The sequence below is a fragment of the Manis pentadactyla genome, chromosome 5 (genome assembly GCF_030020395.1).
Source record: "Manis pentadactyla isolate mManPen7 chromosome 5, mManPen7.hap1, whole genome shotgun sequence".
NCBI lineage: Eukaryota > Metazoa > Chordata > Mammalia > Pholidota > Manidae > Manis > Manis pentadactyla.
This window is the reverse complement of record NC_080023.1, coordinates 82713235-83001592: the sequence shown is the minus strand read 5'-3', so window position 1 is coordinate 83001592 and position 288358 is coordinate 82713235. Positions and strand designations below refer to the sequence as shown.

At 38.4% G+C, this 288358-nt stretch overlaps 2 protein-coding genes and 1 long non-coding RNA gene across 9 annotated transcripts in view; 2 read left to right on the top strand and 1 right to left on the bottom strand.

Annotated features, from left to right (window-relative positions):
• TSPAN5 (tetraspanin 5) overlaps positions 1-109085 on the top strand; it is a 160198-nt gene extending 51113 nt beyond the window's left edge. Inside the window, exons 2-8 of one of the 2 annotated variants that reach the window (XM_036914064.2) lie at positions 80499-80549; positions 95895-96041; positions 100081-100251; positions 102481-102606; positions 104487-104534; positions 104631-104747; positions 106900-109085. In XM_036914064.2, the coding sequence (XP_036769959.1) occupies positions 80499-80549; positions 95895-96041; positions 100081-100251; positions 102481-102606; positions 104487-104534; positions 104631-104747; positions 106900-106965 (726 nt within the window). In that variant the 3' untranslated portion in view covers positions 106966-109085. Of the gene's footprint in view, positions 1-80498; positions 80551-95894; positions 96042-100080; positions 100252-102480; positions 102607-104486; positions 104535-104630; positions 104748-106899 lie in introns of those variants that run through there. The other variant, XR_008997806.1, reaches the window with a different exon arrangement.
• A 13128-nt stretch (positions 109086-122213) lies between these two features.
• Positions 122214-126714, top strand: LOC130683813 (uncharacterized). Its single transcript, XR_008997805.1, has 3 exons — positions 122214-122321; positions 122769-122861; positions 125031-126714. It is a non-coding gene; the product is annotated as an uncharacterized LOC130683813 (long non-coding RNA).
• On the bottom strand, positions 126685-288148 carry RAP1GDS1 (Rap1 GTPase-GDP dissociation stimulator 1). 6 transcript variants are annotated; one of them, XM_036914067.2, is made up of 15 exons: positions 287000-288148; positions 264947-265054; positions 219364-219486; positions 213399-213524; positions 180995-181141; positions 168341-168469; positions 161625-161750; positions 154152-154295; positions 153557-153688; positions 152279-152413; positions 148057-148182; positions 147140-147276; positions 145583-145709; positions 141975-142103; positions 126685-128473 (listed from the first exon to the last, which is right to left on the bottom strand). In XM_036914067.2, exons 1-15 carry the CDS (start codon positions 287001-287003, stop codon positions 128346-128348), a joined length of 1821 nt encoding a protein of 606 aa, XP_036769962.2. In that variant the 5' UTR covers positions 287004-288148; the 3' UTR covers positions 126685-128345. The 6 variants fall into 6 exon arrangements, with proteins under 6 accessions (XP_036769962.2, XP_036769961.2, XP_036769965.2 ...); XM_036914066.2 differs by having other exon boundaries at positions 147140-147279; positions 287000-288146; XM_036914070.2 differs by lacking the exon at positions 180995-181141.
• Between the last annotated feature and the right edge of the window lie 210 nt (positions 288149-288358).

The window sequence follows — 288358 nt, the reverse complement described above, 5'->3', positions numbered from 1 at the left end:
GTGCTGTACTGTTCATCCCTGTGATTTATTTTTATAATTGGAAGTTTGTTGGATGTTCCATGGCTTTTAAAAACCAAAATCCTAAAGAGATTCAACCAACTGTAAAAGAAAATGAAGGATTTCTATCATAGGTGTGTTTGTGACGCGGGAAGGGGCTGTTTAGGAGAGAATCCTGTGAATTCAAATGGGTTTTTTATTGTTGCTGTTCATTCACACTCTGGCAACTCTTGTCTAGCACTTTATGCTATAATGGATATGGTTCCAAAGTAAACTTCTTCTGAAGATTTCTAAAACAAATTAAATGGTAGGTGTAGTATATATACATTTTGAGAAACATGTCTTCTTTTTTAAAATGTGTACTCTAAGGCAAAAAGTATTTAATGAAGATTGTAATAAAATGTATATGTAAATAATAGGATGGATATCATACAGATAAATGATGAAAACCACATAAAGGAGGGGAGAAATAATTATACCCAATAACTTAGGCTATTGAAGTTTTTACAAATGAGCATTACATTTAAATCTGAGCTTCCTGGAAACCAAGGTGAAAAGAGAAAAATGGTGGGTATTAGAATTCTTTCTTAATTAATGAAAGCAAATTATTTCAGTATTTTTCTGGAGTTAATGTCTGATATCCTATAGCTCATCTCCATGTATATGCCATACTGTGCACTTTTACCAAATGTATGGAGGTACTTTTCTTGTGATTGCTTTTCACTTTAAGTGATTATATTTTAGGGAAAGTCTTTCTGTGGGATCCCTAACTTAATGGGATTCCAGCATGTGGTTCTTTGAATTTTCTCCCCATCATTCTGAGAACTCAGTTGTCTTAGCTGCCAGGAATTATAATAGCCCACAAGGCAAGACATGCTCTTTGGAACTGCCCAGCCCATGGATAATGAGGACAGTGACAGTGTGATTTCCTCAGGAGCTACCAGCTTCAGTGATGGTTTTCTGCTGTAGAAATTCAGGCTCCTGACCAGAAATACCTGCTGGGAGGGAGAGAGGGAGAGAGGGCCCTCTCCCCTTGGGGAGCAGAGTGCAGGAGAGCCTTTTACTATGGCTAGTCTGCACCCAGCCACTTTATGAACTGTTTCCCTTCCTGACTGTTCATAAATGCCCCATAGAAATAAAATGTATTTTTTAATTTGAAATGAGGATCATAGTATAGCCTCTTTAGAATCAAATTACAGTTCTTTACCAAACTGCAAGGACTTCTTTTGCTGCCCTTTTTCTCCTTAAAAAATAGTCACAGATATTCAGGAATAAAAAGGACCTTTTATTATTCACTTCCTTATTTCCTTCATATGTGTTCAAGAGTTGCATAAACTTTCTCTCTTGAGCCATTGCTAATAATATGCTATTATGTTGCTTTGGGAAACTAAAAACAAATGTCCTGATGCATAAATACTTCAAAATATATTTCCTTGATAATAGTGTTTGATCTGGAGTGAGAGGTGGAGAATGAAGTGGGCAGTGGAGAATATTTAAACACCTAGTTTTTAAGACTTTATCTTCATCACAGTTTTATCCAGCAGTGTGCAGTGTGGACAGATGTTTACTTATCTTCCTTGGGTAGCTTGTGAGGAGAATCTAATATTGCTTTGGAAGACTGTGGTCTGAGTGTTTTGTGTTTGTCCTGGTTTCTTTTGAAAAGTGCAAATCAGGCATGAATCTTTCAGAATGGGGCAGAGTTGGAATTGGATGTGATGAGTTGCTGTGGTAGCAAAGACTGTTTCCAGGGTACAGGTAATCTGCAGAAAGAAAATAAAGCATTTTTGGTCTGTTTGTTACTGCATCACATGAAAGTGGTTTGGTGAATTTTCTCTCATGGTTTGGAGAGTGTGGCTAGGGTGTTCTGCTGTAAAATGGAGGCTATTGTGACGTGAGTCATTTTAGAAGGCCCTGATTGCCCATCAGCTGAGACTGCTACAAAGAGGCCCATGTGCAGCTGCCCTCTGGGAGAAATGTGCTGTACACATAAAAATGCCACAGAAAGAACAAATGGTGCTGCTTTCAGGGTGAGCCCCACATCAGGTAACCAAGGTACACTCTACATTCCAGGGAGAGCTGCTGTTGGGCTGCTGCTCATGAGGGCAGCTCTATGACGTCCGTGCAACAGAGAGGAGCTGCCGCGAGGCACGCATGTCACAGTGGTCCCTGCGTATGCTGAGCAGTCCTGGACAGGCAGCTAAGATGTATTACAAAAAACACACATTAACTCTAAATTGATTAATTTTAAATAGCCACATGAACATCTCCATTTTCCAATACTTAGAAATTGTTAAAAATTGGCCCCTCTTATGTTTTTTCACATGGATGAAGTATTCAGAGGGACTGACAGTTTGGGGTTGAGCTATTTGAAGGCTGTGTGTAAACACAAGGAATTTTGAATTAGCCTTGTAAACAAACTGCAATATCCTGCAGAATATGTTTGTTGTCTCCTGGGCATTCTTTGGGTCAAAGGGTCAAGAGATTCCAGCAGGTGACCCAGATGAAGAGCAGGTGACCCAGATGAAGAGCAGCTGCCATGGGAGGAGGGCAGAGGTATTTCCGCTCTTCTCACCTGCTCCCATTGGATTCGATGGCATTATCCACAGATCCATCCTGGCACCAACTTTGGAGGGGTGATACAACGTTCTTTTTAGTGAATTAATTACACCCCCACAGTTGAACTGTAATTAAGTTATTGCTTGATAATTGGCACAGTTTTTCCCTGACATGCTGATAATTCAGTTATTACTTCAAAGTTACAGTGTTTGATTCTTTTAAACTTCACTGTTTATGATGATGTCAGTAGATCCCCGGACTTTCTGAAATAGTTCTTTGTTTTAACAACAAAAACCTAGAGAGAGGGAGAGAAGAGAAGCATGAGTGGTAACATACTATTACTGATTGTTAGACCATCATGAGCTGTCTTTCGTGGAAAAGTTTATTTAAAAAAATTTATCTTGTATTTTATACATATGTAGAATATTTAAAATGTGGAGCAAACAGGAAGTGATTTCAATTTTGGGTCTTCTGAATCGGAAGTGTGTAGTAGCAGCTGGCTATTATAAGAGTGAAGTCTGAGGAATTGAGGGTCGAGGAGCCCTCCGTGGGTGTCCCTGGGCAAGCTGTTTCATATTTTTGAGCCTTAAGTTTCCACATCTGTGCAAAAGGCATGAAACCTACCTTTTTTGGGGTTGGTTAGAGATTAAATGAAGAATCATATAAAAAGTACTAGAAACAGAGTGTGCACTCAATGAATGTTCTCTTTTCCACTTCCTTTCTTTGGGTTTTGAGTATGGTTGTAAAACATTTTTGCACATTTGGGGACACATCATTTCTCTAAATGTAAGTCTCCTGGGCTTGTTCCAGTTTGTTCACATATCTTGAAAACTAGAACCTCAGATGGCATTTGGCATTCGAGTACGAATCCCAGTACTGCCTAGATTATGGTAGAATGATTACTCCATAGTTCTTCCGTGCATTATTCCTGTTAATTCATCTCGTATCATGTTAGCTGTTGTATAAGACAATTCACTGCTGATTCACCTGACCTCTTCGGTTCCAGAACGCATGGTGTCAAAGATGCAGTGACTCTCATTTTGATGAGGAGATGTTTCCAGTGTAAGAATCTGCTCAGCATTACAAAGCATTCATTTTTATGGAAAGAAATCTTCGTGAAGCCCAGGAATTGACTAAAATAGCCTTTTTTTGTTTGTTTGCTATCAAGAATGGAACACAGTGGAAGCTCGGTGACTCGTGTTGGAGAAAATGATCATATGAACTGAGTTTTGGCTTCATTTCCTGGAGCGATGTTGCGTTAACCTGGTGCTGCCTCGTGCACCAAGACCTCGCTGCAGTGCTGACTCCTGGTTATAACGCTGTTACATATGTTATCAGGGAAGTACTAATAGGCTCCGTCTCTTTTCATTCTGGCTTGCCTCGTATTCATGTAGCCCCCAAAGCTACCACCTTTTTCCACCTGAGAGGAAAAAGGAAATGGTAGGTACACAGGGTGGTAGTTGGAAATGACCAAGTAATTTCAGGAATTCAAGAAAGTAATTGTTTCTCAAGTGCCTATTAGGACTGGGCTGCCTGAGCATCTGCATGACTCAGAAGTGATTAGAGGGGTTTTGTGGCCTTCTAATCTCCGATGGCTGCAGCTGGTTTCCAGCTCCAAAGTAGCAGGGATGTAAGACAAGAAATCCTGAGGAGCCAGCGTGGGCCCGTTTGCTTGTCCCTTGTGGAGGGAGGAGAGCTGTGTCTGTGACCTACCACAGGATCGACCCACCAAACTTCATCGGACTCTTGTGGTACATTAACTTTATATTGTTAATTGAAACAGTTCTGATCCACTTGAAAGTGTTTGTTCCACTAGAACTCTAGGGCAGTGGCCTAAGCCAGAAATGTTTTGTCCATTTCTTGGCTGAAATCTAAGCTCTCTGAATAACTTAATTCATGAGGGTTGAGGTAATAGAAGAGCAAAACCGTGGTGGTGCTGGTGTATCAAAGGCACTGAGTCTGTTATCCTTCCATGCCCTAGTGTGAGCTGGCTGACTAACAATGCTTTTAGGCTCAAAATCTATTGACAACGGACTTACTTTGGTAGAAAAAAATTGCTTTTATGCTTGAGTTTCTGAAAGCTGATTTTTTACAATAGGCCCATGGCAAGTGTCCTTTACCACCATCATGAAAACATGTGATGTTAATAATATGGCCGAGAGATTCTTCAACAAAGGATGTGCATATTTGTTCCTACGGTTGGGAATTCTGTATAGCAAAGTGCCTGGTAGGGTGAAGTCTAAAGGAACTAGTATGCAAAAGATCATCAAAGATCTTACTTTAGTATAGACAGCAACATCTAGCTTACAAATGACATCCCCCTTGCTGCTGTGACTGTGGGTTCTAATGTAAAAAGAACCCGAAACTTTCTGAGAGTTTGTGTGTTGAGAGGAATAAAAGAAGGAAAGAAACTGAAAAGAAGAAATGACTTTAGGGGACAGAGACTGCGGCTTAGCAGGTGCAGTCTGTAATCACAGTGAACTTCCTATCTTAAAATGCAAAATACATCGTCCTCTGCCTTACCTGGTACACTCACCTCTCATTATTTCACTTTATTGCCTTGCTGTGTGTCATGCATATTAGGGACTCATTTGGAATAAGAGCAGTATTATAGAATTATAGAGACAGACATCTCTTTAACCTCTGTCTGAACATCTTCATTTAAAGGGTTTAGCAGCCCTTCATGTGGAGGTCCACTTAATCGGATTGCCTTCCTAATTCCTAAATGTGAGCAACTAAACGGGAGGACAGAAGTTTTAATTTGGATTGGGGGAGGAAGGAAGGGAGAAGAGTGTACCTTTGGGAAGAGGTGGGCCGGTTCTATGGCTTTGCCCGGGATTTAGAGCAGGGTCAGTAAGAGGGCTGTGAGCACCCAGGCAACTCTGTAGGTCGGGGATGGAGAGAGAGGTACATAAATAAGGCTTTGTCAAAGAAAAATTCTGAAACAAGCAAATTGTTTCGAGTTTTGCCAGTGGAAAAATGGGGAGGAAATTCTTCCCAACAATCCTGCTCTAACACAGGCCTCCCTCATACCAGCCCAGTGGTGAGAAGATCAGGCACACAGCAGACTGAAGAGACATTTGTGGGTCCACTTGTAAACTTTACCATTAATTGCAGTATAAAATGGTACAATCATGTTGAAAAACCTTTATCAGTTACCCAAGATAATTAGAACATGTGTCCACACAAAGAGGTGTGTGTGAATGCTCATAGCAGCGTTATTCATACTAAGCCCAGACTGAAACACCTCAAGTATCTGTCACCTGTAAATGGTTAAAGCACTTGGGGGGCATCTGCCTAGTGGAAGACTGCCTGGCAACACAGAGGACCCAGCTACAGACACACACAGCGACGATAAGGACGAGGTGCAGAACCATGGTGCTGAGTCAAAGCAGGGAGATTAAAAAAAAGAATACGTACCATGTGAGTCCACTTCTACAAAATTGTGGAATAGGCAAAATTAGCCTGTATTTACAGATCAGGGCTTCTCTGGGGCTTGGCATGGGGGCTTCAGCAAGGAATTGTTGGGAGTGATGAGAAGGTTCTGTATCTCATTGTGGGGTGACCACATAGCATATACACTTGTCAAAACAGCTGTACAGGGTGAGCATATCTGAAGTAACTGACATTTCAGAGGTGATTTTTAAAAAATTTGTTAAAATGTAAAGATCCTTGTGATGTTACTTGCAAATATTACTACTAATTATGACTTAATTGCTGAAATATACTACTTTTCCAAGCTTAAAAAAATAAAAAAATAACTTTTTAGATTATAATCTATACAGAATTGGGGCTTATCTGCACTTTTATATTGTTCCATTTTGATTCTTCCTGAACAGCTTCTGGATTATGTGCTATTTTCAGAGAGCTTTTGGAGACTTTTTTTAAAGTGTATGTTTTCACAGGATTTTCCTGCAGATCTTTGGCAAACTTTGCACTTTTATTGTTTAAAGAGTATAAATAAGGACAACAGAATTATTTGCTGGCACATTTTTCCTCTTGTCCTGCTTTGTTTGTATTAAATAATTCTTCAGTTCCTGTTGCTCCTGCCTTTGAACTTAGAGAAACAAACTCTCATATACCTGAAGTTAAGAGAAAATACATAAATTACAGGAGAAGCCTAGCAGGGCAAAGTTGCTGGTTTCTAGTGGGTCATCACTAAAGCAGAAAACGAGGGAAGTTGATTCCCTACTCGATGCACACACCCCGATATTTGAGGCTTACTGGGTTCCCCCAAATGTGTGTCCTTCCTTTGCCTTGTCAGGTTCCTGTACCAACAGGTGGTTATCAGGAGAGTCAGCTGTTTGAAGCACTTATTGTTTAAGATCTCAAAATTTCATAGGTTTACCTTGACAAGATAATAGCTAGATTTTGATGAAACCCAAATTAAAGGGAATTAAGTATCTGAAGAAATCAGTATCTTACACATTTGGCACATAAACCGTGAAGTGTTTTAGGATGGGTGGTTGAAATTTTAAGGCGGGTTTGGAGGTCTGTTCATCTAGAAAGTCTGCTGAAATCCAGACCAAGTCCAACTGTGTTGCCAGACTATCTGATAGAAGCAGATTAGCTCACAGACAGTTCTGTCTAAGCTTTCTTCAAGGTCATCTCCAGGCTTTCTTAATCCTGGTAATTAGGTGAAAAGAACCACTTCAGCCCCGAGGGGTGTGGTTTAGGAAATGAGGAGAAATGGCAGTAGACTTGGAGTGTGACCCATGTTCAGAGTATGACACTGGCCAGCACCGTAACCTTGGGAAAGTTAATTCATATCTCGAGCCTCAGTTTCCTCATCTGTAAAATGGGGATATCCACTTCATAGAGATTTCTGGAAATTTAGTTGAGATAAAAGAAGTGACAGTGCTTGGCATTGTGCCTGGCACATAATGGTCACTTGGTAAACCTGAGTTCATCCCCGTCCTTTGTCGGGCAGCTTCCTGGCCTTGGTCCGTGCTACATATGTCCAGTGGCACCATGCTCATTTTACAGGATGTTTGAGCTATGTGAGTGAGGTGAGAAGAGTTAGAGATCAGGTGCATGAACCTTTTGAAATGGAGCTGGTGCACTTTCATTTTCTGGCCTGTGTCCTGTTCCTTCCTTCCCAATATGCAGCCATGTGACTGGAGTTACATACAGCAGGCTGGGCTGCTGAGGATCAGTCTGATTGCTGGAGGCTCATTACCTGTGATTGCAGCACAGGAGAGAGGAGGTGTGGCTGTATAAATGAAGCTTGATGTGCTATTGAAATAACTTAGCATATTCTTAAAGGAAGAAGAAGAAAAGGGAAAAAACATCAACCACCTTCTGTGGCAGTATTTCCTTGATATGCTTCTATTGACACTGTAAGACCAGATAGAAGATTCAGACTATTTGGTGCCAACATTTTACACACTGATGAGAGAACACACACTTAACACAAAGTAATGAAAATGTGTGTGCCATGGTAAGGTATTTGTGAAAAACTTAGCTACATTATTGATGTTTCTGTTCTGAGCCTCATTCTGATAGTCTAAATGTGGATGGCAAGCCAGTCCCCAGTTGTGGATCCAGGCAGTTAGAGAATGGAAGCAATTATCTAGCGAATGTCAAGAAATCCTGCTAAGGAGGGAAGGAAGGGGCCCCTCACCCTCCTGTCAATTACTCCAAATTGGTGTTTATGGGGAATTAAATTCCCTGGTAATTGCCCACTCCTTCTCTCTCCTTTGTGTGTTAGAGCCATCATCAGAGGCCTGAAGTGAAAACCCTGGGAGTATTTCTGGCCTCTTCTCTAAGTCTGGCCAGTGATTCGGCTGTTAACAACTCACACTGCAAGGGTTTCAGTGGTGCTTCCAGGCCAGGATTGGTTTTAGTTCTAGGGGATTAGTTGATCCATGAGAAATATTATGCAGGAATTCACACAGTGGTGACCTGCGGTTACATGGTATTGAAGATGAGGGATGTCTTGTTTGCAGTGTGGACTAGTCCAGGGTGAGCCTTCTTCCCACCGGGAGAGCACTGAGGGGCCGGTGTGTGGAATGAGTACAGGATTCGGGCTCAGGGTATGGCGTCTAGTCACAGAGCCTCACTGTATATCATTTTCCAGGCCTTTTTTCTGGGTCTTAACTTTTCTCATCTGTAGAATGTGATAGTTAGCTTATTTTCCAGTCAACCTCCTAGGGTTTTTATAAAAAAAAAAAGTGACATTTACAATGACAGATTATAAATGAAGACACCTGTAAAAACAAAGCCCTCTACAAATGTAAGATATTGTTAAATGTAAACTCAATGACATTATTTCAAGCTCATGTTAGACGAACAACATTCCAAGTCTTCTGGAAGTGCACAAGTATTTGTGACGCTTAAATCTCCCTTTGGTGGGGCTCTTTTAGGACAGTTCAGTATGTTGCAGGGCAAACCACCTCTGTGGAGATTGTAACTGGGCTTTCTTTGGCTTCCCTTTTCCGTTGTTTAATTTCATTATCTTTGGCTGTTATTTTAAAAGCATTGAGAATATTGGGAACAGTGGAAGATTTTTACCAAAAGTGCATGAAAGTAAGTCTAGAGACCTATGGGAAGAGAGCAGAGATTCTTTAGAAAAATAGGCAATGGTAATTTTAAGATTCCTTTTTTAGAAGTGACAGACTCAGAAACAGAAAAGGGTTGTTAACTTCAAAAAAAAAAAACACTTGAAGTTAACACCCAGAAATGCCCTTTCTTTACTTAGCGAAACATATGGTAGAAACAGATTCCTGCGGTCCTCTGCCGTGTCCGTGACTGGTCACCCCCTGCATGTGACATTGGCACAATTGGCTCATGTAAAAGATGCAGTGATGTCTTGGAAGCCTAATGCCTCTTTATTTTTTCATCCTTCAGGCCATGGTGAAGTTAATTCCTTTTTAACTTTCTGAGACATAACCACTTTTATAGAACGGGGAAATGAAAGGACTCTCGAAAGTAGGACACAGAATATCCAGTTTGCAGAATAGATGGTGCGGGCCTGTGCTCTGTGGGAGGACGACGGGCCATGGGTTTCATGTAAGAGCTCAAAGGAAAAGGGCAGGGTGGGCTGTGCAGGGAATGCCAAAGGGGCCCATTGCTATTAGAAAACTTGGGAAGGGCTCGCCTCAGGAGCCTGGGCCCGAGCACCCTTGTCTTTGTGGAGCCCGGGTGTGTGTCTTGCTTCTCTGAGGCATGGAGGGAAGGAGTATCTGTTCTTGACTTGCCTGTGTACCCCCCACCCCCGCCCTGCCCACCTCCTTTGAGTGCTGCAGTATCTGTTCATTCTTCACAGAGCTGAGGAAAAGCAGACAGCCGAGGAAGAGACTAATAATTAGGCTTCTTTGGAAGGTGTGAGACAAATTGGCAGCGTGGCTGCCTGGGAAAACACAATGGGTCCTTGTTGCAACAGAGCCTAGGAATCCGTGTCCTGGTGCTCCGGGGTTTTGTAGCTGTGCGGAGCCTGGCTGTGCCTGTGCCAGGCAGGCTCCCTAATAGGATGGCTGGTGTGTGTGAATGTTTCTTCATCATCTCTGCTCTGATTGCCTCCAGAGCATGTTGTTTTTGTCCTGTGTTACTCAGAACTGACCCATCCCTCCAGCCCCCTGCCCTGTGGTTTCCTTCACTTTTCCTAAAGGAAGGCTGGGAAGCACCCTTGGCGTGTGTGATGGCAGAGCTGCAGGCTGCTATTGGGGGAGGCCGTCAAAGAAAAAGCTGCCCTCCCTAGCCCTTAACGCCTAGTTTTTGGCCCCACTGCCTCCCGATTGCCAGTGCATTTGATTCTCCCCTGCCTTTGTGCAGGGGCAGGCGGAGCACCACCTCCTTGGCTCCCTTTTCCCCTTTGGAAGCCAAAGTCGCCCTTCCCCCGGGGAACTAAGAGTTTCCTGTGCATGCCACCGGCTCAGTGGGATGATCAGAATGGGAACTCAAACTGCTTGTTGTGTGAAGAGTTGGCAATGGAGCCTGTGCTGTGCCATTGTTTGTTCTAAGGGAGCTGCAGAAACAAGTGTCCAGAATTAGATTCAGTGCTCCAGAAGTCCCTTTCCATTTTCCAGTTAGACTTTCTCAGCAGAAGCTACTTTTTGCCTGATTAACAGTAACAGACTCTCTTAGGAGTTCTGAATTTTGGAAACCGCATTGCCAAAGATGGTCACTATGTCTGTTGTAAAAGCCCCAAATAAATTCCTCCTAGTAAAAATGGAGAAGAATAGAGGGCTTTAATCTATCTTCTTGCCTATTAGTGAAATACTGCTGAGTGACCCAGTTCATCTACATATTAAATGTGCTAGACCTATCTGTGCTTTTTGCCTTGTTACCTTGGTAACAGTGCCCTGGCTCAGGAATCGCGTGGGTCCTGCTGCAAACCTTCAGGATGGTTTCTTCACACTGAGCAAGCAGTTAATGGGGAAAGGTTGAGTTTTTCCAAAGTGTCTTCAATGGTTACAGTAAAGAGGAAGGAGAAAATGTGAGATAGGTTTACTCTTCTGGTAATGGTTCCAGAATGCTACTTTTGCTTAGATTTAAAAAAGAATAATAGTTCGGCCTCCTGTAACTTGAGACTGCTTTTAAGGAAGAACTTCCCTGATGGCGCTCGGCAGCACTGGTACAGGAAGCACCCACCCGCAGCTGGCACTGGAGGCCAGGTCTCCCGTTGGGGAGTCTCAGCTCTCACTGCACTATTTAACAACACTGCTGCTCCCAGATCGTTTTGTGGTGTCTTATTTTCTCAGGCCAACTTTTTCAGGAGACTGAAAAACAAGATTTAAAAATAGGATTTAGTCAGTAGCCAGAGAGCAGAACTGGCCCATCTTCCAAACTGAATATAGCCTCCATGTCGATGTACAGCGGGGAAGCTTTGTGATCTTCCCCAGCATCTCACCTCTCATCTCACCTCGCTGCCGAGGAGACTGGCACCCGGAGGGGTGAAATGGATCACCCAAGGCCCACATCGGTTTGGTACAGAGTCTGGACCCAAAATCACATCTCTTGACTCCAAGCCTACTTCCCCTTCAATATCCATCCTGACCTGAATAAGTCAAGGCTCCGAGTTCTGTCAGAGGTAAAGCTGGGTGAAGGAGCATGAGAAGCATGCTGTGGTCTTGAAGCCAGCCTCCAGGCTATTTGCTTGGGAAATTGTGGAAGGGGGAGGCATTGTGTTTCCAAACTTTAAATCTCTTCTTATTGGTTTTTGTTGCTAAAAGAAGAAATTAAATCGAGTCTGGGACCTTGGGTGCTATGAGGATAAATTGTCAGAAATGTGCCTTGCCATGCAACGCACGTTCAATTCTCTTAGTAAGTCCATCTTTTCTGAAGTCCCGTTTACTGTGCTTTGCAGTGGCGATAGTCTGATAGCATGAGACAAAATGTCCTTTAGGCTTTTCCTCTTAAAAACTTGGGATAGGGACAAGTTAGCCTGAGGCAATCACAGGATCTTTGAAAGGAGACTTTTAGCTAGGAGTGAGTTTATTTCGATAGGGCCTGCGAATCTGGTCATGACTTTGAATTAGAAAGTCTGCAGGTAAAAGTAAGGAAGTGTGTGTAATATCTTTGCAAGTACTTCTGTGTATTTGTTCCTCATTTGTAAATATGTTTTCTTACCTGCTGGTTTTCGCGTGTTCATTCATTCAACAGTTCCTGGGCTTGTGTTAAGTGCTGTGTGCTGTGTGGTGCTTGGGAAGCAGAGCTGAGTACTGTACACAATCTCTGGCCTCAGTAGTACTTAGGCACATGTGCTTGTTCATAACTGGAAAATTATAAAGAAAAGGAGATGAACATTTTGACTGCTTACTTTTAATTGTGAAGGTTTGAATGACTTTTTTGTAATACGGCAGCAGTTCAAGCATCTATTATAGTAAGGCTAAATCAGAAGGTCACTGTAAGGTCTCACTTCTCATTTTCCTCAAGATGAGCTCTGGTGCCAAAGAGTAGGGCGTGTCCCAGGACCTTTGTCTCAAGGGGTTATTTGATAAATTGAAGGGTGGGAGTGGGGAGGGAGTCAGCGGCAAGAATGGCAGAGTTCCAGAAGCTGTAAATACCACACAGACATACTGACTGTGCAGTACACGTTGGTTGGGAGAGGCAGTGGTGAAACAGTGACTCGTAGCAATAGCAGACGCAGTTTACTGCCACACCTGCCATGATCTGGGCCCCCTACTAAGTGCTTCACATGTGTTCTCTCACTCCTCTTCACAGCCCCCAAAAGGTGGCCTGACTGTGAATTCCCATGTCACTGCTGTGGGCATCAGCAACACAGACGAGGTCATATGGACACGATGGAGCAGGTGTTGAACATGGGCTCTCTGCTCTCCGAGCCCTCAGGCACTTGACTTCACTCAATGTTCCCTCCTCTTGTAACAAGTTGAAAATTTGTTAGGGCCATGGGGCTAATTTTCTTTTGCCTTTTAGTCATTAAGATGGGATCTCCTTGGGCCCTGAAGGGAAGACAAAATGAAGAAAATTACAGTTGACGCTTGAACAATGCAGGGATTAGGGATGCTGCCTACCCCCTGCTGCCTAATGCAGTCAGAAATCAATGTATAACTTTTAACTCCCCAAAACTTAACTACAATAACCTGCTGTTGACTGGAAGCCTTACCAAAAATATAAACAGTCAACCAGCATGTAATTTGTATGTTATATGCATTATATACTGTATTCTTATGGTAAAGTAAGGTTGAGAAAAGAAAGTGTTTTTTCATTTTGTCACAAATTTCCAAAAACGTTCTAATATATTTATTTAAGAAAATCCATGTGTGAATGAACTTTGCATTCAAACCTGTGTTTTCTAACTGTATGCTGGAGCGTAAAGAATAAAAGTGAGTATCTAGGACCAAGTAGAGATGGGAGGAACCTATACATAGCTTCGGCTTCCAACTCACTTTGCATACATGAAATTATTTCAGTTGACAAGTTGAATTTGGGTTGGGTGGGGGCTGGTGACAGTAGGAGGTGAGTGACTTCTGGATAAACACAATACTTCATGTTCTGGGTGTGAGTAGATCTGTTCTCTCTGTGTACCGTATCAAGTAGTGTATTTTGCTTTTTCCTTATGTAAGGAATTCACAACTAATGGTAGTTATTTTACATTGTTTGTGGGTACTAGACTACCATGCACACTTTTCTTCATTTCAGTTACTAGTGCTTTGATACACGAGAGTCAGCATAATTCCTGCCTTCAGGGAGCTTGCAGTTTAAGGAAGGGGACATGTGATCACAACATAGTGGAATTAGTGCTGGGGAGGCCTCGGTAAAGAATGTGGTGTGAATTCGTCTTTGAACTTCAGCGATGTGGAAAATATACCAATGGAAAGATACTTTGGACTGCATTTCACATGGAGCCAAAGGAACTTCTCAAAAAATTGTTCTACAGAATTGTTTGCCACAAGACTTGGGATTTAAAACTCTGGGAGGTTCTTGACAATGAGGCTTCTGTTCCTACCTGCGTGGGGCAAGTCCACGTGTGGTGGGTGCCTTCCTGCACTTACTATCAAAACTGAAAACAAATCTCTCCTGCATGCTTTTCCATCTCATTTCCTTTATTAGTGCATGTGTGGTGGGCACTTACTTTCCTTGCAGGTTTGTGTGAATTTGTTCCTAGACTGCATCATATTTTGAACCAGATTACCGTGGTTATCACTCGGGGCTAGACACCCTTGTGAGCAGTTGAGTTTCTCCTACTGAGCCCCTGTGTGACCTCAACTTCTAGTCCGAAAAATAGTATAATTTGGTTTCATGCAGTGGGTCTCTTCGATAAAAATCACTTTTATAAGCAAATTACTGACTGCACATGTCACTTTGAAATATTTCCAGTGTTTTTAAAAAAAAATCAGTGGAGCTGAAGACAAAGAGAAAGAATTACCTTTTTCTTTTTAATGCGCAGCAAAATATGGGCTAATGATGTGATTACATTATATTAAGTTGTTAATACAGTAAATACAAAGTTAATCCATTTTGGATTTTATTGTGTTGTCCTTGTTTGTGGAGTAATGTAATCGTGACAGTAATTAATACCCTTCAGAGGGATTAGCAGGAAAGATTGAGATAAAAAAATAAGGAGAAAGGGACTGAGTTGCCTAGAAGGGGCGGGGGGCTTAGGAAGTGCTGAGGTATTGAACTTCAAGAGGGCAATTTTTAGCTTTCCTGATGCTAATTGTACATTTTCACATCCACTAGTGGCCGTCAACTGGGTTATACAGGTAAAACAATCAGGAGCGATGGACTTCTGAGATGGACCCTCCTCTCCTCGGACAGTTTGGGAGTAGGAGTGATGTTCCCACCAAGCCACCAGCGCCCCACCTAGGGCTTTGCCTTGTTCTCAGAAAGCCTTCCTCATCTCTGTAGTTTACATGTTTTTGTTATTAAAATAACTCTTTGGTCATTGTTTATCCTGTACCAATCTTCAAAAAATAAAAGCCACATCAGGCAGAGTGCCGGCCTGAGTCCTTGTTTTTCTCTGAGAACAGGGTGGACCTGTCAGGGCCAACAAATCGTTCCAGTTCATTTTTCATGCCCGTCTGTTGGCTCTGGGGAACCTCATGGTCAGCCTGCGCTTCCAGACTGAAGTCATTGACTTTGACCCAAATATGAGAAGACAGTTTGAAAAGAAGAGGATTAAGTGGAGATCTAGCTGGAATCTCTTGTTTTTCCGCAGAAATCAGTTTGGAAATAACTCCAGGAACAAGATGAGGTCAGCCTTGCCCTTCCCGTGCCTGCCCAGGCACAGGCTGGAAGCTCCTCCTCAGGTTTCCATCTGGCTGACGTCGTAAATATTCTTAAGTGACAGGTTTCTCATTTTTGAATTGAAAAATGGGCTTTCTTTTCATATTAAATCATTAAAAATTCTGTGTTTTGGCTTTAAAACCACATACCTCAATTTGTTCACAAGTGAATTAGACATTACTTCTCACTTTCTTTTAATGTGTGATCTCCCTTGCAGTTACTCGTGTCAGCTTCCAGGGCTATCAGCTTGGGGTTCCCGTGTCTCCTCTCCTCTCCTGGTCGCCTTCTCCAGGTGGGGTTCTTGCGCTGTGCACCATGCTGGGTGCTAGAAGGTTGAAGCCAGTGGAGATGGGGCTGCAGCCTGCCCTGGACGTATGAGCCCAAGGGAATTTTACCCTCACAATCTTTCCACAGTTTGCATCAGAGTAAGAGGTCAGCTGGACAGTTTGGCCTCACTGGAATCAAGCAGTGTGATCAGGTGATGTCTCCATGGACTGTTTCATTGGGGCAGGTGGGCTGGTTTGTGCAGCCAGCATCATCAGCCCTCTCTGCACCAGCCTGATCATGGTGGGTGGTCACCACCCACAACAGTTTCTCAGAGACTTCTGCATGTAAAACCTACATCTTAACATGTATGTTTGCAGTTGTCATACTCGACAGCTTATTTTTCTTAAATGCGGTAATGGAAATTTTTGTTTCGACTAATGTTCTATATTCTCTAGGCCAAGAGGTAGGAAAGCATTTTTCTAGACAAAAACCTGGAGAGAATGACTAATGGAAAAAAATGCTGTTGTGCACTGTGAAATGTCACCAAGCAGATGACATTTAAAGTGATGGTTTAAATATTCTTTTGGATCTATAGTTTTTTTTTCAAATCTTTATAATCTTTGTCTGTCATCTGAATATAATTGTGTGAAAATTTTCACATAAATTGTCCCATAAAATTTCACTCAATAATTGCAACCAAATTATTTCTGGTTTTTTTCATGTATGCCCTTCACGTTGTTTATGACTTGAATACACATAACTTGCGAGCTTTTGCTTCCCACAGATAAGCCCAAATACTGTCCTGATGCCACATAAGAGCTAGGATTAGAGAAACTCTTGGATAGCAAGATTGGTAATGGGGAATGTGATAGCTGTGTGTGAAGCCTTTATGTTGAAGTACATTCTTGTAATACAATTTTCTTGTCTTCCTTGTTATCTTACAGTTTTAGTGGGAAAACTAATAATGTTATTTCAAAGAATTGGTTAAAAAATCAAATTAGCAGAAAATGGAGCTCTGGCCTTTAGTTAAACATGCATTTAGTCAGCATGGGCTCTTGCTTTTACAGCAGAACTGTGAATCCTTTCTGCACAGTTGCTTAGCTTGGTATAAACCCTTTCTCAGATTATTCATTGGCTCAGGGCTGCAGACATTTAACTTGCTCATGGTTCAGGAGTGAGAGGTTGCCCTCGGGTGTGGATTTGGGGAGGTTGAGAATTTCCCTTCTTGTGATGGAGGTTTTGGTGGTTCTGTGACGTCAGAGGAGCTGAGGGAGGGTGTGGAGAGCACCAGGCAGGAATGGGGAAGCAGGGCCAGCCTCTTGGGAAGGGAGCACTGCAGAGGGTCTGTGGCAGATGACAGAAAACTGCTGGGGACCTGGGAGCGGCAGCTGCTATGCCTCAGCGGCTTTGTGTGGAGGAAAATGCCCACTCACCACCTTCCCCACTCCTTCCCCAGCACGTGTCTCCTTATTTCCTTGACACTTCACATCAGGGATATTTAGCTATGTATTCAAGACCGCAGGCCAGTGTGGTCAATGTGCGGCCTCTGTGGGTGACAGTAGACCATCCTGACCCAGGAGAAGCTTCCAGCGGGTGTGTGTGTGGAGGGTGCCTTAGGAAGTGTGCCTCAGTCAGGCTGGAGAAAGGGGTTCCTGAGATGGTCAGAGGAGGACTGGGGGAGCAGCTTGGGGCCTGGGCGGGACCTAGAAGGAAAGAGGGAGGTGGCACTACCCCCTAAGAAAGGTACCACTGTTTCGTCCTAGCCAAGTGGGTACATTACAAAGGGAACATTCCCTTACTTATGGGGAGAGTTGGGAAGAAGTTCAGGTCTGGGTGGGTGGAGGTTTCGTTTATCCAGAGGGATGCGGTGTGCCCCGAGGACCCGTCGGGAAATGCTCGTTTCACCCTATAGCTCTGCAGTTCTGTGTAGTCCACTTAACTTCACGTTACTCTGCATTGAATTTGAAAGATCCCAAATAACAGTGGGTGTGGATTTTCTAAAAGAAGGGGAAATTATTCTCAGCTTTCAAAAAGGGAAGGGGCCTTGACTGTTTTGTTTGTATCCTATCCCCGAAGCCTAGCACAGGGTTTGGCTTATAGTAAGTGCTAATAAATATTGGTGGAAAGAAGGGAAAAAAGTCCAGGGGTTATTGTTTGGGAGAGGGCTAAGAGGGGAATTCATCTTTGAGGAGATAAACAGAGTATAATTCTGGGATCATTTTCTCTGTAATCATAAGCATTTGGGGGGATTGTGAATGAACAGCCTTTACAGGTGGCTTGGCTCTGCCGGATAAAGGCAACGGGATTTCCAGCTCAGGTTTCAAGTTCATGCCTCAGGGGGAGGTTCCCTGTGACTTGGGACTGTCTCCTGACCACATAGCTCTGCATAATTGATTAACTCTGCATAGCTGTTTGCATTTCTTTCCTAAAATAGATTTCATTTTTTAATTAACTCTCCAGAATTAGTAAGTGCTAAAGAACAGGATGTGTGGTGAATCCTGTGATCTGATGTGATTGCGACCAGCTCCTAAAGAAGGTATAATTAATGATCTTGAATCTCTCAGGGCATTCTTAGTTCCTGAGTTGGTAAACAGGTCTTTGAAAATAGCTAATATTCATTGTTTACCATGTGCCAGGCATTGTACCAAGGACTTCACTTAGTTCACTTAGTTACCTCCTTTGATTATCTTTTTTTTTTGGTATCACAAACACCTTAACTATTAGCGCTGTGAATATCTCTGTTTCTTGCTGTAGGAACTGATTCTGGAAGTGAAGTCACCCAAGCTGACACAGCCAGTAAACAGTAGGGCGGGAGCTGAGCTGCAGCAGGCTGGGGAGCCAGTGCTCCCTGGAGGCCGGGTGACCTATGTTCTTCTCTTCCTCCTGGGCATTGCTGTTTTCCTCAGCACTTCTGCATTTCCGCTGTTTGTCATCCTACTGTTCTTGTCGTATGTGATAGACAGTGAGTGAAATGAATGGCTCTTGATGCTGTAACATGGGATAAGACAGATTTTGACAAATCCACATCACATATGTAATGGTAGGTTGTTATCATGTAATGCATGTGGAATTTTGCATCAATTTTGGAGCAATACTATGAGGGAAAGGTGTGTATTTTGCACCAGCAAAAAACCGTGGGGCTGGGAGAAGCCACATGATAAAGGGACTGGCAGTTTCAGGTGGAAGAAATTAAGGATTCTGGTCGGCAAGTCGCTTGGAAAATTTTAAGGGCAGTAAACATTTTACATCAGCAACTTCTGGATCAGAAAGTGCCAGATCCTTCACAATACTTAAATAATAAATACAATTGTGTGTTGTGGTTGATAAGTAGGTATGACTCCAGTTCTTTTTTCTGTGTTAAAAGAAGTATGAAAAAGATGGAAAATGAATTTTTAAAAAATTGAGTTTCAGATTTTGGCTTTATGTTAAAGTGAAATGTAAATTGCTTTCTATTTCCATGAATACCAGGATAGAAGCAATAAAAAGCAATAGCTGAGTTTATACTAGAAAATCATTATTAGTCATGACATTTATTGAATCAGTGTCCAGGTAATCAAAGATAACATTCAGATAATCTAGTTTGGTTGTGCAACTGTTATTTTTAGTTTCCTTTTTGAAAAAAATAACTTGTAGACATTATAGATTTGGCAATACAACTTTGTTTTATAGCATTACAGGTTTATTTTGAATTAATTGAATAATTTAAAATTTGAGTAACATTGGAAAAGTGGATGTGTGCACATAAATTGGGGGAGAAAGAAAAATAAGTATTGTTGATTTTTCAAAAGAAACTCTCTTATACATAATGTGACTATCCAGAAGGTGGGAGAATATTCTAGTACATCAAGACAGAGAAAGGAAATAAATAACCCTTTTTTTCTTTCAAGGCAGGTGGGGATGGCACTGGATACAATATTCAGGATATGGTAGTTCCTAATGACAGAGAAGAAGTTTCTAGAATATTGTGTGAGGTGCTGATTATTTAAAAAATTTTTTTATAAACCATAGGGAGATTTTTTCCCCTTAATTGAGATATATAGAAGAGCTTGGATATTATTTCTGACTCTCCTTTTCAATCTGAAGAAGACAAGCTCATGAATAAAGCCCAATGGCTCCGGCTGGTAAAACCACCCACTGAGTCATCACAGACACCTGGTATGCAGACTGAGAAGAAAATAAGTGGAAGTTGCTGAGGAAGGACGTTCACTGGTGACTTACAAAGGGCCCAGGAAATGTGTATATTGAAGAGCTTAGATCTGGAAGATTAGCATCCCTCCTGTCTCGTTGGGAAGGGACTGACACTTTGGGCTTGCTCTTCTTTAAAAACAGCTCACCTGCACCCCCCCATTGTAGATGTACTGTGTGTTCTAATCATTCTCTCAAATTTAGAAAACATTTGAATGAATATGAGCGAGTGTGTAGTGGTTGTCTGCTGATTTATATATTTAAAAGTAATTTTCCATATATTTTGTTTTCCAAAGATCTGTATATATGTATCCATATCTTTTCATATTTAGTTAGTGCTTTTTTTTTCTCAATTTACTACTACATAGTGAGTTTTTCCCTTATAGTGAGTGAGTGTCACCAGATTTTGTTTGAAAAGCGGATTTGTAATTTCTACAACCCTTGGCTCAGAAGCCCTGATCTGTCTACTTCCTCCTGGCACTTCATGCTCCAGCTCCTGCACCACTCCTGTGTGTTCCCTGTGGCCTGGAATATTCCAGCTCCTACCTGCTTTACCTGGCTCGCTCTTAATCTTAATGGTACTCTTTCATTTATATGGTCTTTGCCCACTTTCCACTTTATTTAAATCCATCTTAACTGGATGACAAAAAATAGGCTTTGTTGAGTAGAACAATGTCTAATCTCATCAGAAATATTATCATTTACTATGTGTTTGGTAAAAGGCTCCTGCTGAGCACTGTCATGTATTCATATAATGTTCATGGTTACCCTGGCTGGAAGGTGGCATTCTCATTTTAGAAAAGATGAAACCAGGGCTGAAATCAAGGTATACAGCAAATAACAAGCAACAGGCCCCAGCTTACTACGGTTCAATTTAGGATTTTTTGACTTCGCCATGGTAAGAAAGTGATATGCATTCAGCAGAACCCATACTTCAAATCATTTTTCTTGTAACTGCTTAGAATGGACTTCTTTATGAAGCCTTCCTGTCCTCTAAAAACATAATGTTGGGAACATAAGTAAACTATTGAGGTGAACCCGCCAGGCAGGCTTCCACCCTGGACCCCGGAGCTTTTGAGCACTTGCTTTGCAGTCTACCTGGAGCACTTGTCCTGAGAGTCCAGGGTTCAGTCCTGCCTGGCCCAGCTCCATAAGATCATAGCCACTTCTTGGCATTCCCTCTCCCTGGCTTTGGTTTCCTTCACCATACTTCTCAATCTGATTGAGATTGGATCATCAAATTCAAAATGAATTTGGATCTCTTCGCCCATCAGCCATGTGATTAGGAGGGTGAACAACCAATACACTTAAAACCATTCTGTACCATACAACCATTCTGTTTTTAACTTTCATTACAGTATTCAATAATTTACATGAGCTATTAAGCACTGTCAAAATAGACCTGTGTTAGATGATATTGCCCAACTGTTAGATGATACTGCTAATGTAAGTGTTCTGAGTTTAAGGTAGGCTGGGCTAATAAGCCTACATTAGGTGTATTAGGTGTATTCAATGCATTTTTGACTTAATATGTTAATTTTTGATGCATTTATTGGGACATAACCCCATCATAAGTTGAGGGAGCTCTGTATTCATTATAAGATCTAGTCCTGAAATACCTTGAGGTGGTCTCTGGGAGGATGTTCAAGATCTCTGAGGGATAACTTAAAAGTCCCATAAGAATTAGTCTTACAGTTACATGCATATGAGTAAAGTAAGTGATTTTGGTGCAAAACAGAAAATAACCTTTAACAAAACTCTTTGATCTGTGAGGATGAAACCTGCTTATCATTAACAGTTGCTAAGTTTAGAAAAAATAGATGCAATCAGGGTCAATAAGTAGGTGAAATATGGTGTGTCGAAACTTTAAAGATTTGAGAGGTTGATTATTTCAGTGACAAGGGTTAACTTAAGGATTAATGAGTTCAAGAGATGTAGAATATTAAAATTTCTTTGCACCATTTAACTCAGTTCAACAAATACTTTCCCAGGCCAAATAGAACCATTAGGTTCATAGGAAACTCTTGGCCCTTTCTAAATGATGAAACTGTGGCCAGTTTTGTAAATATAATTTATGTTTGACTGTATACACCATGGGTCAGATTAACTTTGTAATGCCCTAGAGAAAGTTGTTGATGGAGAACTTGTTTTCTCTGCATTTTAAAAGCAGTGTTGATGACCTGCTTCTACCATGAGGCTCTAATATTCTTGAGTTATCTAAATGCTTTAGGGTTCTCTGTCAAATAATTTTAAACTACAAGCACTATTTTTAGATCATTTTTGTTCATATTTTGCTTAAAAAATAAACTACATTGAACTAAAATCCATAACATTTTGTATTGCTGCTTTGTATTACGATTAAGTCATTGATGGGTGATATGAGAACAGAACTCAGCAGTCTGAGAATTCTTGCTCTCATAAATGAATATTTGATGACCACTTTTGTACTGTTTCAAATTATTTAAATTCATTTTTATCTACTTTAGAGCAGAGTTTCTCTGAAAAGTTGATACTTGATGACTTGGAGTTATAAAATGTGGTAGACAGTAGATAGATAGGAAGAATCGTTTGTAAGATATATTTGCCTGTGTGTGTTTCTCTTCATATCACCAGGTCAAATCACAGAAGAACTAAAGTTCTAGGGCTCTAAACCTGTTCGTTCAATGTCTCCTGGAAGAGGCCCTTTAGAAATTTCTAGAAATAGGGCCGCTTGGGTTGGTAGCCATAGGCAAAGCACAGAGAGAACAAAATAAAAATAATTTTTTTTTAAGTGGCAGTAATGGAGCAGTAAGTAAACTGTCCCCCATCATGGGCCCTCCACCATAGGAGAAATGGCTTTGTAGCATTCTTCTTGAAGAGGAGGATATGTTACTCTGGATCAGCCATTGATGAAAACATCATATGGTTAGTTTTATGAGGACTTAGAGACAGATGGTGACTTTAGGCTCATTATGCAGTGGCCAAGATTCTTTAAACAAATCACTGTGATTGTGACATGGCCCTTTCTCAGGAGTTAGGCAGTCTGGACTGTTTATTGTCACACTAGGTAAACATGTTCCAGGTGAATGGGGAAAAGGTGCTACGTGAGGGAAGTACACTTACAACTTCCTTTCATCACTATATTCATTTTAGTGGCCAAAGGAAAAAAAGAAGTCAATAGATTGAAAGAGGCAGTAGAGTGAAACCTTGCTTGTGCTAGGATGGCATTATTTTGGACAGCCTACTTTCTGGAGAGCTGAGGGTTTTCCCTGTTAAATATCAACATTTTTTAAAAAATTGCTTTGAAGGGACTTCTTCCTGTAGTCTTCTTTTCCTCTGAACACACAATGTTGAGAGCATAAGCAAGCTATTGAGGTGAACCTGCCAGGCAGGCTTCCACCCCGAGCTTTTGCGCTTGCTTTATAGTTTACCTGGAGCACTTGTCCTGGGTGTCCAGGGTTCAGTCCTGCCTGGCCCAGCTCTGTGAGATCGTAGCTGCTTCCTGGCATTCCCTCTCCCTGGCTTTACTTTCCTTCACCACATGTCTCAATTAGCTGATGTATTTTTTACCTAGATAATTGTTTATTATTTATATCTCCTTCCCCAAGTATAAACTTCATGAAGGTAGGAGCTTTAAGCTGTCGTCTGCTGTGAACTCAGTCCCTGAAATGGTCAGCAGCAGTAATATTTGCTGAAGTAATGATCAGATTAATTAGAACTCCTGTAATCTTCACAATGATTTGCAACATAGGCTTTGTTCTCTCCGGTTGCACACGGGTCAGATGGCCTCCTGTGCACTGCTCCCCTGCTTATGGCTCTGGTGCTCAGCTCGCCATGTTGGTAATGCCTGTTCTTGTCTGTCTCCCCGGTGAACTATCTCATCCTTGACTGTGGGAAATTGGGAGGTTCACTATTGTGTCCTCAATGTCTGGTGGTGCTTACTGGTATTTGTTTATTGAATGTATGAAAAACTAATTCATCAAGAGGAACAGTTACTACCCTGGGCTTTTTCCTTCACAAAACCCTTTGAGGTAGCTGGATTCATGCCCATTTTACAGATGCTTAACTGAGAGGAGCAGCCATGGTGTGGATCCAGGTTTGTCTTACTTCCAGGCCTGTCTTCAGATACATTGGTAGCTCCCAGCCTTTTTTTTAGCACAAGGACCCTCTTTTCAGTATCAGATTTCCCAAACCTCGCATAGCAGATAGATGTATATATTTTTATTTTTTATTTTTTTTTGTTATCATTAATCTACAATTACATGCAGAACATTATGTTTACTAGGCTCCCCCCTTCACCAAGTCCCCCCTACAATCCCCATTACAGTCATTGTCCATCAGATGTATTTTGCTTTAATTTTTATTTATTATTTTTAAAGCTTTTATAAAAGCAGTTTTATTTTCAATAATACTGATGGGATGGTACAGAGGTTCCCCGTATATCCCTGCCCCACCATGTGTCACCTCCTCCCTAACCACCACCACTCCCCAGAGTCTCACCTTTCTTACCAATTTCTTACATAATTGACACATCATGATCACCCAAAGTCCATAGTCTATTTTGGGTTTCACTCCTGGTGGTGTACATTCTATGGGTTTGGACAAATGTTTAATGACATTTATCCATCATTATAGTAGATGTATTTTTTACTTCTCTGATAGAAAAGCTGTGTAATAAAATTCTATTTTAAGTTTGGTAGTGCTTTTATTAATGCTTTTATTAATTGACATTATAAATTTGAAAATAACTGGCATACTATGTGGGGACCTTCTTGTCTGTGACAATTCTCGGTGCTCCCCAGAGTTTGCCAGCCCCTCACAGTGACTCTGTTCACTTCTCAGTCCTGGGTGGCCTGGCACCACCTCTGTCCCCCACCCACCCTTCTGGGGAAGTTTCATTTTTCATGCTGTCCTTCAGCATGTGATGTTTCCTTGATTGTCAGTTTCCACTTTCGTCAGTATAGCTCATGGCCAGCCCCTTCCCTCACTTCCAATTTGCTGCTTTGTAATAATCCTCTGGTTTGAAAGCTGGGTAATCAAGCCTGCTAGAACTTGTTAGGAGGAGGAAAATGAACAGGCAGGCTCTGAGCAAGCTGCAGGAACTCACACTACACAGGACTGTGACGTCGTGGCTGACTGCAGGCCCTGCGAGGCCTGGTTCCTGGGCACCTGCTGTCAGGTGTCACCCGGACAATCCTTGCACACTAACCTGTTCTGCTGGATTCCATGGGAGGTGGATTGTGGACTTAAGGAGGGTGGGGTAGGGTAGAAAGAGTAGAGAGGGAGAAATGAGTGGTGAGATGAAAAGGTCAAGGGTGAGTAGTCAAGGGCAAGGTCTGCTTCACATCCTTGCACCCTCCAGCACTCTCCTTCTGTCTGTGTGCCTCCCTCTGCCTAAGCTGCCCTGGCTTGGACACTGCAATGCATCTTTTCATATACATGTTTTTTCCTCTGATGCTGTAAAGGGCTGAAGTTTGCAGCCAGAATTTATATATACCTTATAAACAAGGCAAATGAGTATGAATAAGATGCTACAGTGAGTTGTAGACTTTCTACAAAAGGACAGTGGTAGTTTTTTTGTTCTTTTATTACAGAGCATAGCTGAAGCTGCTGTTAGCATGGGAGCCTCTAGACGGCAGTCCCGGATGTGCTAAGTCCCACCTAGTGTGTCTCTAACCATGTACCATCATTTGTGCTTTTTCTTCATGTTTTGGTTGAAAAGCCATCACAGAAATGTTAGTTACTGATCTATGTCTCCACCCATCTAACAGTTCACTTATTTAGTTGCCCATCTCTTCATATCCTAACTTTTCCAAAACCAAAATTTAACATATTAAAATATACAAAATTTAAATGTGGTATTTTATTATATACATATTAAAAACTTACATGGTTTAAGGAGTCATAAAATGAGGCAGGGGATATTTAGGTAGGCTGTGACATTAGAATGTCTAATAACTACTCAATAAATATTTCCTATTATTAACTATTACAGTTGTTGGTTTTACTATTTAAGTAAGAAGAACTGTGAGGGGAAAATGAGAGATAAAAATGCTTTTACACTGATGGCTGTTGAGCTTGTTTAAAGTGAGCTGCAGATGTTTTCTGAGCTCCCTATTAGCCACTGCAAAAAGGGAAAAATGGCCAACCTTATGTTACAGAATACATGTTACTTTAGAGAAGTCATGGCCTGGTAAAATGGATACTATGTGGGAAACAGCATTATCAAAGTCCCTCTGGTAAATGTAAATAAGGAATTTTTAGGGTAGCTTCCTGTAATGTTCCTCAGTGTTGGCCAAAAAACGCTTCTCAATAAGAGCAGTCTATCAAGAACTATTCTGTAGAATGTGTAGTGGAAATTTTCCCAAATCTTCCAGTTTTTTCTGTAAACACAGCTAGGACATATGCTGAGGCTAGGGTGGAGGATGGGGATTGAGGAGAAAAAAATGTAAGCAGGAGGTATGATCTCTAACCTACTGTCTTTATTTCTGCTTTTTGATATCTGTCTGCCTCTTCTGTGTCTATCATTCAATGCTCTTGGCTCTGTATTTTCCTATGCATCTCTGTCGACCCTATCATGGTGATTGAAGAAGATCTGGTCTTTTCAAAATTTCCAATTTTTGGTGGCCCTAGAGTATGTTTTTTTAAATTATGCACTTGAAATTATTACTCTTTTAGAAAAGTTCACTGGGTTCCAAGATAGTAATATTCCAGAATTGTCTTGGTTTATAATTTTGCCTTTCTTATCAATCCTGAGATTTTGTGATCTCTTAAATTTTCAGTTAATGGAAAATTGTTAATATGAGTTGCAGTTTGGGAATTTGTACTGGATGATGAAACCAGGTGAGTATGTGGTCCTTACATGGGCAATACCTGAGGGGTTTGGGTTCTGGCCTGAATACCAGATGTTTGCCTTTTCATGGAATGGCATAGATCTGGCATCTACCTTTATTTTATTATTGGGAGTTTTCTGCACATGTTCCTGTAGTATGTCAGCTAAGATCATATTTTCCAATGCTCTTGCTATTTCTTTTTGACCACTTACAGTATAAAAGGAGGTAAAATTAGATATGATTTGATATCTGATTTAAAAATGAACATTTCCATGCATTCAGGCATTCAAGAGGTTGAAAAAAATAATATTGATTCTTCTCTTTAAAAATAATTTATCTCTTTGGCTGAAAAGTTTGGCTCTTTCTCCCATGGTGTTTGTTATTTTAGAAGTTCCCATTGTTCTCTCTGCATACCCCTATCATAGCACCTGCATTTACTAAAATAGGAAATTTTCCCATCTGCCAGTACCACTAGATTGTAAGCTCTTTAAGGCAGGGATCCTCAGTGACTAGTAGAGTAATGTCTAGCATACTGTAGACATCTACTTTTGTGGAATGAAGAGAGTCATCAGCAACATAACAAATACCTTTCTGGTCCCAACCAGTCACTGGGTTGCACATAGTTACTATAGTGTCATCTCAAATGAACATCTCAAGCCAAATCCAGGTTCAACAAAACTTCCTGTGTTTCAGCAGTGGAGGCCATTCTGATTTCCTGATATTGAAAATCGTAATCATTTTTGTATCTCTTTTGCCTCCTTAAGTATCTCTTGTATTTTCCCATCCATTCTTATTGCCTTTGCTTTAGCTTTTACACTTTTGGTGGCCTAACATCTGTGGCTTGCAAGCTAGCCTTGCTGACATGTGTCCCCCTTGCGTTCTCAGCTGCCCTGCTGCAGCCAGAGTGGATGCCTCCCACAACCCTCCATTAGGCTGCCCTTGTAGATGGCCAAAGTGGAGTTTCCTAGGGAGTTTTGCAGAGCAGCATATTCCAGGGACATCCTTGGTTCCTGATGATCACCCTTAGCGCTGTAGGCTCAGGAACAGATTGATGACCTATAACAAGAGTTCATGTCTCCATTGTGTTAACCTGGTTCAGGAAGTGGATATATAAAACCAGATAGCCAGTTCACAGGCTTAAAATGAGAATAGATCTGTTTCTATTTGCATTTCATTGCCTGGGATTCTAGTGTGGGAACAACTGGTACACATTCTCTTCCTGTAGCCAGACCTGCGTGGGAAACCAAATCATAATCAGATGCTTAGTTGGGCAGTATGGAGTAAAAACAAGGAGAAGTTCAGTGTCAAATGGCATCAGGCATCCAGTTCACGGTCTGGAGGCTTGCCAGTAGGACTACCCAAGGAGAGCAGGCTTCAGCTGCCTACACTCTGCCCTGCAGCAGGCTGACTTTGCTAGTAGGTCCCAAACCCTCTAAGGGCTAAGGATGCTGCCTGCAGCTCTCTTTCTGTCTGTTGCTCAGAGTGGCAAGACCATTGTGGCTCTGTTTAAAATCTCTGTTTTTCTCCACATTCATGTCTGACCAGGCCCAATCTGATTGACCTTCTTGCCCATAGATTTAATATTTTCTATTTTAATACTACAGTTTTGGACCTGGCAGCTGTTTCTCTAGGATGCCTTTGCATAGCTTGACTTTTAAAGTTTAGCTTTGAGAGTAGTATTATTTTCCTAATTTCAGAGCCTTCCTATTACCTAACACCCCTCCCTTCACTCCACAGCTCTTTTCTTCAAAAACCTTTTAAGCTCCCTGACTCTTGTTGGCAGAAGTCTAAATTTCTCTACCTGACCTTCAAGGTCCTCTGAGAGCTATCTAACCTTATTTTCTGCTCTCCTCCCTGTTGAATAAGTGGCCCAGAGCAGAAGCCCCAGCACAGGTCATTCTGTGTCTCTGCTAGGGTTTCCTGAGCTCTAAAACTTTGTCTTGTCTATCTCAGGATTTTTGTCAGAGCCAAATAAAGTGATGTGTTCATTTTTTTTTTTTTTTTATCAGTGCAGGATTCTGCACGAGGGAGTGAGTTCTTTTTTTAAAGCTTTTGTATGTTGAGTACAGGACTTTACATACACTATTTCTCTTAGTTTTCTTCAAAGTAGGCATTGTTATTATCATGCCCATTTCCACAGATGAGGAAAGTAAAGCTCAGAGAAGTTAGTTTTTGTGCCCAAAGTCTCAAGACTGATAGGGGCTGCCTGGATGGTCCAGCTCCTTAAATCTGCTCTGAACTTCCAGTGCCCTTTGCTTCCTCAGGCTCTCTCTTGACTCACTCCAAACTAGCCCCACTCATCCTGCCTCTCTCTCTGCCTCTCCATCCCAGCCAAGACCTGCCCACCTTCCCAAGCCCCTCTCAGACTGCTCCCTCTCCTTCCTGTTCCTCTGCAGCCCTCGTCACTCACCTTCAGTCCTGAGCTGCTGGTATTTGAGGACGTACACCAGTCAGACCAATCTGGGATCACATCTGGGCTCTGCTGTGCTACTTTGTACAAGTCAGTTAATCTCTCTGGGATGCTTGAAAAATGGGCATAATAATGACAGTTGCCTCATGGGGTTTTTGGATGATTCTATAAAACAGTGTGTGTGAAAGTTCTTTACAAATGACTAGATGTTCCTGTCTTCCTTGGGAGATCAGTGATTTTCAAACTTATTTTTATTTGATCCACAGTAAGGAAATTATTTTAACATAACTTAGTGCTGGTGAATACACACATTTGAGTAAAAAGTTCCAGAAGAACTTTCAATTTTGGTGCGCGCGTGTGTGTTAAAAACAATGCCGATTTTGACCCATTTAATTGATTTTGATTATCCACTGTGGAAGGCTACTCAGTTTGTAAAAAACCACCCAGCCTACAGGACAGGAATCCCTTTGAGAGCAGAGAGTTCATCCTTCTGCACCCGCACAGGCTTAAGGGTTAGAAGAAGCTTGGTCCATTCTGGGTGATGGATTTTTGTCTGGGGGAGGGGGGCGGGCAGGTGGAGGAGACTTAAGCCAATTACACAATCATTTACTGAGTGTCCCTTTGCAAGAACGGGCCTGCAAGACCCTGGGGACAGCTTTGTTTCTGCTCCGCTCAGGAGCCTGCACGCTCTTGAAGACATCACGCTGGCATCCTGCACTTGGCCGCGCAGGCTGGAGCACAGCTGTTCCTGTGACAATTGACTTCAGTGTTTGGTTCCTCCTCTCTAGGCCAAGGCACGTTTGTGGGCCTGTGGGGATGTGCTGTGTTGGATTTTGAATCTCCTGCCCTGCATGCTCTGCCTCTACTCGGGGCCATGCACCCACCTGTCCCACAGGCTGGTGTCTCTGTTTGTGTCATGTTTTTCCTGCTGGGCTGGTGGTGACAGCTTCCTGCTGCTGTTGGGTAGAGCTCAGCTGTGTCTCCGGAGCCGGCATGCCTCCCCAGCATCCAGGCTCCCAGCGGAAAAGCCTCTTACAGCTGACATCCCCGGGTGGGAGAAAACAAGCCTGCTGCTTGTGGCGCCTTAGCACCAACTTGTCACCCACTTCACTCGGCTCTGGCCCTCGGCTTCTCTGTATGGCAGCTTGCTTTCCCATGGCTGCTCCAGCTGGGCTCTGGCCTGACGTTGGACTCACTTGTTCTGGCTCTAGCCTTTAGCATTATTCTCCAGGTTGTAGGCACACACCCCTACTACCATTTTTTCTGATGGAAAGGTCTTCTCATTAATAGATGGTTTTTTTTCCCCTAGGAGACTTGTTTAGGCTGATGCTTGTCCTCACAAGGTTTTTCACATGCCAAGTTGAAGACTGATTTCCAGCCACTTTCAGAAAAGTGCTGGGGCATTAGTTTGTTTTTAGCATAATCAGCATGTATAACTCTTGTTCTGCTTCAGTTATAGTAAATGTCAGTTGCTTCTTCTGACCCCAGAAATAGCTTGAAATTATCAGCACAGATGATCAGCACTCATAATCTCAGGAGCCAGAGAACAGGACACTGTTTTTCACCATTTCCCTAAAACAGACTGAGCAGACAGCTGTTGCCCCACCTCTCATTTCCCATCCAGATGTATCCAAGATGAGCTCTGCCTATTTCCTTCTCTTCTCACTCAAGCCAAAGGACTTTCCCTTGTGTTTCCTTTGGGCTTCTAACTTGCTCCTTGGCTTTTTACCCAAGCTCGTATTAAATTGCTTCATGATTTCATGCCTGGACAGACTTTGGCAGAACCCAGCTTACAGAAGAGTGTTGTTTTTTTTGTGGCAGGACCTCCTCATTGCCGCAGCATCTGGTCGTGCCTTCGGGCACGCAGGTGAGGCGCGCGCCTTGGGCCAGGGGGAGAGGAGGGGACACCCGGCGCCCAGGCCGACTGTCAGCGGCTGCTCTGTCCTCAGTGGAGATTTTGGTGGGTGTCTTTCCAACACCCTTGGGGCTGTCAGCAGCTTGGGGGAGCGCTACAGCAAAGCAGGCGACTCCAGTCCCTGCAGGAAGTGTGTGACTTCTCTCCTTGAAAACAGACTGAATTTAATAGAGAGCAGTGGAATGAGGCATATGAATGATGTCATGCCAACAGTATCTTTAATCATTGTTCTTTTTAGTCATTCTGTTTCAAGGGGATTAAGTGAATTTAGGAAATCCATATATGGGGGAAAATTTCTCAACCAGTAAAGGTGGGACCCATTGCATGTATCCTCCTCAATCCTTTAAGACCCCCAAAATGCGATGAAAAGTTGCTCAAAAGTTCTCATGCAAAATCTTAAGAGCAGAACCCTAATCTACATGGAGATTATATTAGCAAATGATCAGGTAAATATGTTTCTAAAATCCTGTTGAAATGCTCAATTGTTATATGAAACATGTAAGTGTATAAGTATTTTAAAATTTAATTGGCACGTGACAACTGGATGTTCCTGTGATTTTAATGAAAAAAAATTTCCCCGCCCAAAGGTGGAAAAAATCCTGTGTGTCAAAAGGAACAATGCCCTTTATCTACTCGTGCAACAGTCCGCTTGTTCCTAGCTGTCACAAAGGACGTGATGAGCCATATTGTGCAGGGTCCAAGGTTCATGAGAAGCAGGTTTGTAAAAGTGGCAGGTAGTGAAAGTGATTTATGTTCCATGAAAATCCATTCAGCAGTCTTAGTGCTCTCAGGGCATCTGACGCTTAAGGGAGCCGTTGTCTTAACACTGGGGGACAAAAGCCTTCAGTTACCGAAGGGTGCTGATTTGGGATAGTGATATCCTGTCTTCCTTTCCAGTAAGGGCAGGCACAGGATTGTCTAAGGTTTTTGAAAGAAAAAGCTTTGTTCTTTCTCATTTAGTTACAGTGGAAATTAAAGTAGAACCTTGGAAATTAGGAACACAGTCAATTTTAGTGTCAGGACCCAAATGAACAGCAGGAGTTAAATCAGATGCTTCATTACAAAATGTGTGAATTTTGTTTACTTATTTATATTTTGAAAAAAGAAATGAATGGCTATTGAGGTTAGGTGTGTGAAGGCATAATTCGTAATGGGATAAAAGGGCTGAGATTAACTTAGATCACCCATATTTTGGTTCTGCTTATATTTCACTCTGTTTGCTTTTTTCATTAATCTAAATTACTGGCCAGAATTGCATTTCTCAATATGTAGAATGGTGATCAAGAAGCATTTTTGTTTGTATTTCATAGTAGACCATTATCATTTTTATTTGTGATTCTTGGAAAATAATAATGGAATTTTACATAGGAAGAGACACTCATTTTTCAGAGATTTTGTTTTGGGCAGAAGTTTAATATATTCTACAAGAACTTGATAGAAATTAAAGAATTCATTTTATCCAGAAGCACATAAACTGTATATATCATATAAGTGTCTAATGCTTCATATTGGCTTTTTTGGAACTTGAATTGGGAGTCTGGTAGGAAGGCAGTGATAGCAGAAGGAGAAAAAGGTAGGGGAAAGTGTTGCCCATTTCTTCAATATAGTATGATACACAGTATCAGTATATAAATAGTATGATACAGCAGTATGCTGATAGCATACAGTGTCAATATAGTACAAAAACTGTCTTCCATGTAATTTTGTCTTGAACAATTTTGAATAGTAAGAAGTGCTAATGGGTCCTAGGCCTCGAGAAGCTTGTAATCTAACAGGTTTTCTCAACCTTGATACCACTGTGATCCGGGTCCAGCTCATTTGTTGTGGGGTGGGGAGTCTGTCTTGCACATTGTAACAGGTTTATCAGCAGCATCCCTGGCCTCTACTCATTAGGTCCCAGTAGGACTCCCCCTCCGCACCCCATCCCCCTGTGTAACAACCAGAAATGTCTCTGGATTATTGTCAAGTGTCCCTTGGGGGAGAAGCAGACTCACCCCACATGTCAGGAGCACACTTTTGATTGTGCGTTGTGCTGTGTGAGCTCAGTGGTATTCTGTGCCATTACAGGTGTTCAGTTTGTTTATGTTTATTCTAGTTTTGGAAAAGCCATTTGGAAATGCCCTGGAGTGATTTGGATTCTAGTCTCATAATTCTTGAAGATCAGAGGAGAATAGTTAGCAGTGAAGAGGCAAGTGTGTATGTGTAGAGGTGTTTTCACCATCATCATCACAACTACAGTTTTACAAAGAAAGTGGAGCTCTGGAACCTGTGAGCTGGGGGAGTCTGGAGGAAGCCACAGAGATCTCCGTGGCAGAGCAGGGGGAGGGTGGTTTTCCATGAGCTCCTGATACACCATAGAGGAACAGAATCTGTTGAGATAGTGAAAGGTTTAGGGGTTAATAAAATTATTGCCATCTTCAACATAGAGGCTGTAGAAGATTTTTGTAGATCAGTTGAAATGATGCCTGAACCAAATTGGATTTGCTTTGCCCTTTTCCTCCCCAACCTGCCTTCTCCATTTTTCTTCTCTTTCCTTACTCTTAGCTCTGCTTGTTCTGGAGCAGCAGTTTTGGCAACCCAGTTGCGCATTTATACAGTGACTTTGAGGAATTAGAGAAAAAGATGCTCTTGCCTTCAGATACATTGCAGTTATCTACCAAAAAACTGCTGTGATATCCTTACAATTTCCGCAGTGACCCAGGGCAGCTGGCACCCCAGGAGTTGTGCAGTGCACAGCCTGTACAACAGCTCCATTCATTCCCATGACATCATCTGTCACCAGAATGCTGCTGGTTTGTGTTTTTGACCCTAGACCAGACCTTTCCTTGGAGCATCACACTTATGTGTCCAATTGCCTTTTGGACATTTCCTCTTGGGAAACCTTCAAGCACCCCCAGGGTAACATATGTAAAACTGATTGCTGTTGTTTTCTCCAGAGCTGCTTTTCCTTAACATTAGGGATAACATCTTCTTAGATGCTGCTTCTTTCTCACTATAAAATATCATAAGCCTTTTGAGTCCTCCCCACTCTCCTTTTTTTATGCCCTCTTTTCATTCTGTACTTTGAGATGCCTCTTGAGCAGGGCCCAGCCTTACCAGGCTTTGTGCCCCTGGCAGTCTCAATAGTGCCTGGCACATAGTAGCTGCTTAATATTTATTGAATGAAAGGTACACAAGTGTGGACACTTTTTTGGATCATGTTCTTGAAGCGTATTTTCTTATGCATTTTAAAATTTTGTCATGTATTTTCTTCCTCTCTTTGCTCATGCTCTTTCCACTGCCAAGAATATCTACCCCTACACTCAGCTCATCCTTTATAAGCCACTCACTCTATTCTTAAAAATTGTCCTTATTGTGAACCCTTGGTAATTCCTTTCCTCAACTGCCTTTTAATAGAAGGAATTGCTTTTTTCATTATTTAGTAACATTTATTCAATTAATATTGAGTATCTGAGTTTGCCAGGAGTTGTGCCAGGTTCTAGAGATATGAAGATGAAAAAGGCCAAATCCTTGCTCTCGTGGGACTCACGGTCTGTAGGGAGAGCATTTTGTCTGTGCCTTGCTTCGTGCTGGACCACTAGCTGGCTGTCTTCCATGCAGGGGTCAGGGACCCAAGCCCCTTCCATGTGGTGCTCCATGTTATGTGGAAGGGAGAAGGCATGCTTACTTCGGAAAGCCTTGCCTCAGAGTGACACCTGATGCTTCTTTTTCTGTTGGCAGAGACATGTTACAAGGCCATCCAGATGCAAGGGCAGCTGGGAAGTGGTCTCACCCGGGTGCCCAGGAAGAAGAAGCAGAGTGTGGTAGACCACTAGCCAGTCTGGCCACATACCTCACGATACTGGCTGCAGTTTGTGTTTTCATTAGCTGCCTACACACTTGTTAGTTCTTTCACTCTATTTAGAACACTTTCACACAAAATATTTGTGAAACTTGTTCCCTCACTTGATTTGAATCTTGATCTCATCTGAAAGTCTTCCAAGTGTAAAGCCACTCAGTCTGGAAGAGACCCCATCCCCCTTATTACACAGCTTGTTTTTTTCCTGTTAGAGCCCGTCACTTACATTATATTGAATATATAGTTTTAGTTTATTGTCTCCCCTATCTCACCTTCCCACCCCACCCCCCACTAAAATATAAGTGCTCTGAGGTTACAAGGTCTGCAGATCCTAGAATAGTGCCCAGCACTTCAAGGATTATGAATTCCTTAAAGGCGAGGATTTGTCATTCATGTTTCAGCAAATATTTGGTGAACAGTGTCTTGTGCTAGGCAGGCCTCGGGGACACGTGCTGAAGAAGGTATTTAGGCCCTGCCCTCCTGGAGCATACAAGCAATCTATTCAATATCTTTTTCAACTTTATTTCTCTCGTGCTAAGAATTTAGAAGCATTTAAATGTATGTTTGTGCAGTGAAAATTCATTAACAGCATACTCAGGAAATCTCCCCGTAGTAAATATGTTATTCAGTTTTAGGAAACCATGATAATTTAAGTGAAATACTTTGCAGATCATGAGGAAAACTTGGATGGAAATCTACCCTGCATTGCGTTAAGCTTTGAAAAAGTCTGCCTCTAAGTCATTCTCTTCATTGCTAATAATACCACCAGTGGTGGTGGGGACACTTGAATAAAGAGGCATTTGTCACCAAATGGTAAGTTAGCAGCATGTCATGTTATCTGGGTTGGAACACAGTCATTAAGTGGCATTTGGACTAAATCTGATTAGAATTTAGAATCTACTTGGGGACAAATGGAAATATGTTTCTGTTTAGAAAAGTTGCTTTTTCCACCTTAAGATGTTTTGGATTAGAACAAGATTAAAATTATTTTTAAAGGAATGCTTGTCTTTGAAAGGATTGGTTGTGTGTTGGTGGAAATTCTTCAGGGTAGTTTCAAACACAGCTCGTTCTACATTGAGGAGAAAATAACTAGGCTGCTTGCTGATTTTTTGGTAGGCCGTAACGGTTGACTCAAATTTCTACATCCTACCAATTGTGAAAATTTAGCCTTAATTTGAAGAGCACCTGAATGTTCAGGTTCTGTCTGAAGATACAGAGGCTCAAGAATGTAGCTATGGCTTGTCTGTAGTTACAGTTTTTACAAATGCAAAAATTTTTGGAGCCTACTTACCATGTTTTGAAGTATTTCCAATTTGTGGTTTTTAGAATAATTCAAGCAGTATTAGTATCTAATGATAATAAAAAACATTAAAACAGTACTCAAGAAAATAGTGTATATATAATTAAATTAATAATAATTTAGCCTATATAAATGCCTGTCTTGTGAACTCATTTATTTATTATCCTATTTTTACTCATATTTATAAATTCACCTGACTTTCTAGATAAGGGCAGGGATAAATGGAGGATAGATGAAAACTTTTCTCCCTTATTATAATATCACCCTGTTAGACTGTTAATCCCAGCAACATTCATTATGAATATCTGGTTGAGTTTTGCCATTTGTATTATATTTAAAGTTATTGTTTATAGTTTCCAAATTTGAGAGATATGTAAGGGATATCCTGGCCTGTTAGAAATTTTACCAGAATGGGAATGCCTTTTTGCTGTGGAGAACACAGGAGGGACATTGTCTTACTGTCTTTCCTGATGCTGCTGGAATTCCTGAAAGGCTTGTTTCCAGCTGTGTGCTGCTGTATTCTATTCAGGGAAGGAAGCGTGAGCCAGAAGAGTGTGAGTTTGGGGAGAAGAGGCATGTGTTAGAATTCTGCTCTGTGACTTCTAGAGGGCGTCACTTCTCATTGCTGATTCTGTGTCATCCTTATTAAAGTGGGGACATTTACAGGACCTGCTCCATAGGGTGCTGCGAGATTAAACAGGAGCACATAGTGAGGCCCAGCCCAGGTTGGCAGGGAGTCTTGTCCCAGCTTATGCCCTGCCACTCAGGAAAAGGAATGTACGTTTTCAGTGTGTTGTCTAATGACAGTCTGAAAAACCGAGCTGTCTCTAAGTTAGACTCTGGCCTGTTGGCAGTCAGATCAGCTTGTCCGCACAGGTTTCCAGTGACTCCACTCTGCTCCGAGGCTGGTGAGGGTGCACAGGGGATCATAAACACAGAAGCCTAAAGTAGAAGCTGGATAAAGCCGAAACTAAATTTCAGAATTCAGAAACTGCATTCTGAAGTGCTCAGATGATAGAAAAGAAAAGCAAAAAACCGAAAACCCTTAAAGGCACTTTGGTATATTCTGTATATGCTGATTGAGAGCCTCTCAAGGTGATCTGCTGGAGGAAATCTCCAAGTTGCATCACATTAAATCCCTGTGGGGCCTGTGGGTGTTAGCTAGTAGTGCACAGTGTTTACCCTCACTTCTGTGCAACTTCTAAACCTTCTAATTTAATAATCTCAGCTCCACATGTAGTCGGGTCTGACTTTGCCAGGCAGGAGATTGAGATCCAGGAGCAATGTAAAACATGGGTTTTAATTGCTAGTTTCATTAAAAATTAGTTTTTTGAACTTTTTAGTTTTCTGGTTTTCCAGTAAAATTTGAAATGCATTTTATTTTTCTATAGCTTTTTTAAGATTATTCTTAAAGCATGAAAATTTAGAGAAAATTATTTTTTCATTTAGATTTATAGTGCTCTGTTCTGAGACAAACATATCTTTTATTTTTGTTAGCCTTCTTTCAAACTGCTCCATTTTAAAGCTGGTATTTGAATGATCAGTAAAATAACCCCAACACCCAAAAGGATTAATTCTAAGGAGGTTCCCATATCCTATTCAGGGATGTAACCAGCTGAAAAGGTTTCAAAAATAAAACCCTTATTTCTTCAGCCATTTCCAATGATTGATATATTGTATTGATATATAACTGCGATTAGGACTGCTGGGAAGGGAGATGGTTCCTTTCAACATTTAGTCAATTAAATCTGTTATTTTGAAGTGCCATGCAAACTTCACATCTGTATACTTACTTGATTTTTTACAAATAAAATCATTCTGTTTAATGAAGGATAAATACATTTAAATAGAAAAATTTTAGTTTTTGCCATGTATCACTGTTCACACTTCTTCAGCTGTTCTTATTAAGTCATCAGAGGATCAGCCTAGAAGGGAAGTGTAGGTCCTGACTGCCTGCTCAGGAAGATTCTGTCCTTATCTGCAGTGATCCACAATCTCTGAAGAAATATCCTCAAAGAAGTATGGCTCTTCCTTCCAAATTAGTTAGTTATCATATACTCAGAGGCTGCATAGCAATGAGAAAATATACTTTGCAGGCTTCTCTTCCTCCCAGATGAAAGCACATGTTCTAACTCCTCCAGGCTCTCCCCACCTCTCCCCCAACCTTTTAATTGTAAGCTTAGATGGAAAAGTGAAACAGTAAGATAAAAATCCATCTGCTTCAATAACTAAAAATAATACACAGTGGTGAATGCTGTGGGACTGATAGATTCACAGTGTCAGGGAAGCTGAGTCCTGGTGCCATGGGCAAGGGGGGCCTTACCGGAGAAGGCATTTCTAGGAGCTGGCACGTCCCCTGCCTCTGGATGCTGACCACTGTGTTAGGAGCTAGGCTTCCCAAACTTGTACCATGAAGTCCAGGCCCTGGAAATATACCACTGGTTCCCTCCACACCCCTGCCCCCGAAGTTTTCTGGTCAAAAAGTTTAGGAAATGATGTAAAATATCTTCTTCACTGTTTATATTTCAATTAAAGACACTAAGAAGTTCACCCAGAAAGGAAGCTATGTTATCTTGACATTACTAAGCTTGTTGAGAGATTGTGGCACAAACCTTGCCCAGCACACATGTGCGCTCTCGACTCTCCCCTGCAACGGTGCCGGGGGGACTGGCGGGTGGTCCGCGGGTATGCTGAGAGGCTCTGGATTTAAATTGTACAGGAAGTAAGGAGATGCTGGTCAAATTTAATAGTATGAGGGGTACCACTACTCTGTAAGAGGGAAGTAGATAACAGTGTGTTCATCTTAGACTTCCTTTTTTGAATGGTTTTGTTAGAATCTCTTTTGTTTTAATTTGAACTAGAACAACAACCGTCTGAACAATAAGGAAAACAGATTTTAAAGGTGGACAGAATTTTCATCAACGCATTTCTGCCTTGTCCGTGGGTGTATGGAAACTGAAACCTCAAACTCAACCATAGTTTTAAAAATAAACTTTATTTTTTAGAAGAGTTTTACATTTACAAAAATATTGTAAAAATAGCATAGAGTTCCTTTTTACCCCTCACCAAGTTTCCCATTATTAACACCTTATGTGCTAATATTGTATAATTGTTGCAATTAATGAGTTGACATTGATACATTATTATTAACTGAAGTCCATTCTTTATTCAGATTTCCCTCGATTTTTGCCTCATGTCCTTTTCTAGTCCAGGGTCTCCGCCAGGATACCACATCCTATTTAGTCATGATTTCCTAGGCTCGTCTTGTCTGTCACAGTTTCTCAGACTTTGTTTTTGATGACCTTGACAGCTTTAAGGAGAACGTTCAAATTTATTATGGAATGCTTGTCAGTTCGACTTTGTCTGATGTTCTCCTCATGATTAGACTGGGGTTACCAGTTTGGGGGGTAAGATGATACAGGTGAAGTGCCATTTCATCATATCAAGGGTACCTACTATTATCAAGTGACTTACCACTGTTGATGTTGGGCTTGATCATGGGCGGATAGAGGGTTGGCTGGGTTTCTCCACTGTGAAGTTAACCCCTAGCTCTTTGCACACTCTTTAGTCTTTGGAGGGAAGTCAGTATACACAGCCCATACTTATGGAATGTGGAATCATGCCCCTCCTCCCATTGAGGGCAGGGTATGTCTGCATTATTTGGAATTTTCAAACATATTTCTAAGTGTGCAACTTTAAAAATGACCTGGATGGTTAAACCATTACTGTTGTATTCAACAATGGTTACCTACAAACTTGTTTTATGAACATTTTATTCTAAGAGAGAAAGATTAGTTTCCCAAATTGAAGCCACTAGCCTTGATCAGAAACTAGGATTTGTATCACTGCTAGTGTTTGTTCTTAGCATGCCAGAAGTTCCAGATGCTGCCCTCTTTGTTCTGTGATAAAATTTAATCCTGTGTGTGCATTTTCTTCTGCTTCAGATCTATTAGTGTCATTTTTGAAGACCACAGACCTGTTTGTGTTGTATATGTTACTGTCAAGTGTTTATTTACCCTGTTTAGAGTGCTATGATAATAAAACTAGTATATTTATGTATTTTGAAGGGCATTACATCAAAGACATCCTTTCATGTCTATTTATTGGCTTTGACTTTAAGTCACTCCCCAGTGAGAGTATATGATTAGAGATTTTCTATATGTCAACTTTCAGATTAAATACAATTACTTTATATTTAACATTTTTGTACATTATAATACAATGTGGTTGAAGGGACTGTTTTACATCTTGGTTCTTTCAAAATATTGATAAGCTTTAACAAACTTACTGTTTAAAAATAGCCATTTCACTTTTTGTTAAGTATGAACTTGGTGAGAATTAGATATTTCTTCCCAATATAGAAGTATGTGTGTGTATATGTGCATGTATTTCCTTATCTTTATATAGATTTTAAAAGGTTAAAAGATCTTAAAAGATTATATGTTAAGATGAGTTATGTATATATTTGTTCTTTCAGCAAAGAATAATAACAATTGGACTTTAGGAGATATCCCGTACAGAAGTGATTCACAGACGCTCCTCTAAGTCAGCAGTTTTATTGCTAAAAATGAATAATGGCCTATTCCTATCCACAGGAAAGAAAAATGGGTTAATAGAAATAATTTTTCAGCTTCAGGTTTTTCTCCTGTCTACTTTTCCTAAAGCTTTGGCACATGCCTGTTGGTGAGTATTAATAGACATGATAGGTGAATAAGTAGTAAATGACTATTAGCAGAAAAACTCACACAGCCAGTTAGTTCAGTAATGGTTGCTATGTTATTTTGTTGAGAACACATGAGTTTAGGCTGTGGCTTACATGGCATTCATATAGGGACTTTATGGCCATAAAAATTGTTCCTGGTTCATATTTTAGCATCTTATGTTTTTACTCAGGGTACAGTGTGGCTTCCAGGGGCTCTGTCATCTTAGCAAGTCTGAAACCCACTGCACTGAGGGGTAAGAGGCAGTTCAGTGCCTCTGGATGCTTCCTGAAACAGGAAGGCATGGGCCATCCTTAAGTCGTGTAATAATTGCCTGTATATCCTTTGGCAGGAAGGAGAGAATTGGCTTTCCCGCCCACGAATTTGGCATAAAATTTCTCTGCATCTCAGGCCAAGTCTGTGTATAAGGATTATGAAGTCCCCAGTGGGTTGGTTTGTAGTTGGAGATACCAGCCCAGTGCTGAAGAGCCATTCCTGCCAAAGAGCAGGGTGAGTGCTGATGCCTGGAGCGATTTTCTAGTCTTTTTACAGGAAGAAAAATAATGAATTATGAAGACTGCTTTTTCCCCTAATATCCTAACTGTATGGTGGATCTTTTTTACATAAAAAGGAAGATTAGATTCCTGAGAAGCTGTGACTTCATTGTCTTGTCATTGGCATTTTGATGCTGCTGATGGTGGTGGTAAGGCAGGGTATGTGAAAGCAGTCTGAAAATATAGTTTTTTATTCTATCTCAATTCAAGCCATTTTTCCCATTTTATTACTGAAGTATAGCTGATACCCAATATTAGTTTCAAGTATACAACACAGTGGTTTACTATTTACCCACATTATTAAATCCTCACCCCTACAGTGCAGTTACTATCTGTCAGCATAGAAACAGGTTGCAGAACCATTGGCTTTGTTCTCCATGCTGCACTTCCATTCCCATGACCAACTTATACTATGCTTGAGATCAATCCAATTAACTACTTTTTTTTTTTACACCTACACCTTTTAGCATAATACTGGGAAAAACTTTTTGATGTGAGGTGTCATTTATTCATGCAGCCAGTTTGTTTATGAACACTTAGTATGTGTAAGGGGCTGTGCTGGAGAAATAGAAGTAGATACGATGTGCAGCTGACCCTTGAACAGCATGGGGGTTGGGGTGTCCATCCTTGTGCTGTCAAAAATCTGCGTATAACTTTGGTTCCTCAAGAACTTAATTACTAGTAGCCTTCCATGACCAGAAGCCTTATAGATCATATAAACATGCAGTCAACATATTTTGTGATATATCCTCACCCCCAGTAGTACAGTTACTATCTGTCAACATAGAAAGATGTTACAGAATCACTGTTACAGAATATTCTCCATGCTCTGCTACCATCCCTGTGACCAACTTATATTATGATGGAGAATTTTACTACAAATAAATTTAAAGAAATAACTTGAGGATGTGGTGAGGCAAAAGAGGAAATAATCAGGAGATATAGAAAATACTAGCAAGGGTAGGCAGAAAAGACTTCTCTGAGGAGGAGTCGCCTGAAGTGAGTCCCTGAGTGGTGACAATAAGCCATCCTCACATGCAGGAGAAGAAAGAGTTTCAATTAGCATGATGGCTAGGTGGGAAATTGCTGGCATAGTCAAGGAGTAGAATGACCCATAAGACTAGAAAGAATGGTGTGGGTGCTGTTGGAGAGGTGTTAAGAAGGAGAATGTGGAAACCCTCATGGTCATGGAGTATGATGTGCCTACAGAAAAGTGCCCACATGGATGAATTTTCACAAATTGAACATACCTGTGTAACCAGCATCCAGGAAAAACAATCTCCAGTACCATTGGGAAGCATTGTTTTTAGCTCTTGGAAGCTATTCACTCATCAGCATTGTTAATCCTTTGTGTGTATGGTGCAGTCAGATTTCAGGAGAAACTTCTGGTTTTCTCAGGCTGCTTCCTTTAGCATCATCCAGCGCCTAATGCTTCTCGCAGCACATTGTATTTTTCTGTAGGATTTCACAACAATGCCACATCTTTCCCCCAAACCCTCACCATGAACACAGACATGGAATTATTTGGTAAATAGGACACATTTGTTTTCTGAAAGTGTTTTTCTTTAGAAAGCAAGAATTATCCTTTCAGATGATTCTTTCTCATAATATTTGTGGATCTATTAGATCCAAGCTGAAACTTTTGTTTTTATCCAGAAATTATGAATGTTAACAGAGTTTAACTGTGGTAATGGAATATTTTAGTGTTTGTTACCTCATTATATTTAGATTCTTACATAAAATGCCTGCAGGGGCATTTAACCAAATTTAAGCTAGAAATAAAGATCATATTGATATTTAAAATTGCTTTGTGTTCAAGATGAGATTTTAAAATTATTATTCTACAGTGCATTTTAATGATTATTGTGTACAATGGCATTTATGGATGTACAGGAACTGAATGCCTGTAATTAGTATATTAGATTATGGATTTGTAATGTGAAATGAGAACTTTTTAATGAGCTCTCTCCATAATATTTCATGCTGTGAACATACAAAATATGAGAGACTGAACTTCACTAAATCATAGGGCTTTTCAAATCAGTAGGCTCATGTTTCAAATCAAGATGTGGTTCAAATTTTTAAAAACACAGCTAAAAAGTGAAAAGGCAATTATGTAACCAGGTATTTTATATCCTTTTGGGGAGTTGGGACAAGATATTTCTTTTTATAATGCAAGGAAAATTTTACTTTTGAGGGGATCAAGTATAAAATGGAACTGAAGTTACACTTTGAGAAAAACTTAATTTCAAGACCTTGTTAGCATTTAACACATTACCAAAAATACTTTTGACATTTTCTTTGGGAGATTTTTAGAGAACAACTAGCTGAAATCTAATTGGTTTGCTGTGGTCTTGCCAAACTGGTACTTAGTCATTTTGATCCTCTGATCTGGTGATCCCAAGAAACTTTCTGGAAATATACCTGAAAATACATAAATGCCTATTTCACCAGTTCAAGGTTCTTTCAGTAAAAGCATATAAATAATTTTTTTTTTATGAAGTGATTGCATTCTTAGTGACATTTTGGAGAAGCATATTATTTTCAACCCGTATCATTATCTTTTATCTTTAAAAGCTCAACTTTTTCCTTTATCAACAATACATGACCTGAATGGACAGTTTGGGAAAGATGCATGACTCTTTTTGTCCTAATTTTCTGTAACATTGCCACCTAGGGATAATTTTTGAACTGTCACTTCTTTTAAGATGCATTTTAGGCTTGGACTTTAACTTTTTTCCTTTTTTCGTTTTGGAGATTTAGGTTGGTCCTAAAATGCTATCATATTGTTTCAGCTTTTACTTAATTTACTCTAATACTTTTAGACAACAAGTCAAGTTATTTTAAATTAGTGGTGTTCTCTAGCCATGTTTTGCTTACTGTTCCTTTTTAAGATGTTAGCTCACAAAAAAAGTTTTTAATATAAATGCATATTGTTGAAAATATATGCCTTTAATTAAAGACCATCTACTGGGACTACTACTTCAGCAAATGAGTTTCTCTTTCCAAATACTTAAGTAGAAGTCCTACTATTGGGTCTCATTGGTTTGACTTTGAGCATTTGCTATTCCTTGTCATAATGCCAAGGCCAGTGGAGTGCTTAAGACTACCAGGGTTGGGCCACAACCCTCCCATTCACCTAGAACACTAGCATGTTGGCCCAGCAAAGATCAAACTGATGGAACCAATGAAGGAGAACAGGCTCTAAGCAGGCAGAAAAGCCCCTGGAAGACCACTATGAAGATAGTGAAGAATAAAGCTTCATTCCCATTAAACCTTTAGCTGGTGCATGTGACTTTGCATATTACTGTGTATGGACTTCCTTTTTCCACCTTTGCTTTAACATATTAGTTTTATTAAGATAAGGGACTGAGCCTTCCACTTTTTTATATCCACTGCGTAAGTGTGGTTTGAAATTACTGACCCTAAATACTTGGCCGATGGGCCTTTTCTGTAGCACAATGGACTTAAGCAGGAAATGTTGGCATTATGCTTTTGTTTTTGGTATGTGTTTAAGAGAAAACCCTACATAAGTGGGCAGATTTTTTTTCCTGCAAGTATGTGGAAAGATTTTCTTTTTTTTTGCTACAAATATGTTTCATACTATAAAAGGTGATATATATTAGGACTGAGAATATTAACCTGGGGTTCATATGCTTTCTAAGAGACCTAGAGGGCTTTCTACATGTTTGTAAACCTCTTTAAATCCTAGCAAAATTGTCTGTGCATATGTGCACACACATCGGTACATCTGTGTGCATTTTCTTGCGAGGGTCCACAGCTTTCATTAGATGGTCAAAGGGGGATCCTTAGCACACACAAGGTTTAGAACCACTGATGAAAAATATTTTATACTGACTTTCTGAGATTAAACAGCTTCTCCTCCACACATCAAGTTCAGAGTGATACACTTTTGGAGAGAGAAATACAAAGGAATTTAAGTGTTATCCTGAGTTGTGAACTTATGTTAACAAACTCAGTGTGTACAAGGTTCAAACAGAGCATGTTGTGGATGAGCTTATAATAAAGTGGGCTTCCTCAGCACTGCCAGGGAGTTGGTTAGTGGCGGAAATGTGTGGCCAGCTGTTTTTGGCTCAGCGCTTCAGAGCGGGCACAGGCCCACCGCCTGCCATTTGGAAGTAAAGGGAAAGTGATAAAATGTTACTTTGCCCTTGAGCAATTTATGACAACAGTTTAAATGAAAGTTTAAGAAGTATCCTTTCCCCTGGGTGAGGGATGGGGGCCCAGGAAGCCTCAGAGGTGAGAGTTCAGTTTGGTGTCAGGCATAAAGTCCTGTGGCATCTCTGTGCCACTTTACACTGGGACCTAAAGAGAGGGAGGCTGAGCTGATGTTTCTTCTAGTCCCATCTGGACTGCTGTTCTGCTTGTCTGTTTTGATTTTTTCTGCCAAGTGCAGGTTGTCCCTGTGAGTTTAACCTTCAGCCCAGTGCCGGGGTGCCTGCCACCCACAGCTTTGCCTCTCGTCTCTCTGCCCTGTGAACCTCCAGGTCTACGCACAGCACAGCCTGTTTTAGTATCACTGGTACCACTATCCAGTTTGAATTACTATGTAAACATCAGCTATTGCAGTTTTGTGGCAGGATTCATAGTCTCTGATATTTGGTTAAGGAAGAGGCGTTCTCCTCGGGAGTCAAATGGATTAGCTTGAAGCCTCTCCTCGTGAGAATGTGGCAGTGTGGCCCAGCTGTAATTTCCCTCAGCTCTTCAGGCCATTTGGTTTAAACATCCCCCTCTCTCCCCGCCACTGACCTGTCAGTCCTGGGCTGAGTCTTTTACATGAATGGTCTTAAAACTTTTTTGACAATGATATACATACAGTAAGATACATTTTACATTATGACCCAGTATGTACACATGTAAGTGTGTGTTTAGATATAACTAAGGTTTCATAAAGCAGTATTTACCCATATAACTTACGCTGTATTCTGTACTGTGTTTTCTGTTCCATGGAGGGAAATACTGCTGGTCTGCACTCCTTACATCACTTTCATGACCCATTAATGGTTTGCAGCCTGCAGTTAGAAGATCACCTCTCTAAGGGATACTCTGTGGTATATTATCTTCTGTATCGCTGTGGGGAGTGGTGCTCAGGACCCCACACAGCTGAGAGCCTCTTTGTGTGGCACGGCACAACTGAATCGTGTGTGTCTGTAGCTGTGTGTTGGGATCTTCTGGAGGCAGCAGAGTATGGAAGTTAAGAGTAAATTGTCTCGTTTGAGTGTTCCATTCATTCTTGCTTCTGTGACACCACCATTTGTCTCTGGTGCTGGGCAAGGTTCTTAACGTCTCTGAGTTAGTTTCTCCATATTTAAGATAGAGATAATAAGATACTTACCTTAAAACATTGTGATGGTTTATTTGTGTAAAGCATTTAGTTACCAGCACATAGTCACATTTAACAAATGTTTGCTATTAATGTTGTTTATATTGTATCTTAATATTTTCCTGTATCCCCAGTTGGATTGCATTTTCCTCCTACCCTTTGGAATAACTTACATTGAGCCCATTAACAATATGTGGTTTATGTGTAGGAATAAACTCTATGTCCCAAAGCATGGGTTATAAGCAGTGTGGTTAAATGGAAACAATATATTGCAGCCCATTATACCTTAAATTAGTTAGGAGTAATTTTCAATTGTAAGTGACAGGAACCCCAATAAAACTGGCTTAAGCAAGTCAGGAAATTATTGATTCACATAACAAAAAAGTCTAGGGATACTGCTTTAGGTGTTGGCCATGTTCAGCTGCTCTGATGATGTCAGGAATGTCTTTCTCTTCATTTCTTGCTCTGCCTTTCCCTGTTGGCTTCCTTTTCAGGCAAGCTTGCCCCAAGAAGTAGCAGAAACAGCCACCAGCTGCTCCAGTTTTAAATTCTACTAGCAGGAAGAGAAAGCCTCTTCATTGGTGGTTTGAACTTAGCCCTGTCTCTGAGGGTCATTGACTCTGATGGACCTCCCTCCTGACCCTCTGCCACCTCAGTCACTGAGCCAAGGGAGGCAGTAGTGCCTGCCCACCCTGAGTCTGTGCCTGCCCTGGGTCTGTGCCTGTCCTGGGGTCTGTGTCTACCGTGGTCTGTGCCTACCCTGGGTCTGTTCCTACCCTGGTCTGTACCTGCCCTGGGTCTGTACCTCCCTCGGGTCTGTGCCTACCCTGGTCTGTACCTGTCCTGGGTCTGTACCTCCCTTGGGTCTGTACCTTCCCTGGGTCTGTACTTGCCCTGGGTTTGTGCCTACCCTGGTCTGTACCTGCCCTGGGTCTGTACCTGCCCTGGGTCTGTGCCTACCCTGGTCTGTACCTGCCCTGGGTTTGTACCTGCCCTGGGTTTGTGCCTCCCTCGGGTCTGTGCCTACCCTGAGTCTGTGCCTACCTGGGGTCTGTACCTGACCTGAGTCTGTGCCTACCCTGGGTCTTTGCCTGCCCTGGGTCTGTGCCTACCCTGGTCTGTACCCGCCCTGGGTCTGTACCTCCCTCAGGTCTGTGCCTACCCTGAGTCTGTGCCTACCTGGGGTCTGTACCTGCCCTGAGTCTGTGCCTACCCTGGGTCTTTGCCTGCCCTGGGTCTGTGCCTACCCTGAATCTGTGCCTGCCCTGGGTCTGTGCCTGCCCTGGTCTGTGCCTACCATGGCCGCTCAGCCCCACTCAAACCACATGGGAAGAATGGGTGGTGGGGGAGGGGCATGCTGCTGCATGGGGGAATCAGTAGACCTCCACTACACACCTCCCCATTCCCTTCTGGGAACACGGGCCTTGCTACCTAAGACACTGTTTGAATAATCCAACTGAGAGCAGTATTAAAACTTAGGTACTTTATTTTTTATTTTTTATTTTGGTATCATTAATCTACAATTACATTAAGAACATTATGTTTACTAGGCTCCCCCCTTCACCAAGTCCCCCCCACATACCCTTTCACAGTCACTGTCCATCAGTGTAGTAAGATGCTGTGAAATCACTACTTGTCTTCTCTCTGTTGCAAAGCCCTCCCCGTGCCCCCCCCATACTATATATGCTAATCGTAATGCCCTCTTTCTTTTTCCCTGCCCTTATCCCTCCCTTCCCACCCATTCTCCCCAGTCCCTTTCCCTTTGGTAACTATTAGTCCATTCTTGGGTTCTGTGATTATGCTACTGTTTGGTTCCTTCAGTTTTCCTTTGTTCTTATACTCCACATATGAGTGTAGTCATTTGGTACTTGTCTTTCTCCGCCTGGCTTATTTCACTGAGCATAATACCCTCTAGCTCCATCCATGTTGTTGCAAATGGTAGGATTTGTTTTCTTATGGCTGAATAATATTCCATTGTGTATATGTACCACATCTTCTTTATCCATTCATGTACTGATGGACACTTAGGTTGCTTCCATATCTTGGCTATTGTAAATAGTGCAGCAATAAACATAGGGGTACATCTGTCTTTTTCAAACTGGAGTGCTGCATCCTCAGGGAAAATTCCTAGAAGTGGAATTTCTGGGTCAAATGGTATTTCTATTTTGAGCATTTTGAGGAACCTCCATACTGCTTTCCACAATGGTTGAACTAATTTACATTCCCACCAGCAGTATAGGAGGGTTCCCCTTTCTCCACAACCTCACCAACATTTGTTGTTGTTTGTCTTTTCGATGATGGTGATCCTTACTGGTGTGAGGTGATATCTCATTGTGGTTTTAACTTGCATTTCTCTGATGACAAGTGATGTGGAGCATCTTTTCATGTGTCTGTTGGCCATCTGAATTTCTTCTTAGAGAACTGTCTTTTCAGTTCCTCTGCCCATTTTTTAATTGTATTATTTGCTTTTTGTTTGTTGAGGTGTGTGAGTTCTTTATATATTTTGGACGTCAACCCTTTATCAAATCTGTCATTTATGAATATATTCTCCCATACTGTAGGCTACCTTTTTGTTCTATTGATGGTGTTTTTTGCTGTACAGAAGCTTTTTAGCTTGATATAGTCCCACTTGTTCATTTATGCTTTTGTTTCCCTTGCCCGGGGAGATATGTTCAAGAAGAGGTCACTCATGTTTATGTCTAAGAGATTTTTGCATATGTTTTTTTGTAAGAGTTTTATGGTTTCATGACTTACATTCAAGTCTTTGATCCATTTTGAATTTACTTTTGTGTATGCGGTTAGACAGTGATCCAGTTTCATTCTCTTACATGTAGCTGTCCAGTTTTGCCAGCACCATCTGTTGAAGAGACTGTCATTTCCCCATTGTATGTCCATGGCTCCTTTATTGTATGTTAATTGGCCATATATGTTTGGGTTAATGTTTGGAGTCTCTATTCTGTTCCACTGGTCTGTGGCTCTGTTCTTGTGCCAGTATGAAATTGTCTTGATTATTGTGGCTTTGTAGTAGAGCTTGAAGTTGGGGAGAGAGATCCCCCCCCTACTTTATTCTTCCTTCTCAGGTTTGCTTTGGCTATTCGGGGTCTTTGGTGGTTCCATATGAATTTTTGCACTATTTGTTCCAGTTCATTGAAAAATGCTGTTGGTAATTTGATATGGATTGCATCGAATCTGTATATTGCTTTGGGCAGGATGGCCATTTTGACGATATTAATTCTTCCTGGCCAGGAGCATGGGATGCATTTCCATCTGTTAGTGTCCCCTTTAATTTCTCTTAAGAGTGTCTTGTAGTTTTCAGGGTATAGGTCTTTTACTTCCTTGGTTAGGTTTATTCCTAGGTATTTTATTCTTTTTGATGCTATTGTGAATGGAATTGTTGTCCTGATTTCTCTTTCTATTAATTTATTGCTAGTGTATAGGAAAGCCACAGATTTCTGTGTGTTAATTTTGTATCCTGCAACTTTACTGAATTCCGATATTAGTTCTAGTAGTTTTGGAGTGGACTCTTGACGGTTTTTTATGTACAATATCATGTCATCTGCAAATAGTGACAGTTTAACTTCTTTACCAATTTGGATTCCTTGTATTTCTTTGTTTTGTCTAATTGCCATGGCTAGGACTTCCAGTAGTACGTTGAATAACAGTGGGGATAGTGGGCATCCCTGTCTTGTTCCCAATCGCAGAGGAAAAGCTTTCAGCTTCTCACTGTTCAGTATGATGTTAGCTGTGGGTTTATCATATCTGGCCTTTATTATGTTGAGGTACCTGCCCTCTGTACCCATTTTGTTGAGAGTTTTTATCATGAATGGATGTTGTATTTTGTCAAATGCTTTTTCAGCATCTATGGAGATGATCATGTGGTTTTTGTCCTTCTTTTTGTTGATGTGGTGGATGATGTTAATGGACTTTCGACTGTTGTGCAATGCTTGCATCTCTGGGTTGAATCCCACTTGGTCGTGGTGTATGATCCTTTTGATGTATTTTTGAATTTGGTTTGTGAGTATTTTATTGAGTATTTTTGCATCTACGTTCATCAGGGATATTGGTCTGTAGCTTTCTTTCTTGGTGGGGTCCTTGCCTGGTTTTGGTATTAGGGTGATGTTGGCTTCATAGAATGAGTTTGGGAGTATTCCCTCCTCTTCTGTTTTTTGGAAAACTTTAAGGAGAATGGGTATTATGTCTTCTCTGTATGTCTGATAAAATTCTGAGGTAAATCCATCTGGCCTGGGGGTTTTGTTCTTGGGTAGTTTTTTGATTACTGATTCAATTTCATTGCTGGTAATTGGTCTGTTTAGATTTTCTGTTTCTCTCTGGGTCAGTCTTCGTAGGTTGTATTTTTCTAGGAAGTTGTCCATTTCTCCTAGGTTTCCCAGCTTGTTAGCATATAGGTTTTCATAGTAGTCTCTAATAATTCTTTGTATTTCTGCGGGGTCTGTCGTGATTTTTCCTTTCTCGTTTCTGATTCTGTTGATGTGTGTTGACTCTCTTTTTCTCTTAATAAGTCTGGCTAGAGGCTTATCTATTTTGTTTATTTTCTTGAAGAATCAGCTCTTGGTTTCATTGATTTTTTTTTCTATTGTTTTATTCTTCTCAATTTTATTTGTTTCTTCTCTGATCTTTATTATGTCCCTCCGTCTGCTGACCTTAGGCCTCATTTGTTCTTCTTTTTCCAATTTTGATAATTGTGGCATTAGACTTTTCTTTTGGGATTGTTCTTCCTGCTTTAAATATGCTTGGATTGGTATATACTTTCCTCTTAAGACTGCTTTTGCTGCGTCCCACAGAAGTTGGGGCTTAGTGTTGTTGTTGTCATTTATTTCCATATATTGCTGGATCTCCATTTTAATTTGTTGATCCATTGATTATTTAGGAGCATGTTGTTAAGCCTCCATGTGTTTGTGAGCCTTTTTGCTTTCTTTGTACAATTTATTTCTAGTTTTATACCTTTGTGGTCCGAAAAGTTGTTTTGTAGGATTTCAATGTTTTAGAATTTACTGAGGCTCTTTTTGTGGCCTAGTATGTGGTCTATTCTGTAGAATGTTCCATGTGCACTTGAGAAGAATGTGTACACTGTTGCTTTGGATGTAGAGTTCTATAGATACCTATTAGGTCCATCTGTTCTAGTGTGTTGTTCAGTGCCTCTGTGTCCTTACTTATTTTCTGTCTGGCGGATCTGTCCTTTGGAGTGAGTGGTGTGTTAAAGTCTCCCATAATGAATGCATTGCATTCTATTTTCTCCTTTAATTCTGTTAGTATTTGTTTCACATAAGTTGGTGCTCCTGTATTGGGTGCATATATGTTTATAATGGTTATATCCTCTTGTTGGACTGAGCCCTTTATCATTATGTAGTGTCCTTCTTTATCTCTTGTTACATTCTTTGTTTTGGTGTCTATTTTGTCTGATACTAGTATTACAACACCTGCTTTTTTCTCTCTGTTGTTTGCATGAAATATCTTTTTCCATCCCTTGACTTTTAATCTATGCATGTCTTTGGGTTTGAGGTGAGTCTCTTGTAAGCAGCATATAGATGTGTCTTGCTTTTTATCCATTCTATTACTCTGTGTCTTTTGATTGGTGCATTCAGTCCATTTACATTTAGGGTGATTATCGATAGGTATGTACTTATTGCCATTTCAGGCTTTAGATTCATGGTTACCAAAGGTTCAAGGTTAGCTTCTTTACTACCTTACTGTCTAACTTAACTCGCTTATTGAGCTATTATAAACACAGTCTGATGATTATTTCTCTCCCTTCTTATTCCTCCTCCTCCATTCTTCATATGTTGGGTGTTTTATTCTGTGCTCTTTTCAGGAGTGCTCCCATCTAGAGCAGTCCCTCTAAAATACCCTGTAGAGGTGGTTTGTGGGAGGCAAATTCTCTCAACTTTTGCTTGTCTGGGAATTGTTTAATCCCTCCTTCATATTTAAATGATAATCATGCTGGATACAGTATCCTTGGTTCAAGGCACTTCTGTTTCATTGCATTGAATATATCATGCCATTCTCTTCTGGCCTGTAGGGTTTCTGTTGAGACGTCTGAGGATAGCCTGATGGGATTTCCTTTGTAGGTGACCTTTTTTCTCCCTCTGGCTGCCTTTAATACTCTGTCCTTGTCCTTGATCTTTGCCATTTTAATTATTATGTGCCTTGGTGTTGTCCTCTTTGGGTTCCTTCTGTTGGGAGTTCTTTGTGCCTCCGTAGTCCGAGCAACTGTTTCCTCCCCCAGTTTGGGGAATTTCTCAGCAATTATTTCTTCAAAGACACTTTCTATCCCTTTTCCTCTCTCTTCTTCTTTTGGTATCCCTATAATGCAGATATTGTTCCTTTTGGATTGGTCACACAGTTCTCTTAATATTGTTTCTTTCCTGGAGATCCTTTCATCTCTCTCTGTGTCAGCTTCTATGTATTCCTGTTCTCTGGTTTCAATTCCATCAATGGCCTCTTGTATCTTATCCATTCTGCTTATAAATCCTTCCAGAGATTGTTTCTCTTCTGTAATCTCCCTCCGGATGTCTGTAATCTCCCTTCGGACGTCTTCCCTTAGCTCTTGTGTATTTCTCTCGAGCTCCATCAGCATGTCTACGATTTTTATTTTGAATTATTTTTCAGGAAGACTGGTTAGGTCTATCTCCTTCTCAGGGGTTGTTATTTTGGTCTGTATCAAAATTTTCTGCCTTTTCATGGTGATAGAGATAGTTTGCGGAGCTGGCGCGTGTGTCGGCTGGGTGAACGTCCCTTCTTACTGGTTTGTGGCCTTCCTCTCCTAGGAGAACAGCGACCTCTAGCAGCTTGTGCTGGGCAGCTGTGTGCAGACCAGGCCTCTGATTTCTGCCCGGCTGCTATGGAGTTTAGCTACGCATTTGCTATGGGTGTGGCCTGCCTCGGGCTTCTCCTCTGATATGGCGGAGCCACATCAGAGGGGAAATGGCCGGGAGGCTGTTTATCTCCGTGAGGGGCCTCCGAGCTGCCCTGCTGCCCAGGGGGTTAGCGTGCCCAGAGTTCCCTGGGATTCCCAGCTGCTGGGCTAAGTGTCCTGGGACGCTTCCGTCCAGCAGTGGGGTCCCTGTCCCTTTAAGACTTTCAAAAAGCACTCGCTTTTCTTTGTCCCAGGGACGCCGGCTGCGGGGACCCACTCACAGGTCTTACTGTCCTGTTTCCCTAGTTTCCAGCACCCCACACACGCACTGTGTCTGTGCTCTGGTGCGGATGGCTAGGGCTGGGTGTTTAGCAGTCCTGGGCTCCCTCTCCCTCCCCGCTCCGACTCCTCTCCTCTCACTGTGAGCTGGGGTGAGGGGTGCTTAGGTCCCGCTGGGCTGCGGCTTGTATCTTACCCCCTTCGCGAGGTGCTGGGTTCTCGCAGGTGTGGATGTAGTCTGGCTGTTGTCCTGTGTCTTCTGGTCTCTCTTTTAGGAAGAGTTGTATTTTCAAAACTATATGTGGTTTTGGGAGGAGATTTCCACTGCTCTACTCACGCATCTTGGCTCCCCCAATACTTAGGTACTTTTTATTGCAAACTACATTTCATTTCCACTCTTATAGCATTTCTACCCTTATAGTTCTAAGATGTGCCATCCCTTCTTTTCTGATCACTGTTTTTTTCTTTTGAAGTTCTTTTCAGCCACTCCATCTTATTGTTGCCATGTAAAAGTCGTGATTTCCTTTCCTTTTATTTTACGCTTCCCTCTTTGATTTGCTCTCCTAACTTTCAGCACCTGCTGCCCTTATTAGGAACAACACAATATGGAGATGTGGCACCCCCCTCCTCAGTGGGCCGGGCTGGGCATCAGACTGCACTGCACTGTGCCCTTGCACCCTTCGGCCAGAAATGACGGCCACTGATTTACCAGATTCTGTGAGGTTCCGCCACGGAGTTGTTGGGCATCCCATCATTTCCTCTGTCCTTGTGCTTGCCCGTGAATGAACACCCTCAGGCACCCACAGATGGGGTGCGAGGTAATGGAGCTTTGGTTTCAGTAGGGGCTCCAGATCATGAGTTGTGTCTGCTAGGTTGTTAAGGAGAATTGTGGATCTGGACAAGAGCTTTTCACCTGCCATGTGAAGGTATGTCCAGCCCACTAATTTAATTAGAAAGAAGTGAAGTACTCCTTTATTTTTTGTTGTGTTATGATACACATAAAATTTACCATCTTAACCATTTTTAAGTGTACAGTTCAGTGGAATTAGGTATATTTACATTGTTTTGCAGCCATCATTTCCACCCTTTCCCAAAGATTTTTTTCATCTGTGAGATTGTAATGCCATATCTATAAAACAATCACTCTGTATTCTCCCCTCCAGTCCCTGGCAATTATCATTATACTTTTCTGTCTTTATGGTTTTGACTGTTTTAACTACCTCATACAGTATTTGCCTTTTTGTGACTGAGTTACTTCACTTAGCATAATGCCTTCAAGGTTCATTCATGTTGTAGCATATTGCAGAATTTCCCTTCTTTATAAGGCTGCATAATATTCCACTCTGTATATATATTGTGCTTATCCATTTCATCCACTGATGTGCACTTCCACTGCTTCAATGTTTTAGCTATTGTGCTAATGCTGCAGTAAATATGAGTGTATAGATATCTCTTTGAGATCCTGTTTTCAATTATTTTGTGTACATACCCAGCAGTAGAATTGCTGGGTCATCTGGTAGTTTCATTTTTTATTTTTTGAGGAACCTCCAAACTGTTTTCTGCAGTCCCTGTACTGTTTTACATTCCCACCAACAGTGCACAAGGATTCCAATTTCTCTACCTCCTGGCCAACACTTGTTTTCTGTTTTGTTTTCCTTTGATAATAGTCATCTTAATGGGTGTGATGTGGTACCTCATTGTGGTTTTGATTTGCATTTCTCTAATGATTAGTGATGTGGAGCATCTTTTCATGTGCTTATTGGCCATTGTATGTCTTCTTTGGAGAACTATGTATTCAACTCCTTTGTCCATTTTTTGCACTTCTATATTTTTAAGCCCAATATTGTGCTCTAATATTTATAACCGTATAGAATGGATAACCCAAATGTTGTAAAGCCCATGTATAGACAAAGGTATGGATTCAGTTATTCTAAAGTATGTATTATTTGGGGGGCAAAATTGGGGATTCCCTAATGACATTTAAAAACTCTTCTTAAAGTTTCAAAATGTTTTTATGTAAATGTATATATATGCATGTTATATATGTATATTAAATACCAGGCAAGGAGCAGATGTGATTTACATATATTATCTAACGGGTGGCCACCCCATCAAGTACATCTTGAGTGAAGCACATGCATGCATAGAGTTGATGCCCTGCTGTCAAACTAAATGGGGACTCGTAACTGGTTAACCTGAAGAGTCAGTTAAAATGATGAGGATACATAAGAGATGACATATACTTTAAGCACTTTATTTTAAATGGAACAAAGTTTTTATGTAACATGGTGATTGGCATTTTGTCTTTCCCCAGCTAGTACTGTGCACATGGAGACTCTTGATACCTTTCTCCAGTGGTCTGTTGCTCTAAAGTTTTAGCTACCAAAAATGTTTTGATGTCAGCCCAGTGCTTTTTCCTTGAGCAAGGATCCTCTGACTAAAATATCTTTCCTATCTAAACTTAAGCCATAATTAATCGGCTGCAGCATCCATGTACATTTCTTTAAGGTGGACCTAGAATTTAGCAGTACTTCCACAGTAATCTACACTCAGGATCCTTCCAGAATGTTTTCAGTCTTTTACAGTAGTCTCTCCCACACTAATTCAACAGCAGCCGTTTTTTGTGGTTTGCCTTTACTGGGCTTTTACAAGGCATTTGACTTAGTTTTTACAGAAACAACTCTTTGACATTCATATTTAATTGCTTTTACATGGTGCTTAGATATTATAAATGCAGAGGAAATGCACTTGGCACAAAGGGTTTGAGAAGAAACATGGCTTACCCACTGTAAGCACACAGCTCTGTTGTTGGGGACAAATGGGAGCAGGTGTGTTGCACTATGACCACTAGTAGCTGACATTTATGTGGGACTTGCTGTGTGTTCCAAGCTCTTAACATAAATTGACTCATTTAATCATCACAGCACCCCACCATGTAAGGTACTATTAGTTCTTTTTCACAGAAACTGATGCACAGAGAGGTTAGGAGATTTGCCTAAGATTAGCTTCTTAGCTGCCAGCATTCAACCTCCCTTGGCTAAAGTCAGTGTTTTAAAGCAAAGGGAATGAGAACATTTTATCTGAAGATAAATTAAGAGCCGGGGACATAAGAGAGAGCAAACAAGAGTGAAACTGGAGGTATCTACCCCTTAAACAAAACCCCACCATGACACATAAAGACTTCTGAAACATTTTTCACAGTGCCCTATAATTAGAATCTAGGCTTTTAGAAGTAGAAGTGACCTCCATAACCACTTATCCCATCCCCCAATATCCTGACAGGATAACCAAGGCCCTAGGGGTGAGACGATTTGCTTTACAAGCACCCAACTAGTTATAGTGGCATGTTCTTCATGAGATACAGTTTCCTGGTTTATCCCATCTTTTCGTCCAGAAAAAAAGTGATGCATACAGTACATAATCTTCCTGAGAGAAGAAAGGAGAGTCTCAGAGTTTGACAAGAGAGAAGGAAGGTTGGTAGACTTGAACACCTTAGTGTTATTGGTTCATATACATCTATCTCAAGTGTAAAGCTTGTATCAGAGAATCTTAGGGCTAGAAAGGGTATAATGATGTAGTTTTTATCCATCCTGTCTAGAGATAGAAGGAATGAGGTCAGATGAGAACCTACATGGTTGATGGTGATATCACTGTTTTATAGGTAAGGAAGTTGAGCTTCAGAGAGGTAAAGGGATTTATGCAAAGTCACACAGCCAGGAAGAAGTGGAACCTGGATGTGAACTTAGTCTTGCTGGAGCCATTAGCTTTGTGCCACCTCATGATGCCATCCACGAGGCAGGATAATTCATCCTGTACGGTTGTTTAACAACAGGTTTTTGTTGGCAAGAATTTCTAAAGCTAATCCTAAATATTTCTTTAAATCTATGTCCTTCTGTGTTAACAACAGAAGCAACTGATCATAGTATTTTGGGTAATAATCCTTATACTTTGTGAGGGAAAGTGCATCTTCAGTGGATATTTTTGAGCCTCCTTGAAGCAATGCGGGAAGGCAGTTTGGGAGTGTGTGGGTGTCAGTAGAATCTTCGGATGGAAGGAATCTACTTGGACTCCCGTTACACATGCTCACACCTTCTGTGTAGCATCTCCATCAGGCCTCTGCTGGGTGGTTTCCAGCCAAGAAATGAAGAGACATAAGACAAAGGGAACAGCCCATTCCATCTTCAGCCAGGAAGTCACACTCAGTCTTTTACAGGATGAAACTTTTTAAAACCTTGCTTTAGATTTTTCTTCTGTTGAGAGCAATTCATGTTTATAATAGAAACCTTGCTACTGGAAGAAAGCTCTGGGAAGAATATGAAAACCTATGTGAATTAGTTATCTATTTATTAGATATCTAGTTATCTAGTTATTAGTTGCTGTGTAACAAATTACCCTCAAATTCAGCACTTTAAAGCGAACAAACTGGCCATCTCCTATGACTTGAGAGCTGGGTCGGCAGTAGCTCAGCTGGGTGGTCCTCATGAAGTTGCAGTGAGCCGTGAACTGAGGCAGAGGCGGTCTGCAGGTTGGGCTGGAGCTGGTTGGCCTGCTTTTAGACTCAACGTGGGTGTGGGCAGGAGGCTGCAGTTCTTACCATGTGCACCGCTCCAGGGGCTGCTCACAGCCTGGCTTGCTTGGGGCCATGTCGTCCTGAGAGAACTTGCACTAGAGAGCCACCAAGATAGGAGCTGGGACCTTTTATCAGCTAATCTTAGGCAGGACATTCTGTCACTTCTGTTGAATTCTGGTAGTCATGCAGCCAATCCAGCAGACGGTGCAAGACTGTGAATTCCATGAGGGTGGGGATCACTGGAGGCCAGCCTGAAGGCTGCCTACCACCACAGTTTGTAAATTAAAATTATGTTAGAATAAATTACCTAAGCTTTTAGCTATAGTACCCCCCTCTTGTCCCAACCGCTTGACAAGAGAGTTACAAAATGTGAAAGGAAAAAAAAAAATCTAAAAGGAACACAGTGCTGAGGGATGAGTGCGTGATGAACTGTTCATTGCTCTGCCGTCTCAGAGGAGCCCCCAGTGTAGCCACATCTGCCATGTTGAGATGCATGTGGTTTGGGGAAGAGCAGAGCAAGGGCAATGAAGTGGTTTGGTCTGGAGGCTGTTTGTGTTTTGGAGAGCCTGAGGTCTCTGCCTCTGAGATGGGGTGAGGAGTTCAGGATTCAGTTCAGGCTGCAGTGTGGGAGGGGCTCCTGGCTCTTGAATGCAGTATAAGAAGCCGAGATTTGAAGGGAGATTCCCATAGCTACAAATAATTATTTAACAACAAAACTGTACTTCAGTCATACATGTATTATAAGTGACTTTAAAGTGTTTTACTGGGGGGGAAAGAATCTTGTTTATGCTGCTGGGATCCAGTAGGAAATTATAACATCTGGATAAGCAGTCATACTCTATAGCCCAACTATAAAGTCATATAAATAATATAAGAAATTTATGGGTACAGAGTAGGTAATACAACATGTTTATAGACAGTGATGTTTGTATATCACACATGCAGAGCTTAAAAAGAAAAACCTCCATGTACCTGTATAGTATTTAGGTGAATAATGGTAATGCAAAAGCACACTGTAATACCAAATTTGAATGAATTCATTTATAGTGCCCACAAAGGAAATTCATCAGTAAAAATTGCCACAAAACAAACAGCAAAATGGAATAAATTTGAATAAATTCCTGCACAGGCAGTCACAGGACATGTTGATAAATATCTCAGCATAAACTTGATATAAAGTGTAATATAAAATATTAATTTTGAAGGAATTCCTATGCCATGCATTCAATAAAAAATAGTATTTCACTGAATGGTAGTATGTGCGTATCAAGCAACAGGGAAAAACTGAATCAGTTTCCCAAAGGGCCTTGAACTTGATGTTTATGACCGTGAGTCTGCTGGCTTGAGCAGCAGGTTGCAGTAGTCATACAGATACGAATCTTAGATGCTGAGGAATAGCCCAGCCCCGGCCTCTGGGCAGCTGAGTGGTCCCAGCCCCTTTCTCACCATACTGGGGACCCTCTGGCAGACTAAGGAGCTGATGCAGGCAATGGGTATGCCCCCCCTGCCCGGCCTCCCTCTGCCAGGGGAGACCACGGATTTCTCCATGTCAGGCCAGGCCTGGCGGTGGCCAACAGTAGATGGCAGGCAGGGCGGCCCGAAGTACCCATGCCTGCTCCTTGGCTGGACTGTGAGAAGTGAATTGTCCAGTCATGAAAACGGAGCATTGTCAGAACCCACAATTGACTCTGGAGCCCTTTCCGTGTGCTCCCTTCCAGGTCTTGAGGAGGAGGTAGGCGGAAGGGACATTGCCAGCCAGCTTCTCTCAGCTTTGATGCAGAGGGGGTTGAGACTGGAGTCGGATGCTCCAGGCCAGGCCACTGATGTCTGTTAAGCTCACTTTCTACGCTTGCAAAGTGCAGGTGGTATAGTGTTTTCCTCAGAGGGTTGCTGGGAGGCTTCATGAGATAAGGCCTAACTGTATTGGTCCTTTTTAAGGACTCCAATAAATGTTAGCTCTTGTCTTTGTTTGTGATGGGTGTATTATTTCTAAACTCACTGCCTGCATCTATCAGTTTTTTACTCTTTAGAAGTAGTTGTAGTCATTTTTGAATCCTAAATTAGACCCCATCAGTTTGAAGGAAAAGTCTCTGATGTCTTTGGTCTTTGAAGATTCCTGTCTTATTTGAATGTACAATGACCAAATAGAGCTGTCTAGTAAGTAGGCAGTTAAAAGTATTAGCATCTCCCAGATCATGTGCTGAGCCACATAGTGAGTGAAGGCCTGGATCCACGCACAGTGCGTGTGTGGTGTATGTGCTCTGGGCATGGGCGTGAGCTGTGTGGCAGTTACAGTGGTCAAGAGGCATCTGTAGTTTAGAGCTTGGCATCTGGACTAAGGCTTCCTAGTTTTGGGTCCTGGCTCTACCACTCTCAATCCGTGTGACCTTGTGTGAGTCCCTTAACTATCTCTTCATCTCTAGATGTGCATAAAGCCCATTTCTTCCCTGGTAATTGTGAAGACTGAATGAGATCCATGAGAAGCGATTTTCAGTGTGGCCATAGTGCTCTGGGAACAGTCCCATACTCCCATTCCCAGCTGGATGGTGGGAGTGGGCGGGTCCAGCCCTCATACGTGCATCTTGCAATATAGTTCCTTGGTAGGTAGCATAGCTGGTAAAAACACCATGAAGAAAATATCTGTTTTTCACTTTAGCAGTGATCAGATTAGATACCCATTTCATGCATGATCTCACTTACATGTGGAATGTAAAAAAGTCATATTCATAAAACCAGAGAGTAGAATGGTGATTGCCAGGGACTAAGAAGGTGGGGGAAATGGGAGGTGTTGGTCAAAGGGTACAAAGTTTCAGTTACGCAGGAAGAACAAGGAGTTGTAATGTACAGCATGGAAACTTAGAGTTAGTAATACTCTTTAGTGTTCTTGAAATTTGCTAAGAGAAAGTCTTCAGGATTCTTAACACCCAAAAAATGGCAACCCCATGAGTGATGGATGTGTTAACTGGCTTGATTGTGGTAATCATTTTACAATGTATAGTATATCAAAACATCACATTGTACACTTTAAATATACACAATTTTTGTGTGTCAGTTACACCTTGGTAAATCTGGGGAAAACATGCAGATTTCAGTAATGTGGTGTTATCTCTGAAGTAAGAGAGCTTTGTAGAGTTGCTATGTGACACCTCATTATACTTGGCTGACTTTGGGTTAAGTACGAGGCCTGATCATCCCAATCTGACCTCTGGGTTTTGTGCTGTGCTGATCAACATATTTACATAAACAGCTGTTCACTGTGTAAATATTTATGGAAATCAAAATACCAAACCGGTTAAATATAGAAATAGGCTGGATGCTACGTCAGTGTATTAATGGCAGCAAAACACGTCATCTGTTAAATTTAATTATTGTGACTAGTTCTGTTGGTTAAATAGTGTTTGTAGTTGATTTACAAATGTATCTGAGACTTAATACCAGTGTTCTGTTTCTACATATTTAAGGAGTATTTTAATAAGAGTGGATTAAGTCTGCATTGAAAGTCAGTGAGTTCTTTTGAAGAGGGTCCATATGTCAGTCAAGAAACGGGCTAGATCATCTGGAGAGTGCAGAGCAGCGGCAGTCCTGTGCCCAGCTGCTCTCTCTGGTTTGCTGGACTCTTAGTACACATTTCTCTGTCTGATCTGCACATTGGACAGAGGAAAACTTTTACATTCTGGTTTTTCTGAGCATTAGGCAGTCGGTTATTCTGGCAACGTGGAGGAGCTTCTTTGATTCTTGTGTGCTTTTATCAGAAAGGGGGATGATTTTGCCTTTATTGCTCACTGTTCCTGTCTTCCATACTCTCTTCCTTAGCTATAGATACTTCCAAATTCTTATTCTCTCCCCTTTAAATTAGACATACCATTATTCTATCAGTGGTTATTTTTTTTCCCATTTTTATTTTAGGAAGTCAACTGTTGGTATGTTCTCAGCCCCCTAACCCGTGGGATAATATCTGGGCTTTCTCCAGCCTTTCTTTCCTGGGAAGCTCTGTGCTCTTCACAGATTACAACATTCACCCTCGCGGGTGTTCCCAGAGGTAGGTAGGATCAGAGAGAGCGTCCAGGTGTGAGAACAGAGGGCTGGAGTGAGTGCGTCTGAGGAGAGCAGTGGGTTACTTCTTTTATGTTAGCATTTCTGCTTTCAGCAGACTTATGCATTTGCACCTATTTTTGTATTTTCTTCAAAACATTTTTCAAGTGATAACAGTCATTAACTTCACTGCTGCAGAATGAAGTAAAAGGGGTACTAATGTGGCTGCTGAGAAATAAGAACCTTCACTCAAATCTTTTTAGGGTCATTAAGAAAGAGCAGTTTAACAGTTGGTTTTAGTGTGATTTTTTGCCTAGGATTTGGAGTGTATTTAAATTGATCTGAAATTCTGACATTGAGTGATCAAAAGAAACCCCTCTAATAATACAGGTGTCTAAAGTCTATTCACTTCAGCTGTTTGAAGGTGCAAGATCAAGATTCCTGAAGCCTATCTCTGATCATTTCATAACGTTTTTGTTTCTTTTTAAATATTATGAGCTTTGAAGTAAAAAAGACCTGGCTTTATTTTATGGGCTGGTTATGTAATCTGTCTGGTTCTCACTTTCCTCCTCTATAATGGAGATGATAATACCCACTTCAAAGGAGGCTTGTTATAATTTAGTGAGATCATGTGCATGAGACACTAAGCACAATGATGTCAATAAAACTTAAAAATAAAAAAGGTGAAAAGCAAAAAATGTATAATGTCCTCTCTTGTCCCCACAGTATAAAACCTCAATGTTTTGATGCCTTGCTCTAGACCCTTGACAGTCTGGCCTGAAATGACCTCATAACTGAGTTACTATTTTCCAGCCAGATAGACAGTTTCACTCTTAATTTTCTGTAAAACAAAAGAGTGGCTTCCAAACTTTTTGACCAAGACCCTCAGTAGGAAATACATTTTACATATGAAACAAGTTCATGAGTACTCTATCTTGCCACATGAAATACATTCTATTCTGTTTTCATTGAAGATGAAATGTTAGTTTGACCCATTAAGCTGATAGTAACATGTTTTCAAATCTGCTGGTTGAAAAACATGGATATAACAGTGTTTCCATTTCTTGAAATTATACCCCTCCTTTGAGACTCATACCGCTTCTTGAACTCTTCTCTCATCTTGGCATCTGGCGGCCTTTTCTGAACTTACCATTTTTTCCTCAATGTCATTTATGGCATTTGCCACAAATTGGCTTTTATGTTAATCATGGATTTTAACTTATCTCTGTGACTAGATGGTAGGTGCTGTCAGGGCTTGGTCCCTGTGGTCGTTTATCAGCCTGTACATGTAGCAGGGTGTCCTGCAGACTGAAGCCCTCCCCAGTGTTTATTAAATTGCAAGGCGTCTTGGATGCCTCGCTATCTTTGTGCTGACATTTGAAAACCACAAAATTATAGTTTGTCAACTCTGAGGAGTAGGGAGTTTTTGCTGTGACTTCTCCCTAGACTGGACTTTTTCATCTCTTGGGCTGCCTTGGTTTCTTTGTGTATCTGGAAAAGAATGGTGTCAGGTTGGGATTTGGATTTCTAGATGGAGATTCTTAATTCTGTGTCCTGACATGATTTTGCTGTATCTCAGAGGCTTCATTCAGCTTAGTGGTGTATGAGCAAAGATCAGTAACAGCTCCTCTCTGATTAAGCACAGCCTGGTATCTTTAAACCTTGCACTTTCGCAGCATAGAACAGATAATGATTTTGGCCTATGAGCTGTGCATTTTATAGCATAAGACATTTTTAGATATTTGTGTGTACACTGCTCTGTAGATCCTATATATGAGGTATTTATGTGCAGTATTTTATTGTTAGTGTAGAGCCTTTCATCTACAATGAAAATATTATATAGTCCAGATTAGAGTGGTTCTGTCTTAACTATTCATCCCATCTCACATTTGGAGCCCCATGCTGAGAGCCTGACTAATGGTGAGACTTAGAGAAGTGCAGGACCCATTTTATGTTTACACAAGTTATCTACCCAAAGGTCGACCTCATTTAAAGGAACTGACTTAATTTAGGAAAGTTATTTCTTTCTCTTTTAAATCTAATTTAAGAAGCTTGACTGAAATAGTAATAGAGAGCAGAGAACTGCTTGTGCAGCAATATAAACTAACAAATCTAGACGTAGCAACATCTATCTTGGCAAACATATGGATGAAATATGTATCAGAAATATCTAGGAAATTACATATTAAAAACAAGTTACTTAACATCGAATGAAGCAAGCAATGGAAGATAAAAACCACACTGATAACTGCATAGTAAAATCTAGCCAAAGCTAATGATGCAGATTTTATAATTATTTTCTTTTCAGGAGACTAATGGACCTTTAGGTGTTAAGTTACATCTGTTCATCCATAGACACATTTTTCTCTTTGGAGCATCAAACACTTACAGGGTATTAAGAAGTAGTTTTGTTGAATTTGGTACTCAGAGAATTTGCAGACAAGCTTCCTTATTTAGATTCTTTCCTGTCCAGTATGCCATTTACCAGAGCTAAAATGTGTGTCAAAGGAAGCAGGATTTGTCTTAGAAGAGATTTGGAGAAAATCTTCCTTCAGTATTTAAAGTGCTTGACAAAGTCATATTCTCATGGAAGTCAGTTTCGAGATGAGGGAGTTAAAATCAGGGGGCTAATTTCACATTCCTGGCTGAAAGCCTGTCTGCTAGGATTGACATGGAGCACTAATTAATCACCCAGGGTCTCCTCATTCACTAATCACATTGCATGAAACTTCCCTGCTGGCTGAGGCCCAAGGGCAAATCGTGGGCTCCCAGCCAGCTTATTTTTCATAAGCATTATGCTACCTCTATAAATTAATGGAAACCTAATATATGCTGTCAGCGGTTTACTTTCCCATGGCGACCCTCTCTGGTTAAACAGCTTTAAATGAAATCTTATATTGAGAATGGAAAGACATTTCTTGCAAAAGGAAAAAAAGGCAGATTTAAAATCCTCTTTGTAATCTTTTTTCCCACGGTATATACTATTTCAGTTCTGGTAAAAATCTGCTAGATTAATTGAATAACACACAGATGACCTGATAATTGCTGTTTGTTATCTAAAAAGTGAGCCTATTCAATGCTTAAGAAAGAGACTTTTTCCAGAACATTTTAAATTGAAATAATAGTGTGTTTATTGAGTGTATACTATACATAAAACATATCCACAAAGCGTACCATAATCCATTAAATCTCTTCATGTTAACTCATGAACATCAGTTCTATGCTGATGCTATTATTGCCTGCATTTACAGGTAAGAAAATTGGAAGTCTGTCAACTTGTCTGGGGTCACAGCTAGTGAATGCTGGGGCCTGGATTTGAACCATGATTTGTCATTAAAGGCCATGCTCAGTTGACTGTGTTACTATTCATGATTCATATGGTTCCTTTATACTATCCCTTTTAACTTGAGGAAAATATCAATGATCTTAGTCTTCAAAGACATAATTCCTAGTTCTATATTGATTTTCTATATTCCTCTGAATTAATAAATCATTTTAGAAGCATGTTGATCTCCAGCACATTGTCTTATGTTTTCAAATCATTTTAATATTATGCAGCTTTTGTTCGGAGAACAAAAAGTTATGGGCATTTTTAAACCAGAGGAAATAAATAGGTGTAGTTTATTCACACATGATTCATGCTGTTGTTCATCTTGAGATGCTTCCAAACAGTTCTAGTAGGAAAGGAGATTTCACAGGGCTGCGCATACATGGATAGTTTCCAAGTTAGTGCCTGTTGAGAACCAAGCCTTCTGCCCTGAAGCTGTGAATGGTTTGGCTGCAATTTGTCTTATATGTAAATTAATTTCCAAGAGCCTGTGTAATAAACTCTTATAAAAGACTGATTTGTCAAAACCCATTTTCCCTGTTAAAAATGCCTAACTAGAGAGAGCAGGTTGATATTTAATGGTTTGTACGGGTTGTGTGTTAAGCCAATACTTTTCTTCTTAGTATGCAGCGCTGATGTTCTTGGTGGAAAAGACTCCATTCCATTTCTTCTTTTTATAGTGTCATGAAAAGTTGGAAAGAGGGAAAACTGAGCTGAACATACAGAATAAGTAACTAAATGGTGCCAGCAGGCTGGCCTTTTGTTTTCAGGCAGCCCCCTCCCCAGCCTTTGTGAGTCACTGAGCCAGTAAGGCTGATTACAGATGCCTCAGTGTATAGAGCATTTTACGTGGAGGTTGATTTGTCATCCACAACCCCGGACTAATTGCGTCTAGGCCTTCTTTCACATGATAATCAGCAGATTTGGATCTCCGGGGTGTGCTCCTTGTATCCTGCATTCAGCTCTCAAGATGTTTTAGATTTTGATTGAATATGAAGCATCAGAAAGGTGATGTCAATCCAGTAAAAATATTAAGGGAATTTTCAGCATGAGTGTAGAAATATAAAAAGCTTGAAATGATGGTAGCTGCTGCTATCGTTCTCTCTGTGCCTGTTTGATTTGATCAGAATGATAACTTCAGTGCTAGCTATTAAGAAGGCTACATGGCATTTCTAGAATGTAGCATGTTTCTCTTACGATTTAGCATTTCAAAAGGCCCACTGGGAGACCATTCAGTTACTGTTGTAATATGAACTTGAGGTTCTCAGAGGTGATTTCTTGGATGCCTTTGTTATTAATGTTATCAGGAAGATTTCATTTTAAGGAAACATTCTGAATTCTAACAAGTCAGCCTATTCGAATAGTTTTCTCTAGTGGCTTTGCCTAAATGTTTTGTGTGTGCACGTTTGCTCACATGTGCCTGCACGTACGCTCACATGTGCTGGAGCAGAGTGGGTGCAGACAGGTTAGGCAGCATATATATATATCATTCTATATAATGTCTGAAGAATTGAAGTCAGATTCTCCTGATGTTCTTTAACAATTATTTCTAACTAAGGCACAGTGTTTACCAAAATCTACCTGAAATATATACTTATTTCTTAGGAGTATTTTAAATATTTACAGTTAAATGAGAAGATTGTTAAATGAAAATTATATTTGACAATACAGCAAAGATGTCTGTTTTGGAACACTTTTTGTTTTTTAAAAGTAACCACTTTTTCCCTAGAAAACACATGAATGTCATTATGTTTCCTAGAAAAGAAAGTAGATTTTATTGGCGGAACAAAAAATAAAAATTTAAAACATAGATACCTAGGCACAGAGAATATTTGCACGAGGTTAAAAAAAAGTTACTACAAATAACTATGACATAACATCTCCCCTGCCTTCTCAGCTCTGAGCTGACTTCTAACAGGACAGACCAGGCAACCATGGGCGCTGGAGAACAATCTGATGGGTGGGACCGTCAACCCCTCTTCTGTAAAACAGTAATACTAATGTCAAGAACTATGAAGGGTCTGAGATTTTGCCCTACTGCCAGTTAACAAGTTACCCTGCCACCACATCATGGATGCTGGCATCGACCCCAGATGCCTAGGTCAGAGACATAGGAATTTATTAATTTCATCAATACTAGTAGCCAGTATATTAGTGTTTTTCACATTCTTTCCCCAAGCCCCAAGTTCCATAGGGTGCTGCACAGAGGGCCAGTTGACCCCTGTATATATAGTGAGTTGAGGGGATCCTGAGCTTAGGGAACCCAAAGATTTTGTAATAGGCAGTAAGCTTGCCTGGTCCTTTGTAGGATCACTGTAAGGAAATACTATCTCTGTCTTCCAGGGCTGTCAGCTATATAAATTTCCTTGAAAAGATAGTCTGTAACAAATGACTCACTTGTAATTCCAATCAATCCCTTCCTCATAAGAAGTTCATAAACTCAAGAAAATTATCTCCCAACATTCTGAAAGCAGACCCCATATAATCACAGATTGCATGAACAACTAATGTACACTGGTTTTCAAGGGCTTGTGTATGTGCCAGGTGACATAGCTGGTAGCTATAGCATATATCTGTGTTATTTTAGGAGATTAATAAAATGTAGTATTTTAATTACCTTGAGTATCTATATAACGTATCCTTTCAAACCGTCTTCCCTTCACTTGTGTTGGGTCACCCTGTCCTCTGTAGCGGGAGCAGGTGGGGGTGGTTTCCATTTACACTTGGGGAGACTATCATTCAGTGCCTGGACAGATTCACACAGCTAGTTAACATGCTGGTTGGCACGAAACCTAGGGCTTCCTGACACCCAGTCTGTTAGTCTTTGAAACATATTCCATAACTCTTATCTCCCCTTTGTCTCCTACACAAGGAAAATGACATTACTGGCTATTACAGAGGCGACCCCAGTCCGGTCCTGAATTCCTTTTTGGCCACTGTCATCCCCAGCAGCTAGTCTTAGGTCTTGCTCAGCCATACTGGGGGAGACTGCTGGTGATGCCAGTAGTGTCTGGGGTCAGGGGCTAGTTGGAAATAAGGGAAGTTACTTTCTTTAATTTTCTCTTGTGGCTCTATGTTTTTTCTTCAGCTTAACAGATTGCAAGCAGTCTCTACTGTTTCAGCCCCTTTGCTTAGCAGAGCCAGCCCCCTTTTCAACCTGCCTTAATGTGTGATTACACATGATGGAGTCTCCCTCTGGGGGCTTCAGTGATGACGCCGCTCTTTCCTGGTGTCCTGCTCACCCTCTGTCTGCTGCTTTGTACTCTCTCTCCCTCTGTGCACTTCATCATCAAGTACATGCATTATCCTGTTAAGTCTTCCCGATGACTGTATGTGATGCATGCTACTACCTCTGTATCTTATAGAAGAAGAAATAGAGATCTGAGGGGTTAAATTATGTGTCTGAAGTCACACAATTAGTAAATGGTGGAGCCCAATTTCTAACCTAAGTTTGATTCTGGAACTGCCTTGCTGTCTGGCCCCCTGGCCCTCACATATGTGCTGGAACACTTTGGTCTGAGCGGTAACATGCTGACAACTGAACTCTATGGTTGCTCTTTCTCCTAGAATATTCTCCCCTGCCAGCGTTCCTAACTTCAAAAATGACACCACAGCCTGCCAAGCTGCTTAAGTGAAAACCTGAGGGTTTTCTTAGGTTTCTCTCTCTTCCTCATTTTCCACAAATAATTCACTCATTCATTCCATAGGTATTTAAGACGTGCTGTGAACCACACATCTTTCTGAGGTTGGGGCATACAGAAGGAACTCAAAAGACAAAAATCCCTGCTCCCATGGAGCTTATTTTCATAGAAATTAACATTCCCATTTTATAAATCTAGAAACTGAGGAATAGGGAGGTTAAGCGACTGGCTTTTGGTCATATATTTAGGATTCAAACCCAAGCATTCTGGTTCAAGGCACCACGGTCTTAGCCTTATACCCTCTGCTTCCTGTCTCCAAGTCCCCAAGCATCCCCTCCCCTCCTTGCTCTCCTCTTGCGTCTTCCTTTTGCCACTGCCTCTGCCTTTTTTGGGCCTGGTGTCGTTGCAACCAGGAGTATTGTAATAGCCTTCAGCTCGTCTCTGTATACTGGGTGCTGTGTTGCGACCAGCTCGTCTCACTGCCTGCAGCCCTGCTTCCCTCCCTTCACTTCGTTATCTGTGCCGTGCTGGAGGGATTTCTCTATAAAGTGCAGCCTGATCCTCTCCCTTTTCTGCCAAAGTCCCTGGCTGGCTTCAGGTAGCTGGGTGGAGCTTTGGCCCCCATGACACAAGCAGTGGTAGAGCCCATGCTTACTGACCTTTAGCCCAGGGTTTCTGAAACTTTGCCAGGTTTCACAATTACCTGGAGGGTATTAAGACGGGGCTTGCTGGACCCACCCAGAGTTTTTGATTCGGTGGGTCAGGAGCTGCCTGGGAATTTGCTTTTCTAACAAGTTCCTGGGTGCTGCTGTTGGCATAGGACCTCCACCACCAGTAGCACTACTTGCTGGGGTCCCGGCCTGGCTCAGCTCTCTCTGCTCCAGCCTTGGAAGCCCTTCTGGGCTCCTGAGGGACCTGCTGTTTCCAGCTTTGATCCTTCTGCATGAGCTACGTCCTCTGCAGGAGATGGTCTTCTGCAGTCCTTCCCTTTAAAACACAGTTCAAGTGTCACTTCCTGGGAAGCTTCCTCTGACCCCACAGTGATCCCCAAGACGCACCTCTGGGTTTCAATGGCAGCACATCTTGGAGAAGGCTCCGTTCCCTGTGCCTGAGTTGTAGTTTTACTTCTTTGTTTCCCACCCGCTTCCTCTCAACAATTAGTCCTTTTAAGAAAAGAGATCATTGGTTACATATTTCCCCTTTCTGTCCCTGGCACCTAGCACAGTACCCAGTATACAGTGGAGATTCTTAATGAACTACACAATCCTATTTGTGCTTTGAAAAAGAGTAATTCTGTCTTAATTTCTATTTACATTAACCTTTACATCTTGCCTAAGATTTTTCTTAAAAAAAATATGTTTCAACACAAAAACAGTACACATCTGAGAGTATTAACTGTTCAAAGCAGCCATTAGCTGGAGCTGCGCTGCTTGGCTGTTTAATGCAGACAGCAGGAGCTTATTCCCACAAAGGCTGATGGATGTCTGTAGATAACTTGCTTCTCTTGCCTGTGGCTTGAAATACTTGAGTTATGTGTCAGTCCTCCTTACCTTCAGAACATCTCTCTGGTCTGTTCTTGGCCTTGCTTTTATCTAATCAGAGTTACGGGTGGAATAGCTGAGGCAGTGTAAGCCTGGCTTTTTCTCAGACAAACATTGGTGGGCTGTGACCTTGCAGCCTCCATCTTTCCATCCAAGATTGCATAGCTTTATCCCTCACATTCCTTTCTCTGTGCCTGCGTCACTTGCATGATTTCCAAGAACATGGGTTTTATAGCCTGCCTGGCCTTCCCCTCTTCTTTCCTTTACCAGCTCAGAATATGAGTTCTTGCCAAAATGTTAAGCTCCATGCTTAAACAAAGGAATTTCCAAACAAGATTGTCCCTGGACTGTAGACATTTCTTCAAGAGGCACTCTGGCCTCCTCCTGGTGTAGTCCAACTTCAGAGGCAAAGAGTTCTCTATCCTCTCTGGGAAAACAGGAGAGAGAATGGGTCCACGATGCTTGGGAGCCACTGGAGCAGCTCCTCTCCTGTGCCACCTCACCTCTTTCCCTGGCTCTGCATGTGGCTTCGCTTTGGGAGCCTTTTCTTGGGTTCTAGCTGGATCATTGTGCTTTCAGAATTCAACAGGCAGGCAGAGGGCAGCTCTTTTCTTCAGGTAGAAGTGTAGCTGAATTATTTATACTCACAGCAGATAACAAGCTTACCCAGTAAATCAGGACCACTAGAGTTTCTACTTAGTTTTTTAAATAGGAACAATGCCTTCTGCCAGATCAAAGAATCTCTAAAGCACCATCCATGCTCATGTCTGTTCTACATGCTTTATTGCTAATGTGAGCTTGGTACAGAATGAGGCATGGAGGAAATGAATCTGGTCTCTTATTTATGTTGTAGGACCCTCTTGATTGCAGGCAACAGAAAGCCCCTGAAGTAACTTGAGCTATGATGGGAGGGGGCAACATATGATAGAGACCTTGGGGCATTGTAGGGAACCCAGAATTGGGAAGTGCAGTGGAGGGAGGTCAGGAATGGAAGCTACCCTTTGTCTCTCTCTCCTGCTTTCTACACCTGCATGTTCTCTCATGCACCCTGGTCTGTTCTAGCAGAATGGAGGCTAAGGCTGACAAAAAGCACCATGCCCAATATCTGATTCCTGGGGAAGAGAGACTGTGTCAGCTGAGTATTTAGTGGAATGGCTCTTCTTGAGTCACATGTCCCTTGGTCAACTCATCAGTCTAGAGAGGAGGGTAGGGTGGGTGTGGAGCCTCCTTCACAAACAGGCTGCAGGGTCCACCTTTGAGGGTCAGGACAAGTTTTCAAAAAAGGGGGTATAGATTGAAAAGCTACTCCAATCAATTTTGATTATGATTTGTATCCCACGTTCTTCCAAAAGTATTGTATTTAAAAAAATGGGTATAATGAGACCAGAACTCATTTATAAAGAATATGATGCAAGACAGGGAAAGATGTCAGGGGCAGAGATGGTGCTTCAAGAAGATGGGAAGAACCTTATTTTAATGTGGGATTTCAAAATAAGTAGATTTTTGCAATCTGGGGCCAATCACACCCAGGATTCCTGAACCAGATTGCTAAAATAAGAAATAGGAAAGATACAAAATTAAATATGATCTCTGTATCCTGACTACAGTTGTACATTCTTTCAAATGTACAGAAATACTTTCCTCCCCTATTCCTGGAAGGATCCTCAAGCTGGTATCAGGGGAGGCAGATGATGAATTAGAGGGGAGGTGCTGCTGTGCCCTTAAACGGGCACATGCTCCCTGGTTAAGAGGCTCCATGGCTGCCCTGTCTGAGCACAGGGCACATCACTTCACCCCAGTCCCTGGTGTGTGTGTGTGTGTGTGTGTGTGAATGCCATAAGGGTACATCCACCTAGTGGTGCAGACGTTCAGAAGAGGGAGGCCTCTGAGCACTGTGAACAGGATGTTTTGTCCTGCTCGGGAGAGGCAGGGCTTGAAGCAGGGTTTCATACTGACCCATTGTAGGTCTGGGGAGAGGCCACAGGCTGCGAAATGCTTGGGGGCAGGGAGGGGCGAGTTATGCAGGGCTGAGTAGTGACTACCGTGGCCTGGCATGCTCCTTGAACCTCAGCCTTTCCTTGTATTATCACATGAGTGGACGGCTGTTTGGTGCATTTTCTTAGCGGCCCATATCATCTCCATTTGATAAATGAGGACCACGGGGTTCTAGGAAGTTGGAAACTCTCCAGTGATGCTTTTTCTCTCTGAGGAGAACTATAGCCCTTCTGAGCCCGGCCCAGCCTAGCCTGGCTCCGTTACCCGCGGCCTGGGCGCCGGGGCTCGGCAGCTGTTCCTCCAGCGCGCGCACGCCTTTGCCTTTGGGCCTGCGCCAGGCTGCTCCCTAACCCGGGACACTGTTCCCCCAGTATCTGCCAGCCAACTCCTCCATCTCCGCGGTTTTGCTTTCATGTGACTTTGTTAATGGAGACCTGCCTTGGCCGCTCTGTCACTGCTGCAGCGGCTTTCTCTACCTTGTGCTGCCTTTCGGTCTTCTTGCACTGCTCTCCGTTCCCACAGTGCTTCTGACCTTCTAAAATCCCATGCTCCCATCTCATTTCTATTTCATTTTATTGCCTTTCCCTCCACACACCCTAACTAGGATCTTAGCCCCATAATAGCAGAAACAGTCTGCTACATTTCCCATTTTATCCAAAGTCCCTGGAGAAATGCCTGGCACATAGTAGATGCTCAGTAAATATGTGTTGGGTGAATGAAGAGCCTTCCCTGGGGTCTGCGAACCACAGAGCACTGGAGCCTGGGGTCTGCAGGCTGCTTGTGTTCAGGCCACATGGAGGCGGCTTAATCTCTCATGAAGGGCAAAGTAAAGTGAGAGAGGTGGACCTGCCTCAAATGGGGAATGTCCTGTTTATGAGCTGGAGCTTTATCTGTCACGCCATCTTCTTGTGAGGATTCCAGACAGTGTGAGTGTACAAACTGGGACATGGGGACCCAGTGGCAAAATTGGGATTGACTTTCTGTGTATTGAATTTTCCACCAGCCCAGGCTTACTGCTTTGACATGGCAAGAATTATGCCCAAAGGCTTTTATTCCTGAAACCAGCCCCACTCTGTAAAGACAATGTGTATGTTGTTAACATAAGTCTTCAGCATGCTCGTGTGGACCGCGGCACCTCACCCACCCTGCCAGAGCAGGAGTGCTGGTCACGCTCAAGTGTCAGAAAATATCTGATAGAAAGTACGTTTGCAGTTTCAGGAAGATACGTCTTTCCTAATGGCACTCTCTCTTTCCTGTCTTCTGTGCCAAATGTTTTCAACAAATCTCTCCTGTTTATTCAGGCAGTGCTTAACAGTTTTTAAAATAACTTCATCAGAATGATGAAGGAACAACAATTCCTTCCATTGTTATTTATGATAATATTATTGAGGCTCCAGTTGAGGTGAGCAGATTGACCAGATTTTTATTGTCCCCTGTCCTGTTTACCTTGCCACATTGTTATTTTGAGTCTCATTGCAGAATGCTGGGTACATGCCTTTGATGTAATTGTTATTTTTTAAGCAGAGGATTGAAAATGTCCATTTAAGAGGTAGCTGTGAACTTTAATGTAGACCCATATATAACTGCCTCCTTTTATGAATAGAAGTAGCAGGGGGTGGTAGACAGGTATGTAGAGTTTAAACAACTTATTTTTCAAAAATACACAAGCTGAAATTTGCTTCAGAGAGAATTCACATAGCTGCCAAAATGCCCATAAAATAAAGCTGTCCTTCAGAAATGCCACTAGATCTCAAGCCAGTTACACAGTTGGCACCCCAGAGTTCCTTCTGTTGGAGAGAACATAAGATGGAGTTTGAAGAGCAACTGTCTCCATGTAGAAGATGCCAGAAACACAGACATTGTTCTTAACGTCTCTTTCTCTCTCTCCTTCACCCTTGTGCACTATGTCCCCCATCACCATATCCAGTCACCATTGGAAATGTCAGTTTTACTTCTAAGTAGCCTCAATTTCATCTATTTCATCACATTTCTGTCCATGACACAATCAGATCTTGTCTGCATGACCAAAGCTGCCTCCTTCTAATCCCTATGTGTCCACTCTGGACTCTCTCTAATTTTTCCTGCAGCATAGGACATTGTTTTTCCAAAGACCAAATCTGATAAAGGCCCATCTCCTCACTGCACCCCAGCCCACTACACCAGATTGTCCTTAAATGGCTTCCCATTGCTCTTAGGGTAATGGCAGAATTCCATAATGTGGCTTGCAGGGCCCTGCAGGGGCTGGTCCATGCCTGCCCCTCTAATTGCAAACCTGCCATACCTGACCCTCGCCCCATCCTTTGTGCATCAGCCAAACCAATCACCTTTTTACTTGCTCTGTTTCTCTGACCACAGGGCCTTTGCACATTCTCCTCCTCTGCCTAAAACAGTGTTCCTTCTTTCCTTTGCCAGTTAATGTCTTTTCATCTTTCAAACCCCAGGTCATTCAGCCCTTATTTGGAGAAGCCTTCCTAGCCTGCTGTCCAGGTCAAATCCTGTCTTACAGTCTGTATCAGCCTTATTTTTTTTTCCTTTATAGCTCCATCTAAAGGCAGTTTTGTCTTTTTTGCTTTATTTGATTAAAATCACTCTCTTTTACTGGACTGTAAGCTAACTGGATCAGAAACTGTTGCTGTTCTCTTATTTTCATTTATCACAAGAGAAAAGTAGTGCCTAGTACAAGTACGAACTCAAGATTGTTTGAAGATTGCAGATGCATGGATGAATGGAAAGAATTCTTTTCTGTGTCAGCTAGAATGGAGCACTCATCCATTTCAAAGACATTGAAGGCTCACTGAGGATGAAAACAGTAGGTAAAGGGACAGGTCTACCTTTCCTAGGTCTCAGAGAAAAGTGGGCAGATGTGCCCCATGTGGCAGAAGCACATAAGCACTTCCTAGTGTCCAGCCACACGGGGATGTCCTCGGGCTGTTTTCCTCTCCAGCTTCTCCTGAGGGTCAGCTCTGCTGGCTCTGGTTTTGCTAAGCCTGGCAGGCTCCCATCTATATGCCCCTGTTTCCACCTAGTGCCAGTCTCACTTCCAGTGAGGAAAACATACCTTTCTTTGCCTTGAACACCAGGAAATCAAAGGAACATTTTGAGCCCTGGGACAAGAGGTTCAGTATAATTCTCCATCCCTTATTTGGCTGGATGAACATTTTATGTACATTAGGAAAGTATTAAAATGGTTTGAGCTTGGGCTGAGGGGTCAGATATCCGGAACCAGCCAGCTTAGGCACCTGTGGGCTCTTGGGAGACTTAGGGTTTCTAGCAAGTTTCCTTATCTGTGAGAGGGGAAACACAGGGCCTACTGTGTGGGACAATGTAGGCCAGTTTGTCCATTAGTAATACAGGGTGAGCTGCATATATAATTAAGTGTTCCCATGACTGTATTTAAAAAAGTAAAATGAAACAAGTGAATTAAATTTTAATAATGTATCTTATTTAACCCAGTATATCCAAAGTATTATCATTTCAGCATGCAACCAATAATAAAACAACTATTAATGGAATATCTTAGATTTTTATTCAGGGTAGGTCTTGAGAATCCAGTGCGCATGTAGCACTTGCTAGCACATCTCAGGCTGAACTAGCCACATTTCATATGCTCAGCAGCTTGTGGCTGCCATATTGGGCAGTGCTGGTTCAGCTCATTCATGTAAAACTCAGTACCCAGTTCATACTTAGCATTCAACAAATATTGGCAAAATTGTTATTTATTTTAAAACATCAAAAGCTGGGTGGGACAAACATTGGTACTAGCTGTTTGCATATACAGCCATGTGGGACGATGCCTCAGGTCTGTTTTTATTTGTTTCAAAGGAATAAAGGGTTGACTTCAGTGTTCTTGGCCATTGCTGCAAGCTGGCCTCTGGGTCTCAGAATGAGGCCGGTCTGGTGGTTTATGTTCTCTCTTCGTGGGGATGTGGGGAAGGGGACACGCCGTGCACCTCGAGTGCTGCGTGATGTCTCTGTTTTTTTTTTTTTGCTCTTCTCTGTTTAATTATTCAAAGCTGGGACGACTTGACTTTAAAATAAAACACATGGGCTGAGAGTAACTGGGAGGATATTTGCTAGTGATGTAGCCCAGAAGGTATGTGTGCGTGGAGGCCCTGGCCCTGTACCACTTGCTTGCTTAGGTATTGAGTGTGTTCCTTGACTTCAAATCCAGTGTTCTTTCTCCAAATTCTTAAAACTTGTTTGGAAAGTCACAGTTTAAACAGGAAACATTGGAGCAAGATTCTAAAGGAAATTGTGAGTCTTCTTTAAATTCTGTTTTTTTTCTTTCTCCTCTTAGTGGAGAACCATTGGTTTCCAGCATGTTTATATGATCTGTGAGAGAAAAAGAGTTTTCAAAGTCTTCCCAGAAGGGAGGAGAACTCTATGAGGAGGAGAAAGTTGAACCATCATTGACTTTACCTGCTCTGCTTCACGCCACTGCTGACACCAGCGTGGGGAATTGCTGTTCTGCAACAGTTCTTTCGTGGGGGAGAGATTTCCATCTTTTTACCTCTTCAACACTTGCTGGAAGAGCTGTGCTGTCCCTGTCATATCGCATATACTTCTAACCTAATGCCTCAACTTTCTGTCCCATGAGGGAGAACGGGACTTTATCAGGACTGGTAAGGACACGTGCTGTGATGGTGGACTCCCTCGGGTTCAAACCTCCTCTCCTTCACTCAGAAGCTGGATGCCTCTGAGTAAATTAAGCTGTGTAAGCCTCATTTTTTTCTTTCTTAAAATGGGGTTAATAATGGTGCCTATTTCAGAATTAAATTTTTGTGATGCTTGAGAGAGGCACTGCATACAGATCACTAGGCACAGCGCCTAGCAGGTGACAATGAGAAATGAGCATTGGTGATTGGGCAGGGCCTTCCCTGGCTGCCAGGGCTGCTGCCGCAACATCCCCCCACTGCTGTGGGGACACTGGGGCTAAACACTGCCTTGGGAAGATGAGCAAGCATCTGTCCATGAGAGGTATTAGCATTAGAAATCAGGTGTTTCTCTGGGATGAGTTTGATGTCAATATGTGTGAAGTCAAGTGCTCTGATTTCTCTGTCGGATGGAATCCTGTGTACACACTTATCATTTGTTACCCTGTTGTGCCCAGGACCTATGAACAGGGAAGTAACATACTGAATTACTTTTATTTTTTAGCAAGGACCTGTGAGTTGTTTGGGGGATTGGCTCATTTGTTGGTTTGACTGGGAAACAGAGAAATAGACCTCTGACCTGGGTGGTAGAGTTGCTGACCACCGTTTTCTGCTGCGATCTTGAAGACAAGATATCTTTCTAAACATTTTAAAAACCTGTAAGAGGAAAAGTAGGGAAAAAGGGGTCTCCGGTGTTTGCCAAATCAATCACTTACTGACACTTTTCTGTGTCAGGGCTCCGAATGCTCTGTGTACAATATTTCTAGTGTCAGATAACTGTGGGAGATTTGGGAAGTTCTGCTTTTCAAAACATCACCCCATTTTCAGGGCAGTCAATCATCTGTGTTTTCTCAGTCCCCCTTTTCCCTCTACTCCTGCTGTTTTCCCAGCCCCTTTGGGATTTATTAGCTGATGCCTATAAAGCGTGCACAACTCCCCCTGCAAACAGTGGAAAACCTCACCAGGTGGACAGGTCTCAGATTTCCCTGAAACTGAAAGATAAACCACCTCATTCTGCTTTCCCTGCACACTCCTCTCACTGGGCAGCTTTCCTGACATTTCACTTAATCAAGATGTTAGTAAAATAAACAGTGTGCACTGCTGCCATCAGACTGAAACTGCTCATCAACCTGCCCACTCTCTTTTCAGTGTTTGGAAAGGAAAGTCAGGGTTACTATTGATAATAAAGATGAGGAATAAGACGTGTCTTTCCTCATGGCTAGTTACACCCAGGCCTGATCACTGAGCTCTTCACAGGCAGACAGCCTGCACAATGGTCATCAGACCTGTGACACCCTGATTATAAGACACATGTGCAATCAAGGACAGAAAACATTATGAAAGAATCCCAATTTCAGAGATGTTAAAATGTGGGAAGGAAATGCATATGTGTGAGCAGATGGAATACAGTGAAAACTAACTGAGAAGGGGCGTCCGTCCCTCTGGTCCCCAGCTGCTCCCCCAAACTCAGTGCAGCCATTGGGAGCACTGTGAGGTACGAAGTTCATTATGAGAGGCTCCTTTGTGCTGGGTTCTTTAACTCAAACTCATGTTCTTTGTGTGCCCTGTGAAGCTCTAGCACTCCCTGAGTTGAGAGCAAGCCAAGTTGTGGAAGCCTGTTCAACTCCTAGAGGAGTATTTAGGTTTTTCTGAAAAAAGAAGCCTCAGGAACTTCCTTTAGGTCTCTTTGGACTTGGTAAGATTCAGGTTTTGGAAGGATTGACAAAGAGCTTGTTGACACACTGGGGCTTCCACGGGCCCTCCCTGAGCTGGCCTGTTTCTCAGTTCATTCCCCTGGTTACCCGTTTTCTAGTGAACTCTGGGCTTATGGGGGCACGGACTGTTTCCTCTCCTGTCCTAAAGGCAGCATTAAATACTATTGATGTCACTGATTTTACCAAGCTCCTACCTTACTATTAGTCTTCATAATCTGAATATACTGCATGATGATTTGATAGACACTGTGAAGGGGTTCCCCACCCTCAAGTTATCAACACATCTATCACCTCACATAACTACCTTTTTTTGGTGAGAACATTTAAATTCTCTCTTAAGCAAATTTCACAGCATTACCAGCTATAGTCACTGTGTTAAACAGCTGACCCTTGGACAATATGGGGGTTAAGGAATCCTGATCCCCCCACAGGCAGTCAAAAAATCTGTGTAAAACTTTTGACTCCCCACAAACTTACTAATAGCCTACTGTTGATCAGAAGCCATACTGATAATCTGAACAGTTGATTAGAACATACTTTTTTTATGTTACATGTATTGTAGATAGTAGTCTTACAATAAAGTAAGCTAGAAAAAAGAAAATGTCTTTCCATGTTTTTACAAATCTCCAAAAATTTTTCCCGTATATTTGTTCACATGTAAGTGGACCCACTCACTTCAAACTTGTGATGTTCAAGGGCCGACTGTCATTAGATCTTCAGGCCTCAGTCATCTTATGGTTGAAAGGTTGTACTCTTTTAAAACCACCCTCTCCCTATTTGCTCCACCCTTCCAACCCCAACAACCACTTTTCTACTCTCTGTTTGTTTGAGTTCTACTTACTTAATTATTAAGGTTGACATGTAAGTGGTGTGATACGTGTGGTGTTTATCTTCTCTGTCTGGCTTATTTCCCTTAGCATCATCCCTCCAGGTTCATCCATGTTGCAAATGACCAGATTTCCTTCTTTTCTAAGATTGAATAATATTCCACAGTGGTGTGTGTGTGTGTGTATGTGTGTGTATATATATATGTATATGTGTGTGTGTGTGTGTGTGTGTGTGTGTGTGTGTGTATATATATATATACCATGTTTTCTTTACCCCACCTTGTAATAATTTTAATCCAGGTTATTGTAGTATTTCTTTTCCTGTTAGAGATTGTTACTCAGATTTTAGAGAAAAGTATTTTTATCAGCCAGGTAAAAGTGACAAAAGAATTGATTGAAAACTTTTCTATTTGTATTTGTGTCAGTAGAAATGAGGCGTTTACCCTTACACTTACACTGCTTTTCCTTTCTTTCAGTTTTTGGGAATCGCATTTCTTGGAATTGGACTGTGGGCATGGAATGAAAAAGTGAGTTGAATCTCATGAAAATGCACACAATTTCATTGTTAGAACCTACATGTTGTATGTTGTTTCCTTTTATAACTGTAGAGTACAAAGAAACGTGGTTCTTTAACAAAAGAAAGCATTTCTTGGAACATAGTCATGTTTCAAAAACTCTTTAGATGTGAGGCCTAAATTGGTCACTATATCAAAGTAATTACAAAAGTAACAATACATGTGCTCAACAGAGAATGTGTATTGGAATTTTATCAGTTAGCCAGAGATACATGTTCCCATGGAACATTGCCTCACTCTGACCTAAGAATTCAGTAATGCTTATAAATATCACTGTACTACTTGTAGCCTTTTTTCTCTTTTATTTATTGTTAACCCTTTGGAAGCTTACTCAAGCCATAAAGATTATTTTTTTAGTGTGAATGTTACTTGATGAGCTGTTAGCATGTTTCTCGAAGGAAGCTGGGTATGGTTCATGTCTGAATAACAGATAAACTTAACATTGATATTAAAGAATGTGAGTACTTGTCTGCTGATTCCAAGTATTTAGGAATATCCAAAATTTATGATCAAATACAGTATAGTGAAAGGAAAAAATCTAGAACTGTGAAGTAGCACACTGTAGGTCACGGTGACCCTGCAGTGTTCTGGGTGGCTGCTCTCTAGGCCACACGCTCACACCCCACCACCCTGTGTCCACCGCCCCACTTTACTTCCCATCCACACCTTTTAATGTTTTCTCTATAACATCCCTACTGAGGTTAAGCCCTGGAATTTAAAAATGAATACATACTCCTTTTTTCTTCCTTCTTTGGAAATGAAATTGTTGGCAGGATTTTATCTATCCTGGTATTTGGCTCCATAGTAAAGGTTTGTTATCTCCCACCTTGTAAGAGTGAAGGGAGAGTATATGGATTGGGTCAAATTTGGAAACTAAGAAGTTAGCTTAAATTTTCCCAGAAGACCATTCTCTTATCTCTTTGGTATTTCATCCTTTGAGTTTGGCCACAGCCTGAAGCCAGGCATTTCTTTGAAGTGTGATTATGTATTAAGAAAGGCAAGAAAAATTAAGGCCAGCAAACAAAAGCCCCTCAGATGCTAGTGGGAATTTCCACAACTAAAACGATATTCAGATAGATGGCATCAAGTAAAAATAAACCCTGAATTTGGAAATTGAACCACCCTCAGTTTATTTACAAAATGCTTCTACAGAATGTAGAATGTTACAGAAAATGAACCACCTTCCAGCAACATTACGAGGTAGGGTGGTGATTATATATGAAGGGAGACAAATTAAGTTCTCAAAACAGAGATGATTTTATCTCAAGAAACTTTCTGTTGAATACTGGTCTTCTTTTGAATTATGATTAGTTTCTGCCTCAATCCCCTTATAAATTTAGAGATTCGTATTGGTGGAATCTCACAAATTCCACATTTAGAAGCCCATTGGTAGGTTCAGTGCCAGATAACACAGCTTTTTATAACTGTCCTTTAATCTGAGTGCATTTCTATATGCTTTGCAAACATGCTGGAAGGCATTAAATGAACTAATTGTCTATTCTAACAGTAAGCAGACCATTGGTCATCTTGAAGATACTTTTTTCTCTTTGTGAAATATAATTCTCTTTTTGTTTCATCAGTTGCTTCAAATGTCTCTTCTCTGATAAAAATCATAAGATTTCTTAAAGTGGGAGTGTCACACAAATATCAGAGCAAGGGAGTGATATGGTCTCTCAGGATGAAATAGCAAGTTTCGGCTGTCAGGGCCACTCTCGGTAAATGGAGTTTCTCTGGAGAGCTGAAGTAACTCAGCTCCTGTGTAGCTGAATCTGTGAGCTGGGGCCAGGTGCAGGTAGCAGAGGGAAAAGGACATGCAGCACCTCTATTTGCTGCACATGGCCATGGGTCTGAGCCCTGCATGTGAGACCCAGTGCTCACATTGCCCCTGTGGAGCTGACATCTAGCGGGGGCTCTGACAGTAAGCGGTTAACTATCAAGATGCATGTGTTTAGGTCCTGGTGAGTGCTGTGGAGAAATATAGGGTGTAGGGTAAGTGCTAGAGTGGTGGGGGAAGGGGTCTTTTTTAGGCAGAGTCGTTGGGAATGGCCCCCACCTTAGGGGGTGGCATTGGAGCAGAGACCTGGATGAGGTAAGAGGGATCTGCAGAGCGCTTAGAGAACAGCATTCCAGGCAGAGGGAATTGAGAGTGTGGTGGCTCTGAGTCGGGGGCTTGGTGATTCCGAGGAACAGGAAGAAAACCAGTAGGACTAGAAGGGAGAGAGCAAAGGAGGAAGAAGAAGGAGATGTGGCAAGAGAGGCAGGCAGAGACAGAGCAGGCCGGGTTCTGTAGGAGTCTGGAGAAGAGGAAGTCACCAGGGCATTTTGATAAGGGAGTGTCCTGATCTGGCTTTGGCTTTAAGACCACTCTTGTTGCTGTGTGGAAAAAAGTACATAGCTTTGGGGCTGAACAGGCCTGAGTTCAAATACTGGCTCCTCCACATATCATCTGGGTGACTTCGGGCGACTTGTTACCTTCTCTGAGATGCCCTTCCCTCTTCTGTGCACTGGGAACACTGTCACTGCCTAGAACTATAAGGATTGCATGAGATGGCCCCCAAGACAGCGCCTGGTGTAGTTAGTGTTTCCTGGAGACGTGTTTCCCTCTCCTGGATGCATGACTATAGTATGTCCACTTCTGCATGGGGGTAAGGATAAAATGGTGGCTTTGGGAGCTGCTTCAAATTTTAGGCGAGTTCTAGGATCTGATCCAAGGGCCAGAGAGTTGGTCTCTGAAGGAGGGTGTGGCGTGCGGTGATCTCCTTGGTAACTGTGAAGGCCATTCTGTTGAAGCACTTTGGATTAACTTCTAAGCAGGCCCAGGCCCATGGTGGGTTAATGTTCTAGGGTGAACCACAGCTGGCCAGGGCTGGTGAGCAGCATGTGCCGGCCGGGCCAGTAAGCACAGCCCATGGATTGGAAAACTCCCCCAGGGGAGATGTGTGACATTAACTTGAAAGGAGACCGAGGGTAGATCCTTGAACTCGGTCACAGCTGGAAGGACCAGATTTCTATTAGAAAGACCAGATTTCCTTATTAGATGGGTTTTACACATTTGTATATGGAGTACAGAAACCATGGAGGCAAAAATTATTACCCACGACACTTAATTAAAACTAGGCTGAGTTTTAAACCTAGGGCTCATATTACAGTTGAATAATAGACATAATAACTAAATAATTCATTTTGTCTAATTTCCAAATCGACTGTGAAGATGCATAGGATGGCTGTGTCTCCAGAAGACACTGGTTTATGAGCAGTTTTTTAGAAATCATAGATCTGCTGTTTTAGAAGGAACATTAACAATTATGTAGCATGAATCAGCTCTATAACAGGCCTGACAACATCCAGCCATCCTCAACTCATTCATTCAAGTAACAGTTACTGAGCACATACAATGGGACGGGGCTTGTACTGGACTCCGGGGATGTAATTCCTCAGGGAATTTACAATCCAGGAATGGTGCGCATATGCGTAAAATGTGTACATATATACATAGAATAATACACTGCAATAAATGCTAATTTGGAGTGTATGTAAGTCTAACCATTTGCACAGCAAAGTACTCATACTTCTGTCTCTGTGAGTTACTCTTACTGCTGGAAAGACCTTCCTTCTACCCAAGTAGAATCACTGTCCTACTGGTTTTTACTCCTTGATTGTGGATCTACCCTCCTGGATCCCACAGAGTAAGCCCTTCTACGTGTTGGCCTTCTATGTATTCAGGGTGGAGGCCTGGTTCCTTCTGAGTTTCCTGGCTAAACATCTACTTCTCTTTGGGTGAAGCCTTTTCACCATGCTGGTCTTGCTTCCCTGACCTCCCTCTAGTGTGTCCTCTGTACCGGTGAGAGAGTGCTCGAGGGGCCATAGAGGGTATGGCTGGATTATATCCCTTCTCCCCTCCTCTGCTATCAGTGCAGTTTTGAGATCACACTGTTGATCACTAAGAGTCCTAAGGTGGTCTCAGATCCAACTAGGTTTACCCTGTCCACCTCACGTCTGGCTGATTTTCAGAGTCAAATGAGAGATTCCACATTTACCCAGCTGTTGTCCAATGCACCCGCCTTCCACTCAGCTTGGTTTTAGCTGTACATTTCAATCAACCTCCTCCCTCAGTTTCATTTCTCACTCATACCTGCCTTTAGCTCCTTGCCCCAGCACTGCCTGGGGAAATTCTGATTCGGTAGGTCTAGGGTAGACACTGGGACAGTCTGTTTTCGCAAGCCTCCTAGATTGTTCTTGTTGCATTTGAGTTCAGTCATCCCTGATAAAAGCCATTGATATGTCTAACAGGCCAAGGAAAGAGCCTGGTGACATATCACTAGAAATTGCCTTTGGGGTTAACACTCGCTCACTTATGTGTGCCCTTGGGTGTCATCAGTCAGGCAGCACCTAATCCATCTACTTGTCCTTACATCAGACTGGTTTTCTGCAGTTTGTCTTTGTAGATAGACTATATGCTTTGCTTTATGTCTGATTAACCAGCCCAGGGACTTAGTTTAACTTGGTACTTTCTTACTGAACCCATACTGTGTTCTGGGACACATCATTTGCTTATCCAGGTACTCAGAAACCCGTATCAGCACAGCAAGGACTAAGGCATGGTTTATCATTCCTCCCTTCTGGAAAGACTTTTCTCACTTGGCTTCCGAGATATCACAGTCTCCCAGTTTCCTGCCTCACAGGCAATGCCTTGTCAGACTCTTTTGCTAATTCCAGCATACTCCTCTGACCTCTGAATGGTGGGGTGCCTCAGGCTTGGCCCTCACACCTCTTCTCTGTCTTCACTCATGCTCTAGGAGGGCTCATCCAGGCTTGAGGCTTCGAATGCTGTCGGTCACCGATGACTAGTTTAGACCTTTGTTCCTGAGCTCACCTGAGCTCCAGACTCAGTGGCCTACCCACCTTCTCCACTTCTGAAACTTAACAATCCAAAACAACATACCCGATTCCCCGCCTCAAGCCCCCTTTCCCCAGTTGCAATAAACAACTCTGTCCTCTGGTTTGCTTGGGTACTCTTGACACCGTTCTTTCTTTTCTTCTTATACCACATTCAGTCTATCAGCAAATGCCATAAGCTGTGCCTTGAAACTGTATTGAGGACCTGATTTCTTCTCAGCACCTCCACGGTTACCCCTGGCAGCACAGGGGTCTAAGCTGCCAGCACCCCTTGCCTGCTCTAGTGCAAAGCCCTCAGCGGTTTCCCCGCCTCTGCTCTTGCACCCCAACTCCCACCTAGGTCTATCTCCGTGCAGCAGCCAGAGTGATCCTTCTAAAATATAAGACATATCTTGTCACTTCTCTGCTCCAAGTTTTCTAGTGAGCTTACCATCTCACTGAAAGTTGTATATGGTGCCCTGTTACTTCTGGGACCTTATTTCCCACACTATGTCATCCCTAGCCCCCACTCATCACCTTGCTATGCCTCCAAATCTCAAACATAATTCCCTACCCCAGGGCCTTTGCACTTGCTCTCCTACCTGATAGGCTGACCCCCCAAGATGCACACTGGCACTTTACTTCCTGATGTCTGTTTAAGTGTCAGCTTTATACACAGGCCTTCTTGGCCTGTCCAAAGTAGCCATTCTCTCTCCACCCACAGCGCTTTCTTCCCATTATGCTATGCTTTTCCCTTGTGTGTTTCCATAGAATTTACCACTTATGTGCTGACAAGTTTATTGCTATCCCTCCCCACTAAAAAGTAAGCTCTGTGAGGGCAGGCACTTTTGTTTACAGCTACATTTCAGTACCTGGCACATAGTAGGTGTTAGACAAATATTGTTTGTGAAAGAATGAATGAGCAAATGAATGATGAAAGTGTTCTTTTAAACCCTTGCTATTTTGTGGCCTTTATGGTTCAGTTATAGAAGTTTCTGGACGCCTCAGGTCTCTAGTTAGCATACTGGATTAACAGTTTGTACAGCTTCCAAGGTAGAATTTGGAAAATTACATGTGGTTTCTGATGTTTGATTTGATAGTGGTATAATGTTAGAAACAACAAATGCATCAATTCTGGATGGCAGGAAAGAAAGTAACCATTTATTTCCACCATAAAAATGGCAATCTCTATATGATTGTCTCATTTTGTGGAAAATTAGGGTACCTTTCCTTTTCCATTAAGCCCGGTGTTTACACTTGTTACTTAGTCTTTGGGTGGAGGAGACGCAGAGTGATGATCACTAACAGTCTCGATGAGGGTGCTGCCAGCAGGAGCTTTGGACGGAGAGGGGGAGACTCAGCTTTTCAGGGGAGGAGAGTGCCCTCATTGGTGTTCAGTGTGAGTGTGAGGTTCTCCTCCAGCCCCCTAATGCATGAACGTGCAAACGGTCTGGCTCATCCGGCCTGAAAACCCCTTGAGCCTGTCTTCTTGCCCATTTATGCTCTGTTCCAACACTGTCCCTCCTACACCGTGGATGCCCTGAAGATGTTTGTGACTAAGTGAATGAGAATATGCAGAAGAGCTTGATGCATTGTAAAAGACTACACAGGAAAAAGTAGCTGCTTACAAAGGGCTTTCATTTTCACTTCTGTGATCTCTGGACCCCGAGGGTCAACTTGTAAGAGGAGGATGCACTGCAGTTACAGAGGTGGGGAGACTGAGCCCCAGAGAGGTCACCCGGAAGTCTGGCCCTCTGCCCCATCCCCCTCGGGTCCTGTCCTCCGTTGCGCTCCCCAGCCGGCTCTGTCGGGAGCGGGCAGGCAGGGAAGGGTTGCTGCTGGGCCCTGACCCCGGCAGGGCCTCGGGAGTTAGAGGAGCTCCACGCCCTGTTGCTTTCTCCTTGGCTTTCCTGGGGACAGGATCCTCCTTTCTCTGGAGGCTTTCCCCTGACCACAGTCTGTCACTGGAAGTCTCACTTCAAAACCTCCCAGTGGCCTCTTGTCTCACCTTAGAAAAACTAGCCCTGTTTTCCCAAGAAGGAAAGCGAGAGAGTGAGATTCAGCAGTTCAGGTGATTGACAGCAGCAGCTCTGGGGGAGTTTCGTAGCCGGTGGGAGGCAGCAGGTAGAAGGGGCCACTCAGATCACTTGAGCAGAAGAATGTATGCTCTGGCTTTGAAATGACTTCTAGGGGACACTTCTGAGGTGCTGTAATCCTACTTTGAAGATTTCATTTTATTGACCGAAATGTAGGTAAGTTTGTCTGCATCTCTCTTCCTCAGCTATCCAAGGAATCCCCTCAAGTTCTCTGTTGTAGCCAAAAACCGGAAAAGCAAACAGCTCCTGCTCAGTACGGGGAACCTAGGGGTGATCTGATGTGCTGCGATCAGCAAGTCAAAAAGCACATGAAATACACCTGAAAGTTAGTTTTTCTCTTTTCATATGTCCCTCTAAATTTAGAGGGATTTTTCAGGAATGGAAATTCAGGTGGATCCGAATCTCCGGGACTGTGGTCACTCTCAGATACCACAGTCCCGCTCTCACTGCGGAGCACACGTCCAGGCCCAGTTATCACACAGGGCGGGAAACCTAACTTTGCATTACAGTGTCCCCCTCGCCCCGCTGCGCCTGCCTCGGCCCCTGTGGAGGGACAGGTGAGGCCCTTGCCCCTGCCCCCGCCTATTGCCGTCCCCCAGCCCCAGCTGCCCCTCTGCCCACTTCCTGCCGGGCACTCAGGTGGGGCTCTGCTTCCCGGGCCTGGCAGATGGTGGAGGGGATGACATCTTGGTCTTTCTGAAGCTTCCCCGCTGAGTCCATCTCCCTAGTGGTGCCCCTGAGCTTGAGGATATTTTTATTCTAGGTGGCCGCCTGGCACGGTGCTCAGACCTGGCCGTCTTCCTCAGCCGGTGTTCCTCTGACTCGGCCTTCTCCGGTCTCCTCTTCTCCCCCACGCTTCCTCTCCTGATTCTCCGGGGAAGCAGTCAGACTTCAAGCCCACAGGCTCCTTCCTGGGCAGAGCCAGGCCCCAGCACTGTGTCTCAAAGCACTGGGTGTCCCCATGGTCTCCTTGAAACTCCTCACTAGGTTTAAGGTAAAAAGCCCCTGGACTTGGTGGAGGTGCACAGCAGCCACTTTCTCTAGAGAAATCTCAATTCCCTCGCAGTCCTCCCTTCAACCCCATTTTTTATCCACTTGATTACACTTAGGTGTCCGAGAGAAAGTTCTTTTTTGGCCGTGGTGTGGGGTGTGGAGTGGGGGGAGGTCTTTGTCTCCTATTCACTCTGGTTTTCAGATAATGATCAGTAAAGTCTGAGGTGAGAATGTTATCCTAACATCATGTTACATATTTTTCTTAAAATTTTAGAAACAGGTGTCCGATGTTACATTGGATATAAGACTCCTCTTGCCTCCTGCTTGTTCTTTTCAGACAGAAGGGCATCGTGGTTGAAACCTCGCTGTGGGGCCCCGTGGCCTGGGCTCCAGTTGCTGCTCTGCCACTTTCTTTCTTAGTGACCTTGCCAGTTACCCCAGCTCTGGGTCAGTTGCCTGCCATTCCTACCTGGTAGGTTTACTGTGAGGGAGAAGTGGCCCAGGCAGCCTGCCTGGCATAGGGTCGGGGTCCAGCAGAGTGCCTCTCAGGTCCCTGTTTCAGCTCTCAGCACAGACACTGCCAGCTGCTTCCATGGCATCCACCCGCTGCCCCAGGAGTGAGCTTTCTAAATGCACAAATGACCTGGGCCTTTCTCTCTTCAAAATGACTTCAGATTCAAACCCAGCCCTGCCCCGCCAACCTCTTAGTCTCCTGTCACCACTTGTCACACTCAGGCATAGACCCCTGGTGGGCCAGGCCCTGTCACTTTGTCTCTGCACCTGCTGACATGACCTTGTGCCCCTGCATGTGTCCCTGTCTATGTCTCCAGTCTTTTGCACATACATATGAGAATATCTGGGGAGTGGCTAGGAACATACTGGATTCCCAAAAAGTGACACTTTTACATGTGGCAGTCACTCACCCTGGGGCGATGACAGTGGTGTCCCAGTGGCACAGCTGGCCTCCTAGGCATCTGCTTGATTGCAGGATTTTATGGAGACCTGAAGGATGACTGCTTTTCCCAACCTTTCCCCTCCCCAAAAGCAGTTCATGGCCCTTTTTTTATCTATAAGAAAGGGTTACATAAATCTCACTGTGGACCTTTTCTGACAAGGAACAAATGGGAAACTGTGTGCCTTTGAAGCAGCTGGTATTCCTCCTTGCCTGGCTCTGAGTAATGCTGCCCCGTGCTCTTATACCTCCCCGGACTGCTCAGTGCCCACCGAAGGCCCGTTTTTTCTCGGTATGAGTCCTCTCTCTGAACTCTACAGCGGTTCCTTAGACAGATGGGTGTTTTGGGGTTTGCACAGTTGCTTCACCCTGTAGTGTTCTTTGAGGCTCTTTGATGAATTGTTAAGGGGCTAGTTTCTCTGGGGCTTCAGTTTGGTCTTACATGCACATTGCTTAAATATGCATCTCCAGCCCTGGAGGACCACCACTCTCTGAGAAGCTCGTTGTCTTTAGATGTCCTATCTTGTTATCCTTTTTCAAGTAGGGAAATGCTTCTCTCCTGTTCACTCCAGGAAAACTGCTGCCAGTTCCACCTCAGTTGGGTCTGGTTTACAGAAGGGTGGCTGAATCAGGACCCTGTCTCATAAATCTCAAAGGGGTCCATCTGGCTTGGCTTTGGTGTGCATTCCATATGCCTGTCTCTCTGTTTCTCATCCAGCAGTTGGAAAGAATGTGCTTGTATATGCCAAATCAGAAGAGTCCCAGACCTTAGGGGCTTATTAATGCTCTTTTTGCATTTCTCTTCTGTGTGAGTTGAGAGAAAAGAAACTAAGCTTGCCAGGTGGCACACAGAGGATGCTCTGTGCTGGTGGTAGAAAAAAACACAGACACTCCTGAGGTTTATTGGCTTGAAACCCTTTTGGACCTCTGTTTGCTTTTCATTTCTGCACATGTGTAGAACCCTCTTACAAGAAATGGTTACAGTTACACTCAGAATATATTCCTTCATTGTGGAACCGTGGGGGGAAAGCTTAATTCCAGAGATAGTTGAATGACTGAGATGCTGATGAGCTGATGGAGGCCAGAGGGAAGGTGGACTGATTTCTCACATTCTTACTGAGATAATGCTTATCAAACCAATGAATGACAAGATCACACAGGAATAGGACATGGTTCAGTAACTGGGCACTTGTGCAGAAGTGGTGAATCCTTGGTGTCCAGCATGTCCAGGCAGCTCCTTGGCCATCCGGGCATCCCTGCTCCTGGTTCAGGGCACCACCATCATGGAGACATGGCCACTGACTGCTCGCACGCTCCCCGCTATTGACTGGTTTCTCACTGCCCTTTTCTCTACTGCAACACCTCTGTGTAATCACAGCCCCCACCTACTCACGGCTTCTGCCTACTCCTGGTCTTTGCTTATTCATGCGTTCTCCCTTCCACTTTCACTCTGAGTGTCAGTGATTTCTGGTCCCCCAGGAAACGATCTGATTGGCAAGTGAGTTCCTGCCACCTCCATTAGGCATGATCACCACACATGGGCGTGGCTTTGCTTAGATGGGGCCTGGCAGGGCAAGTACCAGAGTAAATAGATTCCTCTCCAGTGCAGTTGGGTTAGACACCCCATCTGTGTCTTTCTATAGCATCTAGTGCTTTCCTCTTGGTCTAATAATATAGTGATGATGATGAAGATGGTGATAAACTTACTGAATTCTTATGTGCCAAGCATTTGGCATAATATTTATATTTAGTTGGATTATTTTCTTCATCCTTAATATAACCTTATGACATAGGGTCCCATTTCACTGATGTGGAAATTGAGACTTAGAAAAGTTTGGTAAATACCAGGATCACACAGGTAGTAAGTGGTGGAACTGGGATTCATGACAGGGTGTCTGCACTGCAGTGTCCTGTCTCTCTGCCCTACATATAGCCGTGCCAGCTCCCCTCTTGCTGTGTGTCAGGATTCCAAGGGGAACTGTAGGCTTTCCAGGGGGGCTTGAGTACTGCGCAGGATGGAAGGCTCTCTGCCGTACTCCAGAGGCTAAGCGCCTGGAGTATCAGAGTCTCCCTTTTGCCAGGATGGATGAACACTGATGCATTTTTGCTTGTTGGCTCTCTGTTCTTCTGTTACAGTGATAGTACCTCTGACATGTTCCATTAATTTGTCTTATTTTTTTAGACACATATGATCTCCTTGCTAAGTTCTAAGGGATACTGTCTAGTACCCAGTGGAAACCTATTGTCACTGGAAGGTCATCTCTTAAAGGTTCCAAATTGGTATGCCAAGAGCTAGTTGTCCAAAAGCCTATTTGTGGAGTGGCTAATTTGCTGAATATATTTGTTTCTTTCAACTTTTTTCTTTTAATTGACTGATATTCGTTTTGTCTCTAGAGCAGCACTTTATGGTCTGGTCAATTTGTTTTGCCCCTGTTAGAGCAATGGTTGTAGATGTAGAGGAAATGACTGAGAGGCATACAAATATAGACAGAGAAACATATAGTATGAATATGAAAAGTTCTTACAAATGGTCATTTATATTGGTTTTTATTAATATAATTTTAGTACTATATTAGTAAACAATACATATATATAGGAAATCCTCCTATATTCTTGTGTCTATAGATTTGTATATACCTTTCATGTGACCTGTGGTCTCAGCCTCTGGCTCTTTGCATTTCTGTGTCTGCTGCTGCAGTTCAGAATTCCACTTTCCATGTCGGCCAAACAAATGCTTAAAGGAATATGTGCAGGTGGCTAATTGCTCTGCTTCTCATCCATTTATCCTCAGTCCAATTAGATTCAGCTTCATAGGATGATATTTTCTGCCTTTATCCATAAAGTCCAGTCTGCTTGACATCTTTAACTCCCAGGGCTTCGCTGCAGGATTCACACAGTAGAAGGGTAACAACTTAGCCGGGGATGGTGATGCTGGGCTGTGCATGTGTGCGCCTCGCATAAGTAGTAGTTCTGGATACAGAAGAGAGCAGCCAAGTGACATTATTTATTTATTTATTTCAACAAGCTTGCATTCTAGAAAGTATTTAAACCCAAGGACTGAATGTTCCATTTACATGGAGAATTGGAGGTTAAATCATCTAAGTATTATTTTCCAGTGACATAGACAAAGCACCTTAAAGTTCTATCCAGAACTCATTTTATTGATGATGCCGGACTGATAGTCAGCACAAAGGAGAGCTCTTTACACTGGCACATTGCCGTGTTGACTGGACAGAGCAGCCAGCTGAGTAAAGGGACTGTATTAAATCCAGTACTTCCTCCAACTCTTGTCTGCCCCCCACCTCGCCCCTGACACTTCTTCCCAGCATAAAGTGTGAATTTCAGTTGTACATGTGCGTGTGTGTGTGTGCACGTGCTTGTGTGTGCACATTACATGTGCAGCACTAAAGCAGAGTTTATTCAAAGCCCTTGTCGTGTCATGTGGGTCCCCCAGATGCAAATACAGACCCAAATAGAACCAGCCTTTCTGCAGTCAAGCCAGGTGTATTCTGAGGATGCTGGAGTGACTCAGAACTCCTGGTCAGGCCAGGGATTATAATACTGTCAGATTTTTCCCTCCCTACTCTTACTCTGTGTCTCTTCCTAAGTACAGGCTTCCTCTTTCTCACTGCACTTTCTGTGTGGTGAGAAATGTATTGCATGTGGCTCTGGAGTTGGGCATTTTACAGCTTCAGCCACAGGAGAGAGAGATGTCTGTTCCAATCCTGGCATCTGAGGAAGGGACTCCCAGGCTTCCCCACTCTTTCTGGGGCAGTGGGGTCCTATGAGAATTGGCAGCTCTGAGGGACTCGTGGAGTGGACTTGGGGGAGAAGGAATCCTTACAAGGAGGAGGAGGTGCTGGTTCCCGGGGAAGAGGAGGAGCCTGTTAGTTCCCAGAAGATGAGGTGTCTGCCTGTGGTGTTCTTGTGCATTCCTGAACATTAGACCATGGATCTGAACGTCCTCATTCAAGTCACTTGGCAGACTTAACTTAGATATAATCTAGATCTTTTTTTCCTTCTGGCTTCTTGTCAACCACAAGCTTTAATTATAATTGTTCTTCATCAGGCTTGGACTCATTTGTCCAGTTGAGCTGAACAGAATTAAAAGTTCAATTAGATTTAAGATGGCAGAAGGCTGAACTATCAACTCCCCATCATTTTTGTGGTCTAAAATCTATGTTGCCCAGTTATGCTCAGCTCCTCATTAATCTGTGAAGTCAGTAAGACTGCTCTTCAGGGAGTAGTTGCAAATATTGCACAGGTGAAAGAGATTTTTCTTCATCTCCAGCAGTGCAGGAGGGTTCCCCTTTCTCTGCATCCTCGCCAGCATTTGTTGTTCTTAGTTTTATCAGTGTTGCCCATCCTTACTGGTGTGAGGTGATATCTCATTGTGGTTTTAATTTGCATTTCCCTGATAATTAGCGATGTGGAGCATCTTTTCATGTGCCTGTAGGCCATCTGAATTTCTTCTTTGGAGAAATGTCTGTTCATATACTCTGCCCATTTTTTAATTGGGTTATTTGCTTTTTGGGTGTTGAGGCATGTGAGTTTCTTTATATATTTTGGATGTTAACCCCTTGTCAGATATGTCATTTACAGATATATTCTCCCATACTGTAGGATGCCTTTTTGTTCTGCTGGTGGTGTCCTTTGCCGTACAGAAGCTTTTTAGTTTGATGTAGTCCCATTTGTTCATTTTTGCTTTTGTTTCTCTTGCCCGAGGAGATGCGTTCAGGAAAAAGTTGCTTGTTTATATTCAAGAGATTTTTGCCTATGTTTTCTACTAAAAGTTTTATGGTTTTATGACTTACATTCAGGTCTCTGATCCATTTCGAATTTACTTTTGTGTACGGGGTTAGACAATAATCCAGCTTCATTCTCTTACATGTGAGCTGTCCAGTTTTGTACCCTTGGCCTTTTTTGCAAAGTTTAAGTTGTACCTTTTAAGAGTACTTTCTCATATGTGCCTTATTATTAACGTCTATTGTTTTTAAGTTGATATCCCCTATCCCCCCTCCAAAATCCCAAAACCTAACAAATATTTTGTCCAAATGTTCCTATAATTTTAAAATGGTTTATAACTTAAAACTCCTAAACTCAAGTGTTGCTCAGTGCTGACTGAGAAGTGCTGAGAAGCAAGTACATGGCTTCCACTTGGTAAGGAAAAAGTCCTAAGTAGATGTTCTATTCTGGTTCTAAAATATCAATAGCTGTGTGACCTTCAGCAAGTCACCAAACTCTCTGGATTCCATTTTCTTCAAGTATAGAATCAGATGAATATTCTTCCAGGTTGTTGGGAGTGCTTTGAAAACAAATTATTTGGTATTAAGACTTTAAGGATAACTATGCCATGATAATCTGGGGGCATTTTGAGAGTTTAAAAAAATTTAATAACATAAGAAAATAAAATATTGATAATTGTTTATTTAAGACTTATACCCAGAGTTTCAAAATAAAAGTGGCCAGCCTCTATAGGATTGAGTAGTAAATATGTGCCTCACATTATATTAGGGAAAAAATTTCATAATCTCCAAGAATTTCTGGTTGGTATTTGATGTGATAACGCAGTTGAGGGATAAACTGTTGCTGTAAAGAAGTGGCATTGCTTGTGGAGAAATGAATTAATTGGGTTTCCGTTGGCAGGAGAATAAGTGTCGAAAGCCAGGGAGTAAGTCACTTAGTTCTCAATTCTTAAAAAAAGGTGGTAGGAAATAGCCCCAGGAGCTCAGTGTAGGCCAGCCATCTGCACAACGGTCCAAGTGGGCTTCCGGGGGTCTGAGCCTGATAGGGGCCTACTCTTGGATTCCCAGGAGACCCTCCTGAGCCACAGTTTTCCCTGGAAACTCTTAGGGGCTTGTGGCTGGGGCTGGCTGCTGAGTTAGTTAGTGTTCGGTGTCTAGCTCCAACTGTTTCCTGTGAAACTCCAAGGGCTTGAGAGAGGCCCTTGTGTGGCATGTGTATGTCCTGAGGACTTAAAGATGGCCCCTCTCCCTGGGTGTTGGGAGGTGTGTTGTTCTTATACACCTGCTTTTTACTCAAGACTGCACTTTATATTTGGGGACATAGAAAGCAAAGGAATATCATATCTTCTCCATACAGGGGCCTGATGACAGTTTCTTGGGGTTATTTCTTTGCTTCATATAGTTCTACCCAGAATATGATCCTGTCTAGACCTTGGAGACCTTGGAAAGAAAGTAGTGTTTTGTTTTATTTATTTTTTTGGCAGTATCCCTTGAGTATTTATTGTGCCTAATAATCAGATTACCTCTGAAGCTTTTTTTGGGAGGGGGGGGGGAAGACAATTGCAATAATCCTTTCACATTAGAAATCTGACCCCTCCATTCCTGCACCCTGTTGTGTGTTCGTTTCTGCCCCCAGGGAGTTCTGTCCAATATCTCTTCCATCACTGACCTCGGCGGCTTTGACCCGGTGTGGCTCTTCCTCGTGGTGGGCGGAGTGATGTTCATTCTGGGGTTCGCAGGCTGCATCGGAGCACTGCGGGAAAACACTTTCCTTCTCAAGTTTGTAAGTACCACACTCTGCTTCTTTGTTTCTCGGTTGAAAGATGAGCTCTCATCTTATGCCAGGAGGACACCCTGCCTATAGGCCAGAATGAGCTGTACCAAAGGCGCTGGCTGAAACATGGCATGGCTAATGCTTTTCCTCTAGAACTCTCCAGATCACCCCCACTGCACGCCTCCTTGATAATATAACCATCCCCCAGGCCACCCATGGGGGGTTTGTACATGTGTATCATGATTTTGCATTCCAATCCTTAAAATAACTCTGGGACTAAGGGCTAAGGTAGGTGTATGTCTATAGTTTCCTTCAAGTGATTCCCTCCTCCCCTTCATTTAAGCTCATAGAAGGGAGCCGTTCAGGTAGTTGGTTTAAAGACCAGACATGAGCACAGTGTCTGTGGCCTGTCCAGATTAAATCCATCAAGCCCTAGGTTTTGGTGACTTCAGAGAACAGCAAAAGGCAAAGGTTCCTTGTTCTCTGCCAGTGCAAAATTCTCCTTTGGTGTGACCAGCATAATTTTTAGATTGCTTACTGGGTGTTTGATGTGATCACCATTAGCATGTGTATTTTGGGAGGAGGAGTTTTACCAGGGGATGGATGACTAGTAAAAGTAGAGGGTGAAAAGTGAAAGCCTTTCCTTTGAGATTCTCTCCAAAGGCGAACCAAATGGCATCTGCTCACAAGTATGCATCTGAAATAGGGTCTGGTGAGTGTCGTCAAGGTCGGCCGAATGAGCCTGTCAGTCTGGAACTTGGCATTCTGGCTGGCTTCTGTATCCCAGCCGTGTGTGTAACAGCATCCACTCCTTTTTCCAGGAACAGAAAAAGGATTAAAACAAGTAAACTTTTAAAAACATAAAATATCACCTTCTTATGGTGAGGCAAGATGGTGGGCTTTCTAGACAACAGTGTTAGTGTAATATCCTAGAATGTTCCTAGAATCATTGTTAGCATCATCTCAGGATATTTTCATTTAAAGCATGAACACATACTGGAACTCATCCCAGTAGCCATGCAGCACATGATTCTCGTCCTCGGCACATCTGCCACACCAGCTTCTGGCATCTTCTCCTGAATATCTCAAGGAAAGGCAGGGACTCCTTACCCCACCCATGATAACCCCTTTCGAATTTGGGCAGCTCTGGCTCAGAAGAAGCTTTGGAGGCTGTTTAACCTGAAAATTCATATGACTCATGCTAACAGGGAAAGCCAAGGGGTACATGGTCCTGTGTATAATTTACAACACACAGATCTGTGTGTATACAGGAAGCTAGTTTCCCAAGACTCCATTTGCCTTATCTCCCACTTCCCTTTTTTAACAAACACACACACACACACACACACACACACACACACACACACACACATGCACACAAGCACGTGCGATTTCATTCCTGACCTAGTCAGAGACCTGTGGAGTCCCCAGCAGAACTTTGTCCCTGATCATAACCTGCCAACCTGCTCTGCTGGGCATGAGGCCCTTTAAATGCTTGAGCTCCCCTCATTCAGCTTGTCTGTAGCTTCCTTACACCTCAGATCATACCAGGTGCCACTCTCTTATCAGTTTTAACCTCCATACCCCAAAACGTGGGATCCCCTTTAATATGATTCCCTTGGGTAGTTTATAAGAGTGGTCTCTTTAAAAAAAAAAAAGGTTTACTATTTTTGCAGTTGAAATGCTGTAAATCAGCACCTTAATTTCTAAAGTCCCACTTGGAAATGAAGATAATTATGTTGTTCCTTGGCTTTTTTAAATCTTGGAGAATACTTTAAATGGCCTCTCTCTATTTAGTACAAACAATAAAAGCTGGCCCAGAATATTCTCTGAGCAGGAGTTATGAAAGAAATAGGAAATAAATGCCATGATGATTCCAAATCCAAATAGCCTCAGAGATCTGATGCCATAAGGTTTGGAGAATTAATGAGGGGAAAATCTGAGAGCCAAGATACTGTGAAATAGAAACAGAGTTTCCCGGCTGACTGAGGGCCTAGGAGGAAGCCCAGGAGTCAGTCTCTGTGCCTTTGGAAATGGGAAAATTAGTTCACAGAGCCCAGGGCATGCAGGTTTCTGCCAAATATTTGATAAGAATTTAATTTGGACTCGGTTTTTGATATGTATATTATGTAATATCATGAGAAAATTTTCCAGGGTAACTGGAAAATGAACTTGTCTAACCTTCATGGAGGTGAGAGCACGAATGTCATTAAGGTCTTTGCGTGGCTGTGTCCTGGTGCTCTGTGTGTGCGTGTGAGCCCCCTGTGACTTCCTCACGTCTATAGTGGGAGAGCGGCCGTATGTACATGTGCACAGTGGTACCTACTAAAGGCAGGGGAGTTATTTTATACAATAGGACAAGCACTGAGTAAAAAGTGATAGTATCTTTTTTTCTGTCCTTTTTTCTAGATTGCAAAAACCTTACCTTGACATTATTGGTACTTCTGATGATAATTAAAAACTGTTTAGATTCTATTCCAGCGAACTGAACTCCTCAGTGACAGATAACCAGGAGCTCTGTGGAACCAAAGGGGCTGATCTTGAGGGTGTTGAACTGGGGCCTAAACATTAAGGTCCTAGACTTTGCCCACTTATTTCTTCCTTCCACCCTTGCCTTCTTGCCCACCCTTCCTAAACCACACTGGCACCCTGGATAAACGCTGTTAGCTACACTGCGTCTGTTGTGAAATGGCACCCCTGCTCTCTCCCATGCTCCCCCAGCTCCAGATAAGACTACAAGGGCTTTGGAGGCAGGAGTACAGTCTTACCATCCTTGTCTCTGCAAAGTCTATCTAGCCCCGGGCCTGATCTCTTGTGACTCATTCAGATGTTTGCTGAGTGAATAAATGTTTTTTGTCTTTTTTTGTTTTAATCAGTGACTCGGTAGTTTCCTTCGCATCCCTGCCCTAGTACATTTTTCTCTTGGTTGGCTGCTTGATGTCTGCTTGCTGAACATGGAAATAGCAGACAGCTTGCCCCCTCTGCTTCTTCAACCATGCACTGTCCACAGCCTGCAGGAGCTCTGCTGAGCAGGTGTGGGGCCCCGTGTCACCTTTTCTGTCTTCCTTACCAGAAGTTTGCCTGCAGTTTACCCTCTGGCCCTTCACAGCCTCATTTCTCATAATCTGTGTCAGAAAAAAAAAATGGAAAAGGGTAAGATGTGGGGGAGGTGGGGAGTGGAAAGCATCGTGGGCGTGAACAGTATTTTGATATGACTAAGGTGAGGCTCTCCTGAGGCTTCTAGAAGAAAGGGGAATTTCTCCAGGTTCACCAGCAGTTACCACATTGCCCATGGTCTCCAGCCCTTTGATAAACTCTTGTCCACATTAGCCAGACGTCTTCTTTTGGCTCTGCGTTGATATCATTACCTTCTGAGACTGGCGCTCACAAAGGATGCAGCAGGGCCAGTCCCTAAGAAAGCTGCAGCCCAGGGGTTTCATTTGGTTTCCGTGAGGGGAGATTATTTTCATGTCACCACTACCTCTGCCCCACTTCCTCTTTGACTTCTTCATCTGAAATGAACATATCTGCTATTTTACCCCTTAAAGCAGGTGCAAAAGGGGATGAAAACAGTGTCTGAATCCAAAGATGGAATAATATTGCATACAGGTCAAGGCCACACAGTAACAAATGGCAGGCAATCTTAAAATGTTGGGATAATTTATCTTTCAACATTACAAAAGCTTACTAGAGGTAGGAGCAGGTCATTGTTTGAGAGTCTGGAAGTACATTAGTCAGGAGAAATTCATTAGGCCTTAATATGGGTTTAATGAGAAGTTCTTATTATCCATGTTTGCTTATGGGCTTTGTTGTTTAATTATCAAATGCAATACCAGAGCCCCTAAAATGTGATCATGAAATAATTTTAAAAAATCCTTTCTTGAGTGTAATATCCTATTAATGAATCTTAAGAAATTGGAGACAATCTGCTGTGGACATGTGTAACAGCCCAGTGTCATTGCAAACCTTTTTAGAAGGAACCATTTAACTATATCTTGTCAGAGATGGTCCTTGTAACTGTTCTCTTTGTATGTGTCTCTTGTCTTAGTTTTCAGTGTTCCTGGGAATTATTTTCTTCCTGGAGCTGACTGCCGGGGTTCTGGCATTTGTTTTCAAAGACTGGATCAAAGACCAGCTGTATTTCTTTATAAACAACAACATCAGAGCATACAGGGATGACATTGATTTGCAAAACCTCATAGACTTCACCCAGGAATATGTAAGTTGAAATTTGGTTTATTTTCACGTTGAAAGCCTTCTCAGAAGGATGACCCCCGCAAAAGGCCCTTGGCTCTGCCGTCTGCCTGCTGGAACCAGCCCCAGACCTTTCCACATGGGTGTTTGTTTGCTCCTCGTGTATTTATTATTTTCTCACTTACATGATTTGTACCCTAAATGGAAATGTCTTCTTTTCCCTTATCTGATTTTCTACTAAGCTAGAGGAATAAACAAGACAACTCTTGAGCAAAAAGGTTTTAATCACAGTTGCCCTTTCCTATTAGCATCTGAAGATTATTTTGCTGTAGGCTTAGCATTTTATTTGGTATTAAATGTGGATTCTTTCTTGTTCCTGGCCTGCTTGTTGGTCACCCTCTACACTTTACTTATCAATAGACTGTGTGTCCACGAAGATCCTAAAATATGCCTATCCAAATATGATTATAGTACGTGCGGTGATAACTCAAAGTTGAGAAGCTTCAAAGCGCTGGTGGCTTCTAACCAGTGAAGCCCCCACACAGTAGGGCTGCCTCTCACTCAGGCTCCTAAACATTATTACTGTGCCATGGTCCCTGTGGGGCAAGCGCAGCACCAGAGGCTGCTCCCCTCAACGTGCAAAGTGATGTAAGTGGGGTTGGAAGACACAGATCTAGTACCAAAATCTGGTTTGCTGAGTGACCTTGGGCTAATGGAACCTTCACCTATTTCCCCAACAATAAAATGGAAATACTAGCCACTGTTTAACTCATGGGATTATTATGACACTCTAGTAAGATGTGCGTGGTTTTATATAAGGCTTAAGGTGTTACTGTTCTGCAAATTGAGAAGTCTTTACTTACGTGCTCTGAGAAACTGGTGAAGCTGAGCAGAACTGGACTGCAGTGCCTACGACAGTATGTATATGGCAAGACTGGAGGCAAGCAGGACTAATGGACCGATGGCTGTCTCTGGTCAGACAGTTTTCCAGCATGAACTGGAGTTCCCTTTGACAGAGAGAGGAGGGGCTGCCTCAGCCCTAGCTGTCGGGAGTCCTGGGGCATTAGGCATGCAGAGCCTCTTCGGTTGGCTTTGTTAAGTGGCAGCAATGACTGCCCTGGAGTAAGCTGCACCTCAGGGGTCACATTAAGCCCTGTTCCAGCTCCTCAGCAGACCTCACTGCTTTGGCAGGTCATAATGGATGCGAGCGCACACCTCGCCCAGTTGTTGCTGACTAGTTTGCAGGACAGACCTGATGGAGCTCTGTAGGCAGACCTGCAGATGCACAGCCCAAGCCCTCAGGGGATGGGATGAGTTGTGTACACGTTCTCTTGAAGTGCTCTCTGCTTTACATGGAAATATTGTTGTTTCATGTGATTTTATCTTTTTGTCATGGAGTTTAATGTGTTGAAGTAGCTACTGGTCCTCAAAGCCTAAAATGGTCAAGACTTGATGTTGATTTAACTTGGAGAAGTTAGAGCTTGTCCAGGCCAGAGGGGTGGCCCGGGGCTGGGGGACTGAGCAGCCGTTGAACTAAGGCCCTGCTTAAGACCCACTGAATTTAACAGCTTGTTTTATTGTATGTTAATTAGATGATAGAATTTTTTTAGTTGAAAATGTAAATAATGCTCTTGTTTTAAGAAAATTCAGAGTAGAAACAGATACAGAATGAAAAGTAAGCCTCTAAAGCTTTTGGGGGCAATGGATATGTTTACTATTTTGAGTGTGGTATATATGTCAAATCTTATAAAATTGTACACTTTAAATATGTACAGTGTATGTCAGTTATACCTCAAAACAGATTTTTGGAAAACCATTAAGGTGTAGAGACCAACGTTTTAAAAAAGTAAGCCCTAAGACCTCCCACCCCACTACCCCAGTTGCCTCCTTAGACACTACCACTATTTAGCGTCTTGTTTATCCTTCTGGAATGTTCCTCCATGTACCCAAGCCAGATAGGTCTTGTTCTACCCGAGCTCTGCTGTACGACCGCTCTGCCCTTCTTCCACTTGACACCATTCTCATCAACGCTTTAGATCACATGCCAACACATCCTTATAAGCCTTCAGCCTTAATTACTTTGGGGGCTTTTGCAGGGGCCCTTTAAGTTCAGTTTGGTTTAAAAATAAGTTCTGAGACAGAAGAGAAGGTTAGCGCTGGCAGAAGCGGGGTGTCGGCCGTTTTGGCGGGTGTGCGTGTAGGCGCCTGGTCTCCTCCAAGTCGAGATGTTCTAATTCTCTCCTGTTTGCTCTAGTGGCAGTGCTGTGGGGCTTTTGGAGCTGATGATTGGAACCTAAATATTTACTTCAATTGCACAGATTCCAATGCAAGTCGAGAGCGATGCGGCGTGCCATTCTCCTGCTGTACTAAAGATCCTGCAGTAAGTGAACGCCAGCAGCTTGCTGGCCTGCTCTGCACCTCACACCGAGAGTGTGTGTGGGATGAGCAGAGCGATTGTTTTTCTTGAAACCTCCTCTTACCCGCTTATTCCTAATTGTAGCGCCTGTGGGGGTATAGTGCTCAGATCTTCCCAGTAGGGGTAATAATCGCTGACGTTAATTTAGCGTATGTGCTGATTCCTATTCTGAGCCTTCTTGTGCGTTGGCTCACTTCGGAACATTCCTACTGGCAGACCTAATCATTATCTTCCCTTTTCAGGTGAAATCAAGGCCCACGGAGTTTAAGTAACTTTCTCGAGCTCACATTGCTAGCAAGTGATGCAGCTGAGCTCCGGACCCAGGCAGCCTGCCTGTGTCTCCTCTTATGAAGGAATGAGAGGGGGCATGTATGAAAGCTCTTTGCATTGGTTTGGGGTCAGCAACCCTTTTCTTCCTAAGTTCTGGGGGAAATATCAGGAACAGGAAAAGAGTAAGAGACAAGATTGGGCTAGAACACCATATAGGAAGACCACAGCTGCCCAGACTTGGTGGTAATGACTATAGTAATTACAGTTTGTATTTTATTGAAAGAAAGAAAATACAAAAACTGCTCATAACCCTTTAGCGTGGCTTTGATTATCTTTGGGGTCATGTGCCAGGTACAGAGAATGACTTAAAATGCAACTCCCTATTTTAAGTTGAAAACCAGAACTGAGTGTTAGAATGACAGCTGTGAGAAGCTACTCCTGTACTCGTCCCTTCCAGATGCTCCAGCCTGTCTCTGGCCCATCAGCCCCCAGGTGTCCCTCTCCAGACCTGCCCTTCCCCTCATGAGCATAGCTTGTGGGGGCTGATGGGCTCAGTAGCAGGGTGGAGGGTGTGGGCTCTTTAATAACTTCTTGGGGTGGAAAAGCAGAAGTTGCCGCAGGCTGCCAATCAGGGGCGTTAGAGGGCTGTGACTCTTGTTCTGAAGGAGAATTGAGAATCAGTAAGGACTGTGCTCCCTGTTCTGGGATCTCACTAGGAAAGCCGGGCCCCCACTAGCTCGTTTCTTGCTTTCCTATGAGGAGGGCCAAAGGGCAAGAGAGTGCCCAGCCCAGAGCCCCCGATGCCCACTGAGGCCGCCTTGTGCTGGCCAGCACGTACAAACTATGCTCTGTCTCCAGTTCCTGCCCTGTGTTAACATTCCATCAGAAGAATTCTGAAGGTTCTCAGAAGGCACTGTGCCTCCCCTTTCTACTGCAGATCTCTGGACAGAGATATCTCATTCCATAAATGCTAAGCTAATAGAATCCACCCGCTCTGCCACACAGGGGAAAAATAAACAAACCGAGAACAGCACAACCTGTGTTTCTGATCAGGCCTGTGAGTTGTCAGGGCATCTGTCCATGTGAAATGTGGTCAGGGCATTGTGTTTACTTATTAACATAATGCATTCTTATTGAAAAACCATTTAAATAATATAGAAGTTTTCATATTAAAAAGTAGAAGTCTCCCCAAGAGAGCATAAATAGAGATAGTCATTGTGCCCTTTAAAACCATGGTTTTTATCTATGTCTCCAGTTCCCTAAGCCCCATAAGCTTCTTGAGGTTGTCAACTTTGAATCTTGAGCCTCCAGCAGATGGGCTTGCTGTCCTTCCTGATATTTTCAGAGCCTCAGTTTTCCTCTTTTGGAAAAGAGGGCATATTTTAATACTTACTTCTGAGGACTGTTACATTACACGGGATAATTATAAAACTGCTCAACAGGTACCTGGGTCATCTGTGTGTCGAAATACCCATTTTATTACCGACACTTAACAGGGATCTTCTGCTAATTTCTAGGTGGGCTTTCCACCTAAGAAGAGTGAATTTCACTTTCCTGTTTTCTTTTTCCACCAGGAAGATGTCATCAACACTCAGTGTGGCTATGATGCCAGGCAAAAACCAGTAAGTGGACTCTCATCTTGTCGCTTGTCACAGAGGGTGTTGGGAGGAGCTTCTGACCTTGCGTGGTGATGCTGTGTCTCCTCTTCCCTTATGAAGGAAGTGGACCAGCAGATTGTCATCTACACGAAAGGCTGTGTTCCCCAGTTCGAGAAGTGGTTGCAGGACAATTTAACCATCGTGGCTGGTATTTTCATAGGCATTGCACTGTTACAGGTAAGACAAGGCTCCTTTATGGGGGTCGCAGGGAAATCATGCCCTTCCCAGGGCAGGAGCTTCACTTACTCATTTTTAGTGTCACAATTTTTAAGACACTTTAGAGGGCTGTGGAACAGACCTAAACTGTGTCGTTTGGATTGTAGTAAAGCCCTAATTTTAGATGCTACTATCCTGAAGTACTTTAGGAAACCTTTTTTTTTCTTTTCAAGATGGAGAAATTGCTTGGGTTAGTAGTTGCCTGCTGGCATTTCCATGAGCTCAATGAATGGTGACAGCTGGGGCAGCCAGGAATGATCAGAATCAAAATTTGAATCAAAACCATAATTAGACCCCAGTGGCATGGTTAAGGCTTTTTGGAGTTTCATAGACATGTTGTGCATCTTCCTGTCTCTGGACCACCTTGCCAAAGTGCTACTAGTGAGGGAAGAAAGTGTCCCCCCCTGTAGGCCATCCCAAGAGCTGGGCTTTTCATCTTGAGTAGATGTGATAACTTTTCCTGGAGAGTCACAATGGGGCAGTGGTTGAAGGAAATGAAAGACGACCTAAATAAATGGAAAGCCATCCTTATTCATGAATTGGAAGACAATATTCTTAAGGTGGCAATACTTTTCAAACTCATCTCCAGATTCAGCATAATCCCTATCAAAATTTCACGTGTCTTTTTTGTATAAATAGACAAGTTAATTCTAAAATTCATATGGAAATGCAAGGGGCCTGGAGTAACAAAACAAACTTGAAAAAGACAAACTTGGAGAATTCACACCTTCCAATTACAAATTTAGTGCAAAGCTACAGTAATCAAGACAGTACATACTGGCAGAAGGTTGGACATACAGATCAGTGGAATGGAATCAGAAGTCCAGAAATAAACCCATACATCTATAATCAGTTGGTTTTTGACAGGGAAACAAAGACCATTCAAATAGTCTTTTCAGTAGATGGCACTGGACCAACTGGATATCTATCTGTGAAAGAATGAATTTGAACCTGCTCCTCACACCACGTACAAAAATTTTAAATAGACCAAAGACCTAAATGAAAGAGCTAAAGCTATAAAACTCTTTGAAGAAAATACAGGTGTATATCTTTGTGACCTTGGATCAGGCAGTGTTTTTTTATATATGAAACCAAAAACACAAGCAACCAAAGGAAAATTAGATAAATTGAATTTCATCAAAGCTAAAAACTACTGTGCTGAAGATAGTAACAAGAAAGTGAAAAGACAACCCACAAAATGGAAGAAAATATTTGCAAATCATTATGCCCAGTAAGGATCTAGTATCTAGAATACATAAAGAGCAACTCAACAGTAACAAACCCAATTTTAAGATGGGCAAAGAATTGAATAGACATGTCTCCAAAGAAGGAACACGTACCTAATGAGCACATGAAAAGATGCTCAGCATCTTTGGTGAGGGTAATTCAAATCAAAACCATCATTGGATACCACGTCATACATACTAAGTTGGATATAATTAAAAAGTAAAACAATAACAGGTGTTGTGAGGATGTGGAGAAATCGGAAGCCTCATCATACACTGCTGAAGAGAATGGAAATGATGCAGCCTCTCTGGGAAACAATTCGGGAATTCCTCAGAAAGTTAAACAGCTACCAAATGACCCAGCAGTTCTACTAGGTACGTACCCAAAAGAATTGAAAACATGTTTGCCCCAAAAATTGTACACAGATGTTCTTAGCAGGACTATTCATAATAGCCAAAAAATGGGAACAGTACAAATATCTATCAACTGATGAAGGGATAAACAAATGTGGTTTATCCACATAATGGGATATTATGCAAGCATGAGAAAGACTGGACTCCGCTGGTATATGCTACAACATGGATAAACCTCAGAAACATTTTGCAGTATGAAAGCAGATTGACACAGAAATGTCCAGAATAGGCAGTCCATAGAGATAGAAAATAGATTAATGGTTGCCAGGGCTATAGGGACTGGGCAGCAGGAATGACTGCCAGTGGGTACTACTGAATTACACTCTTTAAAAGGATGAATTTTATATATAGTATATGAATTATATCTCAATTTTAAAAATGAAAGATAAGAGAAATGGGATTTATTGGCCAACGAAAAGCCTAATGAAGTTAAAGAGTTTCACTGTTTGACTCTCTTCTCCTTACTTCCTCAGATCTTTGGGATATGCCTGGCCCAGAATTTGGTTAGTGATATTGAAGCTGTCAGGGCTAGCTGGTAGAGCCCTGCAGCGGCTGCTACAAGACACTGGACAGACCCGTTCTTCCTGCCTCTCCAGCGCGCCCGTCGGAATCCCCGCTGCACAGACCCGAACAGAAAAGAGGCAGCCTGCAATCCCGCCTGACGGAGCTGCCAAGGACTTGCTTTTTGGGGGTCACAACCGGGAAATGCTGCTCACTGACAGACAGAATTAGAAAAAACAACCAGTATGGAAGTCGTTGCGCCGTGAATCTCTACTGTAGCCATGAATCTATGGATGGTTGCATACTTACCAAAAAAGAAAAAGGGAGACTAGTGCGGGGAAGGGGGGCACCAGATGTACATGAATTTGGAAAACACGGGCTTGTTCTCCACTTCGATGCCTGGAGGGCTGGGAGAGGCAGTTCGCTCGTCACACCTTGAAGGGACTGCCTCCTATTCTGTGACCTAAAGAGGTGCAGCTTTTCTAAGACTCAACCCCTTCGCCGGAGGCTGTGGTTTTTTGGCTTCCCTTCACCATACATTCCAAGGAACTGTTACAGCTGTTCCAGAGGAACGCAGCTTTGTCTTTGGGCCCCGCTTCTGTGGTCGCATTCAGGTGGCAGTGTGGGTGGGCACAAGCGGTCTCTCTCGGAGCATCTCCTGAGCGAAGCCGTGCACCCCGCGTGCACTGAGTGAGGGCGCTGGAACGTGTCATGATGCTGAATTTTAGCAGGACAGATCTTTTTTCTAAGTAGGCCTGAGCTTTATTGATGAAATCTAAGGAGAAAATGAGGTTGCTGAAGAGGTATTTGTTAAATACCCCCTCACCTCAGCCCACCAAATTAGTTTGGATTCTTTGAAAACTCTGGAATATTCTGGCGTTTGGTTTTATTTTGTGGTTTTTTCTTTTGCCTCCCCAAAGTGTAAGCTATGAAACAATTTCTCATATTTTAAAGTGTTTTCTTACTCAGCTTGAATATTAATTTTTTAATGTATCTGCCCGCATGACCTGGGAATCTGAACCCGCGAGCTCCTTTCCCTACTGTGTTCCTGCAATCGTTTATGAATGTCACTGGGTCAGCACTGACCTCATCGGCTAGCGCTTGCGGCCTTGAGAGGAGCATCGCACCCTCCTGCTGGGGGGGCCCAGCTGTGCCATAGCAGATGCTTCCCTGCGCTCTGCAGTCTCTTCACCTTATCAATCGCCGTGGCCTCTTCTGCAGCCTCCCCCTCTTTCTCTGTGAATGGAATTAAGCCCAATTCCAAAACAGTGTTGACACAATCACAGGCTTCTAATGGGTTTTTTTTTCTTCCTCTGGTTTCAGTTTGCATTACAAAAAAAAAAAAAGCAAGCAAGCATAGCCAGAGCTGCCGCAGTTCTCTCGGCACAGACTAACCAGCCGGCTGGTGACTAGGGGTGTGCCCTGGGGGGCAAGCATGCTGTGACACATTGAGAACCCCACCCCCCAGGTGCTCCCGCCTGTCCCCAGCCCACTCCTGGTGGGAGGGACAAATTTTGCCCCAAGATTTTAATCCAACTGGTGTCTCTCAGAATGCCACTCTCCTGGGACCAGACATTAGTCTGTGGAATGCTGAGAAAACCACTGGCATGGTTTATGGTGGGGACACATTTGCCAGCCCATAACGGGGCAGCCAGCTATCATACTTTGTGGAGCTTTGGCAAGGTTTTCTATTTCAGTTCCCTGTTGCATCGCCATGGCCGATGAATGTGTCAATCTGCCCAGAGAAAGGACAAAATTCTTTAAAAGTCTACTTTCCAGAGTTTGGGTGTGTGTAAGAAACTGCATGTATGTTTTTGTGTCTCTGTATAATTAGAGATGTTCAGTGCATATTCTGGCTTTAAGATCATTTTATTTCATCTCTTGTCCCACCTCAGTTGTCATTCTGTAATGTCATTCCAACATGGAAAAGACTTGAGCCCTCCAGTTGGCCTATTGTCTTTTTTATTACCTCATTCTCCAGTGAACTCCCACGTGACCAGTTGATTCAGAATCAGGCAAGACTCCCACCCTTTGGCACATACAGTGAGAGGCTAAATGGCAAGTCCAAATGAGTTCTAAATTTTAATTCATCACCCTTTATTTTTTACACGAGAGTGGTTGTGTTAAGGCTGTCATTAATAAACTTGGTTCTGCCTTCCATGGAGTCTGTCTTCATTACTTCTCTCTTAAAATTGTGAAATTCTCGAATCCAGTTGTTCTGCACTTTAGTACACATCACAGTCCCCTTGGAGGGCTTGTTGAAATACAGAGTGCTGTGCTCGTCCCGCCCCCAGAAATTCTGCTTTACTAGGTGGACAGTGGGGCTTGAGAAAGCGGCTGAGAAGTCCCCAGGGAACGCTGGTGCTGCTTGTCCGGGAGGTACTGAGAAGCCCTGCTCTGATCCCATTCTCCAAGGGGGACGCTTGTGGCTGGGGAGGGAGAGGTCCCTTTGTGCTGCTGGACAAGGACTAATGAGGGGCAGGGGCAGAGCTGGGCATGTGGGAAATCCCTGTCCCTGAGGTCACTGTCTCTGGTCCCAATCACCTGGGACCATGTAGATTACAGGCCATCAAGCCTTGTCCTGAGCAGTTCTGGAGCTCCCACTGCAAATTTAATGATGCTGAGATTTAGGACTCACGGACCTAGGTCAATCTTGATATTTGCACCTTTTTCTAAGAAAGTCATTTCAAGGAGTTGCTTAGAGCAGGTATCTTAAAAACCCATTGCAGAAATACCAATCTAAATGCCCTTTCATTGTGACTTACCACTGCAGAAGAAGACTTCTGTCTTTAAAGCTATTAAAGACCTTTTTCAGAGATCCAGTGAAAAGAAAATTAAGGTTCATATGTATTTTCAGACCCTGACACTATGTCCCAAGACTTGAGAAACATTTTGCCTCCTCTCCCTGGGTATTTGAGACCAACATGTTATTTTGACTTAAAGGAAATATATCAGTGGTAATTGGAGATAACCAATCTCTATTTCTTGAGTTTTCTTAGCTGTGCTGTAGAGATTATCTACATACATGAGGTAATCGGACCGCTTGGATCACAGCAATGTCTAGGCCAGCAAAGGGGAAATACCACTCAGAAGTAAAAGGATATGCTTTGTCTACAAAACTTTCAGGAAGTTTCTTCAGTGTTTAGAAGGTAGACTTTGAACGATGATTGTTAAATTTCTCTCCATTGTTTGGTTACTACAAACAACATAGCTTTCATGGTATAAACTAATACAGTTTTTTTAAATGTAGGAATTAAAAAGTAGAGTTTTCCATCAGAAAGCACTTGTGCCATGACTTCTGTTTTCTTCTTCCTGTCTCCTACCAAGGAATAAACCCCGATGTTTCTTTCAGCTTTCTTCCTGCCTCGGTTCCAATCACCCTTCTCTCAAGGCGATTCGTAAAAGTTGGCCTTTTCTTACTATGCAAAATGTTTGCTCCTTCATGCCCTGCGTGTGGGCGGGAAAGGAATGATTCTGCGGTTCTGTGGGGCTCCTCTTGGCGAGTTTCCGGCCTGCTTGGACAGGAGCCCTGGCAGCCCGGGGCTGAGCAATGAGGAGCTGGAGCCCAGTGACCTGCCTGGCCCTCCCCAGCTCTCTGTCCTTTATTCCATGAAGCCCTCCTCCAGGGAAACCCTGTTTAGACCTCCAAGGAAGAACAGGGAGCCTCTCCATAAGCGCTGGCCAGTGGGGTCTCATGGCCTGCCCTCTCCGGTGAGGCCCTGGAGCTGTTTCTGGGTGCTGCCCTCTCAGGAGTGGGCAGCCTGATCTTTGAATGCCAAGGAGAACACGCAGTTTGCCTGGAAGTTCACTAGCTTTGGCCTTACCCCAGTGACCCGACGAAATCGGCCCATGATGACAGACAAGGCAGATGTATCTGAGCAGAGACAAGCCAAACTCAGGGGACGAAGCCATCTTTAGACTTACTGAGCCTCTGTCCCTATTTTGGAGGCATTTGCAACAGAGGGAATACTTACAAAGTTACAGTTTTTAGGACTTCTTTACTTTGAGGACATAAATGCAGCTTCCCTTGGAGTGTTCATGCTGAGTAGTCCTCTTGTCAGCTTGGCGCCAGTGAGAGGACGCCCGAGTCAGTCCACTCCTGGTGCCCATGAGCCCAACCGAAAGGCCTCGGGACCTGCGCTGGTCAGGGCAGTTTACTCCCCAACTCCCAGGAGCTGTGCACCGAGGAAAACCCGAAGGGAGAAGGGTTAGTTCACGGTCTTTACACTGTGTAAATGTGCCCAGAAGAGAAAGCATGCAAATAAGATGGTGCTTCTTTCTCATGCTGCTGCCCTTCACTGAGTGTGGTTGTGCTCTTGAGGGGAGAAAGCCGCCTTCTCCATCCGGAGCTCAGCGGCATTAGCTTGGCTTTTGCAGAGCTGCTGGTTTGGCCTGGAACGTTTTGACGGCCTGCCCTCTGGTGGCCGCCGTGTGGGACAGCTCCTGGCCAGAGTTGGAAGAGTTCTGCAGGGATTGGGTTGCTCCGTCCAGAGGTGCTGGTGCTTTGGAGACCCTTGAGGGCGCACAGTTCTATGCTGCATGCTCGGGGTGGGCAGGTGCTCCGCTCCGTTTACACACTCCTGGAGACGACACAGCTTGTTTTGGAATGTGAGGGAGCGGCGCCTGAGCTCCATCCACCATCCGCCTCCTGATCTTGCTGCTGGGACTTTGTAGGGCCCTGTGGCAGAACATGTGTGGGTCAAAGCTGGACCTGCCCTCCTGCCGAGACTCAGACACAGTTTGTAGAGGAGGCAGAGATGGTCTGAAACTGCTAATCTGCCAGGCAGGCACCCCTCTTGAAACAGTGAATACATTCTTTGTATTTCCTCTAAACACCCATGTGGATCACCTGGAGTTTGCTTGGATCTGAGAATGGGCAACTCTGGCTTCAGAGGTGGTGAGGGCAGCAGGGTGTTGGGTGGTCTGGGTCATCGACTATCACTTTGTTTCAGGACTTTGTTAGGGGTTGAATTGTCTCCCCAAATTCATGTGCTGAAGTCCTAACCTCAGTACCTCGGAATGTGACCTTATGTGGACATGGGGTTGTTGAAGAGGCAATTAGCTTAAAGGAGGCCATACTGCAGAAGGGTGGGTCTTTGCTCCAGCATGACCAGTGTTCTAAAAAGGGGGAATTTGAAAACAGATGCGTACACAGGGAGGATGCCATGTGAGCAGGAAGGCGGGGATCAGGTGATGCATCCAGAAGCCACAGAATGCCAAGGAGCCGCCAGAAGCGAGGAGAGAGGCAGGCAACCAGTTTTCCCTCAGAGCCTCTAGAAGGAATCAACCCTTGATTTTGGACCTCCACCCTACAGAGTTGTGAGACAGGAATTTTCTGTGGTTTGAGCCACCCACTTTGTGGCACTTTGTTACACTGGCCTGAGGAAGCAAGTGTGGAGTTTGCCTGCTTATTGCTGGTTTGCAGGAGAGAAATGCCAGGACCACTCCAAGGCCCATGTGCTGCGCTTCACTGGCAGCAGGACTAATGTGTGCGTGCCCCTGATTACCTGAATGGACGCACCTGGTGTGGCATGGGGCGTGCTCTGTGTACCTGCTGTAAACTCTTAAGAACAGTTTTGATGTTTTGTGGGACATTTTTAACATAGGGAATGCTTTTGTATGATTAAAAATGTATTTGCGGTAACCAACCTTAAATGCCACTTGTTAAGAGTGATTTAAGTCTTATTAAATAAAAAAGCTCTATTTCTATGATGTGTGCTTTCTTTAGTCTTGTTACTTTGTGACTGACTAGTTCACCAACTCCCTGCTATAATCTACCAGGCGTGAATGCATCATCTATCCCTTGAAATAATAGGTCCCATTTACCAAAAGTTTACTATGTTCTGGACACTGTCCTGTAAGGACTCTGCATGCATATTTGAGGAAATGTAAACTGAAGGAGAGAAAAGGCCCACATGTGTGGAAAACAGACGTCATCAAGAGTTAAATGGGCATCTTCCCAGATGGCTGGCTGAGACGGGGAAACAAAGGAGTAATGGAAGAAGGCCTGGATGAGGAAGATAGACTTGGCCTAGGCCCAGGGGAGCAGAGGAAGGGGTCACAGCAAGGTGAGTGCTGCTGGAGGGATGCGGGAACCCTGAACTCCCAGGCTGCAGGAGTGGAGGAAGTGCTGATAAGCTGTGAGAAAGCCAAGTATGGGGGTCCAGTTCCTGCCACATGCCAGGCACACCCACACTTGCTGAATAGGTTGGTGATTGAGGTGGTTGGTAGCCACCTTATTATGGAATGAAATGCTGAATATGCAAAGTAGGATTTTTGGTAAAGCTGGACAGTGTCTGCAGGTAAAATCATTCCCTAAAGTTTGCCAGAATTATCTGTCAAAGCATTTTGTGGAAGGCAAATAAAGTAACAGCCACAACACCCCATGCCCTCCCAGCAAGTTAGTATAACTCTACAAACCCTACAAACCTGCAAATCAAATGGCCTTGGAGTTCTGTAAGGCAGCAGGAAATACCTTATTTTCTCTTTGGGCTGGAACCCAACTGTTTCCTGCATCCAGTCCCACTGTCCCTGTGGGATTCTTGTGGTCGGGAAAGGGCACGGTGGTCCCCAGCACTGTGGCATGGGGCGCTGGTGCTGAGGCACGTGGAGGTTGGATGTGATTTTCTTGCTTTTCAGGCTGAAGCCTTAGAGCAGCAGCTCTCAGCAACTGATGCACATTAGAACCTTATGGGAGCATAAAACCCAAACCAAAGCGAGCACTGCAGCCCTTCGCAGTGCCTTGTTAAAGCTCCTGGGTAATTCACACAGGCACCAGGCTTTCTCAAGCTTTCACATACCTGGATCACCTGAGTTTTATTTCTCCTGGGTCACCTTAAATCACTTGGGTCTGATTCAGCAGGTCTGGAGTGGAGGTGGAGAGCCCCTGGCTCTAGCAGGCTCCCGGGTGACACTGATGTCATCTGCAGACTGTGCTGGAGAGGCAAGGACAGTCACAGGCCTTATTTACAGCTGTGCAAAACTAATGCCCTGCCATGGACATTTCTAGGTGATGTCTTTCCTAAGGCTGCTAAGCTGAAATTTTCAGGTCTGGAAAGAAAAATACAGAGTGACTGTAAATAGGTAATATACATATATTTACTAAATACATTTCATTCTGATTACAAAAGAAAAATCTCAGTGCAGAAAACACAGGAAAAATACAAAAATAATCTGTGTTTTCACCATCTACAGATCTACACTGGTACTATATTAATGTGTGTCTGTCCGTTACTTCTTTTGTTTTAAAAAGTTTAATACTGTTCATACTGATTTATAGTCTTTCTTAAAAACTGAACATTTTCACTATCAGTAAGTGTTTTATACAGTAAACATTTTTATGGCCTTATAGTATTCTATTGTATAGATCAGGGGTTTTCAAAAACATGGTCCAAGGAGTATATGGGGTTCCCAAGATCTTCTCAGAGTCTGTAAGGCCCACATTATTCCTAATGATACTTAGAAATCATTTCCTCTTTTGTTATCTGCTGTTCTGAGTGTGCAGTGGAGTTTTTCAGAGACTACAAGATGTGGTGATGTCATCACTCTGACAACTAATGGAGTACTTGTGTACGTCAGGGTCTTAAACATTTCCCTGTTTTAATGTCTAGTATATTACACATTCATAAAAATAACCCACAAAAATGAAAGTTCTCTGGGGCCACAACCATTTTTTAAGTGTAAAAGGATCCTGAGACCCAAAAGCCTGAGGTCTGGTGGCATAGATTAACTGTGATTCACCAACCACACTGCCACTATTGGAAAGCTAGGCTCTTCCCAAATAAATAAAGTTGCAGTGAACTTTCTTACACTTTTCTTATATCTTACACAGACTCCTAATAGTGGAATGGCTGGATCAAAGGATTAAAAGCATCTAATCTGTGGCACCTACAGTTAAGCCTTATTTAAAGCCATGCAAAATCAATACGTCATTCACACTTACATTTTAAAATGAAATTGTTAACTTTGTCAAGATTTGCACCTAAAACTGAAAGAGGAAGATCTTATTAATCTTTTATCTGCTCCAGACTAGCATTTTTATTAATGACATAAAATATTAGAATGCCAGGTATACCACATCTCCAGATCTGTTGTGATGAGGGCACTTAATGGCCCCTGAGATGTTTGCAGGCAGAGCTGCTCCCACTCCAACACCCGGTCAGAGTGTGATGCCATGAACAAGAAAACGGCTCCCATGGCCTTTTAGGAAAGACTATCTCAGGACTCTGGTTTCATGTCCTCAGGTAATTTCTAATGCTTTCACTGGTCTGCTTCCTTGAGCAATTGCTAATGCTGATGCTCAACACATGTCTTTTTGAGCCTCATACACATACATCAAACATTCTATTCAATTCTAGGGTGAGGGAGAGAAGAGGGGGAGGTAGTAAAACACAAAGAATGAGACAGGGCTTATTCATCCCACTGTGATGCAGAGGAAAGCCTTTATGAGATGTCGGTTCCTTTATTGACTCTTGTCATGGAAAGAATGCAAATCAAACTAGACGTTGGAACATGGGACTAGTCTCTCTCATGATTCCGTCTCTGAAGACTGTAGGAGGCTGGTCACTCTCTAAGCCTAGAGGATACAGTTGTTAAGAAACAAAATTCACCTGAGTAAATTTTAATGACCTTATTGGCTTTACTCAGTGATTCGTAAACCGGCAGCATGGCATCTAGCAGACAGACAGCAGCTCTGAAGAGCTGTACAAAATGAAAGTCTTTATAGGCAGAAGGGAGCAGAAGCAAGGAAGTTAGAGCAGCAAAAGGTGGGTTGGCATGGCTGGTCGCTTTCCTTGGGGTCGCAGGGGCCTGTCAGGCAGGTCACCTCTCCAGGCTGACCAGACTGCTCCTGAGAGTTGGGAGTCCATTTCTGGGAAAGGCCGAAACTAATTCAGTCTTGGTTTGGTGACTCCGTATTGGGCCTGTTGTCTTATTTTCAATAGTGCACAACCTTTACACAGTGAGAAAGCTCTTCGGGCTGAGAGAAGGAAACCCAGCAGCATTAAAGTAAGAAAGTCACAGACTGCGTGTATGTCACTTAGTGCTGAGAGCTGCCAAGCTTTTGGCCCCCAGGCAGCCTCAGCCGTGTCACCTTCTCCTTCCCATCTTCAGTGCCCTCACTAGTAATATGGAGATTGAAACACCTGCATGTGGGACGAAAAGGGTTGGATTGCCCTCCTCCCCCAAGCACTTTTCATGCACAGACCTCACTAGGACGGCTCTCAGGGAGGCCCTGCTGGGACTGTAAGCTTGCTCTCCACCCACCAACATGTGCTTCCCAAACACTCTCTCTGGAAGAACTTGCCACACTTGAACTAACTTGAATGGCACCTTTTCTCCATGGAATTGGCCACTATTGTTCACTTGTATGTCTCTAGCACCTAAATGTTCAGGAGGCTGCTGCTTTGATTATGTCAAAGAGGATGAGAATAACTTAGTTTCTGAATAGAGTACATGCTCACCCAAAGGGTAGACTTTTGTTCTGTAAAGTAGATCTCTATTTCTCTGTAAGATGTTTTTTTCAAAGATGAATTGGCCCTGGCAACTGTCAGCCAACCTTGGATGAGCTCAGGCCTGTGTCCTGAGCACAGCCACTGTTTAACCCTCACTGAGCATCTCCATTCTCCCATACTTCCCCCACACCCTGCCCCCCAAATCATGGTTAAACATCAAACAGGGAAGGTGAATGTGGGTGAGGATTAAGCCTTGGAAGAAACTATTTTGCTAATCAATTCTGAGTTTCTCCCAGGCTTGAAGGATTTCTGAACCAACCTTTTTTTTTTGAAATAGCTATTTTGCAGGACATGGGATCCAGGTTAAGCTGAGAGTAACTCGTGGGATTGCCAGATTGAATTGAGATTCTCATGAATTTCATGAGTTTAGGTTCAAACAGTAGTAGGAGCATAAGGGCTAGACTAAACGGCCACCCTGTAGGTGTCCTACAGGGCGTAGGGAGACCAACATTTCCACAAGAGGAAGCCCTGGGTCGTCCTGCGGAAAGGCTGTAAGGCACACAAAGGCACACGGGAAGGTGAAGAGGAAGGCTGCGCACTTACCAGGGGGCAGCCACTCGCTCTGCCTTCTCTGGGAGCTCAAGGCCCCAACTGAGCAAGAGACTCCTGATGTCTGGGCTCTCCTTCAGGGTAGAGAGGGACAGGACATGGTGGGGATGGTTGTGTCTGGGGTTGTAAGACTGACTGAGTGTGAGAACGCCTAGATGATTTCTCCAGAGGAGGTATCAAGCAGAATGACTATTCCAGGGAGTTCAGGGTGGTGGGACGGTCTCTGCCATTATGGGAGACATCTACCTTAGACTCCATCTGAGGTTGAGCAGCTCAGGAAGTCCGCTTGCTCTAGGGGCAGTGGTTTACTTGGGCCCTGGGTCAGAACCCAGTGGCCTCAAATAGAATGGGGCTTGAATAATAATCCTGGGTAAGTGATGCAGTAAGTGGCCACCTGCTTGTCCCAATGGGATTATGATCCTGTTTTTGGCTGGGTGAGGCTCTGTCTGAAGACTTTAAAGAGAGTTTGATTGCTCTTGGTTCTAATAGGCCAATGCTTTTCTACTCTGGTTGTAGATCAGAATCACCTTTGGAGCTTTAAAAATTCAGCTGCCTAGGCTCCAGCTTCAGGGATCTGCTTCCCTAAGGTTTGAGTGAAGTTCACCTTTTTTTGAAGAAGGAGTCTGCTGTTGTGTCTCCTGAGAACCCTGCTGTGTGAGTTGAGGAAATGCTGAAGAGAATGCTACAGGCTGAGGGGCTGCTTGTTTATGGAGCATCTCCCATAGCCAAGGCTCAGCTGGGTAAGGACATAGCCCCAGATGTCTTCTCCTCAAGATCCCTCAACCACTTCCAACTCCACACATGAAGCCAGCTCCTGTTCTCTCGTGGGAACCTGCCTCTCCTTTGTTCTTCCTCAGTCAACATCACCACCATCTTCTGCCCTGTTGTCCAACTTAAGACGCTTCAGAATCATCTTTGCTTCTAATCCCTACCCTTTTCTGTCTGTCTAGTCCTAGTTTAAACATAAAATGTGAAAGCTCTGAGGCCTTACCTTCACTGCAAGCTAGCAAGTTAGCCTGCCTCTGTTTCACCAATGCGAGGGGAGGCATGAGACTCTTGGGTCAGAGACAAAGGACTCTGCTACTCACGGCCCTGCAGGTGGCATGAGTTGCATGCTGGTAATGAGTTTATGCCTCCTTGTCCCACAAGGGGCAGTGACTCAGACGGATACTACACATACAGTGGGTCTGTGCCCCAACCGAGCAACACTGAGCTTAGGAAACCCCCAGTGTTATAAAGGGCTCTGTGAGCTATCCTGGTCCACCACTGCCCCTGAGTCTTTATTATCTTGTTCAGTACAAAAACCTGCCCTCTGGTATTATGTTTACTACACATGGTGTGGGAGATCACGGGGAGAACAGAGTAGCACAGAGAAGGCAAACAGTGGATCTGTGGCATCTTACTACACTGATGGACAGTGACTACAATGGAGTATGGGTAGGGACTTGATAATATGGGTAAATGTAGTAACCACATTGTTTCTTTCATGTGAAATCTTCTTAAGAGTGTATATCAATCATACCTTAATAAAAAAAAAAGGAAAAAAAAATCTGCCCTCTGACCCAAGACAGATACTGTCTCTATTTTACATAACTGTTTTATAAACACCCTTAAAGCAATAGTTTGAGACATAAGTTATCTCTTCACGGAAGAAACACAAGACTCCCTTGGAGAATTTTCACCCAACATTAAGGAATTTGTCATGAATATTTATTCGTCTCCTTGCTGTTAGTCTATTAGTAATAATTCTGGTTCTAGAACAAAACATAAAGCAAATATCCCAGTCCTCGGCTTAAAATCTTTGATTTTCCATGACACAACAACTTAAAAGGCCTACGGCCTCCTCCCCAAATGGTCCGCTCCGTTTTGCAGCCTTATCTCTTGCTTCTACTATTCTTTCCTAAGTCTGCTTTGCTCCAGGATGCCCAGACGGCTTAGAGGCATCTCTCTTCAGATTCCCTGTAATTCTGTTTATACCTTGGTTAACATCCTTACTTATTTGCTTAATATATTAGATTACTTCTCATCTTCTCCCCCAGTGGACCATGTCTACCTTTTCCTTCTATCCATAGCCCCGACAGGGTGCCGGATGTACACAGTAAGTGCTCAGTAAGTCTTTGTGTAGTGTGGAAGGCTGCTAGGGGAGCAAGTCAGGCTTTCTGGGGTTTCCCTGAACTTGAGGGTTAAAGTGGCAGCCCCAGCAGTTTAGCTGTTTGGCCTTTGTTTTCATGAGTGTGTGGCCATAGCCTAGAGGCAGAACAAGTTGGCCTATGGTGTTTTGATGCCTTAATGACCAGCCTTGTGAATCAAGATTACTTTCTGCTCCAAATAACAGAAAACCTTGCTGTAGAGGGTTTACATAGGTTGGTGTGTGTCTCAGGCATTAAGGGTGAGGGTCCTCAGTGCAGAGCTGCTCCTCCAGTTCACTGATGTCACCAAGGATCCAGGCTGTTTTCACCTTTCTGTCCCACTATCTTAGGTGTGCAGGCCCTCATCCCCATGTTTGGACCTCATGGTTGCAAGAGGGCTGCTGTACTTCCAGGGCCCATTCCAATACCTGAGGCAGGGGAAGGGAAGAAAAGGAAACGGGGTGGGGGCAAAGGCCTTCTGCAGGTCTTTGCCTTTTTATTCCCTAAGAGATGCTTCCTCCCAGGGACTTGATAGAACTGTAACAACAGTGTGGGAGGCTGGGAAATTGAGGTTATTGTAAGCTTGGCAACAATGTCCTCCTGAACAAAATTTGAGTTCCTGTTAATAAAGAAAAAGGGGGAGGTGGATATTGGGTAAATAATTTGTAATATCTGCTACGAAGTAAAAATGTCTTCATTTTTATGTTGTTATTCTTTACATACCGGTCCTCCCAGCACGATGCTTTGCCAGGCCCACTGCTCCTGCATGTGCTGGCTCTGCGGACATTCACGCCCTGTGTCTGTGTCTTGAGTGGTGACTCATTTCTCTTTCCCTGCCTTTCCCATACTCCACCTCATCTTCTCAGAAACTAAAGTCATCTTTGTTTGTCTCTCTTATTGGTACTATGTTCCTCTTCAAATGTGGCAGGGATGAGGGGAGCTCTGGCCTTTTTTTGGCCCTGGGTTAGTCACCTCTAGAGGAGACAAGGCCCAACAACTGCCCTGTTACCACTGTGCGTCAGCTGCCAGTGTGGGCCCTGCTGTGGGAAACCCTCTGCCCTTGGGGCTTCCTCACTCTGGGCATGGAGCACATGCTCTCCTTTGGTGCATGATGCCAGTGAGACACTTAGGAACAGGGTGCTTCTCTCCCCTGGGGGTCTTGGCTGAGAGTGGATCAAACTTCAAATTGTATGAGCCTTTTTAAAGGAAGAGACTCATTTCTGAGGAGTTGGCTGGGTATGAGGGAAGTTCGGTTGGTCAGGTTCTCCTGGGAGGTTGGCAGGTGTTAGTCATCTCCAAAGGGAGACCTTCTCAAAGGGCCCCCTGCTGCATCCGAGCTCCTGACTCATGGGCTACAGCAGGTGGTGGTGGGGTGCTTTTGGCCTCAGGGGAAGGCTGCATTCCTGACCAAGAAGGGAACTTCCCAGATTCCGGCAGTCACCACAGCACGCTGCCAGCCCTAGGAGGGGACAGGAAGGTCAGCAACAGCCCCTTCCTATTAGCAGGATGGAGTGGGCACAGGCTGGGGCTCGGCTTGCAGCTGTTTCCATGTTCCTGACATGTGTCAGTCAGATTGCAGCTGTCACTGCCCCCAGAATGTCAAGTCTTTTCTCCGAGAGGATAGAAATAATGCAAGTTTGCACAGGTCATAAAAATTGGATCCAATATTTGGCCCTCCTTTTGGTAGACCTGGCCTTCCCCATAGTGCTGCTTCTCTCTCCCTAAAAATCCATTCCCCTTACTCCTGCTCTGGTGCTCTGGAAGAACCCAGCCTGCACGCAAGGCCTCCAAAGGGTCACAGATACATCGGCCTCCAGGGGCCATGGCATTCAGGGAACGGAGGAAGCGGGCCAGGTGGGGATGTGACTGGCTGGAGGGCCATACCCTGTCCACAGGGGACTACAGCCACATGCTAGCTCCCCCCATTTTAAAAGAAAAAAACTAGATTTTTATGCAAAAGTCATCCAAATTTTAAATGTTTATAGCTGTTCATTTTTTTTTTAAATAAAAAATTAAAAGAAATTTTTTAGAAATACCATGTGGACCAAACAGAGGTAAGAGGGCCCCGTTTGCCCATTCGGCGTCAGCTAGGCGGTAAACACTGAGGATGTTAAATGTGGATTCCTCTGGAAGAGGCCCTCCACCCTCTCCCCCACCATGCATGGCACCTGGAGAGCGTTAGCAGATCGGAACCCAGCACAGCGGTGGCTCACAGGCCTAGTAAGAGGCACTAAGGTGCTGGTAGTGGTTGATAGTAGTGCTAAGAGGCAAGTAGAGTCCAATTAGCTCAACGGCAGCTCTGGTGGGTGTTTGGAGGTGTGTCCTGCACCTCCTCTTTTTAGAAGGCCCACTCTGATATGTTTGGTAAGGTGGAGGGGTAGTCAGTGGTGAGTGGGTGCAACTGATTTAATGCCTGGATGCTCAGGAGGCAGGTGCGGCCACTCCAACCTTGGGTCCCCTCCTCCCCATGGCAGGTCCCCTTGGGAGACTAGGCAGGGCTTAGCAGGAGCGAACAGTGTCTAGGAGGTGACGAAACTACATTGATCAGGAAGGGTGCAGAGAGGCAACACAGAAATTGGTAAGGACTGCTGCAGCATAATAGGGCTTCTGGTTTAGGATTGGGGCAGAAAATAGAGGGGCTGATGGGTCAGTAGCTTTTAGTGGAGAAGCGACCCTGGTGTCTGCAAATGCTCACATCCTAGCATTTAGGGTTTGTTCTTCCAAACTGGAAAAATGCCTTGAATGTTAAGATGTGGGAAAAGGTTTGAGTAAATTATGCTACATCTATATAATTGAAGAATATGCACCCATTAAAAAAGAGTGAGTTCTTAGTAATGTGGAAAAATGCTTACTGAATAAGTGGGGGGAAAGGATGTAGCTACATGTGGCGTAACACTTCAGCTATGTCCAATCTACACACACACAGGGCAGCTGCTGTGGGAGAGCATGCCAGAACATCACTCTGAAACTGCTTCAGACATGAGTCACAGATTTAACAAAGCTTGCATTTTGTAAAGGCCTGTCTCATCAGGTTATAAACATCCCTATGTATGGATATTATCACCTTTCATCTGCTTTTCTTCCGTCAGTGCACATCTTACTCCCAGTTCTTATGCTCAGGGGAAGGTGCTGCATTGCACAGTCACCCTGATAGAGGAACAAGAGGGCACGAGGCAGGAAAGGAGGAAGAAGAGGCTTTAACAGGTATCCAACTGTGATATTACGAAGCTCAGTGGTCACTCTGCCATGTCACGTCCCCTAGATTCTGCTGGGCACCAGGGGGCCAAGGGGAAGAGTAGAAAGGGAGTCATGAAAAGCCCTGCCCCTGTTTTCCTTACCTGCATGGAAAAGGAAGTTATTGTAGGAGAGGCATGGTGGGGAGGAGGCTGCTTTCTTGAACCTTAAAAAGGGGGAGGGGGATAAAGGAATAGTCTACGGATGCCTAGCTCCAGTGAAATTGGAGGCAGTTTTGGCTTCCTATGGAGATGGGCCTAAAATCAAAGCTACTCAGGCTAGTATTTCCTCCCCATTGCTCACTCTGATTAGGGCAGCTCTTCGTCTTCTTGTGTTGGGTTGCACTCTTCATGTTTTTTTATTATCTTAGATTTTGATTCAACCTTCCCTTCCCTCATAGATTCTAACTAATTACAGGTATTCATCTGATGTGCCTGTGCTCACGGTGGGGGAGGGAATGAGCATGACACAGCTGGGCAGAATATCCCTGAAGAGAGGACAAGGTCAAAGGTGGCTTACCTCTGGCCCCGGTGATGAAGCGGTGCTGACCTTGCAAGAACACTGTGAAAGGGCCAAGGAGAAGGGTTTTCCTCTGAGTCTATGGACACCCTGAGGGCAGGGGTGCAGCCGGCTTCCCAGCAGGCTTAGCTCTATTCTTTTTAAGGCAGCCCCTTAAAAACCAACCAATCCCACCACCATTTCGTTAGAAGGAGGCCTATTTTAATGGTTAAAAAATACTAAAAATGAGCATTCATACAGGAATTTATTTTTGACAGCAATCTGAAGGTACAGCTAGTTTTCTTTCCTTTAGGATTCTCCAGGATTCCTGGGAATCAATAAATGATAACTGCTGCAATAGTAATACCTCTCATTACACTTGAAAATAGATTATATGTATATTTAAAAGATGTTACATTTAAAGTTTATATACTGGAAGTCTGGGTTAAGGCTTTAAAATTTTCTATCTTAATAGAAATCTAATAATGATCCTTAGGGTTATTTAATTAAAAAGAAACCTCAACCCTGAAACTAAGATGTGTCAAATTAGACAGGATTAGGCTTTAAACTTTCTTGATGATGATGAAAATACTTAGCTAGTTCTGAAACAGAAAATTCTCTGTATGTGTGACCGACACCAACTAAGTACTATGGAGTTCCACACACCCTGAATGTGGTTTTGACTCGTAATGGCTAAACAGATTAAAATAAGATTACACATGTGCCTACCAGCAAAACCACAGATCTCTGAGCCAATGACAAGTTCCAAGTATGTGTTCTGAGATCAGGGGTGAAGTTGAAAGTCAAGTTTACTTTTCAGATCATAAGTGTTTGATTCAAGTTACTTCTCATCTGAGCCCCCATTTCCATGCCTTCGCCACCCTACTTGCTCAATTATGAGAGCTGCATTGATAATGCAGGGCCCAGAGGAACCACCAAGGCTGCTGGTGAAAACAGGCACTGCTCATAACACCCCCATGATCCTCCAGTTCGCTTCGGAAGTGGGAGGCTCTACATTTCTCTCTGGACAAATGTGACATGAGGCAGCAGGAAAGCCAGGATTTGAGGGAGCAAATGTCAAGAGAGCCACAGGCATCAGTACCTACCTGGCTTAAGTTTGGTCTAAATTATAATTGGTTCCATTATATAACTAAGTGTCTCCACATCAAGTTCCTAGCTAGCTAATGCTATAAATAGGTGTGCATTCTTTATCTTCCTTTTTATTGATGTATAGTTGATATGCAATATTATTATTAGTTTCAGGTGTACATTGATACAATAATTACATACATTACTAAATGCTTATCATAAGTGTAGTTAACTGTCACTATACAAAGTTATTATATTATTGGCTGTATTTCCTATGCTATACTTTACATAATAATGACTTATTTAATAATTGGAAGTTTTTACCTCTTTTCCCCCTTCACCTTTCTCACCTACCCACCCCTCCTCTGTGGCAAGCACAATAGTTTGTTCTCTGTATTTATCAGAATATTTGTTTTACTTTTTTTAGATTCCACATATAAGTGAAATCATAGGATTTGTCTTTCGGTCTCACTTGTTTCACTTAGCATACGTATTGTTCATTTCTGAAATGTCATTGAGATTAGAATCTCTGTAGCCGTGGCCAAGAAGTTTTGGTTTGGTTTATTTTCTAGGAAGAAACAAAGTGAGGACAGGGAAATAATGGCCTTTTAAAAGTTAATTAAGAAGAATAAGAAATCAGTTAAATTTAATAAGGAACACAAATCCCATGCAAAGCTCATTTTTTTCCTTTAAATACATTTTTTTCCAACTACTCATGACATATAAGAAACAACCTACCCTCGGAAAGCTCCAGCATAAAAGGGAGTCTGCCTGTCTAATCAAGCAGCATAATAAATATGCCATCACAGGTGACTTCCATCAGAATTCAGAGCAAAGCTACCATAAGCTTTCATGCAAAACATGCAGCATTTCCATTTTAAAAAAAGACAAATACATGAACAGGTATGTATATAATAAAAAAGGTATTATTTTATATATACTGATAAAATGGGCAGCATTGAAAATGTGGTGTTTCTATATTGAGGAAAGAATTGTAGTATTATAGCTTTCTTTATATTGACTTAGTAGTAACAATAATAATAAAAATAAAAGCTAAGATTACTAACTAATACTGTTACTTCTACTTTATAGATGAAGAGGTCTGTCTGAGACAGGAAGAGGAAGTATTGAAGTGGGGACCTCCCTTTAAGACCGGCTCTGCAGACCTGGCCGTCTTGGTTTCACAGGGAAGGAAGCAGGGGTTATGCATTCTGCATCAAGGATAACTTGGTGCTTCTCACACTATTTATTCACAGATACTCTGTAACCCATTTGGCTGCTCTTTGAATTCCTTTAGGCAGGACTCCTACAGAGTAAGTTGGGAGTATACTTTCGGCCATAAGATATCACATTTCCATCCAACCATACCTTCAACCTCTAAGAGTTTCAATTGTCACAAAGAACCTGAGAAATAGAGATTACTAACCTCATCATATTGGTGAGAAAACAGGCCCAGAGTTTAACTTGATGAGGGCCACACAGCCAGTAACAGAACCAGGATGTGACAACAGATCAGTGCTCCAAAGACCTTACTTTTTCTGCTTACTACATTTGAAGAACAGTTTTCACATTTCAGTCAGACACACCTTTAAAACAAGTATCTATGAAGCTACATGACATGTAATTATGTATGTATGTATGTAATAAGAGATCACATCTGTGGGGAAAAAAAACCCCTCAGTTTTCCTGGTTGTAGCTATAAAGAGTCATCCCAAGCATCATTAAGTGCTTTTTAATAGATATTTCCTTAATTCAAATGTTAAGGCTTCCTAGAGTTCAGAAGTGGCTTTTAAGCTTATTGATTCTAGTAACAGCTGGATACAAAGGGTAATTACTCACTGAAGTAATAGACATCTTCCCCCCTTATGCTTATATTCAAGATCTGTATTCTGTTCCATGCAAGAGGGAATCGTTTTTTTCTATATCTCTATTGTTATCAGGTAGTATGTCAGAATATGTTTTATTAAGGAAAACACTGGATTTGGGGTCAGCATTTAATCAATTCTGCTTTGAGCACAATGAGGTTATAGTCTGGGTAGCTGGTTAGCAAGACTCCAAGGAGCTAATGGGGCTGGGTGGGAAGGAGGGTATTCTAGTGCATTTCACTCCGACATCTTCTTCCCTCTTAATTCCTGGCCTCTGTGCTTTTAATCTATGATCTAGTCCTGACACAAAGTGGTAATTGAATCTCTGCTGTGCTGTTCTTCCAGTTCTCTCCCTTAGAGGAGAGCAAACTATTTTAAAGGTGGCATCTAGAACTAAGATTGAATAGTAGGAGATAAGGATAGTATTGTCTGTAGATCCCTCCCCTCCACAGCATAGCCACACATCACCTCATTGGTGGACCCGCCATCATGAGGGCACAATCTTCTGGTCCCTCTGCAAAACAACTGGTGATGCAAATGTGCTTACTTTTGCTGGTGATAGGAGTTCCTAGCATACTGGCAAATTGACTGCTGGTATTTGGTCCAGATGGTGGCTTCTCTCAAATCTATGATTTTTGGAAGCCTCTGTTCTAAGGTTTTCTGTATAATCTTTTTCAATAGGGACTGATCCTACTATCAAAAATATTCTCAGAACTCAAGTATCTAAATCTCAATTTGTCAAAATATCTAGAATTAATCCAGGTAGTTTAGAAGTTTCAAGGAAGTAGAAGTCATTCAACAAATACTTGACTACCAATAATAAGCGAGCACTGTTCTAGGAGCTGGAAATAGAAGTAAAATACACAAACCAAATGATGCCATTACAGTTTGATATACTATTTATTTAATTATTAATATGGACAGCCTATTCCACATTACAGATGTCTTTCAAAACCTATTATAAAATATAGTCCATTATCCAGCCGAGAAGACAGTAAAGATCATTCTTATAGTAAGTATAGCATAATCACTCATAATAATGGTCTGTTTCTTGGTCATCAAAGGGAAAAGTCAGTCAAAAGTTTCTTTACCGCCACCGGGTTTTAACTTTCTTGAATTATAGCTGTTTCAGGGTCACAAGTCCAAATATCAGCCCCCTGAGATGTACAGCATCTCATGTTGGAAAGGAAGGAGCTTCAGTCACCTGTGCCAGCCCATTCTAGAGCCCATCAGCTGGTATTTGACAGACTTGGGCATGGGCAGAAGGTAGGTATATCACAGGGATGTTTTGATTAATATACAAAAATTGTGTTTCAAAGCTCTAAAAACCCACTTGGTGGCAGTGAAGAGTATACTATATGTGGTTGGTGGGGGGTGGTCTTCTCATTTCTTGAGTGTTGATGTTGTCACCTTTCCTGATTGCCTTTAAGATCTTCAATCCTCCGTGTCAGTGGAGGTGGGAAACTAGTAGTATGAGCCATCTGCAGAATGAATCAGACTGGCTACTATGGCTTTTATAACCTTCCTTTTTTTAGTCTAGAAAAACTTATTTCTTAATCTTTTCCTATGTCCTTCAGGTTCTAATATAAGATTTAAAAGGACTATGACAGAGGAAACTTCTTGCTTTCAAGCTAAATGATGAAAAACAGCAAAAAATAAGAATTCATTCTTCAGTGTGCTATAGTCAATTTCCTCAGTTGGAAACACATGCCACATAACTTTTAAAGTGTTCGACACTGCTGATGAATTGACAGATGAAGTTCTGAGGTGAACCTTACGTATACCAACGAGTCTAAAATACAGGCAAAAACAAGATGTACTAGTGTCATAGAGATTCTTCAAACCCTTAGTTTCATGTTGAAAACTACAAAATTTTTCAACATTAGGTTATTGATGACAATTAAATATGAAATAAAAAAACCTCAGGAAGTCTTGCCACATTTGTGGCACTTTCAAGAATCTACATAGTTAGGAAGGAGAAATCATAGGGTAAAGAGTGAGAGCACTGGATTTTATTCAACTCTAGGTACCATGGATTTGACAGTAGTAAGTAAGACTAATGAATGAGCAGCCATACAGTTTTTTTGGTCACTGTGCTTTCCAAGCACCAAAAAAATGGAGCTATTTTTATTATTCCACTCCTTTAATAAGCTAGACAGATCCTGCTGCATTCTTGTTTCTAATTTACCAGTACATTATTATGTAGTTTACCAAGTGTGAGGAGCAAGTCATTATGTAGTACCAAGTTTTACAGCATCATAGGACTACAACATGCACATTCTACTTAATGTAGCTCAAGCAACAGGAATACAAGAGAACAGTTATGGGTGGAGACTTGTTTGTTAACAAATTCATGTTCACACTAACTATGGACTTAGAAATCTTATTGGGCAGGTACCTACAGCAGTTCATCAGCTGGTATTGGAACATCACACGCATGCACAAGTGATATGGGAGAGAATGAAGCAGAAGAGGCAGCTGGATGGAGAACAGAGGGGAAAGCAGAGACTGGATGATGTCGTGTATCAAGGAAGGGCAGTTCTCAGCTTTCCACAGTAAGTCTCTGCTCTGTGAGAGAGGCCTGTTGGGCAACACTTTTGTTCTCATGACTGCGCAATTTTGATACAACATCTAGAAAGGCCAAATCCTGTACTTCCTTGTGTAGAGATTCTGGAAGACAAAACAAGATAGCAGATATGCTTCTGTCAGGTTGTTCCAATCTATCCAGTACATACACTCATGTTTATTTGGATAATAACAACTTATAAAACAATTCTGGAAAGAAACATAGCAAAGGCCTAGAAATGTCTTCTTTAGAGATGTGTTATAGTAAATCAGAGAACCTTTACTTGCCACATTTATATAAAGATAAATCAAATGTCAAATTCTACAGTCTAAGTTGATTAGGATAATGAGTTAAATACAGCTCATTGTATGATCTCAAGGTTTAGTTATATATCCCCTAATCCTAATGAAGTCCAATGACCTTCAAAAAAATCAAAGGTCTATTTCAAATTAATACTGTGGCAAATGAAAAGGTTGTTCACATCCTTTCAACAGATTTCTGTGATAGGCTTCATTTTAGATTTTTCATCTTCCCCTCTCTGGCTTTCTTCCCCCATTAATTTCAATGATATGAAAACACAATACTCAGGACTCTGAGAACTGTTATATGGGAAGAATGAGGTATAAAACTAGAACCAATGTTTCTAGTAGAAATAGAAAAATCAATCTTAAAATTCAGATGGAATCTCAAGGGAATCTGAATATCTGAAACAGCCTTAAAATAAAAAACCCAATGTTCTCACATTTCCTAATTTCAAAACCGGCAACAAAACAGTGTTGCTGGAAAAACTGGATAACCACAAGCAAAAGAATGAAGCTGGACCCTACCCTAACCATCAACAGAAATAAAGGTAAGAGCTAAAACTATAAGACTCTTACAAGAAAACAAGGGAAAAAATTCATAACATTGGATTTAACAGATTTAGCCAAGATTTCTTGGATGTGCACCAAAAGCACAGGCAATAGAAGGAAAAACAGATTTTTAAACTTCTGTGTATCAAAGGATATGTCAACATAGTAAATGGAATGGGAGAAAATATTTGCAAGTCATATATTCAATAAGGGATTAATATCCAGAACTCATAAAGAACTCAAGACAGAAATCACCCCTTTCCTGCAAGGGGAATAAACAAATAGGAAGATAGTGAATTTCTCATAAGAAACCATGGAGGCCAGAAAGCAGCACAACAGTTTTCAAGAACTGAAAGAACAGAACTGTCAAACCCAGAATTCTATACTCAGAGAAAATACTAGACATGAAGGGGAAACCAAAACATTTTCAAAGGAAAACAAAGGATTCTTCACTAGCGGACCTAACTTAACAGCTAAAGGAAGTTCTCTAAACAGAAAGGGAATGTTTAAAAAATGAATCTTGGCACATCAGAAAGAACAATAGATATATAGCAAAGATATTGATGAATGTAGATTTTCCTTTTCTCTTGAGAATTTTAAAATTATGTTTGGTGTAAACAAAAATTTTAGGCCCCTCCTCATGGACTCTGGTCCAAGACAGGCCACCTGTGGGCCCCGGCTGCCCAAAACCCAGCCCCCCAAGATGGCGGTGTGAGTAGAGCAGCAGAAATCTCCTCCCAAAACCATATATATTTTTGAAAATTCAACAAATACAACCATCCCTAAAAGAGAGACAAGAAGACACAGGACAACAGCCAGGCTAGATCTACACCTGCGAGAACCCAGCGCCTCATAAAGGGGGTAAGATACAAGCCGTGGGCCGGCGGGACCTGAGCGCCTCTCACCCCAGCTCCTGGTGGGAGGAGAGGAGTCGGAGCGGGGAGGGAGAGGGAGCCCAGGACTGCTAAACACCCAGCCCTAGCCATCCGCACCAGAGCGCAGACACACAGTGCATGCGTGGAGTGCTGGATACTAGGGAAACAGGACAGTAAAACCTGCGAGTGGGCCACTGCAGCCAGCACCCCTGGGACAAAGAAAAGCGAGTGCTTTTTGAAAGTCTTAAAGGGACAGGGACCCCATAGTTGGACAGAAGCATCCTGGGACACAGCCCAGCAGCTGGGAATCCCAGGGAACTCCAGGCACCCCAACCCCCTGGACGGCAGTGAAGCTCAGAGACCCCTCACGGAGATAAACAGCCTCCTGCCCATTTCCTCTCTGATGCCGCTCCGCCATAGTGGAGCAGCAGCCTGAGACAGCAGGGCAGAGCTTCTTTCACAGCAGCCGGGCAAGAATTAGAAACCCTGTCTGCACGCAGCTGCCCAGTACAAGCCGCTAGGGGTTGCTGTTCTCCCAAGAGAGGAGGGCCACTATTAACAAGAAGGGATGTTCTCCCAACCAACACACGCGCCAGCTCCTCACAACTACCTTTATCACCATGAAAAGGCAGAAGAATTTGATACAGACCAGACTAACCCAGACATCCTCCCCTGAGAGGGAATCTGGGGAGATAGACCTAACCAATCTCCCTGAAAAAGAACTCAAAATAAAGGTTATAACCATGCTGATGGAGCTACAGAGAAATATGCAAGAGCTAAGGGATGATGTTTGGAAGGAGATTACAGAAATGAAACAATCTCTGGAAGGATTTATAAGCAGAATAGATAAGATGCAAGAGGCCATTGATGGAATAGAAACCAGAGAACAGGAATGCATAGAAGCTGATGCAGAGAGAGATAAAAGGATCTCTAGAAATGAATCAATATTAAGAGAACTGTGTGACCAATCCAAATGGAGCAATATTCACATTATAGAGGTACCAGAAGAAGAAGAGAGAGAAAAAGGGATAGAAAGTGTCTTTGAAGAAATAATTGCTGAAAACTTCCCCAAACTGGGGGAGGAAATAATTGTTCAGACCATGGAAGTACACAGAACTCCCAACAGAAGGGACCCAAGGAGGACAACACCAAAACACATAATAATTAAAATGGCAAAGATCAAGGACAAGGACAGAGTTTTAAAGGCAGCCAGAGAGGAAAAAGGTCACCTACAAAGGAAAACCAATCAGGCTATCATCAGATTTCTCAACAGAAACCTTACAGGCCAGAAGAGAATGGCATGATATATTTAATGCAATGAAACAGAAGGGCCTTGAACCAAGAATACTGTATCCAGCACGATTATCATTTAAATATGAAGGAGGGATTAAACAATTCCCAGACAAGCAAAAGTTGAGGGAATTTGCCTCCCACAAACCAGCTCTACAGGGTATTTTAGAGGGACTGCTCTAGATGGGAGCACTCCTAAGGCTAAACAGATGTCATCAGAGAAAATAAAATAACAGCAAAGAAAGCAGATCAACCAAATACTAACTAAAGGCAACAAATAAAATCAACTACCCACAAAAGCAGTTAAAGGAAACACAAAAGAGCACAGAATAAAACACCCAAAATATAAAGAATGGAGAAGTTGGAATAAGAAGAAGGGAGAGAAATAAAGAATCACCAGACAGTGTCTATAATAGCTCAATAAGCGAGTTAAGTTAGGCAGTAAGATACTAAAGAAGCTAACCTTGAACCTTTGGTAACCACAAATCTAAAGCCTGCAATGGCAATAAGTACGTATCTTTCAATAATCAACCCTAAATGTAAATGGACTGAATGCACCAATTAGAAGACACAGAGTAATAGAATGGATAAAAAAGCAAGACCCATCTATATGCTGCTTACAAGAGATCCACCTCAAACCCAAAGACATGCACAGACTAAAAAAACCCAGCCCCTTCAGCCTCAGGGAGACCTAGCCTCAAGAAACCAAACAGCCGCAGTTGCCAGGGGGCAGTATGTATGTCTTCACAGTGCTCAGTGCTTCAGAAAGATGGATGAACAAGTCCAGGTATTACAATAATCCAGGTATTATCAGCACCCTTGGAATTTCCCTGCAATTATAGTCTCTACTTTAAATACCTGTCCTGAGGTGTGCCAATATGGCAGCATAGAAAGAGCCTGAGCCCACCTCCTTCCACATGCACACCAAACCGACATCTACACACACAGCAGTTCATCCCGAGGAGGAATGGGAGCCCAAGTGAACCTTCTGTACAAGGAGGGATTAAAAAGACAGTGAGAGAGATGGTAATGGAGGGATCCCCACCCCAGCCCTGCAGTAGGGAGGCATATCACTGAGATACTTGAGCACAGACTCGCCTTCCCTCAGGCACAGACAAAAAGCTGCCAGTTGAAGGGTTCAAACCCCACTGCAACTACAACTGAAGAGAGCTGGTTTTCAAAACAAGCACCTGCCAAATAGCAGGGTAACTACTGGAACTCTCTCTGGGACCAGAGGTGTTTGTCAGTGCCATTGACTGCATTACCCTCTGGACACTGCTGGTGTGAACAACAGGGTGAACACACCAGCTCCAGACATGACAGAATGGCCTCCCAGCCTCTGCCCACACTTGAACACACCTATCAGATCCAGCCAAAAGTACAGTCTCAGGGGACATTCCTAAGCAAGCCTACACCTTCAAGACTAGGAAAGGTAGCCTTTTTGCCTAAGCTGTAGGAACAAACACATTCAAACAAAATGAAGAGATATGGGAATATACTTGAAATGAAAGAGTTAAGCAATCTATCTGACAAATAGTTTAAAATAATGGTTAAACAGATGCTGACCAGATTTTGGAGAGAGAGAAAGAGGTAGGAAACTTAATTAAAAGAAATAGCTGAAAAATTCCTCAACCCAGGGAAGGAAACAGCTATCCAGGACCAGGAAGTAAAGATAATCTAAAACAAGATGAACCTAAGGTGATCCATACCAAGACACATAATCATTAAAATATCAAAGATCAGAGACAAAGAATATTAAAAGCAGTGGGAGAAAGCAATGAGTTACAGAACGGAAACCAGTAAGTCATCAGCTGATCTTTCAGTAGAAACTCTGCAGCCAGAAGGCAGGTGCATGATACATTCAAAGTGCTGAAAGAGAAAGACCTACAACCAAGAACACTACCCAGCAAGGTTATCATTCAGAATTGAAGGAGAGATAGTTTCTCAGATAAACATAAGCTAAAGGAGTTCACCATCACTAAATCAACCTTATGAGAAGTGCTAAATGGACTTCTTTAAGAGAAAAAAAAGACCATAAATAGAAATAAGAAAATAATGAAAAGAAAAAACCTCCCTGGTAAGAGCAGATAGCAAAGGTAGTAGGCAAGTCACTTAAAAGCTAGTATGAAGGTTAAAAGAAGTAGTAAAATCAACTACTAAAAATTAGTTAAGGGAATCTCTAAATAAAAGGCATTAAAGAACCATATATAAAACATGGAGAAGGAGGAGAAAAAAAACATAGTGCTGTTGCTTTTGAACTTGAGCATCCATCAACTAAACACAGACTGCTACATGTGTAAGATGTCATATATAAATCACATGGTAGCCACAAATGTTGACAGATACACTAAAAATAGGAAGGAATGTAAAAGAGAAAAATGACAAAAGAACCAGAATCTGTTTAACAAAATGACAATAACTACATACCTATCAATAATTATTTTACATGTAAACAGATGAAATGCTCCAATCATAAGACATATGGTCACTGAGCAGATCAAAAACCAAAACCCATGTATATGTGCCTACAAGAGACTCACTTCAGACCTAAAGACACAGAGACTGAAACTGGAGGAATGGAAAAAGACATTCCATACAAACAGAAATGCAGTAGCAGTATTTCTATCAAAGATTGTAAAAAGAGACAAAGACATTATGCAATGATTAAGTGCTCAGCCCAGTAAGAAATAACAATGATAAATCTACACAACCAACAGAGGAGCATTAAATATACAGAGCAAATATTAACAGACACTAAGGGAAAACCTGAGGTAACACAGTAATAGAAGGGGACTTTAACACCCTATTTATATCAATGGTTAGATCATCCAGACAGAAAATCAGTAAGGAAAGAGTAGCTTTGAATGACACATCAAACCAAATGGAACTAATATGTGTGTGTGTGTGTATATATATATATATATATATATATATATATATATATATATATATATATATATAGTATATTACACCCAAAATAGGAGAATATTCATCCTTTTCCAGTGCACACAAAACATTCTCCAGGGTAAATCACATAGGCCATGATTTAGGAATATTGAAATCATACAAACCATCTTTTCTGACCACAATAGAATGAAACTAGAAAACATACAAATGCATGGAGGCTAAACAGCATGCTACCAGAAACCCAATGGGTTAAAGGAAATATATGGGTCAGAGAGAAAATTAAAAAATACATGAAGAATAATGAAAATAGACACAAAACAAGGCAAGATCTTTGGGATGCAGCAAAAGCAGTTCTAAGAGGGAAATTTACAGTGTTACAAGGCTACCTCAAGAAATAAGAAAAGTCTCAAAAAATTTAATCCTACACCTAAAGGAAATAGAAAAAGAACAAAGCCCAAAGTTATAAGAAGGAATGAAATAATAAAGATCAGAGCAGAAATAAATGAAATAGAGGCTAAAAAACCAATATAAAGGACGAATGAATCTAAGAGCTGGTTCTTTGAAAAGACAAAATTGATAAACCTTTAGCTAGATGCATCAGGGAAAAAAGAGGAGTCAAATGAGAAATGAAAGAAGGTAGTTAAAATTGACACCACAGAAGTAAAAACAATTTTAAGAGATTACTATAAAGAATTGTATTCCAACAAATTAGACAACCCAGAAGAAATGGATAAATTCCTAGGCTGGATTCTTCCAATCTCCCAAGAACTGAACCAGGAAAAGCAGAAAATCTGAACAGACTGATTACTAGTAACAAAATTGAAGCAGTAAAAAAAAAAAAATCTTCCAACAAACAAAAGTCCAGTACCAGAGAGCTTTACAGGAGAATTGTATCAAACATTTGAGGAAAATATAATACTTAATCTTCATAAACTACTACAAAAAAATGGAAAGAAAGAAAGGCAGGACAAAGATGGGGGCGTGAGAAGTGAGGCAGAAACCTCCTCGCAAAACCACATATAACACAAAAATACAGCAAATACAATTAATCCTGAAAGAGCCACCTGAAGATGTAACAGATCGCCTACATCTGGGGAAAACCAGTAGCAAAGCAGCAAAGCCACAATCCAGCAGGACCCAAGCCCATTCCCACCCCAGCTCACAAGCAGGAGGAAGAGAAGCAGAGTGGAGAGAGTAGAAGCACAGGACTGCTCAATACCCACCCCTGGAGATCTGATCCAGGAGCATGAACCCACATTACATGGTGCTCTGCAGATTAGTGGGGTTGGAAAGCAAAGACAGAATACTTGAAGAGACTGAGATTCCAGCCACTTGTGGAGAACAGGTACCCCATGGCAAGTCACTGTGGGACAAGGGAAGGGTGGGCACTTTGAGAGACTTCCCAGAAGTGAAAGGAGTGCTAAAGGGAAAAGGATTACACAGAGCTTGCTGCTCAGGAGAAAGGCCAGGTGGACAAAATCGTCCTGGCACACTCAGCCCAGTGGGTTGGGAACTTTCAAGAGCTTCAGGTGCTCCATATCCCTGGCTGGCAATGCAGCCCCAAGGTCCCCACTGTGATATGCAGCCTGCTGTTCCTCCCTCCTGGCTGGCACTGGTTCACAAACCTCCTGCCCCTGCTGTTGTGCCAGGCCAGCCAGAAGGTGGCCCTGTCTAGGAAAGCTACAGGGGCATAGCATAGAGACTCTGCCCTGCATGCTCAACCCACTGGCACTGGCAGTGGAAAAAGGCAGTGGAAACAGGCACAGCAGCTGGGAAGCAGAAAGAGCTCTTTCCTCCTGGCACATGCCGGTGCCTCATGCCTGCGACCCCCACCATTGCTCCAGGTGCTAGGCAGCTCCAGAGAGTAAAACTTCTGGGAATTAAAGGGTGCTGCCTTCATAAAGTTACTATTCCATAGTAATCATCAGAAACATAAAATGGCAAAAGAATTTTGTACAAACCACAATCCCTTAAACCCCAGAAAGAGGGCTAAGTAAAACTGAAATCACTGATTATCTTGATAAAGATTTCAAAATAAAAATCATAAACATGCTCACGGAGCTACAGAAAAATATTCAAGATCTCATGGAGGACCTCAAGAAAGAGACAGAAACTTTGAAAACATGCAGTATCTGAAATGAAACATACAACGGAGGGATTTAAAAGCAGATTAGATGAGGTAGAGGAGAAAGTAAATGAAATAGAAATTAGAGAACAGGAATACAAAGAAGCTGAGGCAGAGAGGGAAAAAGGATGTCTAGGAATGAAAGAATAATAAGAGAACAGTACAACCAATCCAAACAGAACAATATTCACATTACAAGGGTACCAGAAGAAGAAGAAGAGAGAAAAAGGGATAGAAAGTCTCTTTGAGGAAATAATTGCTGAAAAATCCCCTAATCTAATAGTATCTCAGGCCATGGAAGTTCACAGATCTCCCAACAAAAGGGACCCTAGGAAGACAACACCAAGACATATAATAATTAAAATGGCAAAGATCAAGGACTAGGACAGAGTATTAAAAGCAGGTAGAGAGAGAAAAAAGATTACATACAAAGGAAAACCCATCAGGCTACCATCACACTACTCAGCAGAAACCTTACAGACCAGAAGGTAGTAGCATGATGTATTTAAGGCAATGAAACAGAAGGGCCTCCAATCAATAATATTCTATCTGGTAGGATTATTATTTAAATTTGAGGAAGGGATTAAACAATTTCCAGATAAGCAAAAGTTGAGAGAATTTACCTCTCACAAACCATCTCTACAGTGTATTTCAAAGGGACTGCTCTAGATGGAAGTGCTCCAAAGGCTAAATAGCTGTCACCAGAGAATATAAAACCATAGTAAAGGAAGTAGACCAATTAATTACTAAGCAAATGCAAAATTTAATCAACTATCCCCAATGTCAGTCAAGGGATACATTAAAGAGTAAAGAATATGACACCTAATATACAAAGAGTAGAGGAAGAAGAAAAATAAGGGAGAAAAAAAGAGAACCTTTAGGTTGTGTTTTAAATAGCATAATAAGTGAGTTAAATTAGACTGTTAGATAGTAAAGAAGCTGCCTTTAAACCTTTGGTAACCGTGAATCTAAAGCCTGCAATGGCAATATGTACATATCTATTGATATTTACCCTAAATGTAAATGGATTGAATGTACCAATCAAAAGACACAGAGTTACAGAATCGATAAAAAAACAAGATGCATCTGTATGCTGCCTACAAGAGACACACTTCAAACCCAAAGACATATACGGACTAAAAATGAAGGGATGGAAAATATATTTTATGCAAATAATTGGGATAAAAAAGCAGGAGTTACAGTACTTGTATCAGACAAAAATTTCAAAACAAAGAAAGTAACAAGAGACAAAGAAGGACATTACATAATGATAAAGGGGTCAGTCCAACAGGAGGATATAACCATTATAAATATTTATACACCCAATATAGGAGCACCTAAATATGTGCAACAAATACTAACAGAATTAAAAGGGGAAATAGAATGTAATGCATTCATTTTAGGAGTCTTCAACCTTCCACTCACTCCAAAGGACAGGTCAACCAGAGAGAAAATCAGTAAGGAGACAGAGGCACTGAACAACACATTAGAACAGATGGACCTAACAGACATCTATGGAACACTCGACCCAAAGGCAGCAGGATACACATTCTTCTCAAGTGTCCATGGAACATTTTCAAGAGTAGATTATATATATACTAGGCCACAAAAAGAGCCTCAGTAAATTCAAAAAGATTGAAATTGTACCAATCAGCTTCTCAGACCACAAAGGTATGAAATTAGAAATAAGTAATGCAACGAGAACAAAAAAAGCCCACAAACACATGGAGGCCTAACAATATGCTCCTAAATACTCAATGGATCAATGACCAAATAAAATCAGAGATCAAGCAATATATGGAGACACATAAAAATAAAAACTCAACACTCCAAAAATGTGTGGGACACAGAGAAGGCAGTTCTAAGAGGAAAGTATATTGCATTACAGGCTTACCTCTAGAAAGAACAATAATCCCAAATGAACAGACTAAACTCACAATTAATGAAACTAGAAAAGAACAAATGAGGTCCAAAGTCAGTAGAAGGAGGGACATAATAAAGATCAGAGCAGAAATTAATAAAATTGAGAATAAAACAATAGAAAGAATCAATGAAACCAGGAGATAGTTCTTTGAGAAAAGAAATGAAGGCTTCCAAATTCATTCTACAAGGCTAGCATCACCTTGATACCAAAACCTAATACAGACACTACCAAAGTAAGAAAATTACAGACCAACATTCCCTGGTGAACGTAGATGCAAAAATCCCCAACAAAATATTAGAACATCTGAACCCAAAATAAATCAATCACCATGATCAAGTGGGATTTATTCTAGGGATGCAAGGATGGTTCAATATTCAGAAATCAATGTGGTACACCATATTAACAACAGGAAGGATAAAAACTGTATGATCATCTCATCTGACAAAATCCAACATCTGTTCATGCTAAAAACTTTCAACAAAGTGGGTATAGAGGGAACATACCTCAACATGATAAAATCCACATACAACAAATCCACAGCCAATATCCAACTCAATGGTGAAAAGCTGAAAGCTTTTCCTTTAGGAACAGGACAAAGATGCCTACTCTTATCAGTTTTATTCAACATACTGCTGGAGCCAAACAGGTGACAAAAGAAGTAAGAAAAAAATTCCAATTGGTAAGGAAGAAGTAAGACTGTCACTATTTACAGATGACATGATACTATATTTAGAAAAACCCTAAAAATTTTATCAAAAAACTACTTGAATTAAGAAATGTATTCAGTAAAGTTGAGGATACCAAATCAATGTACAGAAGTATGTTGCATTTCAACAAATAGCAGAAAGAGAAAATAAATTAACCCCATTTATAGTTGCATTGAAAAGAATAAAATACCTATAAATAAATGCAACCAAGGAGGTGAAAGATATTGAAGAAGACAGAAGTAAATGGAAAGCTATTCCATGCTCATGTATAGGAAAAATTAATATTGTTAAAATGGCCATACTGCCTAAAGCAAGCTACAGATTCACTAAAACTCCATCAAAATACCAATGGCATTTTTCAATGAATTCTATTGAATTAGGATTCAAATAATCCTAAAATTCCACAAAAAACTCTAAGTAGCCAAAGCATTCTTGAGAAATAACAACAAAGTTAGGGTATTACACTCTCTGATTTCAAACTATACCACAAAGTGACAGCAATCAAAACAGTATGGTTCTGGTACAAGAACAGATACATAGAACAATGGAACAGAACAGCCCAGATATAAACCCATGTATATATGGTCAATTAATATATGACAAAGGAGGAAAGAATATACAATGGGGAAAAGAAAGGTTCTCAATAAATGGTGTTGGGAAAACTAGACAGTTACTTGTGAAAGAATGAATCTAGATCACTGCCCTACACCACAAAACAAACTCAAAATGTTTTAAAGACCTAAATATGAGAACTGACACTTTCTAGAAGGAAACATAGGCAGTAAACTCTGAGCACTGGCAGTAGTAACTTTTTCTGGATATATCTCTCTGCCAAGGGAAACGAAGAAATAAACAAGTGGGAACATCAAACTAAAAAGCTTCTGTACAATGAAGGAAACCATCATCAAAACAGAAAGGCAACCTACTGTATGGGAGATTACGTTTGCAAATAATATATCTGATGAGAGGCCAATATCTAAAATATATAAAGAACTCATACAACTCACACAAAATAAAACAAATAATCTGATTAAAAAATGGACAACCTAAATGGACATTTTTCAGAAGAAGACATACAGGTGGCCAAAAGATGCATGAAAATATGCTCAACATCAGTAATCATCAGGAAAATGCAGATCAAAATCACAATGACATATTACCTCACACCAGTCTGAACGGCTAACATTAACAAGATAAGAAATAAATGTTGGTGAGGATGTGGAGAAAAGGGAACCCTTGTACACTGGTGGTGGGATTGCAAAGTGGTGCAGCCACTATGGAAGTCAGTATTGCAGTTTCCCAAAAAACTAGAAATATGACCCAGCAATTCCACTTCTGGGAATTTACCTGAAGAAAACAAAATCCATAATCTGCACTCCTACACTTATCATAGAATTACTTACAATAGCCAAAATATGGGAACAACCTAAATGTCTACCAATAGATGAATGGACAAAAAATATTTGACAAATATATACAATGGAATATATTACTCAGCCATAAAAAAAAAAAAGAAATCTGCCATTTGTGACAACATGAATGGGGGATTTAGGGGATATTATGCTAAATGAAATAAGCCAGGTGGAGAAAGACAAATACCATATGATTTCACTTATATGTGCAATCTGAAAACAAAATCTAAATATATCTGAATACAGAACACATTGGTGGTTGCCATGGTTGGGGGAGAAATGGGTGAATGGGAAAAAAAATTAAAATGTTTAATATCTTGATCTGGGCAATGGTTACATGAGTGTATATACATGTCGAAATTCATCATGCTGCACACTAAGATTTGTGTATTTTATGTATCTCAATATAAAAAATTAAATCCCAGAAACAAATTGTAAGTGTCTAATATGGTTCTAAATATGTAGAGAAAATATCTGAGGCAATTATTTTATATGAGGTAAAGTACCAAATACAATGTTCAAGCAACCAACAGTAAGTCAGAAAGAAAGAGAAACAGAAAGCAAAAAATGAAACAGCAGATAAATAATTATCAGTCATTACATTAAATGTAAATGGTCCAAACACACCAGTTAGAAGGAATTAACAGAGTGGGTTCAAATGACCCAATAATATGCTGTCTACACTTCAAATATAATGATATAAAAGACTGAAACTAAAATGATGGGAATAGCTCATCCAATGTTATTCCAAAGAAAGTAGGAGTGGCTATATTAATATCAGATAAAGTAGACTTTAGAGCAAAGAAAATTAGCAGAGACAGAGAATAATATTACATAATGATAGAAAGATCAGTCTACCAGTAAGGCACAGTGATCCTAAAGGTGTATATGTTCCTACCAACAGAGCTACAAAATATGCAAAGGAAAAACTGATAGAACTGAAAGGGGATATAGACAAATCCACCATTATAGTTGGAGACTTTACCACCCTTCTCTCAACAACTCACAGAACAATTAGAAAATCAGCAAGAATATAAAAACCTCAACAACACAGCCAACCAAAAGGATCTGATATTTAAAGAACATTCTACCCAGTAACAGCAGAATATACATTCTTTTTAAGTATTCATGGAACATGTACAAAGATATGCCAATGATTTCCTGAACAAATGTTTTAGCTAATATCATGGCTTACAAAATCAGAACTTGTTCTTTATATAAAATAGGGTTGATGAAACTTACAGGTATTACTTTTTTAACACTGACTTTCACATTTCTGCTATGTTAGACTTTTTATTATTAAGTGTAAATGTTACACTTATTAATTTATTATGTTATTACTTTTTATTATTAGTAAGAATCTTTTGGAAATATTTTCAATGTGAAAATAATCCTATAGCCTCCATAAACTAATTTCTAATGCTTTTAAACCCAAAGCCACCATTTACTATTATTCTATTTAATAATGTCAATCACATGTTTATGGACATCAAAATGATAGATGAGGTCCTTACCAGATCCCATGAGAGCACAGATCAGGACCATGGAATTATATTTGATTTCAGGAGCACTTCTGTCATCTGCTAGCAGTCTGTGTAAAATCTGTACAAGTTTAGCACTTTCTAGATCTTTTTCTGCAGTGCCTAGAATATGAAACAAAGCATCAATTACATCCACTGTGTATGAAACTGGAACAATCTGGCTAAATACTGCTTCCCTTTCTAGAAGTTCACCATGTGAAACCCTCCAAAAGGTCTGACAAATAATAAGGACCTAGATATATAACACTGAGACCTTGTTAAAAAAGTAGGTAGAACTAAATTTCAGCAGACATTTCAGGCATTTTGGCATAAAATTCATTATTAAGGCATTCCTTTTAATATGAGGCAATTAAACATCTTTATTATGAAAATGTTAAATAAATACAAAAGCAGAAAAGATGATATAAGGATACACTATGTATTACTATCAACTTAAAAAATTATCATGGACAACCTTGTTTCTTCTTTTTCCAGTCTTATTCTCCTATTCTCAATCCATCCCAAATTATTTTAGAGCAAATCTTATAAATCATATAATTTCCTCGATATGTATTGTAGTATGCATTTTTAAGAAAGACTCAATGAAATTCCTATCAAAATCCCAGTAGGATTTCCAATAAAAAACAGATAAGTTTATACTGAGATTTCTATGGAAAACCATAGGTCCTAGAAGAAGTAAACAATCTTGAAGAATGAAGTAGGAGGAATTCTTCTATTTAATATTAAGGGTCACAGATATCAAGACTGTGGTATTGGTGGATAGACACACAGATCATAGAACTGAATAGAAATAGAATTCAGAAACAGACCCATACAAATATGCTCAACTAATCTTTGACAAAGGTACAAAACCAATTCCATAGAGGAAAGACAGCCTCTTCAACAAATGCCAGATAGGTGGTGATTGTACATCCATAGGCAAAATAAGGAACCCTGACCTAAACCACATACCTTATACAAATATTAACTCAAAATGGATCACAGACTTAAGTGTGAAATGTAAAACTAAAGAATTCTCAAAGCTCAATAGTTAAAAAAAATTATATATACGCATTTCACCAAAGAATATATACAGATGGCAAATAAGCACATGAAAAAATGTTCACCATCAATATCATTATCATTAGAAAAATAAAAATTAAAACCACATAAACTATCACTACATAGCTATCAGAATGGCTGAAATAAAAAATAGTGACAACACCAAGTGATGGTAAGGATGTGGAGAAAGCCAGATCACTTCTACAGTGCTGGTGAGAATGTAAAATGGTACAGCCACTCTGGAAAACAGCTAGACAATTTCTTAAAAAATTAAACATGCACTTCCCATCCAACCCAGCAAGTGCACTCCTGTGCATTTATCCAGAGAAATGAAAATTTATGTTCACTTAAAAACCTACACATTAATGCTCAAAGCAGCTTTATTTTTATAAACCCTAAATTGGAAACAGCCCAAATGTCCTTCAACAAGTGAATGGTTAAGCTGTGGCACCTACCTATCATGGAACACTATTCAGCCATAAAAAAAAAAATTGATCAACAGATCAGATGACTCTTAAGGAAATAATACTTAGTTAGAGGAGTTAATTCCACAAGGTCACATACCATATGATTCCATTTACATAGAATTTTTTAAATAAAAAATTTTAGAAATGAGGTGGTTTCCAGGGAGAAGCAGAGTGGGAAGTAGGTAGGTATAAACGGAGAGATTGTTGTGGTGGTAGATCTATGCTAGGTATCTTGACTGTGGTAGTTGATACACAAAACTACACATGTAACATCTTTTCATGTAATAAAACTATATAGAACTTAACATACATACAAATGAATACAAGTAAAACTGGGGAAATCTGAATAAGATCAGTAAATTATACCAATGGTTGAAATACTATACTATTTATAGTTTTGAAAAATGTTACCACTGGGAGAAGCTGGGCAAAGTATATAGGGATCTCTGTAATATTAGTATTTTTTACATCTACATGTGAATCTACAATTAACTTTAAAAAGGCTTAAACATGTTGCTTTAATACAATTTTCATACAAAAATTTTAAATGACAATTTCTTAATATCAAATAGCTTGTAAGAAAACAAGGCTGAAAAGAGACAGTTTTCAAAGTACATTGTATAGTATGGGTCTAGTTTTACATCTTAAAAGTCAAGGAGCCTAAGAAACACTAGATAACAATAAAAAAAAAAAGGGTGTATTATCCTTTTATACAGTTCTGTGGCAAGGTGAGCAGACAGAGGCATATGCTCAGCCATCAGGAAGTTGACAAAATTAGTTTGTTTGGAAAATATTGGCACAAAACCAGATTCATCCCAGGCTGGTAAGTCAAGGATATTCTGAAATTGATCCATCACTTCAATCCATTTAAAATCAGGCCATGAATCTAGTTTGGTATTCAAAGTCCTCACTGACTCCCACTCCTTCCTCACAGCTTCCTCCCTGAAAGGCATCTGGACTTCTAGACTGACTCATACCATCTACTCCAACCATGTGGGAAATCACAGGCTAGGCCAGGAATCAAACTAACCTCCATGGCATATCTAATTATAGACCAAAATCACTGAGAGTAGCATACATTTCTTGAAGTCTTGACATCTTTTATCTTTAAAATTCAAGAAAATTTTCTATCCTGCTTACATTCATGACTTTTTGTTTTAAAAGGACAAAAATGCAAGTCTCTCATACCCAAAATGTGAGTAAATCTGATACTGGAGGAAGATAAGGCTTCTCCCCTAGAACAGGGGTTGTTGGGTCCACTTGTCCCAGTGTGAGAATTCTGGACATAAATCATGAGTGGGAATCAAGAGGAGATCAGCTAACAGCATTTACTCAGATGGCTTTGAACTGGATAGGGCATACTTATTGAGTCTACCATGCTACTTTGTGTAAGGCAGCCTCAGGCCTTCATCACAGGCCATGTAACTGATTGTCCCCAGCTGCGTACATGAGACTGGTTCCTAAAACAAATGCTGCTACCCATAAGTTAGGTGCCTATGAGCCAGCTTCGCATGAAGAATTCTGATCAACAGGGATGCTATATGCCAGACAGAAACTAACTGAATTACTTAAACTGTGCTTTTGGGGAATTCTGAATGTAAAACACACAAAAGAGTGACACACATGAGAACTTAGAATGCAGGGAAGGCTATAACTATGAAAAACTAAGAAACTATGGTGATCGGAAGTAGCAGGAGAATCAGTACAGAGATGGAAGAAATGGAACAGCAGCAAATTCTAAAATTGCTGTTGTATTCTAAATAATATTCTAAATATTTTCATTCTCTGTGAGGAATGTTTTCTGTATTCCTCAAGTGTCTATAACTTGAGATAACATTTAAGTATGAAACTAACGTTGAAGCATCGCCTTAAAATGTTACCAAAAGCACAACCAAAAGGCACAGCTGTGGTGACAAACTACAAATATGATTTTCCATATACTTAAGATATAGGTAGACACACACTGGCAAAATGCTTCTAGTCAAGGTTTTGTCTGACTTCTAGTCCATTCCTGTGCTTCCTTTCATCCAAGATAAAAATAGGAGAAAATAAGTTTGACACCGGGGTACTTACCCAATTCTAAAGCTGCTATTAGTGCCAAAGCAACAAGGGCTTCATTCTGCATTATTACATGTTCACTAGTTGCCATGGTAACTAGATGCTTGATGCCACTGCTCTGTACAATGGTTTTAATTACATCCTGTGATAAATAAATATCACAGAATTATAAACTTTAATTTTAAACAAAGAAACTGCATTATAGTCAATCAATTCATTGTTAAATTGAGTGGTTTTCTGACAGTGTCCTGTCTGAGTCATCACATTTAACCATAATTTTTTTTCTTCACAGATGGAAAGGGAAAAAGCTTTTAGCTTTAAATAAATTCATCAAAAGTTGACAACTTACATTACCTAAGTGAAAAAGACCATTGCAGTTCACATCAAGGAAAAGGGTCTCAGAAGCTACCAAAATCAAAGAAATCAAAGTGCCATTGCCCCAAATATGGACTTACCAGAGGAACAACAGAAGAGAATTAAACTTTGAATAACAACAAAAAAGTTCTTTTCAAATTTTTATGATAGCATTATGGGTAATGGGGAGGTTCTGGTTAACATTTAACACTTGCTTTTGCCTCAAGGAAAGATCCCAAGAGCAGCATCTGATGGGGAGGAACATTCCCATGGCCAACCAGCTGGGGGTAGCTATTATGAAGTCAATTATTTACATGAAAGAGATTAACACAAGTCAACAACCACCTTTACTTTTAAGTGTTATCTCTTGTTGTCTTCTTTTGATCTGTTCTACAAATAAATGAATAGCAGGTGGATATTACTTCTAAACTGTCTTTCCTCTCATATACAATCACTACTACAGTTGTATACAAGTGAGATGGTCAAAAGGCTCACCTGAGAAAAGAAGTTATGAAAAATAAAAGGAATATAATCTGGATATTAAATCAGCTGCTGAACTGCTGGTCTGGGTTCCCATCATTCTGACCTTTAAAACAGTTTCATTTGTTCATTCATTTATTCACTCACTCCACAAATACATACAGGTTATTGACTACATGCCTAACATACTGGGTTGGACACTGCACAAGAACAGATTTCATTCAGTTTTGTGAGTTCTGGGTATCATATACTATCTACACATCATTTAACTTCTAAATATCAGTAGTTAGCTGGGTCAGTGCCTAATGCGGCTGGTGGTGGTGGTGGTGCAAGAATAATAAAAGCAGCAACCTCTATTTACTGGGTGCTTACTATGTTCCAGGTAGCAGCTGAGCACTCTGTTCATGCATGCTATCTTACTGAGTCAGCCTCACAACACTGACATGTAGGTATTATAGAAGTTTCTACATATTAAGATGAAATGTGAAGACACTTGACCAAGTACATAGTGGAGACAAAATCTCAACTCATCTCTGATTCCAAAGCCTTACTCTTAACTATTCTGGAATAGAACTAAATAAAAGAGGCTCAATCTTCAAGTGTTTTTATAGAACTGTTGATTAATATATTTATACTTAATACATAGATATGCAAGCTTATGATGTAGGATCTATGATATTGGGTTTCCAAAAAGGCCACTCGACTGTTTTTCAGTGAACGGTTTCCTCTGGAACTCACTTTTGATTTACTGTGTCGTATGAGGGCAGAGAGCAGTCTGTTTGACTCCCCCATTACACCAGCATGATCTTTGGCTTCACACCATTCCACCAAACGCTCCACTAATTTAACATTCTTTCCCAGTTGTTCAGCAGCTTCTGCTATAGGAAAGAAGGCAAACACAGAGGAATCAATCACTGAAATAACCTATAGGCAATCAACTGCAATAATTGGTAAAGATGTAAAGAATGTGAAGGAGAATTAAATGTCTAAAAAAACACAATATAACAATTTTGTTAAAGCAAGAACTGAAAATATCCAGTACCTGATGCCTTTTTTAAAAAGCTATGGACTTTCATACAAAATACAAAAATACAAAAACAACTTCATACTCTTTTGGTTCAGCCTGCTAGTCCATCTGTACTCTGGCAAACTGTTACAAAAGGTTTTTACAAGGACTCTAAGGAATCAATACAAAGAAAGGTTTAGAATTTAGAAACAAGTAAATAAACATAATTCATTCCAAAGAGTGATTTTTCACTGCTGTTTTTGTAAACAGAGAAATGATCTCCCTATTTGCAAAAAGAATTTTTAAAAATTCTATCATTGTACTGAAGTGATGATTTTGAACACAAGGTAAAAATGGGTATGGAATGCTAAAACATTAAAAACCTTCTAGGAACTGCTAATAAACCACCCTAAAGCCAGGATTATATGTGCTAATGAAGAGAGATGCAGGGTAATTTCCATTTAAACTCAATTACAACAAGCATGGGAATTAATGAATGGGGTTCCAAAACCAGTATCTTTTTTGTCATTTATTTGCTATTTGTCTTTATGATTACATATTTCTGAAAAGTAAAAGCAAGTCGTTTTTCACCTAGAGGCACATGAAGACTATCACAACAAGAATGCACCTTGGGAAATACTTCTCATACCTTGTGCATCTATTAACATTCTTAATGTTCCCAAAAGCTTGAACTGAACTGGGGGCATCTCAGATTTCAGAAATTTCAAAACTGCCTCTGTGACCCCAGATGATAACATCTTTGCTTTATTTACAACTGGAAAGAAAGAGATATAGAGAGAATATGGTTAAAATGGTGTCAGTATTCTTTTTTTTGGGTAACATTAATATACAATCACATCAGTAACATTGTGGTTACTAGATTCCCCCCATTCTCAAGTCCCCACCACATATCCCATTACAGTCACTGTCCATCTGCGTAGTAACATGCTATAGAGTCACTACTGTCTTTGTGCTATACTGCCTTCCCCATGCCCCCCCCCCCATGTTATATGTGCTAATCGTAATGCCCTTTATTCCCCTTCTCCCTCCCTTCTCACCCATCCTTTCCAGTTCCCTTCCCTTGGCAACTGTTAGTCCATTCCTGGGTTCTGTGAGTCTGATGCTGTTCTGTTCCTTCAGTTTTTGCTTTGTTCTTATACTCCACAGATGAGTGACATCATTTGGTACTTGTCTTTCTCTGCCTGGCTTATTTCACTGAGCATAATACCCTTTAGCTCCAACCATGTTGTTGCAAATAGTAGGATTTGTTTTCTTCTTATGGCTGAATAATATTCCATTGAGTATATATACATCTTTTTTATCCATTCATCTACTAATGGACACTTAGGTTGCTTCCATTTCTTGGCTATTGTAAATAGTGCTGTGATAAACATAGGGGTGCATATGACTTTTTGAAACTGGGATCTTGCATTTTTAGGGTAAATTCCTAGGAGCAAAATTACTGGGTCAAATGGTATTTCTATTTTTAGTTTTTTGAGGAACCTCCATACTGCTTTCCAAATGGTTGAACTATTTTACATTCCCACCAGCAGTGTAGGAGGGTTCCCCTTTCTCTGCACCCTTGCCAGCATTTGTTGTTTCTAGTCTTTTCTATGTTGGCCATCCTAACTGGTGTGAGGTGATATCTCATTGTGGTTTTAATTTGCATTTCCCTGATAATTAGTGATGTGGAGCATCTTTTCATGTGCCTGTTGGCCATCTGAATCTTTTCTTTGGAGAGTCTATTAATATCCTCCACCCATTTTTTAATAGCGTTATTTGCTTTTTGGGTGTTGAGGCATGTGAGTCCTTTATATATTTTGGATGTTAACCCCTTGTCGGATATGTCATTTACAAATATATTCTCCCATACTGTAGGATGCCTTTTTGTTCTGCTGATGGTGTCCTTAGCTTTTAAGCATGATGTAGTCCCATTTGTTCATTTTTTATTTTGTTTCCCTTGCCCAAGGAGATGCCTTCAGGAAAAAGTTGCTCATATTTATATTCAGGAGATTTTTGCCTATATTTTCTTCTAAGAGTTTTATGGTTTCATGACTTACATTCAGGTCTTTGATCCATTTTGAGTTTACTTTTGTGTATGGGGTTAGACAATGGTCCAGTTTCATTCTCTTGCATGTAGCTGTCCAGTTTTGCCAACACCAGTTGTTGATGAGGCTGTCATTTCCCCATTGTATATCCATGGTTCCTTTATCGAATATTAATTGACCATATATGCTTGGGTCTATATCTGGGCTCTCTAGTCTGTTCCATTGGTCTGTGGGTCTGTTCTTGTGCCAGTACCAAATTGTCTTGATTACTGTATCTTTGTAGTAGAACTTGAAGTTGGGGAGCGTAATTCCCCCACCTTTATTCTTCTTTCTCAGGATTGCTTTGGCTATTCGGGGACTTTTGTGGTTCCATATGAATTTTAGAACTATTTGCTCTCGTTCATTGATGAATGCTGTTGGTATTTTGACAGGGATTGTACTGAATCTGTAGATTGCTTTAGGCAGGATGGCCATTTTGACAATATTAATTCCTCTTATCCATGAGCACGGGATGTGTTTCCATTTCTTGCTTAATTTCTCTCATGAGTGTCTTGTAATTTTCAGAGTATAGGTCTTTCACCTCCTTGGTTAGGTTTATTCCTAGCTATTTTATTCTTTTTGATGCAATTGTGAATGGAATTGTTTTCCTGACTTTTCTTTCTACTAGTTCACTGCTAGTGTATAGGAATGCAACAGATTTCTGGGTACTGATTTTGTATCCTCCAACTTTGCTGAATTCAGATATTATATCTAGTAGTTTTGGAGTGGATCCTTTAGGGTTTTTTTTTATGTACAATATCATGTCATCTGCAAACGGGGACAGTTTGACTTCTTCCTTACCAATCTGGATATCTTTTATTTCTCTGTGTTGTCTGATTGCTGTGGTTAGGACCTCCAGTACTATGTTGAATAGAAGTGGGGAGAGTGGGCATCCTTATCTTGTTCCCAATCTTAAAGGCAATGCTTTCAGCTTCTCGCTGTTAAGTATAATGTTGGCTGTAGGTTTGTCATATATGGCCTTTATTCTATTGAGGTACTTGCCCTCTATACCCATTTTGTTGAGAGTTTTTATCATGAATGGATGTTGAATTTTGTCGAATGCTTTTTCAGCATCTATGGAGATGATCATGTGGTTTTTGTCCTTCTTTCTGTTGATGTGGTTGATGATGTTGATGGATTTTTGAATGTTGTACCATCCTTGCATCCCTGGAATAAATCCTCCTTGATCATGATGAATGATCTTTTTGATGTATTTTTGAATTTGGTTTGCTAATATTTTGTTGAGTATTTTTGCATCTGTGTTCATCAGGGATATTGGTCTGTAATTTTCTTTTTTTGTGGTGTCTTTGTCTGGTTTTGGTATTAGAGTGATGCTGGCCTCACAGAATGAGTTTGGGAGTAGTCCCTCCTCTTCTACTTTTTGGAAAACTTTGAGGAGGATAAGTATTAGGTCTTCACTAAATGTTTGATAAAATTCAGCAGTGAAACCATCCGGTGCAGGGGTTTTTTCTTAGGTAGTTTTATGATTACCAATTCAATTTCCTTGCTGGTAATTGGTCTATTCAGATTTTTTGTTTCTTCCTGGGTCAGCCTTGGAAGGTTGTATTTTTCTAGAAAGTTGTCTATTTCTTCTAGGGTGTCCAGTTTGCTAGCATATAATTTTTCATAGTTTTCTCTCATAATTCTTTGTTTTTCTGTGGTGTCCGTAGTGATTTTTCCTTTCTCATTTCTGATTCTGTTTATTTGTGTAGACTCTCTTTTTTTCTTAATAAGTCTGGCTAGAGATTTATCTATTTTGTTTATTTTTTCAAAGAACCAGCTCCTGCTTTCACTGATTCTTTCTGTTGTTTTACTCTTCTCGATTTTATTTATTTCTGCTCTAATCTTTATTATGTCCCTCCTTCTACTGGTGTCAGCATTCTTAATGATAATCATTCAATACACATTATTGAGTGTCTTTCTGTCTCTGAGGCCTGATGTTATATTTTTCTATTTAAACAACCATTACTTTTCTGTGAATTTTAAGAATGAGATTCAGGGTTGAGGGGTCTGGGAGGTAACTATTGTTTGTCACTGGAGCATAACATACAAAATTATACTTACTGGCTTTTTAAACCTAACCTCCAAAAGACTTAAATAATTTGTAAAGGCAATCTGACAATGTTGTCTTCTTATTTACTAAAAGCACAATTCTTCAACTTTAAAAGTTTCTTTTTACATCTATCCTTGACCTAAATGTATTAAAACAGAAGTTAATAAACAATATTAAACTGCTGTGTGAAATTGATTTCTTATAGATTGTATATAGTTATACTATTTCACCCAATCAGAAATCTATTTTCAGAACATAGAATAAAAGAACAGTTTTAATTATCTCCTCTATAATTTTCCATCATAATGTGATTTTAGGGCTCATAAGCCTTTAATCCAAGAAGACACATTAAGGCTATTTTAAATATTATATGTCTGCATGTAGGGAAAAAAAAAACCTTAAAAGTCATTCTTTAGGGGACTCTGTTAATTGATACCGTTATCTTACCTCAACTGAAGATCCTTTAAAAAGCTTAACTACACAATATGAAAATCTAGGAGTTCACAAAGGTAATAGTATATGAATGATATGAACAAAGGCAATGATTATACTTATATAGTCTCAAAAAACTTATTTAACATATAATCTCCATTTATTAGTAAGAAAAATGTAAACAATTTGAATACTTTTTTTCATTACTTCATCAGGCCAAGTCCACAAATCACAAAAAAACTATCTTCCCCAAACAAATTTTATTTCATACATAGTTGCCTCCCATTCTTAAGTCTTACCTGGAATGGCCAGGTTTCTGAGGGCACTTAGTGCTGCATGCTGTACAGTTACATTTCCATCTTCTACATGTCTGTCCAATAAATCCATCAGTTTTTCTACAATTCCATTTTCTACCATATGGATACAATTTCCATCTGATAAAACAAAAGCATTTTTCTTCCTCTTTACAAATATAAGTAAGTATTTGGGAATATAATAATGATGTCTGCCTATTATCTACACTAGGGAAAATGGATCTATAAGAAAATAAAATGAATTCCAACTCTTTTTCCATCAGACTTAAGAGATTTTTAACTCAGTGAAAAGTCTGGTTATAAGATTCTTAAAACATACAAAAATTAAAAAATCAGAAAAATGGTCAGAAAAAAATCTCCAGCTTAGAGCCTGAGAATATATCAGAAGATAAGGAAAAACCACATGCTTAAAGAGTCTACCAACAGTTTTCATTTATAGTGAAGTATGCCTAAGTTTTGCTAAGGTTATGGGGGACAGTACTCTACATTTTATTTTGATGGCTGGTACTTGAATTATTTTTCAATGATAAAATTTTCAAACATTTATAAAGCAGAGAGAATATGATTATCAAACCACTATATACCCCACAGTTAGCTTCAATAATTATCAATATTTAGCCAGTCTTAATCCCATCATTAAAGAGCTAATGAGAGTCCCAAAAAGAAGGGAGTAAGAATGGAGTCAGTCATCCATTATACTGTAACAACAGGTCATATTAAATAAAATCAAACTAAAGCAAAAATAATCCACATTTCCTAGACACCATGTAAAAATTAGTTTCTAGACTGAATGGGAGTGCCAGACTTCAAAAATGAACATTGGAGGTCTGGTGCCTTAGAAATATTAAACTAAATTCAATTTTATACCCTACCTCTGTGGATTACCCATACTTTATAGGCATAAAAGTATTAATAACCTACCTACATGAATATTCATATTATTAAATCCAATATTTAATCACCAGGCAAGAGAGCACATCCTCCCAGAGCATACGTATATTAGAATGGGACTCAAGTTTACCAGTCTCTGAAGTGCACAGTATTCAAAGAAGGACTTCATGATCACTGCTCATGAACTATTAGAACTTAGCTGAATTGCATAAAATATGTAATTTGTTATGCAAATCACTGTATTTGCAGATCCCTGAAAAATGAAGGTAGTAGTACACACACACTACCCATACTTCTGAACTGCTTCAGTTTTAGTGCATGTAATGGCAAAGCGAAACATCTGATTTAAAAAGGATGAAATAATATGCTTACCATTTCTGGCAAAATTTGCAATTGCCAATGCTCCAGCAAGCTGTAGCTGGTGGTTATTTGATGGAATCCAGGACAGCACCCTTTGAAACACATTACCTTTTCCTCCTTCAAATAACTTCTGCATGGATTCATCTGGAGATAAATGAAACAATTTGAGAGGGAAATAATTAGAAGTAATAAGTCCATAGTCTTAAGTGAATATCCAAGAGGGGAAGTGCATACTCACAAACTATTAATTCATAAAGAGAAAAGTACTAACTCTTTTTACTACCTTTGAGTAGCGATAGGACAAGAGAGTTTATAATTTTTCTAGTTTAAGTCCCAAGTAGCCATCTGGTTTTTATCTTTTGGTGCCATAGCTGTCTCTCCTACATGACAGCTCTACAAATAGTGGGAGATAGTGAAAAGTCCTCTTTTCCAGGTTATTGGTTCTGTCTCTGGTGTATTTAAACTTTCAAAATCATCACATCAACAAGATTAAATGAGACAGGAAAATGAGAAAATGCCTAATATATATATTGTAGTGTTTACAAAAGAGAAAATAAATTTAAAAAAATCTGACACCACGTTCTGTGGTTGGCATCATACAACTCACCTCCAAGAAGTAATAAAACCATTAGATCTGATGCTGTTTTGAGCTCAGCAATATCATCCTCTTTGTCACTATCCACCTTCTGCTGAACGATCTCTAGTAGACATTCTACCAGACCTGCTTCAACCAGCTGTAGTTTAATAGCATCTAAAGAAGAATGTGAACAAAATAACCAAAAGTTGAGATTAAATAGGAGTTCTGTATAAGCAATCCATTAAGAAGAATTATTAAGAAACCAAGAAAATGCAAGATTTAGATAACACACACCTTTGAAGATTTGAGTCTCAAAAGGAAGTATCTGACAGTTGAGCTTAAATACTTAAAAACTTTTTTTCCCATATTTCCAGTTGAAATTATGTCACCTTTAACAATGTCTGGCAGCACTTACCAAATTGATTTTCAGCTCTGAAGACAGGCACTATCATTCTACTGTTATCCAGATATTATGCTCATGTTTAAAAGGCAATACTAGAAACTATCTCACGTTGTTTCAAATTAAAAATCTGTTATGTAAAGTTAAAATATATCCACTAATGGAGTCAGAATACAAAGTTATTGCAAAGTAAAGATGTATTAGTAAATTTCAAACTATACCACAGTATATTTAGATTCATATTTGTAGAGATGCTATTTTTCTAGTGTAGTTAATAAATATATAACTTTCTGAACTATAAAAGTCATGCTTTTAAAAAGGGCTTCAAATATTCATTAATTTCAAGTTTTCTTAAATGATGTACTACATTATCTCTACATCTGAGTAGGTTTTAAAATTTCCATAAAGTAAGTTGGAAGAAAAAAATAACTTTTGAGCTTTCTGATAACCAACAAGCCATTTTAGAGACAGAATTTACATCCCAATTATATTTTTAAAATTTATCTTCATAGCCAACTCTACTTGCATGTCAGATCAATTGTTTGCTCCTCTAATGACTTAAATATTTTTTTATTATACGATTTCATTGAAGATTTTGTATTTGCATACATATCTGTTTCCCCCCATTATAGCAGACATTATAATTTCATTTATCTTTGTATTTTAACCTTAACTAGCTTAAATGCTTTGTATGTGTTTGACACTGCTGAAGACAAATGTGGATTCACTGACCTACAAATACATTAGCTACCCAGGAATTTTTTAATTTAATTTTTTAGCTGGATTTTATTTTGGTCATTGGTTTCCCTAAAGCTATGCATGTACATATCTATAGCAACAGCAGTTTTTGCTTTTCATCGGGGAGAAATAAAGACCTTCTTTATACTTAAAACTTTTACTTATGGGGAATTTTAAACTAAAGTTTTTCTACTACGAGGATGATTGATCTTTAGAATACTGTCTCCGGATACACAAAATATTCAACCTGGAATAATATTTCAGAAGGTACACTTCCACTGTGCCTTGCTGAAAGTAGGGCGTTACCTTGGTTACAGAATGTAAGGGCTAGAAATATATGGCGACTAGAATTGAAAGCCACGATGAAAAAGCCTTAAAATACTAAAAACCTGGGACCATAAAATCCCAATTTAAATATTGGAATCCCTCTCCTTTGCATAAAAGAAAACCAAGGATGATATGCTAAGGATAACCCAGAAACAAGTTTTCAAAGGTATCATTCAACCTACTGCACAGTTACAAAACAGAAATGAAGATGGCAGAGGAGAAAACAGAAATAAGAAAAAACGTAATTTTCACATACTCCAAGGAAGGTGACAGATAATTCTCTGACAAAATTGACCCAAGGTCACAGTAAAAATTCCATTTGGTCATACCACCAAATGAGATGAAAAACACATTTCTCCCTAAAGAATAAGATCTAAGGCAATTCAGAAAATTTGAAATGTGTCAAGATTAAAGTTTACAGATCTCTCCTCTCACAGTTTGAGTGTAATCACATATATATGGGGGAGGCTTGAATAGCCTTATTAAAGAGGATCAGCAAGGCATTCTGCCAAAGCAAACAGCCCAGCACCCATTTATCAACACCATTCTGCTCAAGGACATCCATCTTTATCACGAGTGTTTGCATATCCATACGTGTGTGTGCATGTATTTTTAAATCTTGTCTAAATGGAAAAAAAAAAACCCAAATGCAGAAAAGTGCAAAATATATGTTAATTAGTTTTAAGCAAATAACTATGTAACCACCACCTGGATCAAGAAATTCATTGCCAATAACCCAGGAAGCCCCCTGGGCACTCCGTTTTCCTATCACAAATCCCTCTACCTTCCTCTCAAATTACTACCCTGATTTTTATGGTGATCCCATCCAAATTTTTCTTAATTGTTTCACCAAATAAATAATCATTCCTAAAAACCAGTTTACTTCTACCTGTTTTTGAACTTAATATGCATGGAATCTTACAATATTTATTTTTCAGTGTTGGCTTTTTTCTTCTTCTAATATGTTTCTAAGATGCATCGCCAATATTTGGTTATAGCTGACTTAATCCCTTCGTGTAACTGTTTATTTTTCCATTATATGAATATATCATCATTCATTTATTATTAATAAATATCAGATGTTTCCAATTTTTCATCACTATAAATAACGCTATGAAAATCCCTGTAATGGATCCTAGTGCACATGTGCACTTTTCTGGGTATGGTCCTAAAGAGGAACTGCTGGATCACAAAGATGCTCAGTGGATACTGTTTCCAAGTTGTACCAATTTATACTCCCAGCAGGACTTAAGAGTTTCCACTGCTCCACACCCTCATCAACATCTGCTATTATCAGACTTGCTGGTGGGTATATAGTGGTATTTATTGTGGTTTTATTTTGTATTTCTTGATTACTAATGAGTTGAGAATATTTTCATGTATTTTTTAGCCATTTGGATTTTACCTTGTGTCGAGGCCCTTTTCAAATCTTTCATACATTTCCCTCTGGGTTTTCTATATTTTTCTTAATGATTTGTGGGAGTTTTGATATAATGTACCAAGCCCTCTGTTGGCTACGTGTTGTAAATATGTTCTCTCACCCACTGTCTTGCTTTTCACTCTATGAATGTCTTTTGGCATCTTTTACTTTCATTATTTGAAAGTTTGGGCTTTTAAAATAACCAAATTTATCAATCTTTTCCTTCATGTTTAGAGCTTTTGTGACCTAAGAAAACTTTCTGTACACCAAGGGCATGACAATGTTCTCCTCTCTTCTAGTTTAAGATAAGCTTTCTGGTTTTAACTTTCACATTTAGGTCAGTAATCTACCTGAAATTATTATTTTTTTAATAAAACATGAAATGAAGGTGTATGTGTGTCTCAACTGTATTTGTTTCCATATTCCCAGTACTGTTCATTGAAAAGATTGTTCCAGAGAGTTTTGCAGTAAGGTCATTTGTTTTTCCTAATAAAAAAACATGTATTAATGTTTCCATTTGTTTCTGGGGTATTCTGTTCTATGAATAGTTATCTCATCCATCCTGGCACCAATACCACAATATCTTTTAATTACTATAGTTTTATCAGAGTAAAGTTTTATTATTGTTATACAGTAAAACCAGTTCTGCTACCTTGTTCTCTTTCACAGTATCTTGGCTATTCCTGGTGTTTTGGGACTTTGGATAGAATGACATTGCTGACAGATCAATATGGGAAGATATAACACCATTAAAATATTGAAGTTTCAATCTATGGAAGTCATATATCTTGTTTATTTAGATCTTTAATTTCTTTGAATGATTTTCTACAGTTTCCTGCCAGAAATCTTACACATCTTCAAGTTCATTCTTAAAATATTTCATTTTTTATACTATGGTAAGCAATATACTTTTTAAAAATGTCTTTTCTAACTTTTTTTCTGGTATACAGAAATATAATATTTTGGGTTTTTTGTTTGGGCTAGTAACCTGATACTGGTTAATTAAAAAAATTGATCTGTAGATTTTTACATTTTTGATATATATAATAAAAGTATCAACAAATAATAACAGTTTTATTTATATCTTTCCGGTATCTTTTATTACTTTACTGCACTGGATAGTTCCTATATTACAATGAGTGGAAGTGGGGATGATCCTTACTCTGTTTCAAAGGAAATGCTTTTTTGTCTCACCACTGAGTATAATATTTTCTGTAGGCTACTGGTATATATCCTGTTCATTCTCTTTCACTGCTGGTTTGCAAAGAGTTTTTAAAAATCATGCATGGATAGTCAATCTTATCAAATGCTTTTCTGAATGTGAGATTATATGATTTCTCCCCTTTAATAAGTTTCAATTTAATGAAATGTATTGATTGCACTTTGAATATTAAAACTGTTTTGCATTTTCATGATAAATTCAGTTTGCTATGATGATTAATTTTAAATACAGTTCTGGATTTTGTTTGCTTTTAAAGGGAATTTTGGATCTGTGTTCATAGTGAGACTAGTCTTCAATTTTCACCCTTGTATTCTCTTTGTTGGTATTTGGTTAAAGGTTATATTACCATCATAATTTGGTTATATTACCAAAATAAATTGGCAAGTATATCTGCTTTTCTTATTCTCTGGTAGAATTTAAGATAAGATTATTCAGCTTTTCTATTTCTTCTTGTGCCATCTATGCTTTAGAATGTACTGACATCAAATTGTTTGTAACATCCTCTTAAGAGTGTCTGAAGACCTGGTAGTGAGATCTCCTTTTGCATTCTTGATTTTGGTTGATTGTGCCTTCTTTCCTTTTTTTTTTTTTCCTGATTAATCTCACTAGGGATGTACCAATTTTATTAGTCTTTTCAGACTCAACTTTGGTGATCATATGATTGTATTGTATTATGTATTTTCTGTTTTATTAATTTCAGCTCTTTAGATTTCCTTCCTTCTACTTTTTCTGGGTTTAACTATGTTTTCTTCTCTCTTGATTCCTGAGATGAATATTGAGCTTACTGATTTTAGCTTTTATCCTTTTCTGATATATTAGTTTAAAGCAAAATATCCTAAATATGGATTTACCTATATCACCTAAGATTTGAGGTTTGAGGTACAGTATTTTAATTTTAATTATTTAAAAATTTTTTCTAATTTCATTCATGATTCTTCTTTGACCTCTAGGTGTTAGAAGTACATTTTTTATTATCTGAACATACTCTGTATGGTTGCAATCCTTTGAAATCTGTTAAAATTTTCCATGACTACATATTTCTAAATGTTTCAAGTATACTTAAAAAGAAAAGGCTCTGCAGCTAGGTGTAGTGTTCTGTTCTAAAATATGTCTATTTTATAAACCAATTTTCTTAATTATTTTGTTTACATTTTCTATATTCTTACTTAAAAAAATCTGCATGTTCTTTAAATTACTGAAAGAAGTATTAAAAGCTCTCATTTATTTGTGGATTTGTCTATTTCTCATAGTTCTCAATATTTTTGCTTTATATGTTTTTGAGTAATATATAATACAGTTATTGCATCTAGAAGAATTGGAACTTACTCATCACTATAAGGTCACCTTTTTTATCTCTAGCAAGTCTTTTAACCTTAAAGTTTGTTTAACTTGATATTGAATATAACTACCTTGGCCTTCCTAGGTTTGAATGGAATGTTTTTTCAATCTTTTTATTCTTAACTTTTAAAATCTCTTGATATTTAATGTGTTGCTTATTTTAAAAGTACATATATATTTTTTAATTTAGTTGACAACTGGTTATTTAATTAAAGTATTTAGGCCATGTGCATTTAGTGTAATTTCTGAAATACTGCATCTTATGTCTAGTATTTTTTATGCACTATTATACTCCCTGTTCCATGTTCCCTTTTCTCTCCTTTTTTCTGTTATTTTTGATTGAACGGGTATTTAAAGAAAAATCTTTGTTTTAAAAAATTGTTTAAAAAAATTTCTTTAGTAGTCATCTTAACAACGTCCTGGAACAATGAGTCTAAACTAATAGTATTTTCTTCCAAATAATACAAGGGTCTTGAGACTTTAACTTCTTTTACAAACTTTTTCCAGGTTCATATACTCATTTTGTAGTGCATTTTAAATTATATACATACACATTTTATATTTCAAAGTATATTATTTTCATTATTTTCTTTATTCAGTGTACATGAGATTTACCTACAATATTTACCAGTGTTTTTCGTTGTTCTTTATTCTCTCCTGCATCTATAACCTTCCTTCTGAAATCATTTTTCTTCTATCTGAAAAACATCTTTTATAACTTCCTTTAGTGTGGGCATACTAGTGGTGAACTTTCAGTTTTTAATCTGAAAATATCTTTATTTTGCCTCCAGTAAAAGGTATTTCCATTGGGTTTAGAATTCTAAATTGGCATTTATTTTCTTTCAGCACACAGAAAATGTTATTTCACTGTCACCTGGCTTTCACTGTTGCTGTTGAGAAGTTAGCTGTTGGTCAAACTATTGCCTCTTGTAAGATAATATACTTTTTTGTTAGCTACTTTTAAGAATTTTGTCATTGGTTTTCTACAATTTAAGTAAGGTATTTCTAGATACAGATTTCTTTTTATCATGCTTTAGATTCATCTGGCTTCTTGAATCTTTGATACTTTCATAATTTCTGGTAAACTCTCTGCCAGAATTTCTTTAAACATTGCCTCTGTTCCCTCCTCCCTTCCTGGGATTCCAAAATATGTACATGAGAGCCTCACATCATCCTCTCTACTTCTTACTTTTTTAAAAAATGTATTTGGCTCTTTCCTTTCTTCTTATACTTCATTCTCAATATTGTTCCAGTCTATCTTCCAGTTCACTGGTTCTCTAATTCAGCTATACTTAATCTGCTGTTAAACCCATACATTAAATTCTCAAAATTTTTGTTGTATTTTTCAATTCAGGTATTTCCAATTGTTTCTTTTTAAAATCTGTTATGGCACTTTTTATAGCTTCCGGTTTCCTTCTAAGTTTTTCAAGCTTGCTTTGAACTCTGAATACAATAAACATACCTGTTTTGAGTCAAGGTCTAAAAATTCTAGTGTCTGGAGGTTTGTGCTGTTGCCTGTTCTCTGTGCTGGTTCTTGCTTACAATGTCTTGTCTCCACATGTGTCCGGTTCTCTTTGATTATGTGCTAGACACTGTATTTGAAAAATTATTTATATGGGATGGTTTGTTTCCTCTAGTTTGATTCCTAGGATATTATCCCTTAAGACTTTTTTCCCAAAGGTGGGAGTAACTTACCAGTGTTCCAACTGTTGGCAGTCTGGACTCCAACCGTTATCCCCTTTGCCCTGCAAGGATTCCTAAGTGGAGTTCAGCCTCTCAGCTGCCTTTTCCAGATTGGCATAAGAATGTGTAAGATACAGAACCATCTTTGCCAAGATTTTAAAATCAAAGTAACTTGGAAAGTAGCTTTGGCCAATGTAGATATAGTTACAAAACAGATAATGTAGCTCAAGTTAGAGATAAACCAAAATAAAACTTATCACATCATTAATAAAACAAATAAGGTTCTGAGTTAAATAGCTGGCAATTAAACAATACCAGAAAAATTATAAAAAGCCTACATGATCAAAAAATCAAGAGGTACATTTATTTTCTCACCATTTTCTGCCAGTGGAGCAAGAACTTCGAAGATCATTTCCCTCTTATCATGTTCTATTTGTTTCTTGAAGAGTTTTACCAGCTCTTCAGCGATGTTTGTACTGGCAAACTGTTCTTTACTTGACTCTGCAAAAAAAGGAGGAAAAGTTAGAGTAAGCAAACAAAATTAAACCCAGAAATTGTTTCCTACTGTTTTCAATACTTGGTCATTCTGTACCATTACCGGTAAATACAAAGACTCTTCAAATACAGTAACAATCAAATCAATTTTTTAATGCCCTTGAAAAGAAAAAAATGTCTAAGGCATTAAAGAAAATGTTCTGACATAATTATATTCAAGGCTATGAAAAATATTCACTAGCATAACATACAGGTAACCAGGGCAACAATAAAATTACTCAGTTATGAACTCATAGTTTTGTGTGTTTTAGTCAATGAAGAAAAACTACTCAAACTGTATTTTACATGGCTGAATTAAAGGTGATTTATCATATTAAATCACTATAATGGTATGCTTTCATATTGGTGCTGGCATGCTCACTATTAAAGGCCAATTCTTCCCATGGGCTTGGAGTCTCAATCCCTCTCACCTCTTCAGTGTCTCCAATCTCTCCTCATCATTCTAGAGCCTCACAATCAGCATTTAAATATGCCTTAATATTTCTCACAAACAAAGCAGTATTAAAAACACCTTTACTCTGATTTTCTTCAATCACTATCCAATCTCTGTTCATCTTCATAAATAAGATTCTTGATAGCACTGTCTACATACAGTGCCTCTACTTTCTCAATTCCCATGTATTCCTAAACCCACTTCAAACTAATTTTGGCTCACCTGTATACTCTACAGTCTCCTTTGCTTGCTCCTCCCTTTTCCACCAGACTATAAATTCCAGTGCCTTGGGACTTAATCCTTTGCTTTCTTACCTTTTTCGACCTTACTCTTACCCTAGACAATCTAATTCTCTTCTACAACATCATAACAGCATTTATATGTTGATACTTAATCATATCTCTAGCTCTCTTTCCGGACTATTTAACTTGTCATTTAACATCTCCATTTGAATATTTGTCTAGCATCCATGTCTAAAGTGAACTTTTTATATTAGCCTGAAATTTGTTCTTCCTCCAGACTTAACTTGGTAACTTGATAAATAAACACTCCATCTATCCATCTATTCAGGCAGAAACCTGGGAGTCACTGTTCACTTATTCTCACTCAACTCTACATTCAATGAATTACCAGTGTCTACCAATCTACCTCCAAAATATAACCAGGTTCAATTTCATTTCTCAAGTTCTTTTGTCTCAAGTTCTTTTGCTGCATTTGGTATGCTATTAATTTATCTACAAGTTTTAAAGAATTCTGACCAAATTCAGTCTTGATTGGTTGCTCTCCGTTTTGGGGACACAGTTGACTTCCTGGAATTTCTCTTTATCATTATCTGGTAGATCCTTTCTTTTCCTTCCTGTATTAAATACTCTGTTATCGATGTCCTTTCACCTTCACTTATTTTGTTCTGTTGGAGGCATTCCCCTGCAGCTTTCTGAGAAAGCTACTACATACTGTGTATAAAAGGTAAATATTGTCTGAAAAAGTTCCTTCCAACCTAGAGTCTATGCCTCTAAATTAGTCCCTCACTTCATTCCATTACTTTCACATACTAGCCATAATCACAATTTATAATTATATGCTTACTTATTTGCAAATTCATTTAAAATCAATTCCATCTCACCCACTAAACTAAAAGCTCCTTGAGGGAAGGGGCAGTGTATATTATTTTAACTACTACGAACACAGTGCCCAGTATAGTGCGCAATACACAGCAGGTATTCAAAGAACACTCTATCGCATGAATGTGTGACTGAATTAACAAGTAAATCAACACAAGAATTAGGTTCTACTCTCCCATCTCTGGTAAAATCTCTGTCAGTATAAAAAAAATACTGCAAATTCAACTTTAAAAGAGAATGGAAAAACACAAATCTTAATATGCCTTAAGAGTTTTGATTCACTCTAGTGTTATATTGCTTTTGGCACATACACCAGATTTATGCCAAAATGATGATCCATTCCAAGATTTGTAAGTAGGATTCCTTACTGCCATAAAAAAGGAATAGGTATGGAGTGTCTTTTCCAATGAACTATCTAACTCCTCAGAGACCATATTCTACAAATGTCAGCATTAACCTAAAAGGTTACTTTGATTTAAATAGGAATCATCTAACTCCTCCTCATTGTTGATCACTCCTCTGCTTCAGACTATTCAAACGGAATGAATTTCAGAAACAAAATAATAGGTGAAGTAGATAAATATTATCACTTATCTAGTCATGTGCTCTTATAAAAAATAATAGTGCTACTAACACTCTTTTTTCCAATCCACAGTCTATTCCTCCAAACACTTACTAAACTGAAACCAAATCACTGCTGCTAAGTAATTCAGGCCATTTGCCAGGACAAGGAAACAAATGTACTATGATTAACAGGAGAATCCATGAATAAAATCTGTACTTACCCTGCAGGTGAATACAGAGAAAACAGCATGAAGTAAGATTTGACATTATGTTTGAAAACCATGGATCTCTAAGAGACTGTTAGCAAGAAGCCTCATTTTCTAGGAGCCTATTTTTATCAAAATCACACATTTGTTTAAACAGTCCTAACACATTACCAGCAAAATTCAGTCTGCCTCCCCCATTTCTTCCACAGAACCAAGCACACAGCTAATTCATTGGTATTTACCTCCATATCTATTAATAACATATTTGTATTGCCACTTTCTGAATTTTTTAGTTTCAGGTATTTTTGATTGACTTTCCACCTTTCCACTATGAAAGATGAGGCACTAGCTTTCTTTTTTTCCATCTCCACCATACCCTTCATCTTCTCAATGTATTTATACTGTAATTTTGGTTCTATCAATGATTAGTGTTTCAGTAATGTACTATTTCATTTTGCCTGGAACTATTTTTCTGGAATTATTTTTTTTCCTCTCATTTGTTAAGTTTTCTATGTCTTTTTCCTTAATTCAACTCCAAACTCTCCACCAGTTGTAATAAGCTCATTTTTTGTAGGTATGCAATCAATTTCATCTTCTACAAGAATTACCCCAACCCTGACTCAGCAGCTTTCTGACTTATTCTAATATGGTTTCTCTTTGCTAAAAGGTCATTTGGGGTTCTCATGTCACCATACTAGTAGGAATTCCTGTTTTCCTGTTGGGTCTCTTGTTTCCTAATTCCTGTATAGCCTTTCTTAAATTACATCCCTTATTTAGTTGGAACACATCTTCTAATGGCATCTAGAGGAATGGCATCAGTTTTCTAAGGCACTGGTGTTTGGCAATGTCTTTATTGTAACTACATACTCGATCAACAGTTTGACTTGGTATAGAATTCTATATTGGAAGTCATTTTCCCTCAAAAATTTTAAGGCAATACTCTATTTTCTTCTGGATTCCAGTGTTATTTTGAGACATCTGATGTTACTGATTCACAGTGTTTTGTATGCAACCTTTTTTCTCTTTCTCTTTGGAAGTTTTTTAAATGTTCATTTTGTCCCCATTTTGCTAAAATTTCACACTGATATGCCATGGTCTGGATCTATTTTCATCCATTAGTTATTTGACAGATACTTCCAATTTGGAATATTATGTACTTTTGTTCTGTAATCCTTGAGTTATTTGGCAATTTCCTCCTGTTTATGTCTTTCTACAACTCTTGGTCTGATCCTCTATCTATATTTTCTATTTTCCATCTCCTTGATTTGTGCTTTATTTTTGCAAATATTTCTCCAAACATTTTATTGTCTTTCATTTTAGCTATTGTGTTTTTAATGTTCAAGTTTTGTGGTTCTTTTTCCTTAAAAATAGCATCCTCTTACAGTTTCATGCTTATGGTATTTTTTTCATTTATCTAAGAATATTGTGTTTTTTTCCCCACACCCTGCATAGTTTCTGTTCCTTCCAAGTTGCTTTTTTTCTATTTGCAGACATCACTATCTTCCATGTTAGAGGTTGTCTTCACTTCTCTAGTGGTCTGCACTTAAGAACTGGCATTTAAAATCTGATTAGGAGCTATAGTATGAGTGCACTTGATGCCTACAAGATTCCCTGTTGGGTAGTCAGATGGCCCTTTCTGTAGAAAAATCCCAACATAAGTATGTTTAAGTCCATGTTCTAGAAGACGAATGGGATAATAACACTGGGGTTCTCAGTATTTAGTATATCTACTTTCACTTAATCTGTTTTTAGAATTGAACTCTGGTACCTCTTACTTCAACTTAGTCTGATGTACCCTGTATACAAACCCTCTATTTTTAGTCTCTACAGAGGATATATATAGTCTTCTGCTTAGATGGGAAGGGGCAGTTACTGTAAGTGTGGAAAGGGGAGGGTGGTTTAGAAATCTAATGCCACCAAATCTTGAGCCTTTGAAGATTCTGAAGAGCAAATTTGTTCTTGGCTTTCCAAGAATTCTGATTTCAAAGTTTGGCTATGTGAGTCATTGCTTGCTTTTTTCCTCAGGCCCTAAAATGTTTTGTGTTATTCCCTCTCTTTTTTTTTTCTTCCTTGAGGGCTTAAGCCTTCAAAAAAATATTCCTTTACTGTAATGTTAGTTGGTTTTCAGAAAGGAGTGAAATTAAGTGCAAATTTTTGTTCTAACATCTCTACCATCCCAACCCCTCCCACCCAGCCAAAAAAACCCTAGTATTTTAAGCAGGAATTTTTACTCATAAAAGATTTTGGAACCAAATAAAAAGAGGGAAATCACATTCTGCTTAATCCTTAATGTTAAACTAAGATTTTAAACTTCAAAATTGTATTCATGCTGTAACTGTAAATAGAAAAATCATGTGTGCACATAAACCAGGACTCAGGGAACAAAAAGAGGCAGAGCTGTTCTGACCCCAATTCTGTTAACAGACTGTACTTGCTAAATTCTTTTATATTTTGTCTTTAAGCTATTATATACCCTTAGTGAGCAAAATGACAATTTCTATTTAACATTTTTATTAAAAATTTTTGACAAAAGGTAGCTCTAGCATTTAGTGATACACCATGTTTAAAAGTATGTGATATGAACTTGATATTTATCCATGTCAATAAAAGTAATACTATCTGACTTGTTAGTAAATCATGAACAATAAAACCCCCACTGAAAAGAGAAAAGGTATCTGGGGCATAAATGTGCTATTTCACTATTGATGTATAATGTAGCTTTTACATGATATAAACTCTAGTGGTCTTAGTAAATAAAGGAATATTTCTCTTTTTTCTTCCTCTAAATAGGTAAGGGCCCATTTAGAGGAAGAAATAGAGAATGAAGTAAGAAATTGGGCTAAACTAAGTTGGGTGGGTATCCACCTTTTAATATAGACCAGGGAGGTGAGGCTGAATTGAGGTGCTCTATGAAATCTTCCAAACAAATCCTGAGTCCTTAACACAGGCAACTCATATTACATAGTGTTTATGTTTCTATTACAAGGATTATGACATTATCAGGGATTATAACATGATTTTCATTCTATATCTACAAACTATACTGAACACACACAAAACTCCTACATTCCATTTTAATAATGGAAAATAATAATCTGTACAACAATAAATGAATGTTCTTTCCTTCTTGGTCTTACCTGAATGATGGAAATGAGACAATATGAAAAAGAAGAAAAGTAGAGGAGAGAAGAAAAGAAATATCCACAAATACCAGGAGATGACTCACTGAATGACTTAAAAATTGGCTCTGATAAATGATCCCTATTCCCTTAACTTGAAGTCAAAGCAAAAAGTAAGGTACTGAAATCAAGATTTTAATGTGCAGAGGGTAAGGACATGAACTTTCTATTAGAAAATCCAAGGTTAGAGTCTTGACACTTTGGGTTTATTTATTTATAAAACAGGGATAATATAATTTATTTTTTTTTTGTAGCTATTATATTTAGTTATGACAAAACAGCATTTGGTTTCACTGTCTCTATAATAAACAATTTCTTATGAACATGGTTGTGGGGTAGATTCAGATAAGGAATTGCACTTTCTATCATGAATCATAGGAAGGAGAGAAAGAAGAAAGGGTACTACATATGATATACAGAAAAATGAAACAGGAAGAGAGAGAGAGGAGCTGGAGTCAGCAGTCCTCTTCTCTGCTAGGAGTGTGATGTGTTGCTAGCATTGATCTGCTTATGTCTCTGTTCTGATTTTCAAAGATGTCTCCTAATTTTTTCTAATGCTGTTAAAAACACTCATATGAAAAAGTCCCTTATTTTAGAGATTCTGTAAAAAGAGGAGGAAGAACCTTAGTCTGCTAGATTTTTTACCTGATAAGCAAGTAATTTATATAAACTGCAATAAATTATGAAGTCCTTTTTTTGCCCTGAAAGTACAATATTTGATTTCAAGACCATCCCCCTCATTTATTTAAGTTAAGTAAAGATCATTTTAAATATTCAACTCTACTAAATAATACACAGTGTAAACTTTAAACCTCACCACATAAAACAATTAGGGAAGCAAAGTAGCTTCAGTTTTAAATAATACAAACATAAGATATAATTGGGTCTTTATTCAAATATTGAAGCAAAGGTACAATGCTTAAAAAAAAAACTAATATTATCTAAATGGATTTCTAGGTTATTAATATCTAAACGAAAATTTATTATAAGTACATCAATAAGTTAATTACATTGTGGTTCATGAATTACTTACCAAGTTCTGCTAAATTACCAAATGCAACAAGACACATTTCTGTAAGGGCTGCATTTTGGCAGTGGATGCCCAATAATTTCACTAAAGTAGGGATAACACCCATATTGATAAGCTGAGCCTGTAGGGAATCTGCGAAACAAACAAACAAACAAGAAGGATTTATGTATCAAAAGGACATTAGTAAGATGAAAACACCTCTTATTTTCCCTAGTGCAAACTTGATACTGTTTTAATTAAAGTAAGGCAATTTTAAGTCGATTCATGTAATTGTCTTGAAAAAATTTTAATGTTAGTCCAGAAGAGTTGAGTTTTAAACCTTTTCAATGATTAAAAGAAATTTACAGTAAAAATAATTCAAATAATATGTATATCAAATCACTAATTTTTTTAAAACCAGGTCTTACACCTTTACAGAGCAGGATTTAGAGATATGTAAATAATGAAACAATACCATTGTTATTTAAGTGAAAATGTTAGACAAAGTAACATTCACATTACAGGAAATTGTAGAGTATATGAAAAGCGTAAGAAGAAAAAAGAAAGGTCAATGAAGACGCCAGAGATAAGACAAAAACCTTAGAAGTTCTTAAAAACAGTTGCTTCATAATAAACAATGAAAAGTATACATATAATACACAAAAATTATTGTTTGATGGTTTGCAGCACAGTGTTCTTTGAAGACTGCTAGGAAGGAAACTAGTTTTAAAAAGGAAAGAAATGGGTTAAAATATTTTTCATTTCAAAGTTTTATTTAGTAACAGTGACAATCATCATAATAATGAAAGGAAGTTTTGGCTTGAAAGGTGAGAAGAATGAAGTCAATATTGCTCTGTCATCACTGCTTGCCTTCATTTTCTAAGAAACTAACTGGTTTTAAGGTATTTGATAAGCCTTAGATTTCTAGCTCTTCATGAAGAATGATAGTAGAATACCTGTATCAAGTGTAAAGTAAATAAATCAGAATGAAAACCAAAAGTACTGCCTCTCAGGATAAGCTAAGGAAAAGACATAAATATACGCCTATGTAAAACACTATTACTGTTAATAGCTAATTCATCCACAGATATAAGAATTTTTTGTTTTTGTTGTTTCTTTTAAAAATTATATGGTATTTTCAAACTAACAATCTTCTCCAAATTCTTTTGCAATACCTATTAGTAATCTAAAGCTATAAATCTGTTTATTACAAAACACCTTCTCTTCATAGCATGCATCCCTTGACAGTTTGCTTACCATTCACTTTATCATTCTTTATAGTTCTTAACCTAGAGATATGAGATGGTTGGGTGATTTATCAGAAAAGAACATAAAGGCAAGGTTAAGCTGTGTCATATTCTAATGATTAATTGCTAGTGGTCTCTGTAGATAATTTTTCCTACTTTTAGGGTGAAGTATGAGGAGCTAGCCAAAGGAGCTTTTATACAAAACTGATGAGTAATTATGGATAGCACCTGGTTCAGTTTTGGGAGTACATCTATACTAGAAAGGGGCCCACTACTAAAACAATAGAAAACATGCCTGAGAAAAAGGGAAATTTGCATTTAGAGTTCAAATAGTCTAAAACAATTTCAAATCCTAAAATGGAATCATGAAATCTGTTCTAAAAGGAGATAGAAATAAAATAATATATTCAACTAAATGATTTATTTTTATGTTTTTTATGTCACATATTTTTTCCTAACTGTACAATTCAGCAATTAATTAATGGTTTGTCAAACTTATAGGCAAAGTACTTTTGTTATAGGGTGTGATATTATACCTATGTGTTATATTGGCAGAATACTTGTATTTCGGTTATAGTATTATAAAGATAATGCACTAAGATAATTTTCCAAATTAGAAATTATTTTGATTACTTACCAGTAGATAGAGTTCCTTATTATTGGATCACTTCTGCAGATCCTTGTTCTTTAGCAGAATTTTTAACTTTAATTAATTAATTTATTCATTCTGACTACCTCTTCAATTACTGCAGAGCTGTTGAATCATTAAATTTTAGGTACATAAGTGTGAGCACTAGCGCATGCATTGAGTGTGAGTCAAACTCCACTATATGTTTGCATATATGTAAGCATCACACACCCCCTCAGTACTGTTGGTACTAGTTATAAAAATCCAACAGTCCAGGGATATCATAGGAAAAACAAATTTTAGAAGAAGATAACTCAATAGAATGCCACTTAGAAGAGGACGTTCACATTCTCCTTTCCATATGGCATCTCTACGACTTTCTTGGACTGCTTTCACATAATGAGTTTTGGTTGTCAGGGAACGAGGGACAAAAATTAAGAAAGTTGTAGAGAATTTCATAAAATCTTTGGCATGCAAATTGAAGCAGTAGTATTTGAAATTGTGGTAGATCAGGAGAAAAAATAGCATAACCCAATAGCATATGGTATGAATCGCCATAATTCATGAAAATCACGTTGCTTTGTGAAATGTGTTTTAAAGCTACCCAGGAGCCAAATTAATTGTATATTCACACACAGCACACATACCACACACAAGTAAAGAGAAAAATATACAGATCCATGGACAGACTCATTTTGGATACCTGGGGTGCTTTCTATTATATCCACTTCTAAGACACGAACTAAAACAAAAATTATATTTAAATAACTCTAAAGTCTGTTCATACCAATTACAGGCAAGTTATTCTCCTTGGATAGTAAAGGCTGAGAAGATGGAAAACAACCTAACTCGAACAGACTGATATAAATTTTCATTTCAAGATAAACAGTCATCCTAGAACATGGTTCTCAAAGTGGGGTCCCCAAGACCCTTTCAGACACAAAGTCAAAACTACTTCTATAAAAATGCCAAGATTTTATTTGCCTTTTTATTATATTGACAGTTGCACTGATGGTTCAAAAACAGCAGTACATAAAACTGCTGGGGCTTTAGTATGAATCCAATAAAATGGTACCAAATTGTATTAATACCCGTTATATTGTACACCATCGCACACTCACAGTAAAATAAATGCTATCCTTCTTAGCAATTGTTTTTAATTTTGAGGATGTTTTTCATAAAAATGCTACATGTTAACATATAATGTTTTTATTTTAAAATGCAATACTAAATTTAATTGTCTCCATTTTAATTTCTAATACAGTAAATACTGATAGATACAACTCACATGTGTGTGTATAAACAAAAGTTCTTTGAGGTCTTCAGTAATCTTTAAGTGTCCAAAAGCCTGGAGACGAAAAGTTTAAGAACCACTATGAAAGACTCCTAATTTTTATAGGAGATAGATGGGGAAAAAAAAAGGGAAGAAGATTTAAAATTCAATGATACACTTGGTAGACGTGATGGAAAAAAAATTAAAAGCATGGTAGGAATCCTAGATTTTGGTGCTCAGATATTTTGAGCAAAATTACATTAATTAAGCATCTAAACATCTCATTTTGCTTATGTGAATAGAAACTCTACTTAAGACTAGAAGAATATTCCATATTGGGTCTAATTGCCATTTCATTTACAATTTATTATGTTATCAATCAGTAGGTTTTCTATTGGGGGGTGGAAACGTAGGGGGCCTATGTGTATGGAATAAATTAATATTAATTCTTATTGATGGAAGCAAATAATTAAATTTAATCACTTTTTTCTTAATGCTCAAAGAAAGCTTGTGAATGGACTTCACAACAGAGCAGCTGACACTGATATCATGAATGGTAATCAGGAGTATGACTTGTAAAACAAAGACTACTTGGAAGAAATTCTTAGAACTAGAAGTAGTTCACATTCCCTAGGTACATTTGAAAGAGTACATGAAACAATGCAAGACTGAGACTTTGTGCATCCTTCAATGAATACCAGCAATTTCAGGGGAAGTTTATCAACACACATGATTCACAAAAATGCAACCCAGGCCCATACATAGCAAACACTTATGTGTGAAAGACAGCACAATGTTATAAACGTCTGAAGAAGTTTTTTAAATTGCTAACACACATCACAAATACTGACCAAAATACAGAATTACAAAATTATAATATCCAAATAACACAGGCCCTACATGATCTATGGGGAGGAAGAGGAAGAAAGGCACTGAGGGGGTGCAATACAGATGCATATACAAGGAGATATAAGGCAATCAACGCATGCGCTGGTGTGAACACTTACCTACCTACATTTGAATTTCAATGGTTCCAAGTTCTTCAGGTCACACTCATGGAAACTCCAAAGAATGGAGATCTGGAGAGAAGATCTCAAGTTGAAGAACCTTTTTCCCCCTGAGTTTTAAGTTTAATGTTTAAAACATTGCTATAGATAGATTACAGGTCCAGAACAGTATGCCAAGAATTCCAGTAACTCATCTGAAGTTATGTTGATCAATTACTCTAATAGGTTTCTTAAGAAGATTATAACATGTTTATCTTATTCCTAAAGCCTCTATAGACAATGTGAAATTTTATTTAGCTTATTGGCAAATAGAACTTAATGATGAAACTGTCAAAATAAGACACATGTACAATTCAAAATGCACAGCTCTGCATTAGTATGTATATATAGTATATATATTATTCATAATATAAAGACTACAATATTCCTATTTACAGGCTTGCATAAAAACCCATCTATAATCAAATGAATTATATACACTTGAAACAATAAAAATAAGCAAATATAAACCTTGAGAAGTTATAATACAAATTGGATAAAAACAATTAAAGGATAATACAGACTGAAGAAAATTACCCTTGATTTAATGGCACATTTAGATTTTCAAAAAAGGATATAAAAATTAAAAATTGGAAAGGATGTAATTCATAGTGAAGCAGAACTTTTGAGTTTAAGCAAGTTGTAGCTCTATTATAGTATTGAAAAGTAAATCGACTTAAATACAGCTACCAAGATGATTTATGGTTTAAAAATTTATACATGTGCAGGTACAAGACTTCCTTTTGAGATTTTGAGATACTTATTACTTAATATCTCTGATCAGGAAAGTAGAGAACTTTTATTCTTAAACTAGTGTTGAAAATTTAAAACTAAAAATATTTACACATTTAAGATTAACTTCAATTATTTTAAAAGCCTTCCTTATAGGAAACATGCACTACATGTTCTGCACCCAGATTACCCCTATAATTAAAACCCCAAGATATACATTTCAATGACAAAGAGAAATTTCAAAGGAAAAAAAGAAGACAATCAAGATTCAATAGTGTTAAGAATGTTGGAAGTTTAAAATTTCCCTTTTATAAAAGTTCTAGAAATAAATGACAAAATTACATGAGTGAATATAAGTAAAACAACAGTAACAAAAAACCCAAAGTAAAAAGCACAAGCAAAAGAAAAATGTTTTAGTATTAAGAGGCCCCCCTGTTTACTGTTCTCAATCCAATTTCACCGAGAGTGATCACATCTGAGCCTATTAGATAATTATTTCCCCTAGACCTAGTCCAGATTATTCATTACAAATCAACCCTTGTTATAACAAATACTGCTACAAAGGGCATTTCTACAGATACCTCTACTCTGATGAAAGAAAACTCTATGCTTTCATCTCAGAAAGCAAGTGGTCTTTTAAAGGTTAAAACTGTTTTGTTTTGTTTTGTTTTAAGAAGACTACAGCAAGCTGTTGCTTAAGCAGCTCTTATTACAAGAAATAAATCCAGTATCTACTCTTATATGGTATTGCTGAGAGAAAGGCCATATCTATAGTAAGTGTACTTAAACCTAAATTTTTGTATACCAAATTAAGCTAAATGCCAGGTTAATTTATATTACAAGTATATATTACAAATATATGTGTTCAAAAACATAAAAATTCTTTGTTTTACAAAAGGATGTGCTGGCTTTAAAAAAACAAATATTAACAGTTACTTGGGAGCATTACTAGGATAAAGTTTTTATACTTTAAAAATTACATAGAAGTTATTTGTAACACACAAACTGTGTTAACAGAAACATCTAATAACCAAAAGATTTTGATTCCGAGCCAAGACCCATTTTTCAAACAGTATTTAACTTAAAATTTTTCAGTAAACAAAATATAGGCAGTTTGGTTATTTTACTTGTATTTAGAATATAGGATTGTATTTACTTGTATTTAGATTTTCCTTGTAGTTAGAAAACAGGATTACAAATTTTCATACAAGTTAATGTACATGATACTTTTCTACTTGAGTTTATCTCTGAATAGATATTTTAAGTAGTTTAAAGTAAGATGCACTTAAATTTGAGCAAAATCCATTATTCATCTCTGGCTTTAGCCTCAGCTTTTGGGAGGCCACGTGCCTGAATGCTTGCTTCAGTGTCATTTCTGGCACCTAAAAACTTGTGCATGATCAATAATCATGTGCTTGATAGCATCATATTTCAGTAGGTACAGTAACATCAACAGGCATAAAAACAAGGCCTGAGCTTTCAGTTTTACTGTTACTATCTAGAATATTCATTTTCAAATACAGGTAAGCATTCCATGTACAGAGAACATCTCCTTATATGCTCCATATGTTGAAATTCTGTCAGTTGAAATGTAAATGTACATTGTAATATTAAAACATGGCAATAACTAAAGAGCATGAAAAGTATACAAATGTAAAAATTAAAGAAAGGCAGAATAACAGATTAGAGTATCTAATTTCTCCTGTAATTTATGACGTAAAATAAATGTTAGGGGCTGTCTTTAATTTCTGGCTACTTATTTCCATTCAGTCCAATGAGTCTTTCAAGAAAAAGTTATTTGGGATTCTTTATATCTTGTGATGATGAGTTAATACCAGAAAGCCCACTCTGCCACCTCAAATTTCACTACAGGAAAATCTGGAAAATAATTCTCAGTAACATCTCTGATTACTCAATTTCAATCCAGACATAAAGCAAATAGAGAAAAACATGTTAGAGAATGAGGAACCACAAACATATTTTGTTACTCTACTGCCCTCAGTTAAAATTGGATATTTATTCAGTATCACAATACTACATGCACTACTATGATTACAGGAACAAACTAGAAATTGACATACTAAGAAAGTATATCTGCAATATAATTCCAAACTTTAAATCATTAACAAAAAAACTATAATAATCATTTCACTTTAGTAATAAAATTACAGACCCTTGCATTCAGAAGTTCATTGTATAATGGCCAAAGCTGAATACTAGAGCCTATATTTGACCATGTGGAATTAAGCCTAAATATGCATTTAGTGCACCTCTAAAAGCCAAATTCTTAGCCTATGCATTAAGTAACAACATTATTATAGTAAGCATTTAGGAGGATTATGATGAAATGCTAACCTATGTAACTGGTCAAATTTAATAGGTAGAATTAGCAAGAGATGTAAGAACAACTAAATGCTCTGTTCTTCAGTAAAACAACTTGTTTAAAATTACATTTGTATCAGAATTTCGTGAATGCAACTTGCTTCAGCAAACTGAATAGAAAGCTCTGTTGAACAAACAGTAAAAATTCAGCAATTTTTACAGAGAAAATTTTTTTTATAACAGTTAGTATATAAACAACTCTGGTATTTATTTTTAAAGCCTGAAAAATACATAGCTGCATACTAAAAGACTTTTAACACATTTTTTGACACACTAGAGTACTTTGATTTGATAAACTGGGCTTCAAAAGTTGTGAACTTAAAAGTACATAACCTGTGAATTTTTAAATTGAGAAAAAAATGAGCAGAAAATATATTGAAAATGGTATATTGGGAAATTAATATAATTAAGGAAGAAATGATTTGTAAAGCTAAAATTTTATATTTTGAATTGTTCTTTAACCTTAGAATAAAGTAAAAAGGTTTTATTATTTAGTATTTAGGAAATACATGGAATTATTTATTAGCTTGGACTCCTTACTCCTGCAAAACAAATCATTTTCTAAACATCTAACATTCAGGAATTGTCCCCTTTCTTACCTGTAATAAAGTAATACCAAAACATAAGGATAAACAAGGAGCTCAGGCCAAAGTACCTTCTAGTTTTTAATCAGGATTTTTCCTTATTAATGTCTAATATTCCTATTTTAAGTGTGATGAAAATGAAGTATGCCAAATTGCTGGACTGAGTTCATTTGGAAAATGAAAAGTATGACTAGAATTGTGAAACTGTTGCTGTTTCATATTGAAATTTTTGCTATTTCAAATGGAAGAAGCAGCTAAAAGTAATTTGGGACCTTTAGAGGAGAGAAAATACTTTATAGGCCTATTTTAAACAGCTGAATTTAAGAACCAGGCTTAATACTTAAATTCCATTGTTAACCTTTAGTGACACACCCCATGAGTGGCATTTCCTAAATCACACAGATGGCCTCCCTCTAGCTACAACTGAGTTACTATGTCTATGAGCAAATAAATGTGAAAATTATCATGAAAGTATCCCAGAGAGATTTTAAGAACTTAAAAAAAAAATTAGCCTTTCAGTAACACAGAATTATTAGTAGCGAAAAATCAGCTGTTTATAAAATCATGTATGTATACATATACATTTCTATGATATATATTAGGTCACATGAAGAAGCCAGTCCTAGACCATGTATATCATGTTAGTCATTTTAGAAGGAAACTAACTTGCCCCTGATGGCATGCGTATTTCCTCTACTTTTCCCTCTTACGGCATAACTTATGTAAACCAAATAGCTTCAGTCTTTGCTTTAATGCTTATCATCAATAATTTTCTTAAGAGTTGTAACAGATTTCTCCCTATATTTTGTATCTCCAGCAAAGGTGTATTAAGAAAATAAACTCTCAATTACAGAGTCTTCTAAGAGATATTTGTTGATTAATAACAGTTACTTGTAATAAAATGAAAATGGTGATCACCAATAAGTGACTCAACTAGGTATATATTATGGTGTTTTGCTTTAGATTACTGGTTTCTGTTCAAACTGCAATCAACTTTCAAGTACACATGTGCAGATTTATTAAATTTGTGGATCACCAATGGTAAATTTCTAACCACAGACCCAGTACTGTTGATATCAGGGTGTTTTCAATACTACTTTCTGCTACTGCCATGTATGTGAATTAGGGATTATAAACTAATAGAGTAGGCAAAAGTTTAAATGCTTCTAATTAACTTAATGAAGAAAATGCATTCCAATAGCATTCTTTTTCCTAGTACTGACTGTTAATTAAAAAACTTTACACAGTGCTAAGTATCCAGAAAAGTTAATCAATAAATATTTTCCAAACTGCTACTATATGCTAACATGGTGTGTTATATCTGAAAACAGCTGGATATCTGCACACAATTTTTAGTCTGCAATGTCTTTTTGTAATAGGTAACAAAAGCTAGGGAAAAAAAAGATATGCAATAAACCAATGAGATAAAAATGTCCACAGTAGTAGATTTAAGTTCCTTGTTTATAGAATAACTAAGACCAAAGTTGAAACTAGATGAAGAATATATAGGAAGCTTTGTGCATTTCTTTAAACTGAATGTCAAATCTTCAACATGTTTTTCTTTTAACAATTGTCAAATATTCAGACTATGTGAGGGGGGAGGGCACAGAATTGAAGAGTGCTTTTTCACCATGTGAAAAACAGGTATGATTTTTCCCCAAAGGATCAATTTCAAACAAGTTTTACCAGACAAAAAGTTTCATCTTACTCTATTTAAACATGATTTTATTTATACAGTATTATTATGACTTGTGTGCCTAAGCAACTAAGACTTTTTCTATTCAGACATTCCACACTTACTTGTCTGAGTATAAAATGTTCTAATTGCTTCACCTATGGGGAATCAAAAGAATATATCCAGCTCATAGCTTAAAAGTATACAGTCTTGAGCTGTTTGAAAAGTTTTAAAACTCATGAACCTTGAGTTTTATACAGTTTTATCAAAGGGTACAAAAATACCTTTACTGAGTAAGTATTTTCATAATGTATGTCTTACATGTGTTTAGGACATTTGTTTTATTCCCTATTTAAAGGATTTTAAAACTGGTTATGCTCAGAATTGTCCACACACTATATGGGCAGGAATCAAACTTGTCTCAATCTGGTGTCAATCCACTTTGAGGACTAATGAACAATTTGAAAATTTTCTCATCATGAGAATTATGTTGGTGGGTCTTTGTGACCATTTTCATACTTTATGATGAATAATTCCTTAATTAGGAATAAGGCTTAATTTATTGGTTCCAAGAGTAGATTCATAATTCTGCTAGAGTAACAAGGAGGTATTTATTACTCAACTGTTCTACTTAGAAATGAGCAGAGGCTTATGTACTGAAATTTAATAGAAAATACATTAAAAAGGAACTTTATTTATCAGTGCTAATAAAAAGTACCTCCTGCATTTCAAAAAGCTTTGTTGTTTTTTGTCTCAGTGACTCATTTTGGTAGACAGGATCAATACAAATTGTCTCAAGTAAGCCAAGATGACCTAATGTTTAAGCTGGAAAGTCTTCAAACATACATTTTAAGAAAAAGAGTAAGTAAATAATGGACACAACAACAAAGAGGCTTAATAATTATGCAAAACAAAATAGGATATAATCTAGGTTAAGGAGCATTAAGAAAAAAAAGAATTGCGAACTACAATCCCCATGACAGACAAATGTCAAAAGCAGCAGAGAAAAGAAGACAGATAGAAGTTTGGCATTTGTTTCCTTAAAATAATAAAGATAACTTTACTTCTATTTTATCTAATAAGTTCTGAAAGCTGCATTCAAATTGTAGTTTTTAGAATGAACAAAAACACCAGTGCTCCAATAATGTCCTGAGAAAAGTTAATATAGTTTTCCAAAGTATCTAAGTTATTTCTTGGGAATACTTACATTTTAGGGGAGAAAAAACAAAACCCTATTCTTTAAAAAGGAATGTATTATCCATTTGACTGTGTGTTCTGCATGTTGTCATCATTACCCTCCCAGGACACTTCTCTATACATTGTGATACCCTATTAAAGGGACTCAATCACAGTCTCCTTTCATCTAGAACTAGTGATGTTCCTGAAGACCATTTGGCCACCTGATAAGCTTTTGTGCAGATTTCTGAACAACAGCTTCTGCAAAGGACAAACAACTGGTCTAGAAGTGTAACAGGACTAATTCTGTTATATCTGAAGTTGCTATTATAAATTCATGACTAGTTTCTTTCATTTACCTTTCTAAACCACCCTCCCCTTAGCAAATGTCCCCTTTTTCAAGTGTCTAAGCCTAAATGAAGTTGAAGAGAAAGGAAGCAACATGAACAATTGGCCAATGATTTCTTAGTGCACTTCAGATACCTGTGTGCATTATGGTCAAATTACAATTATTTAGGAATTAGCTATTCCTTTCATGGATTACCCAGACCCTGTCATTTGTTTCTCCTGGTTATATTTAGGTCATTTTCTCTTACAAAATTATTCCACCAGAGGTCAAGAAAAAGAGGTAACTGACCCTATAAAGACTATCATTTGTTAGTAGCTCAAAGTTAATAGGCAAGCCATTTGACAAAAATTATTTTATTATTATTATTATGGATAATTTTGATTCAGAGTTTTAAAACTGATGTCCCTTGGAGAGGATGTGGCCTGAGGACACATTCTGTTTAGCTTGTACAGTGCTAAAAAAAACAAAAAAACAAAAAAAAGCAAATGTAACCCAACATTTAAAAAACAGATGTCACATTAAAAGCTAGACTTCTCCTTTAACCCTAAATGAAAATATCTGGCAGATACTGGCTAAACAGCCATATAGAAACAAAGTAGTGGCTCTCCCCTTTCAATGAGACAAGGGCTTCAGTCCCCTCCCTTTGCTGTTGTCATTAATACCAAAGCCAAATGTCAGTAGCCATTTGTCACCAATGTTTATCTTATTTTTAAAATTACTGCGAATATTTCTTTGGACTCAGGACTACCAAAAGTGAAAAAATGAAAAACATGGCTAAAGGGCTGTGTGTTTCTAGAAAACATGAAAGTAAAGAATACTGCATGTTCAATATACAAATAAAATGTCTCTGTCAAAGAATACAACTTAAAATGCCATTAAGAACAAACCACAGAAAGACTTTATGTTACATTCTAGGAATCTACCAGAATTTGAGTGTTTGATCCATACAGCAACTCATTTAAGATGAAAACTAAATCAATTTTTTTTGGATATTTAAAAGTATAAAAAAGCATCCATACCACTTAATTACCAACCACATGGGCTATCTGAAAACTGTTGACATGTCATTTGTTGCTAGATTCTAAGAATGTTTTACAGAGCAAAAAAAAACTTGTTTATATAAGTATTCATTAAATTTCTAAATCAGATTATCTGCAATTGCTTTGAACTTTTTATTTTTCTATGGCTAGATTTTGTTAAAAGATTTTTAAAATTCTTACAAGTAAGTCTAACATCTAGATAAAATAATTTTACTTATGTAAGCAGTGTTTTATGTTTTAAAGCTGCTTCTATTTTGAATTCTTTATTTTTAAAATGTTGATAGCAAGAACTCTTAAAACCATACCACTGTTGTTTTTAGCTTTTGGTATTAACATGGGCAATCCTTCAAAAACTCACCCCATTTAGTAAATCAAACCATTTTGTATTTTTGAAACATTGTAATTTAATGCTGGCTAATTATTAATTTTATAAGCCACTTATGAATTCTTTGTTCATAATTTTAAAGATATTTTTGGTTTGTAGTTTAGTAATGATGATTTTTAATTCTTCCCCCAGAGATAAAGCAAGTTTTCAATTTTGTTTACCATTCTCATTGCTATAGTTCATCAGCATGCCACAAAAGACAGTCAAGAGCTTCTCACTGGCGGGGTCTGTTATACTGCACAGTGACCTTAAATGGTCAACTACAATCTGTGCACCACCTGCTTGGCCAACTGCACTTCTGCCCTCATCTGTAAAACAAAGAGTTAAATTAAAAATAAAAGAAAAAAGAAAGGTACCTTACAATTTCAAATACAAAACGTAACAGTGTTATTCCTTATTTTGTGAGTAAGTAGAAAATAAACCTAAGCAGGGCATTAAATATGTCTTTTTGGAAAAACAAAACAAAACAAAACAAATAAACATGGAAATGGGGGTGGGATGGGGAAAAGAGACAAAAGAGACAATCACTTTTTAAGAGAAAAAAGATTATTCTCATTGGCATCATATAGGAGCTTAAAGAACTTCTTTGTGTCTGAGGAATTTATGACTGCGACATTGTGAATTTTTTCACGCCTTTTTCACAAATGACAATTCTGTTTAAGAGGAAAAAATAGGAATTAATATTTTCTTGGAGTTATCTTTTCTCAGCTTGGAAACCACTATGCCCTTCTATTAGTGGTTTTCCAAGTCAGCCATTATCAAAGAAAACTCTGCAGCACAGTATAATTCTAAATCATATTATGTAACTCCTAAATATTAGCACTAGGGTCTTTTTAATGGCATTTTCTACAGTCCATCGTATGTTCACTTTTTCAATTCTTGGTAGTTTGCGTTCCACTTTTCTTTATTCTCTCCATTTTAGAGCACACCAGGATACTTCAACATTGCAACCAGTGGTCAAATGATGGTCAGACATACCTTCTGTCATGTGTACCTCACGTTACACAGAACAGATGTTATTCAACTGTTGGAACATAAATAGCTTTAGAATACTTTCTAAGCCTTGAATATAGGAATGGGAAGAGAAGAAAGAACATCTGTCTTCCTAAATCTGACTTCCTTACACAAAATGCCTGATGCTACAAGAGTGTTGTCAAATACAAATTTGGGAGCCACAACTGTGAGCCACATATATAATTTAAATTTACTAGTGACCAAGTTGAAAATAAAAGTAATGGGCAAAAAACTAATTTCAGTAATATATTTTATTCAATCCAATATATCTAAAAAATCAACATCACAACATGCAATCAACATACAAATTATTAGTGAAATATTTTACAACCTCTTCATGTAATAAATCTTTGAAACCCAAGTATATTTTACATTTACAGTGGCATGTCACTTCAGACTAGCCACATTTCAACTGCTCAATAGCCAAACCTGGCTAGTGGCTAACATACTGGACAGTGCATTTATAGATGCATAACAAAGGATCAAAGAATTGGATCACAAAGGAATTTAGCTCTGAAGTTAGTAAATAACAGATTTTCATTTTCCTAATAAAAGAAATGAAACTAAGGCCATATCTTTAAAATCACTGCAGAATTATATTAGACAATGAAGCGATATATTTCATTTCTTATGTTTTATATACACACACATACAACTTATATAGAGGGGCCTCATAAATACTAGCTACATAATTTTGAAAAACTTACAGGAAACCCACACTAAAATGAAACAAAATAGTTCTGTTCACTTAGTTTTGTGCCTATTCCACTTAGCTTTACTATTTTGTTACACAGATGCAGAACAGGACCCTATGCTAATCAGCTAATAAGATAACAGAAAATTCTTAATTGTTAGGGCAATTAGTCAAATAAGCCAGCCAAGAACACTGGTCATAATCTCATTTAGAAATCTAATTTCCCAAGTTTTATTTTCCAATAAGTATAAATTGTCTAAATTGTTGGGTGATTTATATATAGGTGATGTCAGAGAAACTGAACAATTAGACTTACAAATCTAAATGTTCAGTCCTTCAATAACGTGAACATACAGTATACTTCAGCCTGAATTGCAAAGCTCAAATAGTTTTTCATTCTAATTACTGAATAAACATGGGCTTTCAAAACATAAACTGCATATTGCCTAAGACTTAGAAATCTTAGAGAATAGCTAAAGTAAGCCTTAATTTCATATGCTAGGAAACTAAGGCTTAGAAACTATGTGGATGGAGGCTGTTCACAATGAATTTTAAAAGCCAAGCTGGCTTCCTATCAACAGCTATTCAATATACAAAACCCTCAATAACTCAATAAATTTTAATACAAATCTATTCAACAAATGTGTTCATCAAATTTAGTAATGCAACAAATAACATAACTACATTTAGAAGCTTTGCTTGTTTTTTGAACCTTATTTGAATAGAATCACGTTGCATTTTTTTGTGCCTACCTTCTTATACTCAACATTACGTTTGTGAAATCCATCCACTCTTGACAAACAGGTTTCCAAAGCCAGTGAACTCCCCCAAGCCATGTGTGAGTTCCTGTTGCTTCTATCCCTTCACTAGCACTTAGGAATTATCTAATTTTTAAAGTTTAGGCAATCTAATGAGTGCGGTTGAATCTGTTCTAGAATATACAGGAGTGGGTGTTTGCCAGCAGTCCATTTTTCTGTACAATCAATAAGGCAGTTAGTTTGGTATAAGAATATAGAACATGTACATGGAAAAAAAAAACCCAACCAAAACAGTTCAATGTAAGGAAGGGGAGAAAGGGAGAAAGGAAGGAGGAGAGAGAGAGGAAAAGAGAAACAGATATTTTATAGATGTCAGAACTTGAAAGAAAAAAATGGAAAGAGAAACAAGTAGTGAGTAGAAATTGGCTATCAAGCCTATGTAAGAGTTTGACTGTATAGGCACAATTCTGAAAGTGTTTTATATCACTGCTTATAGAAGAGCCTTGCAATAATATCAGCAAATATACTGTCATCATTTCTACCACCACCAGTTTTCAAAAAAGAGAGATTAGAAGGCTCACATCTTTGAAAAGACTAAAGAGGAAAACTGGGGTGGCAGCATTGTGTTGGATGTAGGAAGTCCATAATCTGCAACAGCAAATTGTATCTAAAATTAAGTTTTCAAAATACAAATATATCTTTAAAGTTAAAAGCTTAAAACAATATTCATGTAAATTTCCACTTTGTGGCTTAAACACCACCCTTTTCATACTCCTCAGAAATTCTTAGTATCAAATACAAATTTAAAAATCTACTTTAAAAAATGTGTGCCTACATACATATTGGATATTAGTTTTCCTCCCACCCTCTGTGTATAATAACGGGATTCTTGTTCCTTATGCACCCATCTGCTCAAAATACTTATTTCCTAAGAGAAGTAATAATCCTTTGTGACATCAGGAATGGTTACTGTGGTGATGACTTTAATGCAGCACCTCAGATAATTACGACTACATGAGAGAAACAAACAGGAAGAGCTGATCATACATAACACTTCATCTAAATTCTGTTAAAAATATTGAGAAACATGACAAAAGTATATCGTGTAGAGAAACTGTTGAATAAATTGTCATTTGTGTGTACAAAGAAGTTTGGGCAAATAAAAAGTTCACCTTTAACATTCTAAAGGGTCATGGATTTGCGCACAGTCTTGCTCTGTTTTCTATAAAAGGACCCTGCACATAATGCTCAGCCAAGTGTTAATGATGCCAGCTGCACACAGGGCATACACACCACAGTAAGTGTGGGAGTGTTTGGTGTAATTAAAGACAGACCAGGCAGTAAAGTTACAAAGACTTTTTAAGGTGCTGATGGCCAAAATAAAAGGGCATTGAGCAGTAGATACAAATGACTTTTACTGTAAATGTACTTTAGAAATAATACTATGGTAAGTGAATTTAATAAAAAATTATAAATCATATTTCTTCTTATATTTCAACTCAGACTTCACTTAAAGAAATTCTGATGACTAATTATCAGCATTCTAAACTAAAACTTGGGAAATCTGAATTCTAATTAAATGTTTCCTCAATAAACACTAAAAAAAAGTATATTGCCTTTGCCTTTCAGTTCAGCAAGACAATGGCACTGTCTTAATACCAAATGAGAATCTATTTTTGAAGATTCATTTCTGAAAAGCTCTTTGGTATCTTCCCCCCCAAAAATATTTTTGAGTATCCATGAACTTAATAAATATTAAGACCAATCTATATTATACAATATATTGTCCAAAATGCCCACTAAACAAAGAGAAGTCGATAGACAAAATCTGTTTCACATATAATTGGTTAGGAACTTAAAGGTGATAGAACAATAACACAATACTCATATCCATATCAAAACTCAGAGAGTCACAAATCCATTCCATTCTGAGAGTGGGGAATTTCTAAAGCTACTAAGAAATGTGCTTTAAGTAACAATATTTAGAAGCATAGCAAAGAATGAACAAATAACACAATTTTTCTTTAACATTGTAAAATAATAGGCCTCGTAAGTATGGACAAACTTTTGAATTGTGCTTTATACTCTTTACACACATTCCTGTTACAGTACCCATGATAACCCATCCAAATAGTTACAGCTTTCTAAAGCCCCTCTCTTTACCAACTTCTGTATTCTTAACAGAAACCATGCTTCCTACTTCACCGTGAAAACAGAAGACATTAGATACAATCTTCCTCACTTCTTCACCCTCTCCACTATTAGATATAGGAGTAAATGCATCTTTTCCCAATCACTTTAAGTATTTCATATTGTACTTTAAATTCAGTTATCACTAATTAAGGGTAAAAAAAAATAAACTGAGATGATTTCTTTTCAATAAAAGGTAAGGATTTTCTCTTTAAATAAAGCTGCAGACATGTCATAAACTACAGTAGAACATGTAATAATGAAATCCTGGGACTAGTCCTGGTTATTAGAGTGGGAATTAGAATTTGCTACCTAACATTTGAAATGCTACATTAAGAAGTAAAATAAGGTAAGGTAAAAGTTTTTAATATTAAAAAAAATTGTAATGTTACTGAGGTAATGACTTATAAGCATATGGTCTCTAAATTTGGGTTTTTTTTAAGTTTGACCATAAGAAAGCCTCTTAACCTCTGTTAATGTCAGTTTCCTAATCTGGAAAAGGGGGAAGCTGGAAGTCTACTGAACTTTTTAGCTCTGACACTCCTATTCATTTCTATTCTAACTGCCATTTCTACTAGGTCTGTGTGCACACAGGAGGTACTTGAAAAAAGCTTTAAAAAAACCCCACACATTAAAAAAAAAACCTTGAATCTTGCTGTTTTAACTTTCTAATCATTAATGATTATAAATCAGGTAATTACCCAAGTAGCAATTACTAGAAACTATAAAGACTTAGGGAAACAAGTCAGAAATTGTTTTTACAAGCTAGGCTAAACTGGAAAGCTAAGTTCTATTTTTCCTGCTGAGTTCTGAAAAATTATACTGTCTGTAAATAGTAAATAATTTTTGAAGTGTTCTTTGTTTAGTGAACAGAAAGTGACTCTGAATAGATGCTTAAAGTCAAAATAATTATAATTTAAATCCTTACTAGTGTTAGTTTACAAGATAGCATTACAAAGGTGCCACAGTAAAATTCATTTTAATCAAGTTCCTCAATGTCTTCCTTCATACTCCACTGTTATGTGGAGTATTTACACGAACAAATACTTCATTGCGAACTTGTATAAATATCCTCTGAGCAAGGATTTCAAAACAATAGGCAAGATAAATTAGACTCATTTTAAATGGAGGGACCAAATATTACTCTGAGTATTTTTAGTCAATATTAAATCATAACTGAGACTAGAATTCTAGACTTAAAACTATAAGAAGCCCATTAGTTCTCAGTGAATGCTAGCCAAATATGCCATGAAATTCAGATGCCTTACAAAGCTAAATGAAAAACATTATGAAAATTCCCAAACTATCCCATTGCTAAAATAAGGAACTGATTGGATTGCTTAATTTTATAAGAATTCTATATGAATAATGCTCCAAATAAGCAACAACTAGAATGGACTTTGTACATATTTTCATTAAAATGTGATAAATAAAAGTTACTTACTATCTTTAAATTTACCTGAATTGAAAAAGAATCAATTATCAGAATTCTTCCTAAAAGTTAAAACACAAATTCATGACACAGAGATTTACTCATAAGTATATTACTAGCCTGTCTTTTAGATTCAGTATTTTAATATCTTTATAATGTTACTGATATAGGAGTACGCTTTTGAGATAGACATTATTGCTTATTATGGGTCAAACTGTATCCCCCACCCCCCGATAAATATATTTTCAAGTCTTAATGCCCAGTATCTCAGAATGTGATTTTATTTGGAAACAGGGTCATTGCAGATGTAATTTGTTAAGTGAGGTGGTACTGGAGTAAGTTGGATCCTAATTCAATATGACTGGTATCCTTATAAGTAGGAGAGAAACTCAGAAAGGACAGTGCCATGTGAAGATATAAAACCATTAAGAGAAAAAGCAGCCACATGAAGACAGAGGCAGAGCCCAGAGTTTGCTGACAAAAACCAAGGAAATCCTGAGGGACCAGAAGCTAGGAAGAGACAAAAAAAAAAAAAAGTCTCCTCACCTACAAGTTTCAGAGGGAGCATGACCCCACTGACACCTTGATTTGGGTAGATAGCCTCCACAACTGCACAACAATAACTTTCTGTTGTTTAAGCCATCAAGTTTGTGGTATTTGTTATAGTATCCTTAGGAAAGTAATACACTCTTCCATATAAACAATGTGAAATATTCAAACTTCATATTTTTTAAAATATTTGATGTTCAAGTAAGTCTTTACTATATATTCAGATTTCACACATTTCACAGAAATTATGGTTTTCAGATCACTAAAAATAATATATCTCAAGTATAATTAATATAGGACTTTAATTATTTAATCAATAGTCAATATACATTTAGCAAACTATGATATGGGTTCAACCAATACAACATTGGTTTCTTCCCCATTACTTAATTATCCTTAATTTTTTTCTACTTGGCACCAAAATGTTTAGTAATGGGTTTAAGCTCCAGAGACTAATGATAATAGTGATGAAAGCTCTACATGGTGCTTGTCAAATGAAGTCTACTGTTGGGAGAGGAGCAAGAATGTGCAGAGAATCCCTTTGTGATACAGACATGCAAGGATGACTAAACACTGAACAGAAAACAGGAACACTAAGTGGGTCCTCCAGCACCCCTACTCTAAGCACAGGGTAAGAACAGTCCATTAGTAAAGGAATTCGAAGACTAAAGTAAAGTTAGCAACAGCATGAACTCAGCTCAACTTCTGATTAGACTGACTAGACTTCCACTCTATGTTATCAGAATTTTACTCAGATGCCTTACATGGCTTAATCTCTACTGTTTTTCTCTACACAATGTTAAGCATTCAACAAAAAATGAAGATACATATTTAAAATGAAGGAGAAAAAAACCCCACTGTCAAAAGATAAATCAATCAACAGAATGAGACTCATAGGTAACCCATATGTTAGAAATGTAAGACAGGGACTTTAAATTAACTATGATTAATATAGTAAAGGACTTAGTGGAAAATGTAACATCCATGAACAGATGTGAATTTTATGAAGAAATGGAAACTATAAAGAGCGAAATGGAGATGTTAGAATATGGAAAACATGGTATCAAAGATGAATTATTTCAAGAGGCTAAAGAGCAGACTCAACAAAACCAAGGAAAACTCAATGAACTTGTAAATCAAGAGAAATTATTAAAACTACAAGACAAAGAGATCCAGAGCACCTAAGAGCTAAGAGGAAAATAGCAAATGGTATAACCATAAGTATACCTGGACTCCCAGAGATGAAAAACAAAATAGGGTAAAAGAAATATTTAAAGAGCTAATGGCTGAGAATTTTCCAAAAAGTACTGAGAGACATCATTTTTGTCTCTCAGCCACAAATTTATGAAGTTTAGGGAACCCCAAGCAAAGCAAACAAAACAAAAATACACACTAAATAACCAAGCTGATGAATAAACAAAGAAAAAGGAAAATCTCCTGAAGGCAGCCAGAGGAAGAAAAAGAAACATTTCTATGTGGAATACCAAAAATAAGAAATACAGCAGACTCTCATTCAAAACCATGCAAGCTAGAAGACAATGGAATAACATCTTTAAAGTACTAAAAGGAAAAGAAAAAAAACCTGTCAACTCAGAATTCTATACCCAGTGAAAATATCATTAAATAGTAGGAGAGAAACTCAGAAAGGACAGTAGAGTGAAGTAAAGAATGTTTCAAACAAACAAAACCTCAGAGAATTCACTGAAAGCCAATCTGTTAAACAAAAATTGTTAAAAAAATTTTCAAGCAAATGGTGTGCAAAAGACAAAAGTCTGTATCTACCCAAAGAAATGAAGAACATTGAGAATGATAAAAATGAAAGTAAACATAATAAAGTTTTCCTATTATTCAAGAAAAATGGCTGTCTAAAGTAAAAAGTAACAACACATTGTGTGGTTTCTAACATATATAAAGCCAAAATATATGACAATAACAGAACAAAATATGGGAGGAATTGAAGTATACAGTTTAAGGTTATTAAACTATATTGAAGTGGTATAATATTTGAAGGTAAATTGTGGTAAGTTAAAGATATATATTGCAAACCACAGAGCAACCACTAAAAAATTAAAAAAGTATAACTAAGAAGCCAATAATGGAGATAAATGGGAGAAGTAAAATTTACCCAGATTTTTTTCAAAGAAGGCAGAAAGGATGGAAAGAGTATTAAAGAATAGTTGGGACAATCATAAAACAACCAGCGAGATGGTAGATTTCAAGCAAACCATGTAAAAAGTCACATTAAATATACATGGTCTAAAACTTCCACTTAAGAGGTAGAGATGGTCAACCACTTTAATTTGAAATGGTACTGGAAGTCGTAGCTATGACAATCAGACAAGATAAAGATACAAAAGGCAGCCAAATTGGTAAGGAAGAAGCAAAAGTATCACAATTTGCAGATGACATATTAACATATACAGAAAACCCTAAAGACTCCCCTGAAAAACTATCAGAATAACTGGATTCAACAAAATTAAAGGATACAAAATTAATACATAGAAATCTGTTGCATTCCTATATACTAGCAATGAACTAGCAGAAAGAGAAATCAGGAAATAATTCCACTTACAATTACATAAAAAAAAATACTTAGGAATAAACCAAGCCAAGGAGGTGAAAGACCTGTACTCTGAAAACTATAGGATACTCATGAGAGAAATTAAAGAGGACACAAATAAATGGAAATATATCCCATGTTCATAGACAGGAAGAAATAGTGTTGTCAAAATGGCCATCCTGCCCAATGCAATTTACAAATTCAATAAAATCCCCATCAAAACAACAATGGCATTTTTCAATGAACTGGAGCAAAAAAATCCTAAAATTCATAAGAAATCACAAAAGACCTCAAAGAACCAAAGCAATCCTGAGAAAGAACAAAGCTGGGGTATTATACTCTCTGACTTCAAGCTATACTACAAAGCTATAGTAATCAAAACAGTATGGTCCTGGCAAAAGAACAGACCCATGGATCAATGGAACAGAAAAAAGAGCCCAGAAATATACACATACATATATGGTCAGTTAATATATGCTAATGAATATACACTGGGGAACAGAGAGTTTCTTCAATAACTGGTGTTGAGAAAACTGGACAGCTACATGTAAGAAAAGGAAACTGGATTACTGTCTAACTCCACACAAAAGTAAATGTGAAATGGTTTAAAGATGTAAATGTAGGACATGAAACCATAAAACTCTTAGAATAAAATAGAGGCAAAAATCTCTTGAGCATAAGCATGAGCAATTTTTTTCTGGTGTATCTCCCTGGGCAAGGGAAACAAAATAAAAAATAAACAAGTAGGACTACATCAAATTAAAAAGCTTTTGTACAGCAAAGGACATCATCAACAGAACAAAAAGGAAATGGTAGTATATATTCATAAAAGATTTACCCCATAAGAGGTTAACATCCAAAATATATGAAGAACTCATATGCCTCAACACCAAAAAACAAATAAACCAATTAAAAAATGGGCAGAGGATATGAACAGACATTTCTCCAGGAAGAAATACAGATGGCCAACAGGCACATGAAAAGGTGCTCCACATCACTAGTCATCAGGGAAATGCAAATCAAAACCACAGTGGGATATCATCTCACACCAGTTAGAATGGCCACTATCCAAAAGACAAAAATAACAAGCGTTAGCAAGATGTGGAGAAAAGAGAACCTTCCTAAACTGGTAGTGGGAAAGTCAACTGGTACAACCACTATAGAAAACAGTATGAAGTTTCCTCAAAAAACTTAAAAAAGAAATACCACATGACCCAGTAGCTGCACTTATAGGAATTTACCCAAAGAAAACAAAATTCCTGATTTGAAGATACATGCACCTCTATGTTTACTGCTGCAGTATTTACAAAAGCCAAGAGATGGAAGCAACCAAAGTGTTCATCAATAGATAAACAGATGATGAAGATGTGGTACATATACACAATGGAATATTATTCAGCCATATAAAAGAAATGAGTTCTGCCATTTGCAACAACATGGATGGACCTACAGGGTATTATGCTAAGCAAAATAAGCCAAGTGGAAAAAGGCAAATACCATATTTCACTTATCTGTAGAACCCAAAACAAAGCAAAATGAATAAAATATCAGTAGACTCAGAGACACTGAGAAGTGACTGGTGGTTACCAGGGGAGAGGGGTGGGGATGGGGGTAAAGGGCCCAAAAATCTCAATCATAATGTAAGTCAGTCATGGGGATGAAAGTGCAGCATGGAGAATATAGCTAATGGTTCTGTAGCGTCTTTCTATGTCAACAGATAGTTAACTGCACTAGTTGGGGGTGAGGATTTAATAATGTGTGTAACTGATGAACCATTGGGTTGTATACTTTAAACCAATACAATATTGGGTATCAGTTATACCTCAATAAAAACAAAAAATGGTAGAGATGATCAGATTGGATAAAAAAGCAAGACACAAGACTCAGCCATGCTATCTAAAAGTAACCTACTTTAAATATAAGAACATTTAAACAAAAATAAAAGAATGGTAAAAATATATTATGCAAACATGAATCAAAGGAAATTTATGTATCTGTATTATCAGACATAGTAGCTGACAGACAAGAAATATTACCAGGGGTAAAGTGGGACATTACATGATGTTAAGAAGACATAACAATTCTAACTGTGTAGGTACCCATCAACAGACCTTCAAAATTTATGAAATAAAACATGATAGAACTAGGAGCTGACTGATTTAATTATAGAATAGGGGCTTATTAAATGTTAACTTAGCTTTTGTGTCAGGCACAGTGGCTATAAACAGGAATATAGAAAGTCCTTGCTTTGTAGAGATTGTATTCCAATGAGGAAGACAGAGCTGTAAGCAGAATAAAAGCTTCAACATAGTTTTTTACATGATGAATGGACATACAGAGAAAAGAATATATACCTCTTCTGGAGGAACAGGTGGAGGAAAAAGGAGAAAGGAGGTTTATGTTCCACAGAAAATTATTGTTCAGGACAAACAAGTATATTCCTATAAGATCTATAAGTTATGAATCTATAACAATAGGTAGATTTTACGGTAAAATTGAAGTGTTTTCTCTAGCTCACCTGCAATCTAAGTTAAACCCTATTTAACAGATATAATATTTCCTAAAGTAGAGATTAATAGCATGCATTGTATAATCAGTTTAATTATATTAAAGGGTATTTAAAGACCTGTGCCAAAACTAGCATTATCTCTCCTGCCTTTGTTTATCAAAAATTTGGGGGGTACATACAATGCTTCATACTGAACTAGGTTTTAGGAACACAAAGATAACTAATTCATAGTTAAGGAGAGAAAAATATGAAGGAAAACACTTAAGCAATAAACACAATTAAGTTTTCAGAGTATAATGGAAGCATGAACAAGGAAATTCATTTTACCTGGAGGGTCAGAAAAAGATATGTGGTCATATTTTCCAGAATGTCTTTCAAGCCCTTATTGGCATGTATTACGTGTATAAAAAAAAAGGTGTGTACTTTTCTGTTTAGATTTTGGGTGGATTCCCTTATTAACTATATTGAGGAAAAATTCATGTAAAATAAACTACATAGATTTAAAATGTGTAACTGATGAGTTTTACGAGTTCTACATACTATAGAAACCACCAAAACAATCAACATACCAAACATTTCATCACAATCAAGATTCCTCATGTCACTTTGTGGGCCATCTCTCCCTCTCCACCTCTGGCTCCAGACAACAACTACTTTCTGTCACTGTAGATTAGCTGATACATATAGTATTCATTCTTTTATGTCTAACTTCTTGAAATGAGCCTAATGATTCTGAGATTCATTCACTGCATCAGGTATGTAAGTGGCTTATTCTTCTTCATTGATGAAGAGTATTCCATTGCATGGATATGTCACTATTTTTTAAATCCATTTACCTATATCGATAGATATTTCAGTTGTTTCCTGTTTGGGGCTATGGTGAATATGGATGTACGAGTCTTGGGGTAAATATCTAGGAATGGAATAGCTGGATCATATGGTAGGTGTATGCTGTTGAGTATTACACTTTAAAGAAGAATGTATGTGCCACTGTAAAGTGATATTTAGGTTCTCAAATACTGTTAAAAATTAAAAATTCTTAAAAGAAAGGACAATGTAAGTACTCTTGGGCCTATAAGAAGAACTTAAATAAATTCATATTAAATTGAAGTGAAACCTTAGCTGCTTTGTATCTAGGTAAGCATAAGGCTTCTCTTCCAAAGTCAATTTGCCACTAGAAAAGAATCAGCCCCATCTACAAAACTGATTTTAATGTGTAACTTCTCTAACTAATTTTATAACAAATAATCATCCAAATCACAAAATGAGAAAAAATTTCAAGGCTAAAATAAGGTTTGATAAGAAAAATTCTAGAAATGACTACTAAGAAATTATGTCATTAACAAGTCAGAACTGTCAAGAGGAAAAAGGCAATTAGACCTTCATGCAAGAATGACGCAATTGATCCCACTCTCAGAAGTCATTAAGTATTTTCACCTGGAGGCTCAGTTGTCAAGATAATCAATTTTAACATCAAATTACTTTTTAAAAAATTGCCTATGCTTTACATTCAGTTATGACTCCCTGGAATATATACCAATCTGAAAAAAATAATTTGGCCTATCTTCATTTCCATCTTTTCTTTATTATAAAGCACTGCATAACATCGATGACCTGATAAAGATTAGGTAATAACCTTAATAACATACATTAAATGTTCATTAACTGATCCTTACTATATTATGCAGAAGTGAGTGCAAGGAAAAGAAAAACATCATGTTTTGTTCACTCAAATGACAAGTTGTCCAATGGAAAGAACCTGTTTCTGTCCTTTCATCTTTATATTATTGCTTATTTTATGAAGGTTTTCCAGGTCACTGAAGAACTTTTTTGGTGCTTATTTGACACATTGCTATGGTTTTGCTACTTTAAACCTCAGTTCATTTCATTTAAAGCAAAATATGAGAAAAAATTTTTATGTTATAAAGCTACTAAACAGAAAGTTCACTTTGCTATGTCAATAAATTAGAGGAATTTGAAAGGGTGTATCAATCAGTGAAATTAAAATATTTATTAAAAATGGATAAGACACATATAAATTCCTTTCTATTATTCTTCTTCCCAGAAAAGGAAGAATTTCTTCAAGATAATTACTAAGGCCAGTGTAGTTTTAATTTTTATTATATATACACCTTGTGTGCAGAGGAAACATTGCAAAGCAATAGTACTTGAAAACTTGAAGGATATACCTGTTTGTCTAGCTGGTTTATTGAGAATAGTAAAACTCAGACTTCGTCTGGATTTGCTTAGTTTTACTAGAATCCTGATCATATAAAAAAATGTCCTTTATTTCCCAATGAATAAAAAAGGAAGACAGTATTTCATACACTCCTCTACATTTACAGAAAATGCAAAAATAAAGATCAAACATGATAAAGTGTGTTTATACACACATGTACTTTTCACATCAAGTTTTCAAATTTGGAAAAAATGTAAAAGTTTTTCCTTCATCACTTGGTTCTGCTCCATCTTCCTTCAGTTAGGCAAAGTTTACTTTTGGGATTTACAACAGATTAAACAAAATGTTGGTTTAGGATTAGTTCTTAGTAAAATTATTCAAGCATATTCTTTTATCTGTAATTCTAAGAGCTGAACTATTAATACTGAAGCATAAATGTATTTAATGAAGAACTTATGTAATTATGAAAGTGATAACTTCCTCAAATTAAGTATTTATAAAGACAATGAACCAGAGACAAGGATTTTTAGTCCAACACTGTCACTAATTTAGCTGTTGATCCTGAGAAGTCACTCAAACTCTTCAGGCCTTAGTTTCCTTATTGGTACAATTTGGAAGGGGTAAATTTAGATGAGTTCTAAAAGTCCCTTCTATTTAAAAAATTTTAGGAATTCTAGGTCCCTTTATTCCCTTCAGGTTTTATAACTTCTCATGGTTCACTGAATCTACATATCCTATCCAAGTATCACCAGAACATTTTGTTAAATGCAAAAGATTTAAACTTATTCAATATTTACTCTAAAAATGTATAATATAAAGATACAGAAATTGTCCACTTGTTATTTCCTTTTGCATTTCTCTCATAAGAATCTCAGACTTATTACGTCCCCAGAAAACAAAAACAAAAACAAGTAGTAGTAACAACAAAACTCAGAAAAATGTAACAGAACAATTTCTGTTCTTTCCTGTATCAGTAAACTGTTCTGTCCTGTCCAACTGCTAAAGCCCCAAATATAGGAATCACACTTTCTCCCCTACCTTCAGTCCTGATCTATCCATGATTCTCAGTACTACCCAATTCCTTCTGATGCCTTCCATCATCAGTACCATACCCTAATCCAAGTCACCATTATCTCTTGCCAGGACTATTACAAGTCTTATAATTGGTCTCCAGGCTTGCATTCTTAATTCTTCATAACCCACTTTACATGCAACTCCAAAAGAGATGCTTTCAAAATTTAAATCAGATCACTTTGCTAACTTCTCATTACTCTAGAATGATCTATGAGGCTCTTTGTGATCTGGGTCTTGTTTAGTTCTTCACTTTATTGCACAACACCCTCCCTGTTCACTGCATGTCATATATCTTGTGCTCTTTTCTGCCCTCTGAACACATCATGTTCTTTACTCACGCAGAGCTTTTTAATTGCTACACTTCTATAAGGAATAGTCTTCCCTTTCTCTTTAAACAGCTCGCTCATGATCATTTGTCAGCTCAAATAACATCCTCAGAGATAACTCTCTTCACTTTCAGATACTCTTCCATTAATCACTTTATTTCCTTGATATCAATGATCACAACTGTAAATATATTCTTTTTGTAGTATTCACTTTTTTATTATCTCCTGTGCCCCACAAGAACAAAGACTTCTTGCTCTTACTTTTTTCCTATGATCCCCATCACGTGGCAGTGCCCTGAACACAGTGGACTCAATTAACATTTGTTGATTAAAATATTAAAATGTTAACTGAGTCCACTGTGTTCAGTAGTACTGAGAATCATGGATGGATCAGGACTGAAGGTAGGTGAGAAAGTGTGATTCCTATATTTGGGGCTTCAGCAGTTGGACAGGACAGAACAGTTTACTGATGCAGGAAAGAACAGAGATTATTCTGTTACATTTTTCTGAGTTTTGTTGTTACTCAGGTTCATATATATAAATATACATGAAAGAATATAAAGGCAAAGAGTGAGAATTTCCTGTAATTTACTCATCACTACCAGAAGAAAACACGTAGATCCTATGGCCCTGGTGTAGATAGATTACTGAGGCTTACTATAGGCAGGAACATAAATACATGTCTTCAGTGACATAAAGACATGTTTCTAATTCTAATTTCACTTAGTAGAAATGAATTTTTTCCTATGTCATATAGAAGGCTGATTAAAGGAAGATTCAGAAAAAAGATTAAAAATGGCGGCGTGAGAGGAGAGAGAGAGGCTTCCTCCTAAAACTGGATACAATTAGAAAATTTAATTGGCGCAACTAATCCTGAGAGAGCAACAGGAAAGAGGACGGCATCAGACTGCACACACCTGGAGAAAAGAGCAGACCTCAGCCAACGGGGTAACGTACGTGAGCTCTGGCTCCGAGGGACCCTCACCCCTCCCTCACCCCAGCTAGCAGGTGGGAGGAAGAGAAACGGAGCAGGGAGGGAGTGGAAGGCCTGGGACTACTGAATACCTAGCTCTGGAGATCTGCGCTGGGAGCACAAACCTACATTTCATGGTGTTTTCATGAGACTTGCATGACTACCGGGTTGCAAAGTTAATACAGGCAGAGTTCCTGGGGACACTGGGATTCCGGCTGCTTGTGGAAAGCAGGGATCCATATCTGGCTGCTCTGGGACAAAAACTTATACCTGTGTGACTGGCCCACTGGCTCAGGCAGTGGAGACTGGCACAGAAGCCAGGAGGCGGGGAACAGCTCTTTCCTACCCGCAGTACCGCTCCCCTGCGACCCCTGACATTGCTTCAGGGGCTCAGCAACTCCAGAATAGAGCTTCTGGACACTAGAGGGCGCCATATACAAACATGAAATGCCAAAGGAACCTTGTCCAGAGTAAAATTATTAATACAACTTCTGAGAAAGATTTAAATGATATGGACCTCGTGACTCTTCCTGAAAGGGAGTTCAAAATAAAAATAATCAACATGCTAATGGAGGTATGGAAAGACATCCAAGAACTCAGGAATGAATTCAGGTCAGAGATCCAATCGTTAAAAGAACATGATGGAGGGTATTAAAAGAAGGTTGGATATGGTGGAGGAGATAATAAATGAAATAGAAACTAGAGAAGAGGAATACAAAGAAGCTGAGGCACAGAGAGAAAAAAGGATCTCTAAAAATGAAAGAATATTGAGAGAACTGTGTGACCAATCCAAGCGGAACAATATTCGCATTATAGGGATAACAGAAGAAGAAGAAGAGAGAAAAAAGGGATAGAAAGTGTCTTTGAGGAGGTAATTGCTGAAAACTTCCCCAATCTGGGGAAGGAGATAGTCTCTCAGGCCATGGAGATCCACAGATCCCCCTACACAAGGGACCCAAGGAAGACAACACCAAGACACATAGTAATTAAAATGGGAAAGATCAAGGATAAGGACAGACTGTTAAAAGCAGCCAGAGGCAGAAATAAGATCACATACAAAGGAAAGCCCATCAGACTAACAACAGACTTCTCAGCAGAAACCTTACAGGCCAGAAGGGAGTGGCATGATGTATTTAATGCCATGAAGCAGAAGGGCCTGGAAGCAAGATTACTTTATCCGGAGAGATTATCGTTCAAATTTGAAGGGGGGATTAAACAATTCCCAGATAAGCAAAAGCTGAGAGAGTTTACCTCCCACAAACCATCTCTGCAGTCTATTTTGGAGGGACTGCTATAGATGGAAGTGTTCCTAGGGTTGCATAGCTGTCACCAGAGGTAGTAAAATCATGGTAGGGAGCATGGAGCAGCTGATTGCAAGGCAAATGCAAAATTAAATTGACTATCCCCAAAGCCAATCAAGCGATAGAGAAAAAGTATAGAATCTGATACCTAATAAATAAAGAATGAAGGAGGAAGAAAAAGGAGGAGAAATAGAAAAGAACCTTTAGATTGTGTTTGTAACAGCATACTAAGTGAGTTAAGTTAGACTCTTAGATAGTAAGGAAAGTAACCTGGAACCTTTGGTAACCACAAATCTAAAGCCTGAAATGGCAATAAGTACATACCTATCAATAACCACCCTAAATGTAAATGGACTGAATGCACCAATCAAAAGACACAGAGTCACTGAAAGGATAAAAAAACAAGACCCATCTATATGCTGCTTACAAGAGACTCACCTCAAACCCAAAGACATGCACAGACTAGAAGTCAAGGGATGGAAAAAGATATTTCATACAAACAATAGGGAGAAAAAAGCAGGTGTTGCAGTACTACTATCAGACAAAATAGACTTCAAAACAAAGAAAGTAACGAGATAAAGAAGGACATTACATAATGATAAAGGGCTCAGTCCAACAAGAGGATATAACCATTATAAATATATATGCACCCAACACAGGAGCACCAGAATATGTGAAACAAATACGAACAGAACTGAAGGAGGAAATAGACTGCAATGCATTCATTTTAGGAGACTTCAACACACCATTCACTCTAAAGGACAGATCCACCAGACAGAAAATAAGTAAGGACACAGAGGCACCAAACAACACACTAGAACAGATGGACCTAATAGACATCTATAGAACTCTATACCCAAAAGCAACAGGATACACATTTTTCTCAGGTGCACATGGAACATTCTCCAGAACAGACCACATACTAGGCCACAAAAAGAGCCTCAGTAAATTCCAAAAGATTGAAATACTACCAACCAACTTTTCAGACCACAAAGGTATAAAACTAGAAATAAATTGTACAAAGAAAGCAAAAAGGCTCACAAACACATGGAGGCTTAACAACACGTTTCTAAATAGTCAATGGATCAATGACCAAATTAAAATGGAGATCCAGCAATATACGGAAATAAATGACAACAACAACACAAAGCCCCAACTTCTGTGGGACGTAGCGAAAGCAGTATTAAGAGGAAAGTTTATAGCAATCAAGGCATATTTAAAGAAGGAAGAACAAACCCAAACGAATAGTCTAACGTCACAGTTATCAAAATTGGAAAAAGAAGAACAAATGAGGCCTAAAGTCAGCAGAAGGAGGGACATAATAAAGATCAGAGAAGAAATAAACAAAATTGAGAAGAATAAAACAATAGAAAAAATCAATGAAACCAAGAGCTGGTTCTTTGAGAAAATAAATAAAATACATAAGCCTCTACCCAGACTTATTAAGAGAAAAAGGGAATCAACACACATCAACAGAATCAGAAATGAGAAAGGAAACATCACAATGGACCACACAGAAATACAAAGAATTATTAGAGAATACTATGAAAACCTATATGCTAACAAGCTGGGAAACCTAGGAGAAATGGACAACTTCCTAGAAAAATACAACCTTCCAAGACTGACCCAGAAAGAAACAGAAAATCTAAACAGACCAATTACCAGCAACGAAATTGAAGCGGTAATCAAAAAACTACCCAAGAAAAAAAAACCCTGGGCCAGATGGATTTACCTCGGAATTTTATCAGACATACAGAGAAGACATAGAACCCATTCTTCTTAAAGTTTTCCAAAAAATAGAAGAGGAGGGAATACTCCCAATCTCATTCTATGAAGCCAACATCACCCTAATACCAAAACCAGGCAAAGACCCCACCAAAAAAGAAAATTACAGACCAATATCCCTGATGAACGTAGATGCAAAAATACTCAATAAAATATTAGCAAACTGAATTCAAAAATATATCAAAAGGATCATACACCACGACCAAGTGGGATTCATCCCAGGGATGCAAGGATGGTACAACATTAGAAAATCCATCAACATCATCCACCACATCAACAAAAAGAAAGACAAAAACCACATGATCATCTCCATAGATGTTGAAAAAGCATTCAACAAAATTCAACATCCATTCATGATAAAAACTCTCAGCAAAATGGGTATAGAGGGCAAGTACCTCAACATAATAAAGGCCATCTATGATAAACCCACAGCCAACATCATACTGAACAGCGAGAAGCTGAAAGCTTTTCCTCTGAGATCAGGAACAAGACAGGGATGCCCACTCTCCCCACTGTTATTTAACATAGTACTGGAGGTCCTAGCCACGGCAATCAGACAAAACAAAGAAATACAAGGAATCCAGATTGGTAAAGAAGAAGTTAAACTGTCACTATTTGCCGATGACATGATATTGTACATAAAACACCTTAAAGACTCCACTCCAAAACTACTAGAACTGATATCGGAATACAGCAAAGTTGCAGGATACAAAATTAACATACAGAAATCTGTGGATTTCCTATACACTAACAATGAACCAACAGAAAGAGAAATCAGGAAAACAATTCCATTCACAATAACATCAAAAAGAATAAAATACCTAGGAATAAACCTAACCAAGGAAGTGAAAGACCTATACCCTGAAAACTACAAGACACTCTTAAAAGAAATTAAAGAAGTCACTAACAAATGGAAACTCATCCCATGCTCCTGGCTGGGAAGAATTAATATTGTCAAAATGGCCATCCTGCCCAAAGCAATATACAGATTTGATGCAATCCCTATCAAATTACCAACAGCATTCTTCAATGAACTGGAACAAATAGTTCAAAAATTTATATGGAACCGCTGAAGACCCCGAATAGCCAAAGCAATCCTGAGAAGGAAGAATAAAGTGGGGGAGGATCTTGCTCCCCAACTTCAAGCTATACTACAAAGCCACAGTAATCAAGACAATTTGGTACTGGCACAAGAACAGACCCACAGACCAGTGGAACAGAATAGAGACTCCAGACATTAACCCAAACATATATGGTCAATTAATATACAATAAAGGAGCCATGGACATACAATGGCTAAGAACAGTCTCTTCAACAGATGGTGCTGGCAAAACTGGACTGCTACATGTAAGAGAATGAAACTGGATCACATTCTAACCCCATACACAAAAGTAAACTCCAAATGGATCAAAGACCTGAATGTAAGTCATGAAACCATAAAACTCTTAGGAAAAAACATAGGCAAAAATCTCATGGACATAAACATGAGTGACTTCTGCATGAACATATCTCCCCAGGCAAGGGAAGCAAAGGCAAAAATGAACAAGTGGGACTATATTAAGCTAAAAAGCTTCTGTACAGCAAAGGACACCATCAATAGAACAAAAAGGTATCCTACAGTATGGGAGAATATATTCATAAATGACAGATCTGATAAAGGATTGACATCCAAAATATATAAAGAGCTCACACACCTCAACAAAGAAAAAGCAAATAATCTAATTTAAAAATGGGCAGAGGAGCTGAACAGACAGTTCTCTAAAGAAGAAATCCAGATGGCCAACAGGCACATGAAAAGATGCTCCACATCGCTAATCATCAGAGAAATGCAAATTAAAACCACAATGAGATATCACCTCACACCAGTAAGGATCGCCATCATCAAAAAGACAGACAACAACAAATGTTGGGGAGGGTTTGGACAAAGGGGAACCCTCCTACACTGCTGGTGGGAATGTAAATTAGTTCAACCATTGTGGAAAGCAATATGGAGGTTCCTCAAATTGCTCAAAATAGACTTACCATTTGACCCAGGAATTCCACTCCTAGGAATTTACCCTAAGGATGCAGCACTCCAGTTTGAAAAAGACAGATGCAACCCTATGTTTCTCACAGCACTATTTACAATAGCCAAGAAATGGAAGCGACCTAAGTGTCCATCAGTAGATGAATGGATAAAGAAGATATGGTACATATACACAATGGAATATTATTCAGCCATTAGAAGAAAACAAATCCTACCATTTGCAACAACATGGATGGAGCTAGAGGGTATTATGCTCAGTGAAATTAGCCAAGTGGAGAAAAACAAATACCAAATGATTTCACTCATCTGTGGAGTATAAGAAGAAAAGAAAAACTGAAGGAACAAAATCACAGAAGGAAGCAGAATCACAGAACCCAAGAATGGACTAACATTTACCAAAGGGAAAGAGACTGGGGAGGACGGGTGGGTAGGGAGGGATAAGGGCGGGGAAGAAGAAACGGGGTATTTTGATTAGCATGTATAATGTGCGGGGTGGGGGAATGGGGAGGGCTTTGCAACACAGAGAAGACAAGTAGTGATTCTACAACATCTTACTATGCTGATGGACAGTGACTGTAATGGGGTTTGTGGGGGGGACTTGGAGTAGGGGAGAGCCTAGTAAACATAATGTTCTTCAAAAAAATTAAAAAAGAATAGAAAGGGGATCAAGATATTTCAATTATTAAAAAAAAAGGAAGATTCAACAGGTTAAACCTTTGTTGGTTTATTGTATGGTGGCATGTCTTTTGATTTGCAACTTTCAGCATCATGATACTGGATTTAAAATAAACATTCTGGAAATGACAAAGAATTATGTTGTAACTTCAGGTCTCCAGGCTTGCATTCTTAATTCTTCTTCAAATCTCTATGATATAAGTGTATTTGCCTAACAAACTTTATAAGCATAATCATACTATATATAGGCTATATCATCAAAGAAGGCAGAAGAGAACAATTATTTTGGATGTTATAGAAAGGGTTTTCATACTCAAAAAAGTTGGTAACCTGCTAAAACTATAATCTTGTTCTGTTGTAGGTACTTGAAAAAAGAATTTGGTAGTCAATGACCTAAAACATTAAAAGTAATATCATATTTTTAAAGTCAAACATATTGACTATTCTGAATGTATAATTATAAAAGATTCTTGTATTCTCCTTACATAAATGGCTTTTTACTATTGCCACGTGCTAATTTTATCTACATGGAACAGGGTAATGGTAAATAAACATATCTACATTGTTTTTTAAGATGAATTCAAAAATATATATGAAATCTACTAGAGAATAATATTAAATTCTGATACTTACTACTTACATTTCCCCTGTAATTTTGCCAAAATAGTGAATTTCTATTATGTACCTTAGATCAGTATGTTTTAAGCATTCAAATGAAAAATTTGAACCCATTAACATCTTTTATGAAATTCAAAAAGCAACTATCCCCCATCCAGGTGCAGGTAAAATGCATGAAAGACAAGATATAAAAGCAAAAGCTATAAATATTACATCAGTGAAATTAGAAAAATGAGTCATGAAGAAAAAAACCACCATGACTGTTAAATGCCCAAATATCAAAAAAAGAAGCATTAAGCTTACAGTTCTGTGACATGGTTTTATATTCATGTTTAAATATTGTCTTTATGCAGAATATTTCAAATATATTTACATTTACAATTCAGGAGAGGAAAACAACAGTAGATACAATTACAAATTAGGTCACAGCCTGGCATCTGATGGGCACAACATTGGCATGCCTGCTGATGGCAGTATTCATTTCTCTAGTCCATTATTTTTCTCACAGCAGTCAAAATTTGACAATTCTACATTTTTCAAAGTCTTTACATAATAACAAATATCCATAAATCACCATACATTTGCCAAAGAAACCACTGAAGTTACTCTGCTCCTTTTACTTTTGTATTTCCTTATTATTTTTTTATTAGCAAAAAAGACTGTGTGTAATTTATAAACAAGTTATAAAATAATTTATTAAACATTTCCATAAATGACTTCTGAACAGCATTTAGCTAATAATGTAAATAACTTACTGCTCCAATTTATTAGTGTAATTTTTCAAAATCAAAATTAAATTTTACTCCAATTATTTTAAATATGAGCGATACTTCTCTATCAAATTATTTCATACTTAAAAGAAATCATGCTATGCTATGTGTATGTGTGTGTCTTGGTGTACACATAAATATAGCTATGATTTAGAATTTAACTTGAATAACAGCATAGTTTCTCAAAAGGTACAAATATTTATTCCACTCTGCAAGAAGAATGAGAATTATTCACTTTTAAACTGTATTTATCTTTTATATTCCTTCCTAGCCAAAGGAAATACCCCAATCTGTAACAGGGACAACTTTGATTAAAAACAGAACAAGTTCTTAGCACTTCAGTTTGGTTACAAAGAGGGAAAATAAAAACAGAACAGGTAAGAAGCACAGAGGGTAATATGTACTGACAGGGTTTCAATAAACAGACTAGAAATTTTTACATTTAATATGTCTAAACTTTGTATCTTTAATGAAATTACAGTCATAAAGTTGAGAGGAAAAAACAGAACAGACTTCAACAACAAAAACAAAAATCTTATTTTTTCAGAGCTTCCTAAGTTAGGCTTTTCCCCTACAAAAAGATGTGTTAATCGGGAAAGGAAAATTCCAAAAGCCATTCCAGCTTTGACTCAGATACTGGAAGGGAACTGGGTATACAAGGGACAAAAAAATTATCTTGGCAACCATGTATGACTTCGTATTGAACTCAAGAAAAATCATCTAATGTTTTTGCCAAGTGCAATGCTTCCTTCCTCACATGTTGCCTGCCTCCACTTCCATATCTATAAAACTGGTAACTACCTGAAAACTATTATTCCATCTCCAACAAGGCATTAGATTTTTTATAAATATATATTATTTGGAATTTAATAGAACAATGGAAAAAAAGAAGCTACAGAAAGTATTCTTTGCTCTACAATTTTATTAAGGTAAAAACATATACAATCTTACATTTTTAAAATACCATTTTAATAACAGGAGGGCTTTGAGTGTGGTATCATAGTACAAAATGGGATAATCATAGTACCTCAAAATGTAAACTATTTCAGGATTGGTTATGTATCTAATACTGTTTAAACCTGTACAGTACTTTACAAGAACCAATCAAATTGATAACAATCTAATTTTACTTCATATTTTAATTTCACTCTCTCTGCTCCAGTTAGTATTTAGTGTATCTAGTGATACACAGAAATATGACTTCCTGATACCTCTGCCTCACTTCTCCTCCCATTCCAATCCAAACTATATGTATCTCAATTTCAACCCATCTGCAGTGGCTCTGTCCTGTCTACACATCAAAGTACAAAATAATGCCCTAGCCTCCACACATTTTAAGTTCATAACACATTAATACATGGATACTTACTCAAGATCTCTAACCACAGTAAACATCCACTACCATTTGGTTATTTTAAAAAACCTTATCTTCATTACTGTTTATAACAGATCGCACAGCCCAATTCTGAACTTTTCCCCTACGTGCCAAGTTTCCTGCCATCACCTTGTCATTGACTTTTGTTAGCTGATGTGCTTGACTTCTACTTTACTTGGAAGAGAGGCCAATGCCAGAAACACTCTATGACTGCCCCGTATCACCTTATTTTTTAAATACTTTCACTCATCTTTTGTCCTCTTTCTCTAAGTTAGAAATGCCCTTTCCCTTTCTAATACCAACCCTGGTATTTACTTGGGTTCCTGATTTCATTTTTTTTTTTTCCATCTATGATCTTTCTGCATCAATTATCCTCTCTAGGAAATTTACTCTGCCCTTGTCCATAGGGTCCTATCCCCCAAAATATGTTTCTACCTCCACTATTCTATATTACTGTCACAATGCTGTCCTTCCCTCATACTACTGTTTTCCCTCCCTTTTTCTCATTAAACTTCTAGAAAGTTAATACTCTCTTTTCATTTCCTCATTACTCACCAGAAACCTTGAAATTTATCTTCTTTTCCATAAGACTCAAAAATGTTTTTAAAAACATGAATGTCAGTGATCATCAAAATTATTTTTTTCTTACCAAACTTTACCAGCCAACTCTCTGGAATCCATGGCAATCAACTTGTTTTCCTTTCAAATCTTTCAGCACTTCTTCACAAGCTCCTTCACTTTTTCTATACCCTAAATGTGTCTGTTTTCATTTTCCTTTAAACATTTCTTCTGTTCTCATGGGTCAATCATCACTTTTACATGCATAAAATTCCCAAAGCTCTATCCCAAATGTGAGAACAGCACTTTAAGTTCAACATGCCTCCAATCCTATGCAGCTAGCTGAGATCTCACTATTTCTGCTGTTGGTGTTATCCAGATTCAAATTATGGACTGATGAACGCCTTCATCTCACCTGTTATCTTCCTGGATTCCTTCTTACATACACCTGCACACACACATACCCTTCTTCCTTCTTGTTCTCTCTTTCATTTGTTCTTAAGCTTCAGAAAGAAACAATAGCCTTCTAACTGGTTATTCTTTACCTAGTCTATTGCCCAGTGGTTTTTAGGTAGGAATGTGCATCAGAATCATTTCGGGGGAGCTTTTGCAGAATATACATGATAGGTTAGATTCTAGTTTCAGAGATTCTGATATTTATGCATTTATGGTTCTAAGCAATTTTATCACATGTATACATTCAGGTAACAACCACCATCAGTATGTGGTATTTTTTAATACTTACTCTCATGTAAATTAGATTTCTATCAAATAATAGGCTTGAAAATAAAAAATAAGCATATGTCTCAGTCTGAAAGTAGAACTTGAATATATTATACAACACAGAAATTGAGCAAGCATGATGAATGAAGAGTAGAATTGATTTTGGTTTAAAATAAACTAAGAAACATACACATTCAAATAAAAACTTCAATTTTAAAGTTATATGCTTGAAGCAAGAAACAACACATTTAAGTTATAATGCCCAAAGGGAACTACTTTTGCTAAAGTACTCAGTATTATTTCTTGGATTCTGTTAAAGTTTTGATAGAAGAAAAAAATCATATGGAGACTATCTGGGCTATTTTTCTAGACTCATTATTGAAGACTCAGTCTCTAACACCAGCTAATATTTTAAGGAGATGTGCACAGAATCATCTAGAGAGCTAATGATATCCTGATGATAAATCTCTTCTAGCATTTGTCTCAACAGTGTTTTGTTTGATTGAAGTACTAGAATATTTCTCCTTAGCATAAAATAAAAATTTCTTAGCATAACAAATTTTTTTTCACCCTGACTGCCAAGATACTGAAATTAAATTAGTGCACATTATATCAAGTATATCACCCCTGATTCTTACTAGATTTATCTTTGCCTCTCTTTATATGGCTTCTGGCTGTTACATCTTTTCACTCTCTCTCTCTTTTTAACTGAAGTATCATTGATATACAATCTTATATTGGTTTCAAATATACAGCACACTGTTTCAACAGTACCGTATTATTAAATCCTCACCCCCTCTAGTGTAGTTACAGTCTACATAGAAAGATGTTACAGAATCACTGACTATATTCTCCATGCTGTACTACTATCCCCGTGACCAACTTACGTTATGACTGAGAATTTTTGTGCCCCTTTATTCCCCTCACCCTCCCCACCCACCTATGCCAGCCCCTCCCCCATAGTAACCACCAGTCACTTCTCAGTGTCTATAATTATAGACTACTGCTATTTTGTTCATTTTGTTCTGTTTTTTTATATTCTACAAATAAGTAAAATCATTTGGTAATGTCTTTCTCTGCTGGCCTTATATATTTATATTAAATACTTTGGGTATATTACTGTATGTATTATATTGTGTCACAGTGTGCTTTTTAGAAATAATGCTATGAGCTGAATGTATGTGTCCCCCTAAAATTCATGTTGATATCCTAACTCCTGATGTAATAGTATTAGGAAGTAGTTAGGTCATGCAGGTAGAACCCTCAGGAATGGGATTAGTGCCTTTATAAAAAGAGAAAGGAGAGCTTGCTTCCTCTCTTCTCTCTCTGCTAGGTGAGGGTGCTAGGTGAGGGAGGATACAAGGAGAAGGTTGCTGTGGGCAAACCAGGAAGAGTATTCTCAGCAGATATTGCATCTACGGGCATCTTGATTTTGGTTGGATTTCCTAGCCTCTAGAACTAAATGAGAAATAAATGTTGGTTGTTTAAGCCACCCAGTCCATGGTATTTTGTTATAGCAACCTGAACTATATGATCATACATAAATGTGACATATTTCTTTTGCATAGCAGTTCATAATTTATATTATACATCTATAATAAACCTTTTTTAATCCACACAAGTTTACTTTACCAATGAGAAAACTAAATTCATAAAGACTAAATAACAGAACTAAAAATTCTATCAATCTGGAATATTTGCCTTCCAGGGCAAATAAAGAAATTAAGCAAATAGTGCTTAAATTTTATTTATTTATAATTATATTAATTTTAAAATGAACTATATTACTTTTATAAGCAATGTATTATTTGCTTAATTTCTAAAAAATGGCTCCAATTCTGGCTCCCATCATTCCCACATTTACTTTTATTCTGATCAAAAATCACATATTTAGTATGCACTCCATTAACTGTCCACAAGGTATGTTCCTTTACATTTTATTTTCTCCACTGTATTAAAAGTTCCTTAATGATGTGAAACTTTTTTAGAGATTATCACTGTGTTACCAAACAACATCTATTCCCAACTATATATTTAGGACATCTTTACAGCAGAGTATTTTCATGTGATAACAGCCATAATTACTGTCTCTAAAAGTAGCAGTTACATACAGTTTTTTCTTTCATATATGTACTTTTTATATGATGTACTTTGGTAATAAACCCATTCATAATATACAACAGGCTGATAAAAGTTGAAGAATCTTATATAATTACTGGCTGCTAATTCTATTTTACTCTAAAATTGAATACTGAAAAATAGTAGGGTTAATATACAGACCTACAAAACCTTTTAATAACATAATCAAATACTTAACCTAATTTTTAATCACTGAAATAAACATTTATTCTAAATGCCAGATATAACTTGCTGTTGAATATAATTGATGCAAATATACTTTTGATTAGGCAATTTCAAAGCATGTCTGTGTTATATCAATACATATTTATCTAACCAACTTACATACAAAGTATTATAGAATTATTGCTAATTATTGTTAAGCATTTGCAGTCAGAATGATGAATTCTTTCTTCATCCTTTACATAAAAATAGTGTAACATAGTAAGAATCACTAATATAACAAATAGATCTGTGAATGTATTTGGGCATTCTTTCCATTTACACTTGAAGTCAATGAAATAAACAATACTTACTTCACTTCATAAACACTGGCTTTGGCAAGCCTGATTATCACCTCATTTTGAATATTTATTTATTTATCAGTGAGCAAAGATACAATTTTCTTTGTATCATGTAAGATAGCATATCATATAAGCTTTTAAGTGTGCATATTTCCAATAACAGGACTAAGTATATAATAACAGACATTAATTTGATTTCTGTAAAGAGGTATATTTAATTTTAATATGCATTTAATTTGAATTATATATTATTCTTTCTCTGGTATATAAAAGGCACAAATATTTAATTTCATGTAATCATTTTCTTCTATCCTCTACTCAATAACTTTTAACAAGTATAGCCGAAATCAATTATTTCCTGACTTCAGCAGCAACATCTGCAAAGAAAATTCAGTCTCCAATCACCAGTTTATTCTTGTAAATTATAAATATGTGGTGGAATTTAACATGAAACTCTCCTATACTATAAGGCCATTAAAATATACAGCAATTTAAATGTGCACAGCTATATAAATAAACTAATTGCTGAAAGTAGACAATACCACAAAGATGGCCTGATAAGGAAAATAAGAACTCATTCCTTTTTCGTATCACCTTTGAGAGAATTGTGTGATTAAACAGGCCAAAGGTATGCATTTCTGAAATTTAGTACTACTTCTCTTTATTTAAAATCACAATATATCCCATCATAGCTTTGCTGATTTCTTTGTAAATTGAAATACAATTTTTCTCTGTTCTTTTATCTAAAAGATGTCAAACTTCTCATAAAAAGAGTTATTTGGGCAAAGTTAAAGGGCAAAGGATTTTTTAAATGTTGCCTATATTAGAAGTATGTTTTGATACTTTCAGACAGAAATCTTTAACTGAAGTGCCTTGGAGGCTCTCTGGAAGAACAGAAAAAAGACCAGGCATTTCAAATGAAACAGGTTCCTACCCAGTGACTCTTTCATCTCTATATGTGAGAGACAGAGACTGGGATTAAAAAAAACCTCATCAGCAACAAAGCCTCCCTCAATCCCATTTAACAGTTATTATCTGTTACCTGATGTTATATAAGACAGTTTCCTTCCATCAGGAAGAGTTCTTATGATGGCCACAGTTAAAGCTGGTACAACTGAAATTTGACCTGTTTTTTCCAAAAGATCTCATGGATGTGGGGGTAAGTGTAATTTTTTTTACAGTTGGAGCTGTCCTCCTTTCAAATAAACTATGTTAACTGAAATGTGCTAAGCAAATGCTTTAGTTTTTAAGTGTCAAAAATATATAAAATGTGCACACATTTCTCAAATTTTCATCTCTAATAGTGAATTTCTTATGGTACTATACTATCTGCACGTTGTCTTTATTTTCCAATGTAAGCCTAGTATCATTCTGAATAAACCCAGACCAAAAAATTATTTGAAGTACATTTACAAAGTGTCAGTAAACTGATTAGTCCAACAGGTAAGTTTGATAAAACACAAACCTGAATTTCAAAACATATGTTATTTGTAAAAAAAAATATTCCTTGTACTTACAAGGCTGTCATGTATACTTTAGTATTCTCCTTTTAGGAATGAAGCATTACATTTTTCAGAGGAAAGAAGGTTAATTAAAAGAGAAGCTATTTTTTAAAAAGACAAGTTTAATTTCTGGGTTCTTTCAAACTTCCAATTGTTATAAAATGTAATGAGAAATGCTTTTCAAGTAAACTCACAAATCAACCACAAAGCATCAAACATACAGAACTTTTCATCATTCTTACAATTCAAATAAAGGTGCTGTACTTTCCCTACAATTATTCTGGAGAAATCACTGAGGAATTACAGAGATTTCATTTCAAATAAAAGGATAAGAAAGCATACAGTCTTATGGAAATTATATGACTAAGACAGCGTGGCAAAATGAACACACTTCATCATATGATTTACAGTAATAAATTACTTATTATATTTTTTCATTTTTAAGACTAACAACCTCATTTTCCTTAAGGCTTAAAAGTATAAAAAATAGCCAGTATTCACTACACTTAATTTTCCACTTAACTGTAATTTACATTGAAGCAAATGAGAATGAAGTGGTTTTAAAATATTTATTAAATAAGTGAAACAAAAATTTAACTTCATAGCCTAAAGCATATCCACAGACTTTATACTGTATACCCCATAAGAATATAATAATTGGGTATAATAAACACTATAATGGATTTTAGTTTCATCAAATAATAATCTTATTAATCAGACATTTAGTATCATAACTTCAAGACTCTTCAGAGTACACAGGAGATAAAATTACTCAGTGCCCATAAAAATCATAGTAAGATGAGACAATAAATCACTGTGGATGTTTCATCTATTGTGCCAATAGACTAAGTGAAATTCTAGGACAAAAGTACTCCAAATGATTGTTTCCTATGCTCAAACTATGCATAGTTCAAGAATAACTAAACCAAACAAGGATTAAAGAATACTTTAAATAGCCTTAAATTCTAGTAATAAACACAGAAGGGTAAGAATAAAAACAATAATGATCATTGCTCTCTGATTACATGCCATCAGTCTCTATTACTCTAGAGATCTTTTAAATATCTATTGTTAAAATTAGTTACATAAAATATATGGCAAATGGTTTCATTCTTGAAAGTTAACATAAAATATGGTGTTTAATAAAAGTCCCAAATATAAAAATGCAGTTATAAATACAAAATACTAGAATTTTGTAAGTAAAGCTAACACCCTAGGATAAAAAGAATTGGAATGAAGGAACAGATAGGCAAATTTATAAACAGTATTGAGGAGTTGTAAGTTAAAATTCATATTAAGATATTCATGTCCTCAGACATAATAATGTTCCAGAAAGAGTAAGAAAATAATGAGGCTAGTCTTACCAGTACTGCTACAGACATGTTAGAGCTGAAAGCTATAGTGTCCATCTTTTTTTTCCTTTTCTTTCTTTTATCATAAATGAATGTGTTTATGACTTTATTTTATATCTGGCTTATATACACAGATCACTTTTGGAAGCATTGCCTATGATAAAAGGGCTATGTTTTTTGTGTATAAACTCAATGGGGAAAAAAAAATGAAAGCTTTCCTAGTTGTATAAACAGAACTAAATTGCTAGGAGGCTTTACAAGTGAATGTTAAAATACATGTTTTTGGTTCAGAAAACAGAAATCAAAGGAAAATCAGGGTAAGCCTAATTAAATTGAATATACTCATGACTTTCCTGTATTTTGTTTACATATATGTGGGAAGAATTAGGAAATGTAAAATTTTTGCAATATACCCTTACCCAAGTTCTTGCTTTCTTTATGCCTAGACAGTGTAATAATATAGAAAGTGGTGAGGATGACAATGACATTATGACAAATAGAAATGGAATCAATACAGATGCAGTAGGCCAATCTAGCTTTTGAGAGGATAATGGTTTTTATGGATGGTTTTACTGAATTACAAGTAATTAAAAATGTATTTGAACAGACTTAGGAACTTTAAAAGACTGTGTTTATCATAAGCATTCTCATTCAGAGATAGTACTTCAATAAAACCTAGTCGAAAAGATACTTTTTTCTACAATTAAAAACCCCAATTTCTTAGAAACTGACTTACTTTCCTCTGAAAATAACATTTGTGATAACAGGTGAAAATAATCCAGTTGCTGTAACTTCCTAGTTAAAAAAACTATGCCCCAAATTTCCACTGGTTCTGCTAAATAAGCAGAACTAAGTAATACTGGCCCATGTTAGTGTCTTAGCCTAGAAAGGACAGTACTAACACTAAAATTGGAATTACTCTGAAAATCATAACTCTTAAACAAAGTTTATAAGGGTATCACTGACATTTCAACACTTACGGCTATCATAACAGATGTTTCCTAGAGCCCTGCCCGTTTGCAGCAGCACTTCCTGGTCTTTGCTATTTAGCAGCTGCACCAGTGGTGAAATCAATCCAGCATCCACACATGGAATTCGCATAAATTCTGAAAATAAGAGACATGTTTAATTAAAAATCTAAAGATTCACAATTTACAATTTCATAAATTGTGTCCCTTAATAAAATAAATAGCTTCTACTAAAATGTTTACGATGGCTTACTATTCGAAGAGTACACTTTGTTCAAAAGTACCATGATAACTATTAAATACTTCATGAAATAAGTACACAAAAATTAGTGGAGTTGTACTTTTATTTTTTGCTGATAGTCTCTGCCATAAACCAAAAGGATTTTAATTAACTCTCTTTTACCTAATTTATAACTATTTTCTTATAATAAGTGGATGTGCTTGGGAAGCAATATGTGATGATAAAAACATTGGCAATGTTCTTTCCATGAGTCTGATGATTAAAGTACTATGGTCATAAACTAAGCAATCAAATTGCACAACTTTTCACTTTATGTTGTTTACAAGGCCAAATATGAACTATTTTAAAAGGTTCAAGTGAATCATTAAAAATAACAGGTCTTTTACAATAAGTAAGGCCTAGTGGAATCATCTATCACTTATCTTCCTTCCTACTCTTCATTAAAATTCATTTTGCGGATCACTCCCTTCTGCTGCTGTGCCCATGCATTCACAGGTCTAAAGCACCAAATGAGCCTTTGTTATACTTTAAACTAATTTTTTGTTAGTTTTATAGTTCTCAATTTATTGACTCCTAATGATACCATCACAGTCATGATTACAGACAAACTTTTTTACGTGTCTGATGGTGGACAAATACAAAATTTAAGGATAGTGAAGGTATCTAGTTGGTGACAATAATCCATGTTGAAATTGTCATTTTGGACATTATGAGTTACTGTTAAGGACCTCCCAGTCAATAAAGTTATTCAACAAAAACCTAATTCTTCAGCTATAACCCATTATACTAAAAAATCACTTTTTTCACTATCACATTCAAGGGGGTCCACTCCTTACAGCACAAGTGCCCTCCTAAACAATCCTCCCTCTCTTTCCCTTTATTTTCAAATTCCTAAACCACATAATACAGGGCTGTTGTATGAGTTGTTACCACTGAAACAACTTTTCCCCCTAACACAACTACAAGTCAGAGAGGTATTCCTCTCTACTCAAAAAAAGGATTACATTTCTATCACATCTCTTACTTACTTACCACTATTATTACTGAAAATCTTCTGTAATTTAAACTTCCAAGATTAAGATTAAAACATAAACTTTAGGAGTACTTCTTACTTCTAAAACTTTTGTAAGTTTATTGTTGATGGCTTTTTAACCTCAGTACTATGAGGTATCCCATCACCTACTGGGTAGTAAATTATGCCACATACTTCCATGAATGCAATGAACACCTTCTACAAGATATGACACATCAGCCTGTCTACCTTGTAAAGTTTACTTTAGAATATTTATACATTTCAAATCTTAATGCAACCAACTCGAATTGGTCAAATTAAATACAGAAATTCATTATCCTTTTCACCTCTCCCAATATCTAGTTTCCAACAGTAGGATCATTTTGAGGACCACTAAAATAAAAATTTAGAAATACTCTGATTTGCACTCTAATTTCAGAAGTGGAACCTGTTATTATATCTTTTATTTGTTGTTTTGTTGCTATTCCTCAGGCAATGACAATCTTGATGAATTAATATTTTACTTGCTTTGATGTTCTAATGATCTATACAATACCAATATATCTTTCAAAATTTTGATGCTACAATCAATAACTTCAGTTATGCTTTAAATAACAGAGGATAATTAGAGGAAAATTGTGGAATCAAATAAAAACATTCTTAACTTTTTGTTCAAAGGCATAGAAAGAACACCTTAGACATACTTGATGCTCTATGTCAAATTGTATCTCAATTTTTTTTTTAAAAAAGCATATAAACATAAACTAGTATTTTCCTCAGCTTTCAGTCAATGTAAAGGCAACATTGAAAGTCCTTAGATAAAGTAAACTTCTAAAACCTGCTTTTCATCCAATGTGCTGTTTAACTGAGGACTGCAGCTCTCCTTAGTTTTAAAAAGATGAAGTTACATGCTTTAGGTGGATATATGCAAAATTAGACCGGGAACTTAACAGGAATACATTGAAAACATTATAATTGGAGAGGCTAACAGAATAGATGTGACATTCATCCTTGATCAAAGGGGTTCTCAAAAACACTGAGTGCTTGAGTCTACCTTAATGTTTGGCAGACTAAATAGTAATATATATTCAGTCTGAATTTTCTCTAATAACATCCCTATATTTAACACTTGGCTCTTTGTTTTTCTTTAAAAGAATAAGGGAAACTATAAGCAATGGATATAAAAGAATAAGCAAAGGATATAAAAAAAGACATTTTTTATTCATACTGTATTGCCTTCTTTTTTAAAGATAATACTAATAACTATAACTGATTCTTACAAAATGGGTGAGTTTAAGCTTCAAACATTGAAATTCTAAGGTACACATGTTTTTTTTTATTGAAGTATTGTTGATATACCATCTTACACTGGTTTTAAATATACAACAAAGTGTTTCAAGAGTTATCCATATTATTAAATCCTCACCCCAACTAGTGCAGTTACTATCTGTCAACACAGAAAGATCATTGACTATATTCTCCATGCTGTACTACTATCCCTGTGACCAACTTATGATTGAGAATTTTGTGCCCCTTAATCTTCCTCGCCCTCCCACCACTCACCCCAACCCCCTCCCCTCCCCCTATACTTCTAGCTACTTGACAACATGATGCCTTTCTTTGGGAGTATCAATTTTACTCAATGAGTTTTCTAGGGCATACATACATTTTATACTAAAATAAACATATAATTGTTATGGAGTAGAGGGCAAAATTAAAATAAATAAATTTGCAAGACAAAGCAGGAGACTTCTGTGTTTCTGGCCATGCCCTCCCCTGTCTGTCCTGGGTGTACGCTTTCACTCTTTAAAGCATTCAAGTGCTTTTGCAATCTGACAAAGCATAAAGGAGGAAAGGCATTAACACTGATTCAAACTACTGATTCCATATTATCTCAGACTGAGATTTGGTTCTCATGCTTTACAGGCATCAGAATCACCTGGAGGATTGTTACGACAGAGAGCTGGGCCCCTCTTCCACAGTTCTCGACTCAGCAGATCTGGGTAAAGGGGTCCAGGAATTTGCTTCTGACAAGTTCCCATTGAATCTGACGGAACCGGTGTTTGGTGGACTAGAGAAACAGATGTGAAGTGGCCCATCTTCTCTTTGCTTCTACACATTTTCAACTTCAGTCATCAGCCTAATCTTTCAGATCCCATGCTGCTATCCCTGTACTCAGACCTCTAGCACACTGCCCACTGCTATTGTAAAATCTCATTTACTGAAGAGAAGTGAAGAGAGAGGAAACAAGGTGAAGCATAAATTCCAACTATGATCACAGAAGAGTCTGAATCCCAGCTTTACCACCTACTAGCTGTGTAAAGATAAGCAAGATATCTAACCTGTTTTCTAATGTGTATAAAATAACTCTATCTCATACAGGGTTGCTTTTAGAATTTAGAATAATTTACATAACACCCCCTGCACAATATAGACACATTAGCACCTAGTTTTAGGATTTTTAAAATAATTATTATTAATATTATATACATTGAGAATACAATTCTGAAAAGGAGAAAATATTCATAGATACTTCCTGTCTTGCTTATTTTTCCTTTGCCTCAGTCATAATCTATTATATAGGGGAATATTTTATTTAAAAGTTACCAAAATCTGTTACTATAATTTATGGTCATAGCTATACTCCGATATTAAAAAACCCCATGAAACTTCTTACTAATCCTCTGGATTTTGAAGATCAGCAGCACACAGTTAGTTATGTTAATTTTTAGAGTTTTTTGATATGTGCAAAATTTAAACATAACTGAATTTTAAAATTAATCTGAATCTAAAGAGTACATGCTAATATTTCTCTACTGTATTTATGCAAAGTACACAGCAGAGTAAGGATGAACAAATCAACTTCCAATCTCTTTATTCTGCTTCATACAATCATTCTTCATTACCTAGTTTCTAACAAGCAGAAATACAAGCCCAATTAATACACTTTGTGGGTCATGTTACACTTATGAAGATATGTATTTGTTTTAAAAAGGCTCTAATCCACTTTCTCAGCCATTCACTTAAAAAACAATGTGGTGATTGAGCAATAAACAACCATTTACATGTATTCCATTTATTTTGACCAGTAAAGGTTAGTGATATTCTGATTAAAAGTATAAATACTAAAAATTCTATTGTCTTTAGAATACAGCTGTCATCCACTAGAGTATTACTAGATGCAACATCTAGCAATAGAGTTACCATCAAACTGTGACTATTATGAGGACTGATATTAGTAAGATTGTACAGGAATGGCAATTCATTACACAAAAATCTACTATCCAAAATTTTTGAAACTGTATTATCATATGTGTGCTCATTCTTAAAAAACAAAAAACAAAATAAAAAAATGCTTTAAGAAAAACTGATTTCTGGAAATCCACACTGTGACTCTAAGCAGGTTAAAAATAAAGTACTTGATCTTGAAAATCAAGCTGCAATACATCTAAGAAGACTCAGGTAGTGATTGGTCTAGGTTAACAATGTCTGGAAGAGTTCCATTTTCCAGCTGCATCTAATTCAGGAGTTCTGTATTGTTCTAAGATAACCACTGCTCAGAGTAGTTGAAGTCTGCTTGACATACACTAAATACTCTCAGACCATTAGGAATCTCTGATCATTTATGACCAGCTTGAATCCAAACCATAGCACAGTGATTACAGAATTATAATAGCTTAGACATGAAATTCAAACAATAAGCAGCCAGTTTTAAGTTAATAACCAAAAAATAACTTACCAATATAGAACCTCATTGGAACTTGGAAGACATTTTGAGAAACTCTGAACAAATGAAAAACTTCACGGCAATTTTATTTTTGGTAAAAAGTTGTTTTACTGGGCCAAAACTACAAATACTGTTACTTTACAGAGCCAAATACTATAGTGATTATACAAATGAAGTCAGCATTTTTAATTGCCTCTCTTTAGTGTATAAATATGCAGTAACTAAAATAAAAGGCATAAAAATAATACCAAACTTTGAAAATGGATGCACACTAAAGGCACTACATAAGTATGGCCTTCCCTTACACTTAAAAACTGCTTTAAGAAGTCAGTCTTTCTCAAACTGAATTAAAATCATGTGCAAATACTTATGCTGCAATATAACTCTTCCAAAGAATATTTCACCCTGGATATAAACCACAGCTAATAGGATAGACTAGCTATTATATAATCTAAGCTTGGCTGCTGTTGTTTTTTCTAGAGTATTTACATGGAAACTTAAGAAATAAATGTTTCCCATGAAGGTGAGTGCATAAAACAGAACATACACTCCAAAGCCACTGTTGCAGTCAAGTGCTAATGTCAGTAGGAAAGGCTTCACTAAAAACAATGAAAAAAGAGCGAGTTTATCTGGGTATAACACAAACCAACATACACACTGGAAAAGGTAAGCCCTCCTGTGACAACGTGAATGACTCGGTGGCAAGCTCAAGGATACTATATCCAAAGTAATAAATGATACAGATGCAGCAGGGACTAGCAGTGCTTCCTTTAATTTTCCTCTGAAGGAACAAATAGCAAATGGTAAACGTACAAATAGAATGACTATAACTATAGTCATTTGAAACAATTACATGGGAAAAAGTCAAAGTAAAGAGAAAAAGAAACAAAAAATGTCTGATCTACAAAATTAAAACACAAATTAATAAAACATACTGACAAGTACGGTGTAAAACTGAAGATGTTCCCAGCAGAAAAGTTCTTGAGGAAAACCTCACCATTTTTGGCTACTTCTGCTATGATGTTAGCTACTTTGGCTGTGCAGGAAGACTGCGGAATCAACAGACTTGCAAACAGTTGAAGTATTCCACTTCCTTGGATTTTTTCACTTGTTTCCATATCTGAAAGAGATACAGATAAAGGGCTTCAATGAGTATCTTCAACACTAACACTGACGGTTTTTATCTACAATAAATTCTTCAAGTATTTTCACCATCCCTAAAAGAAGTTAGTTTGGCATATATTCAAATGTACTTATTTATATAAAATTACCTTCAGTTCCACAAGCTGCTTTTATCTTCAGTTTTCATTTGTACATTATAATACTTTATAATACAATCTTTTGTCTATTTACATATTATAAAAGAATCCTTTCTGAATATATCACTTGCATACCAAGCTTACTTTTCAATGTTAGTTCTAATCCTGTCTATTTGTTTTTTAACTCCCTTCTGAATTCTTAACAGTATATTATTTTATATAGTTCACATAAGTTCTATGGTTTCCTATAGCAATTATGAAAATAAGTGGCAATAAGCAAAAAACTCACTTCATCTAATTTTATATCAAGTGACAGAGGAGATTATATAGCTTCATATGACTACTATGCTTCTCACACAAGTCAAACTACTGCTAAAGAAGAAGGGAAATAATAAATACCAATTAAGGCGATGGTATTCAGAACTCTATTTGGTAATAGAGAAATTCAAGAGGTCTCTACTTCTTTCCTTCCCTTTCTTGGTTAAAATAAAAGATAATAAGAACACCTGAAATGATGATGGAAATAAAGCTCAAGGAAACAAAACTTAAAATGAAAGAACTCAAGATTTCTAATTAAGTAAATGGCAACTGACATGATCAAGAGAGAGTAGGAAAATCATTTTTAGTAGACTAACTTGAGAGAGTCCACAAAAAAATAATGTGCAGTTAAACCCTGAACACAAGCTTGAACTATGCAGGCACATTTACATGTGGTTTTTCTTTCAATAAATATATAGACTCTGTAATTGAATGTAAGGCATCAGATTGTATTGGTGATGTGATAGAAATGGAAACATTAAAATACACATAACGGTCCACAGGAAATTCGAATGTGACCTTGACTTTGTTAGTGCCACACTAGCCAATTGAGCCTCTCCCTGGCCACTATCTGAACAGAGAGAAATGCTAGGATCTGAGGGGAACAGAAGAGGAGGCAGGAAACCTCTGCCCAAATGAAATGCGTCCTTCCCAGCCCCAGACTGATTCACAGGCAGGCAGGTGTTCCCTGGCAGGGATCAGGAGAGCAGCTAACTCACCCCTCTACTTGCTCCCTTTCCTCTGCTGGGCCCTACAACTCTCCCACTTATTTTCTACTATTCTACTCTTGGTTGCATCTGAAATTAACTGTCCCATTTTATATACAGCAGGATATTAGTTAAGTTTTGGGGGAGTCAAAAGTTAAAACATGGATTTTCACCTGCACAGGGGTTCAGTGTCCCTAACATCTGTGTTGTTCAAGGATCAGCTGTACTTTTCTATAAAAGTATTATATAATCTAATTGACTGCTTAGTGCAGTGTTTTTCAAACTGTGGGTCCCAATCCATTTAGGACTTCTGATATTGGTAAATAAGAACCAGCCATTTCTTAAAAAAAGAAACAGAATCAACGTCAGTAAAAAAAGCAGAAGAGAAAACAAATTATGCCCAAAGTAAAACAACGTTAGTGAAACTGTGGCTTGCATTATGTGTAATCATGTGCATATATAACTGTATGTATATGCCTACTGTATGAAAGATATATTTCTAATTATAGGTACTGGTCAAAAAAGTTAAAAACCACTGTTATATGTACCCCTTGACTACCCAGGATTCTGAGTTAAGGAACCATAAAATTCAAGAATTGTGAATGGCTGATGTAATAGAAAATTAGATGGAAGATTGTTCTTCCATGGATTTATTATCTTTGAAAAAACAGTCATCTGCAATTGGCTATATATATATATATATACATACATATGTGTGCATGCATTTGTGTTTATTTATGACATGAGTATTATACATTAAGTAACCAAGATTACTCATGCTGAAACTCCATTCATGCACTTCTTTTTCCTACCATAGCCTAGTAGATTTTCATACAGCTAATACTATTTTAGTTTCTTATATTTTATATACTGTAATAAGAAGGATTAGTTTGGAGATACTTTAAAACAAACTTATTAGGTGAAGAAAGAGAGGCCCACAAAGAAAATAAAGTTGTCTAAAGTCACCTGTCATAATAATCACTGAGCATAAGCAGCAGCTACACTCTAACAAATTAACATGGGTGCCACCTGGCATCTAGCGGTGTTATTGTTTAGAACAGAAAACTTAAGGAAGCATAAATAATTAAGTCCTTTTGTGTGCTGTCACTATGTTTCTTACAATGTAGATTATACAAACATAAAGTACAGATGACCGTACACAAACACAGCAGCTGTCCTTTCAGCAAGCCTATTTACAAAACATAATGTGTCTTTTGCTTTTATTTTATCTCTTGGACTAAAGAATACGTTTTTAAGGTGCCACTTGAAAATCTGACACTGAATTTCCATTAATTAAGAAAAAATTTTTAGCAAGAGACTAAAAAGAACTGAACTCAGTACCATGTTAAAATCCTTCCTTTTCTGATCACTGCTACCAGAAAATGCATAACCCTAGAACACTGGGGCAGACTGCCCCAAGAGTCTTGTCCCACCATCTGCTGGTGCTGAGATGACAGTCTGGCATAGGCATGAATCATAATGAGATGTGAGGCTGAGGCATTTTCGTGTGTGGAGGCCAGTAGTTAACTGCAAATTACCCATGCATGTCTTATGCATGTCTCATTTTAACTATAAGAGAAAGAATGGCTTAACATCACAGCTGAATTATGAGGGGTAAGGAGAAAAAAGGAAAAGAATACAAAACTCTTACACTCTGATAAGAATTTCCACAGATTACAATCCAAGGAATTGCAAGAACAGGTGTACTTAGATGGATCAAGTTTTGGGAATAGTACTTTTTTATACTATTATCAAAGAAATAAAATGGAAAGATATAATGTGGTTTTTCATACAAGTGATTTACAATTTAGAAAAATCTGAATGGAATTCTATTTACCTGCTAGCATGTGGTTTTCTAAAGAGTTTTAGAATTTAAACTAAACAGCTAGAAATTAAATTCTTTGCTCTGGCATAAAAACATAAAGAACCAGATGATTAAAGATGGCAGCATGAGAGGTGAGACAGAAAATCCTCCCAAAACCTAACATAATATGAAAATATAGCAAATACATCAAATCCTGAAAGAGCGATAGGAAAGAAGGCTGTGGCAGACTGTCAATGATGGGGAAACCAGCAGACATTAAGGGAAAAGATAAAGTACCAACCCAAGCCCTTCTCCCACACAGGCACAGCAGTGAGAGGAAGAGAAATGGAATGGGAAGGTGAAGGCATAGGATGGCTGAACACCCAGCCCTGAATATGTGTTCTGGGAGCACGAACCTACATTACATGGTCCTCTGGAGATTAGTGGGGTTGTAAAGTTAAGACAGGCAGAATACTTGGAGAGACTTGAGATTCCAAGCAGGAAAGCAGGAATCCACATAGGGCTGCTGTAGGACAAAAGAAAGGTGGACACTCTGAGAAACTTCCTAACAGTGAGATGGCTGCTAAAGGGGCAAGGATTGCACATAGCTTACTGCTCAGGAGAAAGGACAGGGGGACAAAATTGTCCAGGGGCACTCTGCACAGCAGGTTGGAAAGTTTTGGGAACTTCAAGCACTCCATTCCCTGGCTGGATATGCAGCTCCGAGGCCCCCACAGCAATATGAAGGCTGCTGCATCTTCATCCCTGCTAGCACCAACTCACAAACCGGCTGCCCATGCCATTTTGCCAAGCAAACCAGAGAGAGGCCCCATCTACGGCAAGTACAAGTGCAAAGCACAGAGGCTTCTCCCTGCATACTCAGCCCACTGGCCCTGGGAGTGAAGATAGGTACTGCACCTAGGAAGCAGGGAAGACCTCTTTCCTCCCATCAGGCACCAGTGCTATTTGCCGGTGACCACCACCATTGCTCCAGGGGCTGAGGAGCTCCAGAGAGTACAGCTTCTGGGAACTAGAGGATGCCACCTACAAATGTGAAACGTCAAAGGAACCTGGTTCAAACCAAAATTGTACAAACAACAGAAACAGGGCTAAGTGAAACAGAACTCATCAATGTTCCTGAAAGAGATTTCAAAATAAAATCATAAACATGCTCATGGAGGTACAGAAAAATATTCAAGAACTCAGGGAGGAATTCAGGAATGAGATACAAATATTGAAGAATAAAAGTATCTGAAATAAAACATACAATGGAGGGATTTAAAAGCAGATTACAAGAAGTAGAGGAGACAGTAAATGAAACAGAAATTAGAGAATAGGAATACAAAGAAGCTGAGGCACAGAGAGAAAAAGGTATGTCTAGGAATGAAAGAATATTGAGAGAACTGTGTGACCAATCCAAACAGAACAATATTCGCATTATAGGGGTACCAGAAGAAGAAGAAGCAAGAAAAGGGATAGAAAGAGTCTCTGAGGAGGTAAATGCTGAAAACTTCCCCAATCTGGGGAAGGAGATAGTCTCTTAGGCCATGGTGGTACACAGATCTCCCAACACAGGGGACCCAAGGAAGACAACACCAAGAAAATAAATAAAATGGCAAAGATCAAGGATAACGACAGAGTACTAAAAGCAGCAAGAGAGAGAAAAAATACATACAAAGGAAAACCCATTAGGCTATCATCACACTTCTCAACAGAAACCTTACAGGCCAGAAAGGAGTGGTATGATAAATATTAATTAAATATATTTAATATTTAAAGAAGGACCTCGAACCAAGAATACTCTAACTGGAAAGGTCATCATTTAAATTTGAAGAAGGGATTAAAAAATTCCAGATAAGCAAAAGCTGAGAGAATTTACCTCCCACAAAATACCTCTACTGTGTATTTTGGAGGGACTGCTATAGATGGAAGTGTTCCTAAGGCTAAGCAGCTCTCACCAGAGGAAATAAAACCACAGTAAAGAAAGCAGACCAATTAATTACTAATTAGATGCAAAATCAAATCAACCACTCCCAAAGTCAGTAAAGGAATAGACTAACAGCATAGAATATGATACCTAATATATAACCAAGAGAAGGAAAAAAAAAGAACCTTTAGATTGTGTTTCTAATATCATACTATGTGAGTTTAATGACACTGTTAGATAGTATGAAAGTTACCCTTGAACCTTTGGTAACCACAAATCAAAGCCTATAATGGCAATAAGTACATACCTATCGATAATCACCCTAAATGTAAATGAACTGAATGCACAAATTAAAAGACATAGCGTCAGTGAACAGGTAAAAAAAACAGGACCCATCTATATGCTGCCTACAAGAGACTCACTTCAAACCCAAAGACATACACAGATCAAAAGTGAAGGAATGGAAAAAGATATTTCATACAACTAATAGGGAGAGAAAAGCAGGAGTTACACTACTTGTATCAGACAAAATAGACTTCAAAACAAAGAAAGTCACAAGAGACAAAGAAGGACATTACATAATGATAAAGGGGTCAATCCAACAAGAGGATATAACCATTATAAATATGTATGCACCCAACACAGGAGCACCTATATATATGAAACAAATACTAACAGAATTAAAGGAGGAAATAGAATGCAATGCATTCATTCTAGGAGACTTCAACACACCACTCATTCAAAGGACAGATCAACCAAACAGAAGATAAGTAAGGAGACAGAGGCACTGACAACACATTAGAACAGATGGACCTAACAGACATCTACAGAACACTCCACCCAAAAGCAGCAGGATACACATTCTTCTCAAGTGCACATGGAACATTATCAAGAATAGATCATACACTAGGAGACACAAAAAGAACCTTGGTATATTCAAAAAGATTGAAATTGTACCCATCAGCTTCTCAGACCACAAAGGTATGAAACTAGAAATCAATTACACAAAGAAAACAAAAAAGCCCACAAACACAAGGAGGCTTAACAACATGCTCCTAAATAATCAATGACCAAATAAAAACAGACATCAAGCAATAGACAGAGACAAATGACAACAATAACCCAACATCACAAAATCTATGGGATGCAGCGAAGGCTGTGCTAAAAGAGAAGTATACCACAATACAGGCTAACTCAGGAGAGCACAACAATCCTATATCAACAGTCTAAACTCACAATTAATGAAACTAGAAAAAGAAGAAAAATTAGGCCAAAAGTCAGAAGTAGGGAAATAATAAAGATTAGAGCATAAATAAAATCGAGAAGAATAAATCCACAGAAAGAATCAATGAAAGCAGGAACTGTTTCTTCAAGGAAATAAACAAAATAGATAAACCAGTGGCCACACTTATCAAGAAAAAAAGAAAGTGTAGACACATAAACAGAATCTGAAATGAGAAAGGAAAAAGCACTACGGACACCACAGAAATACAAAGAATTATTAGAGAATAATACAGAAAAATTATAGCTAACAAAATGGATAACCTAGAAGAAATGGACAACTTTCTAGAAAAATACAACCTTCCAAGACTGACCCAGGAAGAAACAGAAAATCTGAACAGACCAATTACCAGCAATGAAATTGAACTGGTAATCAAAAAACTACCTAAGAACAAAATTCCTGCACCAGATGGCTTCACCACTGAATTTTATCAAACATTTAGTGAAGACCTAATACCTATCCTCCTTAAAGTTTTCCAAAAAGCAAAAGAGGAGGGAATACTCCCAAATTCATTCTATGAGGACAGCATCACTCTAATACCAAAAGACACCACAAAAAAGAACATTACAGACCAACATCCCTCAGGAACACAGATGCAAAAATACTCAACAAAATATTAGCAAACCAAATTCAAAAATACATCAAAAAGATCATCCATCATGATCAAGTTGCATTTATTCCAGGGATGCAAGGATGGTACCATATGCAAAAATTCATCAACATCACCTACCACATCAACAAAAAGAAGGACAAAAATGACATGATCATCTCCGTAGATGCTGAAAAAGCTTTTGACAAAATTCAACATACATTCATGATAAAAACTCTCAACAAAATGGGTATAAAGGGTAAGTATGTCAGCATAATAAGGGCCATGTACATGACAAACCCACAGCCAACATCATACTTAACAGTGAGAAGCTGAAAGCTTTTCCTTTAAGATCGGGAACACTCTCTCCGCTTTTATTCAGTATAGTTCTGGAGGTCCTAGCCATGGTAATCAGACAACACAAATGAATAAAAGGCATCCAGATTGATAAGGGAGAAGTTAAACTGACATTGTTTGCAGATGACATCATATTGTACATAAAAAACCCTAAAGAATCCACTCCCAAACTACTAGAACTAGTAATTGGCTCCACCGAAGTTGCAGAATACAATACACAGAAATCTTTTGCATCCTTATATACTAACTTTGAACTAGAAGAAAGAGAAATCAAGAATACAATTCCATTCACAATTGTATCATGAAGAATCAGAATAAAATACCTAGGAATAAACCCGACCAAGGAAGTGAAAGGCCTATACCCTGAAAACCAGAAGATACTCATGGGAGAAATTAAAGAAGATACCAATAAATGGAAACACATCCCATGCTCATGGATAGGAAGAATTAATATTTTCAAAATGGCCATCCTGCCTAAAGCAATCTACAGATTCAATGCAACCCCTATCAAAATACGAACGGCATTCTTCCATTAACTAGAGCAAATAGTTCTAAAATTTATATGGAACCATGAAAGAACCCAAATATCCAAAGTAATTCTGAGAAGGAAGAATAAAGCTGGGAGGATTAGGCTTCCCGACTTCAATCTCTACTAGAAAGCCACAGTATTTAAGACAATTTGGTAGTGGCACAGGTACAGACCCATAGATCAATGGAACAGAATAGAGAGCCCCAATAAACTAATAGAGAGAGAAATCAGGAAAACAATTCCATTCACAACAGCATCAAAAAGAATAAAATACCTAGGAATAAACCTAACCAAGGAAGTGAAAGACTTATACTCTGAAAACTATAAGATACTCTTAAGAGAAATAAAAGAGGTCACTAACAAATGGAAACTCATCCCATGCTCCTGGCTAGAAAGAATTAATATCATCAAAATGGCCATCCTGCCCAAAGTAATATACACATTTGATGCAATCCCTATCAAATTACCAACAGCATTCTTCAATGAACTGGAACAAATAGTTCAAAAATTCATATGGAAACACCAAAGACAATGAATAGCCAAAGCAATCCTGAGAAGAAAGAATAAAGTTGGGGGGGAATCTCACTCTGCAACTTCAAGCTCTACTACAAAGCCACAGTAATCAAGACAATTTGGTACTGGCACAAGAACAGAGCCACAGACCAATGGAACAGAACAGAGACTCCAAACATTAACCCAAACATATATGGCCAATTAACATACAATAAAGGAGCCATGGACATACAATGGGGAAATGACAGTCTCTTCAACAGATGGTGCTGGCAAAACTGGACAGCTACATGTAAGAGAATGAAACTGGATCACTGTCTAACTGCATACACAAAAGTAAATTCGAAATGGATCAAAGACTTGAATGTAAGTCATGAAACCATAAAACTCGTAGAAAAAAACATATGCAAAAATCTCTTAGACATAAACATGAGTGACCTCTTCTTGAACATATCTCCCCGGGCAAGGGAAACAAAAGCAAAAATGAACAAATGGGACTATATCAAGCTGAAAAGCTTCTGTACAGCAAAGGACACCATCAATAGAACAAAAAGGTATCCTACCATATGGGAGAATATATTCGTAAATGACAGATCCAACAAAGGGTTGACAGCCAAAATATATAAAGAGCTCACACACCTCAACAATCAAAAAGCAAATAATCCAATGAAAAAATGGGCAGAGGAGCTGAATAGACAGTTCTCTAAAGAAGAAATTCAGATGGCCAACAGACACGTGAAAAGATGCTCCACATTGCTTGTCATCAGAGAAATGCAAATTAAAACCACAATGAGATATCATCTCACACCAATAAGGATGGCTACCATCCAAAAGACATACAACAACAAATGTTGGCAAGGTTGTGGAGAAAGGGGAACCCTCCTACACTGCTGGTGGGAATGTAAATTAGTTCAACCATTGTGGAAAGCAGTATGGAGTTTCCTCAAAATGCTCTAAATAGAAATATAATTTGACCCAGGAATCCCACTTCTAGGAATTAACCCCAAGAACGCAGCAGCCCAGTTTGAAAAAGACAGATGCACCCCTATGTTTATCGCAGCACTATTTACAATAGCCAAGATATGGAAACAACCGAAATGTCCATCAGTAGATGAATGGGTAGAGAAGATGTGGTACATATACACAATGGAATATTACTCAGGTATAAGAAAAAAACAGATCCTACCATTTGCAACAACATGGATGGAGCTAGAGGGTATTATGCTCAGTGAAATAAGCCAGGCGGAGAAAGACAAGTACCAAATGACTTCACTCATATGTTGAGTATAAGAACAAAAGAAAACTGAAGGAACAAAAGAGCAGTAGAAGCACATAACCCAAGAATGGACTAACAGTTACCAAAGGGAAAGGGACTGGGGAGGACAGGTGGAAAGGGAGGGATAAGGGTGGGAAAAAAGAAAGGGGGCATTACGATTAACATGTATAGTGTGGGGAGGGGCACGGGGAGGGCTGTGCAACACAGAGAAGACAAGTAGTGATTTTACAGCATCTTACTATGTTGATGGACAGTGACTGTGAACGGGTATGTGGGGGGGACTTGGTGAGGGGAGGAGCCTAGTGAACATAATGTCCTTCATGTAATTGTAGATTAATGATACCAAAATAAAAAAAAAAAAAAAACTCAAATCAAGTGACCACAGAGCTTGGCTGATACTCAGCACAGGAGTCAGGAAGCCCTTGCAGTGCATACCAGAGGTTTGTGGGGACTGATGTAAAGAGAAAAAAATACACAGGCTGCCGATGACCTTGGGCAAGCTACTAAATTTCTTACATTGCCTAACTTGTAAGAATTTTGGGGATTTAAGAAAACATCTATATAGGTCCTGCCATGCAGTGGCACTCAATAAATGGTGGCGATTATCCTTGGGAAAAAAAAAAAAAGAATAGAGAGCCCAGATATAAATCCAAGCATGTATGTCAATTAATATATGACAAAGGAGCCATGGACATACAAAGGGGAAATGACAGCCTTTTGAACAACTGATGTTGGCAAAACTGGACAGCTATGTATAAGAGAATGAAACTGGATTATTGTTTAACTTCATACAGAAAAGTAAACTGGAAATGGGTCAAAGACATGAATGTTAAGTCATAAAACCATAAAACTTATAGAAGAAAACACAGGCAAAAATCTCTTGAATATAAACATGAGCAACTTTTTCCTGAATGCATCTCCTCGGGCAAGGGAAACAAAATAAAAAATGAACAAATGGGACTACATCAAGCTAAAAAGCTTCTGTACAGCAAATGACACCATCAGTAGAACAAAAAGGCATCCTACCGTATGGGAGAATATATTTGTAAATGACATATCTGACAAGGGGTTAACATCCAAAATATATAAAGAACTCATGCGCTTCAACACCCAAAAAGCAAATAATCCAATTAAAAAATGGGCAGAGGATCTGAACAGACACTTATCCAAAGAAGAAATTCAGATGGCCAACAGGCACATGAAAAGATGCTACACATTGCTAATTATCAGGGAAATGAAAAATTAAAACCACAGTGAGATATTACCTCACACCAGTTAGGATGGCCAGCATTGAAAAGACTAGGAACAACAAATGCTTGTAGGGATGTGGAGAAAGGGGAGCCCTCCTACACTGCTGGTGGGAATCTAAATTAGTTCAACCATTGTGGAAAGCAATATGGAGGTTCCTCAAAAAAACAAAAACAGAAATACCATTTGACCTAGGAATTCCACTCCTAGGAATTTATACAAAGAAATCAAGTTCTCAGATTCAAAAAGACATATGCACCCCTATGTTTATTGCAGCCCTATTTACAATAGCCAAGATATGGAAGCAACCTGAGTGCCCATCAGTACATGAATGGATAAAGATGTAGTACATATACACAATGGAATATTATTCAGCCATAAGAAGAAAAAAACACTGCCATTTACAACAACATGGATGGAGCTAGAGGGTATTATATTACGTTCAGTGAAATAAGCCAGGCGGAGAAAGACAAGTACCAAATGATTTCCCTTGTTTGTGGAGTGTAACAAGAATGCAAAACTGAAGGAACAAAACAGCAGCAGACTCACAGACACCAAGAAGGGACTAGTAGTTACCAAAGGGGAGGGGTGGGGGAGGGATGGATTGAGGGGTCTTATGATTAGTACACATGGTGTGTGTGGGGGTGGTCACAAGCAAGACAGTGTAGCACAGAGAAAACAGGTAGTGACTCTGTGGCATCTTACTACACTGATGGACAGTGATTTCAATGGGTTATGGGGGGGCACTAGGTAATATGGGTGAATGCAGTAACCACAATATTTTTCATGTGAAACCTTCATTAAGAGGATATATTAATGATACCTTAATAAAAAAATAAAAATAAAATTTCAAAATCTATAAAGAACCATATACCCCTTATCAGTAAGATGTCACTGCCCAATAAATAATAGAGAGTTTAGCCTAATTTCATAATATGCTTTATGCACTGGCATTATACACACACAGCATCTGAAAATGTGTATCTGTGACTAAAATATGTTCTCAGATGTTTGTAAGTACCCTTGAAATGGTTTTAAAACAGCATTAAGGAGAAGGCTGGTGTTTGCAGGTTTAAATGAATGGCTACTTGTAAAAAAGGAAAAATCATAAACTGTGATTAGAGTCGTTTAAAAAAATAAAAGGTACAGTTTTCATTATCTTTTGCCAGACTATTATTGACATTTTAACTACACTTCTTTCAAATGTTTGCAGGAATTGATTCAACATTTTTTTAGCCCTTCACATTTAGGTGCAGACTTAAAAACATTTGAGTATGCCTATAAATTATAGGCAGCTGGCAGTGCTTGAAGTCTGATGGACCCAAATATGGAGGGCAATTGCTCCTCTAAAATATTATCTGTGGGAACAACCGCAGAAGTCTTATCCATCACAGGAGCTCTTGCAGTTCTGCAAGCACTTCTTCTGTCCCTGGAGTTCTGTATGCACACTCCACCTGATGTCAAGAGGGCAGGGAGGTGGCTTAGTTATGAAACTGCCAGTGACAGAAAAAGAAACTGGGCAATCAGGTCAGAGAAAGTTGAGAAAAGAGTATGAAGAAGCCAGACTACAATGTCATGTGGGGAGGAGAAGTTAAAGCACAACTCATAGACCTTCTCAAGGCTAATAACCCAATAGAAGGAGGGAGGAGGTGGAATGAGAAGGAACTCATGATTGAAGATATGGCTTGAGAAAGGCTAACTTTCCCAACAAAGCTGCCAAGTAAATAATTGAAAATAATTGGCTTTACCAATAAAGACCAAGAGGGCATTTTCAGGTATGCTACTACAGTGAGCTGAATTCACAATGTTATGTCAGCATACAGGATTCATCAGGATAAATTAATAAAAAACATCTGATGACCATTTTTATGGTAAACTCCACATTAGAAATATAAAAATAAGGACTGCTATTACTATGACTCAGCTTAAAAATGTATTTGGGTTAGATTGATAGTATTATTTTGCAATAAAGAAAAAGTGAAGTTTTACTTAGAGCTATGGGAGCAATTAAGAATTGTTACCTTTGTTTTACATGTCCAAGGGATCCTCATGACATTGTGAAGAGAAGATTCAGATTTGAAATTAACTGCAAGGACCAGGAATATGACTCAAAGGGTTGTTTCCGTGTCTCTGGGGAACTATGCATTTCTCAAAGGTATTTTTAGAATAAGTTGTAACAAGAGACACGGCCCTATGCCTGGGTGATCTCATCCAAATCTAAGGCTTCATTTGTTACCACACAGACAAGTCCCAAATTCTCTCTCCTTTTATCCAGCTGAAAATAAAGCATTTGCACTTGGATGTACCATAAAACCCTCAGATTTCAACATTCCCAAGATCAAACTTACCATCTTTCCTTTAAATTCATTCTAGTCTCTAACTCAGTGAATAGCAGGGAATTCATCTAAGCCAGAAGCCCCAGAATGATTACAATTTTTTCTTTTAATAAATGCCTTTCTACCATGCACATTTAATCAAAATGCATGTTCCACAGATTCCACCTCACTACACTCTTTTGCACCTATCCTTTCAACATTCATCTTCAAGTTCTCAGTTCTGACTTTTTAAATTCAACAGCCTCCTCAAGAGTCTCCATTACTCCAGCAACCCACTCCCCAACTGTCAAGTACAATGGTGCCAAAATAAACTTTTGGAAATGCATATTTTATGTCACTCCCCTACTTCAATTCTTTAGACGATCCCCTGTAACTTTTAATTAAATATTCAAGCACATCCACAATATTTCCCAACCTTATCTCCTGATACTTCTCCACTGACATCCTACATTCTAGGCACACTATATTACTTACAGTAATCCAAGTCAATCATCTTATTCCATACCTTCTTACTACGCATGCTTCCTCCCTGAAGTGCCACCTCCATCCTGCTTTAGATAATTCCTACTGAGACTCAGAGTGTCCTCATTTAAAGGTACTGACTGAAAATCACTCAATCTTTAACGATATATGACTACCATAAGAACCTCCGTATCTTAAATTTACATTGGCAGCATTTAAAAAAAAATTTTAGAGCAATTTCAAACATACTATCTCTTCATTTTTAAAGCAGTCGTATGAGCTAGGCATGACAGGTCATGTTTTCTTCATATTACAAATGAGGCCATATGATAAGATTATATTAGAAACAGAATAAGAAATCAGTTTTTCCAATTCCTAATCCTGTGCTCTTCCTACCACAACTGCTATCTGGAAGATACATGGTAATGAACTATCTTGACCAGATTCACCAAGTTATCATGTGAACAATATTTTTATTTCACATATTCTACAGGAATAAGAGCTAAAATAAGACAACTGACTGATAAAGGGATGTAGAATATTTGGGGATAGTCAAATTGAGGTAGATTGAAGGAGAGAAAAGGATATGAGTACAGAGAAAGTGAAGCAGGTTTAAAATAGATTTAAAACATAAAAGAGTATAAGATTAAAATTAAGTAAGGGCATGACAAATGAGAAATTAATGTTTCTAAAAGAAAATGGAAGTATATGGAGGAGGGGTGAGTGAGTGAATAAAATGGTATTTCTTTCACTGATGAAAACTTTTCTCTCCCAAAAAGAATTTTAAGCAAATATAAGAAACATGAGATACAGAAAAGGATGCATGCAGTCATGAAAGAAAGAGGGCAGAACAAAGACCCATTTACACAATGACTCACCATCAGAAACAGGTCTTACTAAAAGATTGAGTTGAGACAGTCATTTTATGAAATCACAATAAATGATTTTGATAGCCTTGCAGTCATTTCAATTCCAGGGATAATGTAAGCTGTGGGAGTAGGAGAAGTTACGTGTTTGGAAATCACTGCTAGAATAAGCAGGGAGATCTGCTAGTATGACTATTTTCTTTAAATTTATCACTAACTAGGTCATAAAGTACCTGCTAAAAAATTAAGAGTTCTATGGTTAGAAATAAAAGAAAGATATCTCCTGAGAAAGTGAATACCAGGAGGAACTGTGTTAATGACTGGGGTGAAAGCAGAGTATAAAACCAGAATTGTTCACCTAAAAGTTCAAATTATTGAAATATGTTCCCTATGATTTTAAAAGTGGACTTCCTCACTTCATACTCAGAGAATGAAGATTAGTAAAACACAGTGAAGGAATATTTTCTGTAAAAAACTCATCTCCATCCTACTGTCAAATACATTGGGGGAAAGAAGAGATCTGGCATCTGAAAGATTCTTTGAAGTCCTTAATTTATTCATTTTTACCATGAACCTATAGGATTATACACTATTTCTCAAATAAATTATTTCATAATGGAGCATCTAAAAAAAAATGACTGACCCAAGGAACCCACTTAATACTACTTTATGCAAAGAAGTATTGTAAAATTTAGCCCCCTTTTCCAACAAAACAAACACAAACAAAAAGATGCATAGAAAAAGGAAAAAGGTAAGGAATCACTTAAAATAAACATGACTATAACCGGGACCAAAGGAAACAGAATTGAATGGCTCACAGTATCATCTTAAATTAAGATACAAGTAAGAGATGTCCAACAATAGACAACTAACATTATAGTTTAGCCATCCAAAAAGACATTATATAACCATTAAAAACACTATTTAAAAAGAATATCTGACATCATAGGTAAATGCTCAAAAATATGTTTTTTAAAAAAGGTAAGCTACATTTACATGACATGAATTAAATTTTAGGAAATAAAAAACTATAACAGAAACTTTCTCTATTTCTAAATTCTATATAATGTGCTTACATTATTTTATTAAAAGAAACTTTTAAATCTGTATATATCAAGAGATAGAAACTACTGTACTACATTTCAACAGAGGAATCTATTAGTTCACAAGTCACATAATTGTAAAGTAGAGTGAGCTTCCTGAATGGTTTCACCAAGGCTCCTATTTCTCTTAAGTCTTCTTAACTCTCCTCTTCTGCTGTGTTGGCATTAGTAGAGTAGCTTATGCCATGGCAGAAAAGTGGCTGTCCCAGTTCCAGGTATTATAGGAAAGCCACACACAAGTCTTTTCTCTCTCCACATCTTTCCACACACACACACAAAAAAAGACCAAAGTACTGTGGTTCACACCTACTGAACCAATTTGAATTAGTTTGGCTAAATGAATGCCACAAATCCTGTATTGATTGGTTTAGACCTAAACCAGTCTCAGTACTTGTACCCTGGAGCCTAAGGGGTAGTGATTAGGGTCAGCTCACTCAAATCTCAGGGCTTCCGCAAAGGGGGAGGGCTGTGTAACAGAGAAAAGGAGGAGGGAAAAACAATCCTAAGTAATAGTAAAGAAAAAAGAAAATAAACAGAAACACAGAGCATAAAAGAAGCAAAGAACTAATCAAGATATGGAATGATTTACTTTCGCTTTATTACAAATACTCAATGAAAGAAAAGCAAATCCAAGTAAAATTATGTTGACTTAAGTGAATTTTGAAAAGTTTTAAAAGTTTTGTGGGAGTAAGTTATAATTTCAAGTACAATCCTAGGGAATAGAAATTGGAAGTTATCAAAGGAGGCTCAAGAAAAGGCTGAGAATGGGGAAGCAAAGGTACTATTAACCAAAAATGAATTTGATGTTAAATTTCCCAAAGGTTAAAAAACACTTTAGAACAGAAGACTAAAATGCTGAAATGATTAAGAATCAATAACTTTATGAAAGGTTTTGGTAGAGGTTTTTAGTTACTGGGGGATGACTAGGTTGTAAGCTGTGACACAGTAGTTGTTGACTGACTTTTTTGAGTATATTCAGCATTTTTTGAAGTATGCATTTGGGAAACTGATGAAGTCTATTCTGAGAAATAAATGGAAGAAATACCAAAGCACTTCAAAAAAGTAACGTTCAAGATTGTCAGATAAAATAGTAATTGTTACAGAATAAGCCATGAGACGCTTTGAGACCATAAGTGATTATTTTCATTTAAAGATATCAAGAATATGGCTAAAGAACAGATTAGTAAAATGCTGATAATTCTATACAAAGTATGTCTAGCACTATAACTGCACTGATCATTCTGAAGAGAGGAAGAATCAAGTAAACTTTTCAAACAGTTCCCAATATACTTAGGTTACAACACTAACAATAAAACCTTCAACACTAGACTGAAAAGAAGCAGACCTCAAAACACCATAACTTAAACCAAAAAAAGGGAATAAGTGTTGGATTTAATTACTGCTGGTAAAATAGTAACTAAATAACTCTTAAAATAGACATCTGAGATTGAAAAACTATCAGTAAAGCAATGGCTATTACATCATGACATGTAAAGCTGTGAGGAACAAAAGTATGACGTATCTCTTGAGAAACTTTTCGTAACCTAAAGAAACATATGCTAATGAGGGAATACAACGTTATCACCATTACACACAGACTGGGGTCTCATTATTAATGTTGGAGATGTTTCATAATCACTCAAAAGAAAGTTATGAGATTCATGCATTGACTCAGCACGAAATACTTAGTAAGTACCTACCACCTGCTAGGCAAACGGCTAACAAGACACCTACCCTCAAAGACTTTATAGTTTAGTGAGGGAGACAGATAAATACAGAAGCAGTTTTAATACATTGATAAAAATCTCACAACAGACTTAATTAAGTACAGAGGCAACTAATCCAGTTCAGGCTTCCATCTGCCTGATTTTTATAATGGTCACCCATTGTTCTAGACCTCATTTCCCCCAGGGAACTATCACTTTCTGTGTTCTATTCACACAAAAATGGAAGATGTTACAGACTAATAAGCAAGAATATTCACCAACCACTTCCCTCTCCTTACCCTCACATGTACATACACCTTCTGGTGTATGTAAAGTTCCATAATGGCTTAGAGAATTAAGAAACTAGCTTGGTTTATAGAATCTGGCAGATATCAAAAACTCTTTTTCAAGCTCAACATTTCAAAATGATCTTCCACTTGAGCCCCATCCTCAAAAACTGCCCCAACTCTCTATTCCTCCCCACCCCCACATGGTAACAACCAATTACCCTACAATAGCAGAAGCAAGACTAGCAAAGTGACCTTGGCCCCAGTTTGGAGATGTTTGTGCTCTAAGAACATAATGTGCTTTGCAGACTGAATAGTAGGTAATATGCAGCACCCTAAAATGAGTGCTGAAAAATTTTCCGACTGGCCCTGGTTTTACTAGATGCCATGGTACTACAATAATTGTGCAGGTCTCTGTAATACCCAAGACAAATATAAAAAATTGTAAAAATTTTACAAACCAACAAGGGGAAAGGTCCAGATTCTAAGAGAGGAGTGGTCCTACTTAAATGATAAAGGAATAATGGAAGTCTATTAACAGTGTAATCCAGGAGAGCAAAGGGAGAAATATCACTCTGTTAGGCAGTGGATGAGAAAAGATCGTAAATTATAAAATGGTCCATGATCTCCCAAGTTATACAAGCAAAGCAAAGTACAGGGGAAAGAATAATTTTGTGAGATGGTCAGCTAAAGAATGTTCCCTTCCCACAACACCATCCTTAAGCCAGAATTTTCCCTTCAGACCTAGTTTTGAACCCCTTTCACTGTACCATTTGGATCCCTTCCCAACACACACACACACCGGACTCTCCCAAACCCTGCCTGGGCCCTCTCCCTGCAGCTGGAGTGCTCTGGAGACTCCCTGGAAGTGCTCTCCAAGAACTCTTCAATTCTCCTTTACGTTCTACCCCAAGACTCAGGGTTTGTAGCTTGAGTTGGTATTAGCTCAAAAATATCTTTTCTAACCATTTGTCCTCTGGCTTCACTCAAAAACGGTTTCTCTCTTTTCTGCCCCTATCAACTGGTGACATTCTACTTTGCCCCATTCTCATCCCTGGTATTCTAACAACCCTCAAGTACACTGGATCTCACTCTCAGGTTTTCTCTCCCCTCCAATTCTTACCATTATCCTGAGCAACCAGAAATCTACACCAAGTGTTTAATAACTTGGCCTCACATTCATTGACTTTAATAAATTCTCTACCACTCTTTAATAATCTACCACACCACCACACCTAGGGCCCTTTCTCATGGACAGCTGCTGCATGGCTGAGAGCTTAAATTTGGAAATTACCTTCTGGTTACCATCTTCTATTTTATCATGTATTTATTTCCTAGTGAGTGAATATTTGTTAATGTCACTGAAACCTCTATTCCTTCAACTCCTTTCCCAATCTGTCAGCAATCTTCATGATTCATTTCAATTCTACCTACTCTGAATAAAATGATCAATGATTTCAGCAATTATAGTATTACCTCAATTCCCTAAAACCCCATCTATTTCACCTTGCCATTCAATCCCCTGCACTGGATGAACTTCATCCTGTTCTCCAATTTAAAAATGTGATTAAATATGTTACTTGGTACCACTACAAATTCATATCTTACAATCCTAACTGGACCTTCAACATTGTTTAGTAATCCTTTTATTTATCCCTACTCATTTCTCTTTCACATTTCCTAAGCCAGTAATTCTAAATATTTACTACCCTCAATATATGCTGTATTTTCCATCACTGTCAACAGATAACCTTTCCTGCTAATTAAGAGTGCTAATATTTTGTTTCTTCACACCTAAACCTACGTACAATGTTACCTATTCTGAACTCCTGTCTCTGAGAAAAAGATGTCTTCCTCTTCTTTTTCTTGGCTATTCTCCAACCTTTCTTTCAAGATGTCACCATAAAGATCTTTTAAAAACACAAATCTTATTTTTATGTGCTTTCAATGGTTCTCCTTAGTATGGTGCTATAGACTGAATGTTTAGTGTCATCCCCCCACCACTACCCAAATTCGTAAATTGAAACCTAACGCCAATGTGATGGTATCAGGAGGTAGAGCCTTTGGAATGTGATTAGGTCCTAGGGGCAGAGTCCTCATAAATAGGATTAGTGACCTTACAGAAGAGACCCTTGAGAGATGCCTTATGTCTACCAGCATGTGAAGACAACCATCTATGAATCAGGAAGCAGGTCTCACCAGACGCCTAATCTGCCAGCACCTTGATTCGTACTTCCTAACTTCCCAAATTGTGAGAAATGCCATCCAGTCTAGAATATTTTGTTACAGCAGCTCAAGTAGATGAAGACACATGGCATAAAAGTTTTTTCATAATTTGACCCCTTATTCCCTTTCCAGTTATCATCTTTTGCCCTTTCCCTGAATGTACCCTCTGTGCTAGCCATAATAACCTTTCCAGTTTCTAATTGAATTAGGTTTTTTCCCCACAATCCTTGGGACCTTACATTACCTGGATAAAGTGCACTGTATTTTGAAAATCCAGCATCCCCTGATCCTGCTTACCAAGCTCATCCCCCTCCCCAAATACATGCTATACTGTAATTGTTTCCAAGTTCTCAGAACCTATTCAACAGTTGAAGACTTGGGAGTAGATGAGATCATCCAAGGAAAATATATTTTTACTTAGTCCTATTATATTGGGAGTATAAGATCCAGAGGATAAAAATCATATCCTCAGAGAATTGTCTAGTAAGAGAAATAAAGAAGTTACTAAATTATCACAATTCAGTGTGACTGACCTCCATGCAGGTTATGCACAACGTATAGCAGGAAGCCATCACAGCTCCATGATGACTGTGGACAGTTTCATAAACAAGGTGACAGTTGAGCTGAGTTTTGATGGACAAAATATGTTCTAAGCAGAAAGAGACAAATATATTCTACCAAGAAGGAATATCTATAAGTATTACTAGCTGAGGCTGAGACCCTAATTTGTAATACTAACATTCTGTACTACCAGGTGGTTTTTTACCAGCAGCTGAAGGCTGCCAGGATTGAGAAGTAGAAAAGGTAGATGGTTGGTATTATACAAGATTTGAAGAAGACACAGGTAGAAGGAGAGGATAAGAGTATACCTATAAAACACCTATTTATCCATCAAAACCCATGTGAAATGTCAGTCCCTGAGACATTTTGAAAAAACTCTTGTAACTGGAGAGGATTAAAGATGGCGATGTCATAGGTGAGATACAGGCTTCTCCTAAAACCGCATATAATACGAACACATAATTAATATGACTAATCCTGAAAGAGCAACAGGAAAGAGGACTGGGCCAAACTACATACAGCTGGAGAAAAGAATAAACTTCATGGAACACGGGGGTTGGAAAGTTAAGACAGGCAGAATACCTGGAGAGACTGAGATTCCAGCCACTTGTGGAAAGCAGGGACCCATATCTTCCTGCTCTGGGACAAAAGAAAGGTGGGCAGTCTGAGAGACTTCCTAACAGCAAGAGGGATGCTAAAGGGGCAAGGATTGCACAGAGCTTACTGCTCAGGAGAAAGGACAGGTAGACAAAATTGTCTGGGCTCACTCTGCCCAGCAGGTTGGGAAGTTTCTGGATCTTCAGGCGCTCCAACCCCCTGGTGGGCTACAAAGCTTGAAGGACCCCCTCCGTGACGCGCAGCCAACTGCGCCTTTCACCCAGCCAGCTCCACCTGGCTCACAAACTGGCAAACCCTAACCTGGCATCAGGCCAGCCAGAGGGAAGATCTGTCTACAGCAACTACAAACACAAGGCATAGAGGCTTATACCTGTCTGCTTGGCCCACTGGTTCTGGCAGTGGAGGCAGGTACTGCAGCCGGGAAGCAGGAAACAGCTATTTCCTCCCGCCAGGTACCAATATGGCTAACCTGTGACCTCCGACATTGCTTCAGGGGCTGAGCAACTCCAGATCGAAGAGCTGCTGGGCACTAGAGGGTGCCATATACAAATATGAAACCCTGAAGAAACCTGGTTCAAAGTAAAATTATGAATACAATACGTGAGAAAGATTCAAATGAAATCAACCTCATGAATCTTCCTGAAAGGGAATTCAAAATAAAAATCATTAACATGCTCATGGAGGTAGAGAAAATATTCAAGAACTCAGGAATGAATTCCGGTTTGAGATCCAATTGTTGAAGAGGGTATTAAAAGCAGATTGGATACGGTGGAGGAGATGATAAATGAAATAGAAATTATAGAAGAGGAACACAAAGAAGTTGAGCCACAGAGAGAAAAAAGGATCTTTAAGAATGAAAGAATGTTGAGAGAACTGTGTGACCAATTCAAACAAAACAATATTTGCATGATAGGGGTACCAGAAGAAGAGAAAGAAAAAGGGACAGAAAGTATCTTTGAGGAGGTAATTGCTGAAAACTTCCACAATCTGGGGAAGGAGATAGTCTTTCAGACCATGGAGGTGCACAGACCTCTCAACACAAGGGACCCAAGGAAGACAACATCAAGACATATAGTAATTAAAATGGCAAAGATCAAGGATAAGGACACACTATTAAAAGCAGCCAGAGAGAGAAATAAGATCACATACAAAGGACAACCCATCAGGCTAACATCAGACTTCTCAGCAGAAACCTTACAGGCCAGAAGGGAGTGGTATGATGTACTTAATGCAATGAAGCAGAAGGGCCTCGAACCAAGAATACTTTATACAGCAAGATTATCATTTAAATTTGAAGGAGGGATTAAACAATTTCCAGATAAGCAAAAGCTGAGAGAATTTACCTCCCAAAAACTGTCTCTACAGTATATTTTGGAGGGACTACTACAGATGAAAGTGTTCCTAACGTTTAATAGCTGTCACCAGAGGTAATAAAACCACAGTAAAGAAAGTAGTACAGTTAATGACTAAGCAAAAGTAAAACTTAATCAACTATCCCCAAAGTCAATTAAGGGATAGATAAAGAGTACAGAATATAATACCTAATATATAAAGAAAGGAGGAGGAAGAAAAAGGAGGAGAAAAAAAGAACCTTTAGATTGTGTTTGTAATAGCTTATTATATGAGTTAAGTTAGACACTTAGATAGTAAAAAAGTTAACCTTGAACCTTTGGCAACCAGGAATCTAAAGCCTGCAATGGCAGTAAGTACATACCTATTGATAATCACCCTAAATGTAAAGGGAATGAGTGCACCAATCAAAAGACATAGAGTCACTGAATAGATAAAAAAACAAGACCCATCTGTATGCTGCCTATAAGAGACTCACTTCAAACACAAAGACATACACAGACTCAAAGTAAAGGGATGGACAAAAATATTTCATGCAACTAATAGGGAGAAAAAAGCAAATGTTGCATTACTTGGTATCAGACAAAACAGACTTCAAAACAAAGTCATCTTCAAAACACAAGAGACAAAGAAGGACATTACATAATGATAAAGGGGTCAATCCAACAAGAACATATAACCATTATAGATATCTAAGCACCCAACACAGGAGCACCAACAGATATGAAACAAATACTAACAGAATTAAAAGGGGAAATAGAATGCAATGCATTTATTCTAGGATACTTCAACACTCACACTCCACTCACTCTGAAGGACAGATCAACCAGACAGAAAATAAGTAAGGAGACAGAGGCATTGAACAACACATTAGAACAGATGGACCTAACAGACATCTACAGAACTCTACACCCAAAAGTGGCAAAATACACATTCTTCTCAAGTGCATATGAAAAATTTTCAAGAATAGATCATATGCTAGGCCACAAAAAGAGCCTCAGTAAAATAAAAAATATTGAAATTGTACCAACCAGCTTCTCAGACCACAAAGGTATGAAACTATAAATTAATTATGCAAAGAAAATGAAAAATCCCACAAACACATGGAGGCTTAACAACATGATCCTAAATAACCAATGGATCAAAGACAAAATAAAAATGGAGATCAAACAATATATGGAGACAAATGACAAAAATAATTCAACACCACAAAAATCTGTGGGATGCAGTGAAGGCTGTGCTAAGGGGAAGGTATAATGCAATACAGGCCTACCTCAGGCAAGAAGAACAATCCCATATGAACACTCTAAACTCACAATTAATGGAACTAGAAAAAGAACAAATGAGGCCCAAAGTCAGTAGATGGAATATAATAAAGATTAGAGCAGAAATAAATAAAATTGAGAAGAATAAAACAATAGAAGGAATCAATGAAAGCAAGCACTGGTTCTTCAAGAAAATAAACAAAATAGATAACCCCCTAGCCAGAGTTATCAAGAAAAAAACAGAGTCTACACACATAAAAAGAATCAGAAATGAGAAAGGAAAATCACTATGGACACCACAGAAATACAAAGAATTATTAGAGAATACAATGAAAAATTATATGCTCAATAAACTGGATAACCTAGAAGAAATGGACAACTTTCTAGAAAAATACAACCTTCTAAGGCTGATCAAGAAAGAAAAAGAAAATCTGAACAGACAAACCACCAGCAACAAAATTGAATTGGTAATCAAAAAACTACCTAAGAACAAAACACCTGGACCAGATGGCTTCACCACTGAATTTTATCAAACATTTAGTGAAGAACTAATACCTATCCTCCCTAAAGTTTTCAAATAGTAGAAGAAGAGAGAATACTTCCAAACTCATTCTATGAGGCCAGCATCACTCTAATACCAAAACCAGGCAAAGACACCACAAAAAAAGGAAATTACAGACCAATAACCCTGGTGAACATAGAAGCAAAAATACTCAACAAAATATTAGCAAACCGAATTTAAAAATACCTCAAAAAGATCATCCATCATGATCAAGTAGGATTTATTCCAAGGATGAATGGATGGTGTAACATTCAAAAATCCATCAACATCATCCACCACATCAACAAAAAGAAGGACAAAAACCATATGATCATCTCCATAGATGCTGAAAAAGCATTCAATAAAATTCAACATCCTTTCATGATAAAAACTCTCAATAAAATGGGTATACAGGGCAAGTACCTCAACATAATAAAGGCCATATATGAAAAACCCACAGCCAACATTATATTCAACAGCGAGAAGCTGAAAGCTTTTCCTCTAAGATCGGAAACAAGACAAGGATGCCCACTCTCCCCACTTCTATTCAACGTAGTACTGGAGGTCCTAACCACAGCAATCAGACAACACAGAGAAATAAAAGATATCCAGATTGGTAAGGAAGAAGTCAAACTGTCCCCGTTTGCAGATGACATGATATTGTACATAAAAAACCCTAAAGAATCCACTCCAAAACTACTAGATATAATATCTGAATTCAGCAAAGTTGCAGGATACAAAATCAGTACCCAGAAATCTGTTGCATTCCTATACACTAGCAGTGAACTAGTAGAAAGAGAAATCAGGAAAACAATTCCATTCACAGTTGCACCAAAAAGAATAAAATACCTAGGAATAAACCTAAACAAGGAAGTGAAAGATCTATACTCTGAAAATTACAAGACACTCATGAGAGAAATTACACAAGATACCAATAAATGGAATCACATCCCGTGCTCATAGATAGGAAGAATTAATATTGCCAAAATGGCCATCCTGCCTAAAGCAATCTACATATTCAATGCAATTCCTACTAAAATGCCAGCAGCATTATTCAATGAACTAGAGCAAATCATTCTAAAATTCATATGGTACCACAAAAGAACTCAAATAGCCAGAGAAATCCTGAGAAGGAAGAATAAAGCTGGAGGAATTATGTTCCCCAACTTGAATTATGTTCCCCAACTTCAATCTCTACTACAAAGCCACAGTAATCAAGACAATTTGGTACTGGCACAAGAACAGACCCACAGACCAGTGGAACAGACTAGAGAGCTCTGATATTAACCCAACCATATATGGTCAATTAATAAATGATAAAGGAGCCATGGACATACAATGGGAAAATGACAGCCTCCTCAACAACTGGTGATGGCAAAACTGGACAGCTACATGCAAGAGAATGAAACTGGATTATTGTTTAACCCCATACACAAAAGTAAACTCGAAATGGATCAAAGACTCGAAGGTAAGTCATGAAACCATAGAACCCTTAGAAGACAACATAGGCAAAAATCTCCTGAATATAAGTATGAGCAACTTCTTCCTGAATATATCTCCTCAAGCAAGGGAAGCAAAAGCAAAAATGAACACATGGGATTACATCAAACTAAAAAGTTTCTGTATGGCAAAGGACACTTATCAACAGAACAAAAAGGCATCCTACAGTATGGGAGAATATATTTGTAAATAACATATCCAACAAGGGGTTGACATCCAAAAATATAAAGAACTTACATACCTCAACACCCAAAAAGCAAATAGGGATTTAAACCTGATTAAAAAGGGGCAGAGGATATGAGGAGACAATTCTCCAAAGAAGAAATTCAGATGGCCAACAGACACATGAAAAGATGCTCCACATCACTAATCAACAGGGAAATGCAAATTAAAACCACAATGAGATACTACCTCACACCAATAAGAATGGCGAGCATCGAATAGACTAAGAACTTGAAATGCAGGTGGGGATGTGGAGATAGGGGAACTCTCCCACACTGCTCGTGGGAATGTTAAAACAGTTCAACCGTTGTGGAAAGCAATATGGAGGTTCCTCAAAAAACTAAAATAGAAATACCATTTGACCCGGGAATCCCAGTCCTTGGAATTTACCCAAAGAATACAACTTCTCAGACTCAAAAAGACATATGCACTCCCATGTTTATTGCAGCACTCTTTACAGTAGCCAAGATATGGAAGCAACCTAAGTGGCCATCAGTGGATGAATGGATAAAGATATGGTACATATACACAATGGAATACTATTCAGCAGTAAGAAAGAAACAAATCCTACCATTTGCAACAACATGGATGGAGCTGGAGGATATTATGCTCAGTGAAATAAGCCAGGTGGAGAAAGACAAGTGCCAAATGATTTCCCTTATTTGTGGAGTATAACAACGAAGCAAAACTGAAGGAACAAAATAGCAGCAGACTCAGAGACTCCAAGAAGGGACTAGTGGTTACCAAAGGGGAGGGGTGTGGGAGGGCAGGTCGGGAGGGAAAGAAATCAGGATTGAGGGGTATTATGTTTAGTACACATGGTGTGGGGGGTCATGGGGAAAACAGTGTATCACAGAGAAGGCAAACAGTGCATCTGTGGCATCTTACTACACTGATGGACAGTGGCTACATTGGGGTATGGCTGGGGACTTGATAATATGGGTGAATGTAGTAACCACATTGTTTTTTCATGTGAAACCTTCATAAGAGTGTGTATCAATCATACCTTAATAAAAAAAAGAAAAAGAAAAACTGTTGTAACTATGAGTTGAATTTAGCTCTCTGTTTCCCTCCAGCTCCATCCATGTTGTTGCAAATGGTAGGATTTGTTTCTTTCTTACTGCTGAATAGTATTCCATTGTGTATATGTACCATATCTTTATCCATTCATCCATCAGCTTTATTATATAATATATAGTATTGGATTAAAACTTATCTATTACTGTCTATCCAAACTCTCCAGGACAAGTACAAACTAATGCATGGTGGTAGCCAATTAATACTAAATAGAATTGCCCTGCCCTTAAGGAGTTTATAACTGAATAAATGAAAAAGACATACACTAATAATTAATATGTACTAAAGTAAGTTCAAATGGAGGGATGTATAAACTGTTAAAGAATACTACAGATGGAGGAGGTGAGTTGCATTTATTGATGTAATAGTTGGAATTACTTCTAACAGAAAAGAGCACTGAGCTTATAAGAAGATTATCTCATATTTTAACAATTCTCTCATTAACAATGGAAGTTTTTTTGTAAAATTACCAATCACTAGCTCATGCAGAGACTACACTTTTCACTTTTCATTAAGCTAACCAGGTTTTAGATTATATTTTTCAAAAGCAAACATATGCAAAAATGTTCTTTCAACCTTCAGAAATCATTGTAGAAAATTACCTTGCTTTTATATTATCCCTCCCACATGCACACATCAGAAAGAAAAGGTGCTCAATCCATAATTAAGTTATATGGGCCAAATGAAAACATTTTTGTTTGTTCCTTTAGTACAATGAGGAGAAAAGATGGGTAACACTTAACTATGGCAAGAGAAAACTGCAAGCATCTAAAATGAACTCACCTCACAAAATATGTGCTAAAACCTAGACTATGAATCCATATGTCTTTAAAAAGCCCATTATCTGCCTTTTGGAGCCTCATTTTATGGTTTATCACAATGAATATCAAAAAGGAGGCCTTGAAAAACCTCATTAAAATCAATTTTAAATTATTGTGTGGATAGTTCCAATATATTAATGGCATCATTCCTCACTAGCTACTATCACAATACATAACTAGTATGCAAATAATCCATTTTGATCCTTCAGTATAATATATATTCCATTTGCGGTGGTTACTTTTATGTGTCATCTCGGCTGGGCCACTGGCCCAGATACTTGGCCAACCATTATTCTGGATGTTTCTGTGAGGGTGTTTTTAGATTAACATTTAAATCTGTAGACTTTGAATAAAGCAGAGTGTACTCTGAAATGTGGAGAGACCTCATCCAGTCAAATGAAGGCCTGAAGAGAACAAAAGACTGACCTCCCTAACCCCTTAGTCTCATTCTTTCCTATCCCCCAGTAAGAGGTAATCCTGCCAACAGGCTACCTTCACACTTGAATGGCAACATTAGCTCTTCCCTGGGTTTTCAAACTCCCAGCCCACCCTGAAGATTTTGGACTTGTCAGGCTCCATTATCAACTGAGTTAATTCCTTAAAATAAGCTCCTCTACTCTCCTCCCCTCCCCTCCCCTCCCCCCGCTTCCCTCCCCTCCCCTCCCCTCCCCTCCTCTCCTCTCTTCTCTTCTCTTCTCTCTCTTTCTCTCTCTCTCTCTCTCTCTCACACACACACACACACACACACGCCCCACTGGGTCTGTTTCTCTTCAGAACCCTAATACACCTCTACTTCTGGAAAAGAGGATCAGTTTATCCTTTTAAACAAGTATTTCCAAGTAAGAACACATACATGGCACACAGATAGCTGGAAAACATACTGTCAACCTTTGCTCAGCTATCTTACATCAACAATCTATGTCTCTCTGTCATCACACAAGGGCCAAATGAAGAAATAAGGAGTATGATAGCTATCTCCAATTATAGAAGGTCTGCTAGGAAGAAAGCGTACATTTATCCAGGAGCTTGAAACAGGACCTATGGGTGGCAGTTGCAGGGATAAAGACTAGGGATCAGTATTAAAAAGTATTTTCTAATGTTAGGGCTGTCAATAATAACAAGAAAAATAGATTTCCTCATAAAGAAGAGAGACCCTCATAAAGTCTGAGTAACTAGTTATTTTGCTAAGGATGAGACAGAAAAGCTTTACTAGATGGAGACTGGGTAGTGTGGTGTTCATAAACTGTAAGATTGGATGCTGCCATGATTAAATACCCTCCGTGGCCATGGGAATATTAAGTCAAACAGGTTTACAAGTGTCATAGTAGAAGACATTACAAAAATTGTTCCCAACCTCAGGTGCCATCATCTACCTCCTCACTGGCTTCTTTTATTATTTACTATCCTCTTCCATCTTCCACCATCTTCTTCCCCTTGTCGCTTGGGCTTCTCTCTGCCTTGTGCTTCTCCCGCTTCTAATTTCATCATCCCCTGCTTAACTGTTCTTAATAATACAGGAATGAGGGGAAAAAAACCTATGAAAAAAGCAAATTCTTCAGGTAAAATTTCTGTTTGTACCTTATAGGTATATGGATTTTTTCCTACAGTTTTCTTCCTCTCCTTTCTTTAGATATGTAAGTAAATTCTCATGCCCTAGAAATGACATACTAAATTTTACTTTTCCATGTGACAGTTGCTTTTATTTTCTCTTTATTCTGTCACACACACACACACATACACACACACACTTATGTAACAAATAGAGACTCATCTTTTTAAACAATAGCTGTGGTCTTTGGCAAAATCCCACAGATTTTTCTTCAAAGTCTAGCAAAAAGCTTTTAATTAAATTCCTCTATACAGCACATCAGTATGTTATTTATAGATTAGACCAAATAACAGATTGCCTGAACACTGATAAGGCCTTTGATTCATCCTAGGCATTCTTTTCAACCCCAATCAAAAAACACTGTCTACATTAGAACCTTGTTACTTAAAGTGTGATCCAAAGATTAGCATACCAGCATCCTCTGGGTACTTATTAAAAATGCAAATTCTTGGGCCCAATCTGAAACTACTGAACCAGATTCTCTAGGGATATCAGAGCCCAGGTATTTGTGTTTTAACAGTCTTTCCTAATAATTATTATGTACCCTCCTGTTTGAAAATCACTTGTCTAGGAACAGTGATGTCCAACAGAAACACATGAACCACATACATAATTTTAAATTTTCTAGCAGCCATGTTACAAAATGTAAAAAGAAACAGAATAATCATTTATATAAAAGAGTTCAACATAGAATTGACATAAAAATTGAGTAATTTCATAATTTTTAAAAATACTAAATATTTGAGATTACAGCTCACTTCAATCTCAACTAGCTACCTTTCAAGTACTCAATAGGCACATGTAGTTAGTGGTGGCTCTCCTGAATAGCACTGGTCTAGAACCTTGCTAACTCAAAGACTGGTCCATGAACCGACAGCATCAGTACACAACTTTAGTCACTCAGAGCACAACACAGTATAAATTAGTTCATTCTGTTTCATACAAAGTAATCACTTCCAGTGCCTTCTCAAACAACTCAAAAAAGCAGTTCAATCAACAAATGAAGAGTTGATATTTTTAAAAAGTTGAATTAAGTACTAGAGTCAGGACATTTCCGATTGTCTTTCATTCTTTTATGATTATTTCCTTTTGATTTGACATATAGCTATTTTTACTTTCCTTAAGGTCAGTCAATATACATACTACCATCAGATATTGAACATATACCTCTATTACAGCACTTATGATTAATTATAATTTTAAATTTATTATCAGCCTCTATCACCAAATAATGAGTTTTTGAGGGCAGGGACTAAATTTCTGCAATTATTAGGAGATAACAGACATCACAAGGCTTGGGACATACTAAATCAAACTCAGTTTTGACTATATGAATGAATGAGACCTGAAGATGGGGAGATGCGCAGTCTAAATCTTCACCGCATCCAAGTGTGATATGACTGTACAAAATATTCCAAAGCTAACTTTAAACTAGGTGTCTAATGCTTAACCACAGCAGGATGACATATGGCAGTATGAACTCAACTGTGTTTGAATAGTCTGCAAATATGCTAATAGTTTACCTACATTTAATAAGTGGACTTTTTTTTACTCTAGACATGACTTACATGCAAGTTCATGAAATTTCACACAGTATCTCTGCCTCTGCTCCAACAGCCCTGTGTGTCTACAAAGAGACCTGACTCTACCTAAACGGGCTAGCTTTCTCAAATTTCAAAGAATTATACAATGCATTGTTTGTTTTTTTAAGTGGTGATAAAATAGCCCAAATTTTGAAGTGAATATATCTAACAACAGAAGGCCCTGAATACTATTAATCCTATTTACAAATTAGCAGAATAAAGATACATTGCATTCCATAGCCCATTATCTGAAATATTACCCTGGGAAATTATACCTAAACTCTACTTTATTAAAAACATGAAATATTCAGATTACCTCAGTTATTAGTGATTTGTTATGACAGAGTAAAATGCCTATGAGCCATGCATGGTTAAAAATATGGCACATAATATTTTTGACCTTAGTATTTTTCATGATGATCTTATTTTAGAGCAAAGAGAAAAGAATGCAGTATATTATATTCAGCTAAAATGATGTATTTCTGATTTAGCATACATTTCTTCAACTACAATCACTTCTTTTAACATGCTTTCTAAAAGCATTTCTTAATGTGGGACTTTTTCCATTTCCTGGCTATTCTTTCCTTACTTTGACTACTTCAAGCAAAGAGTTAATCTTTTCCTTTCTATTTTGTCTTTAAAAATGTTATGAATATTTTTCCTATGTCAACAATTCTGCATTTGGTCACTGATACTCATTTACATTCATGATACAAAAATATAAGAACTGCAGTAAATGAGTAATGAAAAATGAAAACTTTGCTTTTATTTATTAAGATTTTCACATGGTGTGATATCACTCCCAGTTTTAATATAAAGGAAAAACTATAGATATGTGTGAATTTAAGATTTACACAAAATCCAACCTTCAAAAGGAGAATTTACTTAAAGTACCTACTTTTCTGGCTAGTGTTTCTTTTTTCCCCTAAGGCCAGATATTAGAAACTTTTTAAATGGTCTTTAAGGCTAAATACTTTACATTTTTTTTAATTTATAAGAGAATTTATATTCATATTTCATTAAATCTTGAATTACCAAAATTCACAAATCATAAACTAAGAGAAGTCTATGTATTAAAGAAAAATCATAAGCAGCCAAGTTTATCTTTCTAGACAGAGTAATATAAGCAAAAACAAACAAAAAAATGAATACCTAAATTTATAGCTCTAGACAAAATTTAAAGGCTGATATGATATGACCTTGTAATTAATTGTAAACAGTTTTCTGGCAGCAAAAGTAATGCTTTACTGACTATAGTTTTGCAATCTTTGGGGCTACATACTACTAATTGAGAATTTCCTATAATGTTTATCAGACCATTTAATAATCATTCATTCTAAAATTCTTAATCTATATTATTAATTTTAATTATCCTTTAGGTATTAATTCTCATTAGTTAAGTATTTGTCCCTGAATACACAAAGGAAGATATAAATTATACTGAACCTCATTAGTATACTAAATGACCAGGACTCTGAGACTGTAAAACCATGTTGCACTTTCCATTCTCAAAAAAAACTTCCTCTACTGTTAATGCCCCCAACAAATAATTTTATTATAAACAATCTTTATACTAATAAAAATGATGAATCTTTACTATTTTTAATATTAACTGATGAAGCTAAGGATTTATGGTTTAAAAGTGCCCTCTCTTGATTTTTTTAAAGAATTATTCTTTAAGACTATTCCTTAATATGAAAAAGGACTTTTAAATTAAATCAAGGGGTATTATACTGGATGGTGAATCATCAGAAGGGCTGCCTTTAGTATCAGAAATTAAAATAAGATACCATTCATATCATTGTTATTTACTATTTTACTGGAAGCTCAGGCCAACACAATAAGTCAGCTACAGTTACAAAAGAAGGAGGAAACAAAAATATCACTTTGTATATGTTCTGATTGCAAAACCCAACATAACTAGCTAAAATTTTATTTTCCAGTACAAGCAAATGAGTTCAGAAAATAGTTGAACACAAATAAACACACAAAAAGCAATACAGCTTTCAAACTGATCTCCAATAATCACTTAGAAGTTATAATGGGAAAAAAATCCATTTGCAACAACAGTTTAAAAACATAGAATATGCAGTATTAATAAGATATGCATGGAAAGCATATGGACTAAATTATATCCTGCTGAGACATAACAACACTTAAATAAAAGAATATATAAGCTATGTTCTTAGATTGACAGACAAAATATTGAGAAGTTTTCAATTATTTCTTAATTTATAGCTTATCCCAATTCCAATAGAATTTTTCAGGAACATGATAAATTCTTTCTAAAATTTATCTGATACAACAAGCCCGTGTAAATATTTTTGAAAGACAGATTTATAAACAGGAACTTCCTCCATAAAGCTACCATAATTAAAATGGTATGGTTACAATACAGTAATAGACAAACCAATTAATGGAATAGAATAAGGCCCCAAAACTGGCCCAATTACATAAATTAAGTAGTTATTAAATGATAAAAGGAATGCTATCAACCAACAAGGAATAGATTTAACAATATATACAGTTTTGGGAAAACTGTCTAGAATAAAATAAAATTAGATCCTCACCTTATACCATATATCAAAATAAATTATTGAAATTACAATAAAGTAGTTAATAAAATCAATTAACTATAATAATAATACATACATACATTTTTATAAAGAAGTTTCCATTAGGAAAATAATGATTCATTAAGTTTTATTATTTTCCAAAATGTCTCAATTTTGCCTACCTAAGGTGAAACTTTAATCTTTGTTTTACAATGCCAATACTTGGGAAATATGAATTACAAGGAGTTAAAGTAAAAGCACTTAGACCATGCAATAAAGCTTTCTAGAGGAAACACAACCATCATGGACTATCAAGTACTATCAGAGGTTAAAAAGAGTATGGTACTGCTTATACCTTACCAGTTTCATATATAATCACAGCAAAAGACAATGAACATATTAATCTAATCAATCTATTTATTACTCTAAGTTATTTTCCTTTAAACAGAAAACTATACCTTTCTGTTGAGAACATGTAATTCTTATTCAGATACTAATATCAGTAATTCTTTCCCAATTCGTTCTATCAATTCAAAGTCCAACTTCTATGCCTCATATTCTTTGACACATTTAGAACATATTGGTTTAGTGCTTATTTGATTAGAGAAGCCAGTTAATATTAATCAAGCATAAGGCCACACAGAAGACCCACAGCCGGCTGTACATGCAGTTACTGTGAACCCTGCTAAACAAGAATGTTAGGAAGACACAGAAGCACAAACCTAACACTTCTCTCTCAACAATAACTTAAGTGTGTCCTTAATGATATTACCAGCACTAATGAAGATAGATCCTTTTCAGTATATAATTGGCATGTAGGATCGTTTCAAATCATATTTCTCTTACATATTCCACTTCTTGGAACATAAGTTGATTTTTAAATTTAGCAAACTTACGCAAAAACGGTATATTTATTAGCTAATGTTAGAAAACTCAGATCCTCTGCCAATGCTTCAGTCACAAATTGCAAATACCAATGGAGGCTAATCCCCCTTTGAAGATGGCACACATGAGGCACGGGGGGTTTTTTTGTTTTTGTTTTCTCTTTTGCCACTAATGAAGTATAGTGCTTAAAATCATATCAGAGGGCAAACAGCATCCAACATCAGTTATATCGCTTGTTGTTAATCCCATGGTCTGTGAGAGACTTTGTAATGGTCTTTCTCATTCTTCCAGATTCAAGCCTTTCCACAATCTCTTTTTATAAACTCCTGGATATGAATATGTTTGGTTATACACTGTCCTCTTCTTTCTGCTTTTGAATAAGCATACAGAACATATCGTGGACCCTACTGCTGCCTTTTCCATATTACCTAACCTTAGAATAATGAACTTAAAGTCCACAGTTCTAAATGTCCTCTTTGTAAACTGTCCTCTCCTACAATGAATAACACAATTATATTTTATTGATTATGATGATGATGATGTTAATGATGATGATTTTGTTTTTAAGCAGCACTTTCTATCAGATCATACTGGCTGGCCCAACTCTTATATCTTCTTTGATCAGCCACCACCCACAGTTTGAGAAATCATGTCTTATAAAGCTGCAATAGAATAATCAAATATTTGTAAATACTTTACGGAATTTTAAAAATGAGAGTCAATATGTAATCAACAATTTAAAAACTGTTAATGAGATACTCTACATTTTTTTGGTACTAAGTCTTTGAAATCTAATATGTACTCTACACACATAGCATACCTAAATTCAGAGTAGTCTCATTTCAAATGCGTTATAGCTTTGTCAGAGAATGAATGCTGTACTGGAAAGCATGAATTTAAAGGATTTCTCTGGAAGGCTGATTATAGTGTTTTCTGGGTTCTTCCATGTCAACAGTGTTTTTCTATAGCCTTGATGCTTACTGAGCACCTTGGCTCAATATAAAATTCTTACTCCTTGAGTTTTTGTAAAAAAAAAATTGCTCCATTATTGAATTGCTTTGTATATTCTTGTTGAGAAGTCTGATGCCAATCTGATTTTCCTTACTTTTTAAATAATGGATCTTTTTGCATGGAGGCCCGGAGGATTTTTTTCCTTTGTACTTACTTTTACCCTGAAAGTTTACAAGTTTTACTAGACTGTCTCTTTGAGCTGACTATTCCAAGTCAATTTTTGCGAGTACATGGGAGGCCCTTTTCAACTATAGTAGTCTGGTCTTTCTTTAATCCAGAAAAGTTCGTAATTTTAAATATTACCTGTTTCATTGTTTTGTTTTTCTCCATAAGGATTTCAATTACATGTATGTGGATCTTTTTGCCTATCTTCAATACCAATCATTTTCTCTCTGATCCTTTATTTTGGCCCCTACTTTTGCCAGTTTTCCTCAACACTAATTAATTAAATTTCAATCACCTTTATTCTTTCCTGGTATCTTAAAATTTACTCTTAATTTCTAAAATAATTCTTCTTCCTCAACTCCTTCTAGTTAACTTTTTGTTTTTTTGTTATCATTAATCTACAATTACATGAAGAACATTATGCTTACTAGGCTCTCCCCTTCACCAAGTTCCCCCGACAAACCCCATTACAGTCACTGTCCATCAGCATAGTATGATGTTCTAGAATCACTACTTGTCTTCTCTGTGATGCACAGCCCTCCCCTTTCCCCCACCCCCCACCTTATACATGCTAATCATAATATCCCCTTTCTTCTTCCCCTCCCTTATCCCTCCCTCCCCTCCCATTCTCCCCAGTCCCTTTCCCTTTGGTAACTGTTAGTCCCTTCTTGGGTTCTGTGATTCTGCTGCTGTTTTGTTCCTTCATTTTTTCTTTGTTCTTATACTCCACATATGAGTGAAATCATTCGGTATTTGTCTTCATCTGCTTGGCTTATTTCACTGAGCATAAGACCCTCTAGCTCCAAACATGTTGTTGCAAATGGTAGGATTTGTTTCTTCTTATGGCTGAATATTATTCCATTGTGTATATGTACCACATCTTCTTTATCCATTCATCTACTGATGGACATTTAGGTTGTTTCCATTTCTTGGCTATTGTGAATAGTGCAACGATAAACATAGGGGTGCATCTGTCTTTTTCAAACTGGGCTGCTGCATTCTTGGGGTAAATTCCTAGAAGTGGGATTCCTGGGTCAAATGGTATTTCTACTTAGAGCATTTTGAGGAAACTCCATACTGCTTTCCACAATGGTTGAACTAATTTACATTCACACCAGCAGTGTAGGAGGGTTCCCCTTTCTCCACAACCTCGCCAACATTTGTTGTTGTCTGTCTTTTGGATGGTAGCCATCCTTACTGGTGTGAGGTGATATCTCATTGTGGTTTTAATTTGCATTTCTCTGATGATTAGTGATGTGGAGCATCTTTACATGTGTCTGTTGGCCATCTGAATTTCTTCTTTGGAGAAGTGTCTGTTCAGCGCCACTGCCCATTTTGTAATTGGATTATTTGCTTTTTGTTTGTTGAAGTGTGTGAGCTCTTTATATATTTTAGATGTCAAGCCTTTATCGGATCTGTCATTTATGAATATATTCTCCATTACTGTAGGGTACCTTTTTGTTCTATTGATGGTGTCCTTGCTGTACAGAAGCTTTTCAGCTTAATGCAGTCCTACTTTTTCATTTTTGCTTTTGTTTTCCTTGCCCAGAGAGATATGTTCATGAAGAAGTCACTAATGTTTATGTCCAAGAGATTTTTGCCTATGTTTTTTTCTAAGAGTTTTATGGTTTCATGATGTACATTCAGGTCTTTCATCCATTTGAATTTACTTTTGCGTATGGGGTAAGACAGTGATCCAGTTTCATTCTCTTACATGTAGCTGTCCAGTTTTGCCAGCGCCATCTGTTGAAGAGACTGTCATTTCCCCATTATAAGTCCATGGCTCCTTTATCATATATTAATTGACCATATATGTTTGGATTAATGTCTGGAGTCTCTAATCTGTTCCACTGGTCTGTGGCTCTGTTCTTGTGCCAGTACCAAATTGTCTTGATTACTATGGCTTTGTAATAGAGCTTGAAGTTGGGGAGTGAGATCCCCACCACTTTATTCTTCTTTCTCAGGATTGCTTTGGCTATTCAGGGTCTTTGGTGTTTCTATATGAATTTTTGAACTATTTGTTCCAGTTGGATGAAGAATGTTGTTGGTAATTTGATAGGGATTGTGTCAAATCTGTATATTGCTTTGGGCAGGATGGCCATTTTGATGATATTAATTCTTCCTAGCCAAGAGCATGGGATGAGTTTCCATTTGTTAGTGTCCTCTTTAATTTCTCTTAAGAGTGTCTTATAGTTTTCAGGGTATAGGTCTTTCACTTCTTTGGTAAGGTTTATTCCTAGGTATTTTATTCTTTTTGATGCAATTGTGAATGGGAATGTTTTCCTGATTTCTCTTTCTGTTGGTTCATTGTTAGTGTATAGGAAAGCCACAGATTTCTGTGTGTTAATTTTGTATCCTGCAACTTTGCTGTATTCCAATATCAGTTCTAGTAGTTTTGGAGTGGAGTCTTTAGAGTTTTTTATGTACAATATTATGTCATCTGCAAAAAGTGACAGTTTAACTTCTTCTTTACCAATCTGGATTCCTTGTATTTCTTTGTTTGGTCTAATTGCTGTGGCTAGGACCTCCAGTACTATGTTAAATAACAGTGGGGAGAGTGGGCATTCCTGTCTTGTTCCCGATCGCAGAGGATAACCTTTCAGCTTCTCGCTGTTCAGTATGATGTTAGCTGTGGGTTTATCATATATGGCCTTTATTATGTTGAGGTACTTGCCCTCTATAACCATTTTGCTGAGAGTTTTTATCATGAATGGATGTTGAATTTTCTCAAATGCTTTTTCAGCATCTATGGAGATGATCATGTGGTTTTTGTCCTTCTTTTTGTTGATGTGGTGGATGATGTTGATGGATTTTTGAATGCTGTACCATCCTTGCATCCCTGGGATGAATCCCACTTGGTCGTGGTGTATGATCCTTTTGATACATTTTTGAATTCAGTTTGCTAATATGTTATTCAGTATTTTTGCATCTACGTTCATCAGGGATATTGGTATTTAATTTTCTTTTTTGGTGGGATCTTTGCCTGGTTTTGTTATTAGGGTGATGTTGGCTTCATAGAATGAGTTTGGGAGTATTCCCTCCTCTTCTATTTCTTGGAAAACTTTGAGGAGAATGGGTATTATGTCTTCTCTGTATGTCTGATAAAATTCCAAGGTAAATCCATCTGGCCCGGGGTTTTGTTCTTGGGTAATTTTTCGATTACCGCTTCAATTTCTTTGCTTGTAATTGGTTTGTTTACCTTTAGTGTTTCTTCCTTGGTCAGTCTTCGAAGGTTGTATTTTTTCTAGGAAGTTGTCCATTTCTTCTAGGTTATCCAGCTTCTTAGCATATAGGTTTTCATAGTAGTCTTTAATAATTCTTTGTATTTCTATGGAGTCTGTTGTGAAATTTCCATTTTCATTTCTGATGCTGTTAATGTGTGTTGACTCTCTTTTTCTCTTAATAAGTTTGGCTAGAGGCTTATCTATTCTTTTATTTTCTCAAAGAACCAGCTCTTGGTTTCAATGATTTTTTCTATTGTTTTATTCTTCTCAATTTTGTTTATTTCTTCCCGGATCTTTATTATGTCCTTCCTTCTGCTGACTTTAGGCCTCATTTGTTCTTCTTTTTCCAGTTTCAATAATTGTGATGTCAGACTATTCATTTGGGATTGTTCTTCCTTCTTTAAATATGCTTGGATTGCTATATACTTTCCTCTTAATACTGCTTTTGCTGTATCCCACAGAAGTTGGGGCTTTGTGTTGTTGTTGTCATTTGTTACCATATATTCCTTGATCTCTATTTTAATTTGTTCATTGATCCATTGATTATTTAGGAGCATATTGTTAAGCATCCATGTGTTTGTGAGCTTTTTTGTTTTCTTTGTACAATTTATTTCTAGTTTTATACCTTTGTGGTCTGAAAAGTTGGTTGGTAGAATTTCAATCTTTTGGAATTTACTGAGGCTCTTTTTGTGGGCTAGTATGTGGTCTATTCTGGAGAATGTTCCATGTGCACTTGAGAAGAATGTGTATCCTGTTGCTTTTGGATGTAGAGTTCTATAGATGTCTATTAGGTCCATCTGTTCTAGTGTGTTGCGCAGTGCCTACATGTCCTTACTTATTTTCTGTCCAGTGGATCTATCCTTTGGGATGAGTGGCGTGTTGAAGTCTCCTAGAATGAATGCATTGCATTCTATTTCCTCCTTTAGTTCTGTTAGTATTTATTTCACATATGCTGGTGCTCCTGTGTTGGGTGTATATATATATTTATAATGGTTATATCCTCTTGTTGGACTGAGCCCTTTACCGTTATGTAATGTCCTTCTTTATCTCTTGTTAGTTTATTTGTTTTCAAGTCTATTTTGTCTGATACTAGTACTGGAACTCCTGCTTTTTTCTCCCTCTTGTTTGCATCAAATATCTTTTTCCATCCCTTGACTTTTAGTCTGTAAATGTCTTTGGGTTTGAGGTGAGTTTCTTGTAGGCAGCATATAGAATGGGTCTTGCTTTTTTATCCATTCTATTACTCTGTGTCTTTTGATTGGTGTGTTCAGTCCATTTACATTTAGGGTGACTATTGAAAGATAGGTACTTATTGCCATTGCAGGCTTTAAATTCGTGTTTACCAAAGGTTCAAGGTTATCTTCTTTAGTATCTTACTGTCTAACTTAACTGGCTTATTGAGCTGTCATAAACACTGTCTGGTGATTCTTTTTTTCTCTCCCTTCTTATTCCTCCTCCTCCATTCTTTATATGTTGGTTGTTTTATTCTGTGCTCTTTTGTGTTTCCTTCAATTGCTTTTCTGGGTAGTTGATTTTATTTGTTGCCTTTAGTTAGTACTTGGTTGGTCTGCTTTCTTTGCTGTGATTTTATTTTCTCTGGTGACATCTGTTTAGTCTTAGGAGTGCTCCCATCTAGAAGAGTCCCTCTAAAATACTCTGTAGAGGTGGTGTGTGGGAGGCAAATTCCCTCAACTTTTGCTTGTCTGGGAATTGTTTAATCCCTCCTTCATATTTGAATGATAGTCGTGCTGGATACAGTATCCTTGGTTCAAGGCCCTTCTGTTTCATTGCATTAAATATATCATGCCATTCTCTTCTGGCCTGTAAGGTTTCTGTTGAGAAGTCTGATGATAGCCTGATGGATTTTCCTTTGTAGGTGACCTTTTTCCTCTCTCTGGCTGCCTTTAAAACTCTGTCCTTGTCCTTGATCTTCGCCATTTTAATTATTATGTATCTTGGTGTTGTCCTCTTTGGTTCCTGTCTCTCAGGAGTTCTGTGTGCCTCTGTAGTCTGAGCAACTATTTCCTTCCCCAGTTTGGGGAAGTTCTCAGCAATTATTTCTTCAAAGACACTTTCTATCCCTTTTTCTCTCTCTTCTTCCTCTGGTACCCCTATAATGCGGATATTGTTCCTTTTGGATTGGTCACACAGTTCTCTTAATATTGTTTCATTCCTGGAGATCCTTTTATCTCTCTCTGCGTCAGCTTCTATGCGTTCCTGTTCTCTGGTTTCTATTCCATCAATGGCCTCTTGCATCTTATCCATTCTGCTTATAAATCCTTCCAGAGATTGTTTCATTTCTGTAATCTCCCTCTGGACGTTATCCCTTAGCTCTTGTATATTTCTCTGCAGCTCCGTCAGCATGGTTATGACCTTTATTTTGAATTCTTTTTCAGGAAGACTGGTTAGGTCTATCTCCTTTTCAGGGGTTGACTCTGTGATTTTGGTCTGTATCAAATTCTTCTGCCTTTTCATGGCGATAGGGATAGTTTGCGGAGCTGGCGCGTGTGTCTGCTGGGTGAATGTCCCTTCTTGCTGGTTTGTGGCCCTCCTCTCCTGGGAGAACAGCGACCTCTAGCGGCTTGTGCTGGGCAGCTGCTCGCAGATATGGCTTCTGACTCTTGCCCGGCCGCTGTAGAGTTTAGCTCCACGGTTGCTGTGGGCGTGGCCTGCCTCAGGCTGCTGCTCCAATATGGCAGAGCCGCGTCGGAGGGTAAATGGCCGGGAGGCTGTTTATCTCCGTGAGGGGCCTCCGAGCTGCGCTGCTGCCCAGGGAGTTAGGGAGCCCGGAGTTCCCCAGGATTCCCAGTTGCTAGGCTAAGTGTTCCGGGATGCTTCTGTCCAGCTGTGGGGTCACTGTCCCTTTAAGACTTTCAAAAAGCACTTGCTTTTCTTTGTCCCAGGGGCGTCAGCTGCGGAGACCTGCTCACAGGTCTTACTGTCCTGTTTCCCTAGTTTCCAGCACCCCACGCACGCACTGTGTCTGTGCTCTGGTGCGGATGGCTAGGGCTGGGTGTTTAGCAGTCCTGGGCTTCCTCTCCTTCCCTGCTTCGACTCCTCTCCTCTCACTGGGAGCTGGGGTGATGGGCACTCGGGTCCTGCCGGGCCGCAGCTTGTATCTTACCCTCTTCGTGAGGCGCTGGGTTCTCGCAGGTGTGGATGTAGTCTGTCTGTTGTCCTGTGTCTTCTGGTCTCTCTTTTAGGAAGAGTTGTATTTGTTATATTTTCAAAAATATATGTGGTTTTGGGAGGAGATTTCTGCTGCTCTACTCATGTCGCCATCTTGGCTCCATCCTCTTCTAGTTAACTTTTAACTTTTATTTCACATCTTCCTGGTATTTACCCAGTTCAGTTCCAAGTTTCTAAGATTCTTACTTGAGAGATTTTTTATTTCTTTTCATTTCTGCAAAGGCCTAAGGATGTTTAATATAGGTCATGGTATTCTGTTACAGATAACTACCTCATGGTTGGTTTAGGAGAAAATCTTTTAATAGCTAAAATGTTTTGAACCTTACTTATTTTCTACTTTGTTCCTTGTGGCACCTTTGTATATACGTCATCTGCAATTTCTTATTTAGCATATAGTTTTCATTTTTCTTCATTAGCAATAGAAATTGTATGAAGTAAGTGTAAATAAAGACTTGTGATTAATACCTAACTTTCTAGTTCAAAAGCTCCCTATTCTGTACTCAAACTGAAGGGGGTTATTAGTATTCTAATTTTATGCTTTCTCTATTTCTACAGAACACTTAATTTCCCCAACTTGTTTCTTTCTTTCCTTTCACCACCAAGTGTACAAGGTAGAACAAATTCATCCCCAGCAATGGCACTGTCCTGATCTGTTGCCTAGCATCCTAAGTCCTTGTAAGTCTCTTCCATTTAATTTCCCAAAACCCAATGCTCTAACTGAATCTAAGACCAATTAGATCTTAGTATTTTCCCACTAAGGTAGGACTTTTACTTTCTAAAGGCAATTTTAATTTTGTACTATCACCCCTGGGTTCCTGGTTCAATCAATTTCTCTCTTGTCTTTTCCATATAGTCTCTACAGGCTCTCTATAAACACTCTGTTATGGGCTCTAAAGTTGGGTAGGCTAGACTTTGATATTTATTGTTTTCCACAATACTTTGAAGTTCTTAGTCTGTATCTTAGTTATGCTCATGGCACACATTATATTAGTTGGTTATATTTATATCTGTTGATTTGTATGCATTTTTAGAGAATATGTGGGAAAAATCAGATTAAGGTGGCCACCACTATTCTATAGCAATTGAAGAGTCTGAATTCATCAAGAATTGTCAATGTCTTTCTAGCTGACCATTTTCTCTAGTTTAGTCTAACCTCCTTTATTCTTCAAATGCTATGTTCATTTAGTAACAACTGAACCTTTGGTGATTTATGATTAGCATCAGTCTTAAGCCCTCATGGGCTATCTACACAATAACTAAAAATGTCACATAATACAAAAATATGTAAAGGAGATGAACAACATAATGAATTCAGCTTGCAAAGAAACCTATCACTTCTGTGGTACATTTGATAACAGGGAAAAAAAATGTGTCTAGATAGTATTATGAAGCAATACAAAGTAAAATAATTTTTTGTTTCCATAAAAACAGCAGCAATCTTTCATGCTCAGTAACTGTAGATTTAAGATTGCTATTGAAAAATAGTTGATAATAAGTTCCAAAGTCCCTTACTTAGGAAATAATTTTGATACATGACAGTTAAGTAAATATTAAAGACCTAAGGCAGACTAAAAGTAAATGACAACAGAAAGTTATTGCTACAGAAGACTCACAGAGTGATCTACATTAGCAGCTTGTTTACATAATTTGATAGCTTAAGATTAGCCTAGAAAGTAGCCACAAATCAATGTAATGAAAAAAATAAAGAAGAAGGGCTAAGAAATAACCTAAGAATTCAACAGGTATTATAAGATTAGGAATATGGAGCTATACACTAAATGCTTTCTTCTTCAAAGACAGATATTTGATGCTTTCTCATGGGATTGTCCTATAGAAAATAAATAATTATGTGACTCTTGTATGAAATAGCAATTGTTATCAGACAATTAACTAAACAATGTTAATGCAGCTTGCAAAGAAACCTATTGCCTCTGTGGTCCATATAAAGGAAAATAAGGCAATGAGATACAGGAAAACAGCCTAATCCTTCAGGAAAAGAATTTAAAGGTGTGTTGTTGATCATGCTAGCATTGTTTTGTGATCCCCATGCTCCAATAATGGAATTAAATTTTTATTACGAATGGACTGTTAATTTTCCACATCTTTGGGACTCTTATTTATGCATGTAGTGTGTCTTATAAGGTGATTTAGATGTTTAAGGACAATTTCTGTTAATTTTTAGGGATGAAAATGTGTGAAATATTGTTTTACATTTTCAAATAAGCAAGAAATAGAGTAATCATGCTACAATTCAATAAATATTTACTGAAAATCTTCTAACTACTCTCTGAAATAAAAGAGACCAGAATAAACAGAGACTGATTTTTTTGGCGAGTAGCCTTCATATATTTACTAGAAACTTTTAAAACTGAGAATATGAGGTATTCATATGAGTGAATGAATGCTTCTATATTAATTTAGATCAGATTTACACAAAATGCTTGCTTCAAAAAAATGTTTCCATAAAATCTAGTAAGTACACAAATTTTCTGACTCTTGTTTAAGATTCTGACATATATACTTAATGTTATCAAAAACTTATGAAAACCACACTGAAGTCGTACATCAAAGTAAAAATTCTGATTTCAGATTACGATCATTTTTGTAATATACAATTCAAATACACTAAATTCTCACAATGTAAAAATTTTTAAAGCATAATTTCTCTCCTTTCAGCAATGTCCTTTCCAATGACAGGTTAGCAGACAGTAAAATAAAATGTTAAGTTTAAATTTCCATTACACATATTACCATTTTACACTTGTATGGAAAGGAAAAATCAGTCTTTCTTGGTCAGGTGCAATTCTGGTAGAGTGATATTTTTAGTTAAAACAACTGACACTAAGGAAAAATTATGAAACTAGAAGGGCTCTAGAAAAAATAAAAGCCAGGATGGATTCACCTAATTAGATGTTTTATAATTCTACCTACCTTTATGATGACAGAATAGCAATGGATTATTCACCATAATAATAGAGAAATTAATGAACAGAAATATGATGGATCAAATATAACAATGTAATGTGTTAGTCAGTGAAGAGTTGTGTGATTCTTATCCCTAGTATTATTTACCATACCACCAAAGATCAAATCTTCCCTCAATTTTAAGGGATTTTTAGATGACTACTGATGGCTCTTTCCAATTATACCTAAGTATACAGAATATTTTAAAGTGAAATTATTAAAAATAAGCTAAAATTGCAGAAAAAAAAATTTTTAGTGTTTTAAGTTTCCTTCTGTTTCTCCTCCCCCGTCTCTGAAAATACAAACACAGAATTTTTTAAAGAGCAAATGTAGGTGTTAAGAGGAAAAACAACTATTGGTGCTTATCTGTTGGAATGAAATAATGGCCTCTGTCTGGAACTGGTGGTAATGTCATCACCAACAATCAATTCCTCCTTTCTTTTGCCTATCAACTTGGCTTTTGTACTTTGGGGGTGAGGAAGGAGTGTAGGAGGGTGGAACATGTAAAACAACCTCAGCATTCAGGGATAGGATTCAAAAGAATTCAAGTTATGTGAATGCAGCTTATGTACTTAACTATATACCAATTCTGAATGACTACTGATTTTGATTTTTTTTGTCCAGCATTTGAAACTTAATGGAACTTACTATTCTGAGCCAGGGCTTGAAGCAGACAATCCAAGCATCCTTCTAAACTATCCTCAGTTCTGTCAACAGCTGTTATCTTCAGCTTCTTCAAGGTATCACTGAGATTATCTGTTTATAGAAAAAAGAGAAATCAGTGACCTCACTAACATATGACCATCATGTCACATAATAAACAGTTACCATTAACAAAGGGCATCTCATTATAGTGAATTATCTTCTAAATATATTTCAAAATGACAACAGACTGTACTATTACAAACTTTTTAAATAAAATTTTATCCATTCAACTCAGATTATGAAATATTCATTCTGTATATGTAAGATACCAGGAATATTCCAGATTTTATCACAGAACATCTTTTTCAGAATTCTTTTAACTTATTTAGCTTGTTCAAGGGAACCAGCCATGGTTAACTGAAAAAAGCTAACAGTCCACAAGAAAATTATATAGCTTTGCAAATATCTTTTTTTCACTTTTGGCATCCTATGGTGTATTTGAAAGACATAAAATTAAAAGACATCACTTAGCCAGAGACGGGTAAGATTCCTCAAGGGAAGAACAACATAAGACAGGCACAGTCGCAGGGGGGCCATCAGGTGAGAAATTGGGGATCAACAGAGGTGAGGCTTAGAACCTCACCCCCCGTTTTGAGAGAAATCTTCTGCATCCGTGGATGTTTTATTGCCCTTGTCTAGCTTGGATTAACACTTAGTCTATAGGCACACACCTGATCATCTACATTTGCTCTCTTACAGCACTAAACTATGTTTTCTACCTTTATCTTGCATCTACCTACCACTTCAGCATTTTATTAAAAAAATAATAATAATAATAATAAGGGAGAAATGTGTGATTCACATATAAATCAAGTATAAAAATCAAACGAATATTCATATTTGACCTGATTGTTTATAGTTTATAATGCGTGATCAAAACCGAAAGTTTCTGTGATGACTGCCCTTGTACTGTTCACCATGTAAGAACTTGTTCGTTATGCTTCAGAAGATTGGAGACTGATGAGAATTAGGCTTGGGGTGGATTAATGATTGTGCACTGAGCACTGAGTCCCCTATACAGAATTTTATTGTTGTTAACAACCATTTGATCAATAAATATGAGAGATGCCCTCTCAAAAAAATAAATAAATAAAATAAAAGACATCACTTATCTTATTAAGACTCTTTTTAACTATTGAGAAGCTGTCAAGCTCAAGGTGATAGAAGTTTTCCAAAATTCTCATTTCCTCTTAAAAACTCTAATTTTATCACCAGCAACAAATACTACCAGATGCTTTCCTTAAATGACAAATTAACATCATTCATTTATGAGACAATGTCTGCTAAATATAAGACCAGTTTATCTGTCAGTTTTTTCTAACAAAGATTATTCCATGGGAAAAAAGTACCTTGGTCAGCTCACAACTCAAATAATTGCACAAGTGTTTTTTCTTCCAAATGACTATCAGACCTCACAAAGCAATGAAAGTGTTTTTTGTATACTGCCCACTTCATCACATAGAATATTTTAAAAATGTGTACCCAAAGGTTGAGATTTTTAAAAAAATTTTTTTCCTGCTTCATTATGGACATTCTTAAGTGAAACTGTTTTGTTTGTTTTGTTTTGTTTTACTTAAAGTATGTGATGGTGAAGAATACCATAACTACCACTATGATTCGGTGCTACAAACACCAGCAGTTTCTTACCCACAACTGCTTTTGCACCACTGTCAATTTGAATGTCAAAACAGTGAAAAAGACAATGTGTTGATGGTATTCAAAGTCATGATCACTATAATAGGAAGCCAAGAACCCCCAGAATTGCTGCTCTAGTATTAGAATTTCAGGCATATTCTTATTTCAAAGGTAAATAGTTTAATAGACTTTTGTACATTGTAGCTCATGACAATTCTAAAAATATGACAGAATTCCCTGTTATAAAATGAGAGATAGTTTACTTTCCATGTCAACTGAGAAAAAGTAGACTTGAAGATTTACATCAAGTAATATCAACATGCTCTAGTGATGCCTAGTACAACCTGTGACTAATCTAGTAATAATAAACCTACATTTAATTAAAAATCCCAGGTTATCATTCACAACCAAGATTAATATTTATTTTCTTAAGAGGGACCAAATAGTTTTGGGAAGTTGATTTTTTCTATGTCTTCTATAAGCTAACAAGAAGTTGTAGATTATGAAATCTCAGATATACATGATAAATCTTATTAAGTGCATATTAAGTTGATTTTTTAAATTAAAGCATAAATAACATGATAGCTAAGCTCATATTATTAAAAGTAATAAAAAGTAATTATTGCACAACATTGAGGAAAAAATAAAACATATCCAAACTATAGCAATTCACAAATGATCAGTCAACAAGTAATAAAAGCAGTTAAGACTGACTTAGTACTAACTAAGCATCTGGATCTAATTCTTCCCTTTCCTTCACCCACTCCCCCTTGCTTGACATCCCCTTCTCATCAAGTCTCAGCCTGGATGTCACCCCAAAGACCATTCTTGCCCATTCTAAGTCTTTCCACCTTCCTTAATCCTCCAGGATAATTCTCTATCACTGCAGCCATCTTCCACAGCACTATTCACAATTTGTAGTTATGTGCTTTTTTGTTTAATTGCTAACCTACGCTCCCCCACTATATTGTATAGGACACCTTCTTAATTACATCATTGCACTGTAGCTACCACTTGGTACACAGGAGGTATCCAGGATATATTTATCAAATTAAGTGAATAAGGGAATGAATTCTTTATTTTCAGAAAGCTGTCTAGTTACCATCTTTTTTATCACACACTTAAAAGCCAAAAGTGTGCCAGTCAGGAAAGGAAGACAAATGTGATCTGCTTAGCACCTTTTATGCACTTCGTATTAACAGAATTATAAATACAGGATCTCATATTTTAAGAAGGATCAATGAAATCAAATTAAATATTTAAGAATATAAAATACATAACTAAAAACTACATAGGACATCTTACTTTTAAAATACTTCTTCTCAATTAAAAAAAATTCAGTCTCTTACTGGGAATAATTATATGCCCGTTAATGATGTGAGATCTTTTTAGGTAAAGGTCATTAAATTCTTCATCCACAGATAACCAAAGCTGTCAAGAGAATTATTACAAATTTAATATGATTTTAGACTTTTTAAATGAACTAACAAGTTACTACTTAAAGAAATATTCCTGTGCATCATTTTATAAAATGAAGTATTAGAATGTTCCACATCTTGATTGGAATAGTGATTAAATGAATATATACATTTATCAAAGTTCATCAAACTGTACATTTAATCTGTGCATTTTAGTATGTGTAAATTATATCTCAATTTTAAAAGAACATATTGGAAAATAAAACGATTGGGACAGGCACTCCTTTCTCACTGGCCACAAGCTTCCTGATGAAGGAATTTCTATTACACTGACACTTCTGGTCATTTCTGCTTCCTTACTTGGCAACTGCCCACCACCACCTCTGTTCTCTAGGAGAGGAATTATTTACCTGATTAATATATTGAGGAAGAAGAAATGAATATGCATGACTCTGCCCCTTCTGGGTTCCTCAACTTTTAGCAGTGGGAAGAATTCTGTTTCTCCATACCTTTAGCTGTCCAGCTGTACCAGTGACAAGATTAGTAAATATGTCTATTCAGCCTGTAAGTATTAACAGCAGTTCCCGTGGCTATATAATTAAGTCCTATCTTTTATTCTAGACTTCACAAATTTTAAAGCAGTTATTTTTAATTCTATCAGAGGACTTACTTGCTTATGATTGTGATTATGAATGCAGTGATTATGAACTTGGGTGAAGAATAGAGGGTATTGTATTTGGACTCCCTCAAATCATGGCAGTATATAAGTAGTGAATCCTTACTATCCAAATTTTTAATGTAAATCCAGATTCCTGTATTTTAAATTTACTTATGATTTAAGAGAGTGAAATTGTTTTAACAGAAAATTTCCCAGCTTCTGGCTGGTAGTGGGGGGCGTTAAGTTGATAATGATAATTATCATGGGATGTACTAGTACACCATGAAGTATTAAATAACCAAATTAATTTTTTTTTTCTTAAAAGAATAATCTTTTTGCCATATAACAGCATTCAGTCTAGCTTGTCTTGTGAAAGACAATAGGATTCTTTGAACAGTTAAAGCAAATTTGACTTTGGTTATTAATTTTGTGTCTTGTTTCTTAACCACTTAATTACTCTTAAAACCACAATCTAACCAAGTCCTCTTAAAACTCAATCAAAATTACCCTGGCAAGGTCTTAAATGATATCTTGAAAAATCCAATGCATGTTTCTCAGTCCTCTTACCTATATCTTTATAGCAAAAGGCTCTTTTCTTTTTTGATAGTATCTTCTCTTGACTTCAAAACACCAGTCTCTGAACATCTTCTGAAGTTCAGTCTCTGAAGTTATCATTTTCTCCTCTGTCTGCCCCCTTTAATGTTAGTGTGACCTCAGTTTGGTTCAGAGTCCTCTCCTCTTCCTGAGTAATGTATACATGCCCACCAGAATATTAGACTGGTATGCTGGCTTTCCTTCTTTTATCCAGCTTCCTTTATCTACTCATCTGTACCTATCAATGTAAAGAATTGCCACTTTTTAGGCCTTACTACATTTGGATAAAATCTCACTGCAACTTCTGATAACCCAAATCAGCAAGCTAGCTGTCATTCCAAGTGTTCTTTCTTGGAAGCCTGTGCTAAAGATATAAAGACAACTAGCTATACTTTCCTGCTAGAACTTTCAAACCACCTTGCTGAGCCCATTCTTTTCTCTGATAAGCCTGTATACCGTTAGGCACCAGAGGCTCTTTATGCTCCAATTTCTCTACTCTGTAAGCCAGAAACTCAATTTACTGGTCTTTAAGTATGTATTGCAATGAAAGAGTTTTAATAAGCCCTAAAATTTTACAGGTTTTGGTTCCTCTCTTTTCTTAATATCACTCTAAGAAAAATTAATGAGAAAAGTAAGGTAATTTTTATATTTAAATAACTTTGATTTTAAAAGTGCTTAAGATTATCACCATCATCGAAGAATATGCCTGACTGGGAGCAAAGATGGTCCCAAAGGACCAGTCTCAATATAAGACAGTGTCATCTTAATTAAGTCCTGAAATTCTTTATGCTATTTATGGTAGCATAATTTTAAGAATTTATCTTCCTCATAGATATTGTCTATAAATGGTATGTTCAGTTTCAAGGTTGGATCTAAAAATACAGTAAATAGTTTTAACTGTTAATCAATTATTTCTACCATTTTATTACATACTAGTAGATAGATGGATGGATGATAGATTGACTTTCTCACACCATATCATGTGTCAGTCCCACTAGATTACTAACTTTTTCCCAGGCATACCTCTACATTTGCACAACTGTACTAATTAAGTTCTTCCTGCCTAAAATGCTTCTTGTGCATTTTCCATCTATAGAATGACTACTTACTCTGCAAAGACAACTAATGGTAATACTGATTCTTATATGAAATAAGAATCTTCTGTTTCTAGGCTCCTACATTTTGTTCACAATCTCATGATGTACTGATTTCATTGTTTTCCATATGGCTACTGTTTCACTAGAACAAGCAACTCATGGACAGAGAATGTAGCACATTTTAGTGATTTAGTGTAGTACAACTTCTAGAGTCGATCCATCTGGGTTCAAATCCTGACTTCACCACTTAAACTGTATAAACTACACAAGCTTATTTTATCTTCTCATATGCAAAATGCAGATGACAACATTTACCTCATCAGGTTGTTGTGAGGATTAAATGAAGTCATATACACAACGTTCTTAGAGCAGGCCCTAGCACACATTAAATAATCAACCACATTAGGTTGACATTTGCTGATATAATTAGTATCACTTTATTATAGTTATATTACTCAACTACACCCATCATATTGTCTTGCACAGAGCAGGCATTCAATAAATGGCTGATGAATAGAATTTAATGGTGTTTACCAGAAAGAAAAAACTGGAAACTTAAAAAAAGATTCAAAATGTAACCATTTATTATTATCTTCCTAATTACCATTTAATTGAAGAATAAAGAACTTGAAAATTAAAGAGAATCTGAAGCTAATGTAAATGGGCCATTTTCTTATATTAGTTTTCCAGATTAAATTCTACAGAAACACAGTCTAACAGGAATCTACCTAAATATTAAGTGTGTAGGGAACACATAAACTCTTGACTTGGAAAAGAGATACCTAAGCAACAATAAAACGTTCATAGTGTGTATATTGCAATATTTATTTTCAAGGGCAATTCAGGATTACAAATGTTTGTAAAATTAAAAGAAAAAAATGAAGACACATGAAACTGTTCTACAGAATGCAAGAACTGTAAAATGTCACTAATTTTACATTCCTAACATATCTTAATTCATCAATTACCTTAACATGTAGTCATACCTACCTATTCATATACATGGGCTTCCTTCCTAACATGTTTCTCCAGGTTGCAATGGCACCAGAACTCTGTACCAATCTGCCAATTTTCCACACATCTATCCACTGGATACACCTCTTTCACTCCACAAGAAGATTTTAAGTGCACATCTCACACCACTTTCCCCTTCACTTAAGACAAGAATACTAACTTAAGATTTCATAAAATATAAGGGTTTAGAGGAATTTAATCAACCCCTTTTATATTCCAGTAGTTTGAACTACATATGCCACGTGGCTGAACTCCAAAATTAAACTTGAAATCAAGTTCAAAAATCTATTTAACAAGAAATTATTTCTGTAGATTACTATACAGCTCTATTTTTTCTATATTTTTCATTTTGTTAGCTTTATAGTCCTGGGTTCATAAAACTCTTGGCTTATTTCTACTATTAGATGGGAAATTATTGTAGGACATGAAATCCTAGGATACTCATGCTGCTCTTATATGGAAAACTTAATAAATCCTGAAAATCTATTTTATTTCTGAGGTACTTACACTTTCATCTTTTATTAAAAATTATGGTGCAAATTGCCATGATTAACAAATATTTTTATTAAGATGGGCTAGACTAAAAACAATGACTACATATCACTATAATTTTCTCTGTTTCAGAAATCAGATAAAAAATTCTTGAGCAGTCAACTTTTCATTTCATTCTTAAATGAATATAAAGTCTATTTTAGTTTGAACCAGAAACTCTGTAGTCTTGTCATGTTTGATTAGAGGCTCCAGGGTCTGATAGATGATCTTCACAACTACAATATTAAACCATAATGTATAAGAGCAAGATACAATTTGTAGAATTTTATTTCACACAATGCTGTAAGACCTTTTCACTTAGAATTCAAGAATTACTTAACTGTTTTATAACTGTCAAATATAGTTTTAGCATATAACATAACACAAACTGCTAATAAGTTAAAACTTTGGCTTTTTTTTATTAGATAGTGAATCTTACTGAGATCCAGGCTAAATTAATTATTTTCCCCAGAATTGACCACAAAAAACTTCAGGGTGATTTCTTCTCTTCAACAATCTCCTAATATAAATATTTAAGATAGTATAATGCCAAATAGTAGTCAACACCTAGGATATTGTAAGCCAATTTAGAAAATCAATGTGGATAAATCAGCAAAACTTGATGGCATTTGTCTAAGAATTTTAAAGAAACCCAAGAATTATACTAGAACAACATTGGTGAAAATGTGTAATCTCTCATTACAAATGCTTCTGTGTTGAAGAATTGTTGGAATGACCTCTAAACACAACAGTTCCGGAAAATGCTGGAAGTGGAAAGTACATAGTTTCAAACTTCGCTTCTGTACAAGTAAGCTAATTGAGCCTATAAAACTCTAAAGGTAAAAACAACTACTTGAAATATATTTGCCCTACTCCAGCCCATGATACCTAGTATGTGCCTGCAAATCAACTTAAGTCCTCATACTATCACACTAGTCTATCACCAGGATTCTTCCAGAACAATGTTTCATGTTTATTATCCTGCATTTCCTAGATTTTCACACCCCATTTTATTTATCTGTGGGCTCTAATTCTGTGTTTAGTCCCTTAGATCAGTACATTGATCTTGAACTTAGTATCTTAGCTGTGACCTTCTCCTCCGCCAGGATACTACTCAAGTGTCTGCTTACAATGCTATGGCTCCTGGCACTTAGATTCAAAAGTAAAAGATATCCTGCCTCCAAGCTCTGCCCTAGACTCTAAGATTTGCCTCACAAGGGAGGAAGACTAAACAAGGGACAGATGATATAATTCCAATAAGAGGAAATTTGGCATATACATATGGGAATTTAAAAAGGCTATATAAGGTAGGTAAGGAGAATTGTTCAGGGCTCTCTACTTAGACTTCCAAACAGTCTTGAGCATGAATCTTCACCAGAACATGCTTAAAGCTGTGACTAATCAAATATCAAGATGGACAAAGAAAATACTGGTTTATAACACTTTATAATAACAGAGAACTGGATTGAAGACTGACATAAAAGACCCACATAAATGAAATATTCTTTAGCTGGAGAAATATATAAAGAAGTATTTCATTATAGTTAGTGCAAAGCCAATAGTGTTGCATAGTGACCTTATAAATAACAAGGATGAGATAATACACGCTGAAATTTATAAATTTTTAGGCAACACCAATTTTTACGGTAATAAAATGCCAACTAGAAAAAATAATAAGTATATACAAGTAGTCAAAAATGTGACACATGAGCTTAATGTAGGCATATATTAAGGAATACATTAGGAATTTTAAAAACCTAATAAAAATGATACTGTCCACACTGTCATTTCTGAACCCACAAAGGAAGTATTTTCCCAGACTACTGTTACAGGAAGCAAAAAGCATCTTTAGAGTCAAGATAAAACAAAAGAGAATTTAGATAAAAACTAAATAAATAAAACAGAAGTATGTTAATATTCTTACTTAAAGCTATGCTGCACCATGGGTTTAAAAGGAATAAAATTCAAGCAATAGGATGAAGAGACATTAAATCAGTCATCAGCTTGTCTTTCAGTCCCAAATCTAACCTTAATGGCTGTTCTGTAAAAATTAATCTGGGCCCTTTAAATATTTTTCCTTTGCCAGATGGCATGATACAGGCTTTGTCTGTAGAGGGCAATGGGCAGTACTGAAGAGGAAGGTGCTCTCCTTTCTGCTCGGCCTTCATTTTTCTCCAATGCCAACATCTGTAAGTCACAGCTTTCATCATACATTTTCTCCCACCAGCTCTCAACACAAGCAGCAACACCGTGTACGGAGCCCCAGATTTCTCAGGTCTGCATCCCAGCCCAGGTCACTTCTCACACCATCTCCTCAGCACCTGAAGTATGCCATAAGCCCCTTGACCAGCTCTGGAGTAGGAAACCCTTGGAGGTGAGCTTTGACACCACCCAAAGAGCTGGACTCCATCTTCTGATGAGAACCCACCCTTCTAATGAAGTCCGTCGTTCCTGGATACACTACCACAGGCTGAGATGCTGTCTGCCTCTTAAAGTTACTCTATTCATACTTAATGATTTTTACATTAAGTGTCTTGTTTAAATAACTGTGTGTTGGAAGACAATTCTCCCTGGATTACTTGGCATTCCTTCACTGCTTGGGCCTTCTGAGCAAAGGAAATTGATAAGCTATAATAAAGATAAGTCTCCTACTCTGGAGACATACTAGGATCATAAAAAATTCCCCTCTTTCCAGAAATGTGCTTTCAGCTTATAGTTAGGGTAATAACCTAGAGATGCTTTCCCCCCTCCCTAAGGAGGATTTGTTTAATCCCAGAGTAAAGATATAGGGTGTGTGTGCGTGTGTGTGCATCTCAGATGGGGGATGTGCCAGCCTACATAAGTTAGCGGTGTCCTACTTTTAGGATTCCTCTCTGGTGGTGCAATCCTGCTACATGTGCAGAGTAACCACTACTAAAATGTTCTTTAAGTAATAAACTCTGTCCTATGACCTACAGACTTCATGTTTCCTGTCAAAATATCTACATATACATATAAATTTAACACTGTGGTTTGTCTTCTAATTGGACCTAGACAGACACAGATACAAACAGCCTTCTTAGAAAAATGAGGAGCTATGTGAGAAAAGACTAAGAATATTCACCCTTTCAGTGAACATCATTATCTATCAGATCATGGATGCTGTGTGTCAGGTGATTAACAGGTTAAGAAGAAAAGCTCAAATTTATATTCATCCAACAATATGAGCTAAGTGCCTACCAAGTACCAAACATGGCAGGCACTAAGTGCAAAAGATACAAAGATGAATACAATACAGTTGTATAGAAAAAAAAAATTTTTTTTTAGTTTTATTTTGGTGGGAATTACTGTCAATTCACTCCCAGAGGGAATAAATGTTAATATTCTCTTGTGTATCCTCCTAGAAGCACTGTGGACATACATTATTATTAATATTTAAAAACACACATGTGCTAAACTTTAAAGCATAATCAATCCAAATGTTACTACAGTACTAACTGCCCTTTCTCATGGTAATAGCCTTTAGTATCCATTATTATTAGAATTGTTACATTATTATTTTAGAAAATCATAATAGCCACTATATAACTGAAATTGCTTGGTAAATGTATGACAAAGGATTATTTCATCCAGTAGTAATAAACTTAGAAAATCTATGGTTTTCCAAAAAGTAACAAGAAAGATACAGACTCAAAAGACTTCCACAAATATACTACCATGAAGTTATTATAAGATTAATATTAAAACTAATATCAGGGATAAACAACTAAATTTTCATTTGGAGAACCAGTACAGATATACCTTTCTTCCCATGAGGTTTTTTAGGCTATTGTATTTAGAGAAAAGTGTAAATTTTAGTCATAGCTATCCTGATTAACTTATAAGTATTGAATGATATTTTTTATTAGCCAAATAGGTAAACTTTACTATAAAGCTACATTGAAACCTACAGCATTGTTTAAACATACATATTTCTTTTCTGGCAGCTTAGTCAACAGATATTTCTTCAAGAGAATCAATGACAAGTAGAGAACATTAAATAAATCATAGGGAAATTCAAATTACTAGATAAAATTCTGTTAGTCTGTCTTCACTTGAAAGAAAAACTCAGCAAACATTTATTCAGCAGGTACTTCTCACTTTGATGAGGTTAAATAGCAATCTGTTTCTTACTTACACAATGTATCTTTTGGGTTTTTATAAGTGTTCCAATTATTATCATTACACAACAAATCACCTCAAACTTACTGGCATAAAACAAAAGCCATTTGATTTTGCTCCCAGATTCTGTGAACCAGGAATCCACAAAGAGCACATAAAGGGTGGCTTGTCTCTGCTCCATGAGGTCTGCGGTCTCACAGTAGAGTTTCAAAGGCTAGGGGTGCCCCTGGGAGTGACTCAAGAGCTGGGGCTGGCATCATCTAAGACATCTGATGGTTTATTCACTCACATTTCTGGTGACTGGCCTGGAAAAGCTTAAAGGTTAGGTAGGACTGCCAACGTGAGAACTAACACATGAGACCTCTCCTTGTGGCTGGCTTCCTCACAGCATGGCCGCTGCAGGGCCTCAGACTTCTCAGGGCTCCAGGCAGACGGGTATTCAACAACAAGGTAGAAGCAACACTGCCTTTCACTCCCAAGCCTAGGAAGTCACACGGCATCACTTCTGCTTCATTCTGTTGGTTACAAGTGAGTCACATGTCTGCTCTATTCAACAGAAAGAGAACTCCCCATTTCTCAGGGGGAGTGGCAAGTTCTAGAAGACTATGTGGGGCAAAATACTGTTGTGGCCATCTTTGGAAAATATAATCTGCTACAATAACTTAACATTCACTACATGATTTGCTTAAAATAATACAACAAACAGCATTATATCTTTTGGTTTTAACTCAAATACAAGATAAAGTTTCTCTACAATGATTGTATTTTCAGTTTTGAAACAAAAATTAAAATGTACATGGTTATTATTATTGTAATATTTACAACTACCTTATGAAATAGGGGTTATGTTATCTGCATTTTAATAGATGAGAAAGTTGAATATGGAAGTTGAAAAACTTGCCAGAAAGGTAAGTGCCGAAGTTTGGGTAAATCAAGATGTTTGTGTCTCCAAACCCAGGCTCTTTCCATTGAACAGGCAGTCTACACAGCATCGTAGTAAATGAAACTCACTTAGATCTCATGCCTATTGAAGTGGGGCAAAGCAAAGACTACCTGTATCTTGTTTTGTATAGGTGTAAGCTCTATAAGAAGCAAGAATGAATTTATAACTCAACAATGTTATATAACTGAACTAAATAATAACTATCTATGTATCAGAATATGTGACAAAAAACAAAACAAAACAGAAAAAGGAAAGAAAATCACAATGAAATGTACCAAGGTGCAGCTCTGCCTAACAGACAACTATCACTGATTGTCACCAATACAGATGCAGGCTCAGGGATACTCAATTTTTAATTTTTCAAGAAAAGCTGGCAAAGTTGTTTATCTGAAATTAACTGTTATTTAAATGTTGACAACTAATTTCAATTTCAAAAATTCCTAACAAAATCCATCTTCAGGGTGTACTTGGTCCATAGGCTATTGGTTTGCTACTACAAATCTAAATCTGTAATGACTCTAAGACATGAGCAAAAAAGTATTACAAAATTCCAACAAGAAATATGACATATTGAGTGACTAAAATTATATTACTGAATGTGTTAGGAGTCCAGGAAGAAATGTCCAGAGAGGTGAGGTTAGTATGAGAGATGAGAAAGCAGTCCTCACGAGCTAAAGAGAATAAATAAGAAAGGAGAAAAGAAGTTATTCTAGAAGGAGGAGTAACATGAACAATGGTGTACTGGTGTTATCACTGACAAAGAATATTTAGGGGACAATGAGTTTTTTTTATCAAAGGAAGATTGTATTCCAGTGTGTAGTAAGAAATACAAAAGAGGCAGCAAATTTCTATGGATCTTGAAAGCTAAGCTGAGTTTAGACTTAATATGATATGGTAGGCAGTGGAAGCAATATTGGATTCTTGAGTAGGAAAGTGATATAACTGATGCAGTGTATGTTAAAAGGATTAATCTGATCATAGTACATAGAAAATATCAGAGAGCATAGTCTAGCTAATGGAGAGGCCAACTAAGAAATGATCTCAGTTACAAGAATAAGTCGAAGTCCTGAACTCTAGCAGCATGTGACAACTGGTTAAAGAGGGGGATGCTGTGGGAAAGAGCATCTGTTACAGAGAAGAGAAAAGGTCTCACGAAGAGGTGATTAAGGCCTGAAGTCACAGGTTTAAGGTGGAAAAAGTAGAGAGGACTGGTTTGAGAAGGTAAAATTGTCAGAACTTAGGGAACCCAACAGACATTAGAAAAAGAATGACTAAATTGTAGAAATGGTCAACTGGGTGAATGGTGACACCATTCACTGAGCTAGGGAATGTACATAGAGAACAAATCTTGGGGAGAGGTGAGGTAGTATAGCATTAGCTATAGCAAGATAACTACAGACCATCACCTCTTTTTGTACAGCCCATGGGTAACATGGTTTTACATTTGTAAATGGTTGAATAAAATCAAAATATATTTCATGATGTGCAAATTATATGAAATTCAAATTGCAGTCTCCATTAATAAAGTTTTATTGGAATACAACTCAGTCTTTTTATTTTCTGTACCTGTGCTCAATATTACAATAGCAGAGTTGAGTAGCTGAGACAGAAACATGACACTTTCACCACTTGACATTGCTGCTTGATGCACTAGAACTGCAGTGACACAGTTATGACTGCCCCGTGTTTCATGCACCATGTGTATTATCATACCCCTTCATTTTGATCATGTCAAAAAATAAAAGTATATTTCAAATGTCTGCTTTTAAGGACAGTGTATTTAAAGCAGTGTATAGATTATTTTGTTACTGAATTAGATGGCAAAACATTGCATCGTGCAGTGGCACTACAGCTATGCTAGGAAAATACAACACATGCCTATATTACCAAACTAAGCCATCATCATATTCACAATTCATAGGAAAATAATCACCTGAGAAATTAGAAAATATAAAACAAAGTACTTCATCACAGCAGAATTCTTCACAAAAACAAAAAATGAAAATGAACCTGCAAACTAAGTTTCTCAGTGGCTCACTTTTAGCCAAGCAAGGAAAACTGTTTAATCATGGTAAGTTAATTAAATTTTACTTTGACTATAGCAACCAAAGAAATATTTCCAGAGGGGAAAAAACTTTTTTAATAGCCTCTCAGTGAGAATTGCTGCCTGAAGAAGTGAGGACACTGGGAGCAGTATCAATATTCAACTAAAAAAACAAGTGAATGATTTTGAAAGGTTTTCTTTGGTTTGTGATAGCTTGACAGATTTTAGTGGTACTGATTAGTGTTAGTATTTTCAAGAACTCAATGCCACACATGACGTGACTGAAGAATTTGTCTCTATAGAGTCTGCATAGAAAAATAATAGGCAAGAATATTTTCAAAGTTGAGAAAACGTTAATTCAGTACAACCTGAAGTGGGATCTGCTAAGATGTGTTATAACGGATAGTGGTGAAAATATGTGAGAAACAGAAAAAGGCTTAGTTGAACAAACTTAAAAAGTTTGTGAATGTTTGTAAAGTGTTTAAAGCCGATAGCTCTTCATTACATTATTCATCAGCCAGTATTTTAAGGGGAAAATATTTTAAACTATTACGTATCATTGAACCAGTAATATCAACTTCATTCATTCTCACAGATGCAACCATTGTTGGTTCTGTGCACTTTGATAAGTAGCAGAAGTTGAATATCCTGACTTGCCTTATCACACTGCAGTTTAATGGCTTAGCAATAGAATATTGTGATGTTTTTTCTCTAGCTCAAGAGTGAAACTGAAATTTCTGAACAAAAAGAAATGCCTTCAACCACTGTTACCAAACAATGAATGCCTTTGGAAATCGTAGATTTAGTAGTTTTCTAGAATTTGACCTGAAAGTCAAGGCAAAACAGTGCTCTTATGGGAAACGTATACAATGTTAAGTCTCTTGACAACATTGTTCTAAACACAATTAACCAATCTGCTTTACATACTTCTTGTGCAGTGAAGAGTTAAAACATGATCTCTGTGCACATACACATTTGCAACAGATATATTTGCAAGCTCAAACTACAGTTGCAGCTGCAAAAGAAACTTCCACTTAACTGTGCAATCGAGAACTCTACCTAACTTTTCATTGGAAGTAGTTAATTTGCAATGTAATATAACAGTATCCTAAATGGGAAATATGAAGAGAAGAATCTAAAAGAACTCTACAAACACCCTCCATACAATGAATATGCTCATTACAATCATATGCACATGAATTGACAGCAGTATTTGGTAGTACCTATCTGTGTGAAAACATGTATCAAAGAAAAAATCCACACAATCACATTACAGATCTGCATTATCAAATGAACATCTACAACCAATTTTGCTGATAGTAACTTTGAATCCCAATTAAGTGAAATGCAATCTCAAAAAAAAGAATTACAGTATTTTCATCAGTAGATCTGTATCACAATAAATTGTGTTCAATTAATTTATATTTTGACTCAGTAAAAAATGTGTGAATATTTGTTTCTCTCATATATTTTCTCTCCTAACTATGTAAAATTTTTAAATTTGCCTCTTGGACTGCAAAGTCTGAAATACTTGCCATTTGCCCATTTTATAGAAAGTCTGCTGACTTCCGCTCTATGATGATGGTATTCAAAGTGCAGCAGAATCTGGGAATGTTTTGACAATGCAAATTCTTAGCCTACTCCCCACCTTCTAAATCACAATTTCTGAGGGTGGGACCAATAACTTTTTTTTAAGCAAGCCCTACAGGTGATTCATTCTTATACAAGCTTAAGTTTGAGAGTCACTGCCCTAAAACAGGATTTCAGAGACTTAGCTCTGTTCTCTAAGATAAATTACTTAATTCTTCGAGTAGGTAAAATGGGGCTAGCACTACCCACTTCATAGAATTGTTGAACAGATCAAAAATAAAATTTTTAAATGTGAAAAAAAAATGTTAAACTCAACATGATAACTGACATCAAGAATTCTTAATAAATGGTAATAAATAGTAATTATTAATTGAATGGTGTAGTGGAGCCCCCTTACACCAGCCAATGAGATATGATTATTAAATTTTTAAGAATTTTGTGAGGCAGTTATTAAAACAGCCATTACTGAAAATTAATATAAACAAGTAATATTAAAACAAACATATTAATACTCAAACCTCATCATTACTTGTTGCATTTTACTATTATCTGTGCTCATTATATTTACTATTTTCTGGGCTTTGTAGGAAAAAGGCTTTTGGTTAAACATTCACCAACACACTTCTGGTTATCATGGTTAAAAATTACATGATGTATTCAATTTTGAATGAGTTTGAGTTCACTATGCATGCAGAGATATCTAATAATTTACCAGATAAAAACATATAGCCCTGATATATATACATTTAGGAATGAATAGCATTAGATAGTAGTTGAAACCATAGATATGGACAAAATTGAGCAAAAATAGCCTAAGAGAAGAGGCCAGACATACAGCCCATATGGAATAATTCATTTTGTGAATAAAATGTCTGAAGAACTTTCGGAGTTTATAAATACAGCTAATCATGGCTAGTAGCTCAATTTAACTTCGTCCATTTATCATTATCCTAATTCTACTTTTTAACTCCTAGAATGTTTCTAGCAACAAAAGTTTTCTAAATAGGTGTACTGAAAATTACATTGTTCTGCAATTTGAATCCAGCATCCATTATCTTAGCCAGCATAAGTAATGGCATTTTATGAAATCTATTTTGAAAAGACTAACAAATTGGTTCAAACCCTCAAGTTGCTACCTTAAGTAAATGTTATCCTTTGAACACTAAAGAAAAACAGGTTACACAAGTATGATAATATGCTCAGGACATCAATGATACTGAGTATATCTCAAAGTTTAGTTTCAAAGAATCATAGAATTTTAGAACCAAAATAGACTTTATAACTTATTCTGATTATCTTCATTTATTACTCTTCTCTCCACAAGAGCAAGCTATGCACCACATTAAATGCCTAGGCACATATTTAAAAATTTCACTTATCAGTTATCCAAACATTGCCTAAAATTAACATGAAGTTTCCAAAAGAATGGATCTCCCTTCACTATTTCTCCTGATGTTCATAAGTAGATATTAAAAATTGAGGTAATTTTATGGTGGTTGCTGGTGACACTGGTAACTCCAGAATTATCAAATTCAAATTCAGGTGACCTGGAATCTCTGCAGAGAGAAACCACACTATTTCCCCAAAGGCACCTAGAAGCCCCAACATTACACTGGAAAAGTTAAAACTCTGATTCTCAAAATGAATTAAGGCTATTATAGCTTTCCTATTACTGGAGACTTCAGAATATGACTTTACCAAGGATAGTGAATCTAGCCTTTCTTCCATATGAAAAAAAAATGGGCATATACAAAAGAGACTTAATGCCAACATAAAGAAAAAGTGTTGAACTAGTCAATCTATCATGTATGGTCTTTTAAAATAATGATTTTAGTGACAGCCAGCTTACAGAAATAGTTTATTGCTCTAACTTGTCTTGCAGAGAACAAGTAAAAGAACTATTTAGCTCTGAAATCATTCCTGGACTTAGAAATGCAAGCCAAAAAAAAAGACATTTATAAGGCTAATACTTATTTACAGAGAAAAATAAAACTCCAGGAATTAAGAGTATAATTAGAGGCATACACATAACTAGAGAAATCCCACATTTACAAAGACTAGTAGTAAATAAAAACTGATAAAACCACTCATCAGTAAAGAGTATCCTTTATGCAAAATGCCATGTAAAATTATAACCATTTCTAAACTCACTCTGCATAACAAATATTGCAAAAATAAAAAGTGTACTATACAAGTCACAAAGACATAAAACGGAATGCGAAAGAAATATTCACTATGGTGAGTAATTACAAATTATTCTCAGGCAAAAAAAAACATGTTGTTCCATGTAAAGTTCAACATTTTAAAAACATTTAAAGAAACCTATGCTGATAGATTTTTAAATAGGGCAAGGAATAGAGCATGACTATACATAGTGAATTCAGTTTCCACTTAATATCTGCTTGGCCTTTAAAACTGATCTCCATATCTATCGTACCTCTTAAAGCTACTTTTTAGAAAATACACTTGGCAGTATCCTGACCAAACCACATAAAATCAGAGTCTTTTCTTAGTCCTTATCACTGTTCTGAAGCAACAGAAATTACGGACTGTTCACTCTTTCTTGAAACCAATCATATGCCGATTCTGGTTTTTTCAGTGTCAAATTGTTCCATTCCTTTTACTTTCCAGTGGGGAATTCCTCAAGATTCTTACCTTGGACAAATTTTCTTCTTCTTTTCTTTCTTTTTTACATTTATCACTTCCACCTAAGTTCAAATATCATCTCAGGATATTTACAGGGAACTTCCATCTGATCACTAGTTCAAATCATCTCTTGAGTTAAAATAACTGCTAAAAATTGTTTACCTATTTTCAGTCAGTCAACAAATTTTTACTGTATTGCTACTATGTGCCAGACACTAGGGTTAATGTACTCAAAACCTAATGTGAAGAGTCCTTTTCACTAAAGAGCAGAGAATCTAAATGTCCAACCCATTGGGTCCCAAATTGACCATTTATGTTTCCTCTTCCAATGGATTAAATGTATATTATTAGATCCGGCATTCTCATTATTGCCCAGGTGACATGTATGACTCCTTTTTAAATTCCATATTCCATCAGTTGGCAAGTAAATCCTATTCTTTATTTGCAATATTCTTTTTCTTTACCACAGCCTAGTTCAGGTCAGTAAATATTTCACCCAAACTCAACAATCACCTTCTGAAGTGTTCTCTAGTTTCTCAACTAATGCATCCTGCTCTCACTTGAAAGATTAATTTTCGTAAACCACAGCTGTGACCCATCACTTAACTACATAAAAATGTTTAATAGTCTCTCAAGAGACAAGCCCAAAACCTTCTCTAGCTTGGCATTTAAGGTTCTTCATTATCTGATCTTTATCTAACACTTTTTCATCTCTGTCAACCACTATTACCTTATCTTTTGTTCCAGCCAAACATGGCTGTTTGATCATATCCTGAAACTCCTTGAATGTTCCCTATCTATTCATTTCTGTCATTTCTCTCCCCCAACTCTCATGCAGATTAACAGTCTCCATTCATTTCTATCTTTCAGAAGCTCAACCAACCTTTGGTTCAAATAACAGCATTTTTCTAAAAACCTTCTCTCCATTCTCCAAATCTATAAGATATGTAAATGTCTTTTATACCTTATTTCTATTATATTTATCTGTGTAACAAATTATTCCTGTTAAGATCATAAGCAACTTGAAACATGAATGTCTTATTCATCTTTCCCTCCCATAGTACCTTGCACATGGTTGATATTCAATAAGCATTAAGAATTCATTAAATTTATAGTAAAAAATATGTCAATTAATGGGCAAGTCCCTAAAATTATATAGGAAGTTTCTTTTAGATATTTATGAAGAAAAATTCTTTCTGTGAGGATTTTTTTAAAATCACCTTATTTCTTAAAAGGACATTAAAAAGTGATTTTTCCCCCTACCATTAATCAGTATACCCCTGATGTATATATGAATTGTTATAATAACTTTCTTGGCTCAGAATACAAAATTGCTTTCAAGGTTTCAATTTTCCATTATTTTATGTACCTGTGATCTTACACTAAACCACCTTACCACTGAAAACAGCAGTGCAGAAGGAAATGGCTTGCCTGGAGGCAGCCCCACAATCCAAACCTCTGCGACAACCCAACTCCTTTTTTTTAGAGAGAAGAGCAGTCATAACATAATTATACTTCTCTGTTCCCACTTCTTCCTCAGTTCCATATCTACTAACCCAGATGTTTGTTCAGAGCTCATACTTTCAGGTTCACAAGCTGAAAATTGGTTTTAAGTGCAACAATTAATTCACCCAAGATTAACTGAGCATCTATCACGTGGAAAGCACTGTGTGGTACACAAAAATTACTAAGATATGACTTTCATCTTTTGGCACTCATGTTAAATGCACAACACACACATAAACAACTCCATTATAAGGCAGATTATATAAGGGCTAAAAAGCTTCCAACAAGGTACAAACAGCAATAGGAAAGAGATTGATTTAATCAAAGAGTAATCTAAGCTTCAAATAAGAGATAGGTTTTTGTTTAGCCTTCCTTTGAAATCAAAGAGTAACATTCAAGATATTCAAGATTAATTATTTTTAAGTAAAAAATTGTATTTGTTTCAAGGTTTCAAGCATTTTTATTCACTAGTATTGCAAGAGAATGTTATTTTTCTACTAGACAGGTACTGACTCAACATGTAAGTTAAAATTTTAGTTAAATGGATTTTTTTTTTGGTGCACCTTGAAACATGGGGAAATGTATTTTATAGGCCAAACTTGTGGCCATTAAGGAGAAAATTTTTATATGTTCAAGGGAAAGACACAATGTGTCTAATAATGTGACTTAATATTTACTTAAAATTCTATTCCTGGACAAAAGGTAGGCACATTTAAACGGGCTACCCATTTTTACAGTAATTTGCTCAGCACGTGAATAGCACATTAAAGGGAAAAAACTAAACGACTGAAAACAAAATTCAGAGTTCTACATTCATTTCTCATTCATACCACCTCCTCCTGCAACACTGGCCTCTTCCAAATACATGGCCAAAGGTCTGAATCAGAGCTTGGAGCATTTACTTTTTGAGTAAGCTCCATCAAAACCATTTCTAGATTTAGATAACTTCCTTGAAGATTAAGTTGCCAAGACCTAACTCTGGACGTGCTGAGCACTGTATTGACAGATGGAAGGACCACACTCACCTTAAGCTTAAAATAACTTGCCCTGAAAGGGGTGGGAAAAGTCCGAGTTGACAGATGACAGTGTAGCAAATTTTAAAAAGAGAAAATTATGACAGAAGTGGAAGCAAACTAGGGAATATGTAGAAGTGTGGCATTTCAAATTGCTACTATTAAAAAATAACTTTCATCTTTTAATTATATTACAGAATTAATTAATCAGTGGTTTTTGTAATTACTGAACAGCTAAGCAATATGTTATGAAAAACATTTAGGATAAATTATATGTAGAATTATAAAACATATTTCCTTTTAAATATCTCATCCAAAACAATGTCTTGAGATTAACTAAATACAAAGGAACTAAAATCAGGTTATGTAGATTCAGTCAGGGGAAGCTGGGAAAGAATAACTAACATCTAAGTTCGGTAACATGCAAAGGGTGCAGTTTGCCGGTACAGCAGACAGGCGAAGGCACCAAGATAATGGGTTGAGCAGAGCAACACTACCCATTGTAGCCACTCAACACTAATTCAACAGCTAGCGGCTCTATCCATCCTTCCTCACGGTCGTCGTGGCCTCTAACAAGTCATCCTTCCAACCTATGGGGCTGTCCACTGTTCCCCCATCGAAATGATTTCCGTGCAGGTTGTAAAATCAAGCCCACAAACTATTTGCACACACTTCCCCGCCTCAGAATGAGCGGTCCCCAAGACGGGGAAAGATCGCCCTGACAGGCAAGTTGCGTGAAGTGGTCTTTCCCGCGGTCGGACCCGAACCTCCAGCACAGCAGACGCGGGGCACAGGGAGCGGGCCGCCTCCGGAGAAACGGGAAGGGGGAAGACGATGCGAGCCCGCGAGGCAGGCTCCGTGGTGCCCGGGCACCGGGCAGCTCTTCCTCGGGCAGGAAGAATGGAGGAGGGGAGGCGAGGCGGCGAGGTGCCCCAGAGCCGGGCGGCGGTCCGGCCCCGGGGCCGACCCCACCCGCTCCCGGGACCCTCCCAGCCCGCCGCGCCGCCGTGCGCTCCGTGTGCGCCGGCTGTCCCCGGAGGAAGAGCCACCGTCTCACACCCGAGTCTGAGAAATCCGGCAACTTTGCGCGAGAAAGGCTTCCCACCCTGCAACACGCCGAGAAAGAGAAAAATGTCAGGCGATGACGGGGGAGGAAGGATGACTTACCCATGTTCCTCCCAGAGGGCGAGGAGCAGGCAAGGCGAGGCGAAGGTCTCCGGTGCGGGCGGCGCGGCTCTGTGTCCTCCCTCCACCTCCGTCTCTACCGCAGCCAGGGAGGGACCCGCGGGGGGCGGCCGCCAGGGAGGAGCGGCGGCTGCTGCAGGCGGCGCGGCCGCGGCGGGGACGAGCGGCGGGGGGCGGGGTGGGGCGGGGCCGGCGGGCGCAGCCTGCGGCGGGCGCGGCTCCGAGCGGGCGGACCGAGACGCCGAGTCCGCTTTGGAAGCACCCGCCCTCCCCGCCGAGCATGCTCAGTGCTCCCTTCGCCGCCCTTTCCGGGGCGGCAGGGCTGAGCGTGCGGGTGGGCGTGTGTTTGCGGACAGGCTGCCGCCGGGGGGCTGAAGTGGGCTCGCAGGAGGTAGGGCGCCGGGAGGCTGAGCCCGAACCGCCACCCTCTGGCTCACGGCAGGCTTGCTTCTCCGACCCCGCCAACCCACCCGGGAAAGCGGGCCTGTGTTCATTATGAGACACCCCGGCTGCTCAAGTGGGAATTTCCCAAAGAAGGAGATTCTGGGCAGCCTCAGACAGGGGAGGGTGGTGGGGAAGCAAAGCGGACGTCCTAGAAGGAAGCTGTAATGGACGAACAGACGACGAGACCAGTGCTTCTTGGAGATACCTGAGGAAGCCTGTTTTCGGAGCGGCCTGTGGGCCCGCAAGGCACACAGGAGGGAGGTTGCTGCTAGGAAGGCGCTTAATATTAGCGCGCAAATCAGGGGATCAGTTACAGCTGTCCTGGCTGTCGCTAGTTTCAAAATAGGTCTGGGCAGTCAAGCCGACTGACCGCCCCAGGGTTTCCTCCGGGTCTGGGTCGTTCTCGTTCCTAGAGGAGCGAGGCCTTCCATTCCCTGGGGGACGCCTGAAAAGCCATCTAACCAGGGTGCCCTGGACCGTCGGGCTCCATCCTACCGGGATGTGCCCAGCTCCGCCCCGCTCCCTTTGACTACGGCAGGAACAAGGTTACCGATGCAGGAAAACAAAAGTCCAGCGGGGTTGGCTGCGGACCCGCCGGGTGGACCGGCCGGAGTATCCTCGGTCCCCGGGGCCGCCGCCGTCTCCGGGCACCTCCCCAGCTGTGGGGAAACCTGAGGCTCGGCGCTCCTTTCCCGAGGGCGCTCTCCAGACTGGGCATGCGCGGGAAGCGGGGGCTGGTTGTCGGGAGGAGGTAGGAGGAAACCTTCCATTGCCCTGCACCCTGCTCTAGCCCTAGCTCCTCGCTGGTGGGGTTAGGAAACAGGTTCCTCTCCCCAGTCAGCAGCAACCGCGGTCCTGCAGGCGACGGAGGTACTGTTAGCGGCACAACCTGTGGGA

What these genes read in the sequence shown, in the direction of transcription:
- RAP1GDS1 (XM_036914066.2), bottom strand. An exon ending in AATGTTAATAGATGCACAAG is followed by an intron (nt 147,280 to 148,056) that starts GTATGAGAAGTA and finishes TCTTTCCTATAG; the next exon opens with CAGAAGCTGCTGAACAACTG. An exon ending in CTGTGCTCTCATGGGATCTG is followed by an intron (nt 128,474 to 141,974) that starts GTAAGGACCTCA and finishes TTTGTCTTCCAG; the next exon opens with AATCTCTACACAAGGAAGTA.